The sequence below is a fragment of the Geotrypetes seraphini genome, chromosome 16, assembly GCF_902459505.1.
Source record: "Geotrypetes seraphini chromosome 16, aGeoSer1.1, whole genome shotgun sequence".
Taxonomy (NCBI): domain Eukaryota; kingdom Metazoa; phylum Chordata; class Amphibia; order Gymnophiona; family Dermophiidae; genus Geotrypetes; species Geotrypetes seraphini.
This window is the reverse complement of record NC_047099.1, coordinates 36323517-36567309: the sequence shown is the minus strand read 5'-3', so window position 1 is coordinate 36567309 and position 243793 is coordinate 36323517. Positions and strand designations below refer to the sequence as shown.

At 45.8% G+C, this 243793-nt stretch overlaps 6 protein-coding genes across 13 annotated transcripts; 2 read left to right on the top strand and 4 right to left on the bottom strand.

Moving 5' to 3' along the window:
* The first annotated feature begins 618 nt into the window (after positions 1-618).
* Positions 619-19748, top strand: DCST2 (DC-STAMP domain containing 2). The gene is made up of 15 exons (XM_033923399.1): positions 619-1030; positions 1986-2156; positions 3509-3610; positions 4108-4302; positions 4762-4904; positions 5162-5222; positions 5587-5800; positions 6472-6629; positions 8869-9033; positions 9755-9922; positions 13377-13477; positions 15009-15139; positions 16079-16206; positions 18396-18489; positions 19478-19748. The coding sequence occupies exons 1-15, from the start codon at positions 619-621 to the stop codon at positions 19746-19748; spliced, it is 2514 nt and encodes an 837-aa protein (XP_033779290.1).
* Positions 19749-27402: 7654 nt separating this feature from the next.
* On the bottom strand, positions 27403-116920 carry ZBTB7B (zinc finger and BTB domain containing 7B). Its single transcript, XM_033925508.1, has 3 exons — positions 116770-116920; positions 34155-35228; positions 27403-31571 (listed from the first exon to the last, which is right to left on the bottom strand). Exons 2-3 carry the CDS (start codon positions 35216-35218, stop codon positions 31160-31162), a joined length of 1476 nt encoding a protein of 491 aa, XP_033781399.1. The 5' UTR covers positions 35219-35228; positions 116770-116920; the 3' UTR covers positions 27403-31159.
* Positions 116921-128021: 11101 nt separating this feature from the next.
* Positions 128022-141391, bottom strand: LOC117350651 (mothers against decapentaplegic homolog 6-like). 3 transcript variants are annotated; one of them, XM_033925093.1, is made up of 4 exons: positions 141192-141391; positions 136521-136985; positions 134439-134498; positions 128022-131546 (listed from the first exon to the last, which is right to left on the bottom strand). In XM_033925093.1, the coding sequence occupies exons 2-4, from the start codon at positions 136939-136941 to the stop codon at positions 130993-130995; spliced, it is 1035 nt and encodes a 344-aa protein (XP_033780984.1). In that variant the 5' UTR covers positions 136942-136985; positions 141192-141391; the 3' UTR covers positions 128022-130992. The 3 variants fall into 3 exon arrangements, with proteins under 3 accessions (XP_033780984.1, XP_033780983.1, XP_033780982.1); XM_033925092.1 differs by having other exon boundaries at positions 134370-134498; positions 141181-141389; XM_033925091.1 differs by having other exon boundaries at positions 134370-134498; positions 141192-141389.
* Positions 141392-158268: 16877 nt separating this feature from the next.
* FLAD1 (flavin adenine dinucleotide synthetase 1) lies at positions 158269-169224 on the bottom strand. 3 transcript variants are annotated; one of them, XM_033923056.1, is made up of 8 exons: positions 169109-169224; positions 166538-166761; positions 163149-163908; positions 162912-163059; positions 161563-161661; positions 160638-160827; positions 160324-160397; positions 158269-159983 (listed from the first exon to the last, which is right to left on the bottom strand). In XM_033923056.1, the coding sequence occupies exons 2-8, from the start codon at positions 166688-166690 to the stop codon at positions 159848-159850; spliced, it is 1560 nt and encodes a 519-aa protein (XP_033778947.1). In that variant the 5' UTR covers positions 166691-166761; positions 169109-169224; the 3' UTR covers positions 158269-159847. The 3 variants fall into 3 exon arrangements, with proteins under 3 accessions (XP_033778947.1, XP_033778948.1, XP_033778949.1); XM_033923057.1 differs by lacking the exon at positions 169109-169224 and adding an exon at positions 168733-169009; XM_033923058.1 differs by having other exon boundaries at positions 159842-159983; positions 160316-160397.
* A 7046-nt stretch (positions 169225-176270) lies between these two features.
* Positions 176271-183357, bottom strand: CKS1B (CDC28 protein kinase regulatory subunit 1B). Its single transcript, XM_033923908.1, has 3 exons — positions 183206-183357; positions 180570-180697; positions 176271-176789 (listed from the first exon to the last, which is right to left on the bottom strand). The coding sequence occupies exons 1-3, from the start codon at positions 183262-183264 to the stop codon at positions 176734-176736; spliced, it is 243 nt and encodes an 80-aa protein (XP_033779799.1). The 5' UTR covers positions 183265-183357; the 3' UTR covers positions 176271-176733.
* A 141-nt stretch (positions 183358-183498) lies between these two features.
* On the top strand, positions 183499-222313 carry SHC1 (SHC adaptor protein 1). 4 transcript variants are annotated; one of them, XM_033923906.1, is made up of 14 exons: positions 183500-183702; positions 193318-193395; positions 198768-198929; positions 202009-202079; positions 210743-210806; positions 212126-212245; positions 213243-213296; positions 213401-213452; positions 213674-213800; positions 217874-218069; positions 218162-218222; positions 218304-218480; positions 219881-220149; positions 220388-222313. In XM_033923906.1, the coding sequence occupies exons 2-14, from the start codon at positions 193384-193386 to the stop codon at positions 220514-220516; spliced, it is 1494 nt and encodes a 497-aa protein (XP_033779797.1). In that variant the 5' UTR covers positions 183500-183702; positions 193318-193383; the 3' UTR covers positions 220517-222313. The 4 variants fall into 4 exon arrangements, with proteins under 4 accessions (XP_033779798.1, XP_033779797.1, XP_033779796.1 ...); XM_033923907.1 differs by lacking the exon at positions 193318-193395 and having other exon boundaries at positions 183499-183702; XM_033923904.1 differs by lacking the exons at positions 183500-183702; positions 193318-193395 and having other exon boundaries at positions 196069-198929.
* The last annotated feature ends 21480 nt before the right edge of the window (positions 222314-243793 follow it).

Below are 243793 nucleotides of genomic sequence, written 5' to 3'. Positions count from 1 at the left end.
CATCGAGTGTATGTAATCAATGGATACCATATGAAACTTTATGAGTTGATGAAACTGTAGCCTCAAGGGTGAAAGAATATTCCAATAAATTTGGGTTTTGTAACCATTTAAAACCGAGGAATGTTTTTGTGGCCACCCTGTATAGTCCCAGGGAATCCCAGGAGCCAAAGAAACATGGACTGGCCTGGCCAACCAAAGCAAATGTTCCTAATTGTACAATATTCAAAATATGGCCCAGTATGAAAGATAACCTGGATCCCTGTGACGGAATGAGGCTAGGAATAATTTGTTGAGCTTTCTGAGGTACGAAGGCCAGGGGGAGAGCATATAAATTGTAATTAGATCCAAGGGAAACTGAAGTACTGGAGAAAGCAACCTCCAGAATATCTGAAAACTCTTTGGGGCATTTGGTGATAACAGTCAGATAATATAGAGGGAGGACTTACTTTAACAGAGCAGTACAGTAATTGTGAAATAGTATTTGCTTAACAATGCCTTTTCTTTAGCTTTTGAAGGAAAGGACACCCCAGGATCCTGTACGTCTGTTCCCTAGACGTCTCCTGTAACGTGACAAATTAACCTTAGCAAGCTGCAGACCATCCGAAGCCCAGCTGCGAGATGACATCCAAGACTGACGTGAACGTCAATGTCCCGGCTGCAGACCCCAGGCTGCAGGACAAGTCGAGCAACAGAACTGACCGCCCTAATCCCAAGAAGTGGTTCAAGAAACCCGACGCTTATAAGCCATTGGGCGAGATCATAGCCCAGGGCTTCAAAATCAAGACGAGAAAGAGGAGAAGAGGTGCGCAAGACAGCCGAGCGAAGAAATTCCTGCGTAGCACGGGGGGCTTTTTCTCTGGCCTCTTCCTGGTTTCCGTCTATACGGCTATCATCATCTTTGTGAAGAGTTACAATATCTGGTACTGCTTGGTCACCTCCATCATCCTGGCCACCTTTGTGAGCCTTGGCATGGGCTTCTCTATCAAGGTCCGCTCCGCCATCTTGCTGATGCTGCCGCAGTTCTTCTCCAGTAAGTGGCACCACAGGAGTTGGCGCAAAGGTCTGGCATGGAAAGGCTTTCTCATATGTGTTCTCCCCCGTCTGAGGATTGTTCTACAGTTCTCTAACATATGAAACTCTTGGACACGTAGATGAAAATCTTATTGTCCTTTCTTTTAATGTTTCACTGAAAACTGAAATCTTTCACGGTATTCCCAGTACAGCCTGGGTGGCATATCTGATAAGAACATAAGAATTGCCACTGCTGGGTCAGACCAGTGGTACATCGTGCCCAGCAGTCCTCTCTCACGGCGGCCATCAGGTCAAAGACCAGTGCCCTAATTGAGTCTAGCCTTACCTGAGTACGTTCTGGTTCAGCAGGAACTTGTCTTGAATCCCTGGTTCCTGAATACACTAGAAATCTCTTTTCACAATACAGCAAGGGAACCCAATAGCCCTTGAAAAGCTTTAAAGTGGCCCTGTGCAGTTGCAGGGTCAAAGGGGACTAGCTGTCTTGTAAGGGGAAGCGCCTCTCAGGTCATCGGATGATTGATCTCCTCAGCCTCCGGATATCTGGCTGCCCATAATTTTCCCTTTAACTTTCTAGCTGTTGCCGTAGGAGCCAACTTTTCAAACTAATTGTGGTGTGCCACACACAGCATAAATGAATGCTTCCTCACGGAGTTTGCTCAATATCGGGGATGCTCAAACACCCACAGCATCCACTGAGCTGGCTCCAGTGGCCTTTGCTCTGATGTAATGGACGCCAGAGTCTGATTCTCTTCCATATAGAAGGGAGAGTGATACACACAGCCCAAAAAGTAAACCATACAGTTTGAGTCAGACCCATGAAAGTGTGGTCATGTTACCATAGCATTATCCCCTAACATACAATGACTTCCTCTGGTAATACGGGTAATACTGCATTTGCTGTCTTTAAGATATTTATGGATTGTTGTCTCATTGAGGTTTACTGATGCTTGCAGATGAGGGGAGGACTTTTATCCTGCTGGCAATCTTCACACTGGCAGTAGAAGGACCTCTTATCAACATCCTGGAGAATTTCAGCCGTTGCGCCGGCACCGTGTCCTGCGGAGCAGAACTGGCCTTGAACCAAACTGCAGATCTCATGCAACGCGCCAAAGAACCGCTGCTGAGTAAGATGGAAAGCTCTGATTTTTGCATATTCATCCTTTTATCGCTGGGGAGGTCAAGATTAGAGGTGGGACTCGTCAGAGAAGGTCACATAAACTCAGTTAGTAACATAGTAGATGACGGCAGATAAAGACCCGAATGGTCCATCCAGTCTGCCCAACCTGATTCAATTTAAAAAATTTTTTTTTTTTTTTTTTTTTTTTCTTCTTAGCTATTTCTGGGCGAGAATCCAAAGCTTTACCCGGTACTGTGCTTGGGTTCCAACTGCCGAAATCTCTGTTAAGACTTACTCCAGCCCATCTACACCCTCCCAGCCATTGAAGCCCTCCCCTGCCCATCCTCCTCCAAACGGCCATACACAGACACAGACCGTACAAGTCTGCCCAGTAACTGGCCTAGTTCAATCTTTAATATTATTTTCTGATTCTAAATCTTCTGTGTTCATCCCACGCTTCTTTGAACTCAGTTACAGTTTTACTCTCCACCACCTCTCTCGGGAGCGCATTCCAGGCATCCACCACCCTCTCCGTAAAGTAGAATTTCCTAACATTGCCCCTGAATCTACCACCCCTCAACCTCAAATTATGTCCTCTGGTTAATGTCCTCTGGTTAATGTCCTCAGTTAATGCTACTCTCAGGAGTAACACAAGATGCGCTGGTGAAATAGCGTGCTTGGAAAAGTCACTTTATGTCCTCTGGTTAATGTCCGCTGGTTAACCACCTCTCTCGGGAGCGCATTCCAGGCATCCACCACCCTCTCCATAAAGTAGAATTTCCTAACATTGCCCCTGAATCTACCACCCCTCAACCTCAAATTATGTCCTCTGGTTTATGTCCTCTGGTTAATGTCCTCAGTTAATGCTACTCTCAGGAGTAACACAAGATGCGCTGGTGAAATAGCGTGCTTGGAAAAGTCACTTCATCGTCCATTGCCCTGGGTACAAAATAAGCCCCTGTGCGTAATATGTAAACAGAACGGCAGGAGATCAAATCCCATCCCCTGAGGTAGGGCTGGTAACTTATTTGTCAAGAGAGAAAGCTAAGGTTCCTTGAGTTTAAGGAAATTGGGAAAATAAGGAAGAAAAGTAGCCTGAGATTTCTTAATGCCCCCCCCCCCCCCCAGCTATATACCCGAGGCAGGAGCCTTCAGAGCAACAAAGTAGGAAGGAAACCCAGCAGGTAATGTAAGATCAATTTAACTTCCCTCTCCCATGACCGTCAAGCTGTCACCAGTCAAGAGTCTGCCATCAAGAGAAAGGCTGGGAGGGGGGAAAAATGGTTCAAAAGGCAGAATGCAAAAGACAGTGAAAGAGAAGGATCTAGAACCTAACTCGGAAACCTTCTGCCATCGCAGGTGCACTTGAGAAAATTAAGAAGATGGCCAAGAAGGCTAAGGTCGTGGCTGACCATGCTGGAAAATTCTTTAAATCGATTTATGATGCAATCAAACACATAGGTGAGGATCAATGATTCAAAAGTCCCCCCCCCCCCCACACCCCACCCCATGGCAGCATCACCAATCTATTTACAAGCAAATATACAATCCCAGGTCACTTTCAAGCAGAGAGATGAGTGAAGAAGACACGTGAATTCTCAACACATTGTCAATAAGGAACAGATACACATAACCCTGACCCACTGACACACAGAAGAGTGAGGGGCAGATACACAACCCCGACCCACTGACACACAGAGGAGTGAGGGGCAGATACACAACCCCGACCCACTGACACACAGAGGAGTGAGGGGCAGATACACAACTCCGACCCACTGACAGACAGAGGAGTGAGGGGCAGATACACAACCCTGATCCACTGACAGTCAGAAGGACCTTGATCCCACTGACAGTCAGAGAGCTGAGTAAGGACCATCTTTTTAGTCTCCACGCAGCTGCCAAATAGCTTAGACCAAAACAGCCTTGGAGATCTGAGATGATATCGTTTCTTCCTGCAGGTCGAGCTCTTCAGAATGTTTGGTACTGGCTTACACAAATGGGACAGGTCTGTAACCGTGAGTTGGGAGGACCCTACAGGAAGTGCGTCAAAGTGTTTCAGGATGCTAAGGACAACTGCATGAAGGCCATACCCTTTCTTTTTTTCCTGTGCTACATCGTAGACATTTTCAAGCCCTTGTGTGGTCTTGCTAAAAGTAGGTACCGTGGCCTGGCCCATAAAGTGTCTCCAAGAGGCCAAGCAAAACCCAGGAAGGGAGGGACCAGGGGGACTCCTCTACAGATGCGGGTTTCATCGTTTTCCCTTTTTGGGAGGGGGGGGGGGTAGGCTGCTCCAGCTCAATGATCAACTGATTAACCACCTCCGAAAGCACAGGTGCTCCTTGAGGACAGCAGGACCCTATGAAAAAGCAAAGCTCGTACTCCTAGATCCAGCCCTTGGGTTAGGGATGCAGGAGCTGAATTGGGTTACTTTTAGGGAGACTTTTCATACTCTCTCTGAACGTTGGGTGGGTAGTGTTTAGCTCTCTCTTTCCTCTCCCACAGTAGCAGCCCCTCTAAAGGTGTCCATGTGCAACTCTTAACTACAGCAGGTTCTTTCGCAGTTTTCTAGAAATGTCTTCTCCCCTAAACGAGTCTCTTCTTTCCTTTCACAGTTATCCTTTTCTTCTGCATCATTCCAAGCTACGTGGGGGACTTCCTCAGAGCCCGTGTGGTTGACCGTAAGTGCAGCCCCTTTAATGACCAAATCCAGAGACCTGACCCGGCAGGGAAGTGCCGAGGGCCGGACGATCCACAGGTTAAAGAACAAAGGCGAGGGGAGCCATGCCAGTAGCGTATCCTACCGTCTTCTTCGTGATCAGTAGGGCTGGGCAAAGCACGCACGTAGTACTCCAGAGGAGTATCTGTACAGTTCACTAAGGCAGCCCCTCCCCGCCCCCCCCTTGCCATGCCTGTGCGCCCCCCCTGTCCCTTTCACCGTCCCTTTTTAGCTTCTCGCATGAGCGGCATGCTGCCCATTTCGGTGTCGGCTCACCCTTTGACGTCACTTCCTAGATGCAGGTCCCAGAAAAGATATCAGAGAGAGCGCCGATGCCGATGCAGGGTACAGGGGAAGGTAGGGAGCGTGCAAGGAGGGGGGAAGAGGAGGAGGGGTGCCACCACACCCTTAGGAAGACCCCCTCGTCCCCTTTACCACGCCACTGCATGAAGCATACATAGAGTACACTAGAGCAGCGTGGAGCAGGCATAGAGCCCATTTGGTAATTCATGCACAGACCTCGATTCTGCTCTAAACCTGCAAACCAGGCTGGTAGAAACATGCCCCTGGCCCTCGCCGGCCCCAAATGGAGCCCACAGAGTGTTATCCTGGTATCAAAATTGCTCCTATTTGCTAGCAGCCTGATGTTGACATCTTCTGCTTTTCTCTCGTCCACGTTCCCGTTCTCTCTCCTGTCCGTCCCCTCTACCTGCCGCGCCAGCGGTCATCAGGATGCTGAAGAAAATCGGGAAGGAATTTGAGTTCAACATAACGTCCCAGCACAAGTTCGAAATTCACTTCAACTCCTCCAAGAGCCTCTCCCAGGTGGCCTTTGATATCATGGAAGATATCGAGATGCAGCTGGCCCCGTTCCGGGAGTTCCTGGCAATGTTTGGCTACTTTGCCACCTTCATCATTATCTACATGTACCTTCAGTGAGTGGAGCAAAGGGAAAGACGGTAGCTATGAGTAATAACTAATCTTTTCTCTCCATTCCTGCCCTTGCCAGTCACAACATTATAACCACAGCTGAAACGTGATGATGTCATAGGAGCTCTTGCTCATCTCATTCTGCCAGGGCAGCAATTCCCAAACCTGTCCTGTGGTACCCCCCAACCTATCAGGTTTTCAGGATATCCACAGTGACTTCCTTCCATTGCATTCTACTTTCCCTCGCGCATATTCATTGTGGATATCCCGAAAACCTGACTAGATAGAGGTCTAGTGCAGGCTATTGAAGTCATAGGAGCCAACTCTTCGAAACGAATGGAGTTGCTAAAACTCAACACAAGTGAAGGCTCTCAATATTGGGGGTGCTGAAACACCCACAAAATGGCACTTATGGCTAAAGTAAAAGGGTTGGGGGGGTCACAAATTTGGCTTTCAGTCCCAATAATCCCAGTATAAGCTTGATTTCACGTAATCCTCCTCTCTCTGTTCCACTTAGCTTAAATGAAATGGTCTAAAACATTGTCCTTTTTTGTACCTGCCCCGGAAGACTTCTTTTATCCAGAGAAAGTTCATCAGCTCCTAGGGAGCACTTTGTTTATTTTCATCCACTTTTTATGAACACTGAAATACTATCGGCGGTTTGTTTCTCCCGCAGGGCACTTTGGTACCGCAAGAAGTACCTCTTGGAAGATAACTTTGACAACATTTACATCACTAGACGCTTCGTTGAAATAGATGTGATGAGGGCAAAAATGGGCAAGGCCACCGTCCTCCCATTACAAGGCAGCGAGAGCAACAAATATATCCAACCATGTAAGTAGGCCATGGTAAATGCAGTGCTTTAAAACAGGAGCATGGAGGGAGCGCGGGTTCTGTGTCAACTCTAGAGGAGGCCAGTTAGAACAAACGGCTGAAATTTTTTTTTTTTTTTTTTTTTTGTATGGATCTTCAGAACGCAACTGGGCACAGCAGTTGCTAGCGCCTCCGACGATCCAAATTTTATTGAATTTTTAATATTTTTGTATACATGTCAATTTTTTATCTCTTCAGATTTCTTCTTATCATGAAATGAACTTGATTCATAAATAACCATTACTTAGCTTTTGACTTATTCTTCAGTGCATGAGATATCTTCTATTAAAACATGATTTATTATGAAAATTAGGCTTAATAATTACATTCCAGTTATTTATTTTAATTCTTTATTTTTGTCAACTTTCATCCAGGGTGAGGGATTTCATTTAGGGGAACATAGTGGGTAGGGGATGGAATTAAGGGGGGTGTAGATAAGATTGAATTAATTCATATGGAAATTAAATTTGAAAGAATGATTTAAATTTGTATGAAATATTATTGTAATTCTTATTGTATTGAATGTATTTTTGTATTATCCTATTGTACTGATTATTTGATTATTTCAATAAAAATTGTTATACAACCTAAAACACCTCTCCCGACATGCATGTTTCATTGGAAACTGTCTTCAGGGTCAAGGGGAACTGTAACATTTGAGGGAGCTGCCATCCGCCGTATATGCCATCCGCCAGTGAAACATGTATGTCGGGAGAGATGGTTTAATACAGGGGTGTCCAAACTTTTGGCTTCCCTGGGCCGCATTGGCCGAAAAAAATGTTTCCGGGGCCGCGCAAACGCTGCAGCAAGACAGAGGAGGGAGCCAGCAAGACGGTAAACACCCGGGGGCAGCAGAGGAAAACTGGGGCCGCACAAAATACTTCACGGGGCCACCTGCGGCCCTTGGGCCGCAGGTTGGACACCCTAAGAGAAGATATCTCAGGCACTGAAGAATAAGCCAAAAGCTAAGTGATGGTTATTTATGAGTCAAGTTCATTTCATGATAAGAAGAAATATGAAGAGATAAAAAATTGACATGTATACAAAAATATTAAAAATTCAATAAAATTTGGATCGACGGAGACGCTAGCAACCGGAAATATGCTGTGCCCGGTTGCGTTCTGAAGATCCATACAAAAAAAAAAAAAAAACACAAAAATTCAGCCGTTTGTTCTAACCAGATTTAGGGATCCTTTTACGAAGCCGCGATGCGCGCTAACCGAAAAACTACCGCCTGCTCAAGAGGAGGAGGTAGCGGCTAGCACCGGCAAATTAGCACGCGCTATTACGCGGCTTCGTAAAAGGAGCCCCTAGTCTATATTTAAGTGTGAGTGGGTCCAGTAGTGTGACAAGCGGTACTAGTACTATTAATTTGGGACTTGCAAATTCAGCACTAGCATTTGCAACTCGAGAGGAGGGACGTAAGGGAGATTTTTTTTCAGGGCACCAAGTTATCTAGCACAGGGCGACCTCGGAGTGCTACAGGCCTGGAGGCTCCAGGTTCTTAATCAGACACCTACATTCTCCAGATTACAGTTTATCCGGCACCAGGGCCAGCGGAACTCAGTAAGTCAGGTAAGCGTTACAGGAGGGTGCCGAACTTTAAGGGGCACCTCACTTATCTGGCTCACTCGAGTGCCAGATCCGCACTCCTACCCCTTCCAAAAGGGAGGGGGGGGGGGCGGACAAAGGGTGGGGGGAGATGGTGGTGGCAGCAGACCCAGGAGGGGGAGAAGGTTGCAGTGGTGGCGGCATGGGGTCAGAAGTGCCAGAAATATAGTTGCAGAGGGGCCTAGCGACTCTAGCTCTGGCCCTGTCCATCTGGGATCTTCATCTCTCCATCAGATACGTGCAACATAAGACTATAAGAATAGCCTTACTGGTCAGACCAATGGTCCATCAAGCCCAGTAGCCTGTTCTCACGGTGGCCAATCCAGGTCCCTGGTACCTGGCCAAAACCCAAGGAGTAGCAACATTCCAGAATCCCAAAGAGTAACAAAAGATTCTAGAACCCCAAAGAGTAGCAACATTCCATGCTACCGATCCAGGGCAAGCATGGAATTCTTCATCAAACACCAACAGAGTTGCTGGTCCTGTATCATCCCATTGAGAAGGCGGGTTCTAAAATTCAGACTGTAATCACGTGCAAAAGATTACTTTCAATCTCTCTGACGGCAGTTTATTCTTCCACACTGCACAGGTTCCCTATTTATGTCGCTATCTGAACTGAAAGGCTACACTTTTGCCATCACCAACGTCTTCCGCCATTTCCTGCTCATTGTCTTCCTCATCCTCATGGATTACGTCATCTTCTGGATTTTGGACATGATCCGCTATTTGTTGCATGGAGAAATTATTGCAAGAGGTCAGCGTCATGACTGGCCTTTCTAAGATTACTTCCAAACATTGTGTCCTGGGAGCCCAGTGTTACAAACTAGTGGACATGCCAGGAGCTAACAGTTGCTGAGGTGGAAAATAAAGAAAAAGACCCCCCCCACCCCACCCCACCCCACTCCCTCATCCTTCCAACCTCCCCATACCTCCAACCGATTAATGACTTCTCTCCCACCCTCCCTGTCCTCCACCCTTTTAAAACCAGACTTTTACTGAGAGAGCTTTAAAGAAAGTGGAAGATGGGGCGTCAAGGGCCTCCTTTTAAGCCATAGGTTCAAATCCTGAAAATCTCTGCTCTCTGTGTTGTGACTAACCCCCACTTAAGCTTTCCCTCAAGGCAGGGCTCTCCAGAAGGGCTTTTGTTCTAGCCAACTAGGATGAGAAAAGCAGTACCAGAACCTCTCCCTGTGCAAATGAGTACACATCAGCTTCTAGTGGTCAGAATTCGTTTCTGGGAAAAGTAAGGCTTCCCTCCTTCCTTGGTCGCTGGGAAAAGGCTCAGAGCAGGAAAGCTGGAAGAGTCCAAGAGCTTCTGCTGCTTTTCCATATAGTAGAGAGATGCTCTTATCTCTGGCTCTTAGTGGAGCTTGTCCTATATCCTTCACCCCTCAGCCCACTCTTTGGTCTCAAGGTAGCAATGGCATCAGGACCTCCCCACCTCATATTAGACATGTCTTTGGTTCTTCCTGCAGCACCTGTCACAGTTTCTGTAGCCATCAATGGGACAGGTTATAGCAGTGAGATCTACAGCAATGTCGTGTCCGCGTTCGATGCTCTGCAGCGGGAGAACATCAGTGTCGTCTCAAAGAAATGCCAATTAAACCCCTCAGAGCCAGATTACAACGGCTATTTAATTATAGGTAAGAGCTTGGAGAGGAGACACGGAAAGAATGCGTAGAGCAGCGGTCCCCAACCCTGTCCTGGAGGACCACCAGGCCAATCGGGTTTTCCGCAAAGCCCTAATGAATATGCAAGGAACAGGTTTGCATGCCTCTCACTTCCATTATATGCAAAGCTCTCTCATGCACATTCATTAGGGCAAGCCTGAAAACCCGATTGGCCTGGTGATCCTCCAGGACAGGGTTGGGAACCACTGGTGTAGAGTGTTCCAGAAAGGTACATGCCACATAATGTGTTATATCACTAAGCATAGAAAATGAACAGCTCCCGGCTACATTTATATCAATTACTAGTAGAGAAATGTGGGCAGAGGAGGCGCTGAATTGCATTCATGGGTGAAAGGACAACCAGAAAGAGAAGCTGAGTTTAAGGAGCGGGCCCAGGGGCTCTTTAAGCTTACCAGCCAATTACCAATTCAGGTTTCCATTTCCAGGGTCAGCTGAGGAAGCTACGGAGATAAACCTCAGACTCCAGGTACCAGGGTAGCGTTCCCATCCATTGTTCAATAGCAACAGCCACTAGTTAAACCAGGGATGGCAAAGTCCTTCCTCGAGGGCCGCAATCCAGTCGGGTTTTCAGGATTTCCCCAATGAATATGCATGAAATATATCTGCATGCACCGCTTTCATTGTATGCTAATAGATCTCATGCATATTCATTGGGGAAATCCTGAAAACCCGACTGGTTGCGGCCCTCGAGGAGGGACTTTGACCCCCCCCCCCCCCCGAGTTAAACCCAAGGTACACATTCCATTCACTACGGCTGGATTACAGAGGGGGGGGGGGGAGGCAAAGGAATAAAAATTTGAGCTCATGATAGCACAGTGGTATTTGCGGCCTTGCTCTGACTGGGCTGTGAGCTCTGAGGAGCAGGGAACACCCCCCCCCCCCATGCCCGAACTGGCGAGAAGTCCGTTTCAGATGGCGAGCATTCTAGCTAGGGGTGACACGGCAAAGCCTTTATTTTGTAGCTTATTAACTTAGCAAGGAGGAACTGAACTCACAGTAACATAGTCAATGACGGCAGATAAAGGCCCGCGTGGCCCGTCCAGTCTGCCCAACCACACATGCTCCATAAATGAATTTAATTTAAGCGGTCCGTTTTCTTACGATATTTCTGGGCCCGAAACCCAGAGCCCTGCTTCGGTTCTACCTACTGGAGCCTCCGTCAAAGCTCACTCAGGGCTGAAGCTGTCGGTGTGCATGGGTCCGGCGCTGTGGCGTGGAGGAGGAGCCCTATTGGTCGATGCAGTGGCCCGAGAACCAGGGGAAAGTGGGCTCAGTTCCCCACTGCAGCCGCTTGGGACTCTGACCCGTCACTTAACCCTCCACTGCCCCAAGTACAAAATAAGTAGCTGAATCTAATATGGAAGCCACAGCAAGCAGGCAGCCGAATACTTTTTGGTTTTTTAATGCTTTTTATTAACCCTGAAGAATACTTTATAGTCCAAGCTTGATAAACATTTTTATTAGTATCATGCTAGCTTTAGTGATTAGTGGGTCCATTATAGTCTATGGAAGTGTTAACATTTAGCACATGCTAATATTTTGTGAACGCTAAAACGGCTAGCGAAATAATAAAAGGACCCCTAGATTTGGAAGAATAGGATAGGATGCATATACAGTGGTGCCTCACACAACGAACTTAATTCGTTCCAGGAGCAAGTTTGTTATGCGAAAAGTTCGTTATGTGAAACGCGTTTTCCCATAACAATACATGTTAAAAAAAATAATTCGTTCTGTAGCATAAAATATGCTAAGATGACATAAAAAAAGATAAATTTTTGGTTATTATTTTTATTTAGATACATCTAAAAACATAATTGTTTTTTAAAACAACACACATTTTTTAAATTTAAAGACAGACTAAGTAGAGTCTAATTTTACAGTGAGAGAGGGCAGAGTCTCAGCGGCAAAAACTGGGACTTAACTGTTCATTTTTTTTTTCTAGCATCGGGGAAGCGGCGAGAGTAGCTCCGCCCCCCCCCCCAACGCATCAGCAGTAGGCGCCGGGCCCCTGCGAGCCGACGGTCCGCCACTGCACAGGGAGCCAGGCGGAGAGAGGGCAGTTAAGCGCAGTGCCTGCGCGGAAGGATGCAGCTCGGGCGACTTCGTTGTGTGAAACGAAGTTCGTTGTAGGAAGCAAGACATGAAGTTCGTTGTGCGCAGCGTTCGCTGTGCGAGGCGTTCGTTATGCGAGGCACCACTGTATTATATTATGTTTGAGTATGGCCTGAATATATATGTTTTCTACTGTAACCCGCTTAGGTGATAAGCGGGGAAGACATTTTTAAAATAAATCAATCAATCTATCAAGTCCCACCCACTTAGCAGATGTCTGAACCCAGACAAGTCCTATTTTTGGAGGACTGTCCAGGTACCCTGATGGATTTCCCCAAACCCCGCGATGTTGCCCACATGGAGGCCCTCCAAACATAACCCCGAGCTCAGGGAAGGCAGCATGACTGGGGGGGCAGGATGGGGCGGAGCTGAGGGCAGGGTGGGGCATGACCAAGGGCAGAACAGGGCGGGGCCACATGTCCTCTTCTTGTACTTTAAAAATCTGGTAGCTAAGGCCGGCATTGGACAGACTTGCGCGGTCTGTGTCCCGTATATGGTGACTCGGTGTAGGATGGGCCGGGGCGGGCGTCAGTGGGAACTCCACTAATTTGGAACATGAAGATGTTACTGGCCAGACTTTATGGTAGATATCCTGCAAACAGCGGGATGGTTGGATAGGCTGGAGTAAGCTTGGACGGCAACTTCAGCATTTGGAACCTAAGACAATACCAAGTGGACTTTACAGTCCATGACCCAGAAATATCAAAGAGACAAGTTAGTTTAATCATGTATTTTTAATGGATATAACTTATGGGCAGACGGGATGGACCGTTCAGGTCTTTATCTACTGTCATTTGCAGAAACCCAGAGAGTAGCAACATTCCAGAGCTGAGATTGTGATGTCATAATGCCTCATTCCACCAATGCCTAAGAGCCAACCTCGTCAGTGATGTCACAATGGCTTAATATCCTATACTTGGCTCACATAAGAGTTGCCATACTGGGACAGACCAAAGGTCCATCAAGCCCAGTATTCTCTTTCCAACAGTGGCCAACCCAGGTCCCAAAGAGCAGCAACATTTCAGAGCTGAGATTGTGATGTCATAATGCCTCATTCCACCAATGCCTAAGAGCCAACCTCAGCAGTGATGTCACAATGGCTTGATGAGATGGAAGCTAGAACAATACCAGACTTCACAGTCTACAGCCCAGAAATATCAAAGAAGAGACAAGTTAATTTAATCATGTATTTTTTAATGGGTATAACTTATGGGCAGACTGGATGGACCGTTCAGGTCTTTATCTGCCGTCATTTACTATGTTACCTATGTCTTGCCTTTTTGTTGCTCCACAGGACTGATGTATGGCTTAGCCTTTTTCATCACGATCTTTGGCACTTACATCACCAGGCTCCAGCGAGTTATTTGCGCATCTTACTATCCATCCAGGGAGCAGGTAAGGAGGAAGCAACTGTGGCTATCAACAGCAATTCCTTCCCTCAAGACTTGATCGCATCATGTTCATCTCCCATCTGCACCTGTGAAACTATTCCAGGCGCCATGACAGCGCCACGGTGGATATCTATAAGCTAAGGCCTATCTTAGAGCTCCCTAACCCCTTGCTTTTTCCGAATGCCCCACGAAAGCAGAGAAGTTAGCCCAGTTCAGGGCCTGGAGAGAATTCTGCTGCCCTCCATCAGTTCATCAGTAAAGTCAACCGCCACCAGCCAATCCATCCACCGCTAGAAAGAGCACACAGGTAATAAAGCTAGGGAAACTTCTGGTGAGCTCATATGCTCGAAATGGGAGCCAGGGCCCAGGATGTCTCTGTTTAATGTTCATTTCAATTCACATAGGACACATCAATGAGCCAAAGAACTCTACGGGAGGAGGGTTGCCAGATTTTCCAATTTCCTCCCTGCGCGACGCGACTTGAAGAGGCTTTTCAAAACCAGGACAAAATGCCAGGTTTTGAAAAGCCGTCCGGGGAAATCCGGACGTCTGGTACCCCTATGTGGAAGTCTTAACTAACCTTCCTCTTTTCCTAGAAACATATAGACTTACAGGAGATATAGGTCCCGTATGCCTAGTGTGACCATATGGCTCCAGAAAAAAAGGGGACGGATTGAGACATCTAGGTTTTACTTCCATTGAAAGCAATGGAAGTAAGGAGAACAGATTGCGACATCTTGGTTGCTCTCAACGGAAGTAAAACCCTGATGTCTCAATCCGTCTCCTTTTTTCTGGAGCCATATGGTCACACTATGTATGCCCAACTATTAATTCTCTACTATCCCTTCCTCTTCCTTAGAGATCCTCTGTATATAGAAACCATACATCCTATCCACACTAGCTTCTAATCTCTGTAATCCCTTCCTCTCCCGCAGAGATCCTCTATACACAGAAGCATAGACACTGACGGCAGATAAAAACCATAGGCCTATCCAGTCTGTCCATCCACACCAACTACTAATCTTACAATTCCTTCCTCTCCTAGGCTTTTCTAAATTCAGATATTGTCCTTGTCTCCACCGCCTCCACATTTCATGTTTCTCTCACAGTTAAATATTTCCTTAGATTATTCCTGAATCTTTTCCCTTTAACCTTCAACCTTTACCCCCTCGTTCCAGAGCTTCCTTTCAATGGAAAGTGGCCTTCTGCCTTTCTTACTCTGTTTCCATCCATTTGTGCTAGGTCTTGTAGTCCTACATTTATGGCCCAGCATTTCACCCTTGGCCTTTTTCCTTTTCTTCATCCTCCAAGAGGCAGTAATTCACAGGCTGGAGGAATTTCTTCTGAACTCTAATAGGTGCAGAGTTTGATCAGCAAATAGTAGACACTTTGAGTGATGCCCCAATTTCATTCACAACTGTGTGTTCAGATCTACCTCTCCAGAACTTCTAGCCCCTAAAGGCCTATCAAGCCCCAAAATTAGTTCTACAGCTATGTACTGTTTTCTTACACTACTACACTGACTCCTTCCCCAGGAACGAATTATTTTTTTATACAACAATATCATCACCAAGCGAACGTCGATGACAACAGCTCTAATGAAAGCAATCAGGAGGAATTCGGAAGATGAGGGTCATACCAATATCATTCTCATCCTGGCAACAAAGTAAGACTGTCTTTTCATAACTATGTCACACAAGTTATGCTCCCTCTAAGGATTGGCTAGGTGCATGCAAATTTTTTTTTTTTTCATGTGAGCGACAAGTTCTAAAAACCAACAGTTTTCCCAGATTTTGCATTTACTGCTTCACAAGAGCTCAGGTGATGGAATGGTCAACCTAAAGTGACTAGAAACATAGAAAGATGACGGCAGAAAAGGGCTACAGCCCATCAAGTCTGCCCACTCTACTGACCCACCCCATTAAGTCTGAGTGCTAGTGACCTAGTTCCTTAAATCGACTCTCGTAGGGGTCCCACATGGATGTCCCATTTATTCTTAAAGTCAAGCACGCTGGCGGCCTTTATCACCTGCACTGGAAGCTTGTTCCAGTGATCAACTACCCTTTCTATGAAGAAATACTTCCTGGTGTCACCATTAAATTTCCCTCCTCTGAGTTTGAGCGGGTTCCAAATGCACTAGTGGAAACACCTCTTTTCCTCACTCCAAAATAATCAGTCAGGAATTAGAAACATAGTCATATAGTAAATGATGGCAGATAAAGTCCTGAACGGCCCAGCCAGTCTGCCCAGTCAATCCATAATTAAACCAACCATGAATGTGACATTAAATACTCTTTCTTAGGTATTTCTGGGACATAGACTGTAGAAGTCCGTCCAGAACTTTCCTTGGGTTTCCACTCCAGCCTATCCGAATCTATCTTATCATTCGCAGGACACAGGCTGTAAAAGTCTGCCTGGCATCGGTCCTCATGTTCCAATGACCAGAGTTTCCATTGAAGCCCTCTCTAATCCTCAAAGTGAACTGAATTGACCTTGCAACAGTTTCTACAGCTTACTACTAGTTATCTGCTTACTTCTGAACTCATGTGAGACTCCACACTCCAGCTTCTAATTAAATTTTTCCTCCCGCCCTCCCAATTTATAGATTCCCATTCTTCAGAGGAATTGCAAACTATTTTGGAATCCACGAGCAGTTCTGCATGGCCTGTGGAAAGATCTATGAGAAAAGCATGACTGAAACGTTTGTCTCCTGTATCACCCCCGGATGTAAAGGTAGGGGGGGAGCAAGAAGGATAAAGAAGCATCGTATCGTGGGAACATAATATTTTAGGTGTGCTGAAAATAGTAACGTAGTAGATGACGGCAGATAAAGACTCAAATGGTCCATCCAGTCTGCCCAACCTGATTCAATTTAAATTTTTAATTTTTTTTTCTTCTTAGCTATTTCTGGGCAAGAATCCAAAGCTCTACCTGGTACTGTGCTTGGGTTCCAACTGCTGAAGTCTCCGTCAAAGCCCTCCCCAGCCCATCCTCAACCAAAAGGCCATATACAGACACAATAGGGTGGTCAGATTTGCCAAACGGAAAATCTGGACTCCTAGACCCACCCCCAGGCCCGCCCAGGTCCACCCATCCCTGCCCTGTAACGCCCTAATCACCATTAAGTTTGATGTGGTTTACAGGGTTATCCAAAGGCTGGACTTGACCAGCATATCTTACAAGTTGGGGACATTAAGGAAAACAGGAGGCCAGGAACTGAAGGGAGATGACAGAGAAAAGGGGGAGAGGTTCATTGCTCTGTTAAAGAATTTATTGTATAGATGGGTTTTCAGGCAGCATCTGAAGGGATCATTCAGAGTCTGCTGCAGTGCTTCTTGGGGCAAGAAAATTAGACAAGGTTACAGTAATCTAGGATGCTGAGGATTAGGGATTGGTTGCGAATCCGGAAGGGGAGAATGCAGAAGTATGAATGGATAGATCACAGTTTCGAGAGTGGCGAATCCTTTTGCGTGCCACAGCATTTACATGGCCTCCCATGGTGAGCGTCTGTTCCCTTCAGTGCATTATGGGTTTTGTTCCCTTCCCACCCCTCGTGTTTTCAAGATTCCATTGGCTAACATCTGAAGGAATAAGAAGCAATTGGTGTTTGAAGTTGTAGAGGCCAAGAGTACATGCTGAGGCTTGCAGAATGGGTAGAGAGGAAGGTGATTGCTGGGGGGATGAGTGAAGAATGCTGTAGGGGTTCTGGGTGGATGCAATTAAGATTCAGAGGCTAACATACTAGTGGCAGAAAGCGCAGAACCCAATGTACTTGATGTAGGCGCTTTATTTAATGATTTGAAACAATAGCAATTCAAATGTGTTCGGCAGTTCGAGTTCCCCCAAAAATGTGTTGAGCGGTTCATATCCACATTTGCTTTCTTGGTTGAGGACCCAACCCGGTCCGTGTTTCGATTGAAACATCTTCCTCAGGGGTCCTAAGGATTCGTGTTACAATTCGAAGCAAAGGTCGAGGCACACAAATTATGGGGATAAATCCTCCCTCTCACGCCGTAGTCGTTAACCGAATAAAACCTGCTCGTAACAGCCAGCTGACTGTTTATCCTGATAATTTGTGAATGCCGCCAGGGCAGGATTAACCAATCGGCCAAGTAGGCACGCGCTTAGGGCCCGAAATGGTCAGGGGGGGGTCCGATGAAGGAGGGCATCAACATTGTTTGTTCCAAACGGCGATGGGCCGCTCCAGCATCGATTGGCAACACAGGCCCCCCCCCCTCCAGCATCGATCGGCAACATCGGCAACAAGAGCCCCCCCCCCCATCGACGGAAAGTAAGACAAGCAAGCAACATGGGTAAGAAAGGCAACGGGAAATGTAATTGTGCAAGCGGTGCTGCTTGCCCAGAGCTTCCCTCTGACGCAGCTTCCTGTTTCTGCCCGGGCACATGATGGGGTGGGGCGGGGCAGGGGGGCCCTCGACGAATTAATCCTGTCCTGAACGCCACAGCTGGCTGTTGCGAGCAGGTTTTATTCGGTTACCGACTACGGCGCATCCACCTTCGCTTTCAATTTTAACACGAATCCTTAGGACCCCCTGAGGAAGATGTTTCAATCGAAACACGGACCGTGTCGGGTCCTCATCCAAGAAAGCAAACGTGGATTTGAATTGCTCAACACATTTTTTTTTTTTGGGGGGGGGGGGGTGGAACTCGAACTGTCGAACACGTTTGAATTGCTATCGTTTCAAATAAATAAAGCGCCTGCATCACGTACATGGGTTCTGCAGTTTCTGTTTTGTTTTCTGGCTGCACCATCATGGCCGGCTGGAAAACTCTCTCCATCAAGCTCAGAGCGCACTGGAGAAGGGCCACTGCAAGCCTGAAGTGAGGATGCATTTTGTGTACTCCGTTTTCAACTCCAAGCTTCCGTTATTTCTCTTCTTCCTTTCCCTCTCTGTCTGCAGGGCTTTATTGCAGGCAGTGTTACCAGCACTTGGGAAATATCTGTGCCATCTGCATGGCCCCCCTGACCTACGATGACAACCCACAAGATGAGGTGTAAGTTCTTTGACCAACAGCCCTATTCGAATACCGTTGACATGTTCAAACATCCGAGATACTCTTGCAGCTCTTGAGTTCTCCTTACTAGAGAATGACATGGTGACAAAATTCATCACCGTCCCCATCCCCGCGGATAACCGCGGGAAACTATCTTCATGTCATTCTTTAAGGAGAGAGGGAAGAATCAGAGTATTTGAAGAATGCTGGTGTAGAAGGACTGAGGTTGAAACAGACACTACAGAATGACAGTCTCTGGTATCCAGAGCAGATATTGTGATGTCATAATGCCTCATTCCACCAGTGCCTAAGAGCCAATCACATCAGTGATGTCACAATGGCTTCATTATCCTTGGCTCCCATAAGAATCAGAGTATGAATGGCCACAACCACTGACCCGCAAGCTTTGCTTTGAAGAATGCTGGTGTAGAAGGACCGAGGTTGAAACAGACACTACAGAATGACAGTCTCTGGTATCCAGAGTTGATATTATGATGTCATAATGCCTCATTCCACCAGTGCCTAAGAGCCAATCACATCAGTGATGTCACAATGGCTTCATTATCCTTGGCTCACATAAGAATCAGAGTATAATTGGGCATAACCACTGACCCTCAAACTTTGCTTTGAAGAATGCTGGTGTAGAAGGACCAAGGTTGAAATAGACACTAGAAAATGACATGGGATTATTTCCCGTGGTTATCCGCGGAGACGGAAACAGTGATGAATTTTGTCACCGTGTCATTCTCTACTCCTTACCTCTGAAAAGAAGTGTTGGATGGTCCATGAGCACAATGATTTTACAGGCTGAGAATCTCTCTGTCACTTCCTTTTCACACCTTAACGTGAATAATTATATAATCAGTTCCTAACGGTTTATTCTTTTTGGGGGTGGGAGAGTCGCTGTAATCTCGACGGGAAGTGGCAAGAAGCAGCGAGTCAGAGACACCTTGCACTGTGCTCATTCCCTTCATGGCTTCATTTGCAGAGACTCCAGCGACGAGGAGAAAATACGGCTCTGGATCGGCGCCATGAAGGCCATGCGGGTGGAGGAGATGGATAAAAGGAAGAGACTGAGGACGCTCCTGAAAACACGCGTCAAGGAAGCCGTTCGGAGAAAAAGTGCTTCCTGGAAACTGCCAGCAGAGCACCTGGAGAAAGCTGGGGGGCTGAGCGAAGAGGGCAGGGCCGCCAGCGAAGAGGAGAGTCCCCGCAGTGGATCTGAAACAAGCGAGTCAACAGAATCAGAGGACAGGTGAGAGAGGGAGATTATTGATGCAAGAGAAGCAGAAACGAGGTCAGGCCCACAGAAACACTCCTTGATTTTAAATGGCTACAAAATCAAAACCTATTGGAATACGTTTATACATAAGATGACAGCAAATACAAGTCCCAAAAAGCACGGTTAGCAAGATCTTACACAATCGCTTCCACTTTCACCCTTATAAGCTGCAGTTGGTGCAGAAGTTACTACCTTCAGACCATGCAATGTGACAAAATGACCAGGTGTTCCTCAAGTGGCCTCCGAGATCACCGGACAGTACTGTTTGTGACTTTTTCCTTTGGGGGTCCGTACCTTTACTACCCGCAACTATGGGCGATCTACAGGAACGCATCTCTGAAAAAAAAATAAATAAATAAAAACCCACTCCCTGACACCATATCCTCAACCGACCAAAAAAACAACAAAAAAAAAATAATTAAAAAAAAAAAAAAAAAAAAACCTAATTCTTCCTACCGATTTATTACCTACCAACGCCTGGAAAAAGATTTGATATGTCATGTAATATAACTGCTCTCATCCAATGTTACCAAGTCTATACTCATTCTGTAACTATGTCTTACCCTAAATGTCACGTACCCTCCTGGAAATGTCCAGCTTCTTCTTATGTAATCCGCTTTGAACCGCAAGGTACAAGCGGAATAGAAATCACTAATGTAATGTAATGTAATGTAATATGCTTCGGAGAGTCTGGTCCGAGCTCGATTATCGCATCGATGTTTGCCGAGTAACAGGTGGGGCGCACATCGAGTGTATGTAAGATTCCATATGAAACTTTATGAGTTGATGAAACTGTAGCCTCAAAGGTGAAAGAATATTCCAATACATTTTGGTTCTGTAACCATTTAAAATCAAGGAGTGTCTTTCTGGAAGACTAGTCTCATGCCTAGACTGGCAGGCTGAATACCAGGGAAGCCACAGTTCAAATCCTGATTCTCCTATGCCAGGGAACTACCCACAGAGTCTGAAATAAGAACCACATTCATGTACTTTTGCTTCTCTGTTTGGGCTCTTCTGAAACAATGGTCAAAACCATGTCCCAGAGAAGATCAAGAGGCCTTATCTAGAGCAGTGTTTCCCCCCAAACTGTGTGTCACTACAGACTCAAAGGGGTGCCACGGACGATGCAAACTTGCTGCCAGGCCAGCACCCCCCACCTCCCTTCCCCACGCTGCACCTTACAATCTTTGGGCGGCCTACAGCTTAAACGCGCTGCCTTCGATGACCTGGAAGGTTTCGCTCCTCTACGGAGACAAGAAGTTGAAAAAGAGAGGAAAGCTTTCAGGGCTGCCGAAGGCAGCGTGTTTAAGCTGCTTGGAGCCCGAAGAAAGATGGATATACTGGGTCCTGTGGGGGGTGGAAGAGAGAAATACCAAACTTAATTGGGAAAAGGGGTAAGTGAAAAAAAACTGCTAAATTAGGGGGGGGGAGAAGGAAGGAGACAGATACTAAACCAGGGAAGGGAAGGTAGATGAAAAGAGAGGATAGAGATGCCAGATTGAGGAGGGAAGGAAGGAGAAAAGGAAGGGGAAGAGATTCCAGATGAGGGGGGGGGGAACAGTTAGGAATTTCTCTTGACTTAGGGTTGCTGCGAAAATTACTAACACACTAAGGGGTCCTTTTCTAAGGTGCGGTAGCCGATTTTGCGAGCTCTAAATGTTAAGGCGTGCTAACGCGCCCATAGGATATAAAGGACACGTTAGCACACCTGGCACGCGTTAACATTTAGCGTGCGCTAAAACGGATACCGCATCATAGTAAAAGGACCCCCAAGAGTGCCTTGATCCCCCCAAACATTTGGGAACCCCTGATCTAGAGGGTGACCAAAATCTGCTTTTTTCTGTTTCAGCGGAAACTCACTGCTACTGCCCCGACCCAACCTAGCGTGGCCTGCCCTGTCCCACCTCCAAAACCAGGAGCACCCCCACATCCAGACCCCTTCCACACATAGGCTTGTCCTAGGCCTGCTTTATAACCTCTGGTGGTCTAATAGCAATCTCCAGTCGCTCCAATCTGAAAATGGCTCGTCACGATCTCTAGTGGAGGTGGCAACAGCTATTTTCATAGTGGAGATGAAATGCATTCCTTGGCCATTGAAAATTGAATCCATCAGGTAGAGAAGGACGCCCAACTTTACATTTAGAAAATGTAGGCTCAGCCCTCATTTCACAAGGGAAGAAATTCCAGAGCTTAGGACCCAGTAAATAATATCTAATACCTCTGATGACCACTTGTCTCAGAAGTTCATTAGAGGTACTGTATTAGGTACCAAGTATTTTGTGTCTTCAGCATTAGGACCCCTGAGGAAGACTGAACAATTGTCGAAACACAGAACGTGTAGGGTCAGAGTCTCATTTTTGTGAGCATTATTTATGACACATTTTTGTACCTAAGTAAATCCTGAGGTTGCTTTATTCAGATTGCCAAAAAAGTCAAACATTTCCTGGACTTCCAGAGACTCGTGTTCCTCTTTGTGCTTTCGTATTGTTACTTACATACATGGAAATTATGTGGCAGGGTAGGAATTCCTGTAACTAAAACTCTTTTAAGAACACAAGTAGGGCCTTTCAAGGGATGTGGATTCTTTTTATAACAACCTCAGGTCTTCACCCCCGTTGTATATCCAATCAGTAAAGAATTACCTACTGGAAAAGAGCTGAATGACTTGTTACATGATGATTTGAGAATGTTTCCAGGAATTTTGTTCATCACCCCGCTCAGGCTAATCCTTTTTGATTCTGTTTAAAGTGAGCCCAGCGAGGGGGAAAAGCTACTCCAGAGAAAGCGCAAGCGTGACCTTGTGCCCCTGGGGAAACTCATCACAAAAGGGAAAGGAAAAATGGGTCAGCACCCAAAGGATCCAGAACCAACTCGCCCAACTTTTCCTAAATCAACTCACCCGACACCTCCAGAACCAACTCATTCAGCATCTCCAGAACCAGCTCACCCAACTTTTCCTGGATCAATTCACCCAGTATCTCCAGAACCAGCTCGCCCAGCTTTTCCTGGATCAACTCACCCAGCATCTCCAGAACCAACTCGCCCAGTTTTTCCTAGATTCACTCATCTGGTGTCTCCAGAACCAACTTGGCCGACTTTTCCTGGATCAACTCACCCAGCGTCTCCAGAACCAACTCGGCCGACTTTTTCTGGATCAACTCACCCAGTGTCTCCAGAACCAACTCGCCCAACTTTTCCTAAACCAACTCACCCGACACCTCCAGAACCAACTCGCGCAGCATCTCCAGAACCAGCTCACCCAACTTTTCCTGGATCAACTCACACAGTATCTCCAGAACCAACTTGGCCGACTTTTCCTGGATCAACTCACCCGGCGTCTCCAGAACCAACTCGGCCGGCTTTTCCTGGATCAACTCACCCAGTATCTCCAGAACCAGCTCGCCCGGCTTTTCCTGGATCAACTTACCCAGCGTCTCCAGAACCAACTCGGCCGACTTTTCCTGGATTCACTCATCCGGTGTCTCCAGAACCAACTCACCTGGCCTCTCCAGAACCAACTCGGCCGGCTTTTCCTGGATCAACTCACCCAGTGTCTCCAGAACCAACTCGCCCAACTTTTCCTGGATCAACTCACCCAGCACCTCCAGTTTCAGCACGTCTGAATTTTCCTTTGCCAACTCGCCCAACTTTTCCTGGATCAACTCACCCAGCACCTCCAGTTTCAGCACGTCTGAATTTTCCTTTGCCAACTCGCCCAGCATCTCTAGAACCTGATTCAACTCTAAAATCAACACACCCAGCTCTTCCAAAATCAGCACATCTGGTTTTTCCTAAATAAACACACCCAGCTCTTCCAAACACAGCTGTGGAGTCAGTACATCAAACCTTTGACTGATTCCAGTTCCAACTCCAATTGAAATTAGGCTTTGAACTTTTTGTTCTGGATCTAAGGTACTGGTAAATATTATATTTATCAGGCCATATATTTTGTCCTGGATCTAAAGTACTGATAAATATAATATTTACCACTACTAAGGAAGGTGACGGCCCCAGACTATGCACCATAGAGACTAGGAAACAGAAGTGCTGACTCATCCCAGGTAGTAAGGTGAGCCAAAAACCTCACCACCTTTGATTTGAGTGGTTATCTGCCTGGAGTAATGATATTACAGTACAATGTAAACCATGAAGTGCACACAGCAAAACCCATCAAGTTACCCTCTTTAAAGTAAGGGGCTCCGGGAAAATGTTATTTAAATAAAGCATAAGGAATTCTGAGGAGGGGTACTGTCTCACTTGTGTTTTGGTTTTGGTGTAATTCTCTCCCAGGATCCTTTGTACTTTTTTCCCCTCGTATCAAAGGTGGTTTCCATGTGCCACAGATGTAGTGGACAGCAATCAGAAGAGTCAGGGCTGTTCATGGAAGCATCAGGTTCTTAAACCACAACCCCATCTTACCACATCTACATAAAACGCCTAAGAGAGGCAAGCAAAGATAAAGGATAGAGTAGGCCTGTGTCCTTGAAGTACTTATATCAGATTTAAAAGATCCACTGCTTATTCCTAAGAAAAGCAGCATAGAATCTGTTTTACTACTTGGGATCTTGCCAAGTACTTGGGACCTGGGTTGGCCACTGTTGGAAACAGGATTCTGGGCTTGATGGACCTTTGGTCTGTCCCAGTAGGGCAGCTCTTATGTTCTTATGTGAGCCAAGTCTAGGATAATTGAGCCATTATGAGATCACTGATTAGGTTGACTCTTAGGCATTGGTGGAATGAGGCATTATGACATCACAATCTCAGCTGTGGAATGTTGCTACTCTTTGGGTTTCTGCCATTGTGACATCACTGATGAGGTTGGCTCTTAGGCATTGGTGGAATGAGGCATTATGACATCACAATCTCAGCTGTGGAATGTTGCTACTCTTTGGGTTTCTGCCAGGTACTTGGGACCTGGGTCGGCCACTGTTGGGCTTGAAGGACCTTTGGTCTGGCAATTCTTATGTTACATTCATTTACCGGTAAGTTTTAATTTCATAAATGTTTGCTCAGATTACTGGACTGAGAAGCCAAGGGGGAAGATAGTGGCACCTTGAGGAACTTCCCTCGTGAATACACCCTGAACAAGAGTTGACAGGCCTTAGAAATGATAAAACAGTAACAGTAGCACACCTTTATAGTTTTAAAGCAAAAAACCGATCCATCCTGTTGACCTAGTCATTAAAGTCTATATCACAGGACTCCAAACCCAGGTAACAGTCTTCCCAGTTATTCCGGTCTCTACTGCAGGGATTCATACCAGCTACCAATTGCTCCGTGTCCACAACAGCCATCGACACGATTCTGGGTAGATAAATAAACTCGGTTCTCCCCTTTGTACCCCCCTTCCCTGCTCGTGTCTAAGGAGACAGCTCAGTAGAAATGTAACTGTTTGAATTGGCCTGCATGGACTTTTAGATCAATTTTTTCTGTGTAAGTCACCAGAGAACCAACCTTTCTCCATACAAAGCGGGTTGGGATATGGCCTGGACTGGCCAGCATCGGAGAAAGGCTGCTGGGCTCAGTGGAGCGTCTCATGTTCCTACGTTCCTGAAACTCAGGTACTTAAGCTGGGGGGAAAATATCAAATTCATAGCACTCAATGAAATCTGGCTTCATTTTATTCTCTGTAACCAACCTTCATTTAAAAAAAAAAAAAAAAGCAAAACAAAATGCAATACAGCTAGCTTAAATTATTAGGTGTTTTTTTTTTTTTCCACATCAGTGTAGCAGTTCAAGTAGGAGAGATTTCAAGTACACCCGAAGGCACCTTAAAACCAGGCCAGGTGAATAAGGAGTTTGCTGCCATGCTTTTCATCCCGTGGTGGCTTGAGAGCTGTGGAGGAAACCCCCCGGAAGCTGCGGAATAAGAGGACAGAGGTACTCGGCCCTCCCCCTACATAGGAGACAACTCCAGTGCTCCGGGACAAGCCCTCGCTGCTCCTCCCTGAAGCCCACACTAGACCTCTCGAGGTTTGAACCTCTGCTCTCCTGACAGGCAGGGAAGGAATGTTGCAAAAGTAGCTTCACTTATACAACCGAAAGAAATACACGGGGAAGGTACTGAATACAACACCAGCTCCTTTGAATTCCTCCACGAGGAGATGGAAGAGAGACTGGACAGAGCCCTAAGCTGGGTTGACAGATTTCCCAATCGGAAAACCCAGACTCCCTAGACCGGCGCCACCCATCCCCGCCCTGTAACGCCCTAATCCCGCCCCCGCTGCCGGGCAGGGAGGATATCCGCGCATGACGTCATCGCCTGGCATGCACGGATTTCCTCCTGGCTCGACGCAATTTGAGGAGGCTTTGCAAAAACCGCACAAAGTGCTTGGTTTTGAGAAGCCGGGGAAATCTGGACGTCTGGCAAAAGGCGAAAAGGTGCCGAGGCTGCAGGAGGGCAAACCCAGCATCAAGCCACTTTAGCATTTGTAGAAAACCTTGGTTACCAATGACCCACACTCACTATTTGAAAGACAGACGCATGGAAAGCACTTCCTGCTCCCCCCCCCCCCCCAGCTCCCAAAGCACCACTTCTCTGCTGCTGCTAAATGGCCCATAGGGATCCGTGCCTCTCCCCATTCACTTGCCTTCGGGCCGGGCTTTTCAAAATTTGATATCTTACAATTCCATCCATGAAACAACAGAAATTAAAGGAAGCACATTGTGTATCTCTACATAGGCCAAACACTTCTGAAACTCTACAAAGAAATTGCAAATCATGCTGAAAGAATCAACAGTAATAAGATTAAACCCAGTGTACAGAGGCCAGGCCTCCCGGGAGAGAGATTTTCAAGTTTCTTTACACTTTTACAAACATATACAGAATTGTTAAAGGAAACACATTTTAAGTTCCATGCTAGAGTGATTATTCCTTTAGAAGACCTATGCACTATTCACTACACAGAGTTTTACATCTGATGGTCACCTGTGAACCCAACACACTCCTAAAAGTTTACAGCAAAGTGGGAGAAGGCTGGCGGTCCTGTGCCCAGAGTCATCCCCTGTGAAAATCAATCCTCCCTCCTGCGTTATTTTAAGGTTCCTGGTGTTCTGCCCTCTCGAGCTGATTTTCACACGATGTCACGGTCTCTGTGATGTCATCGGCAGTGACTACGATGCCACTACATCCTAAGGCGCTAAACAGCAAATTAAGGCTGCAGATTCCATACGTCTTGTGGCGTGGGATAGGGAGTATTTGGAAAATCCTGAAAAATATTGCAGGTGGTCCTCAGTCGGCTGCAGCAGAAGCGGTCGGGGCCGCTCAGATCAGCAAAAAAAAAAAAAAAAAGCAGAATGCAATCCAAAAATGTTCAACTCCCCTTCCCTCTTGTAACAGAGTCTCTGCCCTGATCTTAGCACAAATCACATCAGTGTTATGGCTCCAAGCTAAGCCTGAGAATTATTCTGACAACGCAGTCACATTATTTAAAAAAAAAAAAAAAAACCAACCCCGGACATCAGGGAAAGAGAGGTGGAAACTAGAGAATGACACGGGGACAAATTTTTCCCCGTCCCCGTGGGAACTAATTTTCCCGTCCCCGCGGGAACTAATTTTCCCGTCCCCGCGAGTTCTTTTCCTGTCCCTGTCCCGTTCCTGCAAGCTCCGTCCTCTTCCACACAAGCCTCAAACGCTTTAAAAATCATAAGTATTCGAGGCTTGTGCGGGTAAGGCAGAGCTTATAGGAACGGGGCAGGGACAGTGACAAAACGCGCAAGGACGGGACAGGGGACACATTTGTCACCATGTCATTCTCTAGTGGAAACTGTGATCTAACCTCTGTTCCCTAAAGTGTCAGTAGCATGAAAGGAAGATCAGCTTTGATCCCTTATTCTGGGCTATTGATTTCAAGTGAACAGCGATTTCAGGTATTAGGGGGTAGGAAGGGATATTGGACAGTAATATTAACTGGGATTGAGCACCGCTGCAATGGCTGAAGGCTGTTGCCAGTAAGTGTAGAGTTATGGGTCCAAAAGAAGTGGCATGCAGGGCTGCCTTTTACCCAGTAGGCAAAAGGGGCAGCTGTCCCAGCCCCTATGTAAAGGAGATCCGGCTGCCCAGTGGTCCGTAAGCAAAATTAGGAAAGCAAGAAACAGGCCACCGAATCCGTGGACCGATTCCCTCATTCCCCTCTTCCCCGGAACTGTCCACTGCAGCCATAAACGCAGCATTAGCAAGAAACATCAAAGGGGGAAGGTGAGAGGGAACAGCGGGGCTTTTTTGCGAGCAACGTGGGCTCCGAGGCTTCGCTTCTCCCTGATAATACATTGATTGCTGCTGCGAACCTGGAGGCACGGCAGCAAAGTAGGGTTACCAGAAGTCCAGATTTCTCCAGACGGGTTTTGAAAAGCCTCCTTCTCAATCGTGTCGGGCAGGAGGCAATCCGCGCACACACGTGACCTAATCGCATGGTATCTGCGCATTTCCTCCTGCCCGACCAAGGCAGGCAGCGGGAGGCGGAGCTAGGGCGGTACTGTGGCAGAGATGGGCGGGCCTGGGGGGCGGGTCTAGGGTGTCTGGATTTTACAATGGTAAAATCTGGCAACCCTACAGCAATGGGCAATGCCAGCTTTGGAACAGATGAGATAGGTTTGAAGGGAAATACTTGGGAGGGGGCTAATATTGGATGGGGAAGAGAGAGGGGGTGATGCCAGATGGATGGATGGGAAGAGAATAGAGGTGATGGTGGATCGGGGGGAGGTGAAGAAAAGAATTGTAAGGGGTAGGGAAACCCGGACATGTCCAAAACCTGTCATTTGTCTGGTACAGGGCTGAGGCGGAATGGGGGTGAAGCTGGAGGTGGAACAGAGCAGGGTTACGTGTCCGGGGTTTCCCAGAGAAAAATTTGGTAAGCCTAGTGAGGGGGAGTCATCCCATGGCTAGTTAAAGCAGTCCTGTTGGCATATGATGGAGAGGGAAGAGAGGGTCGGATATTGATGTGCACAGGCCAGGAAGAGAACACAGGATGACCCGTATGGGATGAAGGCAGTGGCCAGAGTCTGAGAGATGCTCGGGCACACAGGGAGAGGCAAAGCAGTCACAGAACAAAAACAGTGCTCTGAACAAGAGTTGCCACCTCTGAAAGAACCCTTCTTTTTGGATGCATGTGCCCCTTTCATCGCCCCTTGGTGACAGCCTTGGGGGAGGCCTGAGGACAGACTAAGTGATATAGGGTCTGCACCACAGGCCTCAGAAATGAGACTTATGGACCTTAATACCTATATTCTAGAGCAGCGTCCCGCAAACTTTCTCGAGCCGCGGGCACCCTATATGTAGTGGCCGCGGCTCGAGGCATCCGGAAGTGCGTGATGTCATCGCGTCGACATCCATGCACGAGCCAAGGCCCTACAGACAGGCCCTGAGATGCCAGTGGGGGGGTGCCAGCAGGGAAGAGGGCTGGAGAGAAGCTGGCGCCGGCTGATTGCCTCCAGGACGTGTCTCTTGCCCCTAGAGGCACATCCTGTAGGCAGTCAGCCGATGCCAGCACCTCTCATCCTCCCCAATGTGCCAGGGCACACAGTTTGTGATACGCTGTTCTAGAGAAAGAAGACAGTGAGACAATACACTACAGCTGTTCAAATAGGGCAGGCCACTGCATCATGGGGCTGGGCCAAAAACTAGTTATGGGTAGGGGTTACCAGACGTCCAGATTTTCTCAGACATGTCCGGGGGTCCGGGTTTTGAAAAGCTGTGTAGGGCAGGGAGGAAGTCCGCGCGTGTGCAGGTAGCAGGGGGCGGGAATGGGTAGAACTAGATGGGCCTTGGGGGCGTGGCTAGGGGGTCCGGATTTTACGAAAGGAAAATCTGGCAACCCTACATGAGATCAGGCCACAAGGAGTGAGAATCAAGAATAATAGCAGAAAATATTTTTTCATGGAAGGCAGTAGATGCATTAGCAACATCCCTGTGGCCATAATGGAAGCTCAAGGCAACTTGGGATAAACAGAGAGAAAAAGTGAAAAAGGAGAGAAATAAAGAGATAATGAAGGGTTGCCATGTGGCTCCAGAAAAAAGGAGGACGGATTGAGACATCTGGGTTTAAAACCTGGATCTCTCAATCCACCCTCCTTTTTCTGGAGCCATATGGTAACCTGAGATATATGACAGGCTCAGGTTCTATGCTACCTTATAAAAAGTGCCCTAGGACAGAATGAAGCACAGTCAGCCCTGCAAAAATGCAGTACAGGCACTAGAGGGAGCCCTCTCACCAGTTTTGCAGAGGATTGGTGCCAGTCTCCACTTTTGGATGCCGAGTGGGTGAAAAGGAAATCACTGGTTTCTCCTTCTAAAGGAGTCTCAGGTCCCTGAGAAAGTTCTTCCAGATAAGGCATGTACACACGGATAAATGTCGTGAATGAACAATAGTGCAGACAGGTTATCCTTGGGTAGTTTTTAGTGCAAACTCTGGTCACAGTGAACTTTCAGGGCACTCGACTTGCTGCCCCTGAGCAGAGTGCCACACCAGCACCTCGTCACTGCCCCGGAAGTGGCTGATTGTTGAATCTCTGCTCCCTCCCATGGGAATTTCAATACTGACCCCCATGAAAAAAAAAAAAAGGCACAGGTCCCTGAATGGAATCCCATAATGCCCCAGTCCCAGGATCCTCTGCATAACCCGTATCACCCAATAAGGACTACAAATTCAAATTCATTATTGCTTTTCTCCTGCCAACATAGAACTCTACCATATATATATATAAATGTATATATTTATCTCTATACATCTTTATCTCTATATACATACACAATATATATTAATTAATTGATATATTCAATAAAAATATCTTCTTTAAATGTCAAAAACTGCCCTTGGAGCCTGCCACACTTCTGAAGTAGCTGCCATCTTTTCCTGTACGTTCTCCCGTCCCTCCTGCAGTGTGGCCTGAACCAAGACATTTTCTTTCTTTACAGGAGAAACAGAACCTAAAATGGCCCCTCCTGCCCCCCCCAAACAAGCATCTTCTCAGGACAGCGACGTATCCCACACTGCAAAAGCAGATGTTCTGCTCTCCGGCCAGGCGGAAGGATGGGAGAAGCAGACCTCTTTCTCCAGCACTGCTCAAAGCCGGATATAGCCGTGACACAATGCAGTGAAGCAGGACAGCACGAGTTCTTTGCTCTGTGGAAGAAGCAAAAAAAAAAAAAAACAACCCAAAACGCTGAACCGGGGTCCTGGAGCCTGAGTGCGGGTCTGATGTGGATCCCCCACCAGTTGGTAGATTGCAGGGAGGCCATGACAGTGTATTAGTTCTTGGTGACAGGCGAGCCGTTTTCACCTCTTACCGTCAGGGAGATGCAATGAGAAGCGCTTCAGAAGAGTGACGTGAATGGTAAGGACAGGGCTGTACGTAGGTTATTTACTCCCTGTGCCCTCTTCTGGGTCAGATTTATAAGGGTTCCACTGCTGCCACCCCCTCGGGGCTCGTCTCTTCCATAGTTGGTCGGGGCAGCCCCCAGTACCGCAGCATGGACAGCCGGAAGTCTTCCATCTTGCCATTGGAGAGGTCAAGGCCTTCGGTCACGGCGGTAGGATGGTGGTAGCGCACCTCCGGGGGCTCCTCTTTCCGACGCCGGCGCGTGCGTACCTCCAGGCAGTTTTGCCCCTTCATGTGACGCTGCAGGTGGTCCTCCTTGGCAAAGGCCTTGTGGCAGAGGGTGCACTCGAACGGCCGGTCGCCAGTGTGCAAGTGCATGTGGTTTTTCAGGTCATAGCTGTGCAGGAAGCGGGCAGGACAGTGCTGGCAGGAGTACGGGCGTTCCCCGGTGTGCTTGCGCATGTGAATCTTCAACTTATCGTTCCTGAAGCATCGGGGAGAGAGGAAGGAAAGAGACAGGGACAAAATTCAGAGCATGATCATCACCACAGCCTGTGGCTAGAATTTCAGGGTGGTCCAACGTCGGGTCCTCGTGCCAGCCGGGTTCTCAGGATTTCCCCAATGAATTTCTGTTTGCATGCAGCGCTTCCACCGCGTGCAAATAGATCTCCTGCCTAATCGTTTGGGGGAAATCCTGAAAACCCAACCTGGCGAAGGCCGAGGTTGGACGCCCCTGGGCTAGATGTTGTCACTTCCTGCGGCTGAGAAGCGCAAAGCAGCTGGTTAAACTTCAATTTCTCATTAATAGGATACTCTTCTCCTAACTCTGCAGGCAGTGCAGGAGGACGATCGATCGTGCCTTAGCTCCCCCAGGTCTCCTGTTGCTGACCTGGATGGACCTCCAACTGCATCGGCTCTAACATCTGGTACTAGCTAGCCCTCGGATAGGCAGCATCACTTAAGATTTACTGATTGATTTATTCAGTTTTCGATACCGTTCTCCCAGGGGTGCTGAGAACAGTTTACAAGAATTTATTCAGGTGGGCTCACAATCTATCTAATGTACCTGGGGCAATGGGGGGATTAAGTGACTTGCCTAGGGTCACAAGGAGCAGCGGGGGTTTGAACCCACAACCTCAGGGTGCCGAGGCTGTAGCTTTAACCATTGCGCCGCTCTAGAAATCAAAATGTAGTAAAAGTGAGCCATGTAAAGGACAATGAAGCCACTGTGACATCACTGATGAGGTTGGCTCTTAGGCATTGGTGGAATAAGGCATGATGATGTCACAATACCAGCTCTGGTTACAGAGGCTGAAACTTTTATTTATTCAATTTTCTATACCATTTTCCTAGGGGAGTTCAGAACGGTTTACATTCATTTATTCAGGCACTCAAGCATTTTCCCCTGTCTGTCTTAGCGGGCTCACAATGTACTTGGGGCAATGGGGGAATTAAGGGACTTGCCCAGAGTCACAAGGAACAGTGCGGGATTTGAACCCACAACCTCAGGGTGCTGAGGCTGTAGCTTTAACCACTGCGCCACTCTAGAAACCAAAATGTAGTAAAAGTGAGCCAGGTATAGGACAATGAAGCCATTGTGACATCACTGATGAGGTTGGCTCTTAGGCATTGGTGGAATGAGGCATGATGATGTCATAATACCAGCTCTGGTTACAGAGGCTGAAACTTTTATTTATTCAATTTTCTATACCATTTTCCTAGGGGAGTTCAGAACGGTTTACATTCATTTATTCAGGCACTCAAGCATTTTCCCCTGTCTGTCTTAGCGGGCTCACAATGTACTTGGGGCAATGGGGGAATTAAGGGACTTGCCCAGAGTCACAAGGAACAGTGCGGGATTTGAACCCACAACCTCAGGGTGCTGAGGCTGTAGCTTTAACCACTGCCCCACTCTAGAAATTAAAATGTAGTAGAAGTGAGTCAGGTATAGGACAATGAAGCCATTGTGACATCACTGATGAGGTTGGCTCTTAGGCATTGGTGGAATAAGGCATGATGATGTCACAATACCAGCTCTGGTTACAGAGGCTGAAACTTTTATTTATTCAATTTTCTATACTGTTCTCCCAGGGGAACTCAGAATGGTTTACATTAATTTATTCAGGTACTCAAGCATTTTTCCTTGTCTGTCTTGGTGGGCTCATAATCCACCTAACGTACCTGGGGTAATGGGGGGGGGGGGATTAAGTGACCTGCCCAGGGTCACAAGGAGCAGTGTGGGTTTGAACCCACAACTAGAGAATGACATGGGGAACTCAATTTCCCCATCCCGTCCCCGTGAGTTTTGCCCCTGTCCCTGTCCCATTCCTGTAAGCTCTTCCTTAACCGCACAAGCTTGGAAACACTTCTGAATTGAAAGCGTTTGAGGCTTGGGCAGACGAGGACAGAGCTTGCAGGAATGGGGCGGGGACAGGAAAAGAACTCGGCGGGACGGGAAAATGAGTTCTCGCGGGGGGGGGGGCGGGGGAAAAAAATTTGTCCCCGTGTCATTCTCTACCCACAACCTCAGGGTGCTGTGGCCTGGAGCTTTAACCACTGCGCCACACTTTCCCAGGGTCTGAAGCCTGTGTTTTCTACTATTTGGGAAAATGACTACTACTCTGTTGAAAGTACAAGCCTTCATAGCCAGAGTAACCTGCCATCAGGGGTTTTGGTCAATGCATGCATCCCACTACCGATTCCATGACAGACTCCATCTGCTATGGTTGGGAGGGGAAGGGAAGGAGACAGAGGAAACCCTGGCAACCCTCAAGGATTCATGCTTCATTTATACTATCTATCCATCTTCTTCAGGGCCTGTCTGTCAGGTAGATGCCTCTTCTAGGAGTCTGCACAGAGCTATAGAAATGTAACATTTGAAAACATTTGAAAACTTGGCTTTTCTCCAAAATGTAACTACTCCCTCCCTCTCCATTATTCTAAGTCCCCTCTTTCCTTCCTGTTTACTAAGCCCTTCTTCTTTCCATTGGAGTTCCTTTCTTTATTAATTCCTGTAAACCGTGTCGAGCTCCACTTAAGGTAACAGACAGACTAATCATACGTGTACCTGGTAAAGCGCACGCCACAGACTTGGCACGCAAATGGCTTCTCTCCCGTGTGCGTCCGCATGTGGCGCGGCAGCTTTCCCGCCCCGTGAATGATCTTGTGGCAAACTGGGCACTCTTGTGGCATCTGCGATCTCCGTTTCCTGCCCAGATTGTCCGGGATTTCGGCGGACGGCGTCAGCTCAGAGTCAGGCAGGGCATGCAGATACGCCAGGGGGTCCAGCTCCATGGCGTCCTCTTCCGAGCCGTTCTCCGGCGGGGAGGTGGGCGCCGGCGGCATGTTCTCGGCGGCACTCCCTTGGTAGCCCTGGCTGTTCTCGCCGCTGGGCGCGTCGGGTGGAGAGGGGTCCCTGCGCCCTTTTGGAGGGCCACCGTCGCTCTCTTCCGCGGCGGGGGAGCAGAAAAGCTGCCTGCTCAGAAACATGGTGCTGTGCAAAATGTGGTTGTTGGGCCGGGCGGATTTCGTCTGCAGGAACCGGTGTGGCTTCCGCCGGCGGTGGCGTGGCAAGATGATCGCCGTGGGCTCCTGTGGCAAGGGGGCCACTGGCGCCTTCTCCTGGGAAGGGCTGTCTCCGGCTCGCTCCGTGGCCAGCTCATCTAGGTACTGCTTGGCTTTCTGGTAATCGCCCTGGCGGCCAGCGTCGGCCGCGTCGGGCGCCGCCCCGCCGCTGCACTGCAGAATCTCGAGGCAGGCGTCCACCACACAAGGGATCTCCAGCAGCCGGGCTGCCTGCAGGACGTCCCGCATGTTGGCGTTGCTGATGGTGAGGGTGGCGGTGTACGCGAACTCCAGGAGGGCCCCCAGAGCGTCGGGTTTCAGCACGTCCAGCTCGCACACGTCCCGCTGCGCGGCGGCCGCCTCCGCCGACGAGCTGAAGAAGAGCTTTTTGAAGTAGTGGCTGCTGGCGGCCAGCACGGCGCGGTGCGTGCGGTACTCCAGGCCTTGCGTGCGAATGGTGATGTCACAGAGGATGCCCCGGCGCCGCTGTTCGTTCAGGCTGTGCAGCAGATCGCTGCTGTGCTCTGGGAACGGGATCCCGATCAGCTCGTCCTCTGAACTGCCCATTTTTACCTGTCTGGGGAAAGAAGCAGATACGAGCTCAGTTCGGAGACAGGAGACAGAGGGTGATGCAACAACATTATACGCTACCGGAGATAGGGCAGAAAAAAAACAAAAAAAAAAACAAACACGTCTATGGCAATGAAAGTGTTGTGTGAGAGAAAGCGTACATGGGGGTGGGGGGGGTCTTAATACCTTTATCTTAATTTATAAGGGCTTTCTATGCACCTAACGAATACACTTTAGTTCAGGACTTGGTTTTCCGAACACTGGGCTATTTTCATTGAAGCTTTAGTTTTCTCATTCCTGAAAGGACACTTCTGTGACACAAGGGGGTCATGAAGGGGAATGTAGGTGGGCTCTAAAGTAGAGAGTGGCACGGGGACAAATTTTTCCCTGTCCTCACGGGAACTCATTTTCCTGTCCAGTCCCCATTCCTGCAAGCTCCGTCCTCATCTGCCCAAGCCTCAAACCCTTTCAAAATCCTAAGTAGCAACATTCTAGAGCTGAGATTGTGATGTCATAATGCTTCATTCCACCAATGCCTAAGCTCCGTCTTCATCTGCACAAGCCTCAAACCCTTTAAAATCCTAAATAGCAACATTCTAGAGCTCAGATTGTGATGTCATAATGCCTCATTCCACCAATGCCTAAGCTCCGTCCTCATCTGCACAAGCCTCAAACCCTTTAAAATCCTAAGTAGCAACATTCTAGAGCTCAGATTGTGATGTCATAATGCCTCATTCCACCAATGCCTAAGCTCCGTCCTCATCTGCCTCAAACCCTTTAAAATCCTAAGTAGCAACATTCTAGAGCTCAGATTGTGATGTCATAATGCCTCATTCCACCAATGCCTAAGCTCCGTCCTCATCTGCCTCAAACCCTTTAAAATCCTAAGTAGCAACATTCTAGGGCTCAGATTGTGATGTCATAATGCCTCATTCCACCAATGCCTAAGCTCCGTCCTCATCTGCCTCAAACCCTTTAAAACCCTAAGTAGCAACATTCTAGGGCTCAGATTGTGATGTCATAATGCCTCATTCCACCAATGCCTAAGCTCCGTCCTCATCTGCGCAAGCCTCAAACGCTTTAAAATCATAAGTGTTCGAGGTTTGTGCAGATAAGGCAGAGCTTACAGGAATGGGACAGGGACAAAACTCGTGGAGACGGGACAGGGACAAATTTGTCCTCATGTCATTCTGTGCTCTAAAAGACGCTGAATCTAGACACTGCTAATGAGTATCAAACAATACCCAGGGACTCTGAGCAGCAGCAGTAGCAGAACCGGAGAGAGGAGGGGGGGGAGGGGAGGGCAGAGAGAAACCTGGAGGAGTTCGAACAATGCAGCTACTTTTTTTTTTCCCCTCCGAGGGCGGTTTTGACAGAAGCAGTGCACTGTGCAGAAGATTCCTGGTACAGATAAGGACAGAGCACCCCGACATCTCACAGCCAGCACCAGAGACTGTCACACGTCCATCTGCCGTCTGTCAATGAAACGCGGCAAAGGCACAGAGGAAGGAAGCGAGGGAGGGTGAGGGCGAAGGAAGCATCAGGCCTCCTGCAAGTTCCAGACTTGTCTCCCAGGGGATTCAAATGTGAGCCCCCCACCCCCACCCCCCCACCCCCTCCCCACAAGTCAGTTCAGTCCCCGAGAACATCCCCAAACTTCCTGTTATGCACAGAATTACTCATAAATTATGTACAATTACTTTTAAAACTTTATATAATAAGACCCCAGCATTTTTATTCAGATTACTTATCCCTTATTCTGCAAAGAGAACCTTGAGATCTAGCGAACAAAATCTTTTATCTATTCCTTCTCTAAAAATTATCAATACAAGGAGACAATTTATCTTCTCTTGTACGGCACCGCAGACATGGAACGCCCTCCCTATGTTTTTACGGGAGGAGAAAGAGTTTGTAAAATTTAAAAACGAGTTAAAAACTTTCCTTTTTAGAGATGCATTTGCAAGTTAATCTTTTATCTTATTGCTTTGTTTATTTTATTCCCCTCAAATGTCTTATTACCCTTTTGTATTTTCCTTTGATGTCTCCTCTTTACTTTACAAATTGTATTTCATCCCTCCTTACCTTGTGTTTAACAATGTTAATTTTTAGCATAATAAGTTTATTTATTAATTGTATGGACTGTTTTGTTACCTAATCTATGTAACTTTTTAAATGTTCACCGCTTAGAAACTTTGTTTAAGGCGGTTAATCAAGCCAACTAATAAACTTGAACGCTTGCACCAATGCACTTGACCTGCTCAGGCACCTGAAGAGCAAAAGACATCCCTGCCATTGTAAGAGCGGGCAGAAGGTATCCCTGAGCTCTAGACTCGAGGGCGGCAGGGACCCGTTTTACGCCTTGGTTGAACCCTTGATTGCCGCAGCTCGTGGTCCCTCACGCCTTTCTGAAAGCAGTGCTCAACCTGAGATTAGACAAGATGGCACCCTTCCACCTCTCTCTCTCTCACAGCACGTCCACCAGGTTGGCTTTCGATCACTGTTGCAATAAGAACATAAGAATAGCCTTAGTGGGTCAGACCAAAGGTCCATTGAGCCCAGTAGCCCATTCTCACGGTGGCCAATCCAGGTCACTAGTACCTGGCCCAAACCCAAGGAGTAGCAACACTCCAGAATCTCAAAGAGTAGCAAGATTCCGGAACCCCAATGAGAGCAACATTCCAGAGCTGAGATTGTGATGTCATAATGCCTCATTGCCAACCTCATCAGTGATGTCACAATGGCTTGATTGTCCTATATTTGGCTCACGTAAGAACATAAGAACAGCCTTACTGGGTCAGACCAATGGTCCATCAAGCCCAGTGGCCCGTTCTCACGGTGGCCAATCCAGGTCACTGGTACCTGGCCCAAACCCAAGGAGTAGCAACACTCCAGAATCTCAAAGAGTAGCAAGATTCCGGAACCCCAATGAGAGCAACATTCCAGAGCTGAGATTGTGATGTCATAATGCCTCATTGCCAACCTCATCAGTGATGTCACAATGGCTTGATTGTCCTATATTTGGCTCACGTAAGAACATAAGAAAAGCCTTACTGGGTCAGACCAATGGTCCATCAAGCCCAGTAGCCCGTTCTCGCGGTGGCCAATCCAGGTCACTAGTACCTGGCCAAAATCCAAGGTGTAGCAATATTCCATGCTACCGATCCAGGGCAAGCAGTAGCTTCCCCCCGTGCCTTTCTCAATAACAGACTATGGACTTTTCCTCCAGGAACTTGTCCAAACTGACACTACACCTCTACTCTTAACCCAACTCAACAGACGGCCCCCTTCTCTCGCTAGAATGAGAAGAGCTAAGAGGAAGGGCGAAGCGAAACCTAGGGCTCCATTAGAAAGTCGTCTCTGTGCGCAGGCTTGGGCACGATTACATCAGCAAGACACAGCCTTTACGGCCTAACTTAAAACAACACCACAAAAAAATTAGACAAACATTACAAGGTTTTAAACGCGTACAAAGCCTACAACCCCCAAATACATCAAGATGCAAACTCATCAAAATTACAGGAAAGAAGTGCGTTTCGTCACAAGGGCCACTGAACCTCTTTTCTATCCGAGGTTCTTCTCACGGTATGTCCAGCCTTTTGATGGGTGTCAGGTCAAAAGCGCGCCGGGACAAAGGCGCGCCCAGACAATTGAGCACAGCGCGGAGGCGCGCGCCGCTCAAAATTACTGTTTTTAGGGCTCCGGTGGGGGGTTTTGTTGGGGAAACCCCCCCCCCACTTTACTTAATAGACATCGCGCCGCATTGTGGGGGCATTGTGGGGGGTGTGGGGGGTTCTAAACCCCCACATTTTACTGAAAACTTAACTTTTTCCCTGTTTTTAGGGAAAAAGTTAAGTTTACAGTAAAATGTGGAGGGTTACAACCCCCCAAACCCCCCATAACACCGGCGCGATGTCTATTAAGTAAAGTGGGGGGGGGTTCCCCAACAAAACCCCCCGTCGGAGCCCTAAAAACAGTAATTTTGAGCGGCGCGCGCCTCCGCGCTGCGCTCAATTGTCTGGGCGCGCCTTTGTCTTTCGCGTCGTTGTCTATGAACCCTTTTGATGTGGGGGTCCAATTTGTTCCACCCTAGTGAGGTTCGTGATTTGGGCTTTTCCGAGCTTTATGAGGGTGGGTTGAAAAGTTTGGTCGAAAAGCAACTTCAACAGCTCCGTTTTCCACCGAGGGCTATACGCTTAGTCCAGCGAGTTTCCAAGGGGGAGGGGGGTTTCGTATCGTAGAAAAAAATAGCTTACAAAAAAAAAAAAAAACCCTGGAAACTCGCTGGGCCAAGCGTTTAGCCCTCGGTGGAAAACCACGTGGTTCAACTTGCTTTTTTCACCAGACTTTTCGCACCACCCTCGCATAGGGGGTCCTGACACTAAGCCGCGTTAGCGTTTAGCGCGCGCCGTAGCGAAAGGGCCCTTTAGGGAGCAGAACCAACGCAGCTGCCGTGTCACACCCCTAACATCGGAAGGGCAGGTTGGTCTCCATTTCAGAGACCCACCAGACACCGCTGCGCTGGCGTAGTAAGGGGGGGTGCGGGAGGTGTGGTCTTTGTAAAGGATGCAGGGACCCGTCCTCCTCTCCGCGCCCCCCCTCCCCCCGTCGTGCACATGTGCCCCTTCTCTTGTTTTTCCTGCAGAGCAGCATTACGAACTGCGCGGCCGGGTGGGGGGAGGCTCAGGAAGGAGCTGGAGGCGGAGAAGAAGGGGTGCCTCTTACCCTCGCCATGCCACTGCTGTGCCAATAAAGCATTTGTGCTACTGGAGCTCTGAACCCACATGCTTGCAAAGAGTAGACCACTACATGTACGACTACGACTATGAATTATTTCTATAGCGCTACCAGACGCACGGAGCGCTGTACAGTCACAAAGAAGACAGTCCCTGCTCCATAGAGCTTACAATCTAAACAGCCAAGACAGACAAACAGGATGTCATGGATACAGTTAAGGGGAAGGGTTAATCAGCTGGCTGGGTTGAAGGGCAGAGGGGAGTACAGGACAGTCGAGTCATTGTGACATCACTGATGAGGTTGGCTCTTATTGGTGGAATGAGGCATTATGACATCACAAGCTCAGATCTGCTTCCCAAAGACTGAAACTCTTCACATTACTACTTTGAATTAGTTCTATAGCGCTACCAGATGTACACAGTGCTATACAGAGTCATAAAGAATACAGTCCCTGCTCTAAAGAGCTTACAATCTAAACGGACAAACAGGGTGTCATGGATACAGTTAAGGGGAAGGGTTAATCAGCTGGTTGGGTTGGAAGGCAGAGAGGAGTACAGGACAATCGAGCTGTTGTGACATCACTGATGAGGTTGGCTCTTATTGGTGGAATGAGGCATTATGACATCACAAGCTCAGTTCACACTACTACTACTATGATGAATTAATTCTATAGCGCTACCAGACATACGCGGCACCGTACAGAGTCACATAAGAGACGGTCCCTGCTCAAAAGAGTTTACAATCTAAACTGACAAGACAGACAATCAGGATGTCATGGATACAGTTAAGGGGAACGGATAATCAGCTGGCTCGGTTGGAGGACAGCAGAGTAGGGTTAAGGACTGAAGGCTATGTCAAAAAGGTGGGTTTTTAGTCTGCTTATAAACAAGGGAAGGGAAGGGGGTTGGCGGACAAAACTCGGGTATTTTATTCCAGGCATAGGGGGCAGCTAGATGAAAGGAACGAAGTCTGGAACTGGCAGTGGAGGAGACGGGTACAGTTAAGAGCAGCTGATCTGAGCAATGGAGTACCGTCATCTCTACACCCTCTCCAGCAAAAAGGACTTGCCGAGGCAGCAGCCTTAGCATAAGGTGCAACAGTCATAAACATTTCTGTTTTTACAATATAGCCTAAATACGTCAGTCTGAGATACCAGGTTGCTTCTGGTCTTCTGGTTTCCAGGAAAGCTACCCCCAGTCAGAGCTGGATAATTAGGACCTGAACTGCGCTGTGTGTACTGTCAGACAGAGGGTCAAAGGTCAGGCACCGAGCAATAACCATTTCACTAACACACCTTCAAAATGAAAATCTGCCGATTCTTCAGGACGTGTAGGTGCCTCTCTGAAATTTACAAGATACGGAAGAAGCATCGAAAGCATTTCCAAAGCTCAGAAACCTGTTTTTCAAGCATGACTGATGGCTGCCATTATCATTCATAGTAAGCAAAGCATAAATGTCAGAAGAATATCTAATTGACAGAAACATATACGAACATTAACTGTTAACCTTGCAGACTGAAGGTCCATCAAGCCCAGTATCCTATGTCCAACACAAGTCACAAATACCTGGCAAGATCCCATAAGAATAAGATTTTATGCTGCTTATCCTAGGAATAAGCAGTGGATTTCTCCAAAAGTTCATCTTAATAATGGCTTATGGACTCCTTTCTTAAACCCTGCTAAGCTAACTGCTTTCACCACATTCTCTGTCATTGAAGTCCAGAATTTAATTTCACATTGAGTGAAGAAATATTTTCTCTAATTTTGCTCTAAATGTACTGCTTAGTAGCTTCATTGGATGGCCTCTAGTCATTCTCGACAAAAAAAAGGAAGCGGGGAAGGGACCCAGGTCAAACCACTATGTGGACAATGTGTTTATTTAAAATGTCAACTAATTTCGGTTAAAATTACACAAATATATGAAATAATAAAAGGTGGCAGGCATAGAAAGTCCTTTATAGTAAAGCTTATACTGGAATCCCAACATGGTCCGTGTTTCGGCCAAAGAGGCCTTCCTCAGGGGTGTAAAAGGTAGCCCAGTAGATGGCGCCAAAATGCATTAAATAAAGCAAAAAAAGGTAAGTATTACAAAGATTCTGCCGCCTGGCACTGTCAGAAAAAACGCTGCGATAACACAGGAATCTGCTGCTAAGATCATGAAGGGCATAGAGAGAGTAGAGAGGGACAGAAAGAGAGAGAGAAAGGGAGACAGAGAGAAATAGAGAGAGAGAGAGAGATAGAAAGAAAAAGAAAAAGAGAAAGGGAGAGAGACAGAAATAGAGAGAGAGAGATAGAGAAAGATTGGAGAAACTGGTACTCTTTTCCCTGGAGAAGAGGAGACTTAGAGGGGATATGATAGAGACTTACAAGATCATGAAGGGCATAGAGAGAGTGGAGAGGGACAGAAAGAGAGAGAGAGAAATAGAGAGAGATAGATAGAGAAAGATTGGAGAAACTGGGACTCTTTTCCCTGGAGAAGAGGAGACTTAGAGGGAATATGATAGAGACTTACAAGATCATGAAGGGCATAGAGAGAGTGGAGAGGGACAGAAAGAGAGAGAGAGAGAGAGAAAGGGAGAGAGAGAAATAGAGAGAGAGAGATAGAGAAAGATTGGAGAAACTGGGACTCTTTTCCCTGGAGAAGAGGAGACTTAGAGGGGATATGATAGAGACTTACAAGATCATGAAGGGCATAGAGAAAGTGGAGAGGGACAGATTCTTCAAACTTTCAGAAACTACAAGAATGAGAGGGCATTTGGGAAAGCTGAAAGGGGACAGATTCAAAACCAATGCTAGGCAGTTTTTCTTCACCCAGCGGGTGGTGGGCACCTGGAATGAGCTTCCAAAGGGCGTGATAGGACAGAGTAGAGTAATAGGGTTCAAGAAGAGATTGGACAATTTTCTCAAGGAAAAGGGGATAGAGGGGTATAGATAGAGGACTACTACACAGGTCCTAGACCAATTGGGCCGCCGCGCGAGCGGACTGTTGGGCACGATGGACCTCTGGTCTGACCTGGCACAGGCACTTCTTATGTTCTTATGTTAATTATTTTTAGATTGTAAGCCGCCTAGAAGGATCCCCAACAGGAGGGAGAGTAAATAAATAAATAGTGGAAACTTGAACCAAGTGTGTAGGACATGTTCCCTGGGAATTGTGAATGTCAGATTCCAGTCCTGGTTCCGTTGACTTGGAAGTATATAAGATGCAAGAGCAAACCACTAGGCTTCATTCCTTCACACGGCCAAAAAAAAAAAAGAATCCTTTCAAGGCTCCAAGACCAGTGAAAAGAGCCTGGCCACGCCTCTGGGCCTTAGACACAGCATCTCTCAAGCTCCTTCCCAGTGTTCTTCTCCACTCAGCTGTCTTGGTTTCACACCCTCTGCCCCCCTTCCAGTTTCTTTTCTTGTTGGTGTCATTTCAAGAATCTCCCCTGCTGACAGTAAGCGATTAGTCAACTCAATTTCATGACTCTTGCCTCTGAAGAAAACCAAATCTGTATTAGAAATGCATCTTAAAAACAAGGCCCAACTCGTATCACTGGGCTTCCTCAGGGGCTGAAACATGTACAGTGGCAGAAACTCCCAGCCTTCAAAACCTGCACAGTTCAATGGCCGTACATTAGACGGGGAGGCTGGGCCACAGTTGGGCCAGCTGACAGAATTATTTCAGGTCAGGTCATTTCTTGACATTTATATACTGCCTGCCTTTAAATTCTAAGCACATTCTCCCCAGTCCCTGCCCATGTTGTACTGGTTGGTTCTCATTCTCAGCCAAAAGGTCAAGAAGGGACTGTCCTCAGCGTCTTACTCCAACCTTACATTTGACCTTCAAAGAACTCAATTCCACTCACTGGCCTCCTTTAGGATGACGATAGTGAAAAGGCAGCAGCATTCTCTGCTTATAACCAGAGGAGGCCACTTTCCTACAGGGGAAGAGCTAGGAAGTTTGAAGCTAGGCCCCCAGCCTTCTAAGGGGTGCCAGAGAAGGCAAGAATTGATTTTGAGGTCTCGCTTGTCGTATTGAAAAACTTTTACAGGGGAACGGGCCATATTAGTTTAGTGGCCGACTCCTGGTCCGACAGTACGCTCAAAGGCAGAAGATCAGGAGTGCAGAAGTGGTCGAGTAGTTTGAGCGGGGGAGGGGGGGGCTGGAGAACCAGGAAACCCAAGGACCAAATCCCACTGATGCTCCTTCTAACCTTGAGCAAGTTACTTAAAACCTCCATCGCCTCAGGTACAAACTTAGAACGTAAACCCTCCAGAAACAGAAAAATTCCTACTGTACTTGAATGTATCTCATGTATACCCTACTGCTGGAAAGGCACAACATAAAGGTAAATGCATTCAAAATAAACCAGACCACCCATACCGGCCTCCAAGGATATGACTGTTGGTCACCCATAACGAACCTTTTTCTGGGGAAGTCCCCCAATACTTGTGCCAGATTAAAGCTCTGATGTTATGTGGACACCAGTTAAAACCTGGTTCTTTGTCGACTACATGGTCTTTGGGGTGAGAAAGGGTTTTGTGGAATGCCCTGCTCGAAAAAGACTTCAGCCAGAGAGAGACCTGAAATTCAAGAAATAGGATTCATCAGTTTTGATAGTCAGACTGGCTTTGTGAGAAAAAAGGCAGTGCTGTAATGGGGAGGAAATACAGCCAAGCTATATGAAGTCATCTGACAGATCTGTTGTGTCAGAGCTCTCCTCTAGCTCAGTGGGTCTCAGATCCGCCCATGATCGTGAGGTGCATGGAGACAGCAAGGAAATATAATGCAGAGTATCGCTCGTCTGAAGACTAAGTCTTGGGAGGCAATGAGACCTAGGCAGCAGTGCTTGGTAAAGGTACAGACTGACGACCAGGTGGTGGACAGAGAATGCTCTGAGATTAACCACCAAGGCCACCATGGCCCTGAAGCTACTACTACCCATTCAGTCATGTCCAACACTTGGATATTCTGTAGGTCAGTCCTCGCCAAGTTTCAATTGGTTGATGTTCATTCCCGTGTCATTCTTGATGGCATCCAGCCAACAGGCCTTTGGCCTCCCCTCCTTCCTTTTACCACTGACCATTCCGAGTAGCACCTCCTTTTCTAGTCAATTCACCCTTGTCACATGTCCAAAATAGGTGAGTTTCTGTTTGGTAATCTTGCCTTCCAGGGACAACTCTGGGTTTATATGATCAAGAACATCTTTGTTGGTGACCCTAGCCAGGGCAGGATTAATTCGTCGAGGGCCCCTAGGCACACAAGTACACTGGGCCTCCTGCCCTGCCCTGCGCCCCACCCCGCCATCGCCCAGGCGGAAACAGGAAGCTGCGTCAGAGGGAAGCTTTGGGCAAGCAGCACCGCTTGCACAATTACAATTCCTGTTGCCTTTCTTACCCGCGTTGCTTGCTTGTCTTACTTGCCGTGTTGCCGATGTTGCCAATCGATGCTGGAGGGGCCCATTGCCGTTTAGAAAAAAAACAATGTTGATGCCCTCCTTCATCGGGCCCCCCTGACCATTTCGGGCCCTAGGCACGTGCCTACTTGGCCTATTGGTCAATCCTGCCCTGACTCTAGCTGTCCATGGGATTCATAGAAGTCTTCTTCAGCACCACAGCTCGAAGACAGTGAATACCTATTTTTGCTGGTGGGGAAATGCAAGGAAACAGATAGCAGACACCGATACATTCCGACACGCATAATGATATTAAGGTCCTAAGCTGAGAGCAGGACTCGCTTGGGAGATTTGAGGTGAAAAAAGCCCCTCATGAAGCGCCTGAGGTGAGTCTCTATCAATTGAAAGAAAACTCTGGAATGAGGGGGCATAGGATGAAGGTGAAAGGAGATCGGTTTAGAAATGACCTCAGAAAATAGGTTTTCATGGAAAAAGTGGTGAAAAGGTAGTGAAAGCGTAGCATCCCATCCCCCCTCCGGTAGTGACAAAATTGTATATGAATTCAAGAAAGCTTGGGACAAGTCTGTTGGATCTCTAAGTGAGAGGAGGGGATAAGTAGAATAGATAGGCCCTTTGGTCTTTATCTGGCTTCAGTTTTCTCTCTTTCTAATCATCGAGGCATGGCAACATGAAGGACTTGCTTTGCAGTGGCATGAAGCCAAAACTACCTGGCATTCTGTGAAAACGCTGGGTGCCAAGGAAAGGCCCAAGGGAAGGACTTGGTACCGATAATTACAGTTGAGAAACACAGAAACTGCCAGTGGGATGTAAGTGTAGGAATTCTTGAGATCAAAAGAGGATGGGCTGGTAATTGTCACTAATAAGAGGGAGTATCGTGGCGAGGGGAGTTAATTTTGAATTCTCTTTCTTTAGAAAATAAAGGATTAGCTCACCAAGATCAAGGATGGGTCCGAGACATCCCGACTTTTTGGGAATGGGAAAGAACCTAGAGCAAAATTGTTTGCCTTGTGATTGAGGCATTGCTTTGATTGCCTTTTTGTGGACAAGGCTTCAGTTCTATGCTCGGTATGGTCAGACAATGCAGAAGACATCAAACTAGCACGTAAACAGATCACGTGTGAAAATGGCTTATTCTAAAGTTGTGAAGAATCTTAGAGAGTAAACTTGTACAGTGTTAAACCTAATTTAGGACCTCATACATCCAGGACACTAATCGAAATTTCTTTCGTGCCCTTACTGGGGTGGTGTATTCATCATTGATCCATTTATAAAATATTTTCAAACCAACTCAGATGTGCACCTGAAAGAAGTTCTACAGTTGTCCAGACTTTGATCGTCATTTTGAAAGGGGACATATACTTTAAGCAGAAATTATGGAATAACATAGATGTTCATTTATCACAAACTCAATTGGATTGGAATCAGCCTGAACAAAACGTTCAAATCTGGATGATATCGCTCCTTTTCAAACTAAGAAAATTACGGAGAAGAAAGAAGCATGGTTTACTCCTGAATTAAATATATTCAAATGCAAAGTTAGGCAGCTGGAAAGACATTAGGTAAAAATGAAGGAAGAACATGATCTTATTACCTGGAAGGCCTGTATATTTAATTTAATTTTATTTTATTTCTTATATATCGCTATACCATTATAAACCAAAAAAATGCAGTTGGCAAAGAAGCATTTTATTTCTGAGCACATTAGTCAGAGCTCTATTTCTAGTAGAGGGCTATTCCAATTGGTGAGGTCCTTTATACAATCTCTGACACAAAACTGTCCTATACTAATTACTTCTCAGAATCTTGCAGATATTTTTCAGTCTAAGATAAATAGGATTGTAAAATCCCTACCATAGGTAGATGTAGAGTTAGTTTTTACTCCAGTAGAAACAGATGAAATTTTAGAGGTTATTCCAGTAGAGCGTATATGGACTTCATTTGAGTTGGTTGACCTACATGATGTTGGCAAAGAAGCATTTTATTTCTGAGCACATTAGTCAGAGCTCTATTTCTAGTAGAGGGCTATTCCAATTGGTGAGGTCCTTTATACAATCTCTGACACAAAACTGTCCTATACTAATTACTTCTCAGAATCTTGCAGATATTTTTCAGTCTAAGATAAATAGGATTGTAAAATCCCTACCATAGGTAGATGTAGAGTTAGTTTTTACTCCAGTAGAAACAGATGAAATTTTAGAGGTTATTCCAGTAGAGCGTATATGGACTTCATTTGAGTTGGTTGACCTACATGATGTTAAGACAATGCTTCTACGATTTTCTGAAGGGGGTTATAAACTGGACCCTTGTGCTGCAAGATTGTTAAGATCATTGCTAGATGAACTAATCCGATAAACTCACTACTACAATATGGTATCTATTGTTAAATCTCATTAAAAAGGAGAAGATGCTGGGAATTATCAACCCATAGCTAATCTTCCAACCTTAGCTAAAGTCATAGAAGCAATTGTTACATTACAGGTTCGTGATCGAAACATTCAAGATATTGAAGGGAATTGACGTAGTAGAGAAAGAGAGATTGTTCACCCTATCCAAGGTGAAGAGAACGAGAAGGCACTCGCTAAAGTTAGAAGGGAAAAGATTCCGTACAAACGTAAGGAAGTTCTTCTTCACTCAGAGTGGTAGGAATCTGGAACGCTCTTCCGGAGGCTGTTGTTAGGGGATAACAGTACGTATTTACACGCTTCTTGAGAATTGTTATTGGTAAAACCATCTTGTAAAGCTTGTAGATGGCTCTCCTCTAGGAAGAGAGCACTCTTGGGAAAAGCTGCAGAGTTCTGGAATTTTCTGCCCAGTAAAATAAGAAACTTGTCTAATAACTGGCTTTTCAGAAAAGCGATAAAAACATGGTTATTTCAGAAATATTTTTGATTAAGTAGGGTGGATATTATGGTTATATTTATGATGTATTTAACGGTTTGTACATTTTTAAATATGGTATTATATTTTTATTGCAACCTGCTTGGAACTTTGTGGAAATTAAGTTAAAGCTCATGTCCGGATCATTTATAAATAAGTTAAATAGCACTGGTCCCAGAACAGATCCCTGCGACACTCCACTATTTATCCTCTTCCATTGAGAAATATGCTCATCTAACCCTACCCTCAATTTTCTGTCCTAATCCATAACAGAACAGTGCCTCCTATCCCGTGAGTTTCTAATTTTCTTAGCAGTCTCTCAAGAAGGACTTTGTCAAAAGCGTTCTGAAAATCTAGATACACTTCATTTTTTTTTTAAATTTCAGTTTTATAATAACTCTACGACAACCTCCTGGGGACACAGGCAGCCAAAATAGACTCTGACATCTCTAAATTACTGACCAAAACAACAGACATAAAAGAGTTCCGCAAAGAAATAAAAACACTACTGTTCAAAAAATATCTCCCATCACTCTAACCACCGCCCAATGAGTTCCCAATCAACGACTTCGGAATCACTCATCCATATTATCTCTTTGTCTGTGATCAAGAATGTACTGTAACTCTTCTACACTACACCCAACTTAACTGATCGAGTTGACATGTATTACCTCTGTAAAATGCATTATCTTCTGCTATATGTATTATCTTCTGTAATAAGTAATATCTTCTGTGAAATTGTAATATCATAACTCTTCACTGTTCCTGTAACTTACTCCTATCCTGAAATGTAATTCTACTGGAATGTCCCAGATATTTTCTATATTGTAATCCGCCTAGAACCGCAAGGCACAGGCGGAATAGAAATCCCTAATGTAATGTAATGTAATGTAATAATACATCAAAGACAACTTTGACACAGAATAAAGAATCAAAACAAAATTGTCTAAAGCAGTGTCTCTCAAACTTTTTTAGCTCTGGCACACTAAACAGATCAAATGTTTTTTTGCGGCACATTACGACTGAAACGATAAAATTGTAAAACCAACAAAAATTTAATTTGAGAGTTATTTATTTAAAGTTCTTGAAACTATGGGGTCCTTTGACTAAGGCGCGCAAGCTGTTTTAGCGTGCTAAACGCCAACGCATACACAGACTATAATGGATGCGTTAGCGTTTAGCACATGTTAAGATTTAGCGTGCAAGTAAAAGGACCCCTATATATGGTGAAACTAAAGTAGATACGCAGAATAGAATTGCTAATCAATGCGATGGATGTGCTTGTTTTTGACTGCAAATTAACTCACAATGCGGCTCGATAGTCAACAAGCAAACACGCATTTCATCATCCACCATCTACAGTCGTTCTCTTTTTTTGTAAAATTTAATTTCTGTCCGAGCTGAAAATCCAAGTTCGCAAAGATAAGAAGATCCAAATGGTAACAAAGTCTTGATTGCTCATGTTAGGATAACTATTGCATAAAAATAAAATTACTTGCCATTAGTTTTTCAAGGACCAATCACGTCAAAGAAGATACTTGTCTGGCCGGTTGTATCCTTACGCACACAGATGCTCATAACATTGACAGAATCTTGCGTACGTGATGTACATGTCATCTATTCTAGTAAATACTTATGAAGGGAATTTTTAAAAATAAAGTAACATTCTGGAATCTCGAGCCATGGCACACCCGTAATCTCTTCAGGGCCAAGGTACACAGTTTGCGAGACACTGGTCTAAAGAATAGTCAAACAGCAAAAGATTACATTTTGGAACAACATAATCCACAACTAGGGAGAGACAAGAAATCTCCACCATCTTGAGGAAGAAAGAAACAGAGAAATGGCAAGGTAGAATATCATTAAATCACAGCCCAGCTTAGAGGCGACTCGTTCTCTATTAACAGAAGCACCTTTGCCTTCCAAGAAAAACTGCAATTGAGAAGCATCATCAAAATATAATTGTCAAACTGAATAGCACATTTGAAATTTAGCATCTAAACCATCAACTCGCTAACAAACATTTCCCCCTCTGAAAACGTAGGCCTTTAGTCTTAAAAGAAAGCCAGAGTGGTGCTTCCTGATCTTGGTTGAAAACGAAAGTCTCTAGCAAGGTAGGCCTCATGAAACTTCTCTAAAAATGCCAGAGAAGTCAAGACTATCTGATGAAACGCCCACCACAGATGAATCTCTTTCAGAGTCGACTGTTTCTTAGGATTTACTGTCCACCAGTTCCTATGTAGTGGAGGAAGAGCTTCTTTAGAATATTTAAATCCCTCTGGTAAATATTTATAAAACAAATGCTAGGAAGTTCTTTTTTACTCAAAGGGTGGTGGACACATGGAACACGCTTCCGGAGGAGGTGATAGGCCAGAGCACTTTACAGGGGTTCAAGGAAGGTTTGGATAGGTTCCTAGAGGATAGGGGGATTGAAGGGTACAGATAGAACTAGAGGTAGGTTATAAAAGTGGACAAAAACCACTTCACAGGTCACGGACCTGGTGGGCCACCGCGGGAGCGGACCGCTGGGCGAGATGGACCTCTGGTCTGACTCAGTGGAGGCAACTTCTTATGTTCTTATGTGCTTCTCTACATGACATAGTCATTCATTGTGGAAAATCCGACAGGTGCAAATTTAGTTGCTTAGTATCATCTTCAAAGTTCACCAAGCTTCTCTGAACTGCCATTCAGTCTTGTAAATGAGTAACTTGGAGTTCTTAATCTGTTGAATTTGAGCTGAAAATTCCTCCAGCCTCCCCTTCTACGTTGACCGTTTCCTCCAGCTTCTGAATCTTGGCTGAATTTTCACCGATAGTTATTAAGAACAGAGCACATACCTTGTAGATTGAGTCTAGTACACCTCCTCTGGTTCTTACCAGGAGAGGATTGTGAACAATTGCAAGAGGATCTTATGAGACTGGGCATCCAAATGGCAGATGACACCGAATATGATGTATGTTGAAAAGAAGAAGCCAAACAATAGCTCTGTGGTACAAGGTTTCATACTAGCAGTCAACAACCCAGGGGGAAAAAAAAACCCTAGGTATCATCATTGATGCTGTGTTGAAACCCTCAGCTCAGTGTGCAGTGGAGGCTAAGAAACAAAGCAGAATGATAGGAATTTTCAGAAAACAAAGCTACGAATGTTACGATGCCTTTGTTGGTCATCCCTTCTCTTAAAGTTATTAATACGCGGCGGCAGACTATTTTTTTCTGTCACGGCTCCACAATCCTGGAATTCTCTTCCAATTCATCTGAGAGATGAAAAGAATCTTGAAAAATTTAAGAGCAGACTAAAGAGTCTTCTTTTTCAAGATGCATTCAATGTTTAATTGAACTGCTTTTGGCTCTTAATCCCCATTTTTAACTACTTCGATTGTTTTTTATTCCCCTTCCTATTGTTTTTAACCTTAATTGTTCTACTTTTATAGCTAGATTGTATTTTATCTCATAAGAACATAAGAAATGCCTTCACCGGATCAGACCGACGTCCATCTTGTCCGGCGATCCACGCACGCGGCGGCCCATTTAAGTACACCTTTTAGGAGACCCGGTTTTCCCGTATCCCTCAATATGGTTTCCAAGAAGATGTGCATCCAACTTGCTCTTGAAACTCGGAACAGTAGTCTCTGCCACAACCTCCTCCGGGAGAGCATTCCAAGCGCCAACCACTCGCTGTGTGAAACAGAACTTCCTGACATTTGTCCTGAACCTGCTGCTACTCAGTTTCAGGCTATGACCCCGTGTCCGTGTCACCTCCGAAAATGTTAGTAATGCTGTTTCCTGGTCTATTTTATCAAATCCTTTTAATATTTTAAAAGTCTCTATCAAATCCCCTCGCAATCTTCTCTTCTCGAGGGTGAACAGACCCAGTTTTCTGAGTCGTTCTTTGTAGCTCAAATTTTCCATACCTTTGACAAGTTTCGTGGCTCGCCTCTGCACCCTCTCCAGAAGAGTTATATCCTTCTTAAGGTATGGAGACCAGTATTGGACACAGTATTCCAATTGAGGTCTTACCATTGCTCTGCAAAGTGGCATTATGACCTCTTCCGATCTACTCGTGATCCCCTTCTTCATCATGCCCAACATCCTGTTTGCTTTCTTCGCCCGAGTTTTCCCTATGTTTTTATTAATGTACGTATAATTTAATTTATTATTATTATGTATTAGTAGCTATGAAACTTGTCGTTTATGTTTGTAATTTTAATTACTACAATGTATGAGTAGCTATGGTACATCTCTTTTATGTCTGTCTTCCTATATTTTGTAATTTTTATCACTTTGTACATCGCTTAGAATTCGGAATAAGCGATTAATCAAATGTTAGAATAAACTTGATAAATGTTATAATAATAAACTTGATAAACTTGATCATGGTGCGGCCGCACCTCAAATACTGTGCATAATTCTAAGTCACCACATCTCAAAAAAGATATAGCGGAATTAGAAAAGGGTGATGAAAATGATAAAAGGGATGGGACAACTTCCCTATGAAGAAAGGCTAAGAACATAAGAAGTTGCCTCCGCTGAGGCAGACCATAGGTCCATCCTGCTCAGCGGTCCGCTCCCGCGGCGGCCCATCAAGCCCATTGCCTGGGCAATGGTCTATACCTATCTATACCCCCCAATCCCTTTTTCTTCTAGGAATCTATCCAAACCTTCTTTGAAACCATTTAATGTTTTCTTGTCTACAACAGCCTCTGGAAGCGCGTTCCATGTGTCCACCACCCTCTGAGTGAAAAAGAACTTCCTAGCGTTTGTTCTGAACCTGTCCCCCTTCAATTTCTCCCAATGCCCCCTTGTGCTTGTGGTGCCCCTTAATTTGAAAAAGTGGATAGGGCTCTTCACCCTAGAGAAGAGGTAGCTCTGTTAAAAAAAAAAAAAAAAAAGTCTAAAATCCTGCCTAAATCAGTGCTTGGGCGATCAAAGACACAGGTCGTCCAAGTACCAATAATCGAACAGGGTTTTAGACATATCTAAAACCAGCTTTGGCCTTTTCCCTGCCTCTGGTGCCCAGAGCGAAAAGGGGCATTTTTGGAGAAGTGGGTAAGGCGGGAGGTGAGCGGGATGTGGGCTGACCTAGACTTAGTCGCCCGGCAGCCATAATCGAAAACTTTGACAGCTTGCCTGGATGGAACTTCTAGGTTTTGACTTAGACCAAGTCAAAACAGGTCTAAGTTCTGGATCGGGCCGCTGCGCTGATTTTGTTGCTTTCAATTAGTTTCTTGAGAGACGCTTAAATACCTACGTGATGTTAAATGCGCACGAGTCGAGTCTCTTTCATTTGAAAGGAAGCTCTGGAATGAGAGGGATTAGGATGAAGTTAAGAGGCGATAGGTTCCGGAGTAATCTAAGGAAATACTTTTTTACGGAAAGGGTGGTAGATGCGTGGAACAGTCTCCCGGAAGAAGTGGTGGAGACAAGAGACTGTGTTTGAATTCAAGAGGGCCTGGGATAGGCACGTGGGATCTCTCGGAGAGAGAAAGAGATAATGGTTACTGCGGATGGGCAGACTGGATGGGCCATTTGGCCTTTATCTGCCGTCATGTTTCTATAATCATAAAGTTCTATGACATCACAATGCAGGTGTAAAGAGCCTTAGCCTATAGGAAGAGGAGATGCAAATGTTAAGAGCCTTAGCCAATAGGGAGAGGAAGAGATAATGGTTACTGCAGATGGGCCATTTGGCCTTTATCTACCGTCATGTTTCTACATGAAGACCTCCATGACTGTAAGATATGAGCAGTAGGCCAAATGGGATAGATACGTGGGATCTATTCACTGAGTTAGGTGGGGAAGGGTCATTGCGGTGGGCAGACTGGATGGGCCGTGGCCCTTATCTGCCGTCTATTTCTATGTTTCTATGTTAGGGGAATTGTATGCACGAAAGCACTGTTTAAATTAGGGAAGAGGATAAGTCTTAATGATTTTAAAGTGAAAAGTGTCCATAACCCTGGCACCCGTTGGACCTTGGCAAGTACAGGAGTGCTTTGGGTGTTCAGCACCTGAAAAGAAGTCAAAGGAATCATCAACTCAGAATGGATTTTGAGATCAAGGAATCTTAAGGGACTTTGCAAATATAAGGAAGGCTCTTTAGCCAATGATTGGAAAGAGGCTCTTCAAGGTGCTTTAGTCCTTCCTGATTATTAAACAGTGGTAATTACTTTCTTTTCTACAAATGGTACGAGTTTATTAGTGAAGAAATAATTTACAATGGCATGTTTTGACACCTCCCTAGTCTCTTTTTTCATGGCGAGGGTAAATAAGATTCACCACATTTCCATTTGCCACAACAAAAGGCAGGTAATAGACTTTGGCACACACACACACACTGTATTCCATAGGTCAAACAAAAAGGGTCAAGGGTCATGGATTTGATCTTCTGCCTTTCTGTGGTTCAACCAAAGGGACTTTCTCCGTCTCTAGGTCTTCTCAATAAAAGAAAAACATGCCACCTCCCAGAGGCTCTTCAAGCTCTGCCTCACACCTGACAACATTGAAACTAAAATGACAATTTCAAAGGCTATTTCTGATTTATTTATTAAAAAATGTATATACCGCATACATCTATATAAAATATTGTTTCCCTCCGATTATCACATATAACATAGACGAGTCAAGACAACATCGTTAATCGTCCCTGTCATAACAGGGATAGAGCACAAATTCAATCAATTCAGAAGTACAAGCGAGCTTTAAATCATACATTTATGTCAGAAAAATTCTAGAAGGCCATTATCAACTGAAATATATCTTAGGATACCAGGCAAGGCATTCCATAGTAGAGGTCTACACAGGAACGGGGATCGCGCGGGAATCTCCCCTAACCCACGGAACTCCCACGGAGACCCCCCTCTAGCCAACGGGACTCCCACGGGGATGGAAGGCTTTGGAAGCAGGGTTCGTCCATATCATATAATGGACACGTCAGCCTTAGTAAAAGAGGGGGTTTATAAGTTAATTACCTGAACAGAAAACAAAAAAAAGGGTTCCACCAAAGAGATTCCACAAGGAAAACAGCAGCACAAATACAAAAGAAACTGTGGAATTGATGATCCCGTCAGAAGTAATTGCTGCTTTTTATGGGGACGGGAGGGGATGGAGATAATTCCTTGCGGGGACGGAGAGGATCCTGGTGGGGACGGACGGGGATGGGTGGGATTTCTGTCCCCACGCAACTCTCTATTCCATAGTTCTACGCCAGCCACAGATATCATTAATGCTCTGATCCTAGCGTGCATAGTCGACATGCTACCCTCCAAACTTAATTTCTTCCCATTTACATCTGTGCAGAAATATTTATAGAACTGTACGTGCAATATGCAGATAAAGTTACAGGTGCACAAGTGGAGCAGAAATATCCCTAGTGGAGGATCCTGGGAAGGGATGAGCCCCTCCCCCCAAAAAAAAAAATTCCGTGGGATAAATTTAAAACTGAAGTATGGGATACCTCCTTTTGAACATCCACCAGTACTCAAGGAGCGGAAAGTACGCGTGTGTTATTTATTTGCGGGCTCAGTTATAAATTTGCTCCCAAAGAGGTTTCGTACGGGTGTGGAAACGGGCATGATTCTCAGGATCCTACTCCCGGGGAGATTCTGTGCCACTGTGTAATCCCCACCTGCCAACAGAAGACGCAGACCTCTTCGAGGGCAACTGTGACAGCCCATCGGTGCAGCAGGACTTTGCTCCCCTCCCTCCCTCCCTGCTGTGATCCAGAGGAGGGCAAGCATGGCTGCTCATCAGGGCTTCCTCCTCCTCCACTGCTGCCTTGATCCTTCCTTGAAATTGTGTGGCTGACAGCAAGGGAGGAGGACATGCTCCGATATGCATAAGAAGATAAGATTAGCCATACTGGGTCAGACCAATGCTCCATCAGGCCCAGTATCCTGTTCCCACACTGGCCAAGCCAGGTCCCGAGTACCTGCAAAAGCCCAAAGAGTAGCAGCATTCCAGAGCCGAGATTGTGACGTCATAATGCCTCATTCCACCAAAGCCTAAGAGCCAACCGCATCAGTGATGTCACAAAGGTTTGATTGTCCTAGACTTGGCTCACATAAGAACAGAAGAATAGCCATACTGGGTCAGATCAATGGTCCTTCTAGCCCAAAATCCTGTTTCCATGATGACCAATCTAGGTCACAAGTGCCTGCAGAGACCCAAATACATTCCAGAGCTGAGATTGTGACGTCATAATGCCTCATTCCACCAAAGCCTAAGAGCCAACCGCATCAGTGATGTCACAAAGGTTTGATTGTCCTAGACTTGGCTCACATAAGAACAGAAGAATAGCCATACTGGGTCAGATCAATGGTCCTTCTAGCCCAAAATCCTGTTTCCATGATGACCAATCTAGGTCACAAGTGCCTGCAGAAACCCAAATACATTCCAGAGCTGAGATTGTGACGTCGTAATGCCTCATTCCACCAATGCCTAAGAGCCAACCTCATCGGTGATGTCACAATGACTTAATTATCCTATACTTGGCTCACATAAGAACACAAGAATAGCCTTACTGGGTCAGACCAATGATCCAGGTCACAAGTACCTGGCAAAACCCAAAGAGTAGCAACATTCCATGCTACTGATCCAGGGTAAGCAGGTGCTTCCCCCATGTCTTAATAACAGACTATGGACTTTTCCTCCAGGAATTTGTCCAAACCTTTCATAAAACCAGCTACGCTCTCCACTCTTTCCACAACCTCTGGCAATGCGATCCAGAGCTTAACTATTCTCTGAGTGAAAAAAAATTTCCTCCTATTGGTTTTAAATGTATTTCCCTCTAACTTCACCGAGTGTCCCCTAGTCTTTGTCATTTTTGACCGAGTGAAAAATCGATCCACTTGTAACCGTTCTACTCTACTCGGGATTTTGTAGACTTGAGCCGTCTCTTTTCCAAGCTGAAGAGCCCTAACCTTTTTAGTCTTTCCTCATATTTCATTGTTTTGAAAACGAAAACAAAAGCCAAGAAGCTCCACCCAGAGCTAAAGGGATCTACTTTCCAAGATGTCTGGCCAGTGATTCATGCCTATGGGTGGATCAAAAATAAAATATTATACATGCTACTGTCATAGTCCTGGCATCCTCCTGACACTTCCCGAAAATCTGATGTGGAAAGGACATAAAACTTAATAGGGACACAAACACACCCACACCCTGATCTCTCATGTGTTCATTCTCTCCAGAAAGTAGGTTAAAATTCCAACCCTAACCCTATCGATATTTTCCAAATCAGGATTACAAAAAAAAAAAAAAAGGTTCTGTCTTCTACAAGGTCACCGCTGGTTTCTTTGGAAAGAAATCCCTGGGGACCTCTTTGCCTGTTCTTTTGTGCTCAAGGGGATCATTCAGCTTTCATATAATAATAATAATAATAATAATTTTATTTCTTATATACCGCTATACCATAAGTTCAAAGCGGTTTACAAGACGTTACATACAATGAGAGTAAGAGATGTTTACAATGAGTGTCTGAGATGTAAGGGGAACAGAAAAAGTACTTTCTGGGATACAAATTGCAAATGGAAGAGAACCAAGATGGTTTGAATCAAAAGGAAGTATCTAGTCAGAGATTGGGGTGCAGGGGAAAACAATTTGGGTGGAATACCTTTACGAATGGGAAGAAGGATGAGTTAATCTAAAATCAAGAGAATTGGGGATTGGGCAAGAATTAGGAATTAGAATTTGTTAAGGAGACGGGTCTTCAGTGATTTTCTGAAGTCGGCGTAAGAAGTGGCCTCGAGAATGGGTTTTACGAGCCATGTGTTCACTTTGGCTGCCTGGAATGATAACATTCTGCCTAGGAACTTCTTGTAAAGATGAAGAGGGTTAATGGGTGAAACGAACTCACAGTTTCAGAGTGTGACGGGACCTCAGCAGGCCCAAAGCACCAGAAAAGAAAAGAAAAACAGAGCCCGTTTTCCAAACTATCATTCAGAGTCTACAGCAGTGGTCTCCAACTCAAACCCTTTGCAGGGCCACCTTTTGGACTTGGAGGTACTTGGAAGGCCTCAGAAAAAATAGTTAATGTCTTATTAAAGAAACAACAATTTTGCATTAGGTCAAACTCTTTATAAATCTTTCCTTTTGGCTAAGTCTTAATAATAATATTGTCATTTATAGCTAAAGAGACATATGATCGAGAAACTGTTTTATTTTACTTTTGTGATTATGATAAACATACCGAGGGCCTCAAAATAGGACCTGGTGGGCCATGAGTTTGAGACCACTGGTCTACAGTAACTGCATTGTAAGTCAAATTTGTCTACATATTTTGAGAAGTTTCAAGAAGGAACTCAGTCTCTTTTGTCTGGATTTCTTTTTTCTTTTATTTTTTTCAATCTCCTTTACGGCACCAATTTGCATGGCATCACACAAGGCTAGACTGAACTAGGAAGGCCAGAAGCTTCAGGGGAAGGCGAGCAAGGAATGAGAGAGATACCATTCCCAAGTGGTAAGGGGTGAGCAACCAGTTGGTTTCACGGATGCAGGGCGCAGAACTCATCACAGTCAGAGAAGTCACCCCCCCAGGGCTGCAAGGTGGCCAGGGATTGCAAGGTGGCGAGGGGAAAAGCCACCAAGCATTTTGAAAATAAAAAGTGGTAACTCGTTGCAGGCTCTGTAACAAGAGGAAACCAGCAGGAGTTGGATATGCAAACCGAGATCTAGGGGGACTGCGCAGAATTTGGAAGGCAGGCCTGTTTGTGAGCTTCTGTCAGGGTGTGCGTGGGGGCAGCGGTGGGATTTTCCTCCCCGGCACAGGGTCGGCCACCGGAATAAACCCACACGGCCTGAATGCTGGTAAAGCATCAGTGTGAGCGCTGATCAGAGCACTGATAAGAGACTTAGGGAGGGGCGCTGAGTGCTGGGGATCAGGTGTGTGGGTGCACATTTCATGCCGGCTCAGTTTCAGCATGCAAAAAAAAAAAAATTAAAAAAAAAAAGGATATGCAAGTGCCCCAGTGTGCCACAAGTCACACTAGCGCCAGCGTTTGGCATGAGATTCACACACCCAGAGCCCTCAGTAACCTCTGTACTTACTCTCACCAAAGATTACCGCAGTTTAACTCTGCCATCTCCACAAACATAACTAATTGAAAAACTAAGACAACTTTTTTTTTTTTTTTTCATCCGATTCCAAGAAACCCCATCAAGTGAAGCTTCTGTTCTCAGATCTGTCTCAGGTCAACATAAAGAGATTGAGCCAGTCTTCATGTTCCCCCAAAATATAGAAAAACGAGGAAAGGCTGGATCAGCCTGTCAGAGCAGCAAAAGGAGGTCTGGGAAACGAGAGTCTGCAGCCCAGAGAAAGAAAGCCCCCCTCCCACTTTTACCTCACGTAAATTTTATGAAAGCACCTCCTAGGCGTCTGCCTTCACCATCTCAAATCTGTGTAACCCTGCATGGAACTGCTATGCCATCTGTTATCCGGAACCCTCCATACCTAGGTGCCAGCAGATATTGAGCACCCTCAATATTGAGCAAGCTCCTTCCTCATGCCCAGGAAGGGGTCTTTCGAACTGTGTAAGGCTGCCGCTATAGAGAAAGGTGGGGAAGAAATCTGAGCATAAAAGAGCTGCCATCACTGGGACAGACTGAAGGTCCATCAAGCCCGGCATCCTGTTTCCAAAAGTGGCCGACCCAGGTCCCACGTACCTGGCAGAAACCCAAAGAGTAGCAACATTCCAGAGCTGAGATTGTGATGTCATAATGTATCATTCCACCAATGCCTAAGAGCCAACCTCAGCAGTGATGTCACAATGGCTTGATTGTCCTAGACTTGGCTCACATAAGAGTTGCCATACTGGGACAGACTGAAGGTCCATCAAGCCCGGTATCCTGTTTCCAACAGTGGCCAACCCAGGTCCCAAGTACCTGGCAAAAAACCAAAGAGTAGCAACATTCCAGAGCTAAGATTGTGATGTCATAATGCCTCATTCCACCAGTGCCCAAGAGCCAACCTCAGCAGTGATGTCACAATGGCTTGATTGTCCTAGACTTGGCTCACATAAGAGTTGCCATACTGGGAAAGATCGAAGGTTCATCAAGCCCAGTATCCTGTTTCCAACAGTGGCCAACCCAAGTCCCAAGTACCTGGCAGAAACCCAAAGAGTATCAACATTCCAGAGCTGAGATTGTGATGTCATAATGTATCATTCCACCAATGCCTAAGAGCCAGCCTCATCAGTGATGTCACAATGGCTTGATTGTCCTATACTTGGCTCACATAAGAGTTGCCATACTGGGACAGACTGAAGGTCCATCAAGCCCGGTATCCTGTTTCCAACAGTGGCCAACCCAGGTCCCAAGTACCTAGCTAGGTCCCAAGTAGCAAAACAGATTCTATGCTGCTTATCCTAGGAATAAGCAGTGGATTTCCCCAAGTCCATCTTACGGTAATAATGGTTTATGAACATTTGTTTTACGAAACTATCCAAACCTTTTTTCACATTATCTGGCAATAAATTCCAGAGTTTAATTGCACATTGAGTGAAGAACAAGGCCCGCACTCTTCCCTTGCTTGGTACCTCTGGTCACGAACGCTTCCGCACCCAAAATTCTCCAACATTTTGCACCTGGTCACGACCACACAATCGGGTGGTGAACACACACAGCCCCGCCCACTTTCTGTTGCTTGCGTATATGCACCTAACAGACACGCAAGTGTTCAGTCTCGCCTTGTCATCGGTCTTGGGCAGACATGCGTTCATTCGCTGTGAACGCTTTAGGTTCGGGTCGCGACCAGAGTCTTGGAACGAATTATGGTCGTGACCAGAGGTACCACTGTATTTTGTAAGATGTCGCCAAAAGATTTAGCTGCGTTCCTGACATCTATTCAAATGATCCCACCTTCCTAATTTTAGAGAGCTACTTAGGTACCTTGCACAGAAACGGCCATGTATGGGCGGGGCACACACTTTGCGCCAAAGGTCCCAACTTCCAGTTTTTGTTAACGGACTCTTGTGCCCTTTAGCCCAGGGAGCTCAGAACGGGTTACAAGGTGATGCACATAATGCTTGGACAAACTAGTTGCATAGTAATAATTAATCAAACGGGTTACAGTGGCATTTACATAGTACAGTTTCTACTTCCTAAATTTATTCAATTTTTCTATATTGTTCTCATGAATTTATTCAGGTACTCAAGCATTTTCCCCTGTCTATCCTGGCAGGCTCATAATCTATCTTATGTTCTAGGGGCAATGAGGGGATTAAGTGACTTGCCCAGGGTCACAAGGAGCAGCATGGGATTTGAACCCACAACCTCAGGATGCTGAGGCTGTAGCTTTAACCACTGCGCCGCTCTAGAAATCAAAATGTAGTCAAAAGGACAATGAAGCCATTGTGACATCACTGATGAGGTTGGCTCTTAGGCATTGGTGGAATGAGGCACGATGATGTCACAATACCAGCTCTGGTTATCAGAGGCTGAAACGTGTCGCACTATTTATTTATTCAATTTTTTTTATACCGTTCTCAGAGAGGAGATCAGAACGGTTTACATGAATTTATTCAGGTCCTCAAGCATTTTCCCCTGTCTGTCCTGGTGGGCTCACAATCTATCTAATGTACCTGGTGCAATTGGGGGATTAAGTGACTTTCCCCATGGTCACAAGGATTTGAACTCACAACCTCAGAGTGCTGAGGCCTTAGCTTCAACCACATTCACAGGCTTGTTAATTCTAGATCAACATTCTAGTTACATAATAAGCTAGTCATTTATATATAACACATCTTGTTCATCCTGATTTAACACTCACAGATAATATAGGTTGCTCACTCCAATTAATTGGCTCTCCTTAATGTTCACTATCCACCCCGTACGAGTAAGAATTAGGGCAAAGCTCCACGTTGAAGAGCCAAACATTCTGCACACGAGAACGAGGCAGAGTGAAAAATTAGCCACACAGCGGTCGACGTCAGCCCGCTCTCTGCACGGGTTAGATGTTTAATTTAGGCCGTAAAATAAAAGAGTGTAGTAGCCTAGTGGTTAGAGCTAAAGGCTCAGCACTCTGAGGTTGTGAGTTCAAATCCTTGTGACCATGGGCAAATCCCATGGCCTAGTGGTTAGAGCTAAAGGCTCAGCACTCTGAGGATGTGCGTTCAAATCCCACACTGCTCCTTATGACCCTGGGCAAGCCACTCAATCCTCCATTTACAAATACGTTAGATAAATTACGAGTCCGCCGGGACAGACAGGGAAAATGCTTGAAGTACCTGTATGCGAACTACTTGGATAACTTTGATAAATACTAATAAAAAAACCTCTTTTATGAAGTTACGTTGCGATTCTTTATCGCCAGCCGCAGCGGTACAAGTTTGGATGCACACAGAACTCCTATAAGCATTGGCGCTTTTACCGCTGCGGCCTGTGATTTTTAAAAACCCTAACAGGGCTTCAGAAAAGGGAGGGGGGGGGGAGAAATAAATTTTAAAAACATTTATATTCTATAATATTATATACGATAATATTACGCTGACATTATATTACTGTATATCTCTCTTATCTGAATTTCAGTGCTGTTAATAAGTTTGTTTTTGAAACTGCTTCACGGTAGTCCTATGATTAAGTTTCAATTGATTAATTTAACTTAAGAAGATAAGAATAGCCTTACAGGGTCAGACCAACGGTCAATTCTCAACGGTGGCCGATCCAGGTCCCTAGCACCTGGCCAAAACCCAAGGCGTAGCAATATTCCGGAATCCCCCAAAGAGCAACAACATTCCATGCTACCGATCCAGGGCAAGCAGAGGCTTCCCCCCTTCTCTTAACCACAGACTATGGACTTTTCCTCCAGGAATTTGTCCAAACCTTTCTTAAAACCAGCTACGCTCTCCACTTTTACCACAACCTCTGGCAACGCATTCCAGAGCTCAACTGTACCTCATTCCTTGTATTTAGGTTTATATTTTGTCTTTTTTTTTATTATTACTGTTATGCTGTTAACAAATTTTAAGTGTTATGTTGACTTAGACCTGCTGTACTGCCTTGAGAAAATCTCTTCATAAAGGCGGTTAAGAAATCCCAATAAAAGTCTTCATTAAAGGCTGAATGCGCACTACCGCCCCTCAATATCCTGGGACTCTTTTGATTTCAACTTACTGCTGCCACTCTGGCTTCTCTACGGACGTTAATCGGGTCTCACTGTTTTACACGGACCGGGCACTCTTTCCTTTCCTTCTTCAGTCCAGCGATGCGAATGGCCAAAACGCAGCCGCCCTAGCAGCGATATCTAGATTTGCTTCCACTCCCAGAGGGATGAGGATAGCCAGCCAGGAGGGTAAAGGAAGACGGGGGACTGGCCACTTTTTGGAACGCTGAAAGGCAAAAGACAGTCCCCCACACTATGGAACTTCCCACCTTTGCCCCTAAGACGAGACACAATTGCCAACAACTTTAAATCTAACCTTAAAACCTCTCTCTTTAAGGACGCGTACGAGATTCGTCCCTAGGGCTTTCAATTCACGAGACTCAGATATTTGGCCGTAAATTGACAACTCCCTTATCCCTTTGGTTCTTTCCATCCCCTTTTGCTTTTTAATTTCATGCAATGTACCCTACCCACTAATGTAACATGTTTTTTTTCTCTGTAATGTTCATGTTGTCTGGTTTTCCCCATTAACATACTTTTTATAATTGTAATATTGTAAACCGCTTTTGTTTCTAAAAGCGGTATAGCAAGAATAAACCTGAAACTTTAACGATCTAATTTGACAGACAGGACATCTCAGGGTTGGGGAGATTATGGAATTTGCCTGACCCACCTGGTACGTCTTAAACTCACTAAGCGCTAACCTTAGGGTAAAGCCAGCGTCAGCAAATGCTACAGTGTCTGCCCTCGTCTCTGCAGGGGAGACTGAAGAAACGGGTCTAAAATGAAACCGGGGCCATTCGCGAGAGGTAGCAGCGAGCACCTCCCTGACTGTCCATGTAGAACGCGTGAAGGTCAAAGAGTCAAGTTCAACATTTTAGCAGTCGGCAATGGAAAAAGTAGGCGGGAGAGGAAAAAAGGGGAATTTGCCTGCCGTTGTGAAAGCCGCAGCATCTCGGTTGCCGCTCCCAGCACCTCCGCACCGCTTTCTTTCCAGGATACTGTGGTGGGGGGCGACAAGTTCTCTGGTGTCCTCCGGCGGACTCTGGAGGGAACAATGCGGCTGCCGGGTTTCCTCTCTTCCAAACAAAGGGCTGCAGCGTAGCAGCTTTGAAATGCAAAGACAGGCAGCCAGATTTCCACCCCAGACTGCACAATGTCAAAATAGTGTCACTTGAAAAGAGAAAACAGCAAAAAAAAACAAAAGAAAAAAAATGGGAAAGAAAAGGTTTGCGTGACTGTATGCCTGAATTAGAAGGCAGAAGATACTAATTCACTCAAAGAAGCATGAGACACTCATCGGGCAGTGTGCACAGACTCCCTAATTTGAACCTGAGTCACCCCAAGGGGTGGAGGGAGCTTTGTGGTCATCGTTCAAGAGCGATTCCTTGTGGCTATGCTGAGGGCCCGTGATCGCAGGGCTCTAGAAGTCGTCCCGGTCCATAACCTCTGGCGTAGAATATCACTGCATTGAGCTGGCGTTAGTTCTAGGCTGGCGTGGGTTTAGCGCACACTAAAATTCTGCACGCACTAAAAACGCTATCACAGCTTAGTCAAAGGAGCCCTAAATGTGCAGCAGGGGAATATAGCGTAGGAAAAATTATCAGAGAAGTGCGACTGTCCGATCCCAGCCCTGGTTCAGATTGACCCGGAAGTAGAAAGATGCAGGAGGAAACCGCTTGGTTAAAAAAAAAAAAAAACACCCTCTCAGTGCTGAGAACAAGTCTGTGAACCCCCAAGTCTAACGCTCTATGGTGCGGCTGAACCTCGAATATTGTGTGCAATTCTGGTCGCCATATCTCAAAAAAAAAAAAAAAAAAAAAATGTAGCGGAATTAGAAAAGGTACAGAGAATGGCAACAAAAATGATAAAAGGGATGGGATGACTTCCCTATGAGGAAAGGCTAAAGTGGCTAGGGCTCTTCAGCTTGGAGAAGAGACGGCTCAGGGAAACGCGGAGTGGAGTGGAAAGGGTAGATGTGAATCGCTTGTTCACTCTTTCCAAAAATACTAGGACTAGGGGGGGGACATGCGATGAAGACTTAAAACAAACTGGAGAAAATATTTCTTCACATAATATGTTAATTAAACTCTGGAATTCGTTGCCGGAAAATGTGGTAAAAATCAGTTAGCTTAGCGGGGTTTACAAAAAGCTTGGATAATTTCCTAAAAGAGAAGCCCATAGGCCATTATTGAGATGGCTTGGGGAAATCTACTACTTGGGATCTAGCTGGGTACTTGGGACCTGGGTTGACCACTGTTGGAAACAGGATACTGGGTTTGATGGACCTTCGTTCTGTCCCAGTAGGGCAATTCTTATGTTCTCACTAATGAGAACTGCAATGAAAATGATATCAATTCAACAATTCCATGTTTCTTCAGATACAGTAGCATAGGACCAATAAGGCTTGTTCCGAATAGTGGTTTGAAATGGCAAGTGAATGCCTAATCTCCTCACCACAATTAACTGATTCATTAGAAAGAGGTATGCAAAATAAGTGGCTGAAAAAAAAATAAACCACCTTCTTAGCAAATCTGCACAAAGAGTTTGGGTCTATGAAGATCCAAAGCGTCCCGAGTGTGGTCTTCACCGGAAACATTAGTGGGAGCCGATCGGAGAAAACTATGAGAGAGTCATTTGGGGGTCACTGCTCATCTATCTGGACAGCACTTTTTTTACATAAATATTTGGAATTTCATCCATCCACCGTCAAGAGTCCAAAAAAAATGGAAGAAGCCGAAGTTTCAAGTTTCAGTTTATTTTTGAGCTACCGCAAATACAACCACAAGTTAGTCTTCTAAGCGGTTTTCGATAATAACATATTAAAAACAAAAAATTTAAAAAGACGTAATAAGGGAAGCAATAAACAAAACCAAAAATTCAACCAACATACAAACCAAAAATGGGTACACGAGAGATACAGAAAGGGGAGGTTGCAATAAAACAAACAAAAAAAAAAAGGTTAGGGAAGGGAAGACACGGTGAAATTCTGACCAAACAATATAAACTAAGAAGTCAAGAAGAAAGGGTGATCCACAGCATGAGTAAAGTAAGGGAAAAGGTCAAGAGCGGAAAGCCATCTCAAGAGCAAATCGGAAAAAACTTCGACAAAATCAAAAACTAACATGTAAAGCTCTGCGGGCCTCTCTTGCTATGTCTCTCATGAGAGTTCACAAGTCAACATTGAACTCTGTCAGACTGTCAACTTTGGCGTCAAGAGCTTTTGTGCTTATGTTTCTATGTTGGCCTTTTCTGTCTTCAAACACCATTGTGTACTTAATACATAATTAAGATTTGTGGAAAATCGGCATTTAGACCCCTGAAGAAGGCAATTATTGCCTAAACACAGACTGTGTTGGGTCCGTACCACTACTTGTTGATGTATGTTGCATGGATACATGGAACGCGCTGCCGGAAAATGTGATAAGCAGGAGCACGCTACAGGGCTTCAAAGAAGGTTTGGATAGGTACCTGGAGGACAAAGGGATTGAGGGATACAGATAGGAGTGGAGGTAGGTTTAGGGTTAGGATTAGAGGTAAGTTACAAAACTAGTCTGGGACCACTGCTCAGGCAATAGGCCTGATGGGCCGCCGCGAGAGCGGACCGCTGGGCAAGATGGACCTCTGGTCTGCCTCAGCGGAGGCAACTTCTTATGTTCTTATGACTAATATTTCCTGTACAATTTGGAAGATTTGGGGAAGATTTTCATAACTTTGTCACTTACCTTGTATCCGCAGTTTCGCTTTTATTTTAACTGTAAATTTTGTCATATAGAAATCGTTAAGTCTGTCCCCATACTCATATAGGTATACTTTGGAAGAAATGTGGGAGAGGGCATAAATCCACAAAAGGAATTGAAAGGAAGCTCTGAAATGAGGGGGCATAGGATGAACGTGAAAAGGACAGACTCAGGAGTAACCAGAGGAAATACTTACTCACGGAAAGGATGGTGAATTAATGGAACAGCCTCCAGACGGAGGCAATGGAGATGACAACTGTATCTAAATTCAAGAAAGCTTGGGATAAATACAGAGGATCTCTGAGGGAGACACAGAAATAAGAACATAAGAATAGCCTTACTGGGTCAGACCAATGGTCCATCAAGTCCAGTAGCCCGTTCTTACGGTGGACGATCCAGGTCACTAATACCTGGCCAAAACCCAAGGAGTAGCAACATTCCAGAACCCCAAGGAGTATCAAGATGCCATGCAGAATCTCAAAGACTAGCAAGATTCCGGAACCCCAAGGAGTAGCAACATTCCAGAACCCCAAAGAGTATCAAGATTCCATGCAGAATCTCAAAGAATAGCAAGATTCCGGAACCCCAAGGAGTAGCAACATTCCAGAACTCCAAAGAGTATCAAGATGCCATGCAGAATCTCAAAGACTAGCAAGATTCCGGAACCCCAAGGAGTAGCAACATTTCAGAACCCCAAGGAGTATCAAGATGCCATGCAGAATCTCAAAGACTAGCAAGATTCTGGAACCCCAAGGAGTAGTAACATTTCAGAACCCCAAGGAGTATCAAGATGCCATGCAGAATCTCAAAGAATAGCAATATTCCGGAACCCCAAGGAGTAGCAACATTCCAGAACCTCAAGGAGTAGCAACATTCCATGCTACCGATTCAGGGCAAACAGTAGATGGCACAGATGCAGTGGCATAGCCCAAGGTGGTGTCGCACCCCCAGCCCTCTTCTCCGTCCCCTCTGCCGCGCACAAATAAGAGAGGATCACCTAGAAGAAACCACTGCTCTCTGTCCGCCCACGGATGACACACAAGTTTTGGAATAATATTCCCTTGGCAGACAAGTCAAAAATTGAGGGTCTAGTATTTAAACAGGACCTATCCAGGTAGCACCACCTGCAACTCAGATTAATTCCGCAGACTGGGGCCATGCACAGATTTTCAAAGTATCCAAATATTGCCTCTGAAAGTTACTACAGATGACCATTGCACTGCCTAGATAGGGTGGGAGTGGTCTGAGGAAGACTCAGGGATTATATTCTGAGACTAGTTTGTCTTGTCGTTAAATATTTACCATTGGGTTTTTTTGTTAAATATTTGTCAATTAGTTTGTTCTTCCTTGTACTTCTATTGTTAATTTATGATTCTGTACATCGCTTAGCATATCGATTAAGCGATTAATCAAATATTAATAAACTTGAACTACTGATATTTAATCCTAGAAGCAATAAAACTAAGATGATTATTTAGAAAAGCGTAAGAAGTTGAACCTCATCTTGACTGACAAGTATGGAGATGGAGGTATCATGGTGTGGGCCTGCTCTGTATCAAAACCGGTCAACTGAATCATTAATTCTGCTTTATATGGGAAAAATCTAGAGGTGAATGTCATATAACATATCATAACTTTATTCTTCTATACTGCCACAATCATACGACTTCTAGGCGGTTTACACGGAAGAGAACTGGACGATCAGCGATTTACAAAATACAAATAGTAAAAGTACAACATATTTCTCAAGGATAGTCAGTACAGAATTATTAAATTTAGTATGACTTCTGTTTAGGAAATAAATCTGTCAAACAATGCAGTCTTAATTTCTTTCCGAAATGCGCCATAGGTCAACCTGGCTCCATTCATGCAATTGCCTAACCAAGACTACTGTTTACTTGCTCGAAACATGCAAGTTCTATCCATTTACAACCAGTGATCCTTGGGTAGGCAAATAAATTACAATTTCTGGTTATCCTAGTAGGGCTATATAGCACGAAATGAGGTAAGAGATAGGTAGAGGCTATTCCCCAAACCGATTTAAAGCAGATGCAAGAGAACTTAAACATTATTCGTGCCTCCATTGGTAACCAGTGCAGTAGTCTATAGTATGGACTAACATGATCGCTTTTCTTCAGTCCAAATATTAAACGGACAGCCGTATTCTGTACTAGTCTTAGTTTTCTCAGGTACACCCAAGTAAATGAACCTAAACTTTCTATCTACAGAATGGCTGAAGAGGAAGTCACCCACCCAGTCTCAACTCTATTGAAATAGTGTGGTCAGACCTGAAATGACCTGTCCATGCACAATTCTGTATGGAAGAATCAATCAAAATTTCTTCTGGGTGATGCGAGAGGCAAGGGGAAATTCATGAAGCAACATAGTAGCACATTTAAAACAAATAAGACAAAATACTTTTTAACTCAATGCATAATTAAAGTTCTGGACTTTTGCCAGAACAAGTGATAAAAGCAGTTAATGTGCCTGGGTTTTTAAAAGTTTGGAAAAGTTCTTGGGATATATACCATCCGGACCAGGTGATTTATCGCTCTTTAACTTGCCTGTTTGACTCAGTACATCTTCCAGGTTCACTGAGATTTCTTTGAGCTCCTCCACACTGTCACCCTTGAAAACCATTTCCAGTTCAGATAGATCTTTTACATCTTCTTCCATAAAGACTAAAGCAAAAAAATGAATTTGGTCTATCCACTATGGCCTGATCCTCCCCAAGTGCCCTTTTTGCTCCTTGATCATCCAACAGTCCTACGGATTCTCTCAAGGGTTTTCTGTTTCTCATGTCCCTAAAAAAGTTGTTACTATGAGTTTTTGCCTCTTTGGCAAGTTTCTCTTCATATTTTTTTTCTAACCTTCTTTATCAATATTTGATGTCTAACTCATTGCGTACGTCGCTTCGTATTTTCTGCATTTGGATCCTTTTTCTATCTTTAAAGGCTCTATTAGCCTCTTACACTTCACCTCGTTACCATGCCGGTTGTTTGTTCTTTTTTTTTTCCACATTTGTTAATGCTGCTTTTTATATATGAAATGTAATTAAGTTTCGTTGTTCCTGATGTATACACCACTTTTCATCCAAAATTGTACGTCACTTAAACCTTGCTTTCAGGGACCGGGCGGCTAATAAAATACAGTAAAACAGAACCGAACAGAACACCCACCTCCTCTCAGATCTCTCGAGCTGTTTTGAACCCCAACCTTTAAAAAGTGCCGAAAACAAGCAGCCTGGGTTTCTTTTCAGTCCCTGCAATTCAGTTTCTAGCTTGCGTCTGCACGGTTTCCTGCTTACATTTTCAATCCTGGCCAGACAGGAAAACAGCTTTTCTAAACCGAGCAGACTAACACAGGTAAAGACCAAAATGGCCACTTTCGTCTGCCCAGTTAGGTGTTTACCATTTGTCACTGGCCTGTTTGTCCATGGGTTCACATCCAGCCAAGCTCGATTCGGAAAGCTCTTAAGATGAATTCAAAGAAATTAAGCACAGGTAAAAAGGCTGGAAACTCCCCAGCTGTACTGGATTTACGCCCTAGTGAGGAGGTGTGACCCTGAGCGAGCCACATTACTCTCCGTTGCCCCAGGTCCAAGAAAGAAAAACTAGATTGTGAGCCCACAAAAATTACCAGAATATAATTGCAATCTGCCTTGTTAAAGGTGGAATATGAATAAACCATAATATGTAGATCACTTTGATTGTGCCACAGAACCCCTTCTTGGTACTCCTGTTCCTTGCAGATCCACAAGCTCCTGGGAGCATCAGGTGATGGAAGGGGGGGAGGGCCTATTTTCTCTTTCTGGAAACTGGATCACTAGGCAGATGGCACGCAGGGAGGGGAGAAGCAGCGGCAGACTCCCCCAGAAACCCAAAATGCTGCTCCCTGGATCATAGTCCAGTGATTAACAAAGGGTGGCTTCCACCATCCTGCTTGGTTCACAGGCTCCAAGACACAAGGGTATACTCAAACAGACGTCTAATGCGTTCGTCGCCTGAGGACACGACCTAGCAAAAGTTTGCGTGCCATCCCACTAACTCCCCAATGTGTTTCTAGGCCGCAGGCAACCTCGGTCCTTGAGGATCGGGAAAACCAGTCAGGTTTTCCCGATTTCCCCAACAAACATGCATGTGATCTACTTGTACAAACTGCCTCCGTCGTCCGCAAAAACAGATTTCATGCATATTCATTGGGGAAATCCAGACAATCTGACCGAGTGGTGGCCTTGAAACACTGAGGTTAATCGCCCTGAAGAGGTGGCATCTATACTGACTAGGGTTACCAGATTTTCCATCTGGAAAATGCGGACCCTTGGACCTGCCCTCAGGCCCGCCCAGTCCCACCCATCCCCGCCCCTGCTGTCTGTTCTCGTCAGGCAGCACCATCCACGCATGCGCGGATGCGATGCCACGACGGCACGAACGCGTGCATCTGATGTCATCGCTTCCTATCCACGCATGCAAGGATGCCCTCCTGCACGAAGGAAAGCTTTTCGAATCCCGGACAAAGTGCCGGGTTTTGAAAAGCCGTCTCTTAACCCTAGTATTGACTCAATGCACTTTTCAAGATCTGAACTATATCATTCGTGCCACATGCATCTCCCCATCTCCTTTGACCATCCTCACATACAGGTCTCCAAACATTGCTAGGACGGGAGAGAAGAGCTCCGATGGCAAATTGGGGTGTTTAAGTCAATATTCAGGCCATATTGCAAACTTGAAGACACCTATCAAAGCCACAATAGCAATGCTGCCGTGGGTTAATGCACCGAAGCTCATTCAAGTCCTATATTCCCTGGTGATATCTGCTTGAAGCATGTGGATTCTGATCCATAGAGTTTCAGGGTGAAGGTTGTATGCAGTAGGTCACCAGGTCTTTCCCCAACCCACGGACAGCGAGGATCATCAACAAAGATGTTCTTGATCAAGATAAACCCAGCTATCCCCAGAAGGCAAGATTACCAGACAGAAACTCGCCTAGTTTGGACATGTGATGAGGGCAAATTCACTAGAAAAGGAGGTGCTACTCAGAATGGTCAGTGGTAAAAGAAAGGAGGGGAGACCAAAGGCCCGTTGGCTGGACCCCCATCAAGAATGACACGGGAATGAACATCAAGCAACTGAAAGAAGCCGTAGAAAACAGGGACGCATGACGAGGACTGGCCTACAGAGTATTCAAGGGTTAAATACTGAATGGAGCTAGACAAATCAGTTATAGCTACTGGTTGCACAGCCCTCTTGGCCATCTTACGGTTCAGACACATATTTACGTGGCGCCATCCCCAAATGCCCCAAATCCAGCCCCCTTTTGGATGGATAATTGTGTGTATAATATCCATGCAAGCAGTCGGCCTTATTCTATGGTCAGCCTTGCCTAGAACTACAAATGTGCTTTTGACGCTCACCCAACTGAGTTTTGTAGCTGCTCTTAGGAGATGCCGACCTTTTGGGCATGTCCAGGCCCCATAGATTCACTTTGGGCTTAATTTTACATCACAATGCCTATTGAGAAGTCTAAAAAAATATTTCTATTTGAGGCCTATCCTATAAAGGCAACATAGGTGTCCAGAACAAGCCCTCAAATAGTTCGTAAACAACATTTAAATCCAAAATCAATAACACCCTTAAAATACTGTAGAAGCTTCAGTCTTCACAGGAAGCCTAGGGTTTCCATTGTTGAAGGTTTACGATCAGTCTACTAAGTACTTAACCAAGTCGAATCTGATCCCATAAGCTTACATGTAGTTTCTCTGTGGCTTCTGCCCTTAGCGGAGTTACCCGCTCTAAGGAAGGTGTTAATGTATATACATCCACATCGCAACCCTTCCTCTGTTCTTCCAAAGCTATGCATCTGGGATGCCTGTGTGAAAAAGCATGTGTACACTTTCCATGTGTGCACATTTTATATAATTATATTAAGGCCCTTCTCTGGGGGATGAGGGAGTGAGAAACCTGAGAAAAGACTGGGAAAATGAACACCACCTAGAACTGAAGTGCACCATGCACAGGAGAACGCAGGGTTTAAATCTGATGAGAAGTGTTTCATCTACAGACAAGTGGAGAAGCAGGGATACGAGCTCAGGGGAGAAGCTTCTGAGAGATGGAGGTTCTTGACATTTCATGCTGAAACTAGAGACATTCATGTTCAAGCAACTCCTTCCCATCTGCAGCAGTGACGTCTACCAGGGGAGGAACACTATGAAAGTCTGAAAAGAGCACTGGTACCTGTTTACAGCCAGGGTAAAGGTTGAATTTATAGGACTAGCCTGTTCAGCTGGAATCTCTGCTCATCATAAGAAGAGCAACCAAGATGATAAAGGGGATGGAACTCCACTCGTATGAGGAAAGACTGAAAAGGTTAGGGCTCTTCAGCTTGGAAAAGACACGGCTGAGGGGGAGATATGATTGAAGTCTACAAAATCCTGAGCGGAGTAGGACGGGTACAAGCGGATCGATTTTTCACTCTGTCAAAAATTACAAAGACTAGGGGGACACTCGATGAAGTTACAGGGAAATACTTTTAAAACCAATAGGAGGAAATATTTTTCACTCATAGAATAGTTAAGCTCTGGAACGCGTTGCCAGAGGATGTGGTAAGAGCGGATAGCGTAGCTGGTTTTAAGAAAGGTTTGGACAAGTTCCTGGAGGAAATGTCCATTGTTATTGAGAAAGACATGGGGGAAGCCACTGCTTGCCCTGGATCGGTAGCATGGAATGTTGCTACTCCTTGGGTTTTGGCTAAGTACTAGGGACCCACCGTGAGAACGGGCAACTGAGCTTGATGGACCATTGGTCTGACCCAGTAAGGCTGTTCTTATGTTCTTATGACCTTATTTGTGCTGCAGCAGTAGAGTTTTGAACACTTGACACAGTCACTGCAGTCCACAATCTTTTAAATATTTATTAAAAAGGATAAAAATCACAAAGGTACGGGCTGGTCCTGTAACTCAGCCTAGGGGATCTGTTGGGGTTGGTCAAGTGCTATCACACTGGGGATTCTTTCAGGTCACACGTACTTATGTGCAAGGATATGGCTCTCACACCAAGATATTCAGTCTGGGGAGGGCCACGGAAACTGCTGGGAAATCAAAAAGGACGAACGAGTATCCCTGCAAAGCCTGATCAAAACAAGTCTCATCAAAGCGTTTTGCAAAGCTTCTTAGACTTGCAGCTTGTGACGGCAGACTCTACCCCTCTAACGCGCCATTACTGATTTAGGGATGGTACAGTAATAACGTTCGTAGGGTCCCAAGATAGCAGAGGGGCCTGTTGCCACAGGAGGTGAAAATGTCTCTCCTCCCCCTCACAGCCCTAAAAATAGAAGCCCCCGGCTCCGCGAGCAGGGTGATGTGAATAACACCTGCACAGCCATCTTGTATGTACCTGGTCCTAGAGCTGAAAACATTACCAGAGGACCGAGAGGTTTATTTGGTTATCGCACCCCCCCCCCCTTTAACAAAACAGCATATATAAATTTCATCGACATATCGTACACATGCAGCAAATAAAGCGCTCAGTGCCCATACTTCATGTCGCAAAACAGAGGTCTCTTCAAAAGCTTCTTAAAAGCAGTCGCATCCTTTTGCTTTCTGATGTATAATGGAGTCGAATTCCACGCTTCCGGATCAGCGCAAGAAAAAGCTCCCGTTCTTGTAGCTTGCAACCTTGCCTGCCTTAAAGCAGGGACGTGTAACTCCCCGGCTTGAGCAGTGTGTAAACTTACTAGTGTCCTTTTCTCGTCTTCTCCAGATGAACATTTATGTCTACCCATCGGTATCGACTCCTCCCCAGTTCAAACGGATAGCAAAGTTAAACTCCTTGGAGTCATCCTGGACAGGGACCTTATCTTCCATCAACAAGTTAGTGCAGTTATGCAGAAATGTTTCCATAAACTTAAGCTCACCCGTTGTATATCCTCTTTTCTTGATCACTCCTCCATTAACATCCTGATTCACTCCCTAGTAATTTCAACCATAGATTACTGTAATGTCCTTTATCAAGGCATAACCCAGAAAGAAATTCGCCGTCTACAACTTTTACAAAACACTGCTGTTAAATTAATCTTATCACGTAAAAAAATTTGACCATGTCACCCCTCTCCTCCGAAAAGCTCATTGGCTACCTGTTACTCATCGTCTTTCCCATAAAATACTCCTCCTCGCTTTTAAAACAAAAAAACTCCAACCAGCCGTCGTTCATAGATAAACTTTTGATCCCTTATTCATCATCAAGGGCCCTCCGATCAAATAATCAAAATTTACTCTCTATGCCGTCAATACGGGAATTGTTTTACGACACTACTCGCAAATCCACCTTTTCAGTTACCGCTCCCTCTCTGTGGAATGCCCTTCCACTAGACATTCGATTAGAGAACTCACTCGGAAAATTTAAAACCAAACTTAAAACTTTCCTCTTTAAAGATGCTTTTACTCTCTAGAATCAGCCTCTGCCTTTTAACTCCCTGACTTATGTGTAGCTTTGAAACATCTAATACTTCTCTTTAAATGATTCCCCCACTAATGTCTTTACCACTCCTCACTTACCGCCCTTTTTTATTCATTTTACTATGATGTATTTTAAACAACCTCTCCCTCCCCTACTTTCCTTCCGTTTCATGTATGTTAACCTGAATTTGTCCAGTATTTTTAATATCTGATAAATTATGGTTTTTATTTATTCATTTTAACTGTAGATCAGAGAGGGTCATAATGCCGCTTTATAGAGCAATGGTCAGACCCCACTTGGAATACTGCGTCCAACATTGGTCTCCCAACCTAAAGAAGGATATAAAACTGCTGGAGAGGGTGCAGAGACGAGCAACAAAACTAGTAAAAGGTATGGAGAAACTAGAATACCAGGATCGACTTAAGAGACTGGGATTGTTCTCCCTTGAGAAAAGGAGACTGCGAGGGGATATAATCGAGACCTTCAAAATACTGAAAGGAAATCGACAAAATAGAGCAGAAAAAACTATTTACATTGTCCAATTTGACACGGACAAGAGGACACGGAATGAAGCTAATGGGGGGCAAGTTCAGGACTAATATCAGGAAGTTCTAAATCACTCAGAGGGTGGTTGACACCTGGAATGCTCTCCCAGAGGAGGTTATTGCGGAATCGACCGTCCTAGGATTCAAAAGCAAACTAGATGCACATCTCCTTACGAGAGGCATAGAAGGATATGGATGAGTAAAAATTACGCCAAGTGTACACCTGGTAGGGCCTCCGCGTGTGCGGATCGCCAGATTAGATGGACCAAAGGTCTGATCCGGAGATGGCGCTTCTTATGTTCTTATGTTCCTATAATTTTTTTTATAATGTACACCATCTAGACATTGATTTTGATAGGCTGTATATCAAAAATAAATAAACTTGAAACTTGAAATTGTGATGGCACATACTCAGATGTGCAGTTGGTTAAATATCTCGGCGCCATGCCATGAAGGTAAAGATAGGTTAACAGTAGTTTATATCGTATCCTAAACTCAATCTTCAACCGGTGAAATTTCACATAAAACTCAAGACACATGGTCAAATTTCCCCAATACCAAACAGAACGCAAATAAACGGGTTGTGTGTAACTTGGGGAACACCTAGCAGCTCCAAGTTACAATAGTCCATATTGGACAACCCTACAGATTGTAGAGCACACTTAAAATTGGCACCAGACAAATAAGGTTTAAGATTGCTCAGCAATCGTAATTTAAAATAAATCTTCTTAACCATAACAAGAATGTGAGGTTGAAAGGACAAGTGGGCATCTAAAATGACTCTCAAGTATTTAACCTCATCTGAGAGGTCAATAGTCATTCCTAAACCTTCTACAGATCAAGGCTCTTGACATAACCATCACTTTTGTCTTGGCGATATTAACATAGGCTTGTTTTTATCCATCCATCCATCCTTTCACCTCAAGGAGCACTGTTTCCAACCTCCCAATGGAATTTGCCAGCGATTCTTCAATTGGGAAAAACAGTTGAATGTCATCTGCATATAACCTGTATGATACATCCAGCTGTTGTAGTAATAAACACAATGGACAGATGTAAATATTGAATAGTGTCGCCGAAAGGGCTGACCCCTGAGGAACACCAATTTTGATCCCTCTTTGACCTGACAATTTGCATTGACAAAAACTTCCTGTTTCCTACCATGCAAGAATGAACGGAACCCTGCATGTACTTCCCCCCCCCCTTGCATTCAACATCACAGAGTCATTCCAATAATATCACACGATCAAGGGTTATCAAAGGTGGCCGATATATCCAGGAATACCGATATATCCAGGAATTCCTAGCCCCCCCCTTCTCAAACCCAGATCTCATTTCATCCAGAAGCGAGACCAACAAGGATCGTTATGAATCCCAATATCCTTTCCACCTCTTCCCAGGATTCTTCTACAGCCTTCAGGCCTTCCAAAGCTCCCCTCTCCCCGTCTTAATATCAAGACAGTTCTATAACCGTTTACCTGTACAATAGTCTTGTAGCTAGTCCAACTCCCAGGACAGTAAGGGGGCTCCGAGCTCTCTGCACCCACAGGACAGTAATCAGGCCCTCTGGGCTCTATTCCCATCCAATAGAGTTCCTCTCAAAACACCAAGCACAGACCCTGTGCCCTACCCAGGCCCAAGAGTCAGATTTTGTGCACAGAGCTCAGTCTCAAAGAGTCACCACGGCCCTCCTTCAACCAGGAGTATTAAATCCCACCTGGATCTGCCTCACTCAGCGATCTGCATTCTCCAGCACTTCGCTCTTAGCATCTCTTCCAACAGGTAAACTCGAGTCTGCCAAACACCATTCCAATCTTTCCTACAAAATCTTTCAGTACACAACTCAAGTCGGCTCACCTTACTACCCGTTTTAAGAAATCCTTCAGCTCTTGCCAACAGCAACTCGAGGGCTTCTTTTCAGTTTGGCCCCTTTTTCTGCCTGCAGGGTTTTGAAGGACTATGGCGCTCTGACTTACCTGTTTTCTCTCTTGGGGGGGGGGGCGGTTGATCCGTTCTCCTTGGCACTATTGAGTTTGATGACACAAGACAGTTCTGTGCAGAGAATCTGGTCGAATCTCCTCACTGTGTACTAGCAAAACTGACTGAGATCCCACCTCGATCAAATAAAAAAAAAATCATCCGCTTAAAAGTCAACGCCCACACCTCAGGTCACGCACCTCATCGACCAGAGCGTCCCAAAACACAACAGGGAGACGAGAAGAAAGACTGTAAAATACAGAATTTACAATAAGCCAACCCCATTATGCTGTTCAGGCAGGTGAGGGGCGAGGGACAGGCATCGTGCCAGGCTCTGCCACTGTACAGAGTCTGAAGGAAGAGGCGCGGCAAGCACCTCTCTGAGTGAGCGAGTGCTCAGGAGTGCGTGCAGAGCTGCTACACAACCTTGCCCTGTACCCCAGAAGTTTGCACACTGCCTACCAAACCTGCTTCCCAGCTCTGCCTCCTCGGGTGGAACACAAAGCCAGGACAACGCTGCCTTGCAAAATTTCTCAGGCCTGATGGCATCTTTTTTTCTTTTCTTCCTCCTTCTTAAACCTAAGATAAAAGAATGCTATAGTTCACATTCAGGTGGTTGCCTGTCTCTTAAGTGAGAGAGGCAGAGGGGATGAGGGCATTGGAGGTCCGGGTTTGGGAAGAAAACAGACCCAGAAAAGAAGGTTAGGGAGGCGAGAAGTTGCATCTACAACAGAGACACACTAGCACAAACCACATGGAGCAGTGTGGGATTTGAACCCACAACCTCAGGGTGCTGAGGCTGGAGCTCTAACCACTGCGCCACACTCTCCTTCAATACAATATCAAAAGTGAGCCATGAATAGAACAATGAAGCCATTGTGACATCACTGATGGAGCTGGCTCTTATTGGTGGAATGAAGCATTGTGACATCACTGATGGAGTTGGCTCTTATTGGTGGAATGAGGCATTGTGACATCACTGATGGAGTTGGCTCTTATTGGTGGAATGAGGCATTGTGACATCACTGATGGAGCTGGCTCTTATTGGTGGAATGAAGCATTGTGACATCACTGATGGAGCTGGCTCTTATTGGTGGAATGAAGCATTGTGACATCACTGATGGAGCTGGCTCTTATTGGTGGAATGAAGCATTGTGACATCACTGATGGAGCTGGCTCTTATTGGTGGAATGAGGCATTGTGACATCACTGATGGAGTTGGCTCTTATTGGTGGAATAAGGCATTGTGACATCAGGGAAAGGGATTGGGTCTCGTATACCGCCTTTTTGTAGTTTGACAACCATACTCAAAGCGGTTTACATACATGTACTTCAAGCATTTTCCCTGTCTGTCCCGGGGGGGGGGGGGGGGTTTCACAATTTATCTAATGTACCCAAGCAGTGGAGGATTAAGTGACTTGCCCAGGGTCACAAGGAGCAGCGGAGGGTGTGAACTCACAACCCTCAGGGTGCTGAGGCTGTAGCTCTAAGCAACCCAACTTAGCTCAGCCTAAGAAAGAGGTTCATTCCCATCAACATACACAAAGAGTTGAGAGCATTCAGCTGATGGATAGGCAACTGCAGAGCAAGATACAATGAGTCTACTACACTCTACAAGACAGCGAGATCCCCGCAGTGAATGCAGCGAGTTCATCTCATGGCTTCACATGGTTTTAAGAAAGGTTTGGACAAGTTTCTGGAGGAAAAGTCCATGGTCTGTTATTGAGAAAGACACGGGGAAAGCCACTGCTTGCCCTGGATCGGTAGCATGGAAAATTGCTACTCCTTGGGTTTTGGCCAGGTACTAGTGACCTGGATCGGCCACCGTGAAAACGGGCTACTGGGCTTGATGGACCATGGCTATTCTTATGTTCTCATGACCAGAGAAAGCCAAGAGTCGGGTCACGCGCCTAACTCCACATCGCTGCCAGAGCCCAGGTTTCCATCTCCAGTTCCCGTCTTCATCGTGAAAGCACGCTGCGCTAGAACATGAGTTTTAAAGTTTATCTTGATAGATGGAATAGGAGCTTGCGTCATCCACGCCACGCATCAACCCGGTAGTGCAGTATCGCCAGGAATGGTGCACCCAAAAAAAAAAAAAAAGGTCAGGAGAAGACCACTGTGTTGTGGTGACACGGAAGAAGCTTGGCAGCATTGCCAAGACGACCTTTATAGACGTTCTTTCCTGTGGCCACGGTGTTCCAGCTGAACAGGCTGTTCACAGCCTCAGGGCAAGGTGGGCCTTGCACACACACACACACACACACAGCAGAACCAAGAATCTGTCATTAAGGGGCTCACCCAAATTCACAGAGAGACCGTTCTGTACCCATGGGTGCACAGTGCCTGGGCTTTCTGTCGGCACATCCCATTAAGCTGGTGCCAGCCCTGGCACAGCTTGTCTTCCATGGAGCTAGTGGCTGGATCATCATTCCTGTGAGGTTGTGTCTGCTACGAACTCCAGCAGAGACATTCCCCACAGCTTAAAGCTGTTAGAAGTTGGATTGTAAGCTCTTCCGAGCAGGGACCATCTATATATGTCAAAATGTACAGCGCGGCGTAGGCCTTTCAACGTTTTCAAGGTTGTGGCTGCTACGAACTCCAGCAGAGACATTCCCCACAGTTTAAAGCTGTTAGAAGTTGGATTGTAAGCTCTTCCGAGCAGGGACCATCTATATATGTCAAAATGTACAGCGCGGCGTAGGCCTTTCAACGTTTTCAAGGTTGTGGCTGCTACGAACACCAGCAGAGACATTCCCCACAGTTTAAAGCTGTTAGAAGTTGGATTGTAAGCTCTTCCGAGCAGGGACCATCTATATATGTCAAAATGTATAGCGCGGCGTAGGTCTTTCAACGTTTTCAAGGTTGTGGCTGCTACGAACACCAGCAGCGACATTCTCCACAGTTTAAAGCTGTTAGAAGTTGGATTGTAAGCTCTTCCGAGAAGGGACCATCTATATATGTCAAAATGTACAGCGCGGCATTAGGCCTTTCAACGTTTTCAAGGTTGTGGCTGCTACGAACACCAGCAGCGACATTCTCCACAGTTTAAAGCTGTTAGAAGTTGGATTGTAAGCTCTTCCGAGCAGGGACCATCTATATATGTCAAAATGTACAGCGCGGCATTAGGCCTTTCAACGTTTTCAAGGTTGTGGCTGCTACGAACACCAGCAGCGACATTCTCCACAGTTTAAAGCTGTTAGAAGTTGGATTGTAAGCTCTTCCGAGCAGGGACCATCTATATATGTCAACATGTGCAACGCGGCGTATGCCTTTCAGTACTATATAATTGATAAGTAATAGTAGTGGAATTTGAGCTTTGCAACTCTTATGCTAAGCTGAACCTAGGGTGGGGTGGGGGGGGGGGGTAGAACGTGTCTAGGCCTGGTTGTTGAATTCAGACCACAGTGCATTGTTTTTTTATATATTCAGTGCTGCTTCTTTCATGTGAAACCATCGGAATACTTTGGAAGGGAGGAGTCAAAATCCTCCCTCGAGAAACTGGGTCATTGGGCAGCTTTGAGGTTGAGATTATAGACCTCTTAGGAGGACGCATCACAAGTAATTAATGAGTGCTCCATAATGGTGTGTCCAAAAGATGCCATCCTTAGTCCTGGTGTGCGACGGGCACACCCTAGCACTGCTTTGCCTCTAAATTGTACCTTCCATGCTTCCGATGTCATAGCACGCCGCAGACCTGTCACCGTGGAAGGAAAAGAATGTGGGCATGAGCCCTTCATCCCTTCTGGACCAGAGAGGCCCCGGGAGAGGCCACAGCATCTTACTGGACTAGGTTAGATGGAAAGACCAGATGCTCCAACAAGGGGGCAGATTCTGCTGGAGGAGACTGACACGGCACAGTGCGTGGTGGAGCGCTGCAAGGCCTCCTGGGTGGCTCGACTCCTCAGGAGTGCTGAAAAGCGGTGGAGTCGCTTGGCAACTGAGCAGGATGGGAAAAGGAGGGGAGAACAGACAAACAAGAGCTGTTTGCATCAGGTGGGCTGGAGACAGATCAATGGGGACACGCTGTACTCTCCACCCTGCTCCGCAGATAATTATTCAGCACAATGATAGATAGAAAACTGCTCTCGGCTCCTGTGGGGTTTCAGGCAGTGGAGGGCGGAGCAGCTTGGCAGGGTACAAGGCAGCCTTGTCTCTTGTCAGGAGGTCCAACAGGTCTGCTTGTGCATGGTTAGCAAACGCACAAAGGGAACTGCGTTCAGAGCCAACACCTGCAAAACCTCCCTGCCTAAATATTCTTCCCCCGACCTGCTGAACGCTTTGTCAGGCCGGGGGCAGCCTCGTGAGTCACTGAAGCAAGGTGCAAAGCATGTGCAAAGTCAGCGTTGCATGCAGTCACACGCGGATGCACTGACAAATCTAGGCCAGCGGGGGGCGTATGGCTCTTTGTTGTCAACTAGCCGGATCTCCCTTTCATCCCCAAGAACCCATGAGCCGGGAGTAAGGAACGAACGGATCCCTCTCGTTCTCTTATACCTCAAGCCATCCTCTTCCCAGCTCATTCCTTCGAGTCATGGGGCGTGAGTGTGGCGCAGAGGGGTGGCGAGGCGCCTCCTACCCCTGCTACGCCATTATATAGTATGAGTGGGTTTAGACAATTGCGCGCAAGACAAATGAGCCGAAGGGACAAATGAGCGCAAAGACAAGTGAGCGCGAAGACAAGTGAGCGTGAAGACAAGATAATTGCGCCAAGACATAAGCGTGCAGACAAATGGGATCAGACAAATGAGCGCAAAGACAAGTGAGCGCGAAGATATGTGAGCGCAAGATAATTGCACCAAGACATAAGCGCGCGGACAAATGGGAGCAGACAAGTGAGCGTGAAGACAAGTGAGCGTAAAATAATCGCGCCAAGACATATGCGCACGGACAAATGGGAGCATACAAATGAGCACAAAGACAAGTGAGCGTGAAGACAAGTGAGCGCAAGATAATTGCACCAAGACATAAGCGCGCAGACAAATGGGAGCAGTCAAATGAGCGCAAAGACAAGTGAGCGCAAGATAATTGCATCAAGAAATAAGCGCGCAGACAAATGGGAGCAGTCAAATGAGCGCAAAGACAAGTGAGCGTGAAGATAAGTGAGCGCAAGATAATTGCACCAAGACATAAGCGCGCAGACAAATGGGAGCAGTCAAATGAGCGCAAAGACAAGTGAGCGCAAGATAATTGCATCAAGAAATAAGCGCGCAGACAAATGGGAGCAGTCAAATAAGCGCAAAGACAAGTGAGCGTGAAGACAAGTGAGCGCAAGATAAATGACCGCAAGATAATTGCGCCAAGACATAAGCGCGCGGACAAATGGGAGCAGACAAATGAGCGCAAAGACATGTGGGCGCAAGATAATTGCGCCAAGACATAAGTGCGTGGACAAATGGGAGCAGACAAATGAGTGCAAAGACAAGTGAGCGCAAGATAAGTGAGCACAAGATACTTGCGCCAAGTCATAAGCGTGCGGACAAATGGGAACAGACAAATGAGTGCAAAGACAAGTGAGCGCAAGATAAGTGAGCGCAAGATAAGTGAGCACAAGATAATTGCGCCAAGTCATAAGCGTGCGGACAAATGGGAACAGACAAATGAGCGCAAAGACAAGTGAGCGCGAAGATATGTGAGCGCAAGATAATTGCACCAAGACATAAGCGCGCGGACAAATGGGAGCAGACAAGTGAGCGTGAAGACAAGTGAGCGTAAAATAATCGCGCCAAGACATATGCGCACGGACAAATGGGAGCATACAAATGAGCACAAAGACAAGTGAGTGTGAAGACAAGTGAGCGCAAGATAATTGCACCAAGACATAAGCGCGCAGACAAATGGGAGCAGTCAAATGAGCGCAAAGACAAGTGAGCGCAAGATAATTGCATCAAGAAATAAGCGCGCAGACAAATGGGAGCAGTCAAATGAGCGCAAAGACAAGTGAGCGTGAAGATAAGTGAGCGCAAGATAATTGCACCAAGACATAAGCGCGCAGACAAATGGGAGCAGTCAAATGAGCGCAAAGACAAGTGAGCGCAAGATAATTGCATCAAGAAATAAGCGCGCAGACAAATGGGAGCAGTCAAATAAGCGCAAAGACAAGTGAGCGTGAAGACAAGTGAGCGCAAGATAAATGACCGCAAGATAATTGCGCCAAGACATAAGCGCGCGGACAAATGGGAGCAGACAAATGAGCGCAAAGACATGTGGGCGCAAGATAATTGCGCCAAGACATAAGTGCGTGGACAAATGGGAGCAGACAAATGAGTGCAAAGACAAGTGAGCGCAAGATAAGTGAGCACAAGATACTTGCGCCAAGTCATAAGCGTGCGGACAAATGGGAACAGACAAATGAGTGCAAAGACAAGTGAGCGCAAGATAAGTGAGCGCAAGATAAGTGAGCACAAGATAATTGCGCCAAGTCATAAGCGTGCGGACAAATGGGAACAGACAAATGAGCGCAAAGACAAGTGAGCGCAAGATAAGTGAGCGCAAGATAAGTGAGCACAAGATAATTGCGCCAAGTCATAAGCGTGCGGACAAATGGGAACAGACAAATGAGCGCAAAGACAAGTGAGCGCGAAGATAAGTGAGCGCAAGATAATTGCGCCAAGACATATGCGCACGGACGTTCTGAGCACGTAAAAAAAGGGGCTAACGTAATCATAGTAACGTGAACGTGCGCGTGATTGTCGTTGCACTGATTTGTCCTTCCGCTCATTTGTCTTGCGCGCAATCGTCTTCACACTCAATGGTCATTGCACTCAAATGTCTTGTGCTCACTTGTCTTCGCGCATTTGTCCGCGCGCTTTTGCCTTGCGCGCATTCGACTTGCCGCCGTCTACAATATAGTCTAAAAAGCAAGGGCTCCCTTCACTGAGCCACGTCAGGGCATGAACACGTGGAATAGCATGCGCTAAATTGCCTCGCACGCTAGACGCCAAGTTCTAGCCACGTAGCGCGGATTTAGCGCACGCTAAAATGCCGCGTTCACTAAAAACGCAAACGCAGCTTAGTAAAAGGAGCCCTAAATCTCTGTCATGCTCCAAGGCGAACGTCACCAATTGACGGTAAGTTATTAACGTTTCAGAGCACAATCATGCTTCCGTGGACCGACGTCCACTTTGGCAGATTCGTGCGTTAACTCATTCTTTATCCCTTTTCTCGCATCTTCTGCCTCTTTCGTCGACGCTCTCCATCGCGATAATCCAATGGCATGGACGCTATTACTGTTTCTTAGGTTTCATACTGAATTTTGGAACAAACCAATCAACTCAGCGTTCCCTGTGACTGTCTTCATGCTCCTTAAGCAGGAGGGGCTGGCATTGTAGTCGCAGGTAAAATTCATATGCAGATGAGTCCCAGTTATGCAGTGGCTTAGGTCAATTAAGGGCAGAGAGAGCCGACACCAGGGCTGGCGCTCAGATAGAAACATAGAAACATAGAAAGATGACGGCAGAAAAGGGCCAAGGCCCATCAAGTCTGCCCACTATAGACCCTCCCCTTAAGATTAGCTAGTGTTTTGCCCTGACCCTCTTAGGGATCCCACATGGGCGTCCCATTTATTCTTAAAATCTGGCACACTGCTGGCCTCGATCACCTGCACTGGAAGCCCGTTCCACCGATCAATCACTCGCTCCGTGAAGAAATACTTCCTGGTGTCGCCGTGAAATTTTCCGCCCCTGAGTTTGAGCGGGTGCCCTCTTGTGGTTGAGGGGCCTCTAAGAAGGAAGATGTTATCTTCCACTTCTATGTTTGTCAAGTTCTAATAAACCGATCATAAGGCGAAGAACAGCTCCAGAGCTCTCTGGCAAGACTGAAGCTTGTCTTGTACGGGGTTATACTAGATTCTGAATTAAGTTTCACACTCACTTTATAAATTGCCACCTCACCCTAGGCGATTGAAATCTACAAAATCCCGAGTGGAGTAGAACGGGTACAAGTGGATCGATTTTTTCACTCCGTCAAAAATGACAAAGACTAGGGGGACACTCTATGAAGGTACAGGGAAATACTTTTAAATAGGAGGAAATATTTCTTCACTCAGAGAATAGTTAAGCTCTGGAACGCGTTGCCAGAGGATGTGGTAAGAGCGGATAGCGTAGCTGGTTTTAAGAAAGGTTTGGACAAGTTCCTGGAGGAAAAGTCCATAGTCTGTTATTGAGAAAGACACGGGGGAAGCCACTGCTTGCCCTGGATCGCTAACATGGAATGTTGTTAGTCTTTTGGGTTCCGGAACCCTACTGCTCTTTGGGGGGTTCTAGAACGCTGCTACTCTCTGGGGTTCTAGAATGTGGCTACTCCTTGGGTTTTGGCCAGGTACTAGTGACCTGGATTGGCCGCCGTGAGAACGAGCTACTGGGCTCGATGGACCGTTGGCCTGACCCAGTAAGGCTATTCTTATGTCTGCTTAGTGTCAAAGTCTAACACGGTGTCTTGGCCATTATAGAATACCAGCGTAATGGCGGCATTAGCGCGCCCATGTTGAGATGCGCCTCGGTATACCAAACGACAGGTAGTTTGCAGTATGCTATGAAATACACATATGTTAAGTGGCTTACCCCTACTCCGTCCATGTGTACATCCCCTTACAGGTGTCTTCACAGTATAGCGGTATATAAGAAATAAGTTATTATTATTATTATTAATGGCAACACATGGCATCTTTGGCATGCCTAAGCCATGCCGACCTTCAGGCACCACTCTGTGCAATCTTATCTTTCCGAAGTAACTCTGCTCCCTGCTCCGAGCACAAATCAGTTAACCGTTATCCTTCATATGTTGATTTTAAGGAAATCGCAAACTATATCGCTCCACATTGGGCGGAATACCGCCAGCCCATACTTTGCTCAAGTTTAAAACTACAGGATCGTTCATTTAAAATTGACGAGTCGCAACCATCCAAGAATTCTCAGCACGTTACAATCCAACATGCGTAAATTTAAAACAACGGATTTAGAAGGAGTTTTGCACATAATGCAAGACCTGGCTCTTGTCTGCTACTTTTAATTGTTCGGAGCATTTTCTTCAAGGGGTGTTTTTTTTTTTTTCCCTTTCCCTTTACATGTCCAGTATTTTTCTTTGTATTGCTCTCTCCTGATTGGACCAAGTTGTACTTGTGAAAAAATTTAGAGCAGGGGTGTCCAACCTTTTGGCTTCCCTGGGCTGCATTGGCCGAAAAAAAATGTTTCTAGGGCCGCACAAATGCGCAAACGCTGCAGCAAGACAGAGGAGGGAGCCGGCAAGACGGTAAACACCCGGGGGCAGCAGAGGAAAACACTGCCATCGCCCTTGACCAGGGCCGCACAAAATACTTCACTGGGCCGCATGCGGCCCTCGGGCCGCAGGTTGGACACCCCTGATTTAGAGAGTCAGTACTGCGTGTTTTGGCTTCCCCTAAGACTCCCGTGAATAAGCAGTTTTGTAAATGTAAACCACCCTGAAAGGCTTCTTGAGGGCACGGTATCAATAAGCTTGAAACTTAGGATGCCTGATTTTTTTAAAAAATGTTACAGACTGCTCACGTGGAAAACCTCCCAAAACAATTCACAATTACGAAAAACATTTTACAATATTAACCAAAACACGAACCTACTCAAAAAAAATCTACACAAGTAGGCCGTTCTACATCAGTCTCCAGCTAGCACAGTCCACCCACCCTCTCCTGAGATCTAACAGGTCCAGCCCAGCCACTGGCCCACCGAGCCCACTGTCACCAGTAACTAAGGAATCAATATTTAGCAAACAATGAAGGTGGTAGGTAGGGGGCCTGAATATCCTGAAAACCTGACCTCTTAGTGGCCCTTGATATCTAGTAGGGACTACGGAGGATCTCCGGAGACCGAGAACCAGGTCACCCACATAGATCATGAAATTCAAATGACATCATTGTAAAATAACAAAGGCTGAGAGTACGCATTAAATGCAGAGAATAAAACAGGACCTTTTGAGGGGTAACTTAACTGCCAAGACCCCAGCTCTTTGGAATTCACGGCCACAATCCATACGTAAGCAAACGCCAACTTGAGAAGTTCAGATCAGCTGTCAAAACCTGGCTATTTCGCCAGGCCTTCTGGGATGGCACCTTAGGCTTTGTCTAAGGCCTGCACTGGGCACGCTTGCACGGCCTGTGTCCCGTATGTGGACATTCAGTTGAGGACGGTCTGGGGAGGGCTTCGATGGCTGGGATGGTTAAGTGAGCTTTGACGGAGACTCCAGTAGATGGGACCTAAGCTCTGGGCTCTGGGTTTCTGGCCCAGAAATATCTAAGGAAAAGGACCATTTAAATGAAATGATTAATTTATGGAGCATGGATGGTTGGGCAGACTGGCTGGACCACCAGGGTCTTTATCTGCCGTCATTGGCTATGTTACTATTTTAAACATTTCTATTCCACCTATCAACTAGGCAGATTACAAATTCAAATGATATCCATGAAAGAATTCTACATGCAAGAATAATTTTACAAATAATACATCAGAGAACTACCAATATCTCCTTACTTATAAAAAGCTTTGACAAATAGGTGAGTTTTCAACGGTGTTTTTAAATGATCCAACGGCAGAGCCAAGATTGCCGACATCCAGGTCTTTTTATCCCACCCTTTCATGTCTCCTCTTCCCTTCCCCCTTGACTTAAAAGGATACTTCTACGATTGCCCCCGTCCTGTTTACTAAACTGCTGTTCCCTTTCTTTGCTCACTTGCAGGTCGTACACCGCCTTGCTCTGTCCGCGCAGGGAAGGTGGTATAGAAAGTCACGAGTAAATGAGTAAATGAACACCAGGTAAACTTAAGATTGCCTGCAAGCTATTTTGAAGCCCTATTAGGGAGCACAAACCAAACACACCCAAACCAGAAGCCTTAGAATCTGCCTCAAGACCACCTTTTCCATCACCTTTGCCAAAACTGGTACATTGGAAATCAGCTGACAGTTCATGCACAAGAACCAGTCAGAATCTAGCCTTAACTATGCCCCCCCCCCCCCACCCCAGATCAATCTGGCTGAGAATGGAGTTCTAGATTGCTCAGTTTGAATTCTCCGAGCAAAGCATGTCTGCATATGTTAAGAACATAAGAAGTGCCATACCGGGATAGGCCAAAACATAAAAACAAGATGGCAGATAAAGGCCCATCCATTCTGCCTATCCGCAGTAATCCTCATCTCTTCCTCTCTTTAAGAGATCCCCCATGCCTATCCCACACTTTCTTGAATTCAGACACAGTCTCTGTCTCCACCACTTCTTCTGGGGACTGTTCCATGCATCTACCACCTTTTCCGTAAAAAAGTATTTCCTTAGGCTCAGGAGTAATCCATCACCTCTTAGCTTCATACTATGCCCTCTCATTCCAGAGCTTTCTTTCAAACGAAAGAGACTCGACTCGTGAGCATTTACGCCATGTAGGTCCATCAAGTCCAGTATCTTGTTTCCAACAATGGCCAACCCAGGTCCCAAGTACCTATCTAGATCCCAAGCTGAACGAAGCTTTCCTCTGTGCCACAACTATATCAAATGCATCAACCTTACCCTGTACTTTCCCCACATAGGAACCAGGGAACTTGTATCACAACCTTTGAACCTAGGAATGACACTACTGACCTTAACTTGTTTGGACATGTCTAGACGCCTGATTTTAAGGCAGGATGCTCCACAAGAAGAGAACTTGGGGGCTTCGACCACCATCAATCACCGAGTTATGGTCACCGTACAATAACATAATGCTATTGGCAACTGAGAAAATATCTTCTGACCAAGCATGGACACTAATAAAGATACAGAGGCCGTTCACGAGGCTGAAGAACTCTATGAAGCTTGTCCACTATGTGCTTCCAATTGCTTGAGATGTACCAGTGGCTTGAATCTTTATGCAATGAGAAAGCACTAGGGCCCAAACCCATGCCTCCTTGTGTGTTGACATAAAACTCGCAGCTTGATTGTCCATCTGTATTAAAAACAAATTAATCCTGAAGATGATGTGCAAACACTTGGTAAGAGTAAAATATTGCCTTGAGCACCAAATAATTAATATGGCACATTCGTTCAGCTTGTGCCCAGGCTCTCTTTGTGACCTATGGGCCTCAAAACATAGTAACATAGTAGATGATGGCAGATAAAGACCCGAATGGTCCATCCAGTCTAACCAACCTGATTCCTTACGTATTTATGATTTGCATACATTGATGATTGTTATAATGTTTCTGTTCCATCCCTGAGGTACATAAACACAATGAGGTCCACCATTTTTTCTGTGATCGCTACCTTCACTCTGGAATACTATTCCGACCTACTTACGTGAAGAATCAATTCTTAATAACTTTTAAGACGAAGTTAAAGACATTCCTGTTTCTTGATGCCTTTGAAACCTAACTGCCCTTTTAAGGGCAACCTAGTCGGAATTTATTTTTAGCAGCCACTCCTGCTGTTTTTTTCCCTAAATGTTTTTCTTTCATCCCTGATTATTGTAGTTCTTGCTCTCTTACTTTTTGTTCCCATTTGTCTGTGTTTTTGAACGTCTCTGAAAGTCATTTTTATTTTTGGTGATGCTCTGTCATCTTAAATTTGTATTTTAGACAAAGTATGTTTTTATGTTTTTGTACACCGCCTAGAAGGTCGATTAGGCGGTATAAGAATTTATTTTTTTTTAAATATTTTATTAATATTTATTACATCAATAACAAAAAAAAAAATCAAGAAAAGCATAAAAGAAACCATTCAGAAAAACAACATAAAATTCAAATTAAGACTTAGGCCAAGTCAACATTAACAAGGGCCGCTCAGTACAAAAAGTAAAAATTATATAGGAAGCAATATACAATCATCCTTTAACATGCAAAATGACCAAATCCATTATGTCCTTAACCTTCTTCAACATAAGAAATTAAAAAAAAACAAAAAAAAAAAACTTGAAACTTGAATGGAGCCGATATTTTTCTGTGGCACACCCCCCAACCCCGCCCCACTCCACTCCCAACCCCGCACGAGCCTCATCTCGTTTTCCCCATGATCGGGGCCGTGTCTGGAGGTTCCTCCGTGCGTGCGTGGACAGCAACGCGATGATGTCATCACGTTGACGCCGGCACATGCCCGGAGGCCCTTCCTACATGGCCCCAAACTCATGGAAAAGCCAGAGGAGGTTCGGGTGGGGGTAGAGAGCAGGAGAAGGCACCGGCACCAGAAGTGACACCAGTGTGTGTCCTTCAATCCCTGGTGGCCCACCCGGAATCTCGCTGCGGCACGTTAGCGTTGCCACGGCGCACAGTTTGCGATTCACTGGTCTAAGAGCTGCAAGAAGAACCTGGCAGCGACTGCTAGGGAGCAGCGCATCGCCAAGTGCGTGCACTAAAGTTTTGGATCTTTCGACCACAATGAAGCCCGTGGCCAAAACCTCAGCTTCACCTATGACACTTGCCGTTATCTCATTAAAGAAAAAGCAAAACTAACCAAACCAACATGACGATAATTTTAAACGACTGAAAACAAATAAGAGAACCTCCTCGCTAACAAAAGAGATTGTTTTTGCATCCATTCAGCAGTTCAAAAACTCATAAGGTAGGGGAGGGTCATTGGGGTGGGCAGACTAGATGGGCCGTGGCCCTTATCTGCCGTCTATTTCTATGTTTCTCTGTTTCTATGAGGGCCCTGCTATGCAAGTGCAGAACCGGGAAAGCTCTTCTGTGTTGGCACTGGAAGGCATCACCCACTTATGCACCTGACTCAAGCCTCGCTTTTTGATGGAAAGCATTTCGGAAACCAAACCCAGATCTAGAAACAAACTCTGTATTCTAATGGCAGCCAATGTGTATCTCTCGTAACGTTGGTGTTATACGAGCTAATGATTTTAGTCCAGTGAATAATCAAGTGGCCGCATTTTCTGCAAGCTGAAGCCAGTGCAACTAGCTTTGCGAAATACCATATAGACTGCTGCAATAAATCAAGCAGTATCTCAGCCAGATCTTTCGCTTGTAGCAAATCCCATAAATTGGTGTGCGTAACACAAACTGGAAAAGCAGAAATCATTCGACCAAACCAACCTGCCTTTCCAAAGAAAGGCTGCAGTCTAGCCGTACTCCCAGGCTCCTTATTAAAAGGGCCCACTGTCAATTCCAGCCTACATAGGCCGAGATATAACCATCTACCTCGTCAACGTAGCCAAATGACTTTGGACTTGCGTGTTTCCATAATTTTTGTCAGGAGAGCTTAGCTATCAAGCACACACTCGCTCACTGAGCTTTCTTAAATTGTTGTTCATTCAGTCTGCTCCCTCAAGGATATCCACTCCGCTGCATCTTCTATTAGCCTCCAAAATATCAGTCAAGAAGATACTGAGCAGTTCCTTGAGGCACTCCACTAACTGTCTCACAGGTCTTCCTTTTATCACCACTCCTGGTTGTCTATTACTCTACCAAAGCAAGAGTCCACCACCTCAGGTTTCACGACTAGAATGCTCAGTTTATTTACGAGTCCTGTGCGGTAAGAACATGTCAGCATAAGAATAGCCCAACTGGTACAGACCAAGGCTCCATCTAGCCGGGTTTCCTGCGTCCAACAGTGGCCAATGCAAGTCATAACTTCCTGACAAAATCCCAAATAGTAGCAACATCCCATGCTACCAATCCCGGGGCAAGCCCCATGATCTGTCTCAATGTCAGACTATGGATTTTTCCTCCAGGAACTTGTCCAAACCTTTTTTAATCCCAGCTACAGATTTACAGATGTATTAAATTTGATATACCACTATATTACACAGCAATCCAAGTGGTTTACATTGATAATAACCCCAGACACACACAAATTTAGACAAGAACTCCATAACTAAAAAGGAAAGCCCACCCATAGACAGAATTTCATGGTCTTCCCTACACTCCTACACTAACTGCTCTTGTTTGGGTTTTTGCCAGGTACTTGTGACTTGGATTGGCATCCGTGCAGACAGGATACTGGGCTAGATGGACCAAAGGTAGTCCTGCATATATACCAATAAAACATACATAAGTTATTTTAACCACAAAAAACTATATAACCTTCAGTGTGTTCATGAAAATCTTTAGTTATATACCAGATGGTGAATTGCAAACAAGTTATCTTCAGATATAATAGCAAAGCCTCAGCAACTGAGAAATGATCGCTAACCAACAGCCATACAGGGCCACTGACACTCCCCTGCTAGCGGAGATTGAAGGATGTTAGAGAGGTGAGTGGAGTCAAATGTCTACTTTCACCCCATAGTATGAGAGCAAGCTCTGAAAGCAAGTCGAGACCGTCTCGGACTCATATCATAGGGAGAACAGCGAACGGCCACCAGGATGGTCTTGGGGCTCAAGGATCTCACTTATGAAGAAAGATTTAAAAAATTGCGGCTATACTCACTTGAGGAAAGAAGAGAACGGGGAGACATGATTAAAACGTATAAGTACATCACGGGACGTATAGAGTCAGAAGATGAAATCTTCTGGCTCATGGGACCCTCGACCACCAGAGGGCATCCGCTGAAAATCAGGGGAGGAAAGTTTCATGGCGACTCCAGGAAGTACTTCTTCACCGAAAGAGTGGTGGATCAGTGGAACAGACTCCCACTACAGGTGATTGAGGCCAGAAGCATTACGGATTTTAAGAGAAAATGGGATACTCACGTGGGAGCTTTAAGGGAGTGAATTCAGGGGGGGATACTTGGAATGGGCAGACTTGGTGGGCTATAGCCCTTTTCTGCTGCTTTTTTTCTATGTTTCTTCTATGTTTCTATCAATAGCGGGAGAGTGGAAGTCCCTGAATGATCTGCTTACTTTCCTAGCGGGTAAGCTCTATGGGACAGGAACACTGGCCCATAGGCTATGATGGTGCAATACAGAAACCTGTTAAATCGTGATAGCTAAAAACAAAACAAAACAAAAATTGTCCAGTGGGAGGTGGAACAGGGTACGTGTAGAGAGGTTTCTGTTCTCAGAAAGCACCAACCTTCAGTTATGCAAGTCTTGGACCACAAGGGTGGGTGGAGACACTACTACAGCTTTATCAACTTGCTTTTGTTTTCAAGAACTTGAGGCATGTGGGATTAAAAGGTGGGAGGGTGAAGGGAAGGGGGGGGGGGAGATATTTTGATTCCTGTGCAAGAAAAAGGTGGCAAGATAAAGGGAGGGACAGTGGCTCACTTACCACCATATGTATTAGCTGAGCAAGGTTCCTTCTCCCCTCCCCACCCCCCTGCGAAAACATCAGGCCTCAAGGTCCTGGTGAGCTGACAAAAAACACCCCCACCACACACAAAATTAGACAAGACTACAAAAGCCTAATACAGTATATCCAGCCACATAAGAATCGATAAAAGCTTTTTCAACGAAAATGTCTTAAGCCTTTTACAAAAGGTTACAAAATCAGAAATTCCTCAAAACATCAGGAGGCGAGTAATTGCATAAAACAGGCCCTGCCACAGATAAAGCCACGTTATATGATTTAAGCCGAGAAGACCGCACAGATAAAATACAAGGACGCAGCTAATCACCTTATGCCTTCAAGTAACCCATGGCCTTAATTCCCCCCCCCAACAGGAGACCTCATCCTATCCCACTTCCCTCCAGTTACTGCTCCTTTCCAGAAGGTTATAATCACCCAGTCCTAGCTCCAGACCCTCTGTCTTAGTCCCCCCCCCCCCCCCAAAAAAAAAAATCTTCCTGTATGTCCTTTTATCTACCTTCAACTCCCTCCTTCAAGGACACCCTCTTAACCTCCCCAGCTTCTTCCAAATGATCCTGTCATGAATAGCCTAAAGCAGTGGTTCCCAACCCTGTCCTGGAGCACCACTAGGCCAGTCGGGTTTTCAGGAGAGCCCTAATGAATATGCACGGAGCAGATTTGCATGCCTGACACCTCCATTATATGCAGATCTCTCTCATGCATATTCATTAGGGCTATCCTGAAAACCCAACTGGCCTGGTGGTCCTCCAGGACAGGGTTGGGAACCACTGGCCTAAAGGACAGAACCTCAGCCTGGAAACCAAAGCTCAGTCATTTATGGAGGGTTTTTTTGTTTCTTATTCTTCCTGTTACTTTCAATCCACGCACACACCATCACCTCATCCTGTCGATTATTATTAGTGCGGTTGCTACGAGGGAGATTGGGGAGGGGGGAGAGAGAAAGGAGATCGGTGGTAGTTGCAGAGGTAGAGCGCGCGCACGCGATGGAGCCTTCCAGCCGACAGCGATCAATGGCGGCAGCTGCTCGGCTGAGAACGACGCACCATCACCATGGCAATGAGAAGCCAAAAACGGAGCCCTATAAGCATTTTCGTGCCACATCCAATTTTTTTCATGGTTTTTCACAATTCGCAGTCACTCCCATGAATTTGGGGGGAGTACTGTATAGAGGGTTACCGGATTCTGCATCTGGTAAAGACGGCCAAGTGGCCCCGCCCTGTTCCACCCTCAGGCCCGCCCCCATTCCGCCCCTAGGTCCGCCCAGTTCCGGCCCCACCCCATTCCACCTCCCAACCCCAGTCCCACGCAAACTTCATCTCCTCGGGCCGGGTCTGGCATGTGCAGATGCAATGTAACGATGTCACATGCTTGTATGCACGCATGCGCAGATGCGTGCCATTCTCGGCACCGATCCTACCAGCTTTTCAACACCTGGACAAAGTGCCGGGTTTTGAAAAGCCATTGGGACGCCCAGACAGTCCTCTGAAAAGACGTCTGGTAACCCTAGTCATATAGGTAGGTTTTGAGAGGAGTTTTTTGAAAGCCGAGGTACAGTCGTTCAGTTGGTTGTTGGGGGACTGTTGTTGAGAGACTGTTGGTTGGTTGTTGGGAGACTAATGGTTGGTGGGAGACTGTTCCGTGTTTTGATGGTTGCAGATGGTTTGATAGTTGTTTCGATGGTGGTTCCATGTTTTTTTGATAGTTGTTTCGATGGTGGTTAATGGTTGTTTCGATGGTGGTTCCATGTTTTTTTAATGGTTGTTTCGATGGTGGTTCCATGTTTTTTTAATGGTTGTTTCGATGGTGGTTCCATGTTTTTTTGATGGTTGTTTCGATGGTGGTTCCATGTTTTTTTGATGGTTGTTTCAATGGTGGTTCCATGTTTTTTTGATGGTTGTTTTGATGGTGGTTCCATGTTTTTTTGATGGTGGTTCCATGTTTTTTTGATGGTTGTTTTGATGGTGGTTCCATGTTTTTTTGATGGTTGTTTTGATGGTGGTTCCATGTTTTTTTGATGGTTGTTTCGATGGTGGTTCCATGTTTTTTTGATGGTTGTTTTGATGGTGGTTCCATGTTTTTTTGATGGTTGTTTTGATGGTGGTTCCATGTTTTTTTGATGGTTGTTTTGATGGTGGTTCCATGTTTTGATGGTTGCGTTATAGATTTGTTTGTATTTGACTCCTTGGGATGAAGGAAACATTTGTAGGTTTGTGCCATGGACCCTGGATGATGAGAAGTGTGATTTGGAGTTGAATTATTTGGTCCTGCTTTACGAGGACATGTCCGGGGGGTCCAGACGGCTTTTCAAAACACAGCACTTTTGTCTGGGTTTTGAAAAGCCTCCTCCAAATCACGTCGAGCAGGAGGAAATCCTCCTGCCTGAGAGCAGGCGGCAGGGCTGGGGCAGGCCTAGGACAGGATTGGGGGCGAGACTGGGGCGTAACAAGGCGGGGATGGCTGGAACTGGGTGGGCGGGTCTAAGGGGTCCGGATTTTACTATAGTAAAATCTGGCCACCCTATGCGTGCATGTATAGGTAACCAGTGAAGTTTGTGGTGGTATTCTGACATAGCGTCAAGAAGATCATTCCGATTTCTGTGTTTTCAATCACTCGTAGTTTGTATTGTAGGGAGGAACTCAGGCCTGCCTAGAGCGAGTTGCAGTAGTCAAGCTGAGACAAGACCAACGTGGTGATGATGGCAATAAGATCAGATCAGTCTTAATTGCTTCATAAGTGGGAGATCCGGGGGTCATATGAGAGAGTTCAGTATGATTGCTAGAACTTTGGCATTTTTGTCTATGTTCAGAGTTAGGACTAGGAGGCCTGTCTGGGATGAGTTGTGGAACCACGGTAATTTGGGTTTGGTTGTGTTTAGCTTGAGGTTGTTATGTAATGCCTGGGAGTAGAGGGTTTTTTTCCCCTATGTCATCTGATACTTTTGTGGTTGTTTCACTCAAGTCAGTTCCAAGAGGAATGAGTAGAAAGATGTCATCTGCATAGGACAAGAGACATTCGTCCTTGGTGAAGGAGATGTTACCAAAGGTAAGCCCTCTACACAGGGAAGTACCTACTGTACTTGAACGAATGATATAGCAGAACTAGAAAAGGTTCAAAGAAGAGCGACCAAGATGATGAAGAGGATGGAACTCCTCTCGTATGAGGAAAGACTAAAAAGGTCAGGGTCTCTTCAGCTTGGAAAAGAGACAGCTGAGGGGAGATACGACTGAAGTCTACAAAATCCTGAGTGGAGTAGAACGGGTACATGTGGATCGATTTTTTACTCCATCAAAAATTACAAAGACTAGGGGACACTCGATGAAGTTACAGGGAAATACTCCTAAAACCAATAGGAAGAAATATTTTTTTTGCTCAGAAAATATTTAAAGCTCTGGAAATGCGTTGCCAGAGGATGTGGTAACAGCGGTTAACATAGCTGGTTTTAAAAAAAGGTTTGGACAAGTTCCTGGAGGAAAAATCCTCAGTCTGCCATTGAGATAGACATAGGGGAAGCCATTGCTTCCCTGGAATGATTAGCAAGGAATGTTGTTATTATTTGGGTTTTTGCCAGGTATTAGTGACCTAGATTGGCCACCACGAAGATAGGCTACTGGGCCAGATGAACCAGTAAGGCTACGAGTATTCTTATGTTCTTAGAACTGGAAAATTGCATGCTAAACAGTAAAAATGGAACTATATTATTCCCACTCTGTCCCAGTTCCACCCAGCAGACCTTCTCCACGAACCCTGTCACAGTTCACGCCAGGAGATTCCCCCAGAGCTCCCTCCGTTATAGTGAGACTGTTATTAATAGTTCTGAAAAGTCTCTAGTGCCAGGTGGAAAATAAGGAAGGGTACTTGAGGACCCACTAAGCTTCTTCCATCATAGCACACTAGGCTGCAGCCCCCGTTAGCCTACAGTTCGTACCCATTCCTTGCATAAGAAATTCTCAGCACAGCACATCCCACGAGAGGGCCAGAGCAGTTTCGGCAGTTACAAGCATGTTACATCACACTCTTCAATACCACCAAGGAAAAAGAGAGACACGTTGATACCTAACTGGACCCAATTAAGAGCACCAGGCAGCAGCCCAGCTGGCGTGGGATGCCCCTACCGAAAGCAGAAGGCAGCAAGCTGCCGACTTCCAGGAGGGAGGCAAAGCAGGATGCCTAGACACGAGACAGCAGGAGAGCAGAGCACACCAATACCATGCGACGCCACGTCAGCAGGCCAGTCCTGCCCTTCTACCTCTCTTCTCGGTGCCACACCAGAAGATATGGGGAAGGGGATACAATTGGGTCAATATTCTTCCCTCCCCCCCCCCAGCCTACTGGCTAGTGCACGAAAGCAATGGAAAGGTTACAGTGCTGAGAGATAAAGTGGAATAAATTCAAGAGTCTGGATTCATGCCATCGAGCCTGGGTTTAACCCCAGGGCATGGAGGGTTTTGCAGCCCAGCTTTTCCTACCGATTTCTCTTTAAACGTCAAAATCATAAATCCCTGTATGCCCTGGGGTTTTGTGGGAGAAGCAGACATTTCCCGTCACCTACCGCAGAAAATTTCCCAGAAGGACTCTCCGACGGAGGAGGAGACGAAAAGTTTTTGGCACTTTGGAGAGATGATTGCAGCAATAGGGATGTTTCAGGGGGTTCAAAAGGAACCATGGGACACAGGCTACAGCTGGCTGCTCCTCTCCTGTGTCCTAAGAACATAAGAATAGCCTTACTGGGTCAGGCCCAGTAGCCCGTTCTCACGGTAGCCAAGCCAGGTCACTCGTACCTGGCCAAAACCCAAGGAGTAGCAATATTCCATGCTACCGATCCAGGGCAAACAGTGGCTTCCCCCATGTCTTTCTCATTAACAGACTATGGACTTTTCCTCCAGGAACTTGCCCAAACCTTTCTTAAAACCAGTTTCGCTCTCCGCTCTTACCACAACCTCTGGCAACGCGTTCCAGAGCTTAACTATTTCCTCCTATTGGTTTTAAAAGTATTTCCCTGTAACTTCATCGAACTAAGACAAGCCAAAGGGATTCACCAAAATGTTCCAACAATGAAACAGAAGAAACCAAGAGAACCCCCCCCCAAAAAAAAAAAAAAAAAAACCCAAAAACAACCAACTGTGGAGTTGATGACCTTGATATAAAAGTATATTTAAAAGTCTTCACAATTAAAAGCGATGCAGATAAATTATGAATCCGTATAATACACAGTAAAAGGGTTGTGGAGTGGACCCGACATGGTCCGTGTTTCGGTCACGGAAGACCTTCTTCTGGATTCATAATTTATCTGCATCGCTTTTAAATTGTGAAGACTTTTTAATAAACCTTTATATCAAAATCATCGACTCCACATATATATATATATATTTTTTTTTTTCGCTTGGTTTTCGCTCATAAGCTAAGCAGGTTAAACACACTTCGGGACTCAGAGGAGACCTCCACGGAGGCCAGGGTGCTACCGACACGCCCCAGCACAGCGTAAGGGGTTACTGCGCTTCAAAAGCCCCCAATAGTGGGGACTCAGGAACAGCAGTACAGACAGACTCGTGTTCTTGCACATTTTGCACGGCTTGGGGGCGGAGGGGAAGAGTCCTACTGGGCTGAAAATGTCAGCAGAGAGGAAAACACTGAGAAAATGAAAACAGAATCAGGAAAGGATTAATCGCTCATTAGTGATTTCAGGACACTTATGGTTTTCCTTCCACGCAAAGGGAATTAGTGGAACCAAGATGGCCAGAGAATTCAGATACGGAATGAGGTGCTTGGTACATAAAGAAGGAGCAAGATGGCATAACCAGTCTACCCAGTTGTCCCCAGAGCCGAAAGCCCCCTGTGCTGTGGCCGTGTGGAGTCGTGTATTCTCCTTAACGGCCCGTAGAACAGGCTCTGCAAGACTTCCCTCGCTCACACCAAACCATTTCTGCATTAATCACACCCTAGAAATAAAACGGCTCAGCCCCCACCCCCAGATCCCATTCTCAAAGGGCTGGGGGGGTTATTTCAGAGCAACCCGTACCCATTTCTAGTGTATGCAGAGAGGCTGACGAGCACCTGAATAGACTTCAATCCGGAATAACCAGTCGTGTTACACAAGCCAGGGAGCCCAATCTTCCCCCCCACCTCTAGCAGGTGCGGTGAGGAGGGACGACTCAGCTCCTCCGATCCCTCTGTTCCCCACCCGTCTACAGAGAGCAAGGCGCCTCCCTGTTGGCAAACACTACCAGGATACTGGCACAGCCTGGACCAACGCTTTTGCTGACAGAGCCAGCCCTGCTGGCTCAGTGCTGGCAGCCCTGCAAAGGGATTTTCTTGTTTTCGTTAAGACTGCAAACAGTTTGCTGTCAGGAGAAACAGGACCTGTTCCGAGTTACCAGGCAGCGCAGGGGAACCGACAGGCTGTCAGAGAGTTAAGAATGGTCTTTAAACGGTGTCACCCTGTTACCCACGGCTGGCGCCAGGCCCGGCTCCCCAAAGGACGTTTCTGTACCAGGAACAGCCACGTGAAGCATCACATCCTGTAAAAAAAATGTAGCATTCATTTCCTTAATCTTAAAGCACAGGGAACAGATGGCCAGTCCTGTTAACCCTCTCTACCCCCCCTCCCCGTTCCCCCCCTACAACTGCCTCGGTCACTTCCCTATCTAGGCCGGAGGAATGCACCAGACTCCGCCGAAGAACACGGAACAGCAGCACACGGCCGACTTCAAGGCTGCCAAAGCCCACGACCACAAGAAAGAGGAACCCGTGAAGACGTGCGCGAAAGGAGAAAATAAAAGCAGATTCAACCATGCTAGCTGAAAGCCGTGCGAAAGGTTCCCTGTAAGAGGTGCTCCGTCTCGCATGCCAAGCTCCCCCCTCGCCCTGGCAAGAGACGCCGCAGCACACCTCTCCCTGCCCCTAAAAGAGAAAAATCCGTGTCAATATTTGCTCTGATTCAGGGCTTGGCGTGTCCTAGGAGAAGATGTGATCTTACCCCCACCCCACGAGGGACAGAGAAAGTACCTGTATATAATATGTAAACCACTTTGATTGTAGCACAGAAAGGTGGACCAGCAAAATGCATGACTCCCCCCCCCCTCAATAAGTGTTGAGAGGGGACAGAGAGCTGGCAAGTTTGTGTATCAGGAAGATGCTCCAAGCACAGGGAAAACAAAACAAAGTGCTTTTTTCAGTTCATAGACAACGGCGCGTAAGACAAAGGCGCGCGCCGACGTTATGGGGGGTTTGGGGGGTTGTAACCTTCCACATTTTACTGTAAACTTAACTTTTTCCCTAAAAACAGGGAAAAAGTGAAGTTTTCAGTAAAATGTGGGGGTTATAACCCCCCACACCCCCCACAACGCCCCCACAACGCGGGGGAGGGGTTCCCCCACGCCCCCCCCCCCCCGTCGGAGCCCTAAAAACAGTAATTTAGAGCGGCGCGCGCCTCCGCACTGCGCTCAATTGTCTGGGCGCGCCTTTGTCCCGGCGCGCTTTTGACCTGACACCGCTTTTTTCTTCTTTCGGAGCTGCTGGAGCACTATATAATGGTGTTGGGGGGGGTGAGCATTTCAGCTTAGAAAAGCAACACCTTCGAGAAAGGCTTGGAATTCTGGGAGCTACAGAACCGATTTGGACGTCAGAGGTCAAGCGCGCACCGCGTCACACACGGGCCTTCCGGCCCGGCAATTTACGGACCTGTACAGTCACCTCCGTGCCGAGGACGCACAATGGAAGCAAGCCCGTATCGCGGGCAGTGTTGCAGGCGAGGGCCAGATTTTCCTCTTCACAAAACCGCCAGATCTCAACACGGCTTTTAATGCTCAGATACGTTAGAAATGGGCAAGGCGGGCCTAAGAGCCCACTGCTTGCCTCCGTTCAGGTGCCAAGCCCACCGATACGGAAGTTTTCCAAGTTTATTAAAAATATTTTTTTGATAATACGCTAATCATTACTTTCGCCGAGAGGAACCCTCTTATCAAACGCAAAGGTCTCCAATCAGGTGAAAGCATAAGTCCAACATAAAGAATCGTTTCATTTGAAACCAAAAGCCCAGGACTTTCCAGTCATACTTCCAGTTTCTTTTTAGAGGAAGGCTTTCTCAGAGCTCCCCCCCACCCCCACCCCCACCCCCCCACCCCACCTATAAGCTAAGACTTTCTGGTTAGGACGTAGGCTGGCCGACCACTTGGCTCCCAGTCAGAAGGAGAGGGCGAGTGGAATTTGGGTTTCAAGTTCCTTTTCAAGGTTTTTATGCCGAGACCCCTTCCCAGATGCTCACAGAAATAATAATCCAAAGCACAGAAAGCCTTAAAGGCCGTCTCTTCTGGGGCCTAACTTGCACTAGTGCAGTGCTATTCCCTCGGCCAGCTCGGGGTTCTTTCTGGCTTTTACTTCCCCATGTCCTGTAGCTGTCTAACTCTTTAGAGGAGCAGAATTGCAAGCCAACATGTTACATGATGGCAAACTGAGTGCTGGCTCAGCCCATCCACATACCTGCAGTGCATTTTGTGTTACCAGGAAAGCGGCTTAGTACGTCAGGCCCAAAAGAAAGAGGAAAAGGAAACCTTGGGAAAACTGTGCGGATGGACCAGGACCACCCCAGATATGCTTGCCTCTCGGCTCCCTTATCTGGGCAGAACCCAGGCCAGTAAAAGGCTTCTTTCCCTTGTAGTGCCACATCCCCGTTACGGCTTCATAAAGAGCAGAGACTGGGAGGTAAAAACGGCTCTGGGGCTTTTATGGGCATCTGAGGTGAATGAAATAAAGCAGAGGATTGTACACGCCTTGGCTCACCTGCACAGCATTAAAAGGCTGCAGATAAGGGCAGGTGAGCCCCCAGGGAGGAGGCCCAGCTGCTATCAGCCACCCAAAGTCTCAGGGTCAACCTCCAACCGTCTCTTCTCACAGGTCCCTTTCACAATCGGAGCCAGTGTTTCCGTGCAAACTACAAACAGCTAAGAAAAAGGGTCCTCCAGGGCTGTGTGCGCCACAGGGGAGACGAGCACAGAAAGACCGTCACACGGGCAGAAAATTTGTAGTGTCTGCACATTGAGAAAACCAAAGACGCTGCCCAGAGTCCTATGGGTTAAGGAGCAAGAAGCTGCCCCTTAAGAGCACTGCAAAGGCACATCCTGATCCAGAGAGGTGGGACACGTGGCGAGTCAGAGGGCAGAAAGAAAAACAGCGAAGGCCTAGCACCCTCATCAGACCAGTCTAATAACGGCCAAATAAAGGCCAAATGGCCCATCCAATCTGCCCATCCACAGTAACCATTATCTCTTTCTCTCTCCGAGAGATCCCACGTGCCTATCCCAGGCCCTTTTGAATTCACACACAGTCTCCGTCTCCACCACCTCTTCCGGGAGACTGTTCCACGCATCTACCACCCTTTCTGTAAAAAAGTATTTCCTTAGATTACTCCGGAGTCTATCACCTCTCAACTTCATCCTATGCCCTCTCATTGCAGAGTTTCCTTTCAAATGAAAGAGACTCGACTCATGCGCATTTACATTACATAGTTATTTAAACGTCTCCATCATATCTCCCCTCTTCCGCCTTTCCTCCAAAGTCTACAGATTGAGATCTTTAAGTCTGTCCCCATATGCCTTATGATGAAGACCACACACCATTTTAATAGCCTTCCTCTGGACTGACTCCTTCCTTTTCTATATCTTCTTGAAGGTACGGCCTCCAGAATTGTATACAATATTCTTAAGGCTTATACAGGGGCATCAATACCTCCTTTTTCCTACTAGCCACACCTCTCCCTATGCAACCTAGCATCCTTCTAGCTTTCGCCGTCACCTTTTCAACCCGTTTGGCTACCTTAAGACCACCACATACAATCACACCCCAGAAAAGGAACCTTGTAAGCCCTCCGCTCGTAAACTCTGCATTCCAAGCATCAAACACGATTCAGAAGAATATAATACTTTATTAGAAGGTTCTCCTTCTCTGTCAGTCAGTGTTTAAGAGGCAGGAATGTGGATACTGCCTGGACCCATGGATCTGCAAAATATGCAGGCCAAGGGGTGCTCAACAAACCAGATGAGAAGATGCAGGGGACTTTAATATGTAGAAACACTGGTGCCAAACAGTACTAAAAACAGTCAAATCAAGGGAAACAGCCTGAACCCAGGCCCGAAACCTCCCGTCCCCACCACTCTTGCCCTGGCAGAGGCCAGGCCCAGGCCTGAACCCTCCCGTCCCCACCACTCTTGCCCTGGCAGAGGCCAGGCCCAGGCCCAAAACCCTCCCATCCCCACCAGTCTTTTGTTTTCATTTTTACTTTCCTTTACAAATGAAATCCCTGGATAAGGTCCGGCTCTTCTAAATTGTAAAGTGCATTGAACTCCTGTGACGTTTCAGCGATCCATAAATACTAATGTAATTAGTCACTTGATTTACTGTTCAGCATAAAATCATAGCCAAATAGCTTATAATTTAAGAATCACCCAAGGGCCACCGCTCTCTACCAACTCTGCCCGAGCATGGACCCAGAATCAGTTCTGGTCACCTCTAACACTTCTCCTTGAGCACGCAGCCCAGCTCCGACACAGCAAAAATCTTACTAGTGTGGGCTAAAAAGTACCTCTGCAGTGCCACTGGGTCACATACACAGACAAAAAAAACAAAACCAAAGAGAAGACACTGTCAAGAGAGTTACCAATGGAAGTCACGTAGGGACCGATGCTAGTCAATATGAAGTCGGCTAATAAAAGCCTCAGCCAGGAGCTCCAAGTTCCATTGGTTTTAGCTGGGTCCTGTTTCAACCAGGCTGGTAGGACAGGCTAGTGGCAGGAGTCAAAAGTGTACCATCTGAAAGGTCACAGGAAATTGGAAGGTCAGACACTTAAGTAATCGCTATGATATCACCGATAGGTATTTAGAGTCTTCCAAAGCTTCATGGTAACCATTATGACATGGAAGAGGACAAACAGAAAGAAGGAAGATGAGCAAACCAGACTAGAAAACGGAGAGACAAATCCTACGAGTGGTCAAGCTTCTGTGGGTGGCAGCTGGGCTATCGATCCTTGGCAATGGGCGATAGGAATAAGCGGGCAGACCGGCTGGTCTTTTCCCGCCATAACCCCACAGCGTTAACACCGAGTGGCCGGGAGAGGTTCAGAAAGCGTGGGCCAATTGGGCCAGGACACAATAAGGCGCTCGCCAAAAGACAAAGCTGCATTGGGCATTTCTTAACTCGGATACTTTTTTTTTTTTTTATTCACAGATGGTTTCCTATATACTGGAGGTACAAAAATTCCAAGATTAAACCCACAATCGCCAGCTCAAACTCTCCAGAAAACTGTACAGTATAATGATTTGCAACTTCCCATCTGGTGTTTTATACGTCTTCTATAGGTTATTAACTAAGGCAGTCATTTGGAGGCATCTACGAGGGTAATAGGTGCTTTATAAGGGTAGATTGACCACACATGTGAAGAGCCCGTTCGGAACGCTGCTATTTGCAGGTGGAGTGGCTCGGACAGGCCACAACTTAGATGTCTATTTCCTAGTTGCATCTATAGAAACAGAGAAATGTGATGGCAGATAAAGGCCAAATGGCCCATCTAGTCTGCCCATCCACAGTAACCATTATCTTTTCCTCTCCCTATTGGCTAAGGCTCTTAGCATTTGCATCTCCTCTTCCTATAGGCTAAGGCTCTTTCCACCTGCATTGTGAGGTCAAAGAGCTTTATGGTTATAGAAACATGATGGCAGATAAAAGCCAAATAGCCCGTCCAGTCTGCCCATCCGCAGTAACCATTATCTCTTCCTCTCCCTATTGGCTAAGGCTCTTAGCATTTGCATCTCCTCTTCCTATAGGCTAAGGCTCTTTACACCTGCATTGTGAGGTCAAAGAGCTTTATGGTTATAGAAACATGATGGCAGATAAAAGCCAAATGGCCCGTCCAGTCTGCCCATCCGCAGTAACCATTATCTCTTCCTCTCCCTATTGGCTAAGGCTCTTAGCATTTGCATCTCCTCTTCCTATAGGCTAAGGCTCTTTCCACCTGCATTGTGAGGTCAAAGAGCTTTATGGTTATAGAAACATGATGGCAGATAAAAGCCAAATGGCCCGTCCAGTCTGCCCATCCTCAGTAACCATTATCTCTTCCTCTCTCCGAGAGATCCCACGTGCCTATCCCAGGCCCTTTTGAATTCAGTTGGCTCATCAGCTTTTACACCAAATCCAAGGCAAACACTGGTTTCATAGATGTGCTCGTTAAGCCAGGGTGTCAAATGAGGGATTAAGGGGGAAATTTTCCTCAAAAATAAAACAACGACAAAACACTGGCTTTGCTAGTTAATTGGAACGACTTACAAATATGGTTTATATATACATATATATGGTATACATAGAAGTGCCAGCAACTCCTCCCCGGAGGAAAAAAAGTGGAATTAGAAAAACATTCCAACCGGGGCAACGACGAAAATTCGTTGGAAGGAGTCTTTATGCAAATTGATTTTATTCGACATAGTCCATATTTCGGTTCTACCAAGCCTGCCTCGGGGGTCCAGAAATCAATAAAGTTTGGAGTCTATAAACATGAATTTGAATGTGACAAAAGACCACACTCTATAGAAAAGTACTCTCAACTCGGTAGCTTCTTCCTGATTGCAAGAAATCACCGCGACAAGAAAAGCAGGTCATCAGTAACTTAGACCCAACTTTGGGTAGGAACCTAGGATATGTGTAAAGAACTGAGAGAGAGAGAGAGAGAGAGAGATGACCAATGCCTGTAACGCACTCACTTGTTTACCAGGTGAAAAAAAGTGTAGTTACTTATCTGTAACGTAGGTTCTCCGTGGACAGCAGGATAGTCAGCCACACAGATAAGATGTTTCAGCGAGAAGAGGCCAAATGGTTTACAGGGTGCATTCACGAGACAGTTCAAAATGAAACACCGGGGACAGCTATACTCACTCGAGGAGCGCAGAGAGAGGGGGGACATGATCGAGACGTTCAAGTATCTCTCGGGCCGCATAGAGACGGAGGAAGATATCTTCCTCTTCAAGGGTCCCACGACAACAAGAGGGCATCCGTGGAAAATTAGGGGAGGGAAACTACGAGCTGACACCAGGAAATTCTTTTTCACAGAAAGGGTGGTTGATCGCTGGAATAGTCTTCCACTACATGTGATCGAGGCCAGCAGTGTGCCTGATTTTAAGGCCAGATGGGATCGTCACGTGGGATCTATTCACAGGGCAAAGGAAGAGGAGGGATCTATTCACAGGGCAATGGTAGGGGAGGGACATTAGGGTGGGCAGACTGGATGGGCCTTGGCCCTTATCTGCCGTCTATTTCTATGTTTCTATGTTTCTATGACCTCATTTACCATCGAGAGGCCTGGGCAAAAGGGACTTTAAGTAGGTTATGGAATAATTTTAAGGAGTTAAGAGTTCCACTACACAGTACGGTATGAACTCCCTTGCCCTCTTTTGAAAGGGCCCTGCATTTCTCTCACCTGGGTTCTTGCTTCTCATGTTGCACTCTCGGTTTCTCCATATTGCATGTTTGCCATTTATTCCCCCCGGGTGCATTAAGCTCTTTCCATGAGGCAATAAGTATTTGTTTAGCAGCATTAAAGCAATGCTTTGGTCACTGTCACATGTAGTAAGAATATCTTGCGTTTCCAAGGAATTTCAGCAGGGGACATGATCGAAACATTCACGATAATGAAGGGAATAGACTTAGTAGATAAAGACAGGTTGTTCACCCTCTCCAAGGTAGGGAGAACGAGAGGGCACTCTCTAAAGTTAAAAGGGGATAGATTCCGTACAAACGTAAGGAAGTTCTTCTTCACCCAGAGAGTGGTAGAAATCTGGAATGTTCTTCTGAAAGCTGTTATAGGGGAAAACACCCTCCAGGGATTCAAGACAAAGTAGATAAAGACAGGTTGTTCACCCTCTCCAAGGTAGGGAGAACGAGAGGGCACTCTCTAAAGTTAAAAGGGGATAGATTCCATACAAACGTAAGGAAGTTCTTCTTCACCCAGAGAGTGGTAGAAAACTGGAACGCTCTTACGGAGGCTGTTATAGGGGAAAACACCCTCCAGGGATTCAAGACAAAGTAGATAAAGACAGGTTGTTCACCCTCTCCAAGGTAGGGAGAACGAGAGGGCACTCTCTAAAGTTAAAAGGGGATAGATTCCGTACAAACATAAGGAAGTTCTTCTTCACCCAGAGAGTGGTAGAAAACTGGAACGCTCTTACGGAGGCTGTTATAGGGGAAAACACCCTCCAGGGATTCAAGACAAAGTATATAAAGACAGGTTGTTCACCCTCTCCAAGGTAGGGAGAACGAGAGGGCACTCTCTAAAGTTAAAAGGGGATCGATTCTGTACAAATGTAAGGAAGTTCTTCTTCACCCAGAGAGTGGTAGAAATCTGGAATGTTCTTCCGAAAGCTGTTATAGGGGAAAACACCCTCCAGGGATTCAAGACAAAGTAGATAAAGACAGGTTGTTCACCCTCTCCAAGGTAGGGAGAACGAGAGGGCACTCTCTAAAGTTGAAAGGGGATCGATTCCGTACAAACATAAGGAAGTTCTTCTTCACCCAGAGAGTGGTGGAAAACTGGAACGCTCTTCCGGAGGCTGTTATAGGGGAAAACACCCTCCAGGGACTCAAGACAAAGTTGGACAAGTTCCTGCTCAACTAGAACGTACGCAGGTAAAGCTAGTCTCAGTTAGGGCACTGGTCTTTGACCTAAGGGCTGCCGCATGAGCGGACTGCTGGGCACGATGGACCACTGCCCTGACCCAGCAGCGGCAGATCTTATGTTCTTAAATTTTTCATATGAAACCGATCTCCATAGGCCTTTCTATCCTTCATTTATATACCACTTATATCCTAAGTGGTTTACATTCAGTTATTTTAATCATATTTCCCGATCTGTCCCTATCTAGTGTACCTGGGGCAATGAGGGGATTAAAGTGCCTTGCACAGGGTCACAAGGAGCAGCGAGGGATTTGAGCCCACAACCTCAGGGTGCTCAGGCTGTAGCTCCAACCACAGTGCCACACACTCCCACATCATGACATCGTGCAGCTGGGCAAAGCAAGTGCAGGCACGGCCTGGCATGAGCCCCCGGAGCTGGCACCGAGGAGGTCACGGAGAATGACACTGGTGAGAAACGATGCTAGGGAACAGGTGGGTGGAGTAGGGTGGGCCCCTCCAAATGGCCTATTTCAGCCCTTTTTAGCTGTCAGTGCCTGCAGGGATGGGTGCCGCCGTTAGACAGAAACCAGTCTGGTGACTGTGCAGCCGACCCAGAAAATAAGAATACATCAGGGCTTCGGTGAAAAAAAAAAAATTGAAGAAAAACAAAGGATAAAAAGAAACAAAAACCCTTAAGATTCCCCCCCCCCCTCCCTCTACACAGGAAAAATTCAAATCAATGCATATCCTGTGCCATGCCTGGTTCTCCAGTGAAAGACTCGCTTGTTCCCTTCTGGCACTGTCCGTCATGTCTACGCCATGTGACGACCCATACCAGGGGACTGAGGCACTGGAGGAGGAGGTGACCCACTTGAAACCACTCTTTCCAGGTCCCACGTTATGACAGTACTTCAACTCCTATGGGACAGGCACAGTCGGTCTTGGTTTTGCATTACTGGATATCATTCCAACTTCGTTTCCCCCCCCCCCCCCCCCAGTGAGAGGTTGTAAACTGAAAAAACACCATGAGCATCTTCTCTCGCACCAAGCAGCATCATGGGGTAAAGACCTAGAACAATTGCTTTCGCCCACCACTTATCAGGAATTTAGGAAACGTCTGAAAACACACCTGTTCCTAAAGTATCTAGACAATTGATCCTCTCTTCTCTAAACTAAACTAAACTAAACTAAGCCTTAAGTTTATATACCGCATCATCTCCACGGAAGCGGAGCTCGACACGGTTTACAAAGCTTAAAAATACAAGAAGAGAGGGGAGAGAGAGTTTACAAGAGCATATGAAAAAGGGGGGAAGTAAGCAGGAGATGTTATATATTAGAGAAAAGCCAGGTTTTCAGTTGTTTCCGGAACAGTTGGAGGGAGCCCAGGTTCCGCAGCGGGATAGTGAGATCGTTCCAAAGGCCCGTGATTTTGGAGAGGAGGGATCTTCCCAGTTTGCCTGCGTGGGGGATGCCATGTAGAGAGGGGAAGGATAGTTTCTCTCTCCCCTCTAGAGCGATTAACTTGTTCTATTGATCACTCTCTCCTCAAAAATGGATTTCCTGTCCTATTAACCCTCTTTCTTCCTCCCCTCTTAAAGTCAATCAATTTGTACCATTGCTTAATCTTTGTAAACCGCATAGAACTTCACGGTATTGCGGTATATAAGCTGTTATTATTATTATTGGGTCTTCAGTGCAATATAGGAGGAAGGGGATGCTCATTGCGGGTCTCCCCAGGAACTGTTTATCAAATGCCTCCTTCCTCAACCTGAGCAAACCATTACCAGAAGAAGAAAGCGTTTGGTCTCCGGTTCATTCATCGATGACTCCTTCACACCTTCTCTCTGCAATGAGGACAAACCCCACCAGGAGCTGGAATGTGCTTAGCACATTGACTAAATTCTTGAGTTGTTCATAAGTTCCACTGGATAGTTACCAACCCTGTCCCGGAAGAACCAGATGGAGAGCAGTTACTCATCTTTCGAGGGGACCTTCCATCCCATGGAAAATATCTAGGTCAGACCGAGTAGGACGTGAAGAGCCTGCTGGAGAAACCAAACGAGCGGGACAAGGTGAGGAAGAAAATGCGCCCAGATAATTACCAGATCCCGGGATAGAAGAACTAGTTAGCTGTACAAATATTTTTTCACCCAGGGAAGAGTCTGAAGTCTCCACAGCCAGGATCCTGAGTCAGGGCTCAGCTGCTTGGCTACAGCGCTGCTACAAGGTGGCTTCACAGGACTTCAAAGCCCAGAACGCTTTGCAAAGTTAAAATTTAAAAAAAAAACAAACCCACACACAAGATTTCACAGGAAGCCTCCAGCTACCTTAAACTTCCCTGGTCTACTCTATGGAAATGTAGTTTCTAATGGCTAAGTAAAAACACCAGCTCAACCCATGACTTATGACATGGAGCCAATCCATCAGTCGTCCGTCCGTTTCCCCCCCCCCCCCCCCCCCTACAGAGCAACCAAAAGAATAGAGACTGCAGCTAGGCTCACCTCTCTGACCCTTCATAAAACAGGCCAAGCCAGAGTGCAGGATCAGAGCCTTGGCACAGAGGGTGTCAACCTCCTGCATTTCTAAAGGAGATGCTCATTCAGTCCGAACTGACCCCGATAAAAAAAAAAAAAAAAAGCTACAAGTCTCAGCATGCAATGCAGGGCAGAAGACTAGGCCTTGACTTCAGTAGCCGGAACCTATAAACAGTACCGGACAGAGCTTTGGATTCTTGCCCAGAAATAGCTAAGAAGAAGAAAAAAAAAAAAAAAACCCCAACAACAAAGTTGTAGATTGAATCAGGTTGGGCAGACTAGATGGACCATTCGGGTTTTTATCTGCCATCATCTACTATGTAGATGAGCTAATCCCGAATCCCCACTCCCCCCCTCCAAAAAAAAATAAATAAATCAAAGGAAGGACTAATAACCCAGCTCCCATTAGGAGTACACCGAGTCATTGGCCTCGGCACACAGGGTCACAATACCCAGAACAGCTAACATCTGAATTAAATCTGATTATCTGGATGCCTCTGAGCTTAGTGTAAATTGCCCACAAGCCAGAGGAAGAGAGTCACTCCGCAGAACCCGTGCATTCACCCTAAGGTCTGCAAGCAAGAGAAGAACATGATGCGTATTGACCCCTTACAATGTGCATTTGAAAAGCTACAGCCACCGAGAACAAAGAACTGAGCTCACCAGGCAAGAAAAAACAGAGTGGGGAGAGGAAGGGGGGGGGGCTTTTCATAGATAGAAAGGTTTAGAGGGAGGGTGCGTTCTTGTTTTGAGGTCCGTTCCCCCCCCCTCACACAGATATACTGCAGGTGAAACAGAGTAAGACTCAAGAAAAGCCCACCCCCTACAAAGAGTCTTGAAATAAGGAATCCGAGACCACCGATCAGGGATCGCAAAGTCCCTCCTTGAGGGCCGCAATCCAGTCGGGTTTTCAGGATTTCCCCAATGAATATGCATTGAAAGCAGTGCACGCACATAGATCTCATGCATATTCATTGGGGAAATCCTGAAAACCCGACTGGATTGCGGCCCTCAAGGAGGGACTTTGAGATCCCTGTGTTATGGCTAGTGCAGGGGTGGGCAACTCTGGTCCTTGAGGGCCGGAATCCAGTCGGGTTTTCAGGATTTCCCCAAAGAATCTGCATTGAAAGCAGTGCACGCACATAGATCTCATGCATATTCATTGGGGAAATCCTGAAAACCCAACTGGATTGCGGCCCTCAAGGAGGGACTTTGAGACCCCCTGGCTTAATACCAAAATGGAAGGTTACGGCTGCCGTTCGCACATGCTCGATCTGAAGCTCTAAAATGAATCCACTAGTCAATGGCATAGGAGCCAGAGCCCGGTTCTGGTAGCACAACAGAAATAGAAGAACAGAGAGAACCACACACTGTAACTCTCTGTGTGTCAAATTAGATATAACTTTTACTGGAAACCTTGCATCGTACGGACTACCATAGCAAAATGTAACCAGTAAACTGTATATTATCATTAGACCCTAGCATGTATCGAGTTAGGATAAAAACTTGTACCGTAAACTTGTACAGAAATGATGGACGGTGATACCTTGGAATCCGAACGCCCCAGTACTCGAACAACTTGGAATCCGAATAAAAAAAAAAAATTCAAGCACATTTTGACCCCAGAATCCGAACGCCCTGCACGCTGTTCGTGTGCACGTTTCCAGAGCGCTCGGCCAACCCATACGTCGTTCAGTTCAACGTCGGAAGCTGTAGCGAAAGCATCTTGTGTGATTTTCGCCTTTGTGTGGTGTAGTGAGGAAAATACCGCGCTGTATCATTATTATTCATTAAAATTTCACCTTAAAATCCAGTGTATTTCCTGTTAAAATCTGAGTTCGGGGGACCCAGGAACGGATTAATCCAGTTTCTGTGATTTTAAATGGGGAAAAATGGTCTTGGAACTCGAACGGGGTTCTGGAGCGGATTAAGTTCGGATTCCAAGGTATCATTGTACGTTACACCTGCAACCCCCGTTCGGAGCTCTTTAGGGCAACGGGCCAGAAAACGAATTATAAATAAATTAATAATGGTCTGAACATCTCCGAGGCTCAATACGTCTTTCAGAGGGGCCACCAAACTCGGTTGTCGAGAACCACAACCCTGGCTGTCCAACAATTTTTGCAATAAAAACACAGATCTGTTTGCACGTGTGGCCCCCTAGTGCGCGCAATCTCTGGCGCAGTCGTGGTGGAAATCCTGAAAACACGGCAAGTGAATTGTGGCCCTCAGAGACCAAATATGGAGAACCCTGGTCTGTTGCATCTCATTACATAGTTCTAGGCAACACCATTAGCACCTCACTCCCTTCCCCCCCCCTCATCGCTCTAATCTTCTCTTCCCCTCACCCCAGTTCCCCAGCTGTCTTGATTTGCCCCCTTCTGTGATACTGTGAACCATTTCGCTGCTATATCAAGCGCTCGTAATAATAAACTAAATTCAAGACCCCCAGGCCCCCCCTCTGACCCGTCAAGCAAAAGCCAAGTCCATCGGTCTCCTCTAGCCTACGGAACCACTGATGAGAAGGCCTGAGACTGGTCAGGGGGCGAAGGCCAGGTGGTTGAACAGATTTCAGGCACGTTTGGGGGCAGATATAAAGACAAAAGGTTGTGAGGAAAGAGGTATTGGGTTGCACAAAAGAATCTGAAAGAATGGAAATTAATATGATAATAAATAATATTAATAATGAATATGCATTGAAAGCAGTGCATGCCAATAGATCTCCTGCTTATTCATTGGGGAAATGCTGAAAACCCGACTGGAATACGGCTCTCGAGGACCGGAGTTCCCTACCCCTGCCATCATGGTTTGGTACTGTGAATTTGAGGCATGTGTCAAAGCGAGCATGGCTTTGCCCAATACAGCAACCGCAAAAGAAAAAAAAAAAAAAAAGGCAAGGTAGATGTCCTATTCCAGCCAGGATAAACTTTTTGTTTTCGTGGTTGAACTTGTGCACGGTCGTAGAGACGCCGACGTGGCTTCAAGCTTCATTCAAAATGTGATTAATAACAAAGGCGGATTAAAAAGGTTTTAAATCAATAAAAAATAAAGAAACTAGAAAAAGTGATGTACAATCTAGATTTAAAAAATAGGGGGGGAGGGGGGGACAAATAACATTGAACACACCGACGAACATATACAAAAGGTGAGTGGGTGCGGAACGCCAATAAATTAAAGAAAAAAAAAAAAAGAACAAAAAAAGGTGGGGAGCTTTTTAAAAATTATTTTATTGTTCCCATTAAAAGAGGCCTCATAAAAGTTTTAATAAAGGCCCATCCAGTCAGCCCTTGTGCAACATCCACCATCTCCTCCTCTCCCTATTGGCTCTTTACACCTGCATTGCGAGGTCATAGAGCTTTATGGTTATAGAAACATGGCAGATAAAGGCCAAATGGCCCATCCAGTCCACTATCTCCTCCTCTCCCTATTGGCTAAGGCTCTACACCTGCATTGTGAGGTCATAGAGCTTTATGGTTATAGAAACATGGCAGATAAAGGCCAAATGGCTCATCCAGTCCACTATCTCCTCCTCTCCCTATTGGCTAAGGCTCTACACCTGCATTGTGAGGTCATAGAGCTTTATGGTTATAGAAACATGGCAAATAAAGGCCAAATGGCTCATCCAGTCCACTATCTCCTCCTCTCCCTATTGGCTAAGGCTCTACACCTGCATTGTGAGGTCATAGAGCATTATAGTTATAAGCTAAGGCTCTTTACACTTGCATTGCGAGATCATAGAGCTTTATGGTTATAGAAACATGGCAGATAAAGGCCAAATGGTCCATCCAGTCCACTATCTCCTCCTCTCCCTATTGGCTAAGGCTCTACACCTGCATTGTGAGGTCATAGAGCATTATAGTTATAAGCTAAGGCTCTTTACACCTGCATTGTGAGGTCATAGAGCTTCATGGTTATAGAAACATGGCATCCAGTTGGCCTATCCACAACATCTGCTATCTCCTCCTCTCTCTACGAGATCCCACATGCCTGTTCCGCGCTATTTTGAATTCAGATACAGTCTTCATTGCTGCCTCCGTCGGGAGACTATTCCTTCAGCACCGAGAGGCTAATTCAATCTCTCATCCATCCAGGACGATAAAAATCTACCCACTGGATCAAAGTTTGTGTGTTTGTGGATCATAGGACTGGCACCTACCCTTCAAAAATTAAAAAAAGAGTGAACCAATAAGAGTCGGGTAAATTCCAACAGGGTCAAAGTTGACAAGCATGCAAAAGCAGCCACATGCAACACAAATATATAGCTAGGATGCTACGACAAATGCAAAGGTGATCCAGTTCAGGGAACAGATCCCACAATATCATTGTGTTACAATGAGTTCTTTTTTTTCGTTCTTTCTTTAAATATGGCCAATTCCAAAGAGCATCATATTTGAAGCTCTCTGGTGACAGTTTGATCCCAGGTCCTGTCACAATTCTATTTTTTTGGTGTGTGTTTCTTACCCCCCCCCCCCATGCACACAGACATCCCAGCTTATCTGAACTACCTTGGACTGGTCGCTACTCACAAAACTAATGTCAGCATCTCGGAACGCTTTGCCGCGTTATCTTGAAAGCAAATCTTGTGACAGATCGTAACGATTCAAACCTGCTTGATCTTATTAGCATTTCCTGAGGTTGCGGGTTCCAATCCCACGCTGCTCCTTGTGACCCCGGGCAAGTCGCTTAATCCCCCCCCCCCCCATAGCCACGTTAGACAGATTGTGAGCCCACCGGGACGGACAGGGAAAAAACGCTTGGGTACCTGAATACAATTCATGTGAACCGTTCTGAGCTCCCCTGGGAGAACGGTAGAGAAAACTGAATAAATTAAAAAAAAATAAATAACATGATCAGGAAGAATTTATTAAAAAACTAGGCAGAGAAAAGGGCAACTCGGGTAGGATTGGTCTTTTAACTTTTGGCCAGAGTGGTGTTTTGTCAATACATGGAACTCTAATGATAACACGGCATTTCCGTGATCGCTTGAGCGGTATCATGTGCCACAGGAGGGTGGCGGGTGCCAAGCTGGAACCTGTGCAGTGGTGGCGAAGGTGCTGAACCTGTTTGGTAGGGCCAGCTCTGCTTCCACCGAGCCCTAGGCGAAGGCCTGACATCTGCCACTTGGGCCATTTCCTGCACTCCCCTTGCACTTCTAGGCAAGGCCCACAGAGCTGCCCCCTGCAGGAAGTTCCCCCCCCTTGGGCATCGGAGCCTTTCAGCGGCTGTGCCCCCCTGGCAAAGAGCTGGCAGCCACTCCAGGCCCTGATGACGATCTGAGCTCGGGAGGGGGAGGGGGGGGGGTTAAGCGGAGGCTCAGCTGATCGACAAGAGGAATCCCAGCTGATCGGACAAGAGGCTCACCTGGGCTCCTTCCGATCTCGGCGCTGCTGCTGCTGCTGCTGCTGCTCTTCTGCCGCTTCCCGTCGGCTCAGCCAGAGAGAGAGCTCCGGACACTTCTGCTCCCACGACGGGGTGACAATGGCAACTCGCTGCCCTGCTCACCTGCGCCTGCCTCGGCCCACGCCCCGCCCCTCACCTGTCCCCGCCCCTCACCTGTCCCCGCTTCTGCCCCGCCTCCCTGTCACCTGTCGGCCTCGAACCCTCCCCTCACCGCTCCTTCGTCCAACCTCCCTCCCTCCCCCCCCCCACAGCACTTCCCCCGCCTCCTGGGACCTGCTCCCCCTTCCCCAATCTCCGAGATGCATCTTTCACATCCTTCTCCTTCCCCCCTCTCTCAGTCTTCTCCCCCTCCTCATCTGACCCCCCCCCCACTCTTACAGTCTTTACTGTTCTCTCACACTCCTCCCCTGACCCCCTTCACATTCACTGTTCTCTCACAGCCCTCCCCTCTCCCTTTACTTTCACTGTTCTTACACACTTCACCCCTCCCTCTCACACTCCTCCCTTCCCCGTTCTCTAACACTCCTTCCCCGGCCCCCCTCACATTCACTCTTCCCCTTGCCCCTCTCCCTCACACTCCACACCTCCTCCTTATAGTCACTGTGGTCTCACACTCCTCACCCGACCCCATAGTTGTTGTTTCTTCCATTCCACCCCTGCCCCTCACATTCATTCACTCTCCTACCCTGACCCCCTTCCATTCACTGTTCGCTCACACTCCTCCCTGACCCCTTTCACATTCACTTTTCTCACACACTCTACCTCTGTCTCACACTCACTGTTCTTTCACACTCCACCCCTTCACTTATTGTTCTCTCACACTCTTCCCCTGACCCCCCCCCCCTCACATTCTCTGTTCTCACACACTCCACTCCTCTCCTCAGATTCACTCCTCTCACATGCTCTCCCCCTCCCCCTCAGATTCACTGTTCTCACACACTCCTCACCCCCTTCATATTCTGTTCTTTCGCACTCCACCCCTTCCCCTCGCATTCACTGTTTTCTCACGTTCTTCCCCTCACATTCAGTGTTCTTACACACTTACCCCTCATCCTCATTCACTCTTCTCACACACTCCACCTTCCCCTTCATATTCACTGTTCTCTCACACTCCCCCTCCCCCTCACATTCACTGTTCTCTTACACTACTCCTTGACCCTTTGTTTTCACTCTTCTCACACACTCCACCTCGTCCCCTCACACTCTTTTCACATTCACTATTCTTATACACGTTCACTGTTCTCCCCCTCAGCCACATTCAGTTCTCTCACACTCCTCCCTGACCCCTTTCACATTCACTTTTCTCACACTCTACCTCTGTCTCACACTCACTGTTCTTTCACACTCCACCCCTTCACTTATTGTTCTCTCACACTCTTCACCTGACCCCCCCTCACATTCTCTGTTCTCACACACTCCACTCCTCAGATTCACTCCTCTCACATGCTCTACCCCTCCCCCTCAGATTCACTGTTCTCACACTCCTCACCCCCTTCATATTCTGTTCTTTCGCACTCCACCCCTTCCCCTCGCATTCACTGTTTTCTCACGTTCTTCCCCTCACATTCAGTGTTCTTACACACTTACCCCTCATCCTCATTCACTCTTCTCACACACTCCACCTTCCCCTTCATATTCACTGTTCTCTCACACTCCCCCCTCCCCCTCACATTCACTGTTCTCTTACACTACTCCTTGACCCTTTGTTTTCACTCTTCTCACACACTCCACCTCGTCCCCTCACACTCTTTTCACATTCACTATTCTTATACACGTTCACTGTTCTCCCCCTCAGCCACATTCAGTTCTCTCACACTCCTCCCTGACCCCTTTCACATTCACTTTTCTCACACTCTACCTCTGTCTCACACTCACTGTTCTTTCACACTCCACCCCTTCACTTATTGTTCTCTCACACTCTTCACCTGACCCCCCCTCACATTCTCTGTTCTCACACACTCCACTCCTCAGATTCACTCCTCTCACATGCTCTACCCCTCCCCCTCAGATTCACTGTTCTCACACTCCTCACCCCCTTCATATTCTGTTCTTTCACACTCCCCCCTCCCCTCACATTCACCATTCTTACACACTTCACCCCTCCACCTCAGATCCATTATTCTCTCACTCTCCTGCCCTGACTCCCTCACATTCACTGTTCTCTTACACTACTCCTTGACCCTTTGTTTGCACTCTTCTCACACACTCCACCTCTTCCCCTCACTCTTTTCACACTCCTCCCATCCCTTTCACATTCACTATTCTTATACACGTTCACTGTTCTCACAGTTCTCCCCCTCAGCCACATTCACTGTTTTCTCACACTCCCCCCTCCCCTTCACATTCACTGTTCTTACACACTTCACCCCTCCACCTCAGATCCATTATTCTCTCACTCTCCTGCCCTGACTCCCTCACATTCACTGTTCTCTTACACTACTCCTTGACCCTTTGTTTGCACTCTTCTCACACACTCCACCTCTTCCCCTCACTCTTTTCACACTCCTCCCATCCCTTTCACATTCACTATTCTTATACACGTTCACTGTTCTCACAGTTCTCCCCCTCAGCCACATTCACTGTTTTCTCACACTCCCCCCTCCCCTTCACATTCACTGTTCTTACACACTTCACCCCTCCACCTCAGATCCATTGTTCTCTCACTCTCCTGCCCTGACTCCCTCACATTCACTGTTTTCTCACACTCCTTCACATTCACTTTGCTCTAACACTTCTCTCCCTGATCTTCTTTCACATTCACTCGTTTCAGTCTTCCCCTTGCCCCGATCCTTTTTATCACACTCCACACCTCCTCGTTATATTCACTGTAGTCTCACAATCCTCACCTGCGCCCCCCACCCCAACCCATTGACAGTATTTTTTTCACATTCCACCCCTGCCCCTCACTTTCACTTGGCACCCCTTATGTGAAGTTCACAGCAATGCCTTCTAAATTGCCCCACTGCTCTGCTGGAAAGTTTGTGTGACCAGTTTATAAATGGTGGCCCCCCCCCCCCCCACACCTACGTCCAAATGGCTTCATTTTGGACATTTTGAACTTGGACGTTTTTTCTTTTCGAAAATGGCCAAAAATGTTGGACGTCCTAAGGGCCAAAACGTCTTAAGATAGGCAATTTAAAAAAAAAAAAAAAATAAGACATTTAGTGGTTTTGAAAACTGACAATTTTTGAATGCATTTCTTAAGACATCCAAATCTGTCTTGGACTATGTGTCTGAAGTTAATCGTCTATACACTGATGATTATTCTGTAATAGAGAGAGAGAGACCCAACTTTTGATTTGCAAAAACTCATTCAATGTTTGACAAAGCAAGCCACAAATGATGGATTTTTTAATACACTCCATCCAAAAATTATGGTTTTCTATACTTTTACCTAAAATTCATAAATTGGTCGTCCGATTGTCTCCTTCCCCATCAAAAGCACAGGATCCTGCAATTCTGACCCCAAAAAGGGCTGTATATACCTGGATTCTGTATCTTTCACAACCTATAAGTGAGGAACCATCCATTCCCCGCACTCCTTCCCCATCAAAAGTGTGGGACCCGCCAGAATCCTGCTGGATATGCCAGGGTTCTGTAATCTGAGTCCAGCTGGGTTCATAGACAACAATGCAGAAGACAAAGGCGCGCGCCGACAACTGAGCGCAAGACGGAGGTGCGCGCCGAAGAAAATTACTGTTTTTAGGGGCTCCGACGGGGCACCCCCAGTTTACTTACTACAAATCGTGCCGGCGTTGTGGGGGGTTTGGGGGGTTGTAACCCCCCACATTTTACTGTAAACTTAACTTTTTCCCTAAAAACAGGGAAAAAGCGAAGTTTTCAGTAAAATTTAGGGGGTTACACCCCCCAAACCCCCCCACAACGCCCCCACAACACAGCGTGATTTGTATTAAGTAAAGTGGGGGAGTTCCCCCCCCACACACACCCCCCGTTGGAGCCCTAAAAACTGTCATTTTCTTTGGCGCGCACCTCCGCACTGCACTCAATTGTCTGCTTGCGCCTTTGTCCCGGCGCGCTTTTGACCTGACACCGTCCAGCTGTCTTCCCTCAGCACAGCCGGCAGGAGAGGGCATTCGTGGAAGCTGCTCGGTGCCCCTCAGCTCCAGGGGGGCCCCACAGTCTGGGCATATCTTCCCTTCATCAGTCCATCTCCCTCCCTTTCTGTCGCCACTTTTCAGAATCATTTTTCTCTCTCCCCATAAAAATTGTAATCACACCTTTAAAATTCAGCCTCCAGACCATCATCACCCGGCAGCCCGGCATAGGAAAGCCTAGTCGACCTGTACAGAAGCGTCTTAAGCCGTCCTGGGGATGGGTTAAGGACCCATGGAGAATAGGCCCCATGCCCATAAGCCCCTGTAATCATGTGCACTGCCCTATACACCCCCCAAACCCTTTTGTACTGGCATATAAGTGGCTCCTGCAGCCATACGGGCTATTTGAAGTCTCTACGTGGCCCATTTTCTAAATCCTCCTGTTCGGCAGACACCTGCATTCATTATGGATACTACTGATTAAGTTATCCCTTTGTACGATTGATACTACTACTGATTGCTGGAATAGTCTTCCACTGCAGGTGATTGAGGCCAGCAGCGTGCCTGATTTTAAGGCCAAATGGGATCGGCACACGGGATCTATTCACAGGGCAAAGGTAGGGGAGGGACATTAGGGTGGGCAGACTAGATGGGCCGTGGCCCTTATCTGCCGTCTATTTCTATGTTTCTACATTCCCTGTATACAGTAATTCTGCACGGTGAAGCATTATTGACTGAACACCTAGGCCACATGAAGTGCCATCTTTCGTTGTACAGTTAGCATTGACTATGAAGCGGAGTCTTTTTGGGTTTGAGGGGAATATCTCCCGCCAGGCCTTGGGAGTGGCCATGGGGCTTCCTATGACTCCTTCAGTGGCCAATTTTGAAGCAAAATGGGTATTTTAATCTCATTTTAAGGCAGCTATAGCCTTATGGGTACGTTTCATAGCCGATACTTTCTCTTATTTTCTATGGAAAAACCCTGAGAAGCAGTTGAATTGGTGGAATTGGTGTCATCGGAAAGTTGATTTTACCATGAATTACAGTTCTTTGGAGATTTCCTTTTTAGATGTGAAATCTTATTTCAAGGATGGAAAGTGTTTAGGAAAAGCACAGATAAGGATGCATTACTTCCCTATTTGCTGTTCCACTTCATTTATTCATTCAATTTTCTATACCATTCTCCCAGGGGAGCTGAGAACAGTTTGCACTTGTCCCTGTCTGCCCCAGTGGGCTCACAATCTATCTGATATGCCTGGGGCAATGAAGGACCAAGCGACCCGCCCAAGGAGCAGCGTGGGCCTGAACCCACAACCCCAGGGTGCTGAAGCTGCAGCTCAGTGTGGTAGGAGGCAGCCTGGCAAGTATTGTCTGATGGAGATGGCGACATAGTTAACATCCACGGTAAACGCGGTATGGTAGGACATAATGCATTAAGCATGGCTGACATAACATGACACGACTTGGCAAAAATGGTAAGGCAGATGTCCCTTTTATGGTCTTTCTGTGTACATTTATAGATACATATGATTTATGTTCCTTTGTTATAGTTATTAAACATTTTTATATAATATGTATTTGTTTTTGTGGGTTTTTAAAATAATTATGACTTGTTTATACTATAATTTGTCATCGCTTGCTATATGCAGGCAGGGAACACTGGAGCCGAACTCATCCCGGAGACTGGACTCTGATTTTACATGGAAAGGGAGGGGGCGAAGTTCATATTATTTCTCTCCTCTGCACTCCCCACTTTTCTCTTGTCCCTCTAAATCTCTCTTCCTCTGCTTTCCTATTGTTACATTCAAGGCCTTTGCTTCCCTCTGCCTGTCCCCACCCCTCCACTTCCCTCCTTCTTTATTCCCTTTCTTTCCTCCCTGCCTTTCCCTCCTCCCTTGCACCCTGACACTGTGCACCTTCACTTTTCTCCCTCCTGCATTTTTTTTCTATCCTTACTTCCTCCCCCCTGCACCTTCATTCGTCTTCTTCTCTCCCACTCTGTGTACCTTTATCCTCCTGCCTCCCTCCCTCCCACTCTGTGTACCTTTACTCTCCTGCCTCCCTCCCTCTTTCCCGCTCTGTCTTTTTCCTCCTCTCTGTCTTGCTTTGTCTCTCTCCCTCCTCCCTTGAGCCCTTCTGTTCTCAGCCAAAGCTGGGAAGGGTTCTCAGGACTAATCTGCCTGGTGCTCTAGGTGCCCAAGAGGTAATGAAGAGAGAGGCTCTGCCTCATCCCTCTCCTGGATTCACCCCCCCAGGGCCCCACCGGGCAGCCAGCATCAAAGAGGAAGAAATTGCACTCTACAGTGACACAGGCAGACAGCCCAGATACAAAAACAGACAGAGGACAGAGGAACTAAAACTCTTCGGCGGGCTGACAAACACTGGTACAGTTTGTTACAGTCGGTGCAGTGATCCATTCCATGGCACAGTGTTCCAGTGAGTGCAGAGCTCTGTTCTGTGGTGGAGCCAGTTACAGAGAATGCAGAGCTCTGTTGTGGGGTACAATCTCGTACAGGGGCTGCAGAGATCTGTCCTGGGGTATAGTCAGGTACAGTGAGTGCAGCGATGCTATCACAATGAATAAAGAAGCACTGGATTAGGGGCAACTGGATAACTGTTACTGTAGCAGGGATTCAAGGCAAAGTTGGACAAGTTCCTGCTGAACCAGGACGTACGCTGGTAGGGCTAGTCTCAGTTAGGGCACTGGTCTTTGACCAGAGGGCCGCCACGTGAGCGAACTGCTGGGCACGACGGACCACTGGTTTGACCCAGAAGGGCCAATTCTTATGTTCTTATCTCTATCAGTGAGACACTCCAGCATTGTCACAGGAAGACTTATGGAGACTATCATTCTAAAAAGGAGACTTTTGCTGTCACGGGGGAGGGGGGGGGGTTCTTCCTGAATTAAAAGACACTTCATTTCTGACTTGTAGCATAGGTTTGTGACTTCCCTAGAATGGTGTTGCCATTTCTGGCTGCAGGAGCAACCTGTGGTATTTAGGACACGTTAGGGGGAAACCCAAGAGAAACCCCCTTCACAGTCAAGACTCTTTTTAACGGCCTAATTCTCACTCCAGAAATGCTGACACACATCCCCTGCCACCCACCAGCCCAGCCAGGAGCTTTCACAACTCCCACACCACAGATAAAGTCCCCCTTGCCTCTTTTACTTCCCCCAGCTCGCGAGACCCAAGCTCGGCTGCAGCTTCGGCATTCAGGGTGTGGGGGGACCTGGAGACTGCTGACCAGGAAAATCCTGGCTCACACTGTGCACTTGTGACTGTCAGGCCCCTCAAGGAAGCTCAGACACACAGAAGCTGAATGAGATCACATTTATGTGTCTACAAATGTGTATTTGACATTTGGAGGATGAATCTACATACCAAGACAATCATGCAAATACATAAAAAGCCACTGCAGCCACTAGAGACACATGAAACCACCCTCTATCCATTTACACGCTTCCACATGACTTGAATGTATGGACACAGCTGCTCAGAAGGGAAGGGGTGAGACTATAGGTGGGTTTTAAGCTGAACCATAAGGTCAACCTGAACTGTACAGAAGTGTGATTTATATATTGTAAATAAAAACCAAGAACCCTTCTCATCCTCTCTGTCTTACCCATAACAAGGTAAGATAAAAGGGGGATAAGCCCTACATGAGAAATTCTAGGCCAGGAGAAACATCAGAGCAGGGAGGGGAGGCTAAAGGCTTATATCTATAAGAGGTGGGTGGGAGAGCCCTGGCAGGAGTTAGATGGGAGAGGTGTGATGGGGGGCTGTGGTAGGAATTAGACAGGAGAGGTAGGGCACTGTTGCAGGAATTAGGATAAATGGGAAGGACACTAAGGCAAGAATTAGATGGAAGATATAGTGGGGGGGGGGGGTTGTATGTATCAGGAGGTGGGAGAGGTAGAAGGGGGTTGTAACATGAGTCAGATAAGAGAGGTGAGTGGAGGATCCCTGGTAGGAGTCTGGAGATGTGGGGGAGGGGTGCGGGGGGCTAATGGCAGGTGCTAGGAGAGGTGTTGTGGCAGAAATTAGACAGGAAAGGTGGAAGGGGACTGTGCAGGAGTTAAATGGTAGAGAAATAGGGGGCTGTGGGAGGGCTGCTATGGAAAGACTCAGTCAGGAGAGGTGGGGGTTTGTTGCAAGAGTTAGGAGAGATGGGGAGGGTGCTGCGGCGGGAGTGAAGTGGGAGAGGCTGTGGTAAAGGTCAAACAGGAGAGGTGAAGGGCTGTGATAGAAGACTGGCTGGTAGAGGGCAGTAGATCTGAAGTGGGAGAGAGCAGGATGTGATACTCTCCCAGGGGATGGAAGGAGTTGGAATTCCTCTTGTGCTGACAGGGCTCTCTGCAGGAATCACTCCCTCAGGAGGGCCATTTAATGGGCTCCCAGATGTTGGGTTACCCGTCCATTTTAATTTCCTCATTTTTACACAAACATTGCAGATCTACAAACATAAAACGATACCTGTATAAACAGAGCCAGGCACAGCAGCATACACACGCAGACAAGGCTTTGGTGTTTAAAATAGAAGCCCCTCTCTTTCCTGTCTCTCTCATGTTCTCTTTCTCCACCTCTGCCTCTGGTTTTCTGTCACTCCAACACTCCCTCTAAAACCACAAGGACAGGAACCAGAAAGGAAATTTATTTACAGAAAAGAAGTGAGAGCACAAGGGACCATTTTGTGTGTGGTTCCAAGAATCAGCCTCAAGACCTTTACCCACCTAACCCCTCCCCCCCAAGCTCCCAACCACGACACCCACCACAGCCTCACCGTCTGAAGATGGGACGCCTCTGATGAAAAGCCTCTTCCTCTACCTGGTACCCACTCTGCTATTTTAAGTACAATGCTATTTTGGGTGGCACAATCTGTGAACCACATACCCCACAGGCAGAGAGGTGAGCAAAGCTGAGATTGAGCAAGAGACAGTTCCAAGGGGAGAAACAGAGAGTGCGAAGAGCAGGAGAGAGGAAGAGAGACATAAGGTCACTGGGGGTCAAAATACACCTGCAATAGAAAAAGTCCACGTGGAATCCCAGAGCTGGGACTCCTAACCTTTTTAAGCAAGGAGCCCCTTAATTTAAGAGTATTGGGTGCAAAGCCTGTCTCCATGTGGAGGACCAGGGGAGCATCAAATTCCACCCCCCTTCCCCCAACTCCCTTCTAAACTGTTAAACCTGTCTGAGTGGGTCACTCTCTTATACCCAAGTGCAGGACAAATGCGCCCCACAGCGGATACTATTTTGTCTTTTTGAGGGTTATGAAGTAACCCTCTTTTTTTGAGAGTGGGTGGGGGGATCCCCCCCCCATCCACTACACTTAAATCATTCACTTGCTATCTAGTGTTAGGGTAAGGTTTACATGATGATTACGGGAACCCTTTACATACGTGGATATCTGGAAGGCCCTGATTTGCTCAGACTCCTCAGGCCCTGTCCCTTGGGAGGGGCTTGAGGCGCCTGAAGCCCCTCCCAAGGGACGGGGCCTGAGGAGTCTGAGCAAATCAGGGCCTTCCAGATATCCACTTAGGGCAGATTCAGATTGGTGTGCACATTTCACGGGGTGCAATTGTCCTGCAAGTTTCAAGTTTAATAAGTTTTTGATTAATCGCTTAATAGATACTCCAATTTGTATTAAATGTAATAAAGATCCTGGAACATTATCTCATGCTTTTTGATTGTGTCCTTTGATCAACTCATTTTGGTCTGCCATCCTATTATTTTTGGGTTCTTTATGGGGTAATTCGATAGTGGGTTGTCCCAGTGGAATAATTTTTGGTAAAGCATCAGCTTGTGGGGTTTTTGGCCAACTAAAATGTCTTTTATTTCAGAAAGCCTGTATGATTGGGCATAAATGTATTATGCCATTTGGGTTGCAGAAAGAATCTCCAAGTTTTTGGTATTGGAGGAATCAATTACATCGCTTATTTTTATTTGAGAGTTGGGAGATTCGAGGTTCGCCTAAAAAAACTCTTTTTATGGACGTTTGGGATCCTTATATTCAGAATCTTTCACCAAAAATACGAAGTTTGGTTATCAATGATTTATTATGAAAATTAGGTTTACTAATTACATTCCAGTTATTTATTTTAATTCTTTATTGTTGTCAACTTTCATCCAGGGTGAGGGATTTCATTTAGGGGAAGATAGTGGGTAGGGGATGGAATTAAGGGGGGTGTAGATAAGATTGAATTAATTCATATGGAAATTAAATTTGAAGGGATGATTTAAATGTGTATGAAATATTATTGTAATTCTTATTGTATTGAATGTATTTTTGTATTATCCTATTGTACTGATTATTTGATTCTTTCAATAAAAATTGTTATACATAATCGCTTAATCATATTTCTAAGCGATGAACATAATAATAAAATTACAATATTTAGGGAACAATACAATACTTGACAGGAATTAAGTCCATCAGGGCCATTAACAGACTTGACAAACCCATAAACACAAGGAAGGGAAGGGAAATGAACTACAAGTTATTTAAGAGAAAGCAAGACAATCAAGGAAAATACATAAGGAATGGGAAGCAGAAAATTTCCGTAACATTATACAACAGAAATAAAATCAGCCAAGCACTTGTCCGAGGTGCTATTGTTGTGCGTGGATTTGTCGGTGTGCCGGTCAGTCCGCTATTGTAGTTATCTGGACTGCTGCAGGTGAATGCCGAGCTCATCCACTGTTCTAGCTTCCAAGTTCTAGCTTATTAGTGATGCCCGATTTACCGACTCACTTTACTGAATCGATTCATTTGCTAAAAAAAAAAAAAAAAAAATCTTCCTGTCACAGTTTTCTGTTGGGATTCATGTCTGCTCTTTCCTATTGCATTATATACAGATCTCAAAGTCCCTTCTCGAGGGCCGGAATCCAGTCGGGTTTTCAGGATTTCTCCAATGAATATGCATGAGATCTATTTGCATGCACTGCTTTCATGGTATGCAAATAGATCTCATGCATATTCATTGGGGAAATTCTGAAAACCCGACTGGATTCCGGCCCTCGAGGAGGGACTTTGACACCCCTGCATTATAATATTCTTGTCTTATGTTAATTTGAATTTTGTAAACTGCCATGACCTGCTGTGACTGCCGGTATAGGAAATTCTGAAAAAAAAACCAAATCATAAAATAAAGAGGCAAACTGATTAATCATTTTCCTTTATTTATATAAAGACATACAAGCATATCAGTGTGCCTCACTCCAGGTCTCATGGCAGTGAAAGCCAGTCCTGGTCTTATAGCCTACCAGCAGTGGGACTTCTCAGCCTGAATTGGGATGGGAGCTGGAAGACCAGGGCTGCACTAGATTTCAGAGACTCAGTTTGTGATGATTAAAACTAATAGTCCAGGTCTCCCTCTACTCCAGGGATCTCAAAGTCCCTCCTTGAGGGCCGCAATCCAGTCAGGTTTTCAGGATTTCCCCAATGAATATACATTGAAAGCAGTGCATGCACATAGATCTCATGCATATTCATTGGGGAAATCCTGAAAACCCAACTGGATTGCAGCCCTCAAGGAGGGACTTTGAAACCCCTGCTCTACTCCAACCAGCTTATGCAGAGGGTTGCCGAGCCCCCGATACTCTCTCCTAATCAGCGAGGGGGCTCAGCATTGGCTTCCATGCTTTCCTTGGCTTGCACTGATGTTATACAGAGGTTTTCCCTACACACTGAATGATAATACCAGGACTGGATTTTGCAGGTTCCTACACAGTGATACAGCTGCCAGCCCTTCCTCCCACGGCAGGAGACCCAGCGATGAGTATTAAATGACATATTGATTAATACTGAACAATTAATATGGATTAATATAATCATAATTAAAGAGAGAAAATACGAGGTGTCCTTTGAAAGGTTTCCTCCCCCTGAGAGCTGGGATGTAGTAATACACGGTAAATGAATACAGACCTGCCAAAAACTTAGCTAGTCAATGGCTGTAAGTTCCTGGATAAGAGTTAAAGCAGGAGATACCCAGATGCCAAGTTATCTAGTTCCAGGCTGGAGATTTTAGGCAGTCCTGGATTTCTGAGCACCCAATCCTTATGCATTATGGGAGTTACAGAACTGATTTCAGGCACTACAAATCCCACACTGCAGGGAAGGGGGGGGGGGGGTGCTAATGCCAGTAATGGATGCATTAGAACTTTTCACTGACTACACTTTCCAATCTCTACCACCGGAGGGCACTCTTTACAAAGACCTGAGATGCAGGCTGTGCCCAGTGCCCAAGGATGGGTCAGGTAGCAAACAAGTCTCAAAATCCCTCTCTGTAGGGTTACCAGAGTTCTGAATTTCTCCCTTCTGGGTTATTCTTCCTTGTCCCTACCTACCTCCAGCTCCGCTGAAATTTAATCTTTGGGCTGGCCAGCAGCAGCAGCAGCAGCGAGATGAGCCTGCTGCCATCGGCTAGCCCTGGAAGCCTTCTCTCTGGAGCGACTTCCTGTTCCCATGTATGCAGGACTTTCCAGAGAGGCGGCTTCTGGGGCAGGCAGACGGCAGCAGGCTCACCTCACTGGTGCTGCCAGCAAGTCCAAAGATTAAATTTTGGTGCGGAGGTAGGTGGGAGACAGGGGAGAGCCATAGGGAGAGAGAGAGAGAAGCACCGTCCTATGGGGGAGGGAGTTGGAGGAGGAAGAGAGAAAGAGAACCCATAGGGGAGGGAAGTTGTGGATATAGAGAGAAAAGTACCCACAGGGGGGTAGGAGGACCACCCACGGGGGGGGGGGAGGAGAAAGAAAAGCACCTGTGGGGGGAATGGAGGGACTAAGGAAATGGGTGAAGGGTGGGGCAGGGGTGAGACGGGTGGGAGGTGAGGCAGGATGGGGTCACGTGCCCTCTTTTTTGAGTTTACAAATATGGTAACCCTACCTCTGTGAACTAAAAAGAATGGCAGCGACACCTTAACCAAATCTCTAAATGCTGAACAGAAATGGATTTCATCTGCTCCGTTTGGAGGGGGTGGGATTTCCTTATGCAAAGTACAGCAGTGGTGGTGAGGTCAAGACAGATATTTTAATAACATATAAATAATATGTGTGAACACAATACATTCTACATGGCTACAGAAATGATCAACATGATTAATTCCTGCCCCAGAATCCTGCACCAGTATCCTTGTTCTATGTACCCCCATCCCTCTCTCTCCTGCTCTCTCATTCCTTATTCTACATACTCCTCTCCCCATCTTGTCTCTTCTGCCGTCTAATTTGCACTCTCATTCCTTGTTCCCGGTCTCTCTCTCTCCTGCTCTCTGTTTTGCACATCTCAGGTCTTGTTCTACATACCTCCCCCTTATCTCTCCTTCCCCACTTTTCTCTGTCCCTCTCTGTGCTCCGAACCCTTCTTTTTACTCTCTCAGCTCCCTCCACTCCCAGGGGCCACTGGGAGCCCTCCAGCACATCACTTCTTTCTTTCTCTTGGCATTCTCAGGCTCTGGCTAACATTAGCTTAAAGAGTCAGCCCCAGTACTGAGAACATCTATAATACAGGTAAGCCACAGTTTCATAGCAAACATCTGCACTTTACCACCAGGCTGTGCCCTGGGGCACCTGCTGGTACATCTTGCCCCCCTCTCTGTCCATGTTCAAGTTCTGCCTGGACTGAGGCAGCTCTCCCCCGATCCCATTTTAACCACAAAACTATAAATTTCGTGTGGCCTCTTCTCTGTAGACTCTCACATGCCTCTGCATCTTGTAGCACTATGGAAAGGAGGGTCTGGTAGCACTACGAAGCTTTTACAGTGCTCAGAGACTCTCTCGATCCCTGACCTATGGAACCAGAACCTCTTAACCCAGCCTTGGACTATCTCTGAGCGATGCCTCTGGGTGCAAAGGAAGACATAAATTAAACGCTAACCTGAATCGTTAAATTAGCAGGAGACAAACAGGGTTCCCCCCCCCCCACAGGACAAGAAGTTTCTGGAAATACAGGGACTACGTGAACTTTTTGTTACCAGATCTCAGTGTAAAACTATCACTCAACAGAGCACGCTGGAAAACGCAGCCAAAGCGTGAAACAAGAGACATTGACACCAGCTTTTGCAATAAGCAGGAGACGGCTGGGACGGGGACAGCGATGCCACAGAAAGGTGTCCCCCTTCACTTTTGAGTAGGTATCAGGGTGACAGAACTGCTCGTCTGGGGCAGTTCAGTAAGATCTCCAACCAGCAGGGACAGGATGTGATGAACTGCCGGGAGTAATAGGGCCCCCAACCTTTGGCAAAACTAATTCGTATACTGTTAGGATCCCAGGGCCCGTCACCAAGCACCGATGGGCTGCCGGCTATCACTGGACGTTCAGAGTCAAAGATCTTCATGGAATACCCAGGCAGAACCTTGTGGACAGAAAGGGTGCGAGAGCCGGGCGGAGCTAGCGTCGGGGAGTTGACAAAGATGGGATGCTCACTGCGGTTGTATGCCCAGACGCCATCCTTCTCCAGGCTCAGCAACAGCCCTTGCCCGATCTTGCCCCGGGTGCGTCTCACGGCCTCGCTGCAGCGTTCGGAGCTTAGCTGCCCCAGGCAAAAGCCACTTCCCTGAGGCAGGTCACAGAAAATGTTGACAGAGGACTCGTACACGGCATGGAGGCAGCCCACACGGGTCCGGTGCTCCCAGTAAGCCAGTTTACACCAGTACCCATCTTTGATGCTGGTTCTGGACAGTGTAGTGTCTGCAGAAGAACAAAGATACTGTAAGCAACAAGAACAAAAAAAAAAAAAAAAAACCCAGAAAAGCTTAGGACCTTTTGGTACTTCAATGGCTCTGTTTATGTCACTTAGTATAATGTTTCCTGTAGAAGTTTGGATGGGGTTTATGGCTTTTTTTTAAATGTCAATTTATCTTTTTTGGATTGCTAGTTTTCTAAACTACTTTGAATGGTTATTTCGGGTAGGCGGTACAACTTTTAAAAATAAACAGAGTGCATAAAGTCATATGAAAGTGAGGATAAAAGCCCCAGTGACGCAGGCATAAGCATGGCGAGCAGGGACAGTCCATTTCAGTGTCTCTGTGCTGGAAAGGCTTTTGGTCAGAGAGGGGCAGAGCTCTGGATAAGCCTGGACAGGAGCCGGGGACGGGGGGTGACTTGACGTCAGGATCCTGCCTCATTTCCTGAGTACGAAGGCCAGAAATAACAAGGGGGGGGGGGGTGGAGATCGTCCTCCCAGCCTGGCTGCCGGCCCTAGTTTGTTTTTGGAGAGAGGATGTTGGTTTCTGGCGTAGCTTTTCTTTCTCTGACAATTATTTTGTTTTCCTAATTGAGCTTGGGGGCCTCTGGCTCTGCTGCTCCCTATTTAAGAGGCTGGTAGCCGTCTCCCTCCCCTGCTGCTCGACACCAAATACACATGAAACAGAGCTTAAAAAAAAACAACAACCTAAAGAATGTCATAGGGCCCCCTTGCCCTCAGCACATGCCCGAAAACATCTGAAAGACAGAAATCCAGATAAGTCCGTGCAGCATCTAAGTGAGGGATACAGAGAATCCCATTACGATTCCTGAGAGAGGAATGTAGTGCATGACAGTCTGATTTCCAAAGACAGGGTGTATGACGGCCTGGTATCTGAGTGACAAACACAGAGTGTCTACGATCCCCCGAGTGAGGGACATGGGTTGCCTAGGGAGAGGTATGGCCAGTAGGAAAAAGGAGATATTGATGCCCCTGTATAAGACTTTGGTGAGACCTCATTTAGAATATTGTGCACAATTCTGGAGGCCGCACCTTCAAATAGATATGAAAAGGATGGAGACGGTCCAGAGGAAGGCTTCTAAAATGGTCAGTGGTCTTCATCAAAAGGCATATGGGGACAGACTTAAAGATCTCAATCTGTAGACTTTGGAGGAAAGGAGGGAGAGGGGAGATAGGATAGAGACGTTTAAATACCTATGTAATGTAAATGCGCACGAGTCGAGTCTTTCATTTGAAAGGAAGCTCTGGAATGAGAGGGCATAGGATGAAGTTGAGAGGTGATAGGCTCCGGAGCAATCTAAGGAAATACTTTTTACAGAAAGGGTGGTAGATGAGTGGAACAGTCTCCCGGAAGGGGTGGTGGAGGCAGACACTATGTATGAATTCAAAAGGGCCTGGGCTAGGCACGTGGGATCTCTCGGAGAGAGAAAGAGATAATGGTTACTACGGATGGGCAGACTGGATGGGCCATTTGGACTTTATCTGCCATCATGTTACAATGTTTCTTTAAGCATAAAATTCTATGACATCACGATGCAGGTGTAAAGAGCCTTAGCCTATAGGAAGAGGAGATGCAAATGTTAAGAACCTAGCCAATAGGGAGAGGAAGAGATAGTGGCTGCTCTGGATGGGCCATTTGGCCTGTATCTGCTCTATGACATCACAATGCAGGTGTAAAGAGCCTTAGCCTATAGGAAGAGGAGATGCAAATGTTAAAAACCTAGCCAATAGGGAGAGGAGGAGATAGTGGCTGCTCTGGATGGGTCATTTGGCCTTTATCTGCCATCATGTTTCTCTAACCATAAAGCTCTATGACCTCACAATGCAGGTGTAAAGAGCCTTAGCCTATAGGAAGAGGAGATGCAAATGTTAAGAGCCTTAGCCAATAGGGAGAGGAAGAGATAATGGTAAATGCGGATGGGCAGACTAGATGGGCCATTTGGCCTTTATCTGCCATCAAGGTTCTATGTTCTATGACAGTGTGATCTTTGAGTGACAGCCTGACTTCTAAATGAGGGACACAATGTATTGTGAGCTCTGAGCATGGGGAACAGTCATTTACTAACCTGCATTAATTGAGGCACCAGCTTAAGTTACGTACCCTGCATTAAATGCATTACAGTACATGAGGGCAGATCAAGACCCGCAAGGCACCTTCACGGAGTCATTCAGGTCAGAAAGTGGCAACCAGCCTATTACAGCAAAGGTCAGGAACACTGCCGGGTCAGAGGTCAGTCCCACCGAAGGTTCAGGAGCTGGTGTGGTCACACTGAAGGGTCAAAGGTCAAGCGCTACGGTAGTACAGTGGGCACATTGAAGGGTCAAAGGTCAGGTAGTACCAGTGCTTAAGAGGTCAGATGCTGCTGGGTCAGAGGTCAGGAGCTGGGGTAGGACAGCAGTCACACTGAAAATCAGTAGTTTTGCTGAAGGGTCGGAGGTCAGGTGCTGTGTAAGAAATCATGAGCTGGGGGAGTACCGCAGTCATACTGAAGGGTTAGAAGACAGGAGCTGGTACACCTCAGGTTGTAGGGCCATTGTGGGACAGCTCTTTTGGGACTGTCAGTTTCTCTCAGTCTGGACACTCCCAGCTTGTGGGCTCCAGAAGGACAAGGGTATGCGGAGGCCATGGTGGGACAAACAGAACTTCCTGATATAAGAAAAGAGGTCCTGAACCTTTGATCACATACCAGCACGCGTCACTCAGCACAGCTTACAGGAATATAAAAGGAGAAATATTGACATTTCTGAAGTCCTAACGCTTGCATCTTTCCTCTCTTTGAAAGAATTCTCTCCATCCTCTCCCTTACCATGCCAGTCCCAACTGGAGTTATTACAGTTACTCGGCTTAGCAGACTCCCGGGCATAGAGGCGCTTACCCAGCTCCGGCCAGGAATAATCCAGGGCTGCCAGTTTACGATAGGGTGGGGGTGGAGACTCTGGAAAGAAAAAAAAAAAAAAATAGCACTTCAAACAGGCAGAGAACTGGAGGTAAGAGGTAAAAACTGCAGAGATTAGCGATACAGATCGGTCCCAGCCTCAGACACCCTATGAGAATGGATAAATGCAGCCCCCATCACCAGTAATCTCAGGTACAGATAGACCAGTGGTCTCAAACTCGCGGCCCGGGGGGCCACATGCGGCCCGCCAGGTACTATTTTGAGGCCCTCGGTATGTTTATCATAATCCCAAAAGTAAAATAAAACAGTTGCTTGATCGTATGTCTCTTTAGCTATAAATGACAATATTATTATTAAGACTTAGCCAAAAGGAAAGATTTAGAAACTATAAAGAATTTTAGCTCATGCAAAATTGTCATTTCTTTAATAAGACATTAACTATTTTTTTCTGAGGCCCTCCAACTACCTACAAATCCAAAATGTGGCCCTGCAAAGGGTTGGAGTTGGAGACCACTGAGATAAGACTACACCCCCCAACCATATTCCCATCTCCAACCTTATCCTCATTCCCAACTGACCTCAGGCACAGACAATGTGTAATTAAACTCTGGAACTTGTGACTTGGATTGGTCTCCGTGAAGATGGGATACTGGGCTAGATGGCTCATTGGCCTGACCCAGTAAGGCTATTCTTACGTTCTTAATTCATTGCCGGACAATGTGGTGAAATCAGTTAGCTTAGCGGGGTTTTAAAAAAAGGTTTGGATAATTTCCTAAAAGAGAAGTCCATAGGCCATTATTGAGATAGCTTTGAGAAACCCACTGCTTATTCCTAGGATAAGGAGCATAAAATCTATTTTACTACTTGGGACCTAGCTAGGTACTTGGGACGTGGAGGGGCCACTGTTGGAAACAGGATACTGAACTTCATGGACCTTTGGTCTGTCCCACTATGCCAATTTATTTATTTTTATTCATGCATAACCCACTTTTTCCAGGGCAGTTCACAATAAAACATACTGATATATACTTCTCCCTCGTTATTCGCAGGGGATACGGGCAGAGCCGGATCGCGAATGGCGAAAAACCGCGATTATCCGACTCTGACCCACCACCACCTCCCTGCCGCCTTCCCGGCCTTACCTGGTGGTCTAGAGGGCTTTCGGGGCAGGAGCGATCTTCCTACGCTCCTGCCCCGTGCAGATCGCCATGAGGAAATGGCTGCTGTCTCGAGACGACGACGGGAACTCCCTACAGCCATTTCCTCATGGCGATCTACACGGGGCAGGAGCGTAGGAAGATCGCTCCTGCCCCGAAAGCTCGCTAGACCACCAGGTAAGGCCGGGAAGGCGGCAGGGAAGTAAAAAATGTTTTTTTAAAAATTTTCCCCCTCCCCAGAAAAAAATTGCGATTATGTGAAATCGCAAGTGCAGAAACCGCGAATGGGGAGGGGGAAGTGTACATTTACACACCAGCAAATCAGCGACCAGGGGTATAGATAGAAGATTACTGCATAGGTCCTGAACCTGTTGGGCCGCCACGTGAGCGGACTGCTGGGCATGATGGACCTCAGGTCTGACCCAGCGGAGGCACTGCTTATGTTCTTATACCCATATTTCATACTGCAAAACAGGTGTTTCTTCAATAATTTCTTAAAGTCACGCAAATCTTATGTTCTTATGCCTCAGCCCCCAGCAATATCATCCCCAATGACCCCAGGTACAGATAGACCCGCCCCAGCGAACCCAGGTACTGCAGACGGATCCTGCCCAATCCAAGGGATCGTTAATATTGGTTAACTTTATCTGAAAAGGCTTTGAGATCTGCAGTCTGGGTGTTATGTGGGTCAGACAGCAATAGGCAGAGGATGTGAAATTCCCCTCCGCCCTGATTTCACTCACTCTCTGTGAAGTATCAGATCTGTCTCATTGCCCAAACCAGTGTCTTTTGGATGTTTACACTGATCATAAAGGGTTCTGCAGAGCCTTAAATAGCTTCCTTAAACAGCATTGGCCTCGACTATGAACCAGCAGTGGAATGAAGTTGTGAGTGGACACCTCACCTGGTGTGCAGAGCCGGCTGAAATGGTAGGGGTTGCAGCAGGATGAGCTTCCCTCGGTGCCTCTCCTCCAGAACACCTCACAATAACAGAGTCTCTTCAGCTCCTGAGCATGCTTGAGGTCTGGCCAGCGGTACAGCCTACATAGAACCAGATGGGGGGCCAAGGCCTGCTTGGGCTGGGGCACCAGGATACAGCTGGAGTCTCGGGCTCCCTTGCTCTCCACCACCTCGGCCAGAACCTGCAGCTGCTCATCCTTCAGCCTCCGGAAGAGGGAGTGAGCAGTCACCTTGGCGGTATTAAGGGACTCCTCAGGGTTGGGGCTTCCATCTATTTGGCCACGAGTGAAAGACACAGACTGGGAACCTCCACAGCGATGTCTCCAAAGTCGTCTCACGAAGCAGGACCGCCGGGACCGGAACATATGATGCTCTATGCTCTGAAGAAGATCTCCGGCTTCCAGTCAATCTGTATTTAGGAGGAAGAAAAGGACAATGTTAGGAGGGTAGCATGAACTCCACGGTTCAGCATTATATCTTGCATTTATTCAGCTGCTTGGCCTCTAACTTTACTTCTCTCCAAGTTACACTTCATAGAGCTACCATGCAAACTTTCTATCACTGTGCCCATCCCCTGAGCCCTCCAGTCCTAGAGGTAACAAGCTCTGTACACCTGTGCCCATCCCCTGAGCCCTTCAGTCCTAGAAGTGACAGGCTCTATGCAGTCCAAGAGGTGACAGGCTCTGTACCCCTGTGCCCATCCTCTGAACTCTTCAGTCCTAGAGGTGACAGGCTCTGTACCTCTGTGTTCATCCCCTGAATCCTAGAGGTGACAGGCTCTGTACCCCTGTGCCCATCCTCTGAACTCTTCAGTCCTAGAGGTGACAGGCTCTGTACCTCTGTGTTCATCCCCTGAATGCTAGAGGTGACAGGCTCTGTACCCCTGTGCCCATCCTCTGAACTCTTCAGTCCTAGAGGTGACAGGCTCTGTACCTCTGTGTTCATCCCCTGAATCCTAGAGGTGACAGGCTCTGTACCCCTGTGCCCATCCTCTGAACTCTTCAGTCCTAGAGGTGACAGGCTCTGTACCTCTGTGTTCATCCCCTGAATCCTAGAGGTGACAGGCTCTGTACCCCTGTGCCCATCCTCTGAACTCTTCAGGCCTAGAGGTGACAGGCTCTGTACCTCTGTGTTCATCCCCTGAATCCTAGAGGTGACAGGCTCTGTACCCCTGTGCCCATCCTCTGAACTCTTCAGTCCTAGAGGTGACAGGCTCTGTACCTCTGTGTTCATCCCCTGAATCCTAGAGGTGACAGGCTCTGTACCTCTGAGTCCATCCCATGAGCCTTAGAGGTGACAGGATCTGTACCCTTGTGCCCATCCTCTGAATCCTTCAGTCGTAGAGGTGACAGGCTCTGTATGCCAGTGCCCATCCCTTCAGCTCTCCAGTCCTAGAGATGACAAGATCTGTACTGCTGAAGTTAACCTAAAATTCTCCTCTTTCTGGGTCTGCGGTGATTTTAAATATATATATATATATATAGAGAGAGAGAGATGATCCAATATGCCAAAAAGCTCAACAGACATTACAACAAATGGAAGGCCGGAAAAAAGTGAAACGTGGAAAGAAAGCATTTTGTGTGTCTGTAGAAAGACAAAACAGTACCACGGAAAATAAAATCCAACAGAGCAGTCGTTGGAGCTTTGAAAAAGAAGTGCATAGTAATTAATGAATGCATGGCAGGTTGTAAGTATGAAGGAGGCCATACATATGATAGGAGACTTGGCCAGAGGCACAAGGAGCTGCGGCGGGGAAAAAACCCACAAACAGAGTGCCAAGGAAGCTGTTCCAACTTCTGGGTCACGCCTATGTTTCCAGAGAATGGAGCGCCGTAGGTGAAAGTAATCAATGGGTCTGCAAGTAATGAATGAACAGAATTCATTGCAGGATCAGGAAATGCAATGGAGGAAAACTCAACGGGTATTAAGGAAAAAAAGTAAAAGTGCCATGGAAGAGCTTCTTTTCCTTCCTTTTTTTTCACTACACAGAGTAGCAAAATATGAGAAAGGCTGGCTATAAAGTCATGTGAAAAAATTAGGACACCCCATGAAATATTCAGTTCTTTCTTAAGAAATGTTCCCATATCGATGTCAAATCTTTTTTTGTTGTTGTTTTATTTATCTCTGGAAAAGAAAGTGATGTCATTGCAGATAAACAACAAAACATTTCCTTGGTTTGCTCATGAAACAAAATATATCTACAACAATGTGTACGTGTATGTATGGTGGAACTCCCTAACAAAGGAATTAAACCTAGAAAAAGATACCAAAAAGTTCAAGAAGGGAATAACCTTAAGAACATAAGAATTGCCGCTGCTGGGTCAGACCAGTGGTCCATCCTGCCAGCAATCCGCTCCTGCGGCGGCCCTTAGGTCAAAGACCAGTGCCCTAACTGAGACTAGCCCTACCTGCGTACGTTCTAGTTGAGCAGGAACTTGTCCAACTTTGTCTTGAGTCCCTGGAGGGTGTTTCCCCCTATAACAGCCTCCGGAAGAGCATTCCAGTTTTCCACCACTCTCTGGGTGAAGAAGAACTTCCTTACGTTTGTACGGAATCTATCCCCTTTCACTTTAGAGAGTGCCCTCTCGTTCTCCCTACCTTGGAAAGGGTGAACAACCTGTCTTTATCTACTTTGTCTTGAATCCTTGGAGGGTGTTTCCCCCTATAACAGCCTCCGGAAGAGCCTCCACCCTATATCCAACATTTCTCTTCTCTTCTCCAAGCATGTCTCCCTCCCTTCTCTTCTGCCATATGCAGGATTTCTCCCTCTCACCCATTTCTCCCTCTTTGTTACATCTCTCCCTTTCCTCCCCCCCCCAATTCTTCCTCCCCTCCCTCCCATCCCCCTACGCAGCAGCACCCCACTGACCCTCCCACTGTGAGATCTGACATACTGTAACTCCGGGCTTCCCAAATCAGCAGCAGCCAGCCTTGAAGAGGCAGCTTGGAACAGACTGATTGTGGCCTGCCCTGCTAAGACTTTCCTCTGCCACATTATATGTGACATCACTGATGACACAGAAGAGGGAAGGCCCCAGAGGGGCAGGCCACGAGCAGCCTGTTCAGAGCGTTGCCTCTGCTGACTCGCCAAGCCTGGAGGTAGGTCTCACCAGAGGGAGTGGTTAGTCACTGAATTGGACAACAAATCAATTTCAATCGATTCACTGAAGTGGATCAGTGAATTGATTTGAATGGCAAATTGGCAGCTCTACTCTGTACCCCTATATCCATCCCCTGAATCCTAGAGGAGACAGGTTCTGTATACCTGTGACCAATCCCCAGAGCCCCCCAGTCCTAGAGGTGACAGACTCTGAACCCCTGTATCCATCCCCTGAACTCTCCAGTCCTAGAGATAACAGGCTCTGTACCCCTGAATCCCAGAGGTGACAGGTTTTGTATCCCTGTGCCCATCTCGAGCCCTCTGATCCTAGAGTGACAGGCTCAGTATCTGTCTCCATCACCTGAGTCCTCCAGTCCTAAAGGTAACCCCCGTCTCTATCCCCTGAACTCTCGTCCTAGAGGTGACAGGCTCTTTAGCCCTGTGGTCATCCCCTGAGGACTCCAATGCTGGTGGTGACAGGCTCTGTATTCCTGTGCCTGTCCCCTACTTGGCATCACATCTAATCTGCGTCTGTTAACGATACTCTCTTCCTCTCTAAGCACAGGGCTTGAAGACATATGGAGAAGTTGCTTCTCTTTAGGGAGGGGATTTGGGAAGGCTCTGGTCAGCTCAACTACTATTCATTATTTCTAGAGTGCTATCAGAGGTCTTTGGCTCTGTACAGAGTCACAAAGGAGACAGTCCTTGCTCGAATAAGCTCACAATCTAATAAATAAAGACAAATAGGATGCCAGGGTAAGGGTTACACTCCTGGCGAGGGTGGTGAGAAGAGGGCAGCAGGGTTATGAGTTGAAGGCTGTCTCAAAACGATGTCTCTGGTGACTGAGCAGGGACAACTCTTATGTGACAGTCTTCTATATATCTGGTGTTTCCCTTGTACAGTGTAGGAAGCTGGTAGAACAAGGAGCTTAAAAGTTTAGTCCAGGGGTGTCAAAGTCCCTCCTTGAGGGCCGCAATCCAGTCGGGTTTTCAGGATTTCCCCCATGAATATGCATGAGATTAGCATACAATGAAAGCAGTGCATGCAAACAGATCTCATGCATATTCAGGGGGGGAAAATCCTGAAAACCCGACTGGATTGCGGCTCTCGAGGACGGACTGTAACACCCCTGTTCTAGTCCTTGTTCACCCTCTTCCTCCTTCCCCCCCCCAATGAAAATTTTAAAGGGCCTCTTCTGCAGTCAAACTCGCATTACCCATGGAAATATTCTTCATTCTATATTCAAAATATACAGGTTTGGAGTGAGAGACCCACGATGCATCCCAAAACACGCCTGCACTCACACACATGTAATATGAAATATATACTGCCTTCACAGCAAACAGCACAGTCCCCAGATGATAAGAGACGAGAGTCCAGAGAGGTGTGAGAGCCTTCCCCTAGGCACCGCAGGGTACGTATATAGCCGTACACACACACTGCCAGACATCCAGTCTGCACATATAAATAACATGAACCCACGTCCAGTATGGAGACACATACAGGATACGTACAGTAACAGCTTTCACTTGGCAAGCGCCCTTGAAAGAATCGTCCCTCTTGTCTGAGCTTTGTGTGCTAGAGTTGCCTGGTGACTAGCTGGTGGCTGCATCCCCTGGAGAGGTCCTGGGAGCCCATGAAGCAGGGTGCAGGATGCTGAGGAGAGAAAAGGCGAAGCTGCTTCAGAGCTGGCAACCTCCCTGACACATCCTGCCAGCTCTGAACAAACTTTCCCCTCCCCTGCACCTCCCACTTTTGGGAATTCATTGATTAGAAGGCTCGGCGGACTTCATGGCTTGGCAAAATTAGAAGTGTGGCCCGGGAAGAAGGTGGGCTGGGCTACAGTCCTGGACCCAGGGACAGGATAGCAATAGGGCCACAGCAATGGGACTTTTGGACCCAGTTTAGGCTGTATCATGATGAAGCCTAGTTAATCTCTCTTACCCTTCTTGAGAGCATGGGGAACGGGATTCAATTCCCACGGCAGTTCCTTGTGACTTTGGCCAAGTCGCTTAATCCTCCACAGCCCCAGCTACAAAATAATATCTTTATCGCCTTCTGCGGATGGCTTAGCTGTTTTTTTTCCAAGACAAAATTTCTCTCATTAGGCAATCTTTTCCTGCAGGAAATATTGGACATCTCTCTTCTCAGTTTAGTTTAATATATAATATGTAACCACTTCAAGTGTTCCCGCTAAGCTGCGCTGGGGTGCGCTCACGCACAAAATATTACCTCGCAGCGCACAAGTTTCTCGTCACAGCGCACACAGTGTAGAGCACAGTTCTTCAACCGCCGGTCCGCAAACAAAATCTTGCCGGTCCGCGAAGGATTCGGTCCCCGCCGCAACGAAAGGCCGGCGTCAGCTGACTTGCAACTTCCTGTTGCAGTCGCTGTGCCGGGACTCCTGCCTTCGCCGGGACTCCTGCCTTCCACCGCGTTTGCCTCCTGCCTTGTCTCCGCACCTCCAGACCAGCAGCGGCAGCTGTGTATGCTTTTAACTTCGGCACAGAGCTGCCCCTAATCAATAGTTTAGCGCGGTTTCATAAGGCAGCCTCGGGGCCTTTGCTAGGCCGGCCCACATCGCATCATCGAAGCGGGCCGGCTATCAAAGGCCCCGAGGCTGCCTCATGAAACCGCACTAAACTATTGATTAGGGGCAGCTCTGTGCCGAAGTTAAAAGCATACACAGCTGCCGCTGCTGGTCTGAACTCTTGGGCCGCTGAAGGAGGGCAAAAAGCAGCTGTCCTGGAGGTTTCCCTTCCTCTCGCCTTTACAGGTTCCTTTTTTCCACCTTTTTTTTTTTCCTTCAAACGGCAACGGGCCCCAGCATCGACATCAATCAAGTAAGTTCCACTGTCAATCAAGCGGTTCTGCTCGGCCAAAGCTTCCCCTGTGACATGAGCCACCCTCAGGGGAAAGAAAGTGACCCACAAAGGTGAGGGGAAGGGGGGCAGATGATGGAAGTTGGGGGGGGGGGAGAGAGAGAGAGAGAAGGGGCAGATGATGGAATGGAGGAGATGAGAGAGAGAGAGAAGGGGACAGATGATGGAAGTGAGAAGAAGGGAGAGAGAGCAGAAGGCAGATGGATGTCAGTTGAGAAGGGAGAGCAGATGCTGAATGGAAGTGGGGAAAGAACACATACTGGATGGAAGGAGGAGATAAATAAAGGGGGAAGAAAATAGTAAGATAATGGAGGGGTGAGGGAAAGGGGTGACAAGCTGTGTGTAGACACAGTGAAAAGAGGGAAACGGGACTAAATAGTAAGAAAGAATTTAATTTAGATGGAGGCAGAAAATAGAGAAGGAAGACCAGAGAAGAAAAGGGAAGAGAGAGCAGAGAATGATCAGATCTGAGTGGAGGAAATGAGAAGAGAGATATGCTAAAAACCACAGGGGGGAGGGAAGGATAGAGATGCCAGACCATGAGGGGAACAGAAGGAAGATGATGGATGCTAGACCAAATTGGGGGGTGGGGGGGGGGCAGGAGGAGAGATGGCAGGGAAAGACAGACAGTGAATGGAAGGGGCAGATGCTGGACTGAAGAGACAGAGAAGGTTATCATGCTGCTGTACCGGGCCATGGTACGCCCTCACCTGGAGTACTGCGTCCAGCACTGGTACTTTAAGAAGGACACGGTACTACTCGAAAGGATCCAGAGAAGAGCAACTAAAATGGTTAAGGGGCTGGAGGAGTTGCCGTACAGCGAAAGATTAGAGAAACTGGGCCTCTTCTCCCTTGAGCAGAGGAGATTGAGAGGGGACATGATAGAAACATTCAAGGTACTGAAGGGAATAGACTTAGTAGCTAAGGCAGGGAGAACGAGAGGGCACTCTCTAAAGTTGAAAGGGGATAGATTCCATACAAACGTAAGGAAGTTCTGTGGTAGAAAGCAACATATTTATTTGGCTCATAACTTGCTGGCGCCCGATATTTTTAGCTCACAGTGAAAAAAGTTTGCTCACAACACCCGCCCGCTTAGAGGGAACACTGGTAACCAGTATATCAAATCCCATCCCCTTTCTTTTACTTCTGTCTGTCCCATTATTCCTCCTTATTCTCTCTGCTCAAAAGCATTTTGAGGGTGTCTCCTCTGGTATTTTTCAGCCTCTTGAGCTCTCTGCTTTTTCTCCTTGTTTCCTGGTATTCTCAGCCCCTACACTCGCTCTATTTTGTCTGTTTTTTTCTGGCATTCAGCCTCTGCGCTGTCAGTGTCCACTAGTATTTTCTGCCACTGCACTCTGCATCTTGTCTGTTTTCTCTGCTATTTTCAGCCTCTGCACTCTGCATTTTATTGTTTTCTGATATTTTTAGCCCCTGCACTCTGCATCTTGTCTGTTTTCGCTGGTATTTTCAGCCTCTGCACTTTATTGTTTTCTGATATTTTTAGCCCCTGCACTCTGCATCTTGTCTGTTTTCGCTGGTATTTTCAGCCTCTGCACTTTATTGTTTTCTGATATTTTTAGCCCCTGCACTCTGCATCTTGTCTGTTTTCGCTGGTATTTTCAGCCTCTGCACTTTATTGTTTTCTGATATTTTTAGCCCCTGCACTCTGCATCTTGTCTGTTTTCGCTGGTATTTTCAGCCTCTGCATTTTATTGTTTTCTGATATTTTTAGCCCCTGCACTCTGCATCTTGTCTGTTTTCGCTGGTATTTTCAGCCTCTGCACTTTATTGTTTTCTGATATTTTTAGCCCCTGCACTCTGCATCTTGTCTGTTTTCGCTGGTATTTTCAGCCTCTGCACTTTATTGTTTTCTGATATTTTTAGCCCCTGCACTCTGCATCTTGTCTGTTTTCGCTGGTATTTTCAGCCTCTGCACTTTATTGTTTTCTGATATTTTTAGCCCCTGCACTCTGCATCTTGTCTGTTTTCGCTGGTATTTTCAGCCTCTGCATTTTATTGTTTTCTGATATTTTTAGCCCCTGCACTCTGCATCTTGTCTGTTTTCGCTGGTATTTTCAGCCTCTGCATTTTATTGTTTTCTGATATTTTTAGCCCCTGCACTCTGCATCGTCTGTTTTCGCTGGTATTTTCAGCCTCTGCATTTTATTGTTTTCTGATATTTTTAGCCCCTGCACTCTGCATCTTGTCTGTTTTCGCTGGTATTTTCAGCCTCTGCACTTTATTGTTTTCTGATATTTTTAGCTCCTGCACTCTGCATCTTGTCTGTTTTCTCTGGTATTTTCAGCCTCTGCACTTTATTGTTTTCTGATATTTTTAGCCCCTGCACTCTGCATCTTGTCTGTTTTCGCTGGTATTTTCAGCCTCTGCACTTTATTGTTTTCTGATATTTTTAGCCCCTGCACTCTGCATCTTGTCTGTTTTCGCTGGTATTTTCAGCCTCTGCACTTTATTGTTTTCTGATATTTTTAGCCCCTGCACTCTGCATCTTGTCTGTTTTCGCTGGTATTTTCAGCCTCTGCACTTTATTGTTTTCTGATATTTTTAGCCCCTGCACTCTGCATCTTGTCTGTTTTCTCTGCTATTTTCAGCCTCTGTGCTCTCTGCAAAAGTCTCCTCTGATATTTTCAACTATTGCACTCTGCATTTTGTCAGTTTCTTCAGGTATATTCAGCCCCGATAATCTAGTTGATGGCAGGTTCATTAATTTGACTTGCAACTAGAATTTCAGAGCAAATTTGCAGCACAGGTTATATGTACACTTCTCCCTCCGTATTCGCGGTTTCAGCATTTGCGGTTTCGATTATTCACGTTTTTTAGCTTGCTGGCTCCTCTCCCCCCCCCCCCCCCCAAATTACATCAGCTTGCATAGAGAAATCGCTGATTCCCAGCACTTTGTTCACCGCGTTTTGCCTCTCCTTCAGGAACAGACCAGGTCTCCCACCATGTTATTTGCGGTTTCACCATGGTTTTTAATAGAAAACTGCAAATAACATATAAAAAAGTTATTCGCGGTTTTTTAGTATTTGCGGTTCCTTTAATCCCCTATCACAGCGAATACAGAGGGAGAAGTGAACCTCTTTTCACTTCTGCCAGGCTGACCAAGTCCTCCTGAGCCAGGGATCTTACAAAGGCCGTGGAGTAGCCTAGTAGTTAGAGCAGCAGGCTTGGGAATCAGGGAAGCCTGGGTTGAAATCGTGCTGCTATGCCGTCTGATCTTGGGTGTCACTACTACTATGAATTATTTCTATAGCGCTACCAGACGCACAGAGCGCTGTACAGTCACAAAGAAGACAGTCCCTGCTCCAAAGAGCTTACAATCTAAACAGACAAACAGGATGTCATGGATACAATTAAGGGGAAGGGTTAATCAGCTGGCTGGGTTGGAGAGCAGAGGTGAGTACAGGACAATCGAGCCATTGTGACATCACTGATGAGGTTGGCCCTTATTGGTGGAATGAGGCATTATGACATCACAAGCTCAGCTCTGCTTCCCAAAGACTGAAACTCTTCACATTACTACTTTGAATTAGTTCTATAGCGCTACCAGATGTACACAGTGCTATACAGAGTCATAAAGAATACAGTCCCTGCTCTAAAGAGCTTACAATCTAAACGGACAAACGGGGTGTCATGGATACAGTTAAGGGGAAGGGTTAATCAGCTGGCTGGGTTGAAGGGCAGAGGGGAGTACAGGACAATCGAGTCATTGTGACATCACTGATGAGGTTGGCTCTTATTGGTGGAATGAGGCATTATGACATCACAAGCTCAGCTCTGCTTCCCAAAGACTGAAACTCTTCACATTACTACTTTGAATTAGTTCTATAGCGCTACCAGATGTACACAGTGCTATACAGAGTCATAAAGAATACAGTCCCTGCTCCAAAGAGCTTACAATCTAAACAGACAAACAGGATGTCAAGGATACAGTTAAGGGGAAGGTTAATCAGCTGGCTGGGTTGGTGGGCAGAGGGGAGTACAGGACAATCGAGCCATTGTGACATCACTGATGAGGTTGGCCCTTATTGATGGAATGAGGCATTATGACATCACAAGCTCAGCTCTGCTTCCCAAAGACTGAAACTCTTCACCCTACTACTATGAATTATTTCTATGGCGCTACCAGACGCACGCAACGCTGTACAGAGTCACAAAGAAAATAGTCCCTACTCGAAAGAGCGTACAATCTATTCTAAACAACATAATGTTCCAAGAGAACGTCAGCCTAATTAGAGTAACTGCTGCAAACAAATGGTCAATTTTACGTCTCTGGAGTTTATAAGTCAAATGGTTGTTATGGAAGGCAATAAACTAATTGAGACAATTAATAAGATTAACCTGTAATAGATCATGTTTTCCTTTTAATCGATAATTTTAATGAAAACATTTATTAAATCATTGAGCGATAGACAAAAGATGAGATCATCGCTATTACTTAGACAATTGATTTTGAAGCAATTAATCTGACATTTTAGGTGAGATTGCTAACTAAAGATCATTAAGGCCCAGATTCTCAAAACTTCAACGCCATCGCTAAACCGCCCTCCAGCGGTCCAGTCCGTACGCAGTCCAGCGGCGGATCACCAAAACGTACCATCTCTGTCTTTATCAAGATTTCTAGCAATTTCCAACACTGACATGCAAATGGGCTCTCCAACATTGAAATGAGCCCTCCGGTGGATTCCCAAAAAATGCCGAACCACACTTAGGCTGAAAACTCTCTGGGACAGAGAAATACCTAGTGTATAGAACCTGTATAGAACTCGCTTTGAGCAGCTGCTGGAAAGATATGATCTAAAATACAACCAGGAGTAGATCTGTTTATATGACTTAGCACAGAGCAGGGAGCTGAACCAGGTGAGGGTCCCAACTGGTCTGGGCCATGCAGAATTCCGAGGAAAAGTCTTGAAAGGGGAAACAGGCCCCCGGAAACTGATTTCATGGAAAAGCCAAAGCAAATGTAAACTAGCCCCTTATCCCACTATCTCTGGCACTTCCTGCTCTTGAATGTTTGCTGAGCTTGAAACTTCCCTCTGAGATAAGAGAGGGCCTGCTGGCGCCAGGCAACCCAGAGCAGCTCCTGTCTCAGCTTCTAGTATGTGGAAGGGGAACAACCAGCAGCATCCTGCCTCTGGGAGCCAGAAGAGAGGGGGGAGGGAGAGGGAGGGCCATGGAATGGCTAGGGAAAGAGGAGAGCTGGGGAGCAAGTGAGCAGGAGAAAAGGGAAAGAGAGAGAGCAAGTAAAGGATAGGGGAAAGCCAGGAGAAGCTTGGGAGAAACTGAGGGAAGAGGGTCAAGGAATTGAAAGGAGAAAGAGAGGAAGTGGGAAAGGGGAGTAAGGGTAGGGAATGGTCTGGACTCTCTGGAGAGAATGAGCAAAGGATAGGGTAGTAAAAGCAAGAGATAGATTAAGGGAGAAGAGAGAGAACATAAGAAGAGCCATACTGGGTCAGACCTGTGGTCCACCTAGCTCAGTCTTTTGTTTCCAACAGTGGTCAATCCAGGTACCTGGCAAAAATCCAAACAGCCGCAACATTCCACGTTACCGATCCTAGGGCAAGCAATGGCTTCCCCCATGTCTGTCTCAATAACAGATTATGGACTTTTCCTCCAGGAACTTGTCCAAACCTTTTTTTTAAACCAGCTACGTTGACTGCTGGCAACGCGTTCCAGAACTTAACTATTCTTTTGAGTAAAAAAAATATTTCCCACTATTTATTTTAAAAGTGTTCCCGTGTAATTTTTGTACTTTTGAAAAGGGTGAAAAATCGATTCATTCTTACCCGTTCTACACCAATTTTGTAGACTTGAATCATATCCCCCCCCCCCCTAACCATCTCTTTTCCAAGCTAAAAAGCCCCAACCTCTTTACATTTCCTTTATCATTCTGGCCACTCTTCTTTCCAGGCACATTAGACCATTGTTTCTCAACTTCTTCAAGCCAAGTACCCCCCAAGTCAGTGGTCTCCAACTCAAACCCTTTGCAGGGCCACATTTTGGATTTGTAGGTACTTGGAGGGCCTCAGAAAAAAATAGTTAATGTCTTATTAAAGAAACGACAATTTTGCATGTGGTTAAACTCTTTATAGTCTATAAATCTTTCCTTTTGGCTAAGTCTTAATAATAATATTGTAATTTATAGCTAAAGAGACATATGATCAAGAAACTGTTTTATTTTTACTTTTGTGATTATGATAAACTTACCGAGGGCCCCAAAATAGGACCTGGCGGGCCGCGAATTTGAGACCACTACCCTAAGTCTAACAAATATCAACCGAGTACCCCTGTCCAAGCTCTGCCCCAGACCCCACCCCCATAATTGTAATGCAATATTTCCATTCATTTTTCATATACATACAATATAATCTTATTAATACATACCACAAAGCACACTGTATGCAGAGAAAATGTTAATTATCATTTATATTGGGGTTTTGTTTTTAAAGAGGTCAAGGCAGATGATTTTAAAATATGCAATGTCACCTCAGTAACAACTATAGAAAAATAGACATAGTGCAAAACATAGACAGCAGATATAAATTATCAAAACTGACACATTTCAACCCAACAATTCTCCCTTTCTATTCCCTCCCTCCTTCCTATGACCCGTTAGTGCCCCCTTCCTCCCTCCCTTCCATATCCCGAGTTCATACCCCCTCCTTGCCTTCGTCCCCAAATCGTGCCCCTCCTGTCCCAACGCGTTTCTTCCCCACCTCCTCCCCATACTTGCTCGCTCCAGAGCTGCACTCACTTCCTTCAGGGCCATCCAGCTGGGTTGCTCCTTCCTACCTTCAGAAGCACTTGTAGGGATGTGAACAGCCGCTGCACATGGCTGACCCCCATGCCTTCGCTCCAACATCAGCTCTGACATGCAGCAGCTGCCCACATCCCTGCAACAAGTGCCGCTGAAGGCAGGAAGGGGCAGCAGACCACCTTGAAGGAGGTTAACTGGGAACCCCTGCTGACCCAGAAGGCTTCCCTCCGACGTCAGCTCTGACATCTTAGGAAAGCCTTCCAGGTCAGCGGAAAGGAAGGAGAGCATGGAATCTCCAGCGGAAGCTTCAGTGGAGGCCGGCAGGCAGGAAAGAGAGCAAGGGATCCCCAGTGGCCATTAAGCAGTTAGGGGGGCAGGAGACCCACGCAGTGCATACCCCCCAAGTGGCTCACGTGCCCTTCACGTGTTGAGAACCTCTGCATTAGATTGTGAGCCCATCGAGACATATAGGGAAAATGCTTGAAGTACCTTGTAAACCACTTTGAGTGTGTTTGTAAAACTACAAAAAGGTGGTATATAAGTTCCAATCCACTATATCTTTTTTGAGATACAGTGACCAAAACTGTGTGTAATACTCAAAGCGATACACAGGCATTATAATATTCTCATTCTTATTTACCATCCCTTTCCTAATAATTCCTGTTTGCTTTATTTTTTTTTGCTGCAGCCACACAACTGGGCAGAAGATTTCAGCGTAGTGTCTACAAAGACACCCCAATCTTTTTCCTGGACGCCGACTCCTAGAGCAACTATGATTTGGATTATTCTGCCCGATGCCCATCACTTTGCATTTGTCCACATTGAATTTCATCTGCCATTTGAGCGTCTAGTCTTCCTAAGGTCTTCCAGTAATTTTTCAGTCCTCATGTGTTTTGACAACTTTGAATAGTTTTGTGTCATCTGCAAATTTATTCACCTCACTTGGCATTCCAGTTTCCAGATCATTTATAAATAAGTTAAATAGTCCCAGTCCAGATTAGCATTGCCTGATTCAGGGAAACCTTTTTTGATTCGATTCTGCCTATTGAATCGATTTGATTCGATTCACTTTTCCTGCCCTTTAGGGCGTTTTTGGTTTTTTTAACATCCTGGCAGGTTTATTTTGTGGTCTTTCCACCCACCCCACCCCCCTTTTCCCTCTCCAACCTCACGCCAGCACTGTGGTATAAGCAAAATAAAAAAAGACTTTTCCTCTCTCTGTTAGGTCCTAGCTTACGCTCGCTAACACCAACTCTGGTAAGATAGTACACATTTCAAATCTGACATATTGGAATCACAAAATAGAAAATAATTTTTTCTACCTTCCATATCCAACATTTGTTTCTTTCCCACTGTTTACCATCTCTCTTTCTCTCCCTGCCTTGTGCCCTGGGTCAAACCTCTCTATTCCCCTCCATGCAGCATCTCTCTTCCTCCCCTCCATTATCATTTTCAACATTTCTTTCTCTCTCCCTGCCCTCCACCCTTTGTCCAACATTTATCCCTCTCTCTTCTCCATGCATGTCTCCCTCCCCTCTACCATATGAAGGATTTCTCTCTCTCACCCCTTTCTACCTCTTTGTTTCATCTCTGCTTTCTCCCTTTTCCTCTCTCCTTTCTCCCCATGTGCATATTTCCTCCCCTCCCATCCCCAAGCAGCAGCTTTCCTCCACTCCTTCCCATCCTCTGTGCAACAGCAACCCGCCAATCCTCCCACCCTGAAATCTGACATACCTAAGAGGTCTCCTAAAGCAGTAACAGCGGTAGCACTCTGAACAGGCTGCTTTGCAACCTGCCCCGTAACAGCTTCCCTATGCCGCATCACCAATGACATCATCAGTGACGTGAAAGGGGGAAGGCCACGAAGCAGCCCATTCAGAGCGCTGCCACCGCTGCTGTTTTAGGAGGCCTCAGAGGTATGTCAGTTCTCACAAGGATGGGGGTCCAGGATGGGGGGGTCGTTGAATTGGTAAGTTCGATTTTCTCAGACAACGAACCGATTCACTAAAGTGGATCAATTCAAATCGGAGAATTGGGTAGGACTAATACAGATCTCTGCAGCACTACACTATTTACTCTCCTCCGTTGAGAAAAATGGCCATTTAGCCCTATCCTCTGTTTTCTGTCAAATAACCAATTCCTAATCCACAAAAGAACAGTCTCCTATCCCATGACTTTAATTGTTTCAAGTCTAAAATGAAGAACTTTGTCAAAAGCTTTCTGAAAATCTAGATACACTACGTCAACTGGCTCAACTTTATTCATATTTATTCACACCTTCAAAGAAGTCAAGCAAATTAGTGAGGCAAGACCTCCCTTGGCCGAACCCATGCTGACTCTGTCCCATTAAACTAGGTTTGTCCATGTGTTCCATAATTTTCTTTTTTATAATTGTTTCCACTATTTTGTCCGGCCCTGAAGTCAGACTTTGAGGTCTGTAATTTCTCAGATCATCCCAGAACCCTTTCTTTTAAAAAAAAATCAGCATTACATTGGCATCCATCCTCCAGTCTTTAGCCACTACAGATGATTTTAACAACAGGTTATAGATCAGTAACAGCAGCTCAGCAATTTCATGTTTGAGTTCTTTCAATACCATCCAGCCCAGGTGATTTATCATTCTTTAACTTGTCAATTTGGCTTAGTACATCTTTCAATTTCACCGCATCATCACCCTTGAAAACCATTTCCAGTTCAGGTAGATCTCTTACATCTTCTTCCGTAAAGACCGAAGCAAAGAATTCATTCGGCCTCTTTTGCTCATTGATCATCCAGCGGTCCCACAGATTCCCTCACAGGTTTGATGTACCTAAAAAAGTTGCTAATATAAGTTTTTGTCTCTTTGGCAAGTTTCTCTATATTCTCTTTCAGTCTTCTTTATTAATGCTTTGCGTCTAACTTGCATCTAACTGTGTAACTGTGCTCTCATCCTCATTCACAGAGGTACTTAGGCAGTATGAAATGTATTTCCTCCTGTGTTGTGCAAAATACAGAGAGATCAGAGATGCACATTTCCAAAACTAACCGAGAAAATTCACAAATGAGCAGGAAAAATGCTGTATAATCCTGTAGAAATAGAAGCAGAAATGCATTTCCTCCTGTACTGCGCAGAATATTGCGAGAGCAGAAATTCGCATTTCCCAAATCAGAGAGAAAATAAAAGAATGAACAGGAAAAACTCTGTATAACTCTGGGAAACATACATTTATTATTATTTTTTTTATTGATTGCAGACTTACTGTACTGCCTTTAGCTGTCAGAGCAGGACAAAGTGCTGTACATTTTAGAACAAATCCATAGAGACATAGCTACAAAATAGGAAAAGCAACCAGTCATACTAACAATTCAAGGTAGCAAAGTTAGACAACAGACGTATAAAAACAGCAAACAGACTAGTCGAGAGACAAGTGGGTGGTACATTTCCTCCTGCACTGTGCAAAATACAGAGGAGATCAGAGATGCACATTTCCCAAAACTAAGAGAGGAAATCAAAGAATGAGCAGGAAAGCTCTTTATAATGCTTTTCTTTTGGTTTCTATTTTAGCCACTTTGAAGGTATTCACTTTGGCTGCACCGCTAACATTGTCACGTAAATAAAGCTATCCGAGTCTGGTTCTCCTGGACTGCTAAGCCATCGTGGCCTCCGAAGCCCACGTCAATCCATAAATTAAATAAAAGAAGCCTTGCTCATGAAGGATCCAATGTGACCAAGTAAATATGTAACAGCGGGAAATACCAGGGAGACAAGTGGGATAATGATAGCAAAGGTTCTTTATGCTGTGGATTTCAGGACTCAAAACAGGCCGTGTTTCAGCTTCAAGCCGGAGTCCTAAATAATTTGATGACAATTCTGTGAACATAAAAATTAAAAATAGACAAATAAATCTGAGTAATGTACAAATGTATGTTGTGCAAACACATCTCCAGGGCTTTTTCAGCATGAGCTGGAAAACCACTTACACCACAGGTTTTTACACTGCTCTATTTCTTTTTGGATTTTTGATCTTTATGGAGTTCGCACAGTTGTTGCTGAATTATTTAGGACTCCTGATGAAGGCTGGAAGCTGAAACACAGCCTGCGTTGAGTCCTTGCTGAAATCCACAAAATAAAGAGACTTCAGGTGATTGAGGCCAGCAGCGTGCCTGATTTTAAGGTCAAATGGGATAGACACATGGGATCTATTCACAGAGAAAGGTAGGGGAGGGTCATTGGGTTGGGCAGACTAGATGGGCCCTGGCCCTTATCTGCCGTCTATTTCTATGTTTCTATTTTCCCATTCGTCTGCCTGTTATATATTCACGGGGTTTTCTCTTTTTCTACTAGTAGGATCCAGTTTAGAACTTGAATCTCAAAGCCGTGCAGCTCTTGTAGTCTCTAATCAGCGCTGCAGGGGCCAAAATGCATCAGGACAGGGGAGTCAGAAAACCAGGACTGAATTACAATGTTGGTACTGGAGTAGTGCCAGCACAAACACTGCAGCTCTGCGTACACATAGTCATGCTACACAACCCACTTACAGCCATAGAAGCCTGCTTGTAAACACAGTTCAGGGTGCTGTCTACACCTACCAGTAAGTCCCAGACAGACTCCTGAATAGCTACCAGTGGGCCCCACCCGCCTGGGTTTCTCTGGTCTCCAAGGCCAGGGAATCAGCTCCACACCAGCAGCCTGGCGCTCCTCTATCAGGGCATGTCCTTTGATAACAGGCAGTGAGTGGCCAGTCAGTCTGTGACCTGCTGACAGAACTCCAGCCAGCCTAGTTCCCTCCAGCTATGAGAATGAGCCTGGGATGTTATCAGGGGCGAGGAGACAGGAAAGAGCCTGGACTACAGACAAGCCTAGAGAAGCCCTCTCTAAACAAGGAACTGAGTCACAGCTCTAAATCCACATCAAGGCTCCAGCAGTGACTCCCCACCCCAAATCTCAGTGGAGAGAGACACCATGTCCAGTGTAAAGATGCTGCATGTGCAGGGCTAGAGTTCCCAGAACACTGGCTTTTTACTGGTTCCTCCTGAAAAAGAAGCTCCAAGCATCCTGTCTCTAAGCCACAAGTCCCTGGCAGATCCCAAACAGTAGATATCCCACACAGCTCAAGGGACCCTCAGAAGAGCCCAAGGGATGGCAGCTTCCTTTCCTCAGACTCGGCACCCTACCCCCAAGTGTGTTCAGGACCAAATGATGGAAGAGGGCAGACCAATCCGGTGACATGTCAAAACCGCAGAGGACGACAGCAAGCCGAAAATCCTGTGCCGACATCTGACCGCAGGACATATGCCTGCCGCCGCCGCAAGACCTCCCCTTTTGTGCTCTAAGGGGGGGGGGAACCCCCTACTACACTTAGAAGTCCTCGGCAGATTATTCCACGCATCTACTGCCCTTTCTGTAAGAAAGTATTTACTTAGACTACTCCTGAGCCTATCTCCTCTTAACTTCATCCTATGCCCTCATTCTGGAGCTACCTTTCAAATGAAAGAAACTCGCCTCATGCGCATTTATGCCAAGTAGTTATTTAAGCATCCCTATCATATCTCCCCTCCCAGTTTTCCTCCAAAGTATACATATTGAGATCCTTAAGTCTGTCCACATATGCCTTATGATGAAGACCACCCACCATTTTAGTAGCCTTCCTCTGGACTGACCTCATCCTGTTTATTACCTTTTAGAAGGTGCGGTCTCCAGAACTGTACACAATATTCTAAATGAGGTCTCACCAAAGTCTTATACAGGGGCATCAATACCTCCTGGTAGAGACAAAGACTGTGTCTAAATTCAAGAAAGCTTGGAACACGAACGTGGGATCGCGTAGTGGAGAGGAGGAGATAGTGAATGCTGCGGATAGGCAGACGGGATGGCCTTTTGGCCTTTATCTGACCTTGATCATTCCACAAAAACAAAAAATTCAGAGTGTTACAATACTGAAAGGTATGATCATTACAACACTTAAAACCAGCTCACTCTGCATTATCACTTCATATTCTCCATAGCAAACGGAGGAGCAACAGTGGCCTAATCCAGGCCAGGTTTGTCTGCAAGTCAGGATGCAGTGTGAGCCAGCTTGTCAGTCCAGTATCTCTTTAAGGCAGCAGAACAGAAACTAGAAATTGATTTCATGTACCGCAGGAGGAAATATCCAGGATTCAGAACCAGTGCGCTCCTGAACTAGGACAGTGGAAGGCTCCTCTCCTGTAAAGCCTGTGCAAACAAGGCAGAATGCCTCTTCATGGACCTGCCGAGGCTGCATATGGCTGGGCGAGACTGTGTCCGCTTCAGCTGCTGCGTTGGAATGCAGTGGGGCAGCATGTGACAACTGGCAAAACAACACACTCCTGCTCTTGGCCTGATCTGAAGCGCTAATCCCCACTCTTTGTGAAAGCCTGACCCTAGAGCAAGCTCTCCCATTCTGTGTGGGGCGTGTGTACGCATGTGTCCATCACCAAATTAATAGCGAACCTTTGTCTGGCCAAAAAGAATTACAATTCCCCTCCTGACCGTGCCCCAATTCAGTTTCGATGGACCATGTACACCTTACTTCTTTTTCACATCCAAAATAATCTGCCAAGTGCTGCTATGTGTGGTGCCACCTGTCCACCTGGTAGGGTGGCAGGCTATCAGGCCATAAGAATAGCTGTACTGGGTCAGACGAGTGGTCCATCTAGCCCAGTTTTCTGTTTCTCAACAGTGGCCAATCCAGGTCACAAGTACCTGGCAGAAACTCTTGAACAAAGTTTTGTACGCTGGTATCCTGGCCCTGTGATTTAAATTAAATTACAGTGGTACCTTGGATTATGAGCATAATCCGTTCCAGGAGCATGCTTGTAATCCAAAATGCTCGTTTATCAAAACGAGTTTCCCCATAGGAAATAATGGAAACTCACTTTGATAGGTTCCCACCCTCCACCCCCTCTCCGAGGCCGCAGCGCTGCTCCCCCCCCCCCTCCCACAAGAACCGGCATTGCTCCCCCCAAAGGACCCCTCCGCACCGGCACCGGCACCAGCATGTCCTGTGCGTTGGTGCCAGTGCCTGAAGATCTGCCTCCTGTGCTGGGCCTTGAGCATGTGTGCATGCTCAAGGCCTGAGAGTTCAAGTTCAACGTGAGAGTTCACGTTCGACGTGAACTCTCAGGCCTTGAACATGTGCACATGCTCAAGGCCCAGCACAGGAGGCAGATCTTCGGGCACAGGACATACTGGTGCCGGTGCGGAGGCTACATCAAAGTAAGAAGAGGGTTCGGGTGGGTTGGGGGGACCTCGGGTTGCGGCAGGGGGTGCCCGATGGCGGCAGGGAGGTGCCGGATCGCGAGGGGGAGGGTGCCGGTTCGCGGGGGGGGGGGGGGCACTCGCAAATCAAGGCGCGCTCGGTTTACAAGGCACCAAGTTTGCAAATGTTTTGCTTGTCTTGCAAAACATCGCAAACCGGTGCACTCGTAAACCGAGGTACCACTGTAGTTTGATCGTCACACATTCCCCAAAGCTCTACGGCTGCCACCTCCCCCCTTCTGCAGTCATGCGGAGGATGCAACGGACTGCTTCAGAGGCTTGCTAACTGGACGTATTGGCATCTCTCCGCCAGGCAAAGCAGCAGCATCCCATCTGTCTGAGGCATGGAATGTGGAAGAGAATCTCCTGGCCACAGAGAAATCAAGAGGCAGAGTGTAGAGGAAACTGTTTTTAGTGAGAGGGGCTCTGGATGCTTGGAAGAGCAGCGATTGACAAGGGGAAAGGGGCAGAGGTGGTGGCAAAGCCCAGGGAGAGGGAGCAGGGACTGTAGAGCCCCTTACTGCCCAGAGCTACATTAGCCTATTGCAAGAGAGCAAGCAAATGCCAAGGATGGCACTCTCTAGGAGTGGAGTGCGTTTCAGCCAGAACAAGAAAACGCATAACTTCAGCTAGTGGAGATGGGAGAAGGCGGGATTGTGCTTATCGCTCACCCTGTCATAGGGAAGAAATCCATTGAGTGATCGGGGTGGTGGTCAGGGAAGCGTCTCTGAATCAGCAAGTCTGCTTCCAAAAGTCAAACTTGGTGCTAGCAGCTCAGCTGAGAGCCTGTGACCAAGGCCAGGTCACACAAGAGCCAGTTCCTGGAACATTCTGTGGGAGATCAGCTTGCTTGAACTCTTGACTACCCCTCTCCTACACATTCAGCAGCCAGGGTATGAGAAGATGTCCGTAGAACATATCAGGAGGGGCTCACTATGTCAGAATAAGATTCTGACCCAGTTTTAATTTCACAACGCATGATCTGGTTTTGCTCTGTCCCTTCTTTTATAGATGTAGAGTAGCTGTGAGTCAGAGAACCAGGGTTCAAATTCTGCTTCTCCCACTGCTATCCCTTAGAGTCTGCTATAGCTGAATGTAATCTTTGTTGAGCTTGCAGCTGTAATTAAACAGTTCCTTTTAAAAAAAAAAAAACAACTGAAAAATGGCTCTCTGAATTAGAGAATGACACGGTGACAAAATTCATCACCGTTCCCGTCCCCGCGGATAACCGCGGGAAACCATCTTCATGTCATTCTTTAAGGATAGAGGGAAGAATCAGAGTATGAATGGCCACAACCACTGACCCTCAAGCTTTGCTTTGAAGAATGCCAGTGTAGAACGACCGAGGTTGAAATAGACACTAGAAAATGACATGGGATTATTTCCCGCGGTTATCCGCGGGGACGGGAACGGTGATGAATTTTGTCACCGTGTCATTCTCTACTCTGAATCTCTCCCTTTCCAACAGAGTCTGAATCTGTCTTTACCTGACCAAGGAGATTTTGGCATTCAGAAGCTTCCTAAAAATGTATTGTTAGTCCAATAAAAAGGGATCATCACATTAGTGTTGGATTTTGTTTTCGTTTTCTTTATTAACGAGAAAGAAGTAGAACTAGAGGACGTGAATGGAGGTGCAGGGTAGAAAACTTATGCCAACATCGGGAAATATTTTTTTCACAGAGGTTGGTTGGTGCCTGGAAACACAAAGACAGTAGCAGAATTCGGAAATTCATGGGATAAACACAGATGATAGAAATGAAGCAAACCTAAAAGACCTTCACACTTTCCACTGGGTTACCTCTAACGTTCTTTAGGGTGGGTGGAGGGAGGGAGATTGCTTTTTCTCCCTATTCTACTGTATCCCCTCCCCCCAATGTCTGGTAGAGAGAAAGGGAAATGCCTTATCCCTTCAGCAAGGCAGCGGAGAGCTCGAGCAGTTGCTTGCTCTCAGTTCTGCAGCAGTCTTCAGAAGCGTAAAGCAGCAATCTGACTTTAAAAATACCACCACGAGCTCCAGGACCTTGCTTTCCTAGATGTGCATGTGCACAGATCCCCAATAAAGCCCCTCATAATCCCGCCAGGTCCTGCAGATTACAAGTGGGAGAGGGAGAGAGACGCAACAGTTGCAAACCTTCCACCTTGCCACAGTCAGCTAAAAGCTCTTTGAGACATCTGTAACAAAACAATGAGGCAACAGCTGCTATCTTTAACCCCCCCCCCCTCCTAGAAAGAGAAGATGTGTCAGACATCTCTCCTCTGGCCTTGCTGCCTCCTGGCACACCCTCCTTCTCATTGTACACCCAGGCTACAAGTCCTCCAGCATGACCCTAGGACTTCAATTCCCTGCATGCGAGGGGACAGCCCCCCCACCCAAGCTGAGAAAAAGCAGAGTGGAATACTTTGTCAGAACAGGTCCTTGCATACCAGAGCCTTACCCCAAATGCAGAATTACTGACAATCACACAGGAAGGACCCGCCCTCCCCGAGAACCCCCTGTAGAAGGTAACAAATTTCTACAGTGACCCACCAGCATGCAGGCCTCATCCTCACACTACAACTTGCTGTCCCAGGAGATCACAAATGGAAGGCAAAGTCAGCTCCTCTACAAATGAGCTGCAGCTCAGTCAGACCGGACAACTGGTGTAATTACATTCTAATTTTAGAAAAGGCCATGGAAACAATCCGTTCCGAGAAGGCGGCCAAGATAAGCTGGGAAGTGCATCTTGGCAAAAAGGAAGAGCTGGGGCCTTCTCTCTTTTACAGCAGCCTCTGTGCAATTTGGGGTTCACATGTTAGAAATCACAGAGGATTCTGTGGGGCCAAGTGCACTTGGAAGGCAGCAAGTCTGGTTGGGCTCCAGGGAAAAGCAAGAACATGGTAAGCGGGATTGAAGCCCATCCTGTTCTCAGAAGGACATTTACTAGAAGTGGACGGTTTAGCAGTGGGGAGGACCAGGAAATCATTAAAGCACTTAGATGGCAAGTGCCCAGCATTACTTCTAATGCTGTGCTTACAGAGGACCAGGACAGGTCATGGGGTGGTACTGCTGGCAGCTTTGGTTTCAGCATGGTCCAACCATCAATAATCTCTATGCTGGAAGAGCCAGGTCACATGACAGCAACACTTAGGTCTGCTTTGTAGTCCAGATACATAACAGGAACTCCCAGGACTGGAGAACTACATTAAGGGTGAGAGCAGCTGGATCTGCTATAGACTTAAGCTCCCCTCCCCTCAAGGTCTGGGCAGGGCAGTCAGTTACATCCTGGAAGTCCGCTCTTCCTCTTCGTTCTCCAGCATGTAGGCAGGTTTGTAGCTCTCCAGACCCAGGCTGCTGGTGTAGCGTAAGGCTGGGTTCCTGACTGTGTTCTCCATGCTCCCTAGTGAGGTATACCTGCAGAGAGCACAAGAGAAGCTCTTACCCAGTCAGCAATACGTCAGAACTGCTTGTGAGGGAAGGGGGGCAACTGGCTAGACACAAAGAGCTTTCCTTCTGGCTTCCAGAAGAGAATCCCAGCAGGCGTACCGAGTGCTAGGTCTCCTTCTCAGAGCATCCCAGCAGCTGGATCACTGAACACTGGGGAACGGCGTGTAGATATACCCTAGCCTAACAAGGCATTAGAAAGCTACAGCAACAGACTGGGTTCTAAGCAGGCGCTAAAGAAACTGATGGAATGCAAATTAAGATGTGTTAAAAACATGCGTGGTTAGGGAAAAAAAGCGCACCTTCTTACCCCTTATCGTACAGGATGCAGTATGGAACAAAGAGCATACGCAGAAACTCCCAGATATCTCGATACGTCCAATCCTTTGGCAAGGAAAACAAATAAAAATAAACAACTGCTGTTCTTAGTGGCTCCACCCAAAACAAGTAACTTAGAGAGTGAAATGAGTGTGGGTGTTATCAGGGGAGGGGGGGGGGAACCTGTGATTTACACAGTGTACAACACGGCAGTGTGCATGTGTAAGGGAGTAGCAAGTTCCATCGGTGGTACAGAAGCACAGCTCAGAATAGTGGATAGGTACAGGTAACACTCAATCTACACACCAGCAGAGGGTTCACCCTCATGTACTGCGGCCAACCAGGGTCAGTCAGGCACATGGGTGCCAGAGTCCGCGAGTAGGGATCAGTGCGGCGGGTCCCCATCAACACTGCTTCCAGGTGCGGCTGCTGCTCTTTCAGCTTCACCAGGGCCTGCTTGATGTTGCCTTGAATCTTGAAGATTTGGAGGTCATACCTAGGAAGGTGGAACATGCCAAAGCAATGAGACGGGGACAAGAGTACGAAGCGAGTCTTATAGAAACTAGATAGGCCATACGATGCTTGTCATCTGCTCTTCCCTCGAGATCCTCTGTATTTGTCCCAAGCTTTCTCGATTTCAGACACAATTTTCGTCTCTACCACCTCCACCAGGAGGCCACTCCATGAATTCACCACCCTTTCTGTGAAGAAGTATTTCCTCATGTTACTCCCGAGTGACCCCTTTCACCTTCATCCTATTCCCCCCATTCCAGAGTTTCCTTTCAACTGAAAGACTTAACTCCTGTGCATTTATCTGCCCTCTCTTGTATTTCCTGGGTATGGCGGTATACAAGAATAAAATTATTATTATTATTTCCTCCAAAGTATACATACTGAGTTCTTGAAGTCTGTCTCCAAATGCTTTATGATGCAGCTTTCTGGACCAGCTCCATCTTTTTGTATCTTTTTGAAAGAGAGGTCTCCAGAACTGTACATAATATTCCAAATGAGGTCTCACCAGAGATATTATCACCTCCTTTTTCCTATCGGTCATTCCTTTCCCTATGCACCCAAATATCCTTCTAGCTTTTCCAACGTTTTTTCTACCTGTTTGGCTATCTTAAGATCATCAGATATAATCCAAAAGTGGCAGTAAAAGCAGGAACCTTGGACCAGCACACAGATAAAAGAAACCTGAAAATGTCACTGTGATGCTAAGTTCAAAACTCACCTTTTTGTTGTGTCCAACATAAACTGCTCCATTTCTGGGAACGACAAAACAATGCGGATATACAGAGCCTGGAGCTTCTCTTTCTTGTCTGGGTACTTCCTGGGAGGGAAGAGATTATAGTCAGAATCTAGAAGAGACCCCCAACATATCACAGTCTCAGAGCATCTGAGCAGAGACCAGCCAAGCGGCTCACTCACAGAGAAGTCAGCCAACCTACGTCCTGAAGTCACAAAAGGTATGACTGAAGTCTACAAAATCCTGAGTGGAGTAGAATGGGTACAAGTGGGTCAAAAATGACAAAGACTAGGGGACACTCAATGAAATTGCAGGGAAATACTTTTAAAACCAATAGGAGGAAATTTTTTTTCACTCAGAGAATAGTTAAGCTCTGGAGCACGCTGCCAGAGGTTGTGGTAAGAGTGGATAATGTAGCTGGTTTTAAGAAAGGTTTGGACAAATTCCTGGAAAAAAGTCCATAGTCTGTTATTAAGACATGGGGGAAGCATCTGCTTGCCCTGGATCGGTACCATGGAATGTTGCTACTCTTTGGGTTTTGGCCAGGTACTAGGGACCTGGATTGGCCACCGTGATAACGGGCTACTGGACCATTGGGCTGACCCAGTAAGGCTGAATTTTTATCTTTATTGATATACCGCCAAATGGCCTACTCGTATAAGGCAGTTTACAATACAATAAATATACCTCTGTACCGCTTCATAAATATAAATCCATCTAGAGCAGTGGTCTCAAACTTGCAGCCCGAGGGTCACATGCGGCCCGCCAGGTCCTATTTTGAGGCCCTCGGTATGTTTATCATAATCACAAAAGTAATATAAAACCGTTTCTTGATCATATGTCTCTTTAGCTATAAATTACAATATTATTATTATTAAGATTTAGCCAAAAAGAAAGATTTATAAACTATAAAGAGTTTTACCTCATGCAAAGTTGTAATTTCTTTAGTAAGACATTAACTCTTTTTCCTGAGGCCCTCCAAGTACCTCCAAATCCAAAATGTGGCCCTACACAGGGTTCGAGTTTGAGACCACTGATCTAGAGGGAGGATCCCCATTATCAGAGAAGGGAGAAGAGCTGGTAGGAGCTTGTGCATGAAACAGAAGCAGCCTTTAAGAAATCAACTGTCCTCATGCTATATGAGAGCATAACAATCAAAGACCCAATAGTGGGGTGGGGTTGGGTCAGGAAGACCTGCAAGTATTGAGAGATGGTACTCGGACGTCCTCATGACTCCCCTAAGCAAATACATAGGTATTGCATGGCAAAATGCAAAAAAAAAAAATAAAAAATCTCAAGCATCATCACCCCCCAACCCAGCGAGCACCACTCACCTCTGAACAGCCGCATGAAAGAGGTGCAGAAGGGCTGTGCAGTCCTTGCCTCCATTGAACCCCACACAGATTCTGGACAGGCTGTACTGAGTTAGGCCTTTCTCGATAGTCTGCAGTGCTGCCGCCACCTTCTGGCCCAATGGGGATCCTGCAGAGGAAAAAAGGCTCCTTCAGTAGCAGGACTGGTTTCTTCTAACCCCTTAATGTTGGGCCATATTCCTTCCCTCACACCTTTACCTGACTGGGCCAGCCCATACACGTCGGATGCTGCCCGCAATATGGGATCCTTCATAAAGGGCACTACAGTGCCTTCTGGCAGGTGCTCCGTCAGGAACGTGCAGGCCTCGTCTACATGCTGCTCGGAGTCAGAGTCCACAGTCAGCTGAACACGGTAGTAGTTGTTCTTCCAGTCAGGATAGGAGCCTAAGCTGATGTGTTTTTTGAAGCGGGTGTTAGTTTGATTCAGGATCGGGGCGATAGTCACCTCATCGGCGCTCAGATAAATCTCTCTGCAGTGGAACTGAGTCCGCTTGTTCAGAAAGAGATGTTCCAAACCCTCAAGAGCCCGCTCCATTAGGGTCGGAATGCCTGGGAAGAGGTACACGTTTCGCACGCTTACTAATGGGTACTTGACGCTGCGGCCTGTTCTCTTGTCTGTGCCATAGTTCAGCTGAGAGGACTGCGGGATGCGCGCCAGTTTCATCTGTGGACAGTCTGTATCAGATGTGCCAAATACCTCCTGCACCAGGGCCACCAAATCTGGGTGGGCATAAAGCTGCTCGCCAAAGGCCCGTGCCACCGCCTCTAAGGTGACATCGTCGTGGGTGGGGCCAATCCCCCCTGATGCCAGCACATAAGTGAAGCGTGATGAAAAGGATGCAACTTCTGCAGCGATGACATCTGCATCATCCGGGATGACAGAGATGCGTGCCACTCTCACTCCCAGGGACCGCAGTTTCCGGCACATATAGAAGGAATTGGTGTCCTGAGTGTGACCCTAATGAGAAAGGGAAAGAATAAGCATGAACAGCGTCAAGTTAAAAAGAACATTTTCCAAACAAGTGTTAGTCTAACAGAGAATCATAAGAACATAAGCAATGCCTCCGCTGGGTCAGACCTGAGGTCCATCGTGCCTAGCAGTCCGCTCACGCGGTGGCCCAACAGGTCCAGGACCTGTGCAGTAATCCTCTATTTATACCCTTCTATCCCCTTTTCCAGCAGGAAATTGTCCAATCCTTTCTTGAACCCCAGTACCGTACTCTGCCCTATTACGCTCTCTGGAAGCGCATTCCAGGTGTCCACCACTCGTTGGGTAAAAAAGAACTTCCTAGCATTCGTTTTGAATCTGTCCCCTTTCAACTTTTCCGAGTGCCCTCTTGTTCTTTTATTATTCGAAAGTTTGAAGAATCTGTCCCTCTCTACTCTCTCTATGCCCTTCATCTATAATAATAAAACGCTAAGCGCGCATGCGCACTCGCGCCGCGTGTTCCCTGATCTGTCGCGCTGTGGTGGCACGAGTGCGCATGCGCTAGATGGCGCGGAGTGAGGGACCAGCACTTATGGGAAGGAGAGCAGAGGGCAGATGCCGAAAAGGGCTCGGCACAGTGGAAGACAGACAAACTGAAATCTGAAGTTGGTTGTTTGGGGGGGGGGGGGAGAGGCGCTCGCCCCATCATACTCCCCATCCACTGCAGCCTAGCAGCTCCGACCACAACCTTCCCCCCTCAACCGCCTATGCCGGCTCAGGCTCCCGCCGCAGTGGAGGGAGGAAAAAGCCTATGACCCCCTCTCCCCTTCCCTTTCTTCACGGCTTGTCTACCAGCGCCTCTTCTTTGCTCTCCGCTCACCTCTCTTCCGTTGACTCCGAGAGGGCCACAGCGCGGGCGTGTGGAAGGAGGGTGGGGGGAGCGATTGGTAGTCGGCTATGGAGGGAAGCACTTTAGTCCATGGGTAGCGAACGGAGCGACGCTCCGCGGCTTGACCGGGAAGGTTGGTTGGCGTGTACTCTACTCTTTAAGTCTTGGATCCAAGATTAGAAGACTAGTGTGTGATCTAGCGAGCTTTTCCTTTTTTTTTTCTTTTAAATAATTTGAGTAATTTATCTTTCAAGTTTGAAAGTAAATTTAAGTTAATATGTCATTGATCACACTTTTCTGTACAAGATGTTTATGCTTGGTAATTGTTTAAAAACTGTATAAATAAAAAACATAAAAAATGGCGTATTGCTGAAAACTGATTGTAAGAGGGACTGCTAGCGGGGTTAACACGCGCTAACCCCCACCTGCTGGCAGAGGAGCGTAAACTCCTCCATTTCTGTGCTGGCCTGGACTGGGACGCTAAAGATTAGTTTATAAGTTGAAATCGTATATTTGAGAACAAAGTCATGTCACAAAATAACAAGACAAAATTTCATGGGAATAGATTAATTATTACGGGAGCTACAGAAGGCTAAACTTTGAAATTTTTTTAGCGAATCCATTTTTTGGATCCACTTTAAGGCTTTTTATATACATCAGTTTCACAAAAATGAAAACTCGCAGTTTCATTGAATAGATCATAAAAAAATGGTATAAGATTGCCAAGTTTCATTCGTTTTGCTTATATAACCAAGGAGATATTTGGACTCAAAGTTGCAAAAAAAAAAAAATTTGCAGGAATACTGTACATGGTCACAGTATGGTATCAAGCAAAAGCTGTATCTCCACAAGAATTCCATCGGCAAATCTTGAAATTTACCAAAGTTAGTTTGAGTCATGTAAGATCCAGCATACAAAGTTTCTTCGAAATCCATGGTGAGGAGGGACACTTTTCTAAAATTTCACCACTTAACATGGAATAAACCCAAGCCCGTTCAGCATGCTCTCCTACACATGCAGTTAGCCAGACACCCTATTAATGAGCAACAAGAATGAAAGCAGGAAATGTGAAATCTTATGAAGTGTCTAGGTGTTGCATTCTGCCTAGCTTCCCAGGATACCACAGTATGCCTGTTGATGAAACTACTCACAGAACAGTGCTAAAACAAGAATGAGCAATGCATTTCAAGAGAAAAGAAAAATAATTCAACAGTACTCCTGATGAGAAGCAGCAATACTCTTGCCTATAGTTCCACCACAGGATACTCCAGAAGAGCTCTGAGTGATAGAAAAAAAAGCCTCGCAGAACGACGAGAGGCAGTGGAGAGGCTCAGAGCAGCTACATTGCTCCTGTCTGTCCTACGTCTCCAGTTGCCTCACTCGGCAATTCCACGTGAGCCCAGGTTTAATTCTATTCTGTAGACTTTATAATTAAATGAGGGGAGAGTGTGGTGCAGTGGTTAAAACTACAGCCTCAGCACCCTGCGGTTGTGGGTTCAAACCCACGCTGCTCCTTGTGACCCTGGGCAGGTCACTTAATCCCCCCATTGTCCCAAGTACATTAGATAGATTGTGCGCCCACCAAGACAGATGGGGGAAATGCTTGAGCACTTCAATAAATTCATGTAAATCATTTGAGCTCCCCCTGGGAGAACGGTACAGAAAATCGAATAAATAAATAAATATTCAGTTTCCTTTCCTCAGGTGCTTTGTAACCTTTTCCACAAGAGGGAAGGAAACTACTCCCTAGAAAGAGCTGTAAAGAATCACCTTCAGGATCTCATCTCCAATAATAAGGATTCCAGCAGTCACATCAGGCCCAGACACCCTCTTCTCGCTGCTTTTAGTATCCATGGATAGAAGGTGCCTCCGCAACCTAACCATGCATAGGGCACGCCTGCCGATCCAACTGTACAGAAGCATGGACCACCAACTGCAACGTCTTTCTCTACTTCTAAAGACCCTTCATAGCTATTTCCTTTATTCAAGAAAGGCTGGAAAAGAAGACAGTTAGAAAGAGAAATAGATGCAGTCACAACAGTAAAGACAAATACACCAAAAAAATTTTAAAAAAACCAAACCCCAAAACGTGTGAGTTCTAAGCACATCTTCCGAGTGTGATACTGCCACCCTGCAAGATCACTACTTCCCCACTATCAGGAGGCTTTCTGTATTTACTCCAGGCTTTATGCATTAATTCTTCCCCACAGCTGAGGATCCTCTGTGTTTATTCTAAACTTTATGCCTCACTTCCCCCACAGCTAAGAGTCCTCTAAGGTTATCCCAGGCTTTACCCCTCACTCCCTCTGCCCAACAGATAGGATCCTCTATGTTTATTCAGGTTACCATACATCTTGGAAAACCCAGACATACCCTCTTTTTAGAGGACTATCTGGGTGTCCAGACATTTTTTTTTTAAATGGTGGTCTGTCCGGGTTTAGCCGGCTCTTTGGACTCCCCGAACCTACCTCTTTCCCAGCAGCTGCAACTGAATCTTTGGGCAGCCAGCAGCGTCAACAAGGTGAGCCTCCTGTTATCGGCCTACCCCTGAAGCTGCCTCTGTGCAGCAACTTCCTGTTCCTGCATAGGTGGGACCTGCAGAGAGGCAACTTCCAGGGCAGACCAACTGCATTAGGCTCACCTTACTGCCGATGCCCAAAGATTCAACTGCAGCAGATGGGAAGATTGATGGGGTAATTAGAAGCTGGAGAGAGGTCATGCAGATCCCACTGGGGGAAGGGAGCTTGACTGGTAATTCTTTCCTCCAGTCGGAAAGAGTTGCTTTTCAGTGTGCCTCCGTGACAAGAGTTATGTAGACCCTCGGGAGCTGGGCACCAGATAGGGCTTCTTATTTCAGTCAGAGAGAGGTTCTGGCGCAGTCTGTTGTTGCGGCTAAGTAAAGAAGGAGAGTGGCAGATGTTGGAATGGTTTGGGAGTGAGGGGAGATTGAGAAATATGGTGGATCCAGGAGAGGGAGAGTTGCAATATCAGGGGAGAGAAGAGAGAGATATTGGTGGGGGTACAGGTGAAAGGTCACTTTGGGCAGCCAAAAAAACCTAGAGACTTGAAGAAAGCACAGATGGTTTATTAGCATACGTATGCGACTCCCGAGCTCCAAGCTGGCTTCAGAAGTGCCGAAAACAGGACGTTACAGAGATATTTATACATTCTTCTGGCTATGCAACTGAATTCTAGAAAAAACTGTTCACATGTTACTTTTAACATAAGAACATAAGCAGTGCCTCCGCCGGGTCAGACCATAGGTCCATCCTGCCCGGCAGTCCACTCCCGCGGCGGCCCAAACAGGTCACGACCTGTCTGAATCACCAGAAGGGGCTCCCTTGCCACCTTGGTTTCTCATTGAAGTCCTATCTTCCCATCGAAGTCCTAACCCTCCGGTCTTGCACATGCACGACCTGGTTGGGTTTCTATACTTATTACCTGGTTAGCTTTCTATACTTGTGTTACATCCCAGCTCCTCCCTCAGTATCCCACGATCCCTTTATCCCTCAGGAATCCATCCAATCCCTGTACCGTACTCTGCCTGATCACTTCCTCCGGTAGCACTTTTCTTAACAATCATTGGTCCTCAGCTCACTAGCAAGTCACTTATCTAGGCTCTGCAGTCTTTCTGTTACATGTCGTTTATGCTGAAATAGCCATAAGAAGTTAGAATGTCGAAGCTAACACCCAGTACAGGCAGGCTAGAACATGAGATAAGCTAGGTCTGCAGCTAAACATAATTCAGCATTTTATTAAGGAGAAAACTTAGGAAAACCAGTCCCAGACTCCTTCACAGGAGAAACCCTAAAGAAGGAAGAGAAGCTGGACATGGGTCAGGGATAGGAGAATGGCCTTGGAGGCAAGGGAAAGAAGGAGCGATCGGGATGAGGCAGGGACTAAAAGGGTGATGAGATGCAGTGGAGGGTAGATAAGAGCTCAAATGGGTACAGACACTTAATCACCTGTGTCCTCTCCTTCCTCTCCCCTCTGTATAAGTCACCTTGAGCCTACCTAGGTATGAAATAGATTAGATTAGAGGATGGGAATGGGGGAAAGGTCTTATTTTGAGTAATGTGGTTTTTCTTTTTTACCCCACTTGTAAATCGCACTGAATTAAGATTTTGCGATCCAAATCTAAACTTTATGAAACTTGAGGGGTGGGGGTCATGTGTCCTGGCTCTAGTAAAAGCAATGGAAGTCTCAATCCGTCCTCCTTTTTCTGGAGCCTTATGTTAGTAGGGTTATTGTATTTGTAGGACACACGACCCTAAACTTTATGCCTCACTAAACCCCCCCCCCCCCCCGGTCCTTCCTCTAAGGTTACAAAGTCTCTCCTACCTGAGGCCGTCCTCAGACAGGAAATTGCGTCAGAGGAGGGCGGGACTCCGGAAACCAGTTCCTACGGGATTCCCTACTCTGACTCCTCCGAGTCCAAGCTCCGCCTCCTTCCGCGCAGCCGCATTCGTTCTCGGGCCGCTTGCGGCAGGGCCTGGACTGACTGGCGCATGCGTCTGGCGAGCCCCATGTGCGACGAGATAGCCAGGTCGTCACAGGCATGCGCCCGTAGAGCAGACCTAGCGTGTCTGCTCTGCTGCAGCTGCACGGTGCCCGTTAACCGTGATAAATAATACACTAGGAGTTACAAATTAATTGTATGCATAGACTTGACGGAGTTCAAGACATAACCTAGAGCATGAAACGAAGCTATAACAAGGGAAAATCTTAGTAACTAAGGTGATAAGAAATAGCTGAGTCACTGATCATCACAATCAACCAATGAGAAAATAAAATGCACCCAACACTTATAATGCTTTAACGTGAACGCTCAGACCCACAACCAAAACTCTAAAGAAATAGTTCATGGAGCTACATGAAATATCACTAAAGTTTAAGTCTGAGCGTTCATGTTAAAGCATTATAAGTTTTGGGTGCATTTATTTTTTTCATTGGTTGCTGAGAATAAAAAGTTTACCTTATAGCCATGAGTGGTAGGAATTTAGTCCTACTAAAAATATCCCTTTATTTTTAATTGATTAATGTTTCCACACTTTATAATAGACACTCAAAATCACACCATTTTATCCAGCTATACTGAATGTAGCAATTTAAGTGAATGCAGTTCAAGAAGATAAGCATAAAGCTACTAGGACAGTAAAACAGCTTTATAAAAGCAGACCGTGCTAGGTGTGGCCAGTGGTAGTTATTGTTCCTGTGCAAATTACATCTTTGCGCTGGTAGCAGGATCCAACATATTTTATTAGAGCTACTCTGCCTCCAGTTTGCTGTAGAATTAAGATGAAAGGAGTAGTGCCTAGATCAGTAGTCTCAATCTCACAGCCCATGGCCCACCAGGTACTATTTTGAGGCCCTCAGTATGTTACCTTTGTTCTGGAATGTTGCCCAGCTCCCTGCTGTAACCTCACAGAAGTGCTTTCCTGCACCTGTAAGCAAATGTGAGGTAGAGTGAAGAGGACAATCACATACAGGTGCAGGAAAGCGCTTGCATGAGGCATGTGATGTTCCAGAACATAAGGTAACCATTGGAGGCAGTGCAGCTTGTGCATGTAATCTCATTAACTCATGAAATTCAGCACCTCTCCTGTTAGTAACTACTTCATGCAAGATGGCAGTTGTGTCCTGTGCTGGAGGAGGCGAGAGCTGAAGGTGATTATGGATGCAACCACCAGCCACATAAGGCACAAGTTTTCCAGGCACAAGTTATATATTGACTCTCCCCTCTAGAAAAAAGCCTAGAGGACTACACCAAAATATGTCTCTTGCAGTTGCTACTTTTGACATGAGGTAAAAAACTCATTTTAGTTTATAAATCTTTCCTTAATTGCTTTTGTTTTTGTTTTTTTTAAATTTTTATTTATAGAATTTTCATTCTTTCAATACATGAATCACATATTATAAAATGTATAATAAAATATATGTATGTACAAATTCATATCATAAATATTCATCCCTTTCCCCTATTATTTGTTTTTCCATTTTTCTTTCATATTAATATCTATATTTCCCACCCTAACCCTATATTACTATTATCAATGTGTTAAGATATCTGATCTCTAGAATAATTAGTCAATGGATCCCATATTTTCTTAAAATTTTTAATATTTCCTTGTTGTAAAGCCAAAATTTTCTCCATTTTGTAAATGTGACATACTGAGTTCCACCAGAATGTATAATTTAGTTTGGTAAAACCTTTCCAATTTTGTGTGATTTGCTGCATGGCAACTCCTGTCAATATTAAAAGTAATTTATTATTATTTGCTGATATTGGACTCTGTGTTCTCATTGCAGTACCGAATAATATGGTATATGAGAGTCCTACGTGATTGATAATTTCAGCTATACACAGCTGAAAGCAGTGTAACATGCATAAAGTGAAAAACTATCTAAACTTCACTTTCTGCATATTGCACTGCTTTTAGCTGTGTGCAGTTGAAATTATCAGATGCAATTAAGGAAAGATTTATAAAGTGTTTGCCTCATGCAAAGTTGTCATTTCTTTAATAAAACATTAACTATATTTTCTGTGGCCCTGCACAGGGTTTTGAGTTTGAGACTTCTGGGCTAGATGCACAAAAAAATTAACAGATTTTTTTTTGTCCGACTGAGGAGCAGCGCTTGATATTTTAACAAGTGTCCATGCAAATAATTTGCATGAGTTTGGGGAAACCTCAACAGCTGAGCAACAGGGAAAGAAAACAGTGCATCTAGGCCTGTGTGGGAGGAGGCTAAAAGGATCAGTAAGATTGTGGGTCTGCTCTGATCTAATTTTTTGGCCAATTCAAAAAGAGCTATTGCTGCAAATGATGCATGCTGAGGGCCATCATAATCCCCAACTCACCCTGACCTTTAATAGCTACAAGAGCAACTCGCACCCATGTGTAGAGCTGGCAGAGAAAGCCTCCTTCCACTTACAAGTCCAGGGCAGGAAACTTAAATATGCACAATACACCCACAAATATCTACCCCATTAAAGAAAGGAGAAAAAAATATCTACCCCATTAAAGAAAGGAGAAAAAAAAAGGCACCCACACAGATGACAGCCCTTCCCCATTTGCTCCTGCCTTGCCTTCCTCCCCAGAAAGAACATTAGTAGGAGGGATGCCTACTTGCTCCTGCCAATGGAGGCCTCTCCATACACCCCCCCACTAAAAAAAAAAGGTAGGAGGGATGCACACTTGCTTCTGCCACCTGCTGCTCCCCCAAAACCCCCATACCTTTGTTGGTTGGCAGGAAGAGGGAAGCACAGTCCCTCTGCGTTTCAAGGTCCACCAATCTTAAATGACAGGCATTGCCTCTTTGGTGCATCATGTTATGCACAAGGAGAGGTCCAAAGCCCTGATTGGCTCAGACTCCTAAGGCCCCTACTGAGCTTCCAGGCATAGAGGAGCACTCTTGGTATCCCCATGCCAATTGACAGGCTACCACCACTGCATTGTCTGAGAAAAACTCAGCTTTAAAGGATGACTCTCACCCACTGTCTGATCCAAAGCATTCTATGGCCACAAATAGCATATGCAGAACCCTGCACCAGACCCTAAAGAGATCATAGAGCATTTGCCAAATAATCCACATCAGCACATAACCTTGACTGGCAAGCTTAGGTGAAGTACAACGCTGCTGCCACCTTCAACCCCGATGCCATGGCCTCAATTTGTCTCTTAAGGACAAAGTCCAGCCTACGGTCCTGTGTATCCCTCAACACCACTCCCTTCATTATGGAGGAGGTACACTTGGTAACCTGTACCATCAGAGAATCTACCTTGGGTGGAATAAGGAGCTGATGAAATCCACTGTCCATTGGGTAAAGCTTTGCCACAGCCTTTGCCACCCAAATGGGCCCCTCTGGGACCTCCCACTAGTCTATCAGCATCTTAGTAAAGTTCAGATGAGAAGGCAAGCTTGTGGTCTGAGCTTTAGCGCGACTCTTAAGGAAGCACTGGGTCATAGAGGGCTGCAAAGGCTCTATCTTTAATTCATAAAAATACTCAGTAATAATCTCCAGCAGCACTATGGGCTTAAACAACTTGCACATAGGCAGGGATTCTCACTGAGCTCCAGGGCTGCCACTTTCCCAGGAATGAAGCCAAGTCCCCTAGTACTGAGAATCCAAACTGGGACAGTAAAGGCATAGAAACAATTTGTTCATCCTAATCCTATTCTGACTGTACCCCTGTATCTTGCACATAACCCTGTGGGGAAAATGTGCCCTTAGAGAGATGAACCTCCATCGCTACCAATTTAAGAATGCTTTGTACATCATACATATAAATTCTAGAGCAAGCGCTGGTCCAGGACTCCCATAGGTCTCTTGCAGCTCTGTGCTTCACTCTGGGGGTTTAACAGCACGAGAGGCTACGCTTCACCGGGGACATTGCTATTGCCCAGCTCCATTCAGGCTTTTGACCTAGAACTCAAGCCGTCTGGGACCCCATACCATTAGAAGGGCCAAGCCAATGGCTCTCCCATGGAATCAGGATGGTCTTCAGCCTGAATCTAATCTAATCTAAACCTTAAGTTTATATACCGCATCATCTCCATGAGAATGGAGCTCGACACGGTTTACAAGAACTTAAAATAGTGGGTAGAGAAGAAAAAGGATTACATCGAGACTGATTGAGCCAAACTGAGGTGTTTTGAGGAAGACAGATGTAGGGACCCTGTCCCTAGACTCAAACTTTTAAAATTCACTTTTATAAACACCGCCCCCTGCTTTTTCTCAGAGCTTCACTCAATGGGCCATGCTGATGCTGGGAGCTGCAAAGGGCTGAAATGGAGAGAACTTCTGCCTTACACAAGCCTGGATAGCTGCCCTCAGTCCAACCAGCCAGACTGAGACCTCAATCCGCAATGGAACATGCATAAAATTAGGACAGAAAACACAATCAGCATACCCTCCTACTGAAAAATCACCATGGAGCCACTGGGCCTGCAACTCCAGCACTATGCAGACAAAACCTGGCATGAGCCTTGCTCCTGAGGGAAGAATCCCTGAGCTCCCAGACTGTTCATGCAGGCTGCTTCTTGGCTACAGACTACTGCCCTCAGAGTGGGTTGCTCTCTGCAGCCAGAGCCATCACAAAACTGGGAACCTCTGCAGCAGCGAAAAGCCTCACAACCAGATACAAACCAGAGATTAAATTGAAAATAACCATGAGCAGAATAGATAGGCTCCTATCATACCACCTTACATATAGAGAATAAAATTGAGGAATTACAGGACAGCCCAGAGTGATGGAAGGCACAGCATAAATGAGGCTCTCTACATAGGATTTTGCAATCAGAGAGTCACAACGCACCTATTCCAGAATGATGTGCCTATTGCACTAGAAAAATAAATTATATAATTATTGCAAGGTGAACTATAGATTTATTACTAATTACAGCTCATATAACCAAATCTGAACAAAAGATTAGGTTCACCTTGATAATCTTGTTTCTATTAATATACACAGGCATCCATGCTTTAGCATCACTGAAAAGGAACACGAGATTGCAACTACTCCAGAATACTACAGACAGATTGAGTAAGCAAATTCAAAAGGGCTAGCCCACTTAGTTAAACTGCACTCGCTACCAATTAAAAAATAGGATTCTTTTTAAGATCACCTACATGGTCTATAAAGCAATTTATGGTGACACTGTCAGACTACTCTTAGACATCAAGATTCCTCATTCATTTCCATAAATGCAAGAAAGCCACAATGCCTTATGCTGTCCCACCCTTACCCAACATGTTTATAAAAACACACAACACACATTCAAGTCCATCTTCAAATCCCTGGGTCTAGAGTTTGGATTAGTCTATCCCTATACTTATGTCAAGTTCTCTATTACAGTTTCAGAAGAAACTTAGACATCTTTTCTCCTCTAATTTATCTCCATCCAATCTGCTATCTAGAATCTGCTTGCTAATATAAATCGATTCCAATCTTATTGTAAGCCACAATGATTCCTTGTAGAAAATTATTGGATATAAGAAACTATATGGTACATAGCAATAGATTGAAAAATCACTCAGTAACCTCTAGCTTCTCATTTCCTCAGAGGCCTCAATCTCCGACCCCCCTATGTGATCCACCTCTACCAGGGGTCTTGGGCCAACTCATGACAGACCCCTGTGAGCTGTAAGGCTTTTCTTACATGGAAAATGGCATTTTTAACATCCATCACCTCAGCATGCCAAGTGAGTGAACTCCAGGCATTTTCTATTCTCCCCAACAAGCTCAGAAAGGGTTAACAGATAGCAAATTGTAAATCATTTGTCTGTATATATTATGGTTATTGTATAGTGTTTTTATCCTAATTTGACATATACAGAGGATCTAGCTCAACATACATTCAATGTACATCTCTTAACCTTTAGGTGAAGAAGTTTATTGCTTTCCTAAAGTTCAGAAGCCCTTCAAGGGATCTGATCTGGGGAGGCAATCGATTCCAATAGCTTGGTATGAAATGGGAGTTGGATCGTTGTCTGGTATTCTATAGTTGAAGGGCACTTGGTGACACATTTCTTCCAGGGAGCGAGCTGTTTACCATCCCCTCAGGGCTTTATTCACTTTTATACCTTCATTAGCTAGAGGACAAAACCGACAAGGAAGGTGGAGTCCCCGCACAAACCCAGTAAGCCAAAAGCTTACTGTAGCTAACGGAGAACACTGACACAGGATCCATGTAAGATTTCACTCAAGTATGGCTACATGCTCCTGCTGTCTACAGAGACCCCCCCCCCCCCATTATAGGTAAGCTTTATGACCTGTGCAACTTATCCAGACCTCATCTCAAAACACTGCTTTATCGGTTACATAGATGAGACTAGCTTGGTAGAAAACTAGAACAAATTGATACTCATCTGTTTCATTGGGTCTCCCTTGCTGCCAAAAATTACTGAACACATGCAATCAATTTTATCAAGATAAGCTCTTTTTAAAATTTTTAAGCTGAGGTGTTGCTGTCAAATTTGAGTCAATGTGTTCATAGCTGGTCCCAATTCCCTCCCGTCCCCATAGTAGTGATTTTTTGTCCACAGCAAAATTTAAAAAATGTTAAGGGCTCAAGTCCTCCTAAGCAAATTTACACTTCTCCCTCCATATTCGCTGTGATGGAGATTAACAGAACCACAAACAGAAAAACTGCAAATAAGTTTGTTATTTGCTGTTTTCTATTGAAAACCATTGTGAATATGGTGAAGCTGAACTTGGTGGGAGACCTGGCCTTTTCTTGAAGGAGAGGCAGAACATGGTGGAGAAAGTGCTGGGATTCAGCAATTTCTCTATGCAAGCTGATGTAATTGGGAGGGGGGAGGAAGAGCCAGCAAGCTAAAAACCATGAATAATCAAAACCGCGAATACGGAGGGAGAAGTGGACTGACAAGTCTACAAAAAGTAAAAACTGCTGCAGTACTGGGGGTGAAAAGTTTAACAGCTCTAGAAAAGGATGAGAGGTTTCTTAAAATAACCAACAGATGTTTTGGTACATTTAAACATGCAGGCTAGATACAGTGCTTCACAAATTTCTCATTTTTATAAAAGTATCACTTTATTCAAGTGAAGAATAAAAAAAGTCATTGTCCAATATATTTTCACAAGGTCAGAGACAACATAATGGATGTTGATCAGATGCACACTTACATGAACATGCAGGAAAGCAGCTGGTGGCTATATGCATACAACTTTAAAAACAACCAGCCAGAGGGTATGGCAGCAACTTGGCTTGCAGAACTTAACACCTCTCCATGTAACAGCATCCATGGAAGGTCTAGATTACAGCTAAGTCTGAACTGCAGACTGCAGCATAGTGTGGTTTTCATGTTGGAGGGGGGATGGACATGTTCATGTTATTTGAAACAATACATTTATTCATACATAAGATGGAAAGCAGCAGCAACACCCAAGGTGCATTTGAATAAAATAGACATACACAAGGGATAAAAACATTACAAAAGTGGTTCATTTTTCTGGCTTCTTTGGTGGAAGTGGCCTTCGGAAGAGAAGAATATGAGGCTCTGTGAAGGAAGAAAACCACCAACTTTAGGACATTTCAAAAACAAATAAAAATCTAAACATGACCACTTCTGAACGGTTAATCCATATGTGGCTCAAGGCAGATTAGAAAAGAGTAAGAAATACGGGAAAGCAACCCAATTTTCAATAATCGTAGATGGGGACTGATAAAAATTAATTTTGATTTGGTTTATGGAGGTAGGATAATAAAAGATTCAATAAACAAAGCTTTAATCCACCCCATAAATGTACAATAGCTAGTAGTTTATTCCACAAATCAGGGCCATCGCCTACTCTTCCTCGTTATTTTCAGCATACCGAATTTTAAGGAATTGTTTAATTTCTTGGAGATAGGAATGAGCTAAGAGTATTAAAAAAACAAACATTAAATATATTCTAGCTTTTAGCTCAAGCCAAAACGAAACTAGGTTAAGCTGGAATTTCAATGTGAAATTTTACAGTTCTCTAACAAAACACACATAAAATGGAGCGCACAATAGCAACACAGAAAGGTTACTTTGGTAAATTTCAGAAGATTTGGAGACCATTAGTAGATTTTTGTAATGATTAACAACATTTTCCCATAATAAGATATTTGTTAAGTGGGGATGGGGGTGGGTATTTTATTTATCTCATAATAAGAGAGAATTAATTAATACATTTTGATGTATTAGGTTAGATTTTCTGAAATAGGGAGGGAGGGATTGGGGGTTTTTCTATTTTAGTTACATTTGTTATATTTATTAAATGTATTACATAATATTTAAATTATAAAATATGAATATAAGTATGATATATTTTACTTAGTGTTCATGAAGAAAATAAAGTGTATTTATAAGATTAAATGAATTTTTCTGATACACTTGTTGTAATATGCAAAACTGAATAAAGAAATAAAAAACCAAAACAAACTACACTTTTGTATTCCAAACACCTTGCAGTTTTATGCAGTTAACTTGGCATATAAATAGTATCTTAAACAAGGCAAAGTTAGGTTTTGTTTTGTTGTTTTAGTGCAACTACCTAGTGGATTCACATGTTCAAATAGATTTGCACTGTAAAGCTACCACTATATATGGTGGGAAAGGGGAGAAACCCCACCCCCAAAAGGTTACCAGCTTACTGTTCAGGACATTCACAGTAACAGGACTTATATGGGACCATCATAAGAGCCACAAATAAAATTGCCAACCCAAGTGCTGCAAACACGAAAAAAATTTTGTCCTGGGTAATAAGTGTTCTTAATTGCCTATGCCTAAAGTATAAAAAATGGCTCACTCCCCCTCAACCTTTGCTTTTATGGCCATGTTTTTGCAGAACATTCCAGATTAATTTCAAGCTAAGTAAATTAAGGCGCAGTAGGGTACTGCCACAAGTGTGCTGCATTTGCTGCTGCGATAAGATTTACAATGCAGCAATTCAGGTGATAAGGCTTATTTAACTGTGGGCAAAAATGGGTGGTGTGAACATGCATATCCACAATACACTGGCACACAGCAGTAAAGGTGCGCAGCACATATTACTGAATAGTATTAGCTAGGATATCCAATGTGTGAGACACCCTTTGCCTGGGAAAACAGAAGACAGATACCAGTCTATATAGATAAAAGAAGCTGAAGGATATAGAAATACAGTAAAAAGAATATTGCTTGTTAGGTTTGACCCAGCTGCATTGTGCTCCAGTATCAGAATAGAGAAGCGCTCAAGTCCTAGACAGGGCAACAGGTCATTGTGCCCTAAGCATTACAAGATGGCTAATGCACTAAAATAAATTCTTATGTTGCTAGGGAAAATTACCAATGAAATAAGACCGACAAGAAATCATGTGACTGAAACTAACCAAAAGACCATTGCTGGAGTATGCAATTTTATCATTGGACCTTAATGAAGTAATTTGTAATTTAACTGGAAGATGTACTAACTACATATGTTTAATAATGAAGTGATGCCTAATAAAATGAACAGTCACTTGTAATTCAGAGATTATTGGTTGGTATTCTACCAGTTAGTAGACCACCAAAAACTCCCAAGGCCTTGAATGTTTAAGCTATAAATTGTGTGTGGTAGTTATTTACTTGGTTTCCTTCCGATATGGAAAAAGAGCCGAGGGGTATAAAATCGGTTTATGTAGTTATTCAGAGCAAACAGCTTGGTACAGATCTCTAGCAAAACACCAACAAATTTATATTCAAGTAGTTTGTGGTGGTTCCAAGGAACATGATGAGGAACTGCAGGATATATTAAGAAAAGCCATGGATTATGGTGGTTTTTCTCCAGGGTAATGTTAAGAGTGTGCCACATTTGCTGCTAGGGTAAAGCTTTACCACACAGCAATTCAGGTGATAAGGCTTTATTGTAGTTGTGGGCAGAAATGGGTGGTTTGAGCATGCAAACCCACAATGCACTGGTGCACAACAGTAAAAATGCACCACACTGCTTACCACAAGGTCAGCACGGTAGCCTTTGCCGCCTGCCAAAAAAAAAAAAGTATGCCTCACTTTGACCTGTGGTAATTTCTGAATTACCATAAGCCAAAAAACAGCAGTAGGCACCTGCTGCTGCTAATTTTGGCCATAGACCTCAACTTCAAGAACTTTCTATCAATATATAAATAGTAGTAGACCGTTAGAATGGAACTGAGCTGGTAAGCTTAAGATCTCTGTACTTAATACTCTAATCAAGTGGTAATGTATCTGTGCGCAATTGATTCTGCATTTATACAGGCTTGTTAATTCAAATTGCGGTTCATTTCAAACATTACCAACCCTGGACCCCTGAAGAAGGCGTGTTTACCGAAACACTGACCGTGTCGGGTCCTTAGGTTTGTCCTTAAAGGGTGGCAATATGAACCGCATTTATTTTTGATAAAATAAAACACAGCCTGCATCTTGTACATATTGTCTGCAGTTTTGTTTTCTCGTTTGCCTTATTTCACTGTAGCCTTTGTTGGATTTTGTTTCCTTGTTTCCAGTAGAAAATCCAAATCATTTTAAAAATTGTGTCTGTTATTGAATGTACCATAACCAGTTAAGGTTTGTTCTTGCTATATGCACATCCCATATGTGCAATTTCACATATCTGCAGTTGCATGTTTTGTGACCACTATTTGCGCTGCTGTGTTATGTATTTGCTGACCTGTGTACTTGCAAATCAGCTTTCTGTGCTTTCACTTCGTGGTTTTGGTGTTTGCTTCTGAAAATTGCCACCAAGCGTCGAGTTACAAGCTCAAAAAGTTTTATTTATTTTTTTTTTTAAAGGGGGGGGGAAGATACGAGATGCATCTTAGTGACAAATAACTGCATTAAGACAAGCTTCGTTTTGGCAAGTCTGTTTTTGCTGTTAGCCGCAAGTATGTCAATGAATCAACAATCCAATTCATCCAGCAAAAAGTAAGATATTGTTCTGTCTGTTTGCAAAGCCGCACCAATAAATTCCAAAACAATATCTGTTTGAGATGAGTCAATGGAAAAGATGGAACACAGTTAAATTTTTCCTATAGGATATATTATTCAATTTGTGGTTTTAAGGTGCCACATATGGCTGGAACCTAACCTTTATTTTCCCCACAGACAGTGTTTTGGTCATAAAGATTTTTAAGAACCATACTGTCGTGAATAGCAACAATGGACTTTTTTTTGGCACAAGGCTGGTATTACAAATGCCAAAAGGTTTCATGACCGATAAGACACCCTCAAAATGCATGCTGTCTACACAGAATCCAATATCTGTTCATATCTGTAAGATAGATAATAGTGGTATGTACCAGGCTTAAATCAACTTACCAGGCTCATGGATCATGTAATGGACCCAGCCTTGACTCTGCTGGACACCAAGGTTCCTCCACTCAGACTCAGACATTAAATGGGTTTTGGGGACCAGTTTGGCAATGTCTTTTGGTAGCATCACGTGCCTAACAGAGAAAATAAGTTTAATAAGTTTGTGCTGGATTGAAATCATTCTGGACATAGTCCTTCAAAATTAACTAAGCAGCATGTGAAAATGTAAGCTGTGGAATTCTCCCTATTCTGGGAATAGCTTTAAATACATTAATTTATAGCCTAGTCTTAGTGGGAAACAATTACAGCATCAAAGACAATTCAAAACCCCATGCACATCAGGGCAGATGAACTTCCATGCATTGAAGTTTATTATCCAATGAATGTCCAAAAGAAATGCAAGATAATAATTCCTGCTCATCAGTGGACCTGAACTCCAGATATTCATGGAAGAGGGACTCGAACAACATATCCAGCTGTAATGAGCATTCAAATTCATAGTTTCAGGTTTATTAAAATTTGATAAAATTGCCTATCCAAATCCTAAGCGATGTACAAGCAGTAAAAAGGCATTAACAAATAAATGTACAAAACAATTTACATGATCAGAGAGGAAAGGGGGAAGAAATACAATTTATAATAGGATAAGACGACACTTAAGGAAAAATATAATATTCTCCCAATGAATATGCATCGAGATCTATTTACAAATTAGATAGGCAGTGCAAGTAAATATATCTCATGCATATTCATTGGGGGAAAACCCTGAAAACCCAACCTCACAAGGGCTAAGGCTAGACACCCTTGTTCTAGTTACAATAAGGGATTTTTGTGATATTAGCAAAAGACTTTTGGCCACTGTTTTTGAGAACAGAAAAAGCAGTGGCCGAGATCCTGTGTGCATTAGCTACAAATAAATGTTTCAGTTACATTGACTAAAATCAGTCTAAATGAAATATTCCAAGTCCAATTTGCTTTGAGCATCAGGTGTTAAGTCCCATTTTATGATCCCTTTCAGATACAAAATTCCCTTTTTGCAGAAATTAAGAAGAAGTTTATCACTTAATGATCAAAAGGGAAAGCATCATTGACTGATTATCTGTGCTGTCTTCTTGGGTACCACTGCATCCAGCAAACCCTAACTATGTTCATTTAAAAACACTTGATATGCTACTATTCACAAACAGTAGCAAAGCTATTTCCAGTTGTGACCAGTTAAAACCAAACGAAAATATATGGAGAATACCTTTTTAAAAAAGCCAGGTTTGCAGAAGTTTTTGAATACAGGAAATGAGGGTTTGTTCCCCACATATTCCAAAACTTGGAAGATGCAGTTGAGAAAGAGCTTCACTGCTAATGAACAAGGTGAAGTCTTAAGTGACTGTAAATGGAAGACCCAAGAAAAGAGAATTGTAGAAATCAAGGCGAGTTATGAGGAGAAATAAAATGAGAATGAATATAGTGGAGAGGGAGGTAGGACTTGAATTACAGTGCATTGGAGAGCAGAGAAAGAACACAATTACTTTAGCAACATGTTTTGAAACTTAATTTATGATCCAAGTATTCCTTGAAGAAAAGGGGGGGGATGACTGGGGAGAGTGGAAAGAGGCAGGAAAACATAGCATGTGTTATGAATTATGGTTTAGTATTTAAAAAGAAAAAAAAAAGTTTGAGTTTCTAATCAGAGGCTCTTTTTTTAATCACAAACAAACTAACATCAAAGAGAAAGGTATTTTGATATAGCAGCATAACAGTAAGGACTACAACCACAAGATTGAATCAAAGTAAGAAGTGAAAAAGAGGAAAGCTTTATGCTCCTTGAGTGCAAGCCAATTTGTTTTCGCTTTAAAAAAAAAAAAAAAAAAGGAAGCAAATACTGTACGTGGATAAAGGTGAGCCAGTTGATGTAGCTTGAATTTCAGAAAGCTTTGGAATCTCTTGAGAAAATTAGGGGGTCAGAGGATAGGATGGATTCATTAAGAAGCAGCAATTTTTAAATTGAGCCATTTTGCCTTTTTACCCTGATAAGTGAGGGAATTTTTTTGGACTCTGGAGTTTCCCCAATTTACCTCACTTCCTATCTCCAACATTTGTCTTTTTAGTGACAGTAATGCCCCCCCCCCATAGCCCCCACACTATCCCCACCTAACGTTTACTCCAAAGCACAATCTGCCCCCCCCCCTTCCACTCCTTCCTCCAGCCAGTAGGACAATTGCAAAACAAATGGAAAAAGGTGGGTAAGGAGACAAAAGGCTCCAAGAAGAGCCATTAAAATGAAGCTTGAAGAGGAGACGGGCGAGGGGGGGGGGTAGGACTGAGGTTTACGAACCCCCCAGGGGTAGAAAACGGGTTTAAGAGCCAACTGATGTGTCATTCATTCCCCCCCCCCCCATAAAACAGGGAGCACTCCATGAACTTCCACGGAAACAGCGGTGAAGACACAAAAGATGTCTTGTCCTAACCTTTGGACTCGCTGCTGGGGGAGGGAGGGAGGGAGGGTTGGGACACGTTCTCGGAGGAAAAGTCCCCCATAGGCGGGGAGAGGAAGGAGGTCGGGAAGCTTTCTAACGGGGCGGACTGGACACGGCGTTAGAGCCCGAGGGCCTGAGCAGAGCAACCCCCCGAGGACGACTCCTCCTCACCGGTACTCGAACTCCTCGTCGTCGTACTTGTCCGAGTAGTAGATCTGCTTGTAAGACATGGCCGCCGCCGCCCTCACGCCCCTCGCCAACCGCCCGCAGCCTCTCTTTCAAAGCCGCGCGCCCCGCGCTCCCATTGGCCGAGCCGCCGAGCCCCGCCCCCGGCCCAGCTGCTTTTTATTATTATGAGTTTCTTTCTCGTTTTTCTTCTTCGTTCCGATAGAGGACCGGCGGGGGGGAGGGGAGGGGAGGGTTGTTTTTTTTTTTTTATTTATTTTTTTCCGAACGGTTAGAGCAGCTCGCCGGCGCCCCGCCCACCTCTTTGGCGTCACGCGCCCGGGGCTCCGGGAGATGACGACGCGGGCAGGGGGAGCCGGAAGTGGGCCGAGCGCGGCGTAAAAAAGTTTCGCGCGGGAGGTGCCGGGGAAAGTTGGGTCCGCCGCGGACGGGGGCTGCATGGCCGGGAGCCGGAGCCGAGAGCTGCAGTTCATGCCGTCCCGGTGAGAGAGAGCGCCGACGTGCGTTCAGCGCGGTTGCCCTGCTCCCCCCCTCCTCTTCCCCCCACATAGGTTCCCGCTCCTCTCCCCCCCCCCTCCTGCTATCTCTGTCTTCTCTCCACCTCCCTCCCTTCCCTCTCGTCCCTGCTCCTTCCACCTCCCCAGCCCTGACCTTTTCCTTCCTGTCACTTTTCTCCTCCACTGTCTTTTCCTGCCTCTTCCCCCTCCTCTTTCATGTCATTCTTTAACCTCCCCCCCACACACTGTCTTCCCTCCCTACTTATTGTGTTCCTTTCAACCCCCCCCCTCCCATTGTTCTTTCACTCTTTTTTTTTTGCTGCTTCTGCTCTCACTCCTCCACACTTCATTTTCTCCCTGTTAAATCCCCTGCCTGGTATGTTCAGTGTGTCTGGTTCTTCTTCCCCCCCCCCCTTTTTTTTTTCCACCTCCTGCTTTCGTGCACACACCTTGTTTTCATAAATCCCCCCCCCCTTCATGTTTCCCTCACTTATTTTTGACCCTTCCTGTCTCTCTTTTCCCCTTAAACCAGGGGCGTCAAAATCCCTCCTCGAGGGCCGCCATCCAGTCGGGTTTTCAGGATTTTCCCCCAATGAATATGCATGAGATCTATTTGCATGCACTGCTTTCAGGGTATGCTAACAGATCTCGTGCATATTCATTGGGGGGAATCCTGAAATCCCTACTGGATGGCGGCCCTCGAGGAGGGACTTTGACACCTCAGTGAATATGTATGAGATCTATTTGCATGCACTGCTTTCATGGTATGCTAACAGATCTCGTGCATATTCATTGGGGGGAATCCTGAAAACCCGACTGGATGGCGGCCCTCGAGGAGGGACTTTGACACCCCAGTGAATATGCATGAGATCTATTTGCATGCACTGCTTTCATGGTATGCTAACATATCTCGTGCATATTCATTGGGGGGGAATCCTGAAAACCTGACTGGATTGCGGCCCTTGAGGAGGGACTTTGACACCCCTGCCTTAAACTAAACGCAAATGGTCTCCAAATGAAAATTCAATAACTGAAAATAAAGGTTTAACTTTAAATTCACACACACTCAGAATTGTGTAATTCAGCCTAGGACCGAAGTCCCAACAGCTGGATCCATCACCCCCACAATTCTGAGTGTGTGTGAATTTCAAGTTAAACCTTATTTTTATTTGGAGACAATCTGCGTTTAGTTTTAGGATTTTTGATCTCCACATTCATACACGGTATCTTTTTTAATATTACTCCCTACTTTCTTCATTTCTTGACTGTCTCTTTTCCCCTTGACATCTTATGACGCCCTCTTCTCGTATCCTTTTCTCCCTGCCACCCACATTTGCTCCAACTGGTAGAGCTCATTACTTTCCGCCTCCTCCCTTCCTCCCAGGTCACTGCTGCAAAGATGTTTGTTTCTCTGTCAAATCTTTTGGTTTTCCGGTAGGTTGTGAGAGGGCTTCTTCTCAGCCAAGGCTGAGGCTGGACAAACAGACTTGTTTCAGTCAGAAGAAAGTTAGAAAATACCTGGAAGATCTAATTTCCTACTATCCCTTTCTCTCTGTTGCCCTCAAAGTTTTTAGGGCTAGATTACTAAAGTTTGCCACCTCAGTATTGAGTGCTAAAATCATGAATGTATTATTAGGGAATAAGTCCCATTACATAAAAATGGAACCTACAATGAATAATGCATGTTGGTGCCTTTGAGTTAATCTAGCTTTAATGTAGTTATACTTTGTTAAATAACAAGACTTACTAGTAGAAAGGTCAGCACCTTATACTCCCATCTGTTGCTAAATAGTTGAGTCAGCGGTTGACTCTAGGATTTGTCACTGTTTGCTGTGTCTTGGTGATGTAGGGTTTGGATCCTAATTGTTTTTCTGTCTCCACTGCGGATACATTATCCAGTCATCGCTCCTTCCTGTTTCTCTCTGCAGGGTTTGTGTACTTGGGGAGTTGATCCAGTATATGAGAGAGATTTAAGTTTCTGACCTGTGAGGTGAAGAGAGAAAAAGCCCTGTGGCTGGACTGAGAATGGTGCATGTTGTAACTTTTTTTTTTGTGTTGTGCTCTTTGGTATTGGATGCTGCAGAACCACTGTCTTCATAGCTCCCTGACTTCTTATTGCTTGGTTTTGCGCATCAGTGCTCCTTCTTCCCTTGAATTGTTCCTAAATCAAAATGAAAATAACGTGATGCCGTTGTGTTTGCTAATGCAATATAGGCCGAGTTCAGTCTCTGTTGTGCAGCTCTCTTCACTGAACTTTAAATCATTTTGCAATTATGATTTTATCTCTAGTAGACTCTTGCTGTTCTGATACTGCTTGGCAATTTTAAAGTTCCTGGGTTCTTCATCTACTGAATTACTTCTTGTTTTTATGCCCATCCAATCATAGCACCCCCCACCATCATCCCTTACTGTTTGTTTAGTGGTGGACTCCACATTCTCTGATAAATCCATAAGCTAAGCAGGAAATCAGGGAATGAGCAAAATACCCCTTTGCAGTCTCTAGCTTCAGGCTTGTGTGCTGGTTTTGGACTAAGTGGGTTGTTGATTTGCTTCAGAGTAGTCTCTGTGCTCATATTAAGCACTGCTCAGTCTTTTCCTAGTGTCCTTTTTAACCCAAGGGATTATGTGCATATTGCACCTCTACAAATAAAAGCTCACACCTTCATATTTTGATAGGTAAGAAACTCAAATATGTCTAATTGAAAAAAAAAACAAATACCGAACACTGAGGCTGCTCCAAAGGGTCATGGAAAGCTTTAGCAAGAAATTCTGAGCTCAGTGTTGGCTTTTTATCATGTTTATGCAGAGATCACTAGGAATTTGTTGCTGCTTGCCACCCGCCTCGGCTCCTTTTTGTGGTCTTTCAGCATGGCACAAACTTTTCCAGGCTATTAATGATACAATGTGAGTGTCCCTTCATCTGCTTGATGGTACACAGGGCTGACTAGCAATCTCTGCATTATGCCATTACTGTTTATTCAAATTTGATTCCTGTGGGCCTGGTGTCCTAAGCCTTTTCCCCCAGCTTAGGACATGGGGCTCTTAGCAGGGATTTGCCACGTGTCACTGCCAAGGTGAGGCCAGTGTGTATATGTCAGTTAGTAATACCCGACTGTGGTCTTTTTGATTTATGGGAACTAAAAGATATCTTCTGCTGCTTATCACCCTTTCTGGGTAGAAGGGTGAGCATTTTGATGTTTGTCTCCTTTTATACAGGTAGTACTTGGTTCTGTAGAGAGCTAGGAGCAAATGATTTTAGGATAGGTAAGGTTATCCACCCACCTTGAAATGGTCCTCAAATAGATGTATCGGAATAAATTGTTGAATTGCCCCAAAAAGAGTCTTGGGTTAAGAACCCTGTTTGCAGGGCCGAGTTCTCTTGATGGAAACTGGGACTAAAATAAAAGAAATTATTTTGTGAACCGAGTTGTCCACTGGCACACACATTAATGATATTATGATGTTACCCTTTTCTTGGTTGCTAGTGAGTTAAAAATTCTGCCTACATTCATCGGGTGAGAAGCTTGCAACTCTGCCATTTGTGATGGGTCTGTTTGAGCACTGTAATTCACTGTGAGGATGTTCCTGAAACTCCTTGTCCTGCTGCATTTATTCTGATGGGATTCCTTGATGGTCCATTGCGGCTGCGTGTTGCAATCAGAACTCATTTTAAAGTCTTACGCTGAGGTTGAAAGTCCTCTCTCATTCAGGACCTGCCAGACTGGCACAAGAATGTATCCACCTCTGTGGAACTTTTGTTTTTGAAGCAATGGAACCAGCAGAAATAAGGACATGTAGCAAACCACAGAAAACCAGACGAAGAAGCAGTGCTGTTCAGATAGTTCGTTTTTTGTTTTGTTTTTAAATGCATTTTGTTTGATTGTATAGGTTTTACTTTGTAATCTGCCTAGGATTATAGATAGAGAGGAGCAGATATTATTTAAATAAATAATGTACCTATATTTTCAATAAAGGGAGTGTCCGTTTTACGGACATCTGACTTATGTCAGACTCGTACTTACAAAGGGGGATCCTGCTCTACCTTCGGTGTTCCAATGCGCCCCTCTCATTCCTGAGTTCCAACATGCCCCTCTATCTCCCTCCCTCCATTCTGTGTCCCAACTATGTGCCTCTCTCCAGTGGATGTTTACCTTCTGGCCGGCTCCTTCCAGCTGCAGTCATTTCTCTGCACAAAGCCACGGGCAGTGGCTCCTTTGCATGTCTTGTGGCTGAGCCGGAAGCCAGGATGCGTGTCGGAGCCACTGCCGGCAGCTTTGTGCAGAGAATCGACTGCAGCTGGAAGGAGGAGGGCGCCAGCCAAAAGGTAAATACCCGCCGGAGGGAAGCACGTACTTGGGACACAGAATGGAGGGAGGGAGAGGGGCACGTTGAGACTCAGGAGAAGCACAAACTTGGGATAAAGGATGGAAGGAAGAAGGGAGGGGGCATGAACATGGGACACAGAATGGAGGGAGGAAGGTGAGCATGAGCCATAGGAAGGAAGAATGGAGGGAGTGAGGGAAAGAGATGCTGAGGTGGGGGGAGAGAATAGAAAGGGTGAATTGGATGTCTGAGAGAGGGGGGAAGAGGTGCACATGGGGAGATGAAGAAAGAGAATTGTTGGACATAGGGAGAGAGAGAGAATTATTGGACATGGTGGTGGGAAAGGAGTGAGGTGGGGAAGAGAGAGATGAGAGGGAGTAATTTTGGATGTGGTGGTGGAGAAGGAACAGTGGAATGGATGGAAAGGGATGCAAGAGGGGCCTCAAGGAGGTGGAAAAGGTGGGAAGAATACTAGGATCCGAGTTACAGACAAATTCAACTTAAGAACAGTTAACCAGGGGACTGCCTGAACTCCTATGTCTGGTATTGTAGCAATTTGGTTAGTTTTGCTCTGTAGCTTGTTGGTTTTAAATTGTGGTTTTGTTTTTGTTACTTGATGGTGATCTTTTATTATTCTAAGAAATTGACTTTCATAATTAAACCAACAGATGTGCTAGCTATTTGGTGTTCTGAGAAACGAGTGGGCGACCTTCTGCTGGGGCCTCAAACCGAGTTTAACCAGCAGAGACCAAGGAATGAGCAAACATTTGAGGCTCTCGCCTCTTGTAAGGCTGAAACCGAGGCTCTGTTTATTGCGTTGTGCTTTTTTCAGAGCTGTACCTTTCAGCTCTATTCAATTGGTTTCTTACCCTTGCAGTGTGTTTTCCTGCATAGTACAGCCTGGTTAAAGTAAGCATTAAAATAAGCGGTGCTAAAACTTGGCGAGGACTGTACCTGGGCTCGGGCTTAGGCCCCCCCATTGTTGTTCCCACCCCACCCTTTTCTGGGTGATAGAATTGAGGGAGGCGGAACCTGAGATCACTTTCTACATTGAAGGGGCAGCTGTGTGACTGGAAAGCAAAGTCCAGCGGAACAGAACCGATTCTACCAATACTTGTTTCAAAGATGTCCGACCCTTGTGATTCTTCAGCTCTGAACCGTTTCCATGGACCATCAAAGGCAGATTTCTGTGTCTTGCTGGACTTTTGGGCATTTGGTGGCCTTGACACAGGGTTGGAAAGCAGCAGACTTCTGTTGCTGACGTGTCTGAATTCAAGAAGGCGTGGAATAGGAACATGGGATCCCTTAGAGAGAGGAAGAGATAGTGGTTACTGCGGATGGGCAGATTAGACGGGCCACCTGGCTTTTATCTGCCATCATGTTTCTGTGTTTCGCGTACCCTACCCCAGAACTGGAGGAGCATGCTTGCGAAGCTATCCACAGCAATGGAGAACGTGGCAGCGCACACGCCTGTAACATAGCACTTCCCGTGCATATAGGCTGGATACTGAGCAAGTTTTGTATTGAAGTGGGCCCCGGAAATGTGCTGATTGAGCTTGGTCTGTGCAAGATCTGTGGTTGCCTCCTGGGCTGGAATGGAAGGAATGTGTGTACAGGTTTCCGCATGTAGGCAGGGACACAGTAGATGTGGGAGAGAGCATGGGAAGAGGACACATTAATTACATTACATTAGTTTCTTTTATCCCGAGGAGTAGCTAACAGCTTAGCTCCTCGTGTGCCTTCATTCCTGTGTGCATGGCTATAACTTGGCTTTATTGGTATTTTTCTGGAGGGCAGTCCATTCTCGGTGCATGTTATATGAAGGGAAGACTTAGCTGCCTCGTAAGTCATTCTGTTTCAGTATAAGACACTGAGAGGGTCATTTCCTAATAGTTAATGCATGCCGTCTACCTCAAGCCAAGGAGCAGATAGTGTACACACATGCTAATCATTAAATGGCAATTAATAAATATTGAAAATTATAGGATCCAGTATTGAAATGCATGTAGCTGGAGACTTTCTGAAGTTATGTGGGGCTGTCTGTGGATATTCAGAGTTAGGTTATCTGCGTGGCAGTGATTTTCAATTCATCTTTGTGCTGGGTTTGCCATGATTTAAACCTTTTGCTCTCCTAATTTCATCTGGAAAGCAGTCTCTGCACTAAATGAACTGAAGCTGACGATTGATTAATTTTATTTATATGAAACGTGTGCGTTAGACCAATCCCAAAGTTTGGGTGGATTCAATAAGGCACATTTCTTATTATAATACATACAAAATCCAGCAATAAATTCCTGCCACAGTCTGACATTCAACACCCCCTGCCTCCCAAATTAGAGAACAGGAATAAGACACATAACATGGAGATTACAAACACTCTTCAAACCCAACAGATTAATTTAAACATTCTCAATTGTCAATCCCCTTCCAGCTCTGTCCTAATAATGAACAAGTTGAATGGGGTTTAAAAGGCTAAATCAGCCCAAACTCAGCATGAATATTAGCCACTTTTCCCCCAAAAGCAACTTGAGCTACCTGAAGGAACTTTTGAAGGGGCATGTCCCACCACTGGTGGCAGCCCTGCCCTTAGTCTGCAGAGATGATGATGTCATGAGGAGGGTAGACCTTCACCTGGTCATCCTGGGGTCGCAACTAAGAAGCATTACATTAGTGATTTCTATTCCGCCGTTACCTTGCGGTTCAAGGCGGATTACAAAAAGGATCTATCTGGCCATTTCCAGAGGAATTATAGAATAGTTAGGGAGTAGTCAACTTGGTCATAGAGATGAGGTGGTTCTTGTGGCTTTAGGTTGTTTTAGAGAGTGGGGAGGCGTTAGGTTGGTTTCGATTGTTGGGTATCAGGGATTTTGAAAATAGTCTGGTTTTTATTTCTTTTCTAAATGTTCTGTAGTCAGGGGTCGTTATCAGCAAAGTAGAGAGTTGGCGGTCTAATCTCGCTGTTTGTGTGGCCAGGAGGCCATTGTACAGTTTTTATCCATTTGACTTCTCTGATTGGGGGGTATGTGAATGGAGCATGGGTTCTCCTTTGTCTGGTTGAGGTGGTTCGGATTAGACAGTTGTTTAGGTATATTGGGCTGTTTCCTTTTATGGTTTTAAATAGAAGACAGTAGAACTTTAATTGTATTCTTGCTTGAATTGGTAGCCAGTGTGAGTGGAGATACGCCTCGGCGATGTGGTCATGTTTTCTCAGAGAGTAGATGAGCCTCAGGGCTGTGTTCTGGATTGTTTGCAGTTGTTTAATCATGGTCGCGGGGCAGGGGAGATAGAGAATGTTACAATAGTCTAGTAGACCCAGCATTAGGGCTTGAACTAGGATCCGGAATTGAGTTTTGTCTAAGAATTTTCGCACTTGTCTTAGGTTTTTCATGATTGCAAAGGATTTCTGGGCCAGATAGGCAGGTCTCTCATCTATTCAGTTCCATTGGTTGGATCTTTGCTAGGCCCGTAGAGATGTCTCTACACAGCTCAGTGCTGGAGACTGAGAGGATTCAGGCCTCTTCCATTGGCTTTTTGACATTTAGTTCATCATGGACCATGGAGCTGGGCTTGGTCTCTGCATATGTAATTTTGATTTTCATCTCTAAAGCGTTTTTTTTCTAAGATCAAGTGGGGGGGGGGGGGGGCATGTGACTGGATTTATTGATAGATGATGATCAGGTTAGAACAATTGATTAACCTCTGAACCCTTATTTATCAATCCCCCATGCACACACTTTCCTGAATGAGATGCAAATTTTTTAGTTCCCATTCTACTATGCTTTGAAGCAGTCCGGGTTTTATTCTCTGTATTAGATTTGTGTAGGTGGCTGATCAGTGCCGTGAACTGGAAGCCTCTGTTTTCAATGTCATTAGCTGCTATGTTTAATGTATTAACTACCCTTAGGAAAAGATTCACCCAAGGCAGTGTGCAAGAAGTTTAGATTGACAGAGACAACTTACATGAACAGTCATAATAATATTAAACTGACCAAATGGCAGTGTAATACACAATTAGAACAGTGAGAGGAATTTGGAAATAGATTAATTGAATTATAGTAATAGGTATATTGTCAATATAGTACAGATTAAAACTGCACAGTCGAACACACATAAACAGATATGATACTCGCATAGATCTTGACGGCAGATAAAGACCATTCGGCCTGTCCATCCACACCAACTATTAATCTCTGCAATCCCTTCCTCTCCCTCAGAGATCTTCTGTACATAGAAACATAGGCACTGCCAGCAAATAGAGACCATACGGCCTATCCAGTCTGTCCAGCTACTAATTTGTACTATCCCTTCCTCTCCATTGCAGTCCCAGTGCAGTATAGTGTAATGCCGTATATACTCGTGTATAAGATGAGGTATCCTTTTTCCCCCCCAAAAGGAGGAAAAAAAGGTTGACTCAAATGTAAGATAGGGGAAGGGGTTGATAGTCATGTGTGCTGCCCCTCTCTCACTCCCTCCTCTGCCAGGCTCCCCACCCTGTCCCCCCTCTCCTAATGACCTGCAGGCCTCTACCGGGCCTGCCGTTTGACATGAGGGATCCCTCCTATTCCGGCTTACCATGTCTCCTGTCCTGGTCGACTCGGCCAATTTTTTTTTTTACCTCCCCCGCATACCTTTTTGAATCCCTGGTGGTCCAGCGGTGTACTGGGCATCAGCGAGTGTTCTGTGCTCCTGCCTCGCGCTGAGCCCCTCCCTGAATGGCCGCCTCGAGTTCTTGCGGCCCAGTGGTGTACCAGGCATGAGCGACCTTTCTTCGCTCCTGGCCAGCTCATGAGTCCCGCGAGAACTCAGGGCAGCCATTCAGCAAGCAGCTGAGCACTGGGCAGGAGCGAGGAAAGGTTGCTCATGCCCAATATACCGCTGGGCCATGAGAACTCGAGGGGTTCAGCACGGGGCAGGAGTGTGGAAAGCTTGCTCCTGCCTGGCACAGCACTGGACCACCAGGGATTCAAAAAGGTACGCAAGGGGAGGCAGAAGGGAGGTAAAAAAAAAAAAAATTGGCAGAGTCTGCCGGTACAGGGAACGTGAGGGATCTCTCCTTTCTCATCCAACCCCACCAGGCCACATGGCAGGCCCGGTGGAGGCCTGCAACAAGTCTGGGAGGGGGGACGGGTGGGTGGGCGATGATCCGAATATTATCCGAGACTCCCAAATCTCGGTTTATATTCGAGTATATACAGTATGTTAATAGCAGAGGGGATGTGTAGTTGGAATAATAACCGGTGCCCCTCTTAATGCATCTCATTTCTTACCGAAATGCAGGTTTGATTCAACAGAGAGCAAGTTTGCACTTTTGGCCTTTGCTTTCAATCCCTCCGAATCACGGAGATGGAATATGTGGTAAGCAGTAACACAAGGCATGCGGTGGCGGGGCTTTGGTGGTGGCTAAGCCTTCTTTTTCCTGTGGCTGATTGAAGGGTGTGCCTACACTTTGGGTTTTCTCTTGGGTGAAAGGTGTACTTTTGGCAGTGGAGATGGTGATTTGCTAGAAAGCATACAGAGCAAGGGGCAGATCGTTGACCTCTGAAACTGTTCGCCTCTTGTCATTGCTTCATAATGCTGTACGTGGGGTTTTTTTGTGTGTAGCAGGTGCTTGTGAGAAATCCCACGGGTCTCCGAGTCGTAGGTTACTTTGAGTACAGATGGAGCACTTAAAGCATAACGTTTGACTGCCAAGGGAGACTCGGCTAGTGCCCTACCCATAGGGATGCGAGTGTGAACCTGCGTGAACTACACCGAGTCCCTCGTTGTCTTCCAGCAAGTGCTCTGGGCTCTCCTTGGTTCAACTGGGCTAATCTGAGAGAATGGGGCCAAGAAGCATGTAGTTATCATTAGGAAAAGCTCCATGCAAAGGAGTCATTTATATGGGTCAGAATTAATATACAGTATATATATTGCCGGAACCTAAGCAAATATTTCTCTGTGTCTGCTGTGGAATTGAGGTGTGCCCAGTACCCGCAGGAGCCATCCATATGAGTTGGGGACTGTGAACTTTCTTGTCTCCGACTTGTTATTAGACTCCTCTTCTGACGGTTCAAAATTCTCTTGTTTCTGCCCTTCTTTAAGCCACACGTCTTTTCTATTTGTTGAAAATATTTTGCAACCTTTCCCAGCTGCTCCATTTCCCTGAGGGCTGAGACTGGAATCTCTGTAACAGCATCCTGTTTCGGTATCCAGTGGTTTTAGCGATCTTATCCAAAATTCTTTGCTTTGTCGGTCTCTCCGTTGCAAAAGTACAAATAAAGTCGAGTTAGTCTGCTTTATGCATAGCAATAAAGACCCATTAGGAAGCCGTGGCTCACACGAGATGTTGAAGACTTGCTTTCGAGAGCTCTGCATCTGTCTACTCCGTGCAGAATGAGCCCAGGGTGGGCTGAGTAATATGGGGCAACTCCAGGTAGCCTGGATCCAGACTGAAGTAGTGGCTGGTTCCTTCTGGCACTCAAGACCAGCCAGGTTCTAGATCAAGGCCACAAGGAGAGCCCTGTCTTCTCCACTCCCTGCCAAGGAAGTTTAACGAGTGATTTCATCTTGAAAAGGCCGTGTGCCCCAGCTGTAATGTGGCAGTGGTACAGTGCTGTTCCCCCTACTCCATTTTGCCAATAAGATCCTGGTGCCATGTCTCTCTTCTTTCCTCTTTATGCAAGCCCTTGGGGCGTGGTGTCATGATGCTTTTTGGCACGGACAGTCTTCCGTGTTCTAAACCCTGGATGCCACTGTTCTGAGCAGAGCTGAAAATGCCTAGTGTCCGACCATAGGGAGCATTAGGTGTTGGCTGGCCTGCGTCATCTGTCACAAACCTGTTGCCCATTCTTACTGGGGTGAGCACCAGAAAAAGAAATGAACCAGTGGCAGTGAAAGGAAGTTTTCGGGGGGGGGGGGGGGATGCTGGTTCTAAATGTTTTTAAACAGAAGAATGCTCCTGTCAGTCTGACATTTTGCAGCAGCCTCTCCTGGGGCCGAAGGAGTTAAGACCCCCAAGACTTCCTCTGTGTGTGTCCTACTGGAGAGTGTTCTGGATGCACCAGTAGAGGAAGTTGCAACCCCCAGGAGAGCAGACAAGCAGTCAGTAAACAGAAGTTAACTTCCAGAGGATATGGAGATGAGCCGGAAACGGGACCTTCATGTACATATTTTTGGCAACCAGAGACACTGTTCATTTATTAAGGCTGTTACCAGCCTTATGAACAGTGATATGTGAATACAATGTGCATTCTTCCCCTAGTTCAGAATGTGGTGCTCAGATCTGGTCCCATTTAGGAATATAGGGGACAGTGGTTGTCCAAACCCTGCAGCTTAAACAGTTAGTGCAGTGGCCTGAGAACCAGAGGAATTGGGTTCAGTTCCCACTGCAGCTCCCTGTGACTCTGGGCAAACATAGTAGCATAGTAGATGGCGGCAGATAAAGACCTGAATGGTCCATCTAGTCTGCCTAACCTGATTCAATCTAAAAATTTGTTGGAGTTTTTTTTCTTCTTCTCCTTAGCTATTTCTGGGCAAGAATCTAAAGCTCTGCCCGGTACTGTTCTTAGGTTCGAACTACTGAAGTCTCCTTCAAAGCTCACTCCAGCCCATCTACACCCTCCCAGCCATTGAGGCCTTCCCCAGCCCATCCTCCCCCAAACGGCCATATACAGACACAAACCGTGCAAGTCTGCCCAGAACTTCAATATTTACTATTATTTTCTGATTCTAGATCCTCTGTGTTCATCCCACGCTTTTCTGAACTCCGTCACCGTTTTCCTCTCCACCACCTCTCTTGGGAGCGCATTCCAGGCACCCACCACCCTCTCCGTAAAGAAGAGTTTCCTTATACTGCTCTTGAGTCTCCCACCCCTCAGCCTCAAATTATGTCCTCTGGTTTTACCATTTTCCTTTCTCTGGAAAATATTTTGTTCTACATTAATACCTTTCAAGTATTTGAACGTCTGAATCGTATCTCCCCTGTTCCTCCTTTCTTCTAGGGTCTACATATTCAGGGCTTCCAGTCTCTCCTCGTACGTCTTTTGTCGCCCCAGCTACAAAATAATAGCTAATATGTTAACCGCTTTGTTTGCAATCACTGAAAGCTGGTATTTCAAATCCCATCCCCTTTCCTTGTAGAGATCCAAAAGTTGGGAATAAAAGGGGAGATGCCGTTGGGAGATTTGAACCCGCCAGATACAGATTGGGAGGTCCTATCTGCAGAAAGAAGTAGAGAGATATACCTTTCAAAGTTCCTCCATTCAAATGGTAGCAGAACCCATAAGGGAAAGAGGATGCTGGATCCGAAGCTCACAAATGGGGAAAATCTGTCTTGCATCTAGCACTCCCTGATTTTAGAGGAGAGGAAGGCAGAGTAGGTGGCATGGATAGGCAGACTAGATAGGCCAGATGGTCTTTATCTGCCTTCATTTTTCTTTGTTTCTGAGCTCTAAAATGATCTTGATTTTGCTTCCTTCCTGCCTTATAACCCCGTTGTCTCTGGCACAGTCTCTCTCATATCATTCAGGCCAGTGCTGCCAGTCCCTCTTGTCTCTGCTGGCTTGCCTACCCTTGTGCCAGCTGCTGACTCGGAGGATGGCCTCTCATTCAGGCTTGCAGAACACTTCTGGGGCATTGATGCCCTCGGAAGACAAGTTCAGTGGTGATGGTACACAGTACCATGCAGAGCACTCGTATATGATTTCTGGAAGAATGCCTCGGCTCCCAGCTTGATTCATAAGTGGATTATGAGGATTTGCAGGAGAACTCTGAGTTCTGAGAGAGAAAATGTCAAGTGAATGAGTGCAGAGGGAGGCACATGGGGAAAATAATGCCGCCCAGAAGAGGGTATACATCGGTGGTGTCTGTAAATCTGATAGGAACAGCTTGTACCTTTGGAGAAGTCCACATGCTTTCAGATCTTCAGGACAGGAAAATATACTATTCCATATATTACAGGTTATTGAGGCAGGCCTGCTTTCTTTCCTTTTGTTCTGATTTAGATTTTCTTCCTGAAAGGGAAGCATTTTTTTTTCAAGATGATGGTGCTGCTGTACAGTTTGCAATCAAACAAAATAGCACCAAAAGCCTGAAGAATAGGGACAAAGAATTTGTTTGCTTGCTCTGTTTAGTTTACACTTTTGCGATCCCTTTCTTTTTTGGTCTGATACAGTTTGCGATCAACAGCTAAACTATTGGCTCGGAAGGAGATTAAAAACAAACCAACCCCTCCCAAACCCTCAACGGCTTGGCATGGAATGGTTCCCAGAATAAGAAATAGATGCTGGGGATATAGCACAGGTGTAGATTCCATCCTCTGGGGAATGGCTGCTGAGGAGAGAACAGAGAGCCACAGTAGTTTTGCAGCTGGATCTATAAAGGGGGAGCTGTAAAGGCACAGCAGTGATAGTGCTGAGTGTACCTTAGGTCAGTCCAGCTCTCCCTGTTCTCTGCCTGGACCTGAGCTGAGAGGGGATAGGGTGGAGATGGCAGCTAAATGGGACCCAGTGTTAGGGATTGCTTTATCCCTCACCTCCTATTCTCCAGTAACATCTGGCTAAAAAGCCTTGCTATGCATCTGAACGTGGAACAGCCAGAGACCCTCCTCTGTCTCTTTAAACCTATGTGTGCTGGATCTGGATATGTGCAGAGAGCAGGGGAGGGTCTGTGGGCTGACTGGGCAGGCCCTGGAATCGGGAACAGCTTTGGTGCTGTGGATTCGTGTACGTTCTGGGGGAAACCGGTCCCAGTAAAGTGCCCCGGGGTGGTGCCAGCCTACCTGCCATCTGCTGCTGCTTGAGTGCTGTCAGATCAGGCGGTGCTGGGAGTGGGCGGGGTCGTGAGCTTTGGGGCAGGGCTGTGTTCCAGGGTTTTCTCAGAAGGGACTATTGAGCACAAGGTCCATCTTTCCGAGCTGACTACACTGCAGTGAAATGGGAAAAATGAGGGTTGCCAGCTCCTCCGTGCTGTGTCTGCTCAGGGATTGCTGCCTGTGCTAAATGATCTTGGCGTGGCATTCACTGCAGGAAGATGGAGCGAGCAGCAGGGCTTCCGAGCTCCTGACGGAGCTGGTCTGGTTTCCTCTTGGCTGTCCAGGGCAGGGGGGGGGGAGGGAGGCTGAGAAGAAGGGTTTCTGCCTAAGGACATCTTTGCTGGATTGTGCTCTGTGGGCTCTCTCCTGAAAACAAAGTATGAGCACATCTGACCTCTTGGTCTTGCTGCTAGTTTCTGATGCCCTCTGGATACCGCCTTGTGGAAGCTGAGCCTGCTCCGGTCGGACTATGAGAGGGCCTTGCCTTCCTGGCCCAGTCTGCGAGTGCCCTGTGCAGGGTTATAGAGCCACCGCCATGGATCTGCTACAGAAAAGCAAATATAACCATCTAAGAAATGAATCCGTCTCCTCTCTGGACGATGTCATGGTGGCTCCCCTGAGCTCTACAGTGGAGCTAATGGTGACTCAGTCCCTGCCCAGCTCAGCATCCTCTTCCTCCCTTACCCCGATGCTGCCCATTGGGGAGCTCTCCCCCGAGTCCGAGGACAGCCCCACTACCCTCTGTTCCTTCTTTCCAAAAATGGCTAATCTGAAGCTGTCCAACCCTGCCAATCTGCTGAACCTAAGGGCTTTCTCTATGGGTGGGAAGGATGCAGGGAGCCCCGATGAGATGGCAGAGCCTGCGGGCTCCGTGGCGGCTGCCGCCACAGCCTCCTCCAGCCCAGACTCAGGCACTACTATCACTGTTTTCTCTCAGGATATGAACAAGCTGAGCTGCGGGAAGAAGACCCGAGTGGAAGGTGGTCAGCTAGGGGGTGACGAATGGACAAGACACGGCAGTTTTGTCAATAAGCCCACCAGGGGGTGGCTGCACCAGGACGACAGAGTTATGGGCCCTGGAGTAACCTACCTCGTCAGGGTGAGTAAAACATTTCCTGCCTCTTTTTTTTTTTTTTTTTCTTCTAAATGTTTCCTGTTTAGACCTAGTAATACTCAGGAAAATTAGGGGTTAACAGCATTAAGGACTTGCCATGGAGCTCTGACAGTCCTGTCCTGAGGCACCCCTCCCCCATACCCAACTCAGCTAATTGCCCCTCACCCCTAGTTTAAAACCTCTCCTCCATCCATATTTCAAGTCTGAGACCCACACACAGCTGTGTCGGTGAATCTCTGACGCCTACTATTCCAGTGGAGACCCCCCCCCCACACACATCTCTGCCAGTGTACCTCACTCCTGCCCTGCGCTGCCCATGCTATTCCAGCTCCGAGAACCTCCCCACCCAGCTTCTGCCTGTGCACCTCACTCCTGCCCCACAGCACCTCCAGCTATTCCAGCGCAGAGGCCCCTGTGTGCACCTCATTCCTGCCCGACAGCACTCCCTGCTGTTCCAGTCGTGAGATTTCTTGCCCTGACCAAGGCTAGATGGCTTCTAAGTACGTATTGTTTTTTGTAAGAAAGTTTTATAAGAGAGATTAGCAAGAAGGTGGGATGAGGCAGTTTTTTTTTTAAGCTGAATTTCTCCCATCCCTCTCGTTCTTAGGCCCTGCTAACTGGGAGCTCTGTGTGCAGGTAAAGCTGCCATGGAAAGTCTCTAGCCACACTAGGGAGGGGTGTTTCCGTGATATGGCACGCTGCTTTCAGAAACAAGAGATGCCCGAAAATGTGATCGTGATTTGCTTGATTGTTTATTTCTTCTTTTGTCTGTTAGGTTATTGGGTTGATTTTGTGTGTGCATGTTGGCAAGATTTCTAAATGAATACATAGAAATAAGAGGTGGTTATTTTTGTATTGGGCTAAATAGATATAATAATAATAATTGTATTCTTCTATACCGCCATACCGAAAAAGTTCTAGGCGGTTCACAACAAGGTGAGCTAATACATGGGATACAGATAAAATACAAATTAGAATAATGGCCTTAAAATCAAATAAAGACAGAAAGCATTTACAATATAATGCAGAAAATACCGGCCTGGCAGGGAAAGAAGTAATATGTTTTTAGACAAGCTGTCAAAGAAAAGCCCCTTTTTTTCTCTCTTTATTTTGCTTTGTTTTATTTGTTACCTTTTTTTTTTTTTTATTTCTTTACCTTTATTTAACATCAAATGAAAATTCTTTGATAAACAAACATAACAATATCCAATAGGAAATAAAACATTAATTGCATATACAATACCATGATAGTAGCCCACAGCTATGGAGAGAGAATGGAGCACAAATCAAGGGTGGTTGATTTTCAAGGAAATATATCAATATATCACAATATATCAATTACCTTTTAAAGTGGACCAACATGGCTGTCACCCCGTTTTATCTAAAATGAATGCTGGTAGTCAGACTTTCTGATTCCAGGCAGTCGGTGCGGGAATTCTTTTTGAGACATGAACTAGTGGCGAAAATGTTGCCCTTTTACCCAGATTTCAGGCCCTAATACAAGTTTGGCTGTAGAAAACTTGTCTATTGGAACTTGCAGCATCTTTCCTGAGCAGTTAATGGGATACGGGTAGATTGTCACCTCAGGGATTCACACATCCTGCTCTCGTGACCAGGGAAGAGGGGCAATAGAATAAACTTCCCCATTTGTGTATCTGCTTGGAAGACAAGTCTAGGGAGATTAAGCAGCCGAGGTTTAAATCTGGGGAGTATTATGTCTGGCTTTGGCCCGACCCAGTTGCACCTAGAACAGGGATCTCAAAGTCCCTCCTCGAGGGCCGCAATCCAGTCGGGTTTTCAGGATTTCCCCAATGAATATGCATTGAAAGCAGTGCGTGCACATGGATCTCCTGCATATTCATTGGGGAAATCCTGAAAACCCGACTGGATTGTGGCTCTCAAGGAGGGACTTTGGGGACCCCTGCTTGAAGTGTGTAACCCAGGGGTGGGCAACTCCAGTCCTCGAAGGCCGCAATCCAGTCTGGTTTTCAGGATTTCCCCAATGAATATGCATTGAAAGCAGTGCGTGCACATGGATCTCCTGCATATTCATTGGGGAAATCCTGAAAACCCGACTGGATTGTGGCTCTCAAGGAGGGACTTTGGGGACCCCTGCTTGAAGTGTGTAACCCAGGGGTGGGCAACTCCGGTCCTCGAGGGTCGAAATCCAGTCGGGTTTTCAGGATTTCCCCAATGAATATGCATTGAAAGCAGTGCGTGCACATGGATCTCCTGCATATTCATTGGGGAAATCCTGAAAACCCGACTGGATTGTGGCTCTCAAGGAGGGACTTTGGGGACCCCTGCTTGAAGTGTGTAACCCAGGGGTGGGCAACTCCGGTCCTCGAGGGTCGAAATCCAGTCGGGTTTTCAGGATTTCCCCAATGAATATGCATTGAAAGCAGTGCGTGCACATGGATCTCCTGCATATTCATTGGGGAAATCCTGAAAACCCGACTGGATTGCGGCCCTTGAGGAGGGACTTTGAGACCCCTGACCTAGAACAAAACAGATGTGGAGGTCCTTATTTATACCAGAAAAATGTGCGAGTAGCTGCTACTCAGATGTTGCTTGGACCCCCGCTCTTACTACTTTGAACAAAGAGCTAAAGGCTCCATCCCTGTCTGTCATTAACGGCAGTGATGCTGCGTGTTTCAGCTGGGCAGGAGCACTCGGTGGACAGCAAAACTCCAAAGAAAGACCCAGCCTTCTCCAGGCCTTCAATCATGTAATTGTGCTGTTGCATCCCCCCTCCCCCTTCCCCAAGATTCATAGGGCACTACTTCACTGGCTTGAAAGTTTTAATTCTTTGAAAATAAAAAAAAAAGCCCCCCAGGTGATGCTTTGAATATATATGGTTATGTGACCTGAGTTTTTGTAATGTATATGCTGGGGGGGGGAGGTGATGGTTGTGCACGCCATGTCAGCTTGTACGTTTTATAGACTTATTATATGACAGAACACCAGGATTGGGGGGGGGGTATCGGATTCCTGGTACTGGCTGTGCTTGTGGTGCTGTGGGTCCCTTTCCTCACCATCCCTCTCTCATTCTCTGACCCCACAGTACATGGGATGTGTTGAGGTTCTGCAGTCCATGCGCGCTCTGGATTTCAGCACTAGGACTCAAGTGACCAGGTGAGACACCTTGACCAGATCCTGTTTCTCCTGTACAGATATGATCAGTGTGAGAGAAGAGGCGATTCTGGAGATACCCCCCCCCCCCTCAGTCACTGCAGAAAGGATGAGATGAGACAGCCTTGGAGAGACAGTTCCCGAGGAGTGTGTTTGAGAGCCCTGAAGAAACATTTCCAGTCCTTAACCCTCAGGCACTGCAGAAAAGATGAGACACCCATTCTGCAACGCCTGAGGAGTCGAGGTGGGAGATGGCTCTCTCTAGGGCTGAGACAGCCCTGGAGACAACCCTCCCTCAGTCACTGCAGAAGAGATTGCCCTATAGAGACTCCCCTCCACCCCCACACACTCCTCAGGCACTGCAGAATAGATGACAGCCCTAGAGAGACCCCTTTCTCCCTCAATATGCCCTGGAGAGACACCTCCTTCCTTAATTCTAAGGCACTGCAGAATGGATGAGACAGCCCTGGAGATATCCCCACCTCCCAACCCCCACTCCTCAATCATTGGAGAAAGGAGGAGACCTTAAAAAGAAGATTGCACTGGAAGCAAAAACACACAGTAAAAACTTTTTTAGGTATATTAAAAGCAAGAAGCTGGAAAGAGAATCGGTTGGCTTGCTAGAGGTAAAAGGGGCTCTCGTAAGAACATATGAGAAGACAAGGCCGTAGCGGAGAGACAAAATTAATTCTTTGCTTCAGTCTTTACAGAGAAAGATGTAGGGGAGTTGCCGGTGCCAGAAATGGTATTCAATTCTGATGAACCAGAGAAACTTAAACAAATCTGTATAACACTGGAAGATGTAATGGGTCAATTTGACAGATTGAAGAGTAATTTGCTGGACCGGATGGTTCACATCCCAGAATGCTGATAGAACTGAAAAATTAACTTGCAGAGCTATTGTTAGTAATTTGTAATGTATCTTCAAAATCCAGCATAGTTCCAGAAGACTGGAGGGTGGCCAACGTGACACAAATTTTTTAAAGGATTCCAGAGGTGATCTGGGAAATAATAGACCGGTGAGTCTGACGTTGATACTGGACAAAATGGTAGAGACTATTATAAAGAACAAAATTACAAAACATATACATAAGCATGGATTAATGAGAGAAAGCCAAAATGGATTTAGTTAAGGGAAATCTTGCCTCACCAATCTACTGCATTTCTTTGAAGAGGTGAATGAACATGTGGATAAAAGTGAGCTGGCTGATATTGTATATTTGGATTTCCAAAAGGCATTTGACAAATTACTTCATGAAAAACTTCTTAGGAAATTAGAAAGTCGAGGGATAGGAGGTAATGCCCTATTATGGATTAAGAACTGGTTGAAAGACAGAAAACAGAGAGTAGGTTTAAATGGCCAATATTCTCAATGGAGAAAAGTAAATAGTTGAGTTCCCCAGGGGTCTGTGCTGAGACCGCTACTTTTTAAAGTATTTTTCACAACTTTGGAATAACTAGTAAGATAATTAAATTTGCTGATGACACAAAGTTGTGAAATTGCAAGAGGATTGTGAAGAATTGCAAGAGGATCTTGTGAGACTGGGCATCAGAATAGCAGATGACATCTAATGTGGGCAAGTGCGAAGTGATGCATGCGGGAAAGAGGAACCCAAAGTGCGGCTACTGTTAGGAGTCATTGCCCAGGAAAAGGATCTAGGTGTCACCGTTGAGGGTTTGTTGAAACCCTCAACTCGATGTGCGGTGGCTAAGAAAACAAATAGAATATTAGGCATTAACGGGAAAGGAATGGAAAACAAAGATGAAAATGTTATAATGCCCTTGTATCACTCTATGGTAGGCCACGCCTTGAATATTGTATACAATTCTGGTTGCGTAACTCGAAAAAGATATAGCAGAATTGGAAAAGGTACAGAGAAGGGCGACCGGAAAGGCTAAAGTGGCTACGGCTCTTCAGCTTGGAGAAGAGATGGCTCAGGTGTGATATGATAAGAGGTCTATAAAGTACTGAGTGGAGTGGAAAGGGTAGATCTATGTGAATTGCTTGTTTACGCTTTCCAAAAATACTAGGACTAAGGGGGATACGATCAAGCTACTAAGTACAGTAGAATCTCAGTTAACTGGCACTCTCAACCAAGCGGCAAAAAAATTGCCAGTTTTTAAAAAATGACCCCTGAAGCGCCAGCACTCCTGAGCCGCCCCTCACTCAAGCCCTGAAGAATGACAAGCGGCGGCAGTCCTGCGCCGCAAACCCCACCTCCCACTCAACCCGAAGCACCAGCGGAGCAGTGTCCTGAGCCCCCCCCTCCCGCCCCAAAACAGCTGAGAAAGTAACCCCTCTCCCTCCCGCCCTGAAGCATCAACTCCTTAGGGACAGCAGAATGGGTGAGAATGTCCCGAGTAGGGTTACCAGATTTGACGCCGGTTAAATCTGGACCTATAGCCCTGCTCTCAGCCCCGCCCTGTTATGCCCTGTCCCTCAACCCGTTCTCATCCTCGGGACTGCGTTGAGAGGGCATCTTCGCGGGTGCAATGCGATCACTTTGCATGCATGCACTTGACGTCACCATTATGCATCTGTGCATACACAGATCCCTCCCAACACGGTCCCAAGGTGGAAGCTGGGTTTTGAAAAGTCATCTGTACGTGTCCGGAAAAATCCGGACATCTGATAACTTTACCCTGAAGAGACACCACACTTCTAGAATGGTTGAGACAGCTCTGGAGAGACACTCCCCTCCCCCACTCCTCGGTCACTGCAGAATGGATGAGATCCCTTCTGCAAGAGGTGTAGCTTCCCTCAGAGCATGCAACTCTTGTCTGATGTTGGCTGAGCCCTCATGCACACTCTTGTGGTAATTAGCTAAGTCAGCCTTAGCAGAAAACCCCTGAAACCAGATAGCAATTTTGAGTTCTGATGTCTTTGCGCACCCAGAGGCACAGCAGAGATAAGAGGCAGGAAGAGCTGCTAGACATGTAAAATGGAGGCTTGCACCTCTACCGCTCCTCTTTTAGGGACAAGAAGCTTCAATCACACAATCCTTCCCCAATAAAAAGAGAATAGTTGCCCTCTCTAGCCCCACAATCTGGGTGTTGTCAGGGGAATTCTCCGTTGACGAGCAATGTGGGCGATGTCATCTGAGAGTGTGAACCTGGACGAGGCTCTTAGCTCACAGAGGATGAGGTGGTCTTTCTGAGGGGGGGTCCTTTGCTGCTCCTACCTCTTCCTCCATGCAAGCCACAGCCTCGGCTCTTCTGTCTGCTCTGCATGCTCTCTTTTTGGGCTGCCTTATGCCATACTTCAGCCGTTTTGATTTCCTTTTTCGATTTGTCTCTGTGAATCCAAATCTCTGGGGGACTGCTGGGGTGTGTGTGGGGGGGGGGGGTGTCCTTTCTAAAATAGATTTCAGTTTTGCCTTGGACTTTTTTCCGTCAGTGGCTCTAGAGTCCAGGGGTGTCAAAGTCGGTCCTCGAGGGCCGGAATCCAGTCGGGTTTTCTGGATTTCCCCAATGAATCTGCATTGAAAGCAGTGCATGCAAATAGATCTCATGCAGATTCATTGGGGAAATCCTGAAAACCCGACTGGATTCTGGCCCTCGAGGACCGACTTTGACACCTGTGCTCTAGACAGTAGCTAGTGTACAACAGGAAAATGTCCATCACTGATTGTGGCTCCAGCTGGGTTCTCGCATAGTGCAACCAGGGCTCCTATCTAGTAAGAATACTTCCAAAAGTCATCAGATCAGGAGATTTAACCTTACTGAGCTTTTCTCACTTTTTCAAAGTTTTGACTGCAGCCTTTTATTAGGAGATCTATATCTTTGGCCTGTTGTAGACTGTCCTTTATGTTTGAAGGAGCTACCAGCTGCCTCATCTTCTTGGCACGTTTTCTCATAGCGGTATTTTTAGGATATCTTTGCCTTTATTAAAGAGGTGACCTGCAGCATCAGAGCGTGCTGTAACCCCTGCATCCACGTCGTATTTGAGCCCCGTGGTTCTGTTCTCCAGAGGATACCTGGATGATTGCTTTGGCAGTGCCACCAGAGCACCTGCATCGGTCATCTTTAGCAGGATATCAAAATGCCACACGTTTTACTAGTGCAAAGCGTTCATGACGCGTGCATCGCAACCCGCCCAAAGTTGCATCAGCTGAAGACTTGATCCTTATTTGTGTGAACAAGTTCCTGCTGAACCGGAACGTACGCAGGTAGGGCTAGTCTCAGTTAGGGCGCCGGTCTTTGACCAGAGGGCCGCCGTGGGAGCGGACTGCAGGGCACGATGGACCAGCAGCGGCAATTCTTATGTTCTTACTGGGTCAGACCAGTGTTCAATCTAGCCCAGCATCTCATCTTTACAGAGGCCAATCCAAGTCACAAGTATCTGGCAAAAACCCAAATCGTAGCAGCAGTCAGTGCTTCCGATCCAGGGCAAGCAGTGGCTTCTCCCATGTCTGTCTCAACAGCACACTATGGACTTTTTCCTCCAGGAACTTGTCCAAATCCTTTTTTTTAAAACCAGCTACATTAACTGCTCTTACCACATCCTCTGGCAACGCGTTCCAGAGCTTAACTATTCTCCGAGTGAAAAAAATATTTCCTCCTATTGGTTTTGAAAGTATTATTCTGTAACTTCGAGTGTCCCCTAGACTTTGTAAATCTTGTTGCAATTTAAAAAAAAAAAAAAAATGGATCCACTTGTACCCCTGTGAATGTGTGTTTTGTTAAGGTTGTAAGGCATCTACACCTTCAAAAAGCTTTATGCTGACGCAGCAGTAGCAGGCACTGCAAGTTTGAACTGTCTACAACCTCTGTCTTGGTAGCTGAGGTGAATGAACGATTCTTCGTCATCTGCATTTTTATATCAGCAAGTGATTTCTCTCTAGGTATTGATTATGTTTTCAGGCCGACCTTTACCAACTGCCTTTAAAAACGTGTGGCGCATTGGTTAACCCTTTCAGGACCATAAGGATCGTAGGCCAATTTTTGTGGTTTTGACGACATTTTTATGGTAAAAAGGGCTTGCAGATGCCAAAAAATTGATTTTTTTTGTGAAATATCATTATTTTTATTTAAAAAAATCACACTTCTGGCTTATGGACAGTGTGGCAAGTGAATCTTCTCGTCAATCTAGCAACGACGCTAATGAATGAATGTCGGAACCAGTTTGCTTACATAAAGGCAGTATCATATGGAATCCGTACATATCAAATTTAGAACTGTAGACTATCCCAATCAAAATTTATAGGATTTTAAAGTTATGGGACAAATATGTCCCTTGGTCCTGAAAGGGTTAAAGCTACAGCCTCAGCACCCTGAGGTTGTGGGCTTAATCCCACGCTGCTCCTTGTGACCTTGGGCAAGTCACTTAATCCCCCCCATTGTCCCAGGTACGTTGGATAGATTGTGAGCTCACCGAGACAGAGAGGGAAAACTGCTTGAGTACCTGAATAAATGCATGTAAAACCGTTCTGAGCTCCTTTGGGAGAACAATATAGAAAATTGAATAAATAAATAGTGTGCAAAGTGTCTGTCTCTGGTAACTAGAGCTGATACTGTGATGTCACAATGCCTCATTCCACCAATAAGAGCCAACCTCATCAGTGATGTCACAATGGCTGGATTGTCCTATACTTGGCTCACATCTAATACATTTTGATTTCTAGAGTGGCGCAGTGGTTAAAGCTACAGCCTCAGCACCCTGGGGTTGTGGGTTCAAACCCCCGCTGCTCCTTGTGACCCTGGGCAAGTCACTTAATCCCCCCATTGCCCCAGGTACGTTAGATAGATTGTGAGCTCGCCGGGACAGAGAGGGAAAACTGCATGTAAAACCGTTCTGAGCTCCCCTGGGAGAAAGGTATAGAAAGTTGAATGAATAAATAAGAAATAAATGTCTGCCCCAGCCTGTCTTAAGTCTATACTGTTCCACCCTGGCAGAAGACATCTCTGCCTGGAGATGCTCTGGTGTCATTTGACGATTCTTCTCAATGAGACAGTCTAGCTCTGAGGATCAGCCACCTCCGTCACCAGAAAAACACACTGCTCCCATCTCTTCCTGTTTAGAGGACTAGAAAAGGCAGCGATCGGAGCCCATCGGTTTTGGAAGTATCTCGCTATTTCCCGTATCATTTGGACACTTCACTTCAGAAAACAAGTCGTAAGATTTTCTTCTGACCGTCTCCAACCCGCTGATAAAATCTTCCAGAGGTGAAGCACTTTCATATCCAAAATTCATCCGGAAGCTAAGGACATTCCCTTTTAGACCAAACCTCTTTTGAATTATTAAAACATATTGATGCCGTTTGAAGATCTTCAGTCTAGAATGTGGCAGATATTAATTTTAGTTTGAGAGCGCAGGATCAGGCACCAGACTTTGGTAAGATTCTGTACCCACAGCAGTTTGGTTGCATGAAGATCAGCCCCGATGAAGTGCATTTGAAGATCATTTGCCCTCTCCTCCTGGTGAAAGTAAGAAGCTGGGCCTGGAGAGGGGGACAAAAAATCCCCCCCTTTCCAAGTGCCATTCAGTTCTTTCATGCAAGAACATATATACTGTAGAAATGGCACATTTTCATGATCCCATTAACATCTAAAGATCAGTATCTCTCCTGAAGAACATGGCAAACATCTCATAAAAATCTGCTCACAATGTTTGACGCCCTTGCAGTAAGGGCAATGCATTTCAGTCCTTCCTGGAGGCACACCCAGCCAGTCAGGTGTATGCAATGAGAAATGTCTGAGAAGCATGTGAGAAGTCCCTGGATGCATGCTGAGGAGAGAACTTTATTTTTTGATATGCTACTTTAAACCAAAGCGAGTCACAATAAAACACACACAATTTAAAACAAAACTCGTAAATACTCAAACAACAGTATCGCAAATATACTTTTCAAAGAAGAAAAGAAACCTAAGCAATTCCACAAAATCTAAAATAAAAAGAACATTAAACGCAGCATTAGCAGTTCTAGAAAAGTCTTCCCAAAATGAGTTTTCAGCTTTTTTTTTTTTTTTTTAATTGCTGAATATTTAAACAAAGTCTTAAGTAACCTGGTAGATTATTTCACATGGAGGTAGTTAGGGGGGTGGGTCACTAGTGTGGGCAGACTAGATGGGCCGTGGCCCTTTTCTGCCGTCATTTTCTATGTTTCTAAGCAACAGCGGCCTGATGTCAGGATGATGCGATTCATGGTTCGGAAGTCCCAAAATCAAACGTGCCACTGTATTCTGGATGATCCGCAAAGTTTATTTGACGATAAAGTGAAGAAGTTGACATGTTCAGGGTTCATTGTTCGACCTCCAAACTTTATCAGCTTTCATATACAAAGGCAGCCGTTCTGTTACTTACTATTATTTTTCATTTCTACAGCACTGAAAGACATACACAGCACAAATGTAATAGGCAGCCCCTGCTCAGAAGAGCTTACAGTCTAGTTTGGACAGATAGGGATTGGGGAGTTTCTTTCAGAGAGAATGATAGGATGGACATGGTGAATGGGAGTTAGGAGCTGAAAGCAACCTTGAAAAAGTGGGCTTTCTAGCTTGGATTTGAAGACCGCAAGAGATGGAGCTTGCAGCAAGAAAGAAGGATGGAATCTGGAGTTGGCAGTGGAGGAGAAGGGTACGGATAGAAAGGACTGACGGTAGGTCTCTCAAAACTCCAGATCTCGTCATCGGAGATAAAGATGGCCAAAGCCCCAGGCTGCTTCCCAGTAAAGCCCTTCAGCCTTTCTGACTTCTGTTCATCTACGAGTCGGAGAATGTCTAATGTGTTCCAGCAGTTTATCTTCAAGTCACAACCGACGTTTAGGTCCTGAGGATTTTACAGTGGGAATAACGGTATCACATCTTCAGTCTTCCATCAAGTGATCCTCCAGAAAGAATTCTTGGTCATGTTGTGGCAGATGGCACGTTCTCTTCACGAGCTGAAAGTCCTAAACTCTTGAAGTGTTCCTCGGAAGCGGCTGTGCACCCCTTACCTCGACTTCAGAAAATCACTCAAAACCCACCTTTTCAGCAAACAAAACCCTTAACTGACCCTTCAGATAATCTCAAGGCCCCCTACCCGACTCTTCTCCTTCACGATAGCTCCTATCTCCCCCTGCTTCTCCTTCCCACTTCCTTCAAGTCTGACCAAATCTGTTGTAAATCCGATTAATTTGTTGTAATTCTGCCCTCTTCATCTACGAAGTTGGCTAAACTTGTTGTAAATTTCCCTTTTCATCTGCCAAGTTTTGGCTACAGTTGTTGTAAATCCTATAAATTTGTTGTAAATCTACAAGTCTATGCGGATCCTAATCTAATTTAATGTAAACCGCCTAGAACTCGCTGGGTATGGCGGTATATAAGAATAAAATTATTATTATTATTTATTATTATTATTACCTTCTAGTCTTTTTCAACTCCAGAGCTTTGTCTGTTGATGCTATCAGATGAAGATGTCCACTTGTTTAGTTGACTTTTATATCCTGCTGTCTGTGGAGAATAAAAGTAGGTGAAGTCCTGTGGGATTCTGTAATAATGTCATCTTTGTAGAGTGGGCAAACGTGTCTTGTGGGTCAGCTTCCACCTAGGCGCCCATAGCTCCATCACAAGCCCCTGTGCCCAGAATATTCTGCAGCCTTGCCTAGCTAGGTGCATGCATTGGTGCCCGAGGCCCAGGTTTCTCTTTTGAAAGATATTTCCCAAGCTTTCTGTGTGTCTTTCTGCAGGGAGGCCATCAGCCTGGTGTGTGAGGCGGTTCCTGGAGCCAAAGGAGCACTACGCAGAAGAAAGGTGATGCACCGTTTGTTTCATTTCTGCATGTCTTTAGAAGGCAGTTACAAATCGTGCCCCATGTAAGGACTGTGAGCAACAAATTCTAAAAATAAATTTTTTTTTTGTGTGAGCAGCAAGTTCTAAAAACCAACAAATTTCCAGATTTCCAAGCATTTTTGTGAACGATGCTCCTAGAATATATGAACGATTGCTCATTGTCCTCAGCTTAGAGGGAACATAGGACACAAGCCAGTCTTAAAGAGGGAAATGATGTTAAGGATTAAAGAAATGAGACCCACCAGCCTCAATCTGCTCCCTTTATTGATACATTGCCTGCTGCACGCCTAGTGTGGGGAATTTTTCAGTTTGATTCCTTTTAACCTTCTCCTTTCCATTTTGCTCCTCTGTTTCATCTGGTTACAGTTCTGGGGTAACTGTGTCTTCTTCCTCTCCCTTTTCTGCCTCCCAGTCGGCTTTCATCAGGGAATCTTCTCCTAGTGTCTTCCTGATACTTGTCCCTTTAGCTGAATATAAGGTAGCTCCCCCATATTGGTGGGGTACCCACAACTCAGCCTGACAGGTCCTTTTCAGTAGCAGTCTGGCTTGCAGAGCCACGAGCCCCAACATAAGAGGAAAAGCTAGCAAAGTGTGTGGGGGAGGGCAGAGAGATGATTCACCGTGACAATGGCAATCTGAACTTCTGTCCCCGTGCAATGAGACTGCAGGGTCCCAGTCCACAGCTGAAGCAGAGACCACACTTTCAAGAAAAGAAAAGCTACTCCCCCCCCCCCTTCCCCTTCACCCCCAGCCCTCAGCGATTCGATTCATAGGGTAGGGACAGATCAATAGCTCTCACTGTACCCTCAGTGTCTGCTTTTGTCTGCTGGCTTCACTAATGGACCTGTGTGGCTGGCTATACTTTAGGAAGCGCAAGGGGCCGTGCATATTCCAGACAAGCTTTCTTGACGTTAAATTAGATTGACAGTTTCCCAGCAAGTCTCTCCTAATGAGACTTAATGGATCGGCCCAGTAGTAAAATTGTAGCAGATGTGGGGGAGGGGAAATATTGAACAGGCTGGGCCATAAGTGGGAAGAGTGAAGGTTGGGGGAGAGATGAGTTTGTGCCTGACAGCTTGAGAATGCGTTTACTGGTCCTCCCTAAAGGAGCATCGGCCTCATCTGTCATCCCTCAGATGAAAGGTGGGTTCGGGTGCCACAGAGTAGGGCAACAGGGGAAAAATTACCTGTGCTGTTCTGGAACACCAGTAGAGGGCACTGTGCTGCTTAGGTGATGTGCATTGTTGATAGTCCATTTATTGGTAGCTGTTCTTTTACAGACATGTGGCCGCTCGCTGACCTCTATCTTAGGGAAGAGTAACCTGAAGTTTGCTGGCATGCCCATCACCCTGACTATCTCCACCAGCAGCTTAAACCTCATGGCCTCTGACTGCAAACAGGTTAGACTCGCCAGCCTCGGTCCGTTGCTTGTTCTCCTCCTGCTTGGGGTTGGGGTCACGCTCGCCAGCTCTGGTCTGTTGCCTCTTCTCCTCTCTCTCTTGGGGTCGGGGGTCACGCTCGCCAGGTCTGGTCCCTTGCCTCTTCTCCTCCCTCTCGGGGTCAGGGTCACACTCGCCAGCTCTGGTCTGTTGCCTCTTCTCCTTCCTCTCGGGGTCAGGGTCACACCAGCTGTGGTCCGTTGCCTCTTCTCTCTCTCTTGGGGTCAGGGGTCACGCTCACCAGCTCTGGTCCGTTGCCTCTTCTCCCTCTCGGGGTCAGGGTCACACTCGCCAGCTTTGGTCCGTTGCTTCTTCTCCTCCCTCTCGGGATCAGGGTCACACTCACCAGCTTTGGTCCGTTGCCTCTTCTCCTCCCTCTCGGGGTCAGGGTCACGCCAGTTCTGGTCCGTTGCCTCTTCTGCTCTCTCTCTCTTGGGGTTGGGGGGTCACGCTCACCAGCTCTGGTCCGTTGCCTCTTTTCCTCCCTCTCGGGGTCAGGGTCACACTTGCCAGCTTTGGTCCGTTGCCTCTTCTCCTCCCTCTTGGGGTCAGGGTCACACCAACTCTGGTCCGTTGCCTCTTCTCCTCTCTCTCTTGGGGTCGGGGGTTACGCTCGCCAGCTCTGGTCCCTTGCCTCTTCTCCTCCCTCTCGGGATCAGGGTCACACTCGCCAGCTCTGGTCCGTTGCCTCTTCTCCTCCCTCTTGGGGTCAGGGTCACGCTCGCCAGCTCTGGTCCGTTGCCTCTTCTCTCTCTCTCGGGATCGGGGGTCACGCTCACCAGCCTCTGGTCCGTTGCCTCTTCTCCTCTCACCTCACGATGTGGATCCTGGCCTGAACAGTTGAGGGGGAATTTTTGCATGCTTTGGGACCTAGCAAAGGGGATGAACTTGTTCCTCTTGCTTCTGTGGCTCTTCCCCTTTCCAGCTTTTAATGATAAATGTTTTTCTGCTTGTACAGATCATTGCCAACCATCACATGCAGTCAATCTCATTTGCCTCGGGAGGTGACCCGGTAAGTATGTAGATGAGGGGGCTGCGTCTCCCAGGCCTCTTGCTTAATAGAATAGGAAGGGGGTTCTTTTCCTTCAGTAAATTGTTCATTTTTTTTCTGTTCAGGATACGGCTGAATATGTTGCTTATGTTGCCAAAGATCCAGTGAATCAAAGAGGTAAGGGCAGAGTCTCTCTGATTTCTCACCGGGGGACTGTTTTATTTATTTATTTTTTCAGCTTTTCTTCTCCCTCCTAGTTACTCTGTCGCACCAGCTTTCTCGACCAATTTTTTTTTTCTCTGTGCTTAAACTGCGTTTCCCTTCTGCATGACTTGTGCCCGATTCCCTTGGCGTCTGCTGGCCCCTTCAGCGCCTAATGCGCCTCTCTTGCCTTTCAGCCTGTCACATCTTGGAGTGTCTGGAAGGACTTGCTCAGGACGTGATCAGCACCATAGGGCAAGCCTTTGAACTGCGCTTCAAGCAGTACCTCAAGAACCCACCAAAGCTTGTGACGCCCCACGATAGGTAGGCCTGGAGTGCCACACCCAGTGGTTATCCTTAGAGGGGCTAGTGTAGACATGGGCAACTCCGGTCCTCGAGGGCCGGAATCCAATCGGGTTTTCCCCAATGAATAGGCATGACATCTATTTGCATGCACTGCTTTCAATACATATTCACTGGGGAAATCCTGAAAACCCGATTGGGTTCCGGCCCTCGAAGACCAGAGTTGCCCATGTCTGGGCTAGTGGTAGGCATTTTCCTCTTTTGGTAGTTGCCTGGCAGTTCCTTCGAATGGTAAGATGTGCAAAAGACTTACCTGCTTAGTAAAAAAATGATTCAATAGGGGGAACCACAAATTAATATTATATGAGTGATTAAAGAAACCGTAGTACATCTGATGCAAAACCACTCTGGTATATTCAATCATATTTGTTAAGTTTCAAGTTTATTGAAATTTTGATATGAACGCAATATCAAGTATTTTCAACGCGTATAACAATAATATTTTGGGGGGACAAATAAAACCATTTAAAACCAATAAACATACAATCATATCAACTTATAATGACACCAGTGTCTCCATGTCTCTGAGCACTAGTGTCATTATAAGTTGATATGATACTTAACAAATACTATTTAGTAAAAAAGGATGACTCAGCCGATGGGATAACAGTGCCTGACCCATCGCTCCCTGTCTGCATATGGCAGATAAAGGACAAATGACCCATCCAGGCTGCCCATCCTCGGTAACCATTCTCTCTCCCATTCTCAAAGAGATCCCACCTGCCTGTCCTGTGCTTTCTTGAATCCAGACACAGTCTCTGTCTCCACCACTTCTTCTGGGAGACCACGCATCTACCATCCTATCTGTCAAAAAAAAAAAAAAAAAAAGTATTTCCTTAGATTACTCCGGAGCTTATCGCCTCTTAACTTCATCCTGTGCCCTCTCATTCCAGAGCTTCCTTTCAAATGAAAGAGACTCGACTCATGCGCATTTACACCACGTAGGTATTTAAACATTTCTATCACATCTCCCCTCTCTCGTCTTTCCTCCAAAGTAGACATATTGAGATTAGAGAATGACACGGGGGAAAAAATCTGTCCCCGTCACCGCCCCGTCATCGGCCCACCATCCTCTGCACCGCCCCGTCACCGCCGTTCCCTTCACCGCCCCGTCACCGTCACCGCTGCATCCATATAAGCCTTAGTACTGTAATATTTAGCTTATTCCTTTCTTATAAATCAAAGTTCCTGCTGCTGAACTAGAGAAAGAGATGTTCAGCTGGCAGGGCTTTGTTTATAAATTTTTATCAACACAACTAATATACTATTTTATCCTAAAGCAAAAAATAAATAAATAAATATAATTTTTTTTTTCTACCTTTGTTGTCTGGTTTCTGCTTTCCACATCTTCTCATTCAATTCCTTCCATCCACTGTGTGTCTTCTCTCTGCGTCTTCCATTTGCTGTTACTGTGCCTCTCCCTTCACCCCCCCCCCTCAATTGGTCTAGCACCCATCTTCTTCCCTCCGCTCCCCCATAGTCTGGCATCTGTCTTCTTCCCACTCTGTCTTCCACATTTCCCTTCGGGGTCTGTTCCTCTCCACCCTCCTTCAATGTCTGTCCTATTCCTTTCCACCACCACCCTTCCCTCCCTCCTTTACCATCTGTTCCTTTCTACTACCCTTCAGCTCCTCTCACATGGCCTATCTATCTACCTTCCTCCCTCTTATTTTCATGGCACGTTACAATGTAATTTGTGCAAGCCATTGGAGCCTGCAAGCTCGGTCCCTGTGCCATCCCCACAAACCATCTCACTTCTGTGCTATTTTCCCCATTTCTAATATCTCCCCTATGTATCTGCCATTGCCCCCCCCCCTGTGTCCATATACCATCCCCATGGCATGTCACTGTCCCTATGCCCCATGCACATAATTTCCCCTCTTTCTGTTACCTTCCTGTGTCCAGATTTCCCCTATCTTCCTCTTCCATACCAGTGTGTCTCTTCTTTTCAACCCCATCTAGCTTTTTTCCCTCTTTCTTCCCCTCCCCCCCCCCCTTGCTTCTAGCATCTGGCTCACCTGCCTGTCCTTCCCTTTCTTTCCTGCTGTGGGTTTTTCTTTCCGTCTTCATCCCCTTGGCCCAGAATCCTTTTCCCTTTCACTCCCTCCTTCCAGTTTGAGCCGGGAACACGAGCGATCGCACGGTCCCCGCAGCCTGCCCAATGGATCCTACTGTTTAGCCAGCTCGCTCCCTTCTCCTCACCTTAGTTTGTAGGTTTTGTTTTTCGGCGACATGCACGCTTTCCCAAAGAGCCGCGCACGCGCGGCTGCTCAGTGTTCAATCTTCTGCTCTGCTACAACTTCCTGTTTCCGGTTGCGTCAGAGCAGAAGATCGAAACTGAGCAGCGGCGGGTGCGCGGCTCTCTGATAGCGTGCGGGTCGCCGAAAAAGAAAACCTACAAACTAAGGTGAGGAGAAGGGAGAGAGCTGGCTAAACACTAGGATCGATTGGGCAGGCGGGTGTGTGCTGCGGGGACCGCGCGATCCTTCATGCCTCACTGCGGGGACAAGACCATTCACCGCCCCACGGGCGGTGAATGGCCTTGTCCCCGTCGCCGCAGCGACTGCTAGTTTTCGTTCCCCGTTTCGGCGGGTGACCCGCGGCTAAAATGCGGTGGCCGCGGGTAAACCGCCACCGTGTCATTCTCTAATTGAGATCTTTAAGTCTGTCCCCATATGCTTTATGACGTAGGCGATCAACCATTTTAGTAACCTCCCTTTGGACCGACTCCATCCTTCTTATATCTTTTTGAAGGTGCGGCCTCCAGAATTGTACACAGTATTCTAAATGAGGTCTTATACGGGAGCATCACTAGCTCCTTTTTCCTACTGGCCATACCTCTCCCTATGCAACCTAGCATCCTTCTAGCTTTCGCCGTCACCTTTTCAACCTGTTTGGCCACTTTAAAATCATCACATACAGTCACACCCAAGTCCCGCTCTTCTGTCATGCACATAAGCTCTGCACCCCCTAAACTGTACCGTTCCCTCAGTTTTCTGCAACCCAAATGCATGACCTTGCATTTCTTAATATTAAATTGTAGCTGCCAAATTTCAGACCATTCTTCGAGCTTCGCCAGGTCTTTCCTCATGTTGTTCACCCCATCCGGAGTGTCTGCTCTTATTGCAGATTTTGGTTATCATCCGCAAAGAGGCCTTCAGCTCATTTATAAAAATGTTAAAAAGAACAGAACCTTGAGGCACACCACTGGTAACATCCCTTTCCTCAGAGCGATCTCCATTGACCACTACTCATCGCCTTCTACTCAACTAGTTTCTGACCCAGTTTATTTATCAGACGTCTGTGTGGAACTCTGTCAAAGGCTTTGCTAAAATCTAAATACACCACATCTAGCGCACTCCCTCTATCCGATTTTTCTGGTCACCCAGTCAAAGAAATTGATCAGATTTCTCTGACAAAAGACCTACCTCTAATAAATCCATGTAGCCTCCGGTCCTGTAATCCACCGGATTCCAGAAACTTCATCATTCTCTGTTTTTAAAGCGTTTCCATTAATTTGCTTACCACAAAGATTAGATTTACTGGCCTGTAAGTCTCTACTTCTTCCTTCCACTTTTGTGGAGAGGGACCACATCTGCCCTTCTCCAGCTATATTTGCCCTAATCTGATCTTATGCCCTGAAATGCAACCTAAAACACTGATCTAGACTAAAAACCCTTTTTTGTAGGGAGTATTACAGTTGGTATACATTTAATGTTCTCAAGCACAGTACCGGGTAAAGCTTTGGATTCTCGCCCAGAAATAGCTAAGAAGAAAAAAAAAAAAAAAAAAATTTTAAATTGAATCAGGTTGGGCAGACTGGATGGACCATTCGGGTCTTTATCTGCCGTCATCTACTATGTTACTATGTATGTTACTCATAAGAACAAAATGGACTTTCCTTCATTCTACTGGGGGGTTGTCAGTGTTCCAAGGTGCTGTAGTCTTCACTTTCAAGATGCTGGAGAAATAAGTTGAAGAGGGTGATGGGAACAGGGATCTCTTCTCACAGTCTCCCTCTCCTCCTACCCCAGGATGGCTGGTTTTGATGGCTCCGCTTGGGATGAAGAGGACGAGGAATCCATGGAGCACCAATATTACAATGACTTCCCAGGCAAAGAGCCGCCCCTTGGAGGGCTGGTTGACATGAGGTTACGGGATGGGGCTGGCTCAGGGCAGTCACGGTTTCCAGCTCCAACACAGACCCCAAATCATTTGGGAGCAACACTAGTAAGTGAAGGGTTCAGAAGGTGGGGGGACAGCGTGTTGGCACTAAATGAGGTCTCGCTTTTGGTTCTTAATCTGTCATTTACTTCCTGCAGCCCGTGGGCCAGATGTCCGGGGAAGACTACGATTCTAGGAAACAGTACCCTCCTGTACAAGGTAGGACCCTCTCTGGTGGCAGGGGAGGGTGTGGGGATTCTGCGATCTGCCTGACCCCTGCGTTCCCGGACTCTGTTGCAGGGAGGGACAGGTTTCCTGCAACGACCCCTTCCGCTGTAAAATCGTCAAACCGGGCCGATCTCTTTGATGATCCTTCCTATGTCAATGTGCAGAATCTGGATAAGTCCCGGCAGCCGGCAGCAGTGGGAGCCCCAGTCTCCATGAACGGCAGTGCCCAGAGGGATGCCTTTGACATGAGTGAGTTTGCCCTCTACTCCTTATCATCCCTCATCCATGCAAAACAAAATGGGGAAACAACTTGACAGTCGGCTTTTTTTTTTTTTTTTTGCAATTGCCCCAGCCTTATGGAACTCGTTATCATTGCTTCTGAGATTAGAGCAGTCATTCACTAATTTCTGTGCCGCTCCTAAAATCACCTCTTTGAGCAAGCATTCGCTCTCTACTGATTTATATGGAACGGAAGCATTTAGGAGTTGAGGCTTGTAGCATCCGGATGTGGATGTTTGTTGTGTGTTTGTAGGTTAATGTCCTGCTTTTTAATGGAGTTCTATTTCTGTTTTAATTATATGGTGAACCGCCTTGATTTGTGCAGTTCTGACACAGACAAGCTGCTGCCAGTGTGTGACTGAAGGCGAGATCTTGCAAGCAAGCAGCTGTAGCTTTTCCTCATCCACAGGGCAGAGATAAGTAACAGCTGCTAGAGCAGGCATTGACCCGGTCCTCAGAGCACACCAAGACCTGCAGTGAGCATACACTGCCTCCACTATATGTCAATTTCTCATTCATTGTGGCTGACTTGGTGTATCCCTTTGGACTGGGTTGAGAACCCCTGAGTTAGTGACAAAGGCTCCCTCCCCATCATATTTTATCATTGTCGGTGCAGGGGCGAATGTTGGAAATTTGGTTTCTCATATCACTTCATAGACTGATAGAAAAACTGAGGTTAACCCTGTGCTGATTTCTACCCAAGTCCATTGTAAGACTACAGCAAAGACAGCAAAAGAGGGGCGGCCATGCCCCTAGACGTCCAACATATGAAAAGAGCTTGAACAGTAGGGGAAAACCATGGGGATGTCTTAATTGTTGGGGTGGGGTGGGGGGGGATTGATATGTAAAGTGTTAGGAGCAGTAAGGAATGGCTGTAGATCAGAGGGGGTAGGCCATAGTTCGCTCTCGTTCTGCTTATCTCCTGGGGGCTATATGAGCCCAGACCCTTCCGGCCTAGTGTGTTCTAGTTTTGAGGGCAGATTGGGAATTGGCTGCAGGGAGTTAAAATAGAAAAGTCATTTACATATATGATTTATCTTTATTCATTTGATTAATAAAAAATTGTTTACAATTAAAAGCATGGAGGTGGTGTAGAAGGTACACAGGTTTTTATTCCTGAAAGATGTAAGGATAATCCGCTTGGGGGAGGGGGAAGGTGCAGACTTTGATGTATAGTATTCTCCTCCTCCGTCCCTCCCTTTTTTTCCCCCCTCTCTTTTGGGGCAGACGTGTTTAGTTTCTGAAGTGTCATCTCATAATGCTATAAATCTTTCCTTCTCATTTATGTCTGCTCATTTGATGCGTGGTCTTCCAGAATTAGCGATGACTGGCCTGTGTGCACTGTCTGATGTGGCTGTATTCTTTTCCAGAGCCATTTGAGGATGCCCTGAGGGTCCCTGTGCCTGCTCCCACCCCCACAAGTCTTCCGGTAGCTCAGCTAGTGGCTTCAATGGAGGAGCAGCTGAAGCGGGAGCTCTGGTACCATAGCAAGATGAGCCGCAAAGAGGCAGAGAAACTGCTGAAGAGGAACGGAGACTTCCTGGTGCGGGAAAGCACAACTACGCCAGGGCAGTATGTACTGACAGGGTTGCAGAATGGGCAGCCCAAGCATCTGTTGCTCGTGGACCCTGAGGGAGTGGTGAGTCACGCTTGCAGGCATTAATATTTTTGGAGCTGGGTGCAGCGGGTAGGGAGCAGTAGTTCTTGTAGGCCCCTGCGGAGGGGGAAGTGAAGCATTTGTTTAATTCCCAGCTTAAAACTTTAGTGATTTTATCCCAAGATTAAAGATTCAAAGGCTTTTGGCCCTGCCTCTCATGTTAATCCTTCCACTGTCTCCTTACCTGCAAAATGTCTCTCTGCTGCATTTCTTGTTACAGGTTCGAACCAAGGATCACCGCTTTGAGAGTGTAAGTCACCTGATCAGCTACCACATGGACAATCACCTACCAATTATCTCGGCTGGCAGCGAGCTGTGCCTGCAGCAGCCTGTGGATCGGAGATTGTGAACCATCTTGGGACTCCTTTTTCAGCTTTCCTACGGACACAGCTCTCTCTGTGCTCTCTCTACCATCTCTGCTGTGACATTCCATTCTTTTAGAGTCTCTACAATCTACCTCCAGTGTTGTTTAGACCCCCCAGCTCCCCCCCCCAACACATACACACCCCACCACTCTGGAGAGGAATAGCATTGTTCCCTCGCCAGCTCTGAGATTTTTCCTGGCCTGGGTACCTACAGATTTGTTTCCACTCTGAAGCAGCAAATCCCACTTCTGTCCATCGTGGAATAAAGAAAGAAGGGAAGGTGGCACCTTGTTCTCCTCCGCTCATTCTCAAGAAGACAACACTGAGCTTCTCTGAACCTTGGTCTTCCTCTTTCCATGCTCTGATGCTTCGTGAACTGAGTAGAGGTGCTCTTTGCTCACACTCAGGGAACCCGCTGACTCTGTAACTGGCTGCATTCACACTGGCTCAGCCCTGATGGAAGGGGCGGGTTACATTTCTGCTAATGTCTGCCCAAGGTCAACTCGGTGGAACCTCTGTGCCACCAAAAATTGAACCTTTTGTGGAAGAGAGACTCACAGTGGTCAGTCTGGGTCTACATAGTACATAGGATGCTGGTGAGGGCCAGGGACAATGTTACATGAGGTTCTGCAAAATAAGGAGAATTTTGTCCAATGGCTCTTCTGCAGGGCAAGATCCAGCTTTGTAGGGGTGATTCTTGGATCATAACCAGGCCTGCGAATCTTAAGATTCTGTAATAATTCAGCTTTGGAGACTAGGGTCGGGACCTGCAGGTTTTGACTGATATCCTGAGGTACCTGGCTTTGCAGGAAGATTTGATGCCCTTTTCAGTGCTACAGCACCTCCCCAGCCAGAATTTCAACAGAAAGTGTGTGGCAAGCCGCCATTTTTTTTTTTTTTTTTCTACTCCCGAGTTTTGCAGCAGCCCCAGAGGAGTGACATCAGGAACTGTCCAAGTCTGCTACTTGCTGGGGCAGATTTCGCACTCCTTAACTGTGAATGCGATCAGTTTGGCCTTTAAGAAGTGTGAGCCAATTGCTTTCGATTCCTGCATGCAGAACATAAACTTTTCACTATGAAAAATCACGTGCCTTGGCAGCTCTGAACAGATTTATATTATGCAAGTAGTTTTGAAGTTGGTGGGATCTCGCAAAGACCAGGCCGCTGTGCGTGGCCTGGGGAAGGTGGTGACAGCTGGGACAGGATGGGGAGTGGGCCTCATCTGAGACATTCTTTAATTTCAAAACCCTATCCACTTATATAGATATCCCTCCAGTATATCTGAGTCTTCTCCCCCCTCCCCCACCCCTTTTCCATGGAAATGTGTGGCTACTTCCAGACGTCAAAGCAAACAGTTTACCAAAAATACTTGGTGTTAAATCAAAGGAGAGCTACACTTGCTATGCTATGTCCAAGTGAGGGAGGGTTCCTGTTCTGGCCAAATTTCATGTCGGGGGAGGCAGCAAGAAGCCGTATAAGGGATCTCCTCTCCTCCCCCGACATCAATAAAGCAGTACCACAGCGCCTCTATTTCCTGTTTTCTTCTCAAATTGGAACCTTCCGTTTGTCACTCTACTTTGGTTCTTGCTGTGTCTGACGTCTAAGCTCTCTCTGTAACCCTTTACCCTCACCCGCACTTTAGGGGATACTTTGCTTGGATTATTTACCCTGTTTTCTTTCACTTGGTTTGTTAACGGGCCTTGATTATACCAAAGGATGCTGCTGCTTATTAAAAGTAGTATTTTGTAAAAAAATAAATAAATAAATAAATAATAAATAGAGGACTTTGATGCCTTATTCAGAACAGCTGCTTGCACCCACACTGCAGGGTATTTGGAGCTGTTCTAGAGACACTCGGCTGCATTACAGAAGCAGGGATAAGTGTCGCTGTTCCTCTGTGCGTGAGAGCAGAGACTCATGCGCAGCCAGGAAATGAATGAGTGGTTCACACTGTAACTTTCAGAGAGAAACAGGACTATTTTCTGTTGCTTTTTTAAAGTGAGTACCGATTGTTCGATGAGGCTGCGAGCTGCCAGACAAAGTCTGTTTGAAATACGAGTCTTTTATAACGTAGCGCCATGAGAGAGCAGAGGGCAGTCGCTAGAAAGAAAACCGCCCTGGTCAAGCACTGCTTTTAGTATCCTCTTCCTGCTGGGCCCATGTGCATACAAACTGGCTTCCTAAAGTATCTTTGTCCCTCCCCCTCCATTGGTGCCAAGGGAAGCTCTCCATCTTGCATCCCCCCCAGCCCAATACAATGCCACTGGATTACCATTCTGTAAATGACATCGGCAAACCAGTTTTCCCATTTGTGCACTGGACATCTCTGCCAGCAGCCAGTTAAAATTTTACGAAGGCCTACTAGTTCAGATGGCAAGGCCAGTGGAAGGTCAGCTGGGGCTGTGAAATGCTATATAGGCAGGGGCAGGAGCTCTTGGTGTAAGGGTGAGACCCAGTGACCAGACTCAGGGTCAGTCACTGCAGGATTACAGAGCCTTTGCTCCAGGACACAAAAGGGGGAAAACTCCCCATTGAGCTGGAAGTACAAAGAGCCAAAGAGAATGGAGGAAAGGAAGTATAAGGGGCTGGAGGAGTGGCCGTACATTGAGAAACTGGACCTCTTCTCCCTTGAAAAGAGGAGACATGATTGAAACAGTCAAGATAATGAAGGGAATAGACTTAGTAGATAAGGACAGGTGGTTCACCCTCTCCAAGGTAGAGAGAACGAGAGGGCACTCTCTAAAGTTAAAATGGGACAGGTTCTGTACAAACGTAAGGAAGTTCTTCTTCATCCAGAGAGAGGTGGAAAACTGGAATGCTCTTCCGGAGGCTGTTATAGGGGAAAACACCCTCCAGGGATTCAAGACAAAATTCGACAAGTTCCTGCTGAACCAGAACGTACGCAGGTAGGGCTAGTCTCAGTTAGGGAGCTTGCTGGTCTTTGACACAAGAGCCGCTGTGGGAGCGGACTGCTGGGTTCAATGGACTACTGGTAACATGACTGATGAGGTTGGCTCTGAGGCACTGGACTATGAGGCATTATGACATCACAATCTCAGCTCTGGAACGTGGCTTTCATTGGGGGGTTCCAGAATCTTGCTATTCTTTGAGATGCTGAAATGTTGTTACTCTTTGGGTTTTGGCCAGGTACTAGGGACCTGGATTGGCCACCGTGAGAACGGGCTACTGGGCTTGATGGACCATTGGTCTGACCCAGTCAGGCTATTTTTGTGTTCTTATGTATATTTTTATGCCAATGCCTTGCTTACAAAAGACATTACATGGTGGATTGCCAGAGAGTTAAAATTTATTCAGGTAACTTGTTTCTTCTATCTTATGATATGTTCCTATTTTATTACATTTAAAACTGCATTAAAATGCAAACATATCGTTCAATAACAATCAAAGTAACTGGAGGGAAGGTGATAGAAAAACCATTAATTCATCACCCCTCTTATCCTCCCCCCCCAAACACACCAAAGAACATTAAAGCTCAATATAAAATGATCTTTCTGGGATTTTTTTTTTTTTTTCCTTTTCTTATACAAAACTCAGCAAAGAGCCAATAAGACTTAAATGAATATCAGCCATCCTTGAGCCCCTAAATCCAACTGCTCCCATAGGGGGCCCCCTACTTCTCTACTGGGGTACATTCAACTATCAAGAAATATTAAATTTACCTTGGCTTCCCAAAAATTAAGTCAACCCCGCTTCCCTTTGGATCTTTCAGCCTCGTGCCCAATTTTTTCCACTCTATCCCTCCTGTTGTTCATTGCAGGGTTTTGTGTTTGGAAGTGACATTGCTGAAGTTCTGCCTGGTAAGGTTTTATATTTTTACAGATGATACCAAAATCTGCAATAGGGTAGATATTCTTGATGGTATGGATAACGTGAGAAGGGACCTAATGAAACTCAAAGAATGATCTGGAATTTGGCAGCTAAGAATTAATGCAAAAAAAATGCAGGGTCATGCATTTGGGCTGCAAAAACCTGAGGGAACGGTACAGTTTAGGGGGTGAGAACTTTTGTGCACATAAGAGGAGCAGGACTTGGGTGTGATATGTGATTATCTTAATTTGGCCTAACAGATAGATAGAAAAGTCAATGGCAAAAGTTAGAAGGATGCATAGAGAGAGGAATGGCCAGTAGGAAAAAGGAGGCGATAATGCCTCTGTGTCTGGTATTATGTACAATTCTGGAGACCGTACCTTCAAAAAGATATAAACAGGATAGAGGGGGAGGTTACTAAAATGGTAGGTGATCTTAAAGCAAACGGGGGACAAACTTTAAAGATCTCAAAATGTACTGTATGCCTTGAAAGAAAATTACTATCAAATGTGTCCACTAATATTTTGTGACCAGTGACAATTCTGAACCCAACAATAGTTTACGCAAATGGGCCTCAAAATCTGAAGGTTCCACAAGAAGATCCCAATTCTTAAAGAAGATAAATCTCTCGCAAGAGTCCCATCTGTTCTCATTGGCCCTTTTAACCAGAAGAAAAGGCTGAGAAGAAAAAAAAATCCACATGTGCGAGAAAAAATTCAGTCAAAAAATAATTATTTATAATCCTAGGGTTCATAAAAGTCACTAAGCACAAAATTCAAACAACATATTCACCATCAGAGCTGTAGTTATGATCTTATTAGCATAATTACATTTCAGCCGATTATTGTAATCCAAAAAGTAGCTTGTCCAAGCTTCCAATTATTCTTCTCAACGAGAAGCCATATTTCGCTTTCTGCTGTGTCGGGAAAATAATCGCACATTGATAGAAACATAGAAAGATGACGGCAGAAAAGGGCCATAGCCCATCAAGTCTGCCCACTCCACTAACCCACCCCGATAAGTCTAGATGCTAGTGATTCGTGCTATGTAGGGATCCCACGTACATGTCCCATTTACTTTTAAAGTCAAGCACGCCGGTGGCCTCGACCACCTGCACCGGAAGCTTATTCCAGTGATCTACCACCCTTTCCGTGAAAAAATACTTCCTGGTGTCACTACTAAACTTCCCTCCTCTGAGTTTAAGCGGATGCCCTCTTGTGGTCGAGGGTCCCCTGGGCAAGAGGATGACACCTCGACCCGTCCTGTGATGTATTTAAATGTCTAAATCATGTCCCCTCTCTCCCTGCTCTGAGCAAGCAATATGGCTCCGCATTTAAAAAGACGCCAACAATGACATCACCAGCATCATCTGATCCACGAAACCAAAACTTAAAGGGACATCACTTCTTTCTAACTTTTCACTTACAAACTTATTTCCATAGTCATTTAAAAATTTTAAAAAAAAGCCTTCCATTCTATTGAAGCATTTAAACCATAAAGCTCCACGGTTCCCAATCTTTGTTCCTGTTGTCGTAACCAATTCTTTATATCACCACCGTGAATTAAAATATTCAGTTGTCTGACTATCAAAGCTATGTTTCAATCAGGGCCTCCTCTTTCTCTATGTACACAGGATCTATGTTCTATCATTCCGATAAGAAAAGGCTGGGAACTTTGGCCTGTATCGATATGTAATGTAATGTAATTTATTTCTTATATACCACTAAACTCCGTTAGGATTCTAAGCGGTTTACAGAAAAATAGACAATATTCTTTTTATTTTTGGTGCATTAAAATTATAAGTAAAATAGGTACTTAGAAATTCCCTTACTGTCCCGAAGGCTCACAATCTAACTAGGATCACAGGGCCCAAAGAAAAACAGTTTTATTTCCTTTAATCCACTGGACCATCGAACCTTCAATTGTCATATCACAAATTGAACACGATTCGCATTTATAAAATCTTTGTGCTTCTAAATGTCTCTTTGCAGTCCATAAATCTGCTTTACATAACTTATCTATCAAATTTGCAAAAGAAACCATGCATCAATAGGAACTGGGTTTGTCATAACCAGATAATATCTGCCATTGTTTCTGAATAATAGATGCAGCTCTCTGAGATGAAGATGTAAATTTCAAAATACGTGCTAACATTGACTCTTCCTCTGTTCTATTTTGTGACAACCAGTCCCTATTACGATTTAAGGCCTGATTAAATGCTTTATTAACTACTTTTTATCTGAATAACCCCACTGAAGACCTTTTTCTTTAAGTCTCTTTGCCTTCTGTATATATTGTACTTTAGAATCACAGATAAGGCGAAACCCGAAGAACTGGGATACTGGAAGACTGGTTTTCAAATATGCCGGATGCATATTTTGATAAGAGTGTTCCAGTCCGTAGGTTTAAAATAAACAAGAGGTCTCCCTCCAACTTGCCTTCTTGTTTGCAAATAAATATATCCAAAAATACAATCTCCTTTTGATGGTAGAATGACACATATTCAATAAATTTCTATAGTTCAGACTAACTCCCCAGCCATAACAAAAAAAAAAAAAATAATCAATATATTTGAACCAGCATTGAACATATTGATAACTATTTGATGAATATACCCATCTATGTTTAAATTCTGCCATAAAGAGACTGGCAATTGAAGCATAATCACTCCTGCTGTCTGCCCATAAATAGTATCTCCAACCACAAAATGGTTATTTTTTAATGCCGATTGAGCAAGGGCCAACAAAAACTCTGTAGGGACCTGCCATGGTCTGAGACGAGAGTTCAAAACTCCCTCCAACACATCTAGTGCTTCCTCCTTAGGAATGGAGATATATAGAGAACGGATATCAAGGGGTCACCAAAACTGTCTCAGCCAATATTGTTTATTGTATTAATAACTTGGAAGAAAGATAGGAGAGGGGAGATATGATAGACATTTAAATATCTACGTGGCATAAATGCACATGAGGTGAGATCTCTCTTCTAATTGAAAGGAAACTGGAATGAGGGGCAAAAGATGAAGGTGAAAGGGGACAGACTCGGAGTAACCTGAGGAAATACTACTTCACAGAAATTCATAGAACAGCTTCCCAGTGGAGGAGGCAAGAAAGCTTGGGATAAGTACATTGGATCTCTGAGGGAGAGCAAGGGTTAGTAGGTGGTAGGGAAGCCCAGATTTGTTGAACAATCTTACCACAAGCCACCAGGCCTTCCTCCTTCTCCCCAGCTTTTTATGAATTTCATCAAGGTCACTAGCCACCCTGGAGGAACAATACAAAAAAGCCATGAGTTAGACCTCTAACAAATTTCAGCTTCTACCATGAGTGTGGTACTGTGACTTGCAGAAAGCTTCATCCGTGAAAATGTAATGTTCACACACAAGAAGTCTTTTTAGTCCATTGCATTTAGAATACTAATCCAGTCTCTGGCACTTAGTATACTGGACTACTGTAATTCAGTTCCTTTGGCAGGTCTTCAGTCAAATTTGTATAGATTGCACAAAATCCAGATTGCAGCTGTGCATCTAATTTTTGATTTGAAGAGATCCATACTATAGACAACTTCGTTGGTTGCCTTTTGAGGCCAGGGTTTGGTTTAAATTTGAGATGCTCTGTTATAAAGTCATACATGGTCAGGCACCTGGTTTTTACTATAACAATTTACATTTTTTTTTAAGGCAGTTCGTCCTCTAAGGATAACTTCATTGTTTGTGTTCCCTCCAGTACAAGGATGTCTTTACATGAAATTTTTGCATCGAACGACTGCATATTGGACTGCTAGTTGAGATTTGGAACTACGTATTTTGTTTGCTTCTTCGATTTCATATATTCATTTCCGAAAAGTATTAAAGACATCTCTTTTTGTAAAATTCTTAGGAAAGTAAGGAAGATGATATATCTCTTGTATTTCTCTTGCTGATGTAAACCGCATCGAACTGGAAGGTATTGCGGTCTAGAAATGTATTTTAATGTAATGTAACAGAAATGGCATGAAAATTGGAATTGTCCTGCTGGAGGCATGCATATAATTGCAAATTCTTACGTGCATCTCAGACTAAAAACAGAAGAATGGGTCTCTCACCTTTCTAGCACATAAAAACTGCAAGACTGATACTTATGGGCAGAAAAACAGGTGCTGATTTGTGCTTAGTTTTTGTTTTTATTCCAACGTGCGCATACAAGCTCTGTTGCTTCCCATCAGCCTTTTAAACTTGCAAGGTTGCCTTTGGCTCCAGAAGAAAACAAAACTGCCAGTTAAATCTTAAAATCTGGCATTAAATTCTCTCTGCTGTCCTAGACTTGGCGAAGAACGTCTTGTCCACGCAGCAGCCACCACTGCTCTCTTCTCTGCTTGCCGTGGAATAGATAATGGCCTCATTAGCATCCGTTGTAATGTAGCCTGAGGCCATGTCTTCTGTGTGAGTTAACACCCACACTCTGCAATGCTTGGCCAACCCTAGGGCTTGGCTTGCCACAGCTTTGGATGTCTGTATTATCTAAGTGCTTGATTTGCCTGTTCAAAGCTTGACTGTAGGCAGCCATTGTCATCAGATGAAGTCACTTCCTCCATCTTTTAATCTTCGTCAGGCTTTGTCACTGTTCTAGAAGAATGGGAGTCTTCCCCCTCCTGCTGCTGTCTGCCACAAGGTGGCACTGTGCTGTTTGGCAGCCATAAATGTCCCCCTCTCCCCCCCCCCCAGTAATGTGTTGAATAAACAGTAACACCAAGTACTTATTTGTGGGCCTCTGGACTTTACCAAATAAAACAATGGCATTCAGCTGCTGTCGTTTCCTGAAGCCATGACTCTGGGTCATTTGCCAAACCTCCCCTTTCAGTTTTAGAAAATTATTTTCCCTAGGAACGGTACAAAGGGACGAGCTTGGCGTTTCCAAGTTGAGGCCTCGAAGTAACCTCAGGAGGGTGTGTTTGAAGGCCACAGGCTGACCTTGGTATAAATCATTCCGGTCTCGGTGTACAGAAGCCACTCTAGCTGTTCCCACTGTAGCATTTGCATGTTAAGCTAGGCAGAGCTGATGTAATCTGGTTTGTCATTTGCAAGGTCTTTACTTACGCAGACCAGGGAGTTACCACTTTGATGGCAGACCAAGCGCTGTGGCTACTGTCAACCCGACTTCACTCCAACATCAGCAGTGCTCTGGTTTTGTGTTATAATTGTCCTGTATCTTTTTACAATTTCTGGGTTCCGTGAACTCCTGAGGAAGGCAGAGTCCCGAAACACAGACCGTGTCAGGTCCTCCTTGTTAATATTTTTATTATTAAAGGGGGTTTTTCCCCCTTTTTTTTTTTTTTTTGCTTTGCCCTTCCTGTACTCATCCAGGTACTACACACTTTTATCCACTGTTTAGTACTGTTATACTTGTTTAGTTTTGTGGATTTTTTTCACCTTTTACTGGTGCCCTGGGTATTTACTATACTACCTGTCGGTGTTGCCATTGTAAAGTGGTTTTCAGACTAAAACACAGCTAGAAAGGAACGCCAGTTAAGTTAAGAGGATAGAAGAAGTAAGACAGTATTTCAAGGGGCTGGAAAGAAATCCATGGGAGGCATACTTCCCCCTCCCAAGACCCAACACTATACAGTATATTCAGTCTTTTTTAAATGTTATATTAATCAGATTTTCTATTCCACCTTTACCTATTCAGTTCAAGGTTGGATTACATTACAAAAGGTTAGGTCAGTTACCCAGGAAGTTACAATGGACAGTTGGTCCACATCCTCTCTTCAATGCTTTGTGCACTGAAAAACAGTCAGTTCAGTCAGCAGGTGAGGACCTCTACAAACGAAACAATTCAAGGACGGCCTGCCTCTTCACTTTTCCTGCTCTGCCCTAGAGATGGGTAATTTTGGGTTTTATTCTGCAGATCATAAATCAAAAAGCAGATCAAGTGCAAGCAGCACAGAATTGAGCACTTTTAACATGTTTTCAGAAGCAATCAGTGAGTTCAAGAAGTCATCCCCAGCAAAAACAAGAGTTGAACAGTGAGAGAAACAATAAAATAAACCATCTTAGTAAATCATTTATCATCAATCAAATGGAAGGATAAGTGAGAGCGTCAATAAAATATAGCTGGAAGGCAATGAGCAGGAATGTTCAGCCGGACAACAAAGTGCAGGATTTGCAAGCCCTGATGATAGAAGCAGACTTAGCAACAAAATCTATCACAGAGACATGGTGTAATGACTCCCATGAATGGGATGCAACCCTACCAGTCTATAATCTCTTTAGGAAGAATAGAGCTGGCTAAAAAGGTGCAGGAACAACACCTGAAATTCAGGATAACTGGGGAAAGGAGGGCAGCAGTATGGATTGTCTTACAGAGAGACAATGGAACATGGGTGTCATCTACAGACCTCTTGACACAAATGGAAAATCTGGACAAAATGATTATGGCTGCGCATCGATTAAATTTTTTAATTGCATGATTAATTGCAAAAAGTGTCCCCCTCACATTTCCTTCCACCTGTACAGTGTAAAATATAGACAGTATATGTAAATTCTCATAACTAACATATTTCAGTTACTAAACTGAAAATAAAATCATTTTTCTTGCCTTTGTTGTCCACTGACTATTTTTCTAATCGTGTTATTCACTGTCTCTGGTTCTGCTCTTACTGTGCTCTAAACTCACTAATTTCTTTTCATCTCGTCTTGCCCTATATACATTATTCATATGCAGCTCCCATTTTTTTCTTCCCTCTCATATCTCTCGTTTCCACCTCTTCATCCATGGGTACCGTCTTCTCTTCCTCTCCCCAAGAAAAAAATCTGGGTGTCACTGTAGACAATACGATGAAACCTTCTGCCTAATGTGCGGCAGCAGCCAAAAAAGCAAAGAAGGTGCAAGGAATTATTAAAAAGGGATGGTTAACAAGACTAAGAATGTTATAATGCTTCTGTATCGCTTCATGGTGCATCCTCACCTGGAGTATTGCATTCAGTTCTAGTCCCCTTATCGCAAGAAAGATATAGTGGAACTAGAAAAAGTTCAAAGAAGAGCAACCAAGATGCTAAAGGGGATAGAACACCTCTTGTATAAGGAAAGACTAAAAAGGTTGGGGCTCTTCATCTTGGAAAAGAAATGGCTGAGGGGAGATAGGATTGAAGTCTACAAAATCCTGAGTGGAGTAGAAAGGGTACAAGTGGATTGATTTTTCACTCTGTCAAAAATTACAAAGACTAGGGGACACTCGATGAACTTGCAGGGAAATACTTTTAAAACCAATAGGAAATATTTTTTCACTTGGAGAATAGTTAAGCTCTGGAACGTGTTGGCAGAGGTTGCAGTAAGAGTGGTTAATGTAGCTGGTTTTAAGAAAGGTTTGGACAATTTCAAGGGGGATGCCAGACATGGGGGATGCCACTGCTTACCCTGGATTGGTGAACTGAAGAAAAATCACTCCGTGGACCGTTCAAAGTATTATATGGATGATATAACAGAGTTCACAGGCTTGCTCAGAATCATGGAGGGGAAAACTGGGGTGAACCCCAGAGGAAAAACCACCTCACAGCCCAATCATCGCATGGACAAGTAAACCAGAGGTTATATCAATTCATATATGTTTTTACGTTGTGAAAAAACTACGGTTTACTATAGCTTATGGTCAAAGAACTTAGGCAAACTTAGCTTGCAGCTTGCGAGTTCCGACATGCATGTTTCGGTCCTGCCTCAGGGAGCACACCTGAGGCAGGACCGAAACATGCATGTCGGAACTCGCAAGCTGCAAGCTAAGTTTGCCTAAGTTCTTTGACCATAAGCTATAGTAAACCGGAGCCCGAGGACTGTGCATACATTTCGGACTTGCACAAACGTTACTCCGGTCTCTAGCCACTGAGAACCTCATCACACCTGTGGATTCTGGAAGCAGGGGCCTAGAGCATAAATTTAGGACTAAAGGGCAGCTGGAGGATTGGGGGGGGGGGAGAGGTCTGTTCTGTTATTTATACTGTGGCGAAAGCAGTTCAGGAGGCCGTTACAAGTTCAGCAACTTTGTAAGTCTATATTTTAAAACTGCTGTAAACCAATGTGCGTCTGTGTATTTCATGGGTTTGCCTGTGGCCTTGTAGACGAAGAATCTCTTTTATATGTGTGTGGAACAGAGCAAGGGCAGTGGTGCCTGGCCCTGTCTCTTAGTTCATACCCCAATCCTAAAATGCCTAAATGGTTTTTACAATAAAAAGGGTGCATTAAATAGAAAATATTAAAAGAGATGGTATAATAGGATTCCTAGGTTCTAATATCATTTTAACCTCATTAGATTAAATCATTAACCTACTCTCCTAAGATAAGGAAGGGAGCGTGTTAAGTGAATGGAGTTTAACAAACAGTATAAGAAGTCTTACCCCCTCCTTTAAAAAAAGCCGCGCTAGCGTTTTTAATGCCGGTCGCCGCAGTAACACCTCCGACGAGTGTTGCGGTGCAGTGGTTAGAGCTACAGCCTCGGCACCCTGAGGTTGTGGGTTTGAATCCCGCCCTGCTCCTTGTGACCCCGGGCAAGTCACTTGGAGCCTTTTTACGAAGGCGCGTGAGGGCCTTAACGCGCAGAATAGCGGGCGCTAAAATGCCCCACGCGCTAGCCGCCGCCTCCTCTTGAGCAGGCGGTAGTTTTTCGGCTAGCGCACACGCTAAAAAAACGCTGGCGCAACCTTCGTAAGAGGAGCCCTTAATCCCCATTGCCCCAGGTACATTAGATAGACCGGGAGCCCACCGGGACAGTTGAGGGAGAATAATTTGTGATCCACACAGAATTGTTAGGATATGCGGAATATAAATTATTAAATAAAATAACAATATAAATTCTTAAATAAATGATTATTAAATAAGACGCTCGTGGAATTCCTCTGAGCGTCCAAGCCGTTACCGCTGTGGCCGGTGACTTTTCTTGAATGTACTTCCATGTTAATTGTATTTTTTTCCACTGATTGCACAGTTCTCTTTGATGTGAACCGCCTAGAACTATGTGGTGTGACGGTATATAAGAATAAAGTTATTATTATTAAAAACACTAGCGTGGCTTGGTTAATTTTTAACTGCTTACACTGTTTGTAAAGCTCCATGCATTTACAAGTGTATTGAATTAAAAGGCTGCTAACTTTTCTTCACTGGGAGTGTCCGATGTGATGGAGGAAACCTCCCCCCCCAAATGTTAAAAAAAAAACCAAAAATATTACATTGTATATTTCAAAGCAAATAACTTTTTAGTCTAGTAATTAATATTATAGCAGCATTTGTCAAATCAGAAATAAATCAGTTCGGACATATACAATGGAGAGAAAAAAAACCTCATACCAACAGTGCCGGCATCTTTCTGTAAGCGTGGCGCAGTTTCTCCAAAGAGACTGGCCATCCATCTCAGTATAAAAAAAGAAAAGCAAAAAATTGCAAGAGTCTGTCCATGTGATTGAGGATGTATAACCCAAAAAGACAAGGAAGGGCATTTTCGATAGGACATCGAAGCCTGACATTTCCCGCAAGATGTCCAAAGTTGGGAACGAACTAACGGCCAGTTTCGAAACCAGCAAAATAACTTTAAACCGTGCAAAACACAGCCCTCAGACTGATCTACTCACTGAAGAAGTTCGACCACATTCACCGCCACACGCTGGCTACCTGTACAAGCACGAATACTTTTTAAATTCTACTGCATGCTCTTCAAAACCCAACCTGGCAATGGACCATCCTACCTGAACACTCGCCTAACAAGGAACAGCTCTTCCAGACCAAGTGGAACTCAGACACCCTTCACCCACCCCCCAATCAAAGGCATTCAGCGTAAAAAAATACACGACAGACTACTCGCCACACAAGCAGCGAAACTAGACAGCCACATCTCCAATCTATTGATTTCAGCACCGAACTACAGAACCTTCAGGAGGGAAATAAAAACCAGGTTGTTCAAGAAATATGTCAAGCCAAACTCCTGATACAACCAATTATCCTCACTCCATTGCCAGACTCCAAATGTTCCAACCAATAGCTTCCCTGTAATCTTCTGGAAATGACCAGAATCTCTTCCTTTTGTAATCCGCCTACAACCGCAAGGTATTGGCAGAATAAAAGAAACTAATGTAATGCAATATAAAACTGCTAGACATCCCCCCCAAAAAAAAATTTTAATTGCCTATTTAGATGTCTTGGCCAACAGGATGTCCAACCTTAGGACGTTTTAACTTTTTTGGGGCTTTTTTCGACCACAAAAACATCCTAGTTCAGAACCATCTAAATTTAGACCATTTGGACATGGGAGGAGCCAGCCTTGTGATGGACTGGCCATGGGGCACTTTAGAGGGCACTGCTGTGAACTTCACATAGAGTGCCAGGAGTACATTTTACCAAATACCCCTTATAATTTATGCTGAGCCCTCCAAACCTACTATACCTACCTGTCTACACCCCTATAGCCCTTATGGCTAGTAAAGGAGGGTTTGGTGTCCTCACTCTTTCCAGTATAAATGTAGTTGGTTAGAGTGGCTCGTGAGCCTGGGTCCTCTTCTCTATGACTCACTAGCCCCCCCCACCCCCACTGGGCTACTTAAGACATCTGTGTGATATACTATGCTTTCCCATATCAGGTGCTGCTGTTCTAAAGACAGGTATGTACTCTTTCATTCATATCTTTGTGGGGTGGGAAGGAGTCAGTGACCAGTGGGCGGGGGTCAGTTTGTGAACCTTTTTGGCACTTAAACACTTTTAAAACAGGTCTAGCTCAGAATGTCTAAGTTCTGTCCAGGACACCCTGGGAAAGGTTCAATTATTACCGCAGGACATCCCAGTCTAAGTCTGCCCAGAACATGCCTTCAGCAAGCTCCTCCCCCTTTCTGGACTCACAGGGAGTAGGACGCCTTGCAAGACGTCCAAAAAGACGGTTTCAAAAATCAGCACTTGGATGTCTTGGTGATTAGGACTTCCAAGAGCCAATATGTGGTAGTGGTGGTGGTGGTGGTGGGGGGGGGGGGGGGTTGGTAGTAAAATCCAGACGTCTTGATCTGTCCTCCTTACTTCCATTGCTTTCAGTGACAATAAAACCCATGTGTCTCCATCCATCCTCCTTTTTCTGGAGCCATAGGGTAACCCTAGCTCAGGGATCTCAAAGTCCCTCCTTGAGGGCTGCAATCCAGTCGGGTTTTCAGGATTTCTCCAATGAATATGCATTGAAAGCAGTGCATGCACATAGATCTCATGCATATTTATTGGGGAAATCCTGAAAACCCGACTGGATTGCAGCCCTCGAGGAGGGACTTTGAGATCCCTGTAAGTCTTTCAAGTCTTCTGTTTAGGAGTCACCAGTGTGTGTCTGACTCATGCAGAAAGTGAGTTACTTACCTGGACTAGGGGAGCTCAGTTGACAGCAGAATAAGTTAACCACTCAAACCCTCCTACCTCCTCTTTAGGGATGAACCTGCTTAGTGCCGGAGAAGAAACAGGTGGCCCGCACATGTTCAGAAAGGCCTTTTAGGCTTTTCTGAGCTCTAGAAAAGCTAATCTGTCTCTGACATCATTGGGAGATATTACTAGTTTATGGCTGACATCCTGCTGTCTTTGGAGAATCCCCATTACAGACAAGAACCTCACTCTTGAAATAGCACCGGGACTTTGCCTGGCAATGGAGGCCTTTGCCCAGTGGGTGGCGCTTTGGTTTTATGTAAGGATGCTTGGCTGGCGCTGGGCTGTGTCTGCAAGCTTCTCTTGCTTAGGCAGTGCTAGAAGCACCCAAAGATAAGGCACTTAACCTTTTTGCAAGTAGGAACTAGCTTCGCTTAGAATCATTAGCAGTCAGTGCTGTCACAGGCCTTGAGGTCTTGGTGCGATTTGAAGCTTAATATGGAACATGCAAGGCAGGAATGAGGTGCATTGGCAGAGCTGTGTTGTGTGTGTGTGTGTGGGGGGGGGGAGAGAGTGAGGAGTTCTCAGTACTGGGGTAACAGAAGGTTGGCAGAACTGGAGGGGGGGGGGGTGTTTGTGAGTACCAGAAGGCACTGCGAGGAAGGAACGGGGTATATTAGTAGATCTGTGTGTGATGGAGGGCACTAGGGCCAGCAGGAGCTGTAGAGGGGGGGAGAAGGAGGGTGTCCCTATTGCAAGGGAGGAGTGAGGTTTTCCCTCGCCTTTTCTTCAGTCCTAAAGTTCACATTTTCTGGCTTTGGCTGCCTTCAGCAGTCATGCGACCGGGTAACAAAGCCCCCTGACCCTGCACGCTGTCTGATTCGGCTGCTGTTGAACAGTTTGCGTGCCGGAACCCTTCTCAGGCTGAGTGGAATTTGGGTTGTGGTTGTGAATTTCTCCGTGAGAACCTTGTGCATCCTCCTCCAGCTTGAGTTCCGATCCTCCCCGAGGCTGACGTATTTCCTGTTGCCTCAGCTTTCAACAGCAATCTGACCTGGAGGAGGGGAGAACAAGGCCTTGGAATGCATTTATCTGAGTTTGGGGTTTAGGTGCTGAATGTAAGACGCGCGCACGAGGACGCCCGCACTAGACGTCCCCACTAGACGCCCGCACTAGACGTCCCCACTAGACGTCCGCACTAGACGTCCCCACTAGACGCCCGCACTAGACGTCCGCACTAGACGTCCCCACTAGACGTCCCCACTAGACGTCCCCACTAGACGCCCGCACTAGACGTCCGCACTAGACGTCCCCACTAGACGTCCGCACTAGACGTCCCCACTAGACGTCCCCACTAGACGTCCGCACTAGACGTCCCCACTAGACGTCCCCACTAGACGTCCGCACTAGACGTCCCCACTAGACGTCCCCACTAGACGTCCGCACTAGACGTCCCCACTAGACGCCCGCACTAGACGTCCACACGTAGACGTCCGCACTAGACGTCCACACGTAGACGTCCGCACTAGACGTCCACACGTAGACGCGCACGCGGACGCGCGCAGCAAGGCACGGTTTCTTTTCTCGGTGCTCCCCCGCTGGAAGCCGGGAAATCAATGTCCATAATATCTTTTTCCTAACTTTTCTCCTCTGCTTAGAATTTGCCTTTCAGCAGTTTCCTGCCTTTGCCCTTTCCCCCACCTCCCCCAGATCAGCTTCTACTCTCCGCCTTTTAATGAATCCACATCCTTAATACGGATGGCATCATCTGATTTCTTTCCAAGTAACTCCCTAAACATTTTCTTTGCTTTTCGAACCGCTGTTGCACGGTGATTTTAGGATTTGATCCTGCAATTTGGATTATTCCTCCCCCCTCCCCCCCCCGTATGTGCTGTATGCGCTTTGCATTTTATCCACATTACGTTTCAGCTGCCAGTTTTGACTCTCGCTCTTCGAAGGTCCTCCTGCAGCTTCTCACAATCAGCTCATGATTCAACTACTTTAGAATCATTTTTTGTCATCAGCAAATTTGATTTCTTCATTCATTGCTCCCTTTTCCAGATCATGCAAAAACCCCAAAACAGTATGAAGGGGTGCTGAAAAGTTCTCAGCCCTACCAAGAATGGAATGATGTGGAGCCATGAAACTTACATGTCTGAAGTTTCTGTAACCCCCCCCCCCAGAATACTCTGATGTCATGGAGTGGAGATTTCTTGCGAGTGGAGATTGATTTCAGAAACACTCGCTTTTCTACATTGAGTGAATGGAAGCTAAGTATTCATCATTTTCTCAAATCGGGGACATATGTGCATTCAAGTGATGACCTATAGAATTTATGTTCTCTTTGAATTTTTCATATGAACTGCTGGACTTTGAAACATATTGATTTGGATTTGTTCAGCGCTTTTCACTCAGACCTAATGGATTGACTGCCAGTCATTTTTTATCTTACTGCATGAATCTTTAGTCCCTTCTTTTAAGCATGTGATTTTGTATATTTGGACTTCTTGTCACTTTTTTCATTTTTTCTTCTTTTTTTCTTGGTGGGCGTGTTCACTTTTTTTCATTATTTAGTCTTGAACATTTCAATTTTTTCATCAGCACTTTTTTCAGTTATTTATACCATATAACATTTTATTTTAGCTTTAGCATTTTTTGCCACAGATACCTTATTTAACTCACCCTTAGGAGGTTATATGCCATATCTCGGGGATTTAAGATTGCAAGGGACAGTTTGGTGATTCATTTTTTCACTTCTGTGGATTTGTTTTTTTTTGGCCATGGACAAACATGATGTATGAGGCAGCAATCTTTATCCAGATACTATCTGGATGATGCTAGTCATCGCAAAGTTACTGCCTGAGCCTTATACTGGGCACCTTTCACATGGCTCATACTGATGTCCATTAAACAAATAAAAAATAAAAAGTAAAAAATAAATAATATAAAATAAATAATATATATATAAATATAAAAAATTATAGTTAAAAAACAAAAATATATACAAATCCACAACAAATTCGACAGCATTATCTTGTTTAAGGGTTGGGGATCATAGTTACATTTATACAACTATTTTTTTAGTTATTTATTTATTAGTCATCTGTCCTTTTCAATCTTTTTTCCTGTTTTGAATAAACATTGACTGTGGACCAATTTTTGTTAGATATTAAGATGGAACTACTCCGCCACTTCAATCGCCTCTGAATCACTCGAAAATTGTTGACCTTTCAAACTCTTTTTAAGGTTTGGAAACAGAAAATAGTCAGATGGAGCAAGATCTGGTGAGTAGGGTGGATGGTCTATGCCAGTGTTCTTCAACCGCCGGTCCGTGGACCGGTGCTGGCCCGTAGAAATTTTCTGCCAGTCCACAGGGCTGGCACGTCCATCGGGCAAAAGACGGTGTTCTTCAGACTCCAGTCCACAGTGCGATCAACACGGCGTTTTTGGGCCGGCTCTCTTGAGTGCCGCAGTGCACAAAGCCGTGGGAAAAGGCTCCTACGCGTGTCCTGTGCCTGACCTTGAAGCCAGACAGACAGACAGACAGACAGACAGACAGAAGTCTGACGTCGCAACGTCAGAGGGAAGGCTTCCAGGTGAGGGGGCGGGACGCGCGCTGCCCACAACTTTGTGCAACGCTGCACTCAGGGAGCCGGCCCGAAGACGCTGCATTGATCTCACAGTGGACCGGCCCGAAGATAACACTGGGTGGCAGGCCAGAAGGCAACGCACGGCACAGCATGGAGGGAGAGAGACAACAACGGTAGGGGGAATCTTTTTCTTGTATGTTATGCTATGTTTGTCGTACCTTATTTTTTTTTTTTTTTTTTATTTATTTATCATTTTAATGCATCCTATACAAGATGTTTAAAGAAATACAGAAATATATTATTCTCTTAGTCATATTACATACCAAGAATTGAAATTTAAACATCCATATAAATCATATAATACAGTCCACATATAAATCATATAATACAGTCCACAATCGTACCTTATTTTAAATTTTGTGCATCACATTGACGATACGATAATGCGTTTTAATCAAAATTGTATTCAACTTGAAACTTGAAATGAAATTCATGCCATAACTGGACACCCAGCGTAGTTTCCTGTTTTTTTAGCTAGTTAACAAAAGCATGGTTAACAAAAGAAGTTAAGAAGGTGGTAGGAGATAAGAAAAAATCCTTCAGGACATGGAAAAAGGATAAAACTGAGGAAAATTGGAAAAAGCACAGGAAGCACCAAAAAGAATGCCACCGCGTAGTCAGAACAGCAAAGAGAGAATATGAAGAGAAACTTGCAAAGGAGGCACGGAACTTTAAACCTTTCTTTCGATATGTGTAAGGGAAACAGCCGGTGAGGGAGGAAGTGGGACCCCTGGATGAGGGGGATAGGAAAGGAGTGGTAAAGGAGGAAAAGGAAGTGGCGGACAGATTAAACACGTTCTTCTCGTCGGTCTTCACGAAAGAGGACACATCCAATGTTCCGGAACCGGAAAAATTCTTCAAGGGGGACCAAGAGGAAAAATTATCGTGCATGGAGGTAAGCCTCGAAGACGTACTCAAACAGATAGATAGGCTAAAAACTGACAAATCGCCAGGCCCGGACGGAATTCACCCAAGAATACTAAGAGAACTTAGGAACGAAATAGCGGAGTTACTGCAACAGATTTGTAACCTATCCCTGAAAACAGGGGTAATACCGGAAGACTGGAGGATAGCAAATGTTACACCTATCTTCAAGAAAGGAACCAGAGGCGACCCGGGGAATTATAGACCGGTCAGCTTGACCTCAGTTCCGGGGAAGATGGCCGAATCATTGATCAAGAACAGTATCAGTGAGCACATAGAAAAAAATAAGCTGATGAGAACAAGCCAGCATGGTTTCTGTACTGGAAGATCCTGCCAAACAAACCTACTGCACTTCTTCGAGGGGATAAGCGGACATTTGGACAAAGGTGACCCCATAGATATAGTAGACCTAGACTTCCAGAAAGCCTTCGACAAGGTACCTCATGAGCGCCTTCTAAGGAAACTGTGGAACCACGGGGTGGAAGGGGACATACACAGATGGCTCAAAAACTGGTTGGCAAACAGGAAACAGAGGGTAGGAGTAAAGGGACACTATTCTGACTGGAAAGGGGTCACAAGTGGCGTCCCACAAGGGTCAGTGCTGGGACCGCTGCTATTCAATATATTTATTAATGACTTGGAAACAGGGACAAAGTGTGAAGTTATAAAATTTGCGGATGACACAAAACTCTCCGGTAAGGTTAGATCTGTAGAGGAATGTAAAAAACTCCAAAGGGATCTGGACAAACTGAGTGAGTGGGCAGATAAATGGCAGATGAGTTTTAATGTGGAGAAATTTAAAGTTATGCACATAGGGAAAGGGAACCTGATGTACAACTACATGATGGGGGGGATGACATTGGGAAAAGGCAACCTAGAAAAGGACTTGGGGGTTTTGGTGGATAAAACAATGAATCCGGCAGCACAATGCGCAGCGGCCTCAAAAAAGGCGAACAGAATGTTGGGCATTATCAAAAAAGGTATCACTACCAGAACCAAGGAAGTTATCCTCCCGCTGTACAGGGCAATGGTGCGACCGCATCTGGAGTACTGCGTCCAGTACTGGTCGCCGTACCTAAAGAAAGATATGGCGATACTCGAGAGGGTCCAGAGAAGAGCGACAAAAATGATAAAGGGCATGGAAAACCTCTCGTATGCTGAGAGGCTGGAGAAGTTGGGGCTCTTTTCCCTGGAAAAGAGGAGACTTAGAGGGGATATGATAGAAACTTATAAGATCATGAAGGGTATAGTGAAGGTAGAGAGAGACAGATTCTTCAGACTGGCGGGGGCAACAAGAACTAGAGGACACTCAAAAAAATTGAAGGGAGATAGGTTTAGAACAAATGCTAGGAAGTTCTTCTTCATCCAGAGGGTGTTGGACACCTGGAATGCGCTTCCAGAGGGGGTGGTTGAGCAGAGTACAGTTTTGGGGTTCAAAGAGGGATTGGACGAATTCCTGAAGGGTAAGGGAATCCAGGGGTACAATTAGAGGGTTACTATACAAGACAAAATGCTCTTGAGTAATAGTTCACTACAGGTCATTGACCTGGGGGGCCGCCGCGGGAGCGGACTGCTGGGCATGATGGACCTATGGTCTGACTCGGCAGAGGCCATGCTTATGTGCTTATGTGCTTATATATTAATACACAAATAAAAAATTTCCTCCTGTAGCATAACTTTTATTTTCTGACAAGTCTCCTATGAGCTTCTTTGCAGATGTTTTCTGAAAATCCAGAGGAGCTCTATCCATTGACTCACCGTTGTCCGTATGTCTATTAAAAAAATATATATATATATGTTTAAAAAAAAAAAATCTAACAAATTGGTAAGGCAAGACTTTCTCCTCTGTCTATCCAAATGGTAAATTATTTTGTTCTTCAGACTATTTTGCTTGGCATGAATGTCAAGCTTATCGGTCTCTAGTTTAATGGATCACCCATGCAGTCCTATTCCTGAAATACTGCAATTGATTTGAAAGAGAAGTTACAGATTGCTAGTCTGGAATTTAACTCTTGAGTTCTTTTATTATTCTGGGGTGTCTGCCATTTGGTCCTGGTGATTTGTTATTCTTTAGTTTGTTCATTTGATCTATTGCATTTTTTTTTTCCTGGTTTTCTGTGATCTGCTTTAAGTTCTTCTCAACCTTAAGTAATGTTTCTGGCTTCCATCCTCTGAAACGTCCTGTTTTGGAAGGGGCGGGAGCTGGCATGCTCACGCGCTTCAGGTTCTGTGCTGGCTGACCGGAACGCTTCTGGTGTTATGTAGATCAAAGTATCGCTGACCTGGGCGATGGATATAAGGAAGGAAAAACCTCATGGGGAGGAGGGTGAAAGATGCTGGAGGGTGGGGGTAGGGAGGAGGAGGAGGAGGAGAGAAATGCTGGATACTCTGGGGGGGAGTTAAGAGGTAGGGAAGAAGAAAAATGCTGGGTACCAGGGGGAAGGAAGAGAGGACATCAGGGAAAGTTGACCTGATTTGGGATGTAATTTATAGGAAACCTTTCTCTGTTTATATGGGAGAATATACTGTAATTAAAAGTTCATTCTCTTATATTAACATCTAGAGCACCTTAGTTCTATGGCAGTTTTGTCCCAACATAATTTTAGCAAGCTTTAATGCTCCAAGAGGTTAGAATTGGGCATGGGGCCACTTCTGGGATGCACATCCTGGTACCACCCTTTTTCCAGCAATAACATTGAGATTGCTGTCTCCTCGGCGGAGGAATCTCGACAGTGAGCAAAGCTGCCAGCTGTTTAATGACTCCCAGTGGTACATCTTGGGATTTCTTAAGACAGGGCCTGACACACAGGGGCTTGGATTAGTGTTAAAAAATCCAACAAGGACCTGATGAACTGGAATTGGTTTGTAAGACACATCCACCCTCTGGATTGGGAGTTTGAGCTTAAAATCAGGTTAATAGGCGTACCTTGGTTAGGGTTACCAGGCATTCAGGAAAATCTGGACTTGTCCTCTATTTAGAGGACTGTCCGGGCTCCCGGACGGACTTTCCAAAACCCGGCATTTGTCTGGGTTTTGGAAAGCCCCGACGAGCTCCAGCCGCATCTGGAGGGCCTCTGAGCATGGATGATGTCACACACATCCGCGCATCCAGATGCAGCTGGAGCTTGTCAGAAAGAAGAGAGGAGGCTTTGTGGGGGCAGGGCTGAAGGAAGAACGGGGCGGGGCATGCAAAACGGGGGGGGGGGGGTTGGGGGGGGGTCCTGTGCCTGGGCTTTACATGGAAACATGATGGCAGATAAAGGCCAAATGGCCCATCTAATCTGCCCATCCGCAGTAACTATTATCCCTTCCTCTCCCTATTGGCTAAGGCTCTTAACATTTGCATCACCTCTTCCTATAGGCTAAGGCTCTTTACACCTGCATTGTGAGGTCAAAGAGCAGATAAAGGCCAAATGACCCATCCAGAGCAGCCACTATCTCCTCCTCTCCCTATTGGCTAGGTTCTTAACATTTGCATCTCCTCTTCCTATTGGCTAAGACTCTTTACACCTGC

Coding starts and splice junctions, on each gene's coding strand:
- DCST2 (XM_033923399.1), top strand. CDS start 619: ATGACATCCAAGACTGACGTGAACGTCAATGTCCCGGCTGCAGACCCC. Junction 1,031..1,985: donor GCTGCCGCAGTTCTTCTCCA/GTAAGTGGCACC, acceptor TGATGCTTGCAG/ATGAGGGGAGGACTTTTATC. Junction 4,905..5,161: donor GAGGGCCGGACGATCCACAG/GTTAAAGAACAA, acceptor GTCACTTCCTAG/ATGCAGGTCCCAGAAAAGAT.
- LOC117350651 (XM_033925092.1), bottom strand. CDS start 136,941: ATGTTCCGGTCCCGGCGGTCCTGCTTCGTGAGACGACTTTGGAGACAT. Junction 134,499..136,520: donor CAGCCGGCTCTGCACACCAG/GTGAGGTGTCCA, acceptor TTTTCTTTCCAG/AGTCTCCACCCCCACCCTAT. Junction 131,547..134,369: donor CTCCAGTTGGGACTGGCATG/GTAAGGGAGAGG, acceptor GTTCTTCTGCAG/ACACTACACTGTCCAGAACC.
- CKS1B (XM_033923908.1), bottom strand. CDS start 183,264: ATGTCTTACAAGCAGATCTACTACTCGGACAAGTACGACGACGAGGAG. Junction 180,698..183,205: donor GACGAGGAGTTCGAGTACCG/GTGAGGAGGAGT, acceptor TTTCTCTGTTAG/GCACGTGATGCTACCAAAAG. Junction 176,790..180,569: donor TTACATGATCCATGAGCCTG/GTAAGTTGATTT, acceptor CTTCCTTCACAG/AGCCTCATATTCTTCTCTTC.
- SHC1 (XM_033923904.1), top strand. CDS start 198,300: ATGAGAGGGCCTTGCCTTCCTGGCCCAGTCTGCGAGTGCCCTGTGCAG. Junction 202,080..210,742: donor ACTAGGACTCAAGTGACCAG/GTGAGACACCTT, acceptor GTCTTTCTGCAG/GGAGGCCATCAGCCTGGTGT. Junction 218,070..218,161: donor ATCATTTGGGAGCAACACTA/GTAAGTGAAGGG, acceptor TACTTCCTGCAG/CCCGTGGGCCAGATGTCCGG.
- ZBTB7B (XM_033925508.1), bottom strand. CDS start 35,218: ATGGGCAGTTCAGAGGACGAGCTGATCGGGATCCCGTTCCCAGAGCAC. Junction 31,572..34,154: donor TGTGGCGTGCGCTTTACCAG/GTACACGTATGA, acceptor CCGATGCTTCAG/GAACGATAAGTTGAAGATTC.
- FLAD1 (XM_033923056.1), bottom strand. CDS start 166,690: ATGCTTCTGTACAGTTGGATCGGCAGGCGTGCCCTATGCATGGTTAGG. Junction 163,060..163,148: donor GTATGGGCTGGCCCAGTCAG/GTAAAGGTGTGA, acceptor TTTCCTCTGCAG/GATCCCCATTGGGCCAGAAG. Junction 160,398..160,637: donor TGAGGGTGAACCCTCTGCTG/GTGTGTAGATTG, acceptor TCCTTGCCAAAG/GATTGGACGTATCGAGATAT.